The sequence below is a fragment of the Diceros bicornis genome, chromosome 9, assembly GCF_020826845.1.
Source record: "Diceros bicornis minor isolate mBicDic1 chromosome 9, mDicBic1.mat.cur, whole genome shotgun sequence".
In the NCBI taxonomy this organism is placed as follows: domain Eukaryota; kingdom Metazoa; phylum Chordata; class Mammalia; order Perissodactyla; family Rhinocerotidae; genus Diceros; species Diceros bicornis.
The window spans coordinates 31075173-31363530 of NC_080748.1; the positions used below are offsets into that span (position 1 = coordinate 31075173).

The 288358-nt window shown below is 42.4% G+C and overlaps 4 protein-coding genes across 6 annotated transcripts; 1 reads left to right on the forward strand and 3 right to left on the reverse strand.

Moving 5' to 3' along the window:
- Window positions 1-11871: 11871 nt before the first annotated feature.
- Window positions 11872-66598, reverse strand: CBY2 (chibby family member 2). The gene is made up of 2 exons (XM_058548195.1): window positions 66379-66598; window positions 11872-13707 (listed from the first exon to the last, which is right to left on the reverse strand). Exons 1-2 carry the CDS (start codon window positions 66463-66465, stop codon window positions 12493-12495), a joined length of 1302 nt encoding a protein of 433 aa, XP_058404178.1. The 5' UTR covers window positions 66466-66598; the 3' UTR covers window positions 11872-12492.
- A 17820-nt stretch (window positions 66599-84418) lies between these two features.
- Window positions 84419-129659, forward strand: ERICH6B (glutamate rich 6B). The gene is given in 14 exon segments (XM_058547724.1): window positions 84419-84735; window positions 90320-90368; window positions 94171-94358; window positions 99793-99861; window positions 100541-100579; window positions 104128-104216; window positions 107929-108065; window positions 110381-110442; window positions 115165-115337; window positions 121192-121277; window positions 121440-121592; window positions 126613-126838; window positions 129415-129616; window positions 129619-129659. Coding segments are annotated over 14 exon segments (1827 nt in total). The 5' UTR covers window positions 84419-84422.
- A 14793-nt stretch (window positions 129660-144452) lies between these two features.
- On the reverse strand, window positions 144453-219076 carry COG3 (component of oligomeric golgi complex 3). The gene is made up of 23 exons (XM_058548194.1): window positions 218793-219076; window positions 208934-209080; window positions 206528-206589; window positions 205041-205206; window positions 204076-204150; window positions 202604-202696; window positions 201778-201903; window positions 200201-200281; window positions 196819-196862; window positions 196223-196349; window positions 195511-195602; window positions 194014-194153; window positions 192327-192487; window positions 180355-180460; window positions 170474-170598; window positions 167888-167977; window positions 164987-165107; window positions 162437-162525; window positions 162193-162327; window positions 155240-155315; window positions 150757-150884; window positions 149853-149951; window positions 144453-146380 (listed from the first exon to the last, which is right to left on the reverse strand). The coding sequence occupies exons 1-23, from the start codon at window positions 218964-218966 to the stop codon at window positions 146351-146353; spliced, it is 2487 nt and encodes an 828-aa protein (XP_058404177.1). The 5' UTR covers window positions 218967-219076; the 3' UTR covers window positions 144453-146350.
- A 22867-nt stretch (window positions 219077-241943) lies between these two features.
- On the reverse strand, window positions 241944-261937 carry SLC25A30 (solute carrier family 25 member 30). Of its 3 annotated transcripts, none has more exons than XM_058548196.1 (10): window positions 261851-261937; window positions 254716-254837; window positions 253484-253631; window positions 250460-250554; window positions 249511-249596; window positions 247229-247324; window positions 246403-246527; window positions 245412-245550; window positions 244068-244148; window positions 241944-243142 (listed from the first exon to the last, which is right to left on the reverse strand). In XM_058548196.1, the coding sequence occupies exons 2-10, from the start codon at window positions 254777-254779 to the stop codon at window positions 243101-243103; spliced, it is 876 nt and encodes a 291-aa protein (XP_058404179.1). In that variant the 5' UTR covers window positions 254780-254837; window positions 261851-261937; the 3' UTR covers window positions 241944-243100. The 3 variants fall into 3 exon arrangements, with proteins under 3 accessions (XP_058404179.1, XP_058404180.1, XP_058404181.1); XM_058548197.1 differs by lacking the exon at window positions 261851-261937 and adding an exon at window positions 261703-261813; XM_058548198.1 differs by lacking the exon at window positions 254716-254837 and having other exon boundaries at window positions 261851-261893.
- Window positions 261938-288358: the final 26421 nt, after the last annotated feature.

Below are 288358 nucleotides of genomic sequence, written 5' to 3' on the forward strand. Positions count from 1 at the left end.
CCACAGTGGGCCATCTGTGGAAGAAGGAAGCAGGATGAGGTGCTCTCCATCCTCCCAGCACTCAGTTCCAGTACTCTCGCAGATGAGATCTAGCAGGAAACATGTTTGGTGTTCCTCGCTAATCAGTTTTTACCCAGGCTTTGCATAAGCTCCTTTACTGGAATGAGTGAGCCCCATCAGCAAGTAAGTGTCCTCTTCCATTCTGCTTGTTCAGATCACGTGTTAGTGTGCTAGGAGACACATACAAAAAGGAAATGATGTGGGGAATTTCTACTGCAAATTTTCTATCTCTATAGTATGTACAGAAGTAATCAGGAGCATGTCATTTCATCTTTTTGCTTATATCTCTAAGATAAATAAGTTGTTTCCATTTAAAATTTAAGATCTTCCAGTCTTCCCACCATGGCCTTGCAGGCCTTCTGTCATCTAGCCCCTGCCTCAATCTTGAATCCGTCTCCTCTCACCTTCTGCCTTGCCCCTCAGCTCAGCCATATTGGCTTCCATGCCAGGCTGGTCCTGCCTCAGGGGCTTTGTATGTGCCATTCTCTTGCCTAGAAAAGTCTCCCCCAGTTCCTCACATGGCAGCAACTTCTCTTCATTCATCTCAACTCAGATATCTCAAAGAGGCCTTTTGACTTCTGGTTTCCTGTCCAGCACATAAGAACTTTGGAAGTTAGTTATCATTCCCATCTATCTTCACAAGAAAAGGTTTTTACAAACTGGAAATCAACAACTCTTCTTAGATCCATCAGAGAACTGAGGTCACAGAGAAAACTGCTGCCCCCAAAATTGTAGAGACAGAAAGGAGGATACAGAGACTTACAACTGACTGGAGCGGAAACTTCCACGGGAACCAGTGCTGGGGGAGGAGAATCTGAACTCTGATGGATGAATTGCTGGAGGCTCAGTGTGGATAACTCTGAGAGGGACCTGGTGATGGAGGACCCTCACACTTTTGTGAATTTTTCCTGTAGGAGCTCCACCAGATTCTCATGGTGAAGATCAGAGGAAGGGGCCAGCCAGGTGGCACAAGAGGTTCAGTGTGTGCACTCCTCTGTGGCGGCCCGGGGTTTGCCAGTTTGGATCCCGGCACGTACCAACACACCGCTTGGCAAGCCATGCTGTGGCGGCGTCCCATATAAAGTGGAGGAAGATGGGCACGGATGTTAGCCAAGGGCCAGTCTTCCTCAGCAAAAAAAGAAGAGGATTGGCAGATGTTAGCACAGGGCTGATCTTCCTCACATACACACAAAAAAAAAAGATCAGAGGAAAATCTCCATTGCTTCTGGCAGCGGGAGGGGGAAAGAAGCCACTTTGAAAGTCATCAGAGTGCCCTGTTCTTAACAAGCCCTGCCCTCAGGAGAAACTATTTCACTGAGCCCAACCTGCTGGGGTTTTATCAGAGCCTACCCTACCTTGGGGAAGGGAGATACCCAACTCCAGCCCACTCAAGCCAACCTGTCCCACCTAAGTGGGAGAAATCTGAGAAGCTGTTCTAAAGGTCACAACCCAGGGGCACAGGATCACCAAAAGGCTGACACTATAGGACTACAGAACGCTTCCCCACCCCCACACCTTCCCAACACATCGGTAGGGATCCTGTATAATAACGGGGGAATACAACTAAAGAACTGTATGCCTCAGACCTTATTTAAGAAGTCTCAAAGAGGCCTTTCCTGACAATCTTGTCTAAAATCACCATACACACCTTCCAGTCCAGCAGCTCATTTCCCATTTCTTCATAGCATTTAGCACTAGCTAAGATCATCTTTCTTATGTGATTGTTTATTGTTTGTCTCTCATACTAGAATGTAAACCCCATGTCTTCCCAGCTCTTCAATGAACGCCCAGTGCCTATAATAGATCCTGGAACATATTTAGGTGTTTAGAAAATATTTGGTGAATTACTGAATAACTGAATAAATGCAAGTGCATTGGTATATGCATTGTCGGCATGCCTTTCTCACTCACAACATTTATTCTGGTCAGTTCGTCTTCCTTGTTTTAGATCTTAAGATAATGCTTTTCATTTTTCTTGAAAATATATATACATACACACATATACAGATATAAAATGTATAGATATACACACATAGTATGTGTATATGTAAAACAATACAAACAGTATACATACACACACATAGTATATATATATAAAATAATACATTATTATAATTATATATAAAATAATATATATGTACTATGTGTAGTATTTTACATATACAGTGTACTGTAGCTAGCTGTACTCTAGCTTTTTATGATGGATGATAACTTAATAATACACATGCATACGCATATCATCAAAACTATTCCCATATTGAAAGATGTCAGCCACAGTCATTGGGCAGTCTCTATCAGGTACACAGTCATGGAGAAAGCAGAACTTGGGTAGCTTGGGGTAAGATTTAGAGTTAGAATAAGATTTGAAGTCATTTCTCTCCTCATATTCATAATAATATTTTTTTGTCATAGTGCCACGTTCCACTTGCCCTATTTAAGACAAATCATTTTTCACTAGATTGTAGTATATCAGTCCTTAGATACTAATGAGTTAATGTTCGAGAATGCCTAGCTAGTTTGAACATTAGCAAACCCCTTGGAGCCCCTGAAATCAGACAAAGGAGTTGGGCTGTGTGATCACATCTTCCCGTGCTAACACTATAAGGATCTGTCATACCCAGCAGATGGTGTACGGACATACTCCCTGGTGATACCACCAAGAGAACCCCTTTATCAAAAATCATTGCTGTACCTTCTCTGTCCTCTTTCTTACTCAAATATCCAGAAGCATCACTGTCTCCCTCCCTGACCATTGTTCCACCAAGGATAACCAGTAAGTAAAGAGTCCATTGTGACCTAACCATGGTGTCCTATTAAGGACTCCTGTGGAGCACATTCTATCTTGAAGATATCTGAACACAGAACCCCAAGTGAATGCTTATGCAGGTGCTGAGCTCCAACAAATCAGATTTCTAAAGGGAGCACATCCTCCAAACTCGTGTGTGTGTGTGTGTTTTCAAGATCAAGATGTGAAATTTTTAGAAACTTTTGGTCTTTACAACAACAGCGTCACTCTCTAATCTTGACTCTGTACCAGTCTCTGTACACATATATAATCTTGGAAATGGTTATTTTCTACCAACCGATAGTCTACAAACTCTAACAACTAAAATAACACTGAGTCCTCAGGGTTGCAGAGGTGGTGATATAAACCACAGTGGGTCTCAGCGTCATCCGACTTCCTTTCTAATACAGCAATTCTCACTTCTCTGTCTCCCTGCTTGGGATGACATGTTTCTTCTCATCTGCTGCTGTTAAAAACGGTAAGACTGCTGAAAGTTAGAGAAGAGTGTTCAACTATGTGTTTTTGATAATGCTGACTTCAGCTTTCCCATATTTTGGACTTAAACCTCATAATCCAGTGCTAGTGGACAATTTAAACCAGACCCCACTAGCAAAGAGCATGAAAGCATTGGTTTTTTAGCTAAACTGCCAGTAGATGAATGAGTATCAGAGCTGTCCTTGAGTTTCTTATCTATTGAGTGCCTACTGTGTGCCGGGCACTGTGCCAGACAGGAGGAATTTCTAGGTGATTAACTTTGTCTTCAAGAAACTCTCAGGCTGGGAGGAGGGATAAAAAACAAACTACTTCTTGGTAATATGGTGAGTGATCTGGTAAAAGAGTACTCATGGTTGGGGCCCATCCGGTGGTGCAAGCGGTTAAGTGCACGTGCTCTGCTGTGACGGCCCAGGGTTCGCCGGTTCGGATCCTAGGCACGCACCGACGCACCGCATGTCAAGTCATGCTGTGGTGGCATCCCATATAAAGTAGAGGAAGATGGGCATGGATGTTAGCCCAGGGCCAGTCTTCCTCTACAAAAAAAAGAGGAGGATTGGCAGATGCAGATGTTAGCTCAGGGCCGACCTTCCTCACAAAAAAAAAAAAAAAAAAAAAAAGAGTACTCATGGTCGAGGATGGGGACACACAAGAGTGGCCCTTAACCTAAACTTGAAGGTTAGGAAGGCTTACTGAAGCAGAGGATTCTTGAATTGAGTCTTGGAGGATGAATAAGAATTGCAAGATACAAAAGAGTTTAAAGAATGTTCTGGATACAGAGAACTGCATGGAGAAAGAATGATATCAAGAAGGCTGACGACAGTTCCACATTGCTACCACACAAGACAGGGAGAAGCAGCAGGTAAGCTGCTGAGAGGAGAATGGTCTGAGCAGCTTGGATTCTATTCCACAAGCCTTTTCACATCGTGGCACATGTAGTAAATGATAGCTGCGTGGCGTACGGGAGCAAAGAAATGAGGCTGCTCACAACTGGGTCACCCTTTGAGCTAAAGGGATCAATATTTCTGCACATCTGTAATCCAACCCAGCATACCGGTGGGGCAGGTCCGCTAAAAGAAAGCAGGAGCCATTAAAAGCTTTGAAGGAGGGCTCTGACATAGTCAGAGTGGTATTTCACATGGCTCACCCCGGCTGCGGTGTGGAAAATGGAGTTACTTAGGATTTGATCACAATAGATGAGGCAAGGGCTGACGAGGGCTTGAACTGGGTCAGTGGCTGTACAGATAGAGAAAGGGACGAATTCAAGAAACACTGAGGAGGTAAAATTGGCCAAATTTGGTGATTTATTACATGTAGGAAAGAAGGGAGAAAATGGAGTCTAGCACAGCTCTCTGGTTTTTAGTCTAAGTATGAATGACTGTATAAATACATAAATCTCTTTTGTCCAAAAGATTAAGATCTTTTCACATTAATCACACCACATATGTAGAACTAGAGGATTTGTTTTTTTTTTTTTAAGACTTCCTACTTCAGACAAGCACAAAGGCTTTTGGCATCCTCTCTCCTTTCCCCAGTCCTATGTGACTACCAGAGCCAACACCCTTAAAGAGATACAACAAAAAAATTTTTTTAAGAAATCTTGGGCCTGCCCAGTGGCGCAAGCAGTTCAGTGCATGCGCTCCGCTGTGGCAGCCCGAGGTTCACCGGTTCGGATCCCGGCGCGCACTGACGCACCGCTTGGCAAGCCATGCTGTGGCGGCGTCCCATATAAAGTAGAGGAAGATGGGCAGGGATGTTAGCCCAGGGCCAGTCTTCCTCAGCAAAAAAAGAGGAGGATTCGCAGATGTTAGCACAGGGCTGATCTCCTCACAAAAAAAAAAAAAAAAAAAAAAGGAAATCTGGCTTTCCGTGTAACAGCTTGATATTAAATTCTCCTTAGTCTGGGGCCACCTTGCCATCTGTCAGATCTTAGAGCAGTGCAAGCATCTCAATATAAGCAACTCTTTTCCTTCTGTTCTTTCCAAGACTTCAGGTCTCGAGATAATGGTGTGGGTCTCTTTTCTTTCAAATGGCCTTGAGATTAGTAAAGCTAGCCACTTGGGCAATATTGGCTCATCGCATCATTGCTCTAGAGAGCATCTTTCTGAAGAGCTCTAAATCAGCCCAGCTTTCGATACACTGAATAGTACCATCAGCATTTCCTAGGAGTGCAGAAAAGGTAGGAAAACCACACCGGTACCTCCACTGAGTGCATCAGGCCCGTTTCATGTCCCTGGCAGGCCAGACCCCAAACAACGCTAAACAATCCTGGATGCCCCAAGAACTGCACAAAATTCTCCTTCTATAAAACAAACTTAAGTCTCTCACAGAACAACAAACACAATGTATGGATCTTGTTTGGAGCAGACAGACAATGGGAGAAATTTTATTATGGACTAGGTATTAGATGATATTCAGGAATTATGGTTAATTTGGATAGGGGTGATAATAATATGGCAGTTATATAAAAAATTTTAAAAATGTCTACCAGTGATAAATCCTGAAGTATTTATGTGACATCTAGGATTTGCTTTAAAAAGCCACCAAAAAAAAGAAAGTTGGGGGAATAAGTGAAGACTGGCCATGGATTGATCTACGGAAGCTGCATAATGGAGGTGTGGGGCTTAGCATACTTTTCTCTCGGCCTATGTGTATGTGATGAAATTTCCATCATAAAGTTCTGTTCTATTTCTGCTTCACACATTGACCACCTGTTAGATAGGCGTTCTCAGCATCATGTTAAGCCAATCTGCATTTGTTTTAGCAATGAATTGGGGCTGTGTAATAATCATAGCTACCATTATTTAGTGTTTATTACATTCCAGATGCTGAGTTAGTCCTTTTGCATACACTGATTTATTCAGTCTTCACAATAAATCTGTGTTTAAGAGCATAAAGAGGAGCTCAGATGCCGACTTTAGACAGCTCTTCTAGGACCACAAAAAAAAATTATTCTAGCCAAACAAACTGAAAAATCCTCAAAAGTCTTTGAGGCAGATTTCAATGAATCGCTCTAATTTGTATCTATATTCTTAAAGATACACACATAAAAACATAATAATTTTTTATTTACCATAATTATGATAATAATGGGTAAAATTTACTGCGTGCTTACAATGTACTAGTCTCTGTTCTAAGCACTGTCCGTGTATTATCTCACCTGATTCTCACAACAACCTAGAAAGTAGTATGGTGGATGAAGCGCGTTGATGGTACTAATCAATGGCTTTCCTGTATCCATGTCCTTTGCAGCTCCTGCCATCAAGAGGTAGAATGCATTTCGCATTTCTTTTTTTTTTTTTTGTGAGGAAGATCAGCCCTGAGCTAACATCCGTGCTAATCCTCCTCTTTTTTTGCTGAGGAAGACCAGCTCTGAGCTAACATCTATTGCCAGTCCTCCTCCTTTTTTTTTTTTCCCAAAGCCCCAGTGGATAGTTGTAAGTCACAGTTGCACATCCTTCTAGTTGCTGTATGTGGGACACGGCTTCAGCATGGCCGGAAAAGCGGTGTGTCGGTGCGCGGGATCCGAATCCAGGCCACCAGCAGCGGAGCGCGAGCACTTAACCGCTAAGCCACGGGGCCGGCCCTCACATCTCTTGAATCTGGGCTGGCCTTGTGACTTGCTTTTGCCTACAGAATGTGGTCAGGAGAAGTGTGGATGGAGCAGTTCCCGGCCTAGATTTCTAGAGGCCTTGCACACAGCTGCTCTCTCTCTCTTGGACCCTTGCCTCTGCCATGAGACTAAGCTTGGGGTAACTTGCTGGAGGATGAGACCACATGGAGGAGAGAAAAGGACCTTAACTGACAGCCAGCCAACCACCAGAAGCAGAGCCACACAGCAACCTACCAGCTGACCACAGCTGCATGAGCAGGCCCAGCTGCAACCAGAACAGCCCAGCTGAACTCAGCCTAACTAAATAAATGGTTCAGAAGCCACTAAGTTTTGGAATGGGTTTATGACGCAACAATAGCTAACTGATATAAGCAGGTGCCATTGTTTGCTCTAGAAGAGGAAACTATGACACAGAAAGGTTAAGTGGCTTGCCCAAAGTTACACATAAGTGGTGGAGCTGAGATATAGACCCAGAAGTCTGACTCTGAGGTCCATGCTGCTGGTGCATAGCTGTTCAGAGCAGACAATCTTCACGAAAGACAAGGAGCAAGCAGGGAGTTTATTGGGCTTTGACACCCAACAGCCCAGTCATGACCAGGAAGATGCCTTATAACCACTGGTAACACGGGTGTCCCCATCCTTCCTCACTACTCCAAGTACATCTTCCCTAGAGCTCTGCCTGTTCTTCCCATGAGAAGGAATCTCTCCTCTCTGGATATAACCTCCAAGAGACAAGGAGGACAGCTGGTTAAATTATGCCGAATTCTGAAGGAGCCCAGTGGGGACCCTCAGAAGCAGTGGTATGCTCACTGAATTCAGAATATTCAGAATAATATAAAGTCGTGCTCACACTTAAGCCAGAGACCCCATAGTAAAGTTTTGTTTTATCCTAGAGACCATGGAAAGCTAGTGATGAATTTGAAATAAAAACATAATATGATAACATTCACACATTTAAGAAAATTAGTCAGGTTGCAATATGGAGAATGGGCTAGAAGTAACCTTGGAGATATAAGATCAATTCAGAGTTGAAGCAGTCACCCAGAAGGTGACAGTGGCCAGGACTGGGATTACACCCATGGAAATAGAGCGAAGTAGAAGGATTCAAGGGCTATGTAGGAGATAGGATCAACAGGACCCGGTAATTGACTGAATGAGCGAAGCAGACAGAAAAGGTGAGGACAATGCAACCATAGGTCATAAAAACTAACTGACAACCAAGTTCTATTCCATCCCACACAGTGTTCCTGGTGACAACTGACCAGTCTCTGAAAAGGTTGAGGACTTTAGTGTTCCTGTAGTGGGAGGGATTTCTGACGGAGAGCTCTGAATCACCCTATCTGCAAAGAATCAAGGCAGGCTTAGAGAAAGAAAATGTCATAAATTAAACAGCCACTTGTCTTGACAGCGTTAAAAATAATCTGTCACCTGCTCCTAACTTTGTTCTTGGTTACAAAGGCCATTGTTTGAGTGAACAAAGAGGGTAAGGAATTTGGAAAGAACTGTTTACCCGGAGAAGCTGATAAGAGCTCAGGCTGGAGAAGACTTGCATGTGAACAATAAAGGGGGTGGGCAGCCCCAAGCATAAACATTCTGCCTGCTGCTGCTCAAAAATATGAATGGAAAGAATGCGAATTCCAGCAGCTGCCCTTGGTATATCCAGAATATTCTGAAAATAGCCTGGCTTCTCAGTAGAAGTTATTTCCCATCTGATGAATCAAAAATTCAACTCCTAGGACAATAAAATGATGGTTATCGGGGACTGAGGGTCTCCAACTTCCTCTATCAGACACCTTGCCCCAGTGTACTCTCCTGCTAGCTGCTTCCCACGCTACCCCAAGTCACACTGGACTCCAGCAAGCATTTACCACATGCAGGTCAAGGTCACTCCATTTTATGAAAAGCCCTTAGAAAAAGGAAGCGTTCAAGAATAGAATCTGAGCAAACAAAATCTTACAAGATTTTCTCCAGAATTGTTTTCTGGTTCCTATTGTCGGCACACTTTGCTTAACTCAGGATGACTGTCCTTGCATAGATGATTTTCCTATTGGAATCCCCTCCCTGAACTAATTCTGGGGAGCTTTAGTTTCTGTTAACCAGCTAGTTGTTTTAGGTTGTGAGTATTCTTCTCTATTTGACTTGACCCTCAACTCATGGGCACTAGATAGGATTCAGCCAGTTCAGTAGGAGGGTTGTAGTTGAATCCAGCAACGAAGAGTGCCAGCTAGCCAAGCCAAGGGCCAAATGGGAGAGGCTAGGAAAGGTGGAATGCTTAGCTCTCTATAGGCAAACTCTAGAGGCTCAGAGCCAAGACCTGCCCTGCAAAGAGAAGACAACCGCCTTGGCCACTAGAGAAGGACTGAAGGTTGGACAAGGAGGCAGACACAGAAAGAGCTGAAAAAGAACCAGAGATGCTTAAAGGAAGCTTTCCTTGAAGAATGAAATTTCTTACTGTTCTACAAGAGCTTAGCTCCCACTAGAATGTTAGCTAATCTATGGCAGATTGCACTATACAATGAAACATTGTTTTGAAGTAAATCTCCCCCACTCCATAAAGATGACGTTTTATGGCTCGTCTTGCTAATTTTTCACCCATTTAGATTCTGCCTGACAGAGAAAGTTGACATTGTTAAATAGTATTAAGTCCTCTGAGCTCTCTCAGCTCGCAAGAAGGCCTCTAACTGCTGTTACGTAGATTAAGCCAAGTTAAATATTTGTAACACGCACATGAGGAGAGTGTGTCTTTTGTCTTCCAGTTGTCTATAAACACAGAAATCAATTTGGTTGCACTGAAAAACAAAAATGAAAAAACTCCTACATCCTGGGGTTATTACATTGACTTAAACAACATATGGTATTTCATGATGCCCTGCATGATGCATTTACCAAAATCTGGGAGGGGAAACTACAAAGGGCTAGAGGCCCATTAGCAACAACGTCCTATTTGTCAGATTTTGGTGGCAACAGGGGAATAAATTACTCAGCCTCTGCATGCACATCAATCACCTTCCGCCCTCGTGTGCAGATTAGATGTGTAGTCACCAACTGGAGACAGGAAATTCTCCTATCATTGTTCTCCCTCATGTGGAATTTCTGATGCTATTTTCTATTTTGTATAAGACTCAACAAGCTCCTAAATCTGGAAAATAGGCACCAAAACCATTTTTGGAGATCAAGTTTACTTGACAATGTGATCTAATAGAAGGAGTTTGAGATCTGCAGTTATTAGGTCTGCGATGAAGACCCAGATTGGCTCTTCCTAGCTGGCTAAGCTCTGGCAAATCCCTTGATGTTCCAGTTTCCCGAGCTGTAGAAGAAACGACAATGCCCACCTCACAGGTCCCGAGGATCATGGGGGTCACAGCAAATGACCAGTGATGGACAAAGAGCTCTGCAGGTGTGGGTTACAGCCTTGGCTCATCTTCTGGAGCTTGTTCAAGGCTCAGAAATCTAGCCAGCATAAACAGTGGATTAGGAGTGAGGATATTGCAGTCTCAAACTCACGTCTGTCACAACAATCAGTTTTCCCATCAGCAAAATGGGTAAACTCCTTCTTTCCCTCACATATGCCTACTCACTTATACCCATCACCAGTGAATGGAGCATTATACTGAGAATCAATAGGCGGCTTACCTCACCTCACTATAGTGATTCCTCAACTTTGCTGCAGATTGGAATCACCTGTGAAGATTTTAAACATCCCAATGTCCAGTCGTACCCAATATCAATTAAATCAGAATTTCTGGGGCTGGAGTCCAGGCATCAGTATTTTTCAAAGACCCTAAGGTGACTCCATTATACGACAACGTTTGGGAACCTCTGCCAGACTCCCTTCTATAGTCATCTAAAGGTACCTTTCAACCTCCTGGTTCTAAAGTATGTCCATTGAAATGGGAATCAAAGCCCAGGACACCAAATCTCGAGCCTCTACACCTCCCTCCAGTGAGCCTGGCAGCCGTCCGCCCCACCTCTTACATCCAACTGGTAAGTGTAAACCATAAGTAAGCAGAGGGCACCTGGGAACAGGAAGGTGAGCCAAGGGTCAGGGAGAACACAGAGCACCCCTTCCCAAACTGGGTGATCAGCAGGCTGACATCAAAAGAGATTTCAAGATGAAATAAAATTGGGCAATTCTGGGTTCACCAAAGTTAGGCAGGTTTCTTCACTGTAGGACTTCTCAGACCCTTTGAGTTGGAGTATGATTATGAATCTGCCAGAGAGGATTGTAGCAGCATTTCCCCCACAGAAACTTTCATTCTCTCAGAGCATTTCAAGGACTAGTGTTTCAAGGAATAGTCCTTAAGAAACCTAGAGCAGTGTTGTGGTTGGGATGTGAGGGGGTGGGGTGGGCAGAGATTTTTGTCCCCCTCGGAGACTTTTGACGACATCTGGAGACATACTTGGTTGTCACAGCTGGGGGTTGGGTGGCTGTTACGGGCATCTGGCAGGCAAAGGCCGGGGTGCTGACATCCTACAACACACAGGATAGCCCCCACAACAAAGAGTCACCCAGCCCCAAATGTCAACAGCAGTGCAGTTGAAAATCCCTGGCCTAGAGCAACCCCTTCTCCCATAGGCTATCCCCATGCCACAGCCTCAGAAATTGAAGAAGATGGGAGAGCAAGAAAGATGGGAGAAAGAGAGGAGGAGGAGAAAAAGGAAAAAAAATAGGGAAGAAATGAAAGAGAAAAAGCAGACAATAATGAAGAAAGAGACTGGGGAAAAAACAGCAGAAAAAGAAGCCAGTTTCATAATTGCCAAAACTTGAGACGTTCTTCAGTAGGTGACAGATAAACTGTGGCACAACCAGACAATGGACTATTGTTCAGCGCTAAAAAGGAAATGACCTATCAAGCCATGAAATGACATAGAGGAACCTTAAATGCATATTGCTAAATGAAAAATGCCAATCTGAAAAGGCTACAGGTGTATGATTCCAACTTTATGACATTTGGAGAAGGCAAAACTATGGAGACTAAAAAGATCAGTGATTGCCAGGGGTTAGGAGGGAGGGAGGAACAGGTGGAGCACAGAGAATTTTTAGGGCAGTGAAAATACTCTGATACTATAATGGTGGATACATGTCATTATACATTTGTCCAAAACCACAGAATGTACACCAAGAGTGACCCCTAATGTAAACTATGGACTTTGCATGATTATCATGTGTCAGTGCAGGGTCATCAGTGGTAACACATGTGCCACTCTGGTGGGGGATGTTGACACTGAGGGAGGCTATGCATATGCGGGGCAGAGGGTCTGTGAGAAATCTCTGTCCCTTCTGCTCAATTTTACTGTGCACCTAAAACTGCTCTAAAAAACAAAAAAGAAAGAAAAAGAAGGCAGAGCAGCAGACCGGTGTTAACTGGCCCCGGGCTCCTCGCGCCTTTATTACCACTTTGAGTTTAGGGAGGCGGATAATTCTGCTCCTCAACAGGCACGAACTGGCGGGCGAAGGCGAGGAAGACGGAAGGCAGGCAGGAGGTTTGCTTGCCGAGCGCTCTGTGCCTGGCGCTCGCCGCCTCCGTGCGCCTTGGCGGCCTCAGATCCTGCTGGGCTTCTTGGGGTCTTTGTTCTTGGCCGGCATGAAGGCGTAGAGCTCCTCGATGAGCATCTCCATGCGGGCGGTGACCTCGGTCACCGTGTCGATGACCAGCTTCTGCTGCAGCTTCAGCTTGTTGTTCTCCCACAGCGCCTTGTTCTCCTCCTGGAAGAGCCTGTGCTCCTCGCGCAGCGCGTGCAGGGCCCTGTTCTCCTCCTGCAGGAGCCGGTTCTCCTCGCGGAGGACCTGCAGGTTCTGGTTCTCCTCCCGCAGGGCCTGCAGCGCCTGGTTCATCTCTCTCAGCAGCTCCAAGCACTGGCTGCCGTCCGGCAGGCCCGGGCCCGCCTTGCCCTCCTCGCCGGAGGACCCCGACAGGCTGTTGACCATCTCGCGCAGGGCGCGGAGCGTCTTGGAGTCCTCCTGCGGCGTGGAGGGCCTCTTGGGCTCCTCGAAGGGGGAGGAGAGGCCTGTGCCCTGGTCCGGCAGCAGCCCGGGGCCATGGGGCTCCTCATGGGGCGAGGGCGCAGGCTTGTTTTCCTCCGCAGGGGCCGCCTTCTCCTCCGTCTGGCCCCAGTAGGCCTTCCTCTGCTCCAGCAGCTGCTGCAGGGCCCGGTTCTCCTCCCTGAGGAGCTGCAGCGTGCTCGTCTCCCTGCTGCGGTGCACTTGCGGCGCCGGGTCCTTCTTCCCCACCTCCAGGGCCAGGCTGTCCCTGTGCAGCAGCGGCGTGGAGGCCCTGCTCTCCTCCCGGCCCAGCGACGCCTTGTGCTCCTCCCAGAAGATCTGCAGGATCTTGTTCTCTTTGCGGAGCGTCCTGTTCTCCTCCCGCAGCGCCTTGTTCTCCTCCCGCAGACACTTGTTCTCCTCCTGCAGCAGGTACTCCTTGGCCAGCCTCTTGTGGTGCAGCTTATGGTGGAACGAGGAGGAGGGGGAGAAGTGCGGCGACTGCAGGCGGCAGTTCTCGTTCACCCACCGCCCGTCCTGGAAGACGAACATCTCATCGCTGAGCTGCACGCGGGGAGGGTTGTAATCCAGCTCCAGGTCCGCCTGGGAGGTGGGGCGCTCCATGGGGTCCAAGGGCACAGACGAGAAGCGATTCAGCGGGTAGGAGTGCTGGCTGACCACCCGGCGGCTCAGCCGGGGCAGAGCGGCCTGCCTGGCGCAGCGCGGGGTGGAGTACAAGTTGTGGAGTCTCAGGAAGGGCTCCGCTGTGCCCCTCTGCGGAGAGAACAGGGAAGCCCAGTTAGTGAAGGAGCTGACACACTCAAGGCTGGCGGACCAGATAAGAGGCCAGGATACCCCACAATAAACCCAGTCTGATAGTCTGGCCTGGCCACAATGGGCTCTTTTGCACTTGGCCTCTTGGGATCCTCACAAGTTGATCCTCAACATTCGCGGCAGTTCTGTCCTATAAAGTCCCCGCGAACACTGAATTAGCAAATACTGTACCATCTCTCCTAGGGGAAATACAGGGTTAGGTTCCTGCAAGCATGTGGTCACGTTTTCGTCAACCAAAGAGTACACAACCTTGTTTTATGTGTGTTTCTGTTGAAAGACACCTTATTTAATACGTATTGTTGATTTATTAGTGTTGAACTTTTGGCCAAATGCACTATAATTCATGCTTGAACAAAGCTTGCTAACACATCTTCTCCAGAAGGCACATCACTGCCTTCTTGTGCTTGGGAAACTAGAAAGCACTTCAGCACTATGCTTGGAGCCATTTTAAACAACGAAATCACCAACGAAAGCACAAAAATGTGAAAAACATGGCACTAAACTGTGAAAAGGACATTATTTTACAGTATGAGAGCTGAAACAAGAAGGCTCCTCAGCTGGGAACGTGTGTGTCAGGTCACTCCAATTTTTCGTCACTCTGAGCATGTCCATGAATGACCACCAAAGTGCCACAAGTATCGATTTTGGAGTTACAAACAAATTTTAGTGAGTAGGCAAATACACAAATATGGAATCTGTGAATAATGAGATCCAAGTATATATTCTGGAGGTTAAAGGCACTGATTTTGGAGTCAACTAAATTTTTGAGTCCTAGCCCCACTATTTTGTCAGTTATAACATGGGTGAGTTATTTGAGCTTCAGTTTCCACATTTTCAAATTGGGATAATTGCATCTACTGCTTTGGCTCATAGAGATATTTTTAGCATTAAAAGAGGTACTAGGCACTAAGCGTGGGCTCTGGCACACTTCTGTCACCCTAGAGGAAGAACAAACACAAGCTACCCCAGCTGCAGATAGGTACCCAAAACTGGCATGGGCAGAGGGGCACCATGAATCGCCCCAACAGCCACCCAAATTACTACAGCAAAACAGAGGTGCTGTTGTTCAGTCCAGCCTTCTCCTTCGCCCCACTCAGGTTCCTCCTCCACTTTTAGCCACTCCTGAGTCTGTCCTGCCAGCAGCACCTTTAACATCTACCAACACAGTGCAAGGCTCAAAGCAGAGTCCAGCTGATAATTTTGGAAAAGAAAGCCACCACCACAGACATGTCACTGAGCAATGAGAGTTCAACATGTGGTAACAAAGATCGCAAAGGACACCAAGGAATTCACAAAGAGGAATTCATGATGGTGGCCATGTGCCTCAAGACCACCACATCAAAAGGGAATGAGAGCCACAGAGCTTAAACCCAGCAAGCCAGTAGCTCTCACACTTCCCAGTACAGAGGAATCATCTGAGCAAGTTTTAAATGCAGATTTCGGAGCCTTCTACTTGTAAGACTGATTCACTCAGTCTGGGGTATGGTCCAGGACTCCGCATTTCTAACCAGCTCCCTTGGGTGATTCTGGCTGCACGTGGTCAGGACTGCTCTAAGCTAGGTAGAAAGTGTAGTTTGCCCAGGTGAGGGTTACACCATGATTAAAAGCCAAGGGGTCAAGACTAGGGGTCACAGGGATTCTTGTCCTGGTTCCATTGCTGATGGGCAGTGTGAAACTGGAGAGCTCTCTCACCCTCTCTGAGACTCAGATTTTTCACTAGTAAAAAAGAGAGAGTCAGACTCCATGATCTTAAAGGCTCCTTCCAACATTGCAAGTCAGTGAAATGTACCTATAAAATGGAAATAATAACATGTTCCCTGCTTAGTTCGCAACACTGTTGAGAGGACTGAATGAGATAATGAATGCAAAAGTGTTTTTAAAACTGCCAAATGCCATAGAAATATAAGGTATTGTTATCAAGAAAAGTAGGTTTCACTAATGGAGGAATTCTGAGATGTATTCAAAGAGTGGTGAACAGGTGGAATACATCCTGAAGAAGAGGCAACAATTGCAGCAATGAATTTAAATAAAAATAAGATCATGACAGCTACTTCTAAATTTACCAAAAGCATTTCATCCAAGTACACTGCAATGCTCTCCAAATATCAATTCCTCATTTTTAAGGTTACTTTCACAATTTTACAGATAGAGAAGACAGAAAACAAGTCAGGTTATCTGCATTATATATATGCGTATATAGAAATATATAATTTGCACGGTGTATAAAGTTGGTTACACTCTTTAAGACCTAAAGAGCTAGATAAATAGAAGGCATAGTTCTATGCCACTAACTTTGCAATAAGCACATGTCATTAACTTTGTAAGGATGTGCTTAATCTTCCAGATAGCGAGGGTGTGAGAGCATTCTTCAATCAGAACCTTATTTACTTTAAATAAATCCAGCCTACATGGTTCTCATATTTCTCCATTGGGAAAGCACTTAGGCTCTTGTGGCTGAACCTGTGATCAGGATGAACCTCACTGTGGATAGCCTAGATGGTTTCCTTGTAAATTTAAGGTCCCTTGATCTGAATTTCTGGAAAGATTAGCCAAGGTCACTAGGGAGTGAATCTTGAGAGATCTTCTCCATCCTCACACTAGAACCTACTCAGGGCTCCATCCCAACAGGATCTCACTCTAGAAGGTATTGCTATGGAAAATGTGGTTTTAGTTAACAGTATGTTGCCCAATCTTGAGAAGGAAAGGGAAGAAGGAAACAAATATTGAGCCCCAGTTTTGCACTAGGCCCTGAGCTGAGCATTCTGTCTACCAAATTCATTCAGTCCTCACAACCGTGATGTAATGAGGTGTTATTATTTTTCCCACTTTACAGATGGAGAAACTAAAACTCAGAGAAGTGAAATAACCAGCACTAGTTCGTTCACCAAGTCACAAACCCAGTTCTGGGTCCCTGAACTTACACATACAAAGCAAATAGATGGGAAGTCGCCGTGGATTTAACAAAGGACTCTCAGTAGTTTGGGGGTCAAGATAGTTTTTCATTAACTTTTTATTATGGAAAATTTCAAACATATACAAAAAGAGAGAGAATAGTCTAATAAATTTCCATGTACCCATCACCCAACTTCAGCAGTTATCAAATCAAGGCCACACTTGTTTCATCTATACCACCATCCAATTCCACAACCACTCCCCAGTCACTGCGTCACTGGGTTATTTTAAAGCCAAGTGTAGACATTGTGTCATTTTATCCATAAATATATCAATGTGTATCTTTTTAACAAAACCACAATACCATTATCATCCCTGTAAAATTTAACAATGATCCCTTAACATCAGCAAATACTGAGTCAGTGTTCAAATTTCCCCAATTGTCTCATTTCTTTGTATATGACTGTTTGGTTTCTCGATCCAACTGAACATCCAAAGAGGAATCACTAATGCTTTATACTTGTTCAGAGTATCCGTAATGGTTTTTAATTCATCTATTCAGTTGCCTTTATTCTATATCCACATCCTGAACTGAGTACCCAAGGAATTTTCCACTATCTCCTCAACAGAAATGCACTAAACAAAACCTTAACATGTGAGTGGCAGATCCCTAACTATGGACAATCTGGGTATTTGGGTCCTTGTCCTTTTGCTTGGCATCAGGTGACCTTGGTCACATCCTCTCACCCTCTGACCTTGGTTTCCACTTCTGTATAATGGAAGGGTCAGTGGCATTATCTCTAACTGCCCTCTTGGTCTAACTTTCTCTGGTTCAATGGATCCATGTTTGTAAATGGGCACCACTATGGCCCCAGCATCCCTATTTTACCAACCTAGCTGGCATCTTGTCCCTCCCTTAAATGGCCAACACTTCCCAAGGAGACCCTGTGCCTTCTCTGTTCCATGCCCACAGCACCTAATCCAGAAAATGTTGATGGACTAATAGGTCCCCTTTACCTTCTTACCCAGGAAACCAAATCCTCCTCTTATAACTGAGTCCTACTATCTTTCTTCCCATCCCCAGACAGGACCAGGAAGGTAGCCAAGACCAGCATTGCTTCATGGCCTAGTTTCTTAGCTAGAACCCTTAAACATTTTTAAAATTTTAATAGTCGTGTATTTCTTTTAATGGGTATTAGAAAAACATACCTATTTTATCAAACCCACAATACTATGGATAGTATTAAGATGAGGCTAAAATAAAGTAGCACCTTTTCTATTTCTGAAAGTGAGAAGATTTAAGGAGAAATACTAAATATACCAGCATTTCAGATACAAGAATCATGATTGAACTTTGGGAAGACATTGAGCCAAGACAAATTCTTTCTCTCCCATGACATTTCTACAATTCCAATCAGACCTAGCTGGACTTAGTCCTCAAAGGAAAGCTCTTTCTTGGCCTTGTGAAAACTCCTCACTCTAATTTATTCCCACCCTGAATGTTCCTGCACCAATTCTTCCTTTACATTTATGTCAATGAATCAGCTAACATTAATTTGGTATCTGTTCTCAGATCCTGCCCTCAGGGAACTTTTAGTCAATTGGAAAAATCAGTGAATAGCACCAATCATTTCTTGGTGCAAATGAGGGAAGTCAAAGTGCAGCAAGCATTAAAGCAGGCAGTAAGGTACAGGTAACAGGAGACTAGACAACATAAAACCTGAAGAGAGTCCTGGCTCTGTACTGCGTGAGTGCATGACCTTTACAAAATCACTTAATTTCTGCGCCTCAGTTTCCATATCTAGAAAATGTGCATGCTAACATGATTTAGAGCTACCCTATATGTTTTTGCAGGTTGTACAATGCCCAGCTCTAGAGGGTGCCAATCACAACTGTCATTGCAGTGCACAACCTGTACAACCATCCACAGAAACCTTACTAACATCGACCCTATTGATTTCGGAGAGTTTGTTGTAGAGTTCAAAAATAAAAGGAGACTATGTGACATTTTCTTTGTTTATAGAGAGCTACAGACATTCAAGAATAGTTACTGTGGATTCAGAAGAGAAGTTGCCCAGCATTTCCTTAGAAGAAGATTGTGTAGAACACGAAAAAGGAATTAACACTTACCGAATGACTATTATGTGATGATATGCTAATTGATTTCTGTGTTCATAGGTAATATCTTACCAAAAAGAACCACAGTGGTTCCACCTAAGATCACATAGCCAGCAAGAAGGCAGAGCAGGGCTTTAAAATCAGGGTCTGACTCCAAACTCCATGCTCATTCTAGCACTTCACAATGCCCAGATATTTTATTTTGCATGCATTGATATTATTACTTTGCAGTGGTTCTCTTATGTTCTCTCCCATCCTCTCCTCAGATGTATAAATTGCAATTCTCTAAGGACAGTGACCTGTCCCTTATTTTTTTGATATCCCTAGTCCTGAGAATTAGAACAGCACACTTCACATACCGTAGAGGCATAATGAGTCCTTGCCAGTAAACTAATCTACCAAAGTTGACTGACAGGTGGGGAGGAGATATCAGGTTGAACTATGTGACTGTTGACATTCTACCATTTTTGACCTACAAAAGTGGCAATTTCATTTGTCTTAATATTTTTAGTATATTTGATAAAGTTATATCTCCATTTCAATTCATATTTTAAAACTGCAGAGCTATTACTGCATCACGTAAAATCTATAACAGTGGGGTTTTCCCCATGTCACCAGTTCCACAATAGTCCATCTGTGTAGCTCTTAAAAGAAGCTGCCCCCTGCACACAAGCATGCTGGTTGTCCATGTCACCATCTTGAATCTATAATCCAATAGGAATAGAGGCCCCAAATTCCCAGTAGCTTTGGGCTCAAAAGTCCCATCTTTGAGTATTCTTGAGAAAGTCACTTAACTTCTCTGAATGTCACCTCTAAAATGAACCTAAACATAGTTGCTCGGCCTACCTCCTGGGCTTGTTGGGAGAGGCCAAGAAAGTGGTAGACAAGCTGTCATGAAGACCAAACAGATAGCCAGTTCTACTGGTAAGGCTTAAACGTTCCTGGCCTAAAGCACTATAACAAATGCTGAATATATTTCTTTACAATAGGGCTTTCCAAAAAGCGAGCACCTGAGCTAAGCAAACACATGAGGTACAGAATCCCAGGCCTCCTCAGCCAATGTTTGAAGCCAGCTCCTTCTCAGTAGGTCTCCTCAGCCAGTGGTATCACTGAGTTGGTTTCATGGGTTAAACTAATCTGTCTTCGATGTCCTTGAGCCCTGACAAGAGGTCTGGGCCTTTCAGGCGAACCCTGAAAGGTTGTCCTAAGCCTGGGAGGTAGAGCCTATGGAAGCATGATCCTAGCCCCTAAAGCATCAAGTTTCCCATGAAGGAGAAGATTGTCTCTTCCCTGATCTGTAGGAAATGCCCTCACATATGGATACAGACCCCGTAGATAGGAGAGGAAAAGGCTGGCTTCCTCATGGAAGAATGGGATATGAAGACAGATGCAGGAGGGGAATACAATTGACCCTGGGGTTCATCAGACCTTTTCGTCAGGCTTTGTTAGGAAGGTGATCAAGGGACTCTGCCCTCAGGAGCAATGTGCTCACAGCTGTGACCTAAGATGTTAGTGCTGGGGATTCAGGAAGGGCCCTGGGCACAGACACTTCCCTCACAGATGCCTGAATCCCACCTATAGATCGGAATCCTTTATTAGCATCAGGCCTGGCCCTCTCCCCAGCATCTCCTTTTTAAATGTAAGTGGTCCTCGAAGGAAGATACTTGAAATCACCAACAACTGCATGCCTTTGTCAGATCACCGGCATATGGCAAGTGGAGAACACAAAGGAAGAGTGGCCAATGGAAAGGAGGCGGGGGGGAAACAAAGGGCAAAGGGGAAGTGATAAGACTAAAGTCTCTTATTGATACTACAGGGTTTCTAAGGAACAGGACTCTCTGAGTGGGACCTTCCGGGGTGGAGTTTCTGGGATTGGTGGCCTCCCATCTAAAGAGTTGGGGTCGGGACTGGACAAGGACTAGCCAGGCTTAGCTGACACACAATGAAGGTCTCTCCACTCCTAGAAAAGTGTGGCAACCACAGACCAGAAGAGACGTCCAAATGCCCCCAGGAGACTCCCAGCCTGTTGACCAAGTTTTTTAAACCCCTACTTTGCCAACATTACTGCAGGTTACAATCAGAGAACATTCCACCATCTGAGGGACTTTTCAGGCCTGTGAAGCTGAGAGGCCCAGGATGCCAAAAGGAAAACCCACATACGCTACTAATTTTCAGACGAGGTGACAAAGCGAAGTCTTATTATCATATTTTTAAATTAACTCAGCTTCCTAGTACCATGATAAAGACAGTGTTGGTTTTAATAAATGCTAACAGGTAAGAGGATAATTCGCAGGTCAATGTGATTGATTTAGATAAAATTATAATGTTAACAGCAGTAAGGATAAAGGTGTCATCATATGTGGTAGTTTTAAGCTAATTGTTTAACACAGAATCTCCTGAAATCTTCCTCCTAAAAGTTATTCAAATTGGCAGAGATACAGGTATTGTCAGCAGATTCCATAGTTTCTGAAGAACAAGCCCAAACAAAGGATACTGAGAAGAGGTCATGGGGAGAGAAGGGGGGCCACTGGAGGGACTGTGGGAGCTCCTTCTGATCTGGTGTAGATCCTTCATTAACCATCAAGCAGTAAACAACGCCTTCATGAGGTTCACAGATAGCGCTCATTGGGGAAACGCGAATGCCTGTGAGAATGGAATCGTTATGTACAAAAGGAACCAGGAGCTCAGCTAGTTTGGGCAGGAAATAATATGCATGGCTTGCAAGTTAATGCGCTGGAGGGAAATAGATCAGAAAACACAAATATTTAATGTGAGAAAGAAAAACTAGAAATCAATAAGACCTGAAAAGACCTAAGGGTGATAAGACATAGTGAATCACAGGTATTTGCAATGTAATTAAGAAGCCCAAACGCCCAGCATGATGGGGAGCTAGGAGGCCAGAGGCACTTTCTGGAGACAGAGCTGCTGCTGCCATTCCCTCCTCAAACAAATGAGCTCAGTCCCAGAATAAAGCAAAGTGTGGCAGATCCATGCAGGGAGGTCGGGCGTAAGCAGTTAAGGTAGTGGGGAGAGGAGGCCCTATCTCCTATAAGCAAGAGAAGAAGCAGAGAGCTAAGATGTTACCTGGCCCAGCAAGGTGGCATATGCCCAGCTTGTGGGGTAGCAGAGAGAGTGAGCATTGACCTGGGTACCTGTCCCTAACTCCAGCTCTGCTATTATTAGTGGGGTTCCCAGGGGTACCCGTATAATCTCTGCCTCACACTTGCATGGCCCAGTGCCCGACACATGACCAAATCAGCGCTCAGTCAATATTTCTTCCTCTCTTTGTTAACCAGTCCACTCCCCTAAGCCGCGTACCATCTCTTTGGGGAGATCTGATGAGCACATGGGTCCCTCTCACAGCCCTGGTGGAGGCACAGTTCAATAATCTAAACTTATAGACACTCTCACCTCTCCCCCAGAGTGCCAGCCTAGAGCATCCTGGCAGGTGTCTGAAACCTGGTGATGACTTGTGCCCCAGTGGCAGGTGTACCCATGAGGCCACATCTGCCCATCAGGGGCACACATGCCCAGGCAGCAGGTCCCCTCATTCCATGCCCTCCAAGACCCCAGCAGCAGCACCAGGGCCTGCAGTACTGGAAGTGGATGGCCCCAGAACAAGCTTGAGCCTTCTTGAACCACTCCCCAGTTGTGTTCACCTTCCCTCTTCCTTTATACTGGGCGATTTCTGGGAGCTGGGCAGGGAGAATTGTGCCAGGGGTAGATGGAAGACTTTTTCCAATTCAAATCCCACCCCCACCCCCACCCCCACCCCCGTGTTGGCACCCTTACTGATGCAAATACTGATTTATGTGGGCTATGAAGGAACCAAAGGTGCAACACTCACCCTCAGGGAAGTAGTGGCCTGTGTATTTCATGTAGAAAGAACTGGACCCAAAACAAGGTTCCTACAGCTATAGGAACCTTGTGGGCAAGTCACCCCGTCTAATGATCAGGGGAAGTTAGCTTACATTCTAAGCTTCATGAGCTGAAACAAATAGAGAAGTGGCTGTTCATTACAAAGTTATAAGGATAATGTGAAAACAAATAGCCAGAATGGTTTTTTGTCCTATATTTTTCCTTCTTGCTGAACATACTTGCCTGGATTGTTACAATTACTTCCACCTACAGAAAGAATGCTGAAGGTTTTCTTTCTAATCTTATTCTTCCTAAAATCCTTAAGAGAGAGATGGCTTTAGAAAAAAATGTATATATCTATATATATAGGATGTCCACTGGTGATCGATCCTGATCCTACACATCCCTGGACAGAGCTTTAAGATAGTTACCTCTGCATTGGATTCCTCCACCCTACATTTCAGCCCCTCTGGTTGCACCGCCATGGTCTTCCAACAGGGCCTTAGGTGACTCTGGGGAAGGAAAGCTTGGTGGCTCATGTGTCAGAGAGAGACCATGAGCCCCAAAGGCCTTTGTGACATAGCAGTGGAAACAATCCAATCAGGAGGACCCCACCAAGGAAACGGCTGCTCAGCAAGAGGAGACCTGAGAATCTCAAGCCTGTCAGGACTCCATCCATTCATTGGCCTCCATTCTGAATCCCTCGTGCCCATCCCTTACACTCTACCCTTGGTATAGAGCAGACTTTCACTCTCTTGACACACCAAATGACCCTGTACCCATTAGTCCACATACTAGGTTTTCTATTCATGGATTCAGTCATATGCATTTGATTCCAGGTCCAGTTGTAATTCTCCCCTAGAAATCCAGAGTGGTTGCACAACAGCAAGCACCAAAAGATCTAATTTGGGGAAGACTGGCTTATTTCAGAATGTCATAGAAACTTCAAGTGTTAGGGCTTGAAGTTCTTACCAGCTGACTAACCCACCCTCCTCAATCGAAGAAGGAGGAACCGAAGACCCAGAGTGGCTAAGTGGCCTCCCCCAGGCACACAGCTGGTTGGCAGCTGACCCACAACTAGAATCTGAGGTCCTGACTACTATGCTCATTCTACAACATCTTGTTTTGAAAGAGGAGGATTATTCGGGCTAAAACTCATGGGGTACATCCTTCCGTGATTATCCCTACCTGGGGTAGAACCACATTGATTGGAATTTCCAGGCTTTCAGATCTGGTATCTCTCTTTCTTGTAAAATCGGGCCTCGAGTGCTGTGGAAAAGAGAAAACAAAAAGATTTCTGCTTCCCAGCCCATCTTTTGGGCCTCATTTGCTCACCTGAAAAATAGAGGGCTTTCTACACGCTTATCCCCTCTTGTCAATTATGTACATTGAGTCTGAAAAAATGTGAAGATGATATCTGATAAGATGCTTTATCAGTCTCTGAACAGACATTAAGACAGGTATTACAGGTGATGTAAAAGCCCTCTGAAAGTCTTTAGAGCAAAGATACCTAAACCTACTACCTTTTCTAAGATGATTCTTTCTATCTCAAGTAAAAAGCCTTACCAACGTTAGGTGCCAGGTATAGGTCCTATGCAAAAGATGATCACCAAAACACTCAGAACATTCCAGAGGTGACATCACAAAACAATATGGCGTTTTTCAGGGCTCATGGTCTCTCTCCGAGCATCTCAGGTGGGAATGAGGCATCTGACAGTCAGGAAGAGCTCACCCTGGTTGTGTCCACACGGCTGATCAGGGTCAGTGTGACACACAATAGCCCAAACACTACCCCCTTGTTTGGTCATCCTAGCTCCCAGTCACATCCCCACTGCCAGGCTGGGCTGAGATCCCTATCCTTTCTCCAGAGGTGGCATCTTCTGCTTGGAATTGTGTCACTCAGGAGGAAAGAAACCCAAACTGAACTCTTTCCAGATCAAGAGAAGAAATGTAGTCTGAGTTGTTTTCTGACATCAACCAGTTCTCCAGTTCTCTGACACCAACTGGATGTCCCACGATTCAATTCAGTTCTGACACAATCTACCTGGAGTTGGTGTCGGGTCCCATAAGTTAAAGGGCTCAGTCCCACAAGACTGCCCCCACTTCAGACACCAGTCACAAGTCCCAAGCCACCAGTACTTCTGACTAACCAGCTATAAACTGGGAGTTCCCAGGACCCCCTCCACAGGTTCAATAATTTGCTAGAATAGCTCATAGAACTCAGGAAAACACTTTACTTACAATTTCAGTTTTATTATTAAAAATACAACTCAGTGGAAGAGATGCTTAGGGGAAGGCATGGAAGAAGAGAGACTTGGAGCTTCCATGCCCTATCAGGGCACGTCACCCCCTCAACATCTCCATATGTTCATCAACCCAGAAGCTCTCCAAACCCTGTTGTTTAGGGGTTTTTATGGAGGTTTCATTACATGGCCATGATCGATTAAATATTGGCCTTTGGTGATTGAAAATTTCCAGCCCACTCCCATCCCCTTCCCAGAGGTGGAGAGGTGGGGGCTGAAAGTTCCAAACATCTAATCATATGATTGATTCCTTTGGCAACCAGCCCCATCCTAATGCTGTCTAGGGGCCCCACCAAGAGTCACCTCATTAGCATAAACTCAGGTGTGTTCCAAAGGGGCTCCTTACAAATAATAAAAGATGCATCTACCATTCAGGAAATTCCAATGGTTTTAGGAGCTCTGTGCCGGGAACTGGGAACAAAGACCAAAAATATATTTTTATTATACCACATGTACAAACTGCATCAAGACCACAATGTTGACCCCTGGGCTTTGTGAAAGAGGCAGCCCAGCCTCCTGGTCTCAATTCTGTCAAATCATTTGCCTCTAGATGCTGTTGGTGGGAGCCCTTTTTATATCTTAAGCCTCTTATTAGGCAGAGAGCTCCAATTCCACATTATTATGCCATATTCAGGGGAAAGGAGTGCTAGGCCAGGGTCAGCAGATCCGAGGACACCATAACTGCCCAAGAGTCTCCTACCCAGGTTACAAGCAAGCGTTACTTTGAGAAAATCCAATATACAATAATCCAAAGATATACATACGAAAAAACCAAGAAGGTAATTAATCACATTATCAAAGAATTCCTCATTTTTTTTAAAGGTTTTGTTTTCTTTATTTGGTTTATGATTATTTTTTGTGTGTGTGTGAGGAAGATCAGCCCTGAGCTAACCTCTGCCAATCCTCCTCTTTTTGCTGAGGGAGACTGGCCCTGGGCTAACATCCGTGCCAATCTTCCTCCACTTTTTTATATGGGACGCCACCACAGCATGGCTTGACAAGCGGTGCGTGGGTGGGCGCCCGAGATTCAAACCGGCAAACCCCGGGCCGCCGCAGCGGAGTATGCACACTTAACCGCTTGCGCCACTGGGCCAGCCCCAGAATTCCTCATTTTAAATGAAAACTTCTCTGAGGGTTTCTTTTTCAATTTTAATTTTATTTTTGAATTGTGGTTACAAACACATAATATTACATGTACCATCTTAAACATTTTTTGGGGGGGGAAGATTCACCCTGAGATAACATCTGTTGCCAATCTTCCTATTTTTTTGCTTGAGGAAGATTAGCCCTAAGCTAACATCTGTGCCAATCTTCCTCTATTTTGTATGTGGGTCGCCACAACAGAGTGGCTTGATAAGCAGTGCCTAGGTCCATGCCCAGGATCTGAACCTGTGAACCCTGGCCACCAAAGCGGAGCATACTGAATTTAACCACTATGCCATGGGGCCAGCTCTTGAACACTTGTAAGCATACAGTTCAGTAGGGGTAAGTATATTCACTTTGCTGTGCAACAGATTTCTAGAACTTTTTCATCTTGCAAAACTGAAACTCTAGGCCCATTAAACGTTACTTCCCCCCTCTCCTCCCCGCAGCCCACCACCTTTCTACTTTCTATTTCTATGACTTTGACTACTTTAGACATCTCATATGAGTGGACTCATACAGTATTTGTCCTTTTGTGACTGGCCTATTTCACTTAGCATAATGTCCTCAAGATACCCCCATATTGGGGCATGTGACAGGATCTCCTTTTTTAAAGCTGCATAATATTCCTTTGTGTTTGTATACCACATTTTCTTTATCCATTCATCCACTAATGAACATCTGGGTTGTTTCCACCTCTTGGCTATTGTAAATAATATTGTGAATAATGCTGCAATGAATATGGGTGTGCAAATATCTCTTTGAGATCCTGCTTTCAATACTCTTGGATGTATACTCAGAAGTAGGATTGCTGGATCATATGTAGTTTTATTTTTAATTCTTGAGAAACCTCCATGCTGTTTTCCACAGCAGCTGCACCATCATTTGACATTCCCACCAACAGTGCACAAGGGCTCCAATTTTTCTGCATCCTCGTCAATGCTTGTTGTTTTCTGTTTCTCCAAAGGTTTCTTTAAGTAGTAAACTCTCATATTGTCTGAAAGCACAATTCAGTTTTCCCTCACACACACACCTCCTGGAAGCATCTGCCCATCACTCTGACCTGTTTCCAGCAGGCTCAGTCGAGCCCCTTCCTCCCACAGGAAGCACCTCTACTGACAAGGAACCCAAGCTCTGCCCTGCAAGGTTCCCATGGACAAAGGTGTCTGCAAGTAAGCTTAATGTATTTTATTAGTATTATATATATAATGTATATCATTCATATTTATTATTATTTCCATTATGTTATTTTTGCCTGCTCTTAATCCCCCTGATTCTTCAAGCTTTTGGCCATCTGGCACCTAGTTCCCTCCAGTGTGGTAGAATCCTTACCCCAGCCCTGTCCTGAAGCCATATCTGGAGAAAGAAACACCCCACCCCATTTGAGTTCCTCTGTGGTTTTCTAATGTGACCCCAAAGTTATACCCATGATATCAGGGGGAGCTTATGGCACAGTTCATTCCTAGAAAGGAAGTCTCACTATCGGATGATCACGAAAACTCCCAGGGTCCAGACAATGGTGCAAATCACTCCTTTCCCCATCCCAGCACCAAGTAGTCCAGCGCAGTCCTCCTCCAACTGGGCATCTGGGGGCCCTTCTCCTTGTGGGCTGCCTCCTTCTTCATCTCTGCCATGGTCTTCTGCCTTTTTCTCCTCAGAGGCCTGGTTCCAGGTGAAGGGACAGCCACCACATCTGTGGCTGACAATAATGGCTCTCACAGCATAACGGTGACTCATTAGCCATCATTATCTGATCAAAGACCCACCCTACCCCATCCTGCAAGGGGGCGTGCTGAGGAAGGACAGAAAGCAAATGGACACACGGACTGTCCTGTCACGTTAGCATGAAAAGAACTTCTTTTACTGAACCCAAAGGAAGGGCATTGATAAGAATAAACGAGGCTGCAGATAGCAAGGTCACGACACTGGCATCAGCACACCTGTGTACAAATCTGGAGGTCAAGAAATAATTACTATGTGTCTTAGTCCTCTCTGTCTGCTGTAACAAAATACCACCGACTGGGGGGCTTAAACAATAGACATTTATTTCTCACAGTTCTGGAGGCTGGAAGTCCACGATCACGGTGCCAGCAGATTTGGTTCCTGATAAGACCCACCTGCTGGCTTGCAGATGGCCACCTTCTCACTGGGTCCTCACGTGGCAGAGAGAGGAGTGTCTTTATAAGGACACTAGTCCCACCCTTAAGACCTCATCAAGACCAAATCACCTCCCAAAGACCAAACCTCCAAATGCCATCACATTGAGGACTAGGCCTTCAACATACGAATTTTGGAGAGACACAAGCATTCAGTCCATAACACCGTGTGACTTGGGCAAGTCACCCCACCTCTCAGAAGCTCAGTTTCCTCATCTCCAAAATGAGGAAATCATATCTAATTTGAGATAACACACGTAAAGAAGCTAACACTTAGTAAGCTCTCAAATAATCACTGATTTGGAGCCCCCATACAAAATTGCCTTGCTCCTTTTAACTTAAAATCTCAAGCAGCTGACATACAACTGGTGCTGCTGTGAAAAAGGCTTGATATTGCAGCTTGTGTGAGGCCTTGTTTATTTGCTTGATTGATTGGCTTTTTGCTTTTAAGGGAGGAGCATTTTGAGCTGGGCCATCCTGGTCTCAGCATCTGCAGTCGTCCGTGAGCCGGGTTTCTTCCTCCTCTGCAGGACACACGTATCCATAATCCAGTAGCGAGAAGCTTCCTTCAGATTGCACCCCAAATGCCTGTTATTACTCAGATTAACACCATCATCAATCATCCACGTTCCGTGAGCATCCACAATTGGTGGGCGCTACACAGAGCACGCAGGTAGCCATGCTTCGTGGGTTTCTAATCTAAACAGACAGGTAGAGCAGAGACATAGGAAAGGGCAAGCGTGCATCCGAGACTCTCCAGGCTTTCCTTGCCTGCAACTGTCTGATGATGATTCACAGGGAAAAATTCAACAAGCAGGAGGGAGCACAGGTCCCCTTCCCTTCCCCCTGAGAGTCCCAGAAACTGCAGCTCTTGATCAGAAAGTCAGAGGTGGGCGTGGTGGGCATGTTCTGACCTTTCTCTCCTTCTCATTTGTGGAGAAGGGGATGGGAAGTTGCATGGGTGTAGTAACTGATGCCTGTCACATCCAAATTTCATGTATTTGGGAACATTTGTTATTTTTGCTACTTAAGGCAGAGGGTAGCTCTACTCTGGAGCCAGAGGAGCAGCCGAATACAGCAAGGCTTTGGGCCAAGCTGCTCTTAGGACAGGCTGGGAGCTCTCATCCTCTGAGGAAGCAGAAGGCAGCAGCCAGGAAGTGCAAGCGAGGCTGCAGACAAGTCTTTCAGGTAACAAATAAAGATCAACGGTTGGAAAAGTCTGGGTGGGAAGGAAGTAGAAAAATAGAATGGCAGCTATCAGGGGCTGCTGATTGAAGTGATTGGTTATTATTGACAGAAGAACCACTAACATTTGTGGGAATATCGAAGAAAGCAACAGAGGTGGAAGGTGCTGGAGAGCAGGGCAGTTGGCACTCGCAAGTTCCAGAGAGAACCAGGATAGCAAATCCTTCTTGGTGAAGTCAGAAAGGAGATCATGTGCAGGACTGGTCCTCCCAAGTAACATTGAAACATGGGGGTCTCGAGAGCTGTGTACCATCTTTACAAACTTCCCTTCTGAATCCAAGCGCCACTAGAAATCCTCCCAAAGTTCTGACTTTTTCCTAATATTACTTAATTTGCTCATTCGATCCCAGGGTGAGGCTCTATCGAAAGACATCCAATGGAAGACTTTCAGTCTCTAAAAAATTCTCTTTTGGAAAAAGTCAAAAGAGGTAACTGTGTGGTCTCTGGCCTCACTCGAGAGGATAATTCGCCTTGTCGTCAGAGGCGGACAGAAGCCATGGGAGTGGATGCTTCCAAAGGAAGAGGCAGATGGTCTCCACTCCACTTCCAACCAACAGGAGCAAAACTGAAGGCTTTGTTTATCAGCGCAGCTCTAATTGTGATTTATGCAATTCTGTACATTTCAATCTAAGCGAAATTTAAAAATCATCAAATTAGTTAAGTGTGTAATCCCTTCAATTAATTATCCATTAGTTGCTCTTTATGATAATGGAGTGCTTACCAAATAGCATGTGATCTCTGACTAGTGCCAAATAAATCAATTAAAATATTTATTCAAGAAGCAACTAGTGTTCTGTTTGCTCAGATTCCTCAGTGAGCTTTAATGTGTTCAGGTCTCTGGAAAGCGGGTCCGAGATTGAGCTTGCATCACCCTAAGGAGGGACAACCTCATAAGGTGACCATGTCAGAGGAAACGTTCACCTCCACACTGTGGTTGAAAAGGCACAGACTCGAAGTCAGAGCACCTATGTGGGAACCCTGTTTCCACCCCCCGCTAGCTGCACAACCTTTGCCATGCCAGTTACTTTTGCTAAGCCTCAGTTTCTTTGGTGATAGAATGGGCTTGATAGTTCTTACAATTTAGGGTTGTGTGAGGACTAAATTAGATAACATAGGAAATGAAAGACTTCAAAACAGTGGTGGGTGGACTTCGCCGATAGTGATGATCAATAAATATGTACTGATTGAAAAATTCAGGTGAACTGAAATCATTACTAATAAACACTTGAGCATCACCTCTAAGCAAGGCACTGTGCTTGCTAGTGGAGATAAGGAAGGAAAAGGAGGAAAAGAAAGAAGAGGAAAAGAAATCAGACACCATCCCTTGCTCTCAAAAGGACTGTAATCTAATTAGAGAGCAGAATTTGGGGAAACAGGAGATATCATGGTAATAAAAGCCAACATTTATTGAGTGTTTACTATGTGTCAGGCACTATTATGAGCCCTTTAAGCATCATTTAATCTTCTCCACGATTCTATAAGATAGGTACTATAACTTTCAGTCCCATTTTACAGGCAAGGAAACCAAGGCACCAAGAAGTTAAATAACTTGCCTAAGGTCACTCAGTTAATAAGTGCCAGAGCTAGGATACGAGATCCAATTCTGTACCCTTAACATTGCCTGTAGTATTGGGGGCAGGGGCGTGGGGGGCAGTGCTAGACTTGGAGTTGAAAGTCCCGGGTGTGAATCCTCCATACCATCCGTGTAGCCCTACGCAAATTACTTCACCTCTCAGAGTCGGCGTCTCCTCATCTGTGAAATGAGCTAACAGTCTCCACGGAACGTTTTGTTGTGATCCTGAAATACAGTGAGTAGGAGTGCTCTGCGTTGTGCCTGGCATGCAGTATGTGTCTAATAAAGTTCAGATGCATCCAATTCTGCATTGCCAACCCTGTTTATAAACCAGAGTTTCTACCAGCTAAAAATGCCAAGTCCCCAGGTAAAACCTGGGCACTAAATATGCTTCAGACCCTCTGGTAAGGTTGACCCAGACTATTTCCAGCATTATATCAGGGAATCACATATGAACATGAGTAATCTACAGTCACTGGGCTACAAAATCTTTTCATAGTAAATCTCCCCAATAAAATATTTTGAGCGCAAACCTCTAAAGGTATATTTCTTAATTTATAAATTTGATGCTTTTTCTAATGTACCCAAAATTGAAATTTTTACAGAAAAAATGTTTTATAATAATGTTATTTTATCTTATTCATTAATAATACAAAAAATTTTTTGCTTCCACACAAAAAAAATTATCGATAGTAATATTTTTAGTGAGCACAGTGTAATTAAATGTGGTTCCCTCTTTCTTAAAATTTTAGTTTATCACAGTGAGCCAAAAGTCCTACATTCAGTTTACTCAGATTTTTGGATTTAACGACTGTCCTCCACTGAAGAGGGTACCTCATCCAAGTGGAAAAATACACTATTGATTGCAATTTCTAAATAGCAATACTCAATATTCAGTCCTATCCCCAAATAATGCAAAGGTTTCTGCTAAAATTTGCATCCATTTTCAAAATGTCCTCTTCATTGAATAAATTTTTTTCAAAAAACCTCTAAACTCTCTCGCTTAAGTTAAAACACCATCTTTTCCCTGAAGGCAAAAAATAATTGTTTTTTTTTTTTCTTTTTAAAAATGGCTCATAAATAGCACACACTTAACAGCCACTTGTCACCACAAGAAAAAGTCAGTAAATTTGGAATCCTTGGCTTTTTGTAAAAAGAGACAACTGCAAACATCTCTGTGGCACAAGAGATTTTTATGGTCATCCTCCATCTTGGTACAAAGTACTACAAAGATCCTGGCATTTTCTACAGCTCCCTCACTTGTTAAAATCAGATTAATTGCATCCATAATATCCTCCTGCTCATTGTGCACTCCTGGCTTCAACTGCTTTGCAGCAATAGTCTGACTATGAATTACTCCACGGTGGATAAATTTCATGAGCGATGCTGTCCCCATACCCTCACCCCAGCATCCTCTTTACATTCCAGTCAAAGCAGCCACTCCATCAAATGTTATTTTAAACAACTGTTCCATAAGAACCTTGTTTCTAGTAAAGTTATTTACAGTTGAGATCACATCTTTTCTGGCATGTTTTTCTATAATTGGTTCACAGAAGAATAGCATTTTGTATGTTTTATTATTGAAGAGGAAGCTATATCTGTATTTCACTCAGCTGGAGAGCAAACGCTACTTGATTTGTTTCACTACTTGTTTCTTCCAAGTTTCCTCTGCATCTATTTGCGGTATCTGCTGGCTAAGGGATGAATATTCATTTCACTCAATCATTCAGAAACTATTTATTGAGCACTTGGTATGAGCCGGTCACTGTCCTAGGTGCCGAGGAAGAAATGGACAAAATGAAGTTCTCGCAGGGCTGTGTTCCCATGAGGGAAGACAGACGATAAGCAAATTAAAAAGGAAAAGTCAAACACATGTCAGAGTAAGCGCTCTAAAGAAAAGTTCAACAGGATATTGGGATAGAGAGTGATAAGGTGACCCATTTCAGGTGAAGAGGAAAACCTCTCCGAGGAGGTGACATTTGGGCAAAGACCTGAAGATGTTGAGGGTGAAAACCATGGAATATTTGGAGGAAGAGCATGTTAGCAGATGGGCAGGAGGGGCAAAGACCCTGAGGCAGGAGCCTGCCAGTTGTGGCTAAAGCAAAAGGAGGCCAGAATGAGGGTGGGTAGGACCAGAGGTCAGAGGATTTCTTTCTGACTGAGATGGGAAGACACTAGGGGGTACTCAGCAGAGCGTGGCATGATCTGACTTAGGTTTTAAAAGATTTCTCTGGCCACATCACGGAGAATAGACTGCAATATGGCAAGACAGGAATGGGGGACCAATTCCAATTGTCCAGACAAGTGATGGACTAAAATGGTAGTGGTAAAAAGGTAAGAAATCATAAGATTCTGGATATATTTTGATGTAGAACCAATGAGATTTGCTGATAGATTTGGATATGGGATAAGAGAGAAAGAGGTAGGGAACTACAAGATTTTTAAGCTAAGCACATAGAAAATGTACTATCCTTTTACAGGGATGGAGAAGACCGGGGGGTGGGGTAGAGGATGGGAGATCAAGGATTCAGTTTGGACACATTTAATTGGAGAAGACTCTAGATACCCAAGTGAAGGTGTTAAGAAACCAGCCACTTATAAGAGTCTAGAGTTACAGGGTGCATTTGAAATGGAAATATAAATTTGGGACTTGTCAGTGTATAAATGGTATTAAAAGCCTTGTCACTATATTTTGTCCATATCTTATTTCAGCCATATTTATTGCATGGGAAGAACAAGTATTTCCCCCAGCAGTATGCATGTTTTTTCACTACTAAGTAAGAAACCTGAAAAGAAGCTTTTAAGCACTTTCCATCACACTTAAGTTTTTAAAAATATTACTTTGAATAGTACATTATTTTAAATCAGTGAAAAAGATTGTAGACATCTTTATTGTCTCTTTTTCCAATCATGATGGCTTCATACTCTTTTTAGGTAATATCCCAAGACATTGCACAGTGGGGGGGGGGGGTCATCATTAGTGACACTGGGTATGAATTTTTATTTGCACAATTTCTTAGTGACTTCACTGAAAAAGAGATAGTTGAAGCGACCAAGATGTCCTTTAGTAGGTAAATGGATAAATAAACAATGGTACATCCAGACACGTATTACATATTATTTAGTGACGAATGTATATTACTCATCACTAAAAAGAAATGAGCTATCAAACCATGAAAAGACATGGGGAGGAAACTTAAATGCATATTACTAAGTGAAAGAAGCCAATCTGAAAAAGCTACATACCGTATGATTCCAACTATACGTCAGTCTGGAAAAGGCAAAACTACGGAGACAATAAAAAGATCAGTGGTTGCCAGGGGGTGCGGAGTGGGGGTGGAGGATGAATAGGCAGAGCACAGAGAACTTTTAGAGCAGGGAAAATACTCCGTATCTCACCACAATGATGGGACACATGTCATTATACATTTGTCCAAACCCATAGAATGCACAACTTCAGGAGTGAACCCTGGTGTATACTGTGGCCTTTGGGTGATTAGGATGTGTCTGTATAGGTTCACCAATTACAACAAATGCACCACTCTGGGGCAAGATGTTGATAGAGGTGGGGCTATGCACGTGTGAGGGCAGGGGGCATAGAGGAAATCTCTGCACCTTCCCCTCAATTTTGCTGTGAATCTTAAACTGCTCTAAAAAAGTAAAGTCTTAATGAAAAAATTAAAATAAAATGAGATAGTTCTGGAAGTGGAACAGTCACTACTGCCTTTCCTCTTGTCCACTTACCCTTGTCTTTTTATTACATTCTACCTACCGTCTCTTGGCACAGATCTTCTTAAGCCAGGTGTCCATTTTGTGATGAGCAGTTTAGTTAAGACTAGTTGCATCATCCATGAATCCACGCTACCTGACACATGTAAACTACCATCCACCATGGCACCATGCATAAAAGGAAAGGTGTCACCACAACCCCTGAGGCTCCCTCTTCCCCTCAGGATACTTCCCTTATCGAATATGAAGTGTGACACTGTTCAGGTGCCAGGCTAGCGTGTGCATTGGGTATTAGTAGGGATTAGTTTCTTTCCAGTTTTTTAGGAAAAGTAAACATTTAGAAATTGGAATATTTTCTTCCTACCCCAGTGCATCTTGTGCATCCTTTACAGTACTCACACTGTCTTGACCTAGTCCATTTCACTGGCACAAAAGGTGACAAAGAATGTTGCCACAGAGTCAGAATAAGGAAGTAAACAGAATTCCCATTAACACCTCAATTATCACGCACCCCAGTGACACAGGACAATGAAAGGTTGCATTGAGTTTCCAAGCTTAAAAAAGAAAATATTAAAAAGCCAAAGTATCTGTGGTTAAATTTTAAAGGCTTGCCTATAGACGATTACAATATTAAAACTGTGGTAAATTTTTTGCCTAAGTAATTGGTATTAGGTTATTTTTGTAGGCTGGTGAAAAAATTTTTATTTTTGCATGTCTTCATGGCCTCCTGAGTAAAGCCGGCTCTTCAAAGCAGATTAAGAACCTGAATTTCTTTCCTAAGGAAAGTTTTACATCTAATTTATAGTCAGAAGTTAAGTGAACTTTGTTTTACACTCTATCTGAAACTGAAAACTTTGAGTTTTAGTCAGCAACAAAATAAGCCATGTTCCCTCCTCAGAGGAAACTCAGAAATCAATATAAGATAAAACGCCTTTATTTCTACAGGAAGGCTGAGATTTGAGGTGCGACAAGAATGTGAACGACCCGCCTCAACTATCTGGTTCCAAATGACTTGGCTGCTAATCAGCACAGGCAGGTCTCTACATCCAGGGTCTCATTTCCCAGGCCTCCCTTTCTCTTCATAGAAACCCAAACCCTAGAACACACTGAGGGACCTGTTGGGCGTTCTCTTGCGCTGCTGTCAAACAAAGCAGCGAGTGTGCAATCATTTGAAATGCATTACCCAGCACTCACACCAAATTAAGGAGAACACCAGTCACTAGTGTCTGGGTGACTTTTCCCTATAGAGTGGAATTAGTTGATTGGAACCCTAGGAGAAACACTGTACGGAATGGCTCAAGGTTTACCACTAACCACGACACTACATAGAGAAGGCTGCTTATTACCGAGGCCTCCACGGAATTATGGGGTTTCCTACAGCAAACCTAAGTGCAATGCTCATAAAAGTGAAGGAGAAGGAGGATGAGATAGGATCTAGATATTTTTCCAAGAAGCAAAGGCATAGCTCATTTAGATGAGTTTTCCTAAGAGGAAAGGAACCATCTCCAACCGCCTAAAAGGAAGCAGATGGCTTCATACCTTCCCCTCCCATTGCAGCACAACCTCCTGCAGGGTAATCAGATTTCCTCACCGTCCTGTCATCTTCTCAGGCCTGGGAGGGGGGATGCGTTCCCCCCACATACCCTCCCCCAGTGGGCTTAGCAAGTCGAGTAATACACTCCGACTTTGGAGAGAATGGATAGAAGACCCATTGGTCTGGTTCAGCTACTAAGTTAGCTATGGCTCTTGAAAAAGTTTCAAAAAGGAATTAAGGGGCTTTTTATGAATCTGCTCTCCACCCTTCTCTGTCCCAGGAGGCTGACCTGTGTGTATGGACCATATTAACAGAGTCCCTCGCCCTCTGGCTTCCAGATAGGTTCAGCCAGTGGGGAGCCCTACAAGGAGAGGAGAGAGAGGGAAGAAAAGGAGACAAGGTTACTGACAAAGACTCTCTCCTTGACCAAACTTTAGTCAGGCTTCTCTGAACCCTCTTCTTAACTAGGCATTGACCTTTGGCCTTCCTAGTTCTTCTTTGCATTGCCCAGCTTTAGCAAAAATCCTGCTAAATCAGTTTAGTGAGAATCTCCACCCTTGATACCTAATCATCCCCCATATCTAATCACATTCCTCACCCTCCACCATCCCTCAGGTGATATCTGATCACCCAGGTCTGCCTTCAGCAAGAATCTTGTTAAGTCGGTTTAACCAGAATCCGCCCCCCACCCCTGATGTTTCCTCTTAGTAATTTTCCATCCACTGACCTCCACCCTGCTCCTTGGCTATAAATCCCCATTGCCCATGCTGTACTTGGAATTGAGCCCAGTTCTACACTGAGGTCTCTTTTCCTCCGTTGGAATAGACCTGAGTAAAATCTGTTTTTACCGCTTTAACTACTGTCTAGCTCTGGTTTTCTTTAACAGTATTTATTCCCTGTGGGGTCACTTTGGCCTGGCTGTGTCCTCACCCAAAGTCACTGCTCCTCTGAAGGTGCCTGACTACATGACCTACTCTCCTAGGTTTCAATAACTGCTCCCCCCTCCTCCCTCTGATTCTCGGGGTGCTACTAGCCCCAGGTTACTGCACAAACCTGTGGTTCCTAGACCACAGCTTTATAAAGAGTCTCTTTGTATAAAAACCCTCCTCAAATAATTCTATTTCAGCATTCAATGTGTTTCCTCTTGGGACTCTGATTAATAAATACACTGTCTTAAGGGGGATGCTGTAGAATAAATAGTCTGGGCTCCATCAGGCACCTTTAGAGGGGCAATATCTCTTTCAGAACAGGAGGGCTGAGTTAGAAAGTCAAGTTTTCCAGTGATTCCTATACTATTCAGGGTCCCAGCATAAAACAGATGGCACTCAAATTTAAGATAAGTCCAGACAGACAACTTAATATTTACAAAAGGGTGGGCAGCGTCAGGGAAACCATAGGGCATGGTGCAGCCCCTTTGGGCTACTCATAGGCCAGTGCTCCAACCCAAGGCCCGAAGAGGTGGGGAAAGAGTGGTTATCAGAAAGTAGAAGAAGAGAGTAAGGAAGACAGTGCCACCTGGAGAGGAGCAATGTCTTCAGTATAGGGCCACAGCCAGCCCAAGGGATGCCACAGGGGAGTCAGGAGAAAGTATGTCCCGACTGCACCACCTTCCTGCCCTCTTATCTCCTATCCAGGGCTCCCATTGATCAAATCCAAGAAGTCAGAGAGTAAGAGAGCTCCTCAATGTAGTCAGCATCCCGGAGTAAAGAGAAGGGCAGAGACTGGATCTAAGGAGCAAACAAAACAACCAACACCGTTCCCAAACAGAAGGAACTGACTACATCAAAACCTACTTGAGGCACATTTTTAAAAACATACGAATTCCCCAGAGTCACCCCCCCAAAGTCAGAGTTAGTATGCCAGTGGGGGAGCCTAAGTCATCTATGTTTTCTTTTTTAAAAAATTCCTTAAATGATTCCAATGCACAGCCAAGGTAACAATTTCTGACTTTATAAGACACACGAATGACCTTGAAGATTTCAAAGCAGGCTACACAATCCCTTCTCACCTTAAGTCCAAGCCCAGAGGACCAAATCACCCTAAGAATCTTCTAGAAAGGAATTGTATTTTGTACCATTACAGTGTCCTCTCTGGGACAGCACTCATCAAAGAGAGAATTGTGTCACTTTCTATCCTCAACTACTAATCCTTAGGACAGCTGAGCCTAAGGATAAGTGTTGTACAATTGAACATTATTGTCCTTTTACCCCCGAGTAGAAAATACAAGTAATTTCTCCAAAAGAAAGAACTGATTCCTTGAAAACTCTTCATACGAATCCAGACCCTCAATTAAATGGTAGCAGGCTTGAATGGTTAAAGGGAACTGTATTTCCATGAGGACCATCCATTGGCAAAGCATGTCGTTCAGAAGTTTCACCTAAAGATCATTCTTTCCATTATGATCATTGAAGTGAAGCCAAGAGGGAAAAAAAATCGACAGTCTGAACTCTGGAATCTTGGCTTCAGAAATGCCTATTAATTCTATACAGTAAAACTTACAAACTCCCAGTAATCCTCAAGGTGCTCTTAAAATTGAAATTGATTCTGTGAAACTGCTTTCACCTACCATCATTTCACCTACCATCATTAAGGAAAGTTCCATTTTGACTCAACTCTTAATAGGGAGGGCACGAAGAAAAGTATTAGGTCCAGGAATACGGAATGTTAGGAACGCTGGGCCTGGAGGAAGGAAAAACAGAAAGTGTATACCCAATCCAGACCTTGCATTGGCCTGCTACTGCAGGTTCTGGGTCTAGCAACTGCTCCTCTTCCTAGGGAATTAAATGGAGGAAATTTCTCATAATTTCCAATCACACAGCACAGTTAAATGGCAAGTTGTTTTCCACAAAAGTAGTTTTACAGTAAATGCACCCAACATTCAAAGAAGCTTGGGGGGGGGGGGCGGTGAGGGAGAGGGAAACAAAAGACATTTATTTACTTACATGACCAGAATAACAAAACAAACTTCATTTGACTGCAGAAGTTGGAGTTCGAAAGCGTAGCTTAGGTTTATCCACGTAGTAAATGGGTCCCCAGGGCTGTGGCTGGGATTGCTAGACTCCTGGGTCCTGTTCTCTGACAGTCTATTAATCTGCCATGTAACCTTGAGCCAAGGCTCTTAAATGTCTCCTATCAATTTCCCAACAAATAAATGGGAATAAAAATATGCCTACCTTACAAATCCTATCAGAGTTAAAATTCACTTTCTACAGGTGTGTCTCACTTTACCAAGTGGATATGTCCCAAACTGCACTGAAATGCCTACAATGAATGAGAAATAAAATGGTTGTCAAGTGGTTTTTAACTACTCTCAGAGAGTTGACTTTAAAAGCACTTATTTATGAGAGTGGCTAAGAGGCCAAGTGCTACAGACCCTCAGCCCTGTTTTCTTACTGTAGCTAGAAAATGTTTTTCTAGATTAACCAACATTTTTTTCCTTTCCTCTTAATTCCTATTATCCTCGTGACACTTCTCCACATGACAGGGCCTTCTGCATTTACTACTTGTGTCAACAACATCTTACGGATCACCAAAGAAATGTGCTCCCATGCCTTCATGGAGTGAAAATGTCACTGGGAAGTGACTGCCCAGCCAGGGCCTGCGTTTCCCAGTCCCCATGAGCTAGGTTGAGGCCTCATAACTGAGTTCTGCCCAAGGGAATGTGAGTAGAAATGACACGTGTTACTTCGGGACCATCTCTGCCTGGTCTCTAGAAAGATGAGGAACAGAATAGGATGCCTCATTTAGCAGGGAGATTCCTTAAGTCAGTTCAAGAAAACAGACATGGACCTCTTCTCCTGTGAGCCCTTCGGCGTCACACACTTCCTGGAGAATCCATGTGGCTGACTCCTAGCCAGGCAGGACCTGTGCCTCTTTAAAAACCAGACTAAGCATCTATTGAATGCCTATGACATGCCAAATCTTTCACATACAAATACAAAATCTCATTTTTAAGAGCACAAGAATTATCTCCATTTAACAGAGGGGGAAACTCAGGTCAAAGAGATGCAAATTACTTGTCCAAGGTCATTCAAATAGAATGTAGCAGTGCTGAGGTTTGAAGCCAGGTTTTCTGGCTTTGAATACAATGATGGTGGCACTATTCCACAGTTTCCTCTTCTGGACAGTGTGCCCAAAGGGATCCCCAGCCCCCATTCAGCTGTCACCCTCAAAGACCCAGGCATCCAACACAAGATCTAAGGATGACTAATTGCAACCCACCTTCTCTAAAAGGCATCCTACTTGAGATTCTGAGCAAAAAAAAGTTTCCTCCAAATTGTTTGATCCACATGAATGCATGAGCCATAGGGCCTGACCATCTGCCCACCATTATCCTTGTATGACTGACCACTGCCAGGTGTCATGCCAGCCGGCCTGGATTAATTAGTTAGTATAAACCAAATTCAGTGTAATCAGTCATGCAAACTTAAGCCCTTAATGTCCAATATTACTAAAAGCATACCATAAACTTGGGACACTATAGAGGATTAATGACCAAAATGGAGATATGAATAAGGCCTTGAACACACCTGCTTCACGTTTGAATCAAGTCTGATACCTATTTGCCCAGCAGGGACTCTCCCAATTCACTATTGTTATCAATGAAAAATTCACGTGGCCTGAACACATATGGATTTCTGAGCATGTGACCCACTGTAGAAAAACCTCAGCCAACCCCTCAGTGAACCCTCTCCTTTGCTTATTTCAACCAATTAGCCCAATACATCCCAGAGCTACTTGTGAGACAGGAGGAGCACATTGTCAAGGTTACCATGGCAGCCCCCCAATGTCCCCCTTGAGAGGGGCCTCCATTTGCAGACCCCCTCCCCTCCATTATGGGACTACAACACATTTATCACCTTTGCTTCCCAAGGAGGCTTCCAGACTGTCTGTTCTATTGATTGTTACAGCAATTTACCAGGTAGGGAATTAGAGTTATGGGTTAGTAATTTCCTGTGTACGTCTTCCTTCACTTCTTAAAGTTTGGTGCTAATTTTATCCTTGTAAGAACGCTGTGCTGCTCAGATGCCCTGATGGTGATTAGAGAGCTGATTATTTATCTGCAAGACTCATCAAAACTCACTGACTGCCAACATGTCCCTGGCTGAGGTCAGATACAAGATCGGGCACCAAACCTTGTTCAGCCAAAAGGACGGACTGAGAACAAACAAAGGACCCAACTAGACAGAAAATGCCAAAGGCAGGGAAGGGAAGCTTGGCATTGTTCTCTGAAGGATCACAGAGCTGGACTTCGCCGGGCAGTGGGAAGGATGGGATCAAACTACTGCAAGAGAGACCACACAAGGCAAGCATTTACCTCCTGCAATTCAGTTCCCAAGGCAGTGTTCCAGTTTAGCACAAAGCATTACCCGTCAATGTGTTCAACCAAGGAAAGCCAAGAAACAGGGATGAATGATCCTCACAGGAAAGCGCATTCCAGGAAGTCACAGCTGCTGCGGCTGCTTCTCCGTCTTCTTTTCCTAACGCCTCTTGGACGATTCTGAAATATTTCATTGCCTAGGCTGGAATGACTCACTGAACTATGAATTCTAATTTTAACCACATCCCCAACTCATGGGTAACTGAGACAAGGCACTGGTGCCCAGTAAATTTCTTCAACTTCCTTTCCCCCAAAAGAAGGATTGGCAAAGAGTTTTGCCAAAGAATTGACTGTCTGGGAAATGGCCACTTACTTTAACTTGGGCCAAAGCCTTTCAATCTATGGAAATGTTTCCTAACCTTATTTTTATTATTACACTGCCCACCCACTTCCCTCCACACCCCCCAGAGCCTTAGACACTTTTTTCCTAAGTGCCCCATCTATGAAATTTTAATACCACAGACATACAGATACTGTGTATCTGCTTGTTCACTGTATATATATCTGTGCTTTATACATAAAAGGAGTAAGTTTTTTTTTGCCTCCCAAGAATAAATTTTGGCCCTCTTGGAAGCATTATAGCCCCCTTTAGGACGGAAAATACAACCTTAAGTTTACACTAAAGGTGTGATGGTTTACTATCGAGGGCTGTCCTATTGAGTGGAGAAAACTGGGAACCTGGTAAATGGCAAAAAGGACCAATTAGGAGAAACAGAGTACAGAGAAAGCAGGGGATTCAAGACCAATTTACTTCCTTTATAATATTATCAAGGGCTGGACTTGAAACCAGGCCTTATTTACTGACAGAGTGTCCGTTGGTTTATGAAAGGCATAAATATCACATCCCATTTCCACAACTAGTGCCTTTCCCCACAGTTTGGCTGGCTCAGTCTTTAAAGAAAATGTTATGTCAGGACTGATTTTGACTGATAAGAAACACCTCTGTCAGAGCAGACAGCACCCTTTCCCCTGTTCTCTTCCTCTGTTCTGGCCCTGCTCTGTGACACCAGCTCTCCAGCAGTCCCCAACCCTAGCTTCAGCTCCTCTCCATGGCACTCTGAGCCATTCAGAGTTTATTACAGCATTCTGTAATTAGCCAGGAGTATTTTAGACCCATAGTTTTATTCCTCGTCTCCCTGATTGATTTTCTAAATTATGTGTCAGCACAAAGGTGTTTAAAAAAAAAAAAAAAGAAAAACACTTAACTCAGCAGCAATTAACTGCAAAGCTTTTAAAGCTTAGTTTTCATTTCCTAGGTCTTCAAGAGCCAGAAATAATATCAATAACACTGAAATCAAGTTGTATTTTACCCCTGGTTAAAAAGGCAGCAAATGGCTTGAGAGGCACTATTATGTAAGGCAACACTTGCCAATCTTTTCCTTTTTTACCTTATTTCTAGCTGTCAAAATTTCTTACACACGCACCATGGAAGAAAATATAGTTGAGCAGGATTTAGCTGAAGTGGGCATTGCTCATGAAGATGGTGTTTGAGAGAAGATTCAAGATCTCTGAAAACTTTTGGAATGCCAACATTTTATTTTAGGCAATGCTTCAGTTTAGGGCCTTTGATGACATCCTCATCCATTTTCCAGAACTGAAAAAACTAAGCCTCTAAAAGCGTGACCCTCAAAAGGGTTATTCTCAGACAGTTGAGAGTAAAGAGCATAAACAAGAAAGACAGACAGGCCTACCTGCCTCTGTTTCAAACACTGTTTAACAAGCCCCCAATTTGCAGGGAGCTTGGATACCTGGTTATTTTGCAGCAACAGCGAGCAAAGAACCCCTTCTGGAATTTGGTATTCATTTGGAGATCAGAGCTCGCCCCTGGGGTATGTGTTAAAAGAACTGCCCCCAAGAGTCATGCACAGTTGAGGATCCTAGACATCCAAGCAATACCGCAGGTCAGGGAGAAGAAGACTGAAACAGCTGATGCAGGAAGAATCCACGGGACATCATGTAACATCGCAGAAAGACAGAGGCTGACATCCGGCAAAAATGTGCCCCCACTGCCTTCCACCTGTCAGTCACCAAGTGGCCACTTAAAGCTTTCTCTCCCCATTGTCCCTTTCACATCTGCCCTGGATGTTAATTTTGACCACATTTCACCTTCAACTATTAAGTACAGGAACGTGAGGCTCTATGGGGTGGGGGTGTGTGTGTGTGTGTGTGTTTGGTGTTTTGGGGTGAGCAGCCACTCTTTGTTACTTGGCCTTAGGATCTCCTTCAGAAAATGCAAAATTAAACCTTTATTCCTGGGCTAACTTATCTACTTGAGCTCATGTACCTAAACTCCTCTTGTCTCATGGCATATTTTATTTTATTAGATAGAGACCTTTATAAGTCATCCTGTTTCCCTCTTAGCCTCGGCTTCCAGGAATCTCAAAGCTAAATGCTATGCTCAATTGCAGTAACTGGCTTTAGCACACATTTTCCACCATCAAGATCTTATTCCTGCCCCTCGCTCTATGCCCACTACATGATATTTGGCCTTTGTTCTTTTACCTTTACTTGGATATAACCTTTACAATAAGCTACCCTGTAGCTTTTTTGGTGAAAATACAACTAAAACAAAAAGCACTAAATTATCTTTAAGTGACTTTCCATTATGGAGCAGTCAAAGCCTTTGCAATACACCTGTGTTGACATCCTCATCAAGAAAGGCTGATCTAGGGGTGGTACATTTTAGTGGGGTGATTAGCACACACGTCATAATTCATCAAACCTCTACACCATACCCTGCTCCCCAGGAATGGAAATCATTTCTGTCTCCCTCAGTGAACTTCTCCATCTATAAAATGATGACAACGCTGGCTCCCTCTCCCTATTACACTCATGTTATGAGGATCAATGCCACAGCGTCTATAAAGTGCTTTGAGCTCCTCAGGGGACAGTGCTCTATAACTATAATTACCATTATTGACAGCAGCAAGCAACTGCTGTAGGCTGTTCAAGGAACAGTTGCGGCTCGGGCACCCGCCCGGCCTCTGATGGGAGCTGCAGACAGGCTCGCACACAGGCAGAGAGTTCCTTCTGCTGGGGGCATCCTTACCACTGGCTCCAATAACCAATACCAAAAAGAGTTCTCAAAATGCAGAAAGGTTTCAAGAAGGCTAGAAACAACACATCAGCGGCACTGCCATTAGAGGAAGGCTTGAAACACCCAACAGTACAACAGTGTAAACAGGCATATTGTGGGCACAGCCGGCAGCAGGTGGCACAGGGCCCGGATCCATTCAGTTAGTCTACACAAGATAGTCCTTCTCCTAGTCAGGAAATGCTTTTATAGGGTCTCATTCTTTACGTTGGGAAAAAACATATATATGATGTCCACATCCATCAAGCTGTCGGGGCTTGTTATGACCCTTTTAAGATGACTTCTACTGGAAGCCTGTATTATCTATCTCAAGGAGATGCCCAGGCTCAAGTCCATAACTTTGTCACCCTGCCCCTGACTGTGACTGCTGTCCTTTCTCTTATCTGACTGCTGCCACTCTACACCATTTTCAGCTCTGTCAGGATTCCACAGGCAAATTCCTCCTTCGGACAGCTCTGATTCCTCCTCTGATCTGAAACATTGCCCTTTGCAGTCGGTGGAATTTTCAGGCAGTGTTTTTAAAATATCATATCTTCTGATTTCTTCTCAAGGTCCTCTTTTTTGAATATTTTCTTCTAAGTCTTTTCTGACCCTACAGAATGCCAGGACAAATCCTAAAATCAGACATTCACTTGAAAAGGCACGTTTGCCTGCTGTTTAAAAAATCTGGGTACAACTCATGTAGTAATGTTGGTGCAGTAACAATGGCTAAACACACACTTGGAGAATTAAATGAAATGAGATGGTATCTGGGTCAGGAGATTGTAAAGCCAAAGCAAAAAGAATAATTGAAAAAGTATAGTATGTATACGTATGTAGTTCCAAGATTCATTTGGGTGCAAAAGAAAAATATACTGTGCTTAGCAGTCTGCTTTCAGTGTAGCATCAATGAATGCCAGGAAATGCGATTTCAGAATATCTGATATTCAACTGCAAACTTGCATTAACACTTAGGAAAGAGGAGGGGAACATAAAGTGACAAATTTACTTGGAGTCTTGCAGACTCTTTTTTAGCCAAATTGCTGGTTTGAGACAGCTCATCATCTCTGTAAGAACATGAACTGCAGACTTGTCGCTTTCCCCGCTCTGTGCTAATACAAGCTGAGCGATTATGTGTCTGCCCTCCCCAGTCAGCAGCCTGGTTCCTGTTCTCTGCTATGCGGTGAGAGCCGAAGAAGAGTACTCTCAGGGGACTAATGAAGGACTGTCATCGGCGCTATATGACTGGATAATCGCGGAATAAACGTTATGGACGAGCAGCACATTTGCGTGGAAAGTACAAGTCTCTCTAACAAAGAGAACTGGCTCGGTGATTGAAGGCCCTTCAAGCACAGCATTCGGCTAACAAGACACTGCTCTTAGTTGTCTCCATCCCCTGGCCTGTCCTCAGGGACTGCCACCTCATTGTCCCAGATGATCAGGTTATTTCAATTTAGCCAATCTCTTAAACTGGGGGCAGATAATTTAAGAAAAACTGAGACCACTGGTCATGAACTCTTTGGGGGTAGGAGTTAGTCCTGATCTAACTCTAGCTGCCCAGAAGGAGCTCAATAAATGCCTGTTAAGAAACAATAAATGTACGAAGTGATTTATTAAATACTTAGATTATTATATGCCTGTAAAACTCTATGTCATATGAAGATATAATGTAATCCTCATAAGCATATTGCTATCCTCATTTTAATGGATGAAGAAACAGAAACAGGGTAAGTGACTGACCCAGGGTCATGCATCTGGTAAGCGTCTGGCTCCAGACTCTATGCACTTAACTTCTCCCCTGTGCTGCTCCTGCATGGGAATAAAGGCCTCCCCTCCCGCACTGGCCCCCTGAAGCCAGTGACGTTAAGGCAGACAGCTCCGCCAAGAATCTATAGGAGATGCATGCAACAGGAAGCTTTATGGGCTCATTAAAATCTCCCTTCTGCCCTCTCTCAGGCCCTCCCACATCCAATGCCAGCAAAGGGGAGCAAATGCCAGAAGACACACCAGGGAGCCTTGAAAATGTGTCTTCTTGTCCCAAATGGGGCACCTTTCTCCCTCCCTCCTCACCACCCCCATACAACACAATTGTATACATACTCCCACACCAAGGACAGCCTTTCTCCCAACTTTGGCTACCGTTTTTGTCACTTGTCCCAGCAAAGCATTGAGAAGGTGGTTACACCCTAGTGCAGGTGGGACAAGGTAAATTCTAGAGTCCCTCCATGTCCATACGTCCAGAACTGAAGTTCCTCCTGTTTTACCAGGGAAGTATATAAACCAGTCTCACAGCCAAGATGCAGCTCAGCTGAGATGTGATACCGAGACCATCCTGCACACGGACAGGGGATTCTGGGGCTTGGTTGACATCGGGTGTACCACACCATGTTGATATGGTGGCCGTGTAAACCCACAAGCAAAGAAACCACGGAAATTGGGCTGGGAGGGGCTTCATGGCCATTTATTCCAAACCCCTGTGACACGGCGGGAGAACTTTTTCCAAACCAATTCTTGAAACTTGGTTTTGTTGTGTAAAATGCTTTTTTGGTTATGGTATTCTTTTTCTTTTCTTTAAAAACAAACACTAAAAATAAATAAATCTTCAAAGGGAGTACTGTTCCATGTCCTTAAAATGCGCCTGGGTTTGACAGTTCTAACTCCCTCCATGTATTTTATTCCTGCTTCTTACCTTTGGTGCCCTCCTTCTCCACCACTGAAGCTGCCAGGCTGGCACTTGCAAAACTAGCACCTTTGTGGCACCTCTACAGCCTGGCGTTTGGGGACGTGCCCCCTCTGTCTCTTCTTGCCATGCCACAGAGAAATCTGGCAGTCAGAGACTAACTTAACTTCTTCAAAATTTATGTCACATCAACATGACATCATCAATCGAAATTATTTTCACATATAGATAAACTAAAACTAAACCAAAGTTTCACTTAAGCGGTTATTAATAAGTCTATATGCTGACTATAATGAGATAATAGAAATCAAATTGTTTTGAAAGAGCTAAGCCATGTGCAGGATAAGTATAAGCTGTGTGTGTGTGTTATGAGATATATATATATGTGTGTATATATATATATAACAGGCATATATATGTGTGTGTATGCCTATGTATTATAGACATATATATAAGGTCTACATACTAGACATATTTAGATGAAATACTATTAGAATTGATCAAAGAGTTTCTCTTAACTCTCCCCCAAAAAATTCCTCTACCCCTTTGTATTGGTCACGTTTTCTACATATGTTCAAATTCTCAGTCATCTGGGGCTGAGAGCAATTTCTTTCAGATTGGTTCTATTGGCTTTTTTGTGAGGGGATGGCTGAGGGTCAAAGGGCCAGAGGATTCACCAGAACATTCCACTTGGGCTCATCCACATTCACCGCCCACACTCACTAACTGGGCAGGGAATTGCTGACGGAGGCTATTAAACACTTTTTCTTTTAATTGCTATGCTATTCAGTGATCCTTCTTGTAAATTATTTCCTTCTCACAACAACAGCAATCATCCATCAAGAGAGGTTTTCTGCAGAGAAAAGAAGAAATTCCACATTCCACTAAGGACAGGTTCTCACAAATTGTAGCATAGGCTCCCACAGCTCGTGGATAATTGTTGCAGGAGCTCGTAGAAGGCCCGGCTGTTATAGCAGGCTGCTCTGTTACAAAGCCCTCAAGACAACCATTGACTGAGAGCAGAGGCTCAACTCAAAGTGGTTTAGTCAGAGGAATTGGGGTTGATGGCCTCTATGAATTCTTAGATGTCCAGGCCACTAGGCAATGACCACGACGTTCAGGGCTCTGTTCTGCCTTCAGAAAATCCAAGCCCAGAAATGATTCGAACAGAAAATTCACCCTTCTTCCTCAACATACACATTCTTCCTGCCACCACCAACCATCTCACTCTTGCCACAGCCCAGCACCCTCTAGAGATGACTGTGGACAGAGCCAGAGGTGCCTTTGGACAGCATCATTAACTTTATGTGGTCTTCAACTGCATCAAACAGAAATTTCGAGATATTTAATTATTTTTCTTTTTTTCTTATTTAATTTTTTTCAAGTTCAGAAGTCATATGCTCACAGTAATACACAAAACAACATAACATATGAAAATAGTTATTCATCTCAGGATACCCCTCCTCTGCCATGCCTATACCCCAGAATCCACCTCTCAGAAGAATCCAGAGTCAAGAGGCTGGTGTGTATTATTCCAGACTTTCTCCTCACTCATGCACACCTACTTATGCGGACATGCACATATACAGGAGGTTTCCGGGTTTTACTTGGAGTTTTTTGCCAAAAGAAAAAAGAAAATCACACTCTCTACATTATTCTGCAGCTTGACTTTTTCACTTCACGGTATCACGGACATCCCTCTGTACGGGTTAGCGGTTGTTGCATCACTGACTAATATAGTGTGCAGCTGCCAAACTATGGCCTGTGAACCACCACCTGTCTTTGTAAATAAACGTTTTATTGGAGCACAGCCATGCCCATTCATTTCCGCATTGTCTACGGCTGCTCTTGCCCCACAACGCAACAGGTAAGTAATTGTGATAGAGATTCTATGGCCCACAGCCTACAATATGTACTACTTGGCCCTTTAAGAAAAAGTTTGCCAACCCCTGCCTTCAAACAGCAACCATTTATTTCCTCATGATACCGTAGGTTAGCAATTTGGGCAGGACTCAGCTGGACAGTTCTTCTGCTGGTCTCATCTAGTGTCACTCATGTGAATACAGTTATTTGGCAGCTGAATAGTCCAAATGGCTTCACTCACATGTTGGCAGTTGGTGCTGCCCATCAGCTCGGCAACATGTGTCCAGCAGATTTCTTCACATGGTGGCAGCATTTGGGCAAGACCAGTGCTCAGACAGAAGCCTCTGCTTGCATCACATTTGTCCCATCAGCCAGAGCAAGTCACAAGGCCAGGTCCAGGGTCAAAGGCAGAAGGTCTACACAAGGGCATGGATACAGGGAGGCCTGATTCATTGGGGGCCATTACTATAGCAATCCATTCCACCCTCCAAGTCAGTAGATGTAGATATAATCATGAGATGTAGACTTACTCCTAGTTTTTATTCTAATTTTTCAATCATTGTCATATACAGGCACACAAATATATAAGTGTACATGAGTTGGATCATGTATATGCTTGAGTTTTTAGGACAATATTTTTTCTCTCTCTTTGCTTGCCTCCTCCATCTCCCTCTCCTTCCCTCACATCACCTCCAACACACGCACACAGGTAGCATGTGTTAACAACCTAGTGTATCTTTCCATACTCTTCTCCATGTTCATAAAATCACACACACACAATTTTACATAAACACAATCATATGATCCACGCAGAGTTTTTTAATAGTATGGTCGTTTTCCTTTTTATTTTTTGCTTGTCTTTTCCCTCTGCTTCTGCTCCTCTTCTTCACTATATTATCTGCCCCCTACACACACACACATCTGGGGAAGGGGTGGGGTTTGATGGAATCATTTTGCACACACTTCTTTGCATCTCGCCTTTCTTAATACTCAAAACATCTCTTAGAAATACTTCCAAATCAGCCAGTGCAGCTCTAATTCACTCTTTGTAACGATCGCATGTGCTCATTACTGTGGATTGAGTCATTCAATCTCCATTCCAACTCTCTTCCTAGTGAGAGAAATTGAGAACCAAAAAACTCTATTTCCCAGACTCTCTTGATGCCAGGGTTCTTGATGGAAATGGATGCCACCAATTAGAGGGCATCACATAAGGGTAGAAAGGTAGAGGTACGGTGGAGGTCATTTTCCCACCCCTTCGGGCTCTTTCTGCTGGCAAATGAGGTCATGCGAATGTTGCTTCTCCTTTCAGAGGACACCTGTGTCCATTCTCCTGCCTCCTGGGTGTCAGGAATAATTGTGGGGTAACTGTAAGGGCCACTTCGTGGGTTAAGAGTGGTCTCTAGCTTCTTGGTGTCTGAAAGGTCACAGCAATGACAACAGTGGTGGGTTTTTGACCTCAGCACAGCCTCAAGGGAAGCCTCAGAGCTGGTCACTCCCCTGATGGGTCAGTTCTGTGATGTTCTGGGTATCACAGCCCCTCCAAAGATTGTGTAAGCCCCTAATTCCTTGTATTAAATCCCTTTCTGCTTAAAATAGAGTAGTTTCTATTTCCTGTAGTGTCTATCAATCCTGACTGATACATTCACGTTGGTTCCACATTTTTGCACTATAAACAATGCAACAATAAATATTCTTAACTGAAAGCTTTTATTTCTACAGAGTACATTCCCATGAGATTACATTTTGAAGAGGGCAGGTTTGAGGGGTGAGTGTATTTTTGTTATAATAAATGTTTTCAGAACATTTTCCAAAAAGGCAATAACAATTCATATTTCTAGTAGCAATTCAGATTTCTCTGCACACCTGCCAGCAATAAGTGTTATCACTGTTTTTAATCTGTCAGTCTAAAGTAGTATTAAAGTAGGATCTAAAATATCTCATGTAGTGGCAACTCATTTCCCGACTAGTGAATTTCAGCATTTTTAATATGTTTCTGGCCAAGAGTATTTGCTGTTCCATAGTGCTGACTCATATCATTTTGTGCACTTTTATTTTGGGTTTCGCATTTTGTTTTGTTTTCTTTATGTTTTTGTCAAACTTGTAAGAGATCATTGTATATAGAGATTTTAATACCTTGTCTATCAAATGCACTTTTAATCTATATTTTCTTTATATTATATAGTCACTTGACTATATATAATACATAATACAAAATGAATACATAAATACATCTCTTTTATGTATTCTGAGTTTTCAGTCTTAATTACAAAATCTCCCCCAACTCCTGGATTGTATTTGCATTTTCCCAGGTTCCTTTTATAATTTTTATTTTTCTCTTTCTATATTAACTTTGGAATCCATTCAGAATTTTATTCTAGACTATAGTATGAGTTAGGGAACCAGCTTCATTTTCCTCCACATAGAGAACCAGCTGAGCCAACATCTTTGATTAAATAAATCAAGCTCTTCCCATTGAGTGGAATCCATTTCTGGATTCTCTACTCCCTCTATCATCATGCTTATATCAGGTTGGTTTTATTATAGCGGCTTTAGAGTACACACTAAAATCTGGACGGAAAAGACTCTCTCACTAGTGTTTTTCATATTTTTTAGCAACCTCAGATACAATTATTCTTCCAAATAAACTTCAAGATCACATTATCCAATTCAAGACAAGCATACAAACACAACACTGTTGGGTTTCTAAATGAAATTAAATTTATATTAAATGGGGGAGAGTTGACATTTTTATCATAACCATGTGTTCTCATCCAAGAATACGGTATGACTTTTCATTTGTTCAAATAATATTTTTGTCTTATAGATCCTGTATTTTCTGTTAAATTTTTTCATTGGTATGTTATAGTTTTTGTAACTACCGTTAATGAAATTTTTAAGCCTTACTTGGGTATTGCTAAAATGGAGAAAAGCTATTGATTTTGTACATTTAGCTGGTATCCAAACACTTAAGCAAATTCTCTATTAGTTCTCATAGATTTTCAGAGAAAGTAGTCCCATGGTATGCAAAAAGAGTTTTATCTTTTTTTCTCATTCCTTATATTAATTAAAAAAATAACAATAATGCACTCTATGATAATGCAAATAATGCTGGAAGACAATCAGCAATTGAGCTCAAATGGGAACAAGATAACTTTTTTTCTGGGAGGGGGGAGGACAAAGAAGGAAGGTGAATAGTGGATGCCTACACTCCCATTACTCTCTTGGACCAATCTCCTCAATGAGACAAGGACCAAATAACTGGCAAATTTCTGGATTTGTTGCCAATGTCCTAGAAAGTCCAGGCCACAGATATTTAAGCTGGAGCACACAAGTTATACCAAATAGCACCAAACTACAACTAGGACAGAATTAATTTAGAGAGCACAGCCCAACCCCAAAATTCCCAGCTGGCTGCACAACTGATCTTATTTCATTAACTCACAAAAATACAACTCCACATTCTGTACAGTTTAATTCTAGGGAATTCATTTATTGCACTATGTTTTACTGTTTTGGGCTTGTTTTACTTCTTTGTGGGTTTTGTTGTTGTTGTTGTTGTTCTATTGCATTCCCTATAGCCTTCAAGAAAACTGCTGAATAATAATGGCCGGAGGAAGCATCTCTGTGTAGTTCTTGCTTGATTTTAATTGAAACAGTTTTGTATTTTATTACTTATAATAACATTTGCTGTTGATTTTTGATAACTGATCTTATTTTTAAGTATCTTCCTTCTGATTAAGTCAGGAATGCATTTGGCTGAAAGTAACAGAAAACCTGATTGTGGCTTGAACAAGAAATTTAGAGGTACACAAGCACTGGTGTTCAGTTAGCAGCTCAGCAAAGTTGGGAATGGAATATTTGTAACTAGGTTGGCCTATTTTTCCTGCTTGTTGTCTCATGGTTGCAGAATGGCTGTCCAGCTCCAGGCATCACAGCTGTATTTAAGGCTGAAAGAAGAGGGAAAGGGACAGCATCAACTACACTAATCCCTTTTTATCAGATTAGCAAAAGCTTTATCAGAAAGCTCTCATTGGACTTCAGGTAACGTGATCACATGGCAACTCCTAACTGTAAGAAAGCAGTTATTCAACTTATCCAGCCTCAGTAACGGAAGCAGTCAAGAGCAAAGCAGGTTGGGAATGGGTTAGGATTAGCCAACCCACAGTATCTGCCAGATATTCTAAACCAATTATATGTCCTTTTTATCCAGAATGGTTGCTGAATTCCATCAAAAAACTTTCCAACATCAATTAATATGATCATTGTTCCCTTCTTTGATGTAATGAACTATATTGATGGATTTCTTTATATTTTATTATCCTTGCCCTCTTTAGCTAAACCTACTACTTGATTATAGTTATTGTTTTTCATTGCTGAATTTCATTTGCTAATGTTTTTATTTAGAATTTTTGTATATATATTAATAAATAAAGTCAGTCCCTAGTTTTCTCTCTACCATCATCAGTTTTTGATCATAAAATTATGTTGGGTTCACACAATGGAGAAGTTTTTCACCTTTTCCCTTGATGTGGGTATGCTTATATGATATTGAGTTACCTGGTCTTAAAGAATTAGACAGCATTCAACAAACAGTAAACTCATCTGCTCCTGGTGCTGCTTCCCTTCTCTTCCACGGTAATTGTTCTATTCCAGTTTCCAGCTTCTTTGGTGAATTTGGGTAAATTAAATTTTGATTTCTTCTGGGTCAATAGTTGTGCTTTCACATTTCTAATCTAGGATTCATTCTCTTATAATGCCATAGAACTGAGTGGTCTATGCAAAGGTATTCCTTCTCCACATCCCAACTTCTAGGTTTTTCTAGGATAGTTTAGTACTTTATTTTCCACGATATTACTAGATTTTTCTTTGCAGTATGTCTCTTCTATTTCAAGACTAGTCATTCATCACTCATGGTACACACTCCCAATCCAGCATTCTTCAGTAGTTTTTTTTGTGTGTGTGTGAGGAAGATCAGCCCTGAGCTAACATCCATGCTAATCCTCCTCTTTTTGCTGAGGAAGACTGGCTCTGAGCTAACATCTATTGCCAGTCCTCCTCCCTTTTTCTCCCCAAAGCCCCAGTAGATAGTTGTATGTCATAGTTGCACATCCTTCTAGTTGCTGTATGTGGGACGCAGCCTCAGCATGGCCGGAGAAGCGGTGCGTCGGTGCACGCCCGGGATCCGAACCCAGGCCGCCAGTAGCGGAGCACGCACACTTAACCGCTTAGCCACGGGGCTGGCCCCTCTTCAGTAGTTTTTAACTATTGTATTAGCTAAGTTAACACCAACTGCTATAACAGATAAACCTTGCAATCTAAGAGGCCTAAAACAATCAGTTTATTTTGCATATGTGTAAAATAAACTCTGCTCTGTGCAATCATTCAGAAATCTAGACTGATAGAAGGCCTTCCATTTTCAACTCTTGTCTTCCACGGTCTCCGTGAGTATTGACATCTGACTGGCAGATAAAGGAGACACAGCATGGACCAGGCCTCATGGCAGCTCGTATCTCTTCCACTACATTCCATTGGCCAGAACTCAGCACATGGCTACACCAACCAGCAAAGAAGATGGAGAAATGCATCTTTGCTGTGTCCCCAGCAATGGATTTTGGTGAACGACTTCTGGTCATTAAATATCCATTTAATCCAGAGACACTTAGCCTCTTTTCAAGACACACAACCCAAAGGAATCTAGTTATTGCATCCAGCTCAAAATCCAGAAGCCCCCCAGTGACGTGCAGTTCTCTCCATTGGGAGCATCTGTGGCTCAGAGCAGGCAGTGACCTAAGAAATAAAAAGACAAGGTAACCTCCCTACCACACAGATCCAATCTGGAATGGAGGAGCAGGGACAAAATAACCCTGGTTATTTCCACCCAGGTTAGGTGGGAAAGCTACTCCCTTAACCTGAGCTTTTCCACAGGTCTCAATTTTAATAGTTGTTCAAAATATTTCTTAGGTTATCTAGAAGTCTAGAAGCAGATGCCTCTCCAAACTCGCAAAGTCTCCCATTTCTGGACTCTCTCTCTTCCTCCATCTGCTCTCTGGACATCCCAGACAATCTTGGGAGGGATGAAGGGAGGACGGCAGAGCCTCCACAGCCCAGGCCCTAAGTGGAACAGAGCGCCCCACCCCTGCCACCACCACCACAATGATGGGCTTTATGAGAGCAAGAAATGAGCCTCCGTTATAAGCCTCTGAGGGTTTATCTGTTACAAAAGGTAGTGTTTTCTTACCTAGATAATGAAGGGTTCGCTGTGAACTATTTTTTCTCTCTTTATTATCTTCTATCTTGCTATTCTGATTTTTCATTTGTTTTGTTTTGTTTTGTTGTTTCTTATTCAAATATTCCCTTCAGATGTGGACTATACAGTCCCTGAATTATTGCATACTTGTAAATATCTTTCCTTCCACATAGCATATGTACATATTTCCTTGGATCCAAGATTCCATCTATTATAAGATGCACCATTATCTTACGTACCACTAAGAAAGAAAAAATGCTTCCAATTAAATTATAACATAATGCTTTCTTATAACATAAAATTTTATTTTATACTTATTGAAAGAGCTTTTTCAGGCTTACTTAGACATAGATTTTTATCATGTTTTACTCTTGTGCATTAACAAAAAGGAAAATATAAGCACAGTAAATTGGGTAGGCACCTCTAAAGCTTCTTCACATACAGAGTTCAGATATCCTAAACTACTCGTCAACTCAGAGTTGTCAATTTCCATGTTTTCCACACAATATTATCTTCTCTACCATCAAAAAAATTCTTGAGAGAGCGCTCCATTATTATCTCCAAGATTTTCATCCAAGCTGCTAACTCCAATTCTGTAAGCTTTCTTGCCAACATTTTCTTGATCTCAGAAGATGTCAACACATCTTCACACAACAGTCCCAGGGCTCATATTCCTTCCTGGTCACTTAATGATTTGTTCTGAGTTCTACTCCAGCCAGAAGTGGGCTGTGAACACACTGAAGGCCCCAGCTGAGGCCTCACTCACACAGAGCTGCAGACCTGCCACATCGGACGAGGGAGAAGAGCTGGAGCTGGCAATGGAAGGTAGGTGGGACGCAATCAGTCACCACCTTCCCAGAAAGTCCTGAGCTCTTTACTTTTATGGTGGTTATAAAAGATGGAGAATAGCTGAGTGGAATATAAAGAAATGCTCAGGCTACATATACCATTCCATTCATTCCCACCATTGGAACGTCTCCACTGGAACCATTATCCCACTCCACAAGGAGTAGTTCTGCATTTTAACAATTTTCTGCCTATGAGAACCCACTGTGGGATAGGAATAGATGCCATGAAACAAGAGATTAGGAGCTGAAGCCTGGGAATGGTTTGGGTACAAACACGCTCCATGTCCCAGAGTAGAAATTCCCATGAGGCCAGCAAAATGCCAATCCCAACTTCTCAGAGGATGCATTCATCCAGGAGGACTGGCCCGCATGGTTTAGATGGTGGCTTCAGAGCCCTCAGTTCAAATGTGATCACAACTTAGCCATGGGCAACTTATTTAACCTTAGTTTCAGATTCCTCATCAGTCAAACTGAAGAGATATTACCTACCTCAAATGTGCTGTAAAGATATAGTGAGATCACATGAAAGAAAACATCTCACCCAAGGATAGGCACAGAGGTGATTCTCAATGAAAGTGCGTTCCTTTCAACTCAAGATATTCTTGTGTAAGCTAGGGGGCGCTGTGGCGTGAGCTAGCTGGGCTCCCCAGGCCGACACAAGGTACATCTTGGCCATGCATGAATTGATTCACTCACTAATTACCCCCAAAGGTTTCCAAGTTCCCTGCTGAATGCAAGGATGGTGGTTGCTTCTGCTCATCAAATTTTAGGGACGACACACATCTAAAACTGCTTAGGACAGTGCCACACACCTAAAAGCACAGTCATTCCTGGTTATCCACCAGGGATTTGTTCCTGGACCCCCTGCAGATACCAAAATCCACAGACGCTCAAGTTCCTTATATAAAATGCGGTAGTATTTGCATATAATCTACGCACATCCTCCTATATACTTTAAACTATCTCTAGATTACTTGTAATACCTAATACAAGGTAAATGCTATGTAAATAGTTGTGATATCATACTGTTTAGGGAATAATGATAAGAAAAAAAAAGTGTGTACATGTTCAGTATAGACGCAACCATCGCAGACCTTTGGATCTGCAGGTGTGGAACCCTTGGATAGGGAGGGCCGACTGTACCCAGTAAACAGGAGGTATTATTCTCTTTCCATCACTCCCTCTGCCTTTTCCCCACCTTGGCGGTTTTTCCTGTGTAGAAAACGGAGGAAAAAGTGCCCACAAGAATCATGAAGCCAGTGAAGAGACCGAGGGAACAAGGAAAAGAAAGAGGCTGTGGGGTGCGGGAGGGGGGAGGGTGAAGGGTGAGCTAAAAAGAATAGGGAAATTCTCTGATGTGGAGAAGAAAAAATACTGCAGCATTCCCTGGAAGACAATGCAGACGATCACATGGAAGACATAATTTTGAATCAAAAGCTTTAGATCACACTGACCCTGCAAACATTACTAGCAGACTCTGAAAATCACAAAAGTCCACCGTGTTGCTGGATAATTGTGTCCTGGTGCACATTAGTCCACTCTGGAATGCTTAAGTACAAAAGCTCACAACATTTCAGGAACGAATGAACAGAACTGGCAAGGACTGCCGCTCAGAGACCTAGAGATAACAGTTTTCTAAGTGGAGACAGCACCAGATCCTGAGAAGCTTGGAGCAGAAAACAAGTATCGATAGAGACCTCTGCGGTGGTTTCTCCTTAATGGGATGTGGAGAGCCAGCCTCTGGGGCTTCAAAATAAAGTCTCCGCTTTCCCAGGAGCCCAGAACTCGGAATATTTATGCTTAGCATCAAATACCTAGTGCAAAAATAAGGACCTTTTCTCCTGGGGCTTCTGCGGGTATTTCAAAAACAACTCCAGCCAAAGCTTCAGGGTGTGGGAGATCAAAATTTGGCCACCCTGAAATATATCTCTTTACCTTGATTGTTTTCTCTGAAGGACATTTGACCTCCTCCACTAACTGCCTAAAGAATTTGACATGGTGGCTCCTTCCTGGAACAGATCTTCTATCATGATGGCTATAAAGATAATGTAAAATAGATGTTACAATGGGAGGGGCACCAAGCCCCTTTTATCAAAAACTCTGTCTCTCCTTGACCACATTATCTATAGATGACCCCGAAAAGAATTGTCCTCCTGCCCTCTGAAGTCCCAGGCCACTACCCACCCCCAACACGCTCCTCGCCTTTAGCTGCAATACTTAAGCAAGCAGCTTAGACAGAGGGACGAGTTGCTCATTTCTGAGTTTCTCCCATGTATACATGTTATTAAACTTGGTATTATTTTCTCCTGCTAACCTGTCTTGTTGATTATTTGGCCAGCCAGAAGAACCTTAAGGGAAAGGGCAGAGGGGGATTCTCCCTCTTCCCCCTACAAGGGCATCCATGCTACCATCAGAAGAGGATGCAGATGAGTAAACTGGAAGGTAAATTATTTCTGGCAGCTACACAGTTTCAAGCTTTCCTTCATTTGATTAGCTCAAGTGGGTAAAAGCTGAGTTGTTTAGAATTCTTTTTTACCCCCTAATGGACAAGTAAAACCAATTCTATCCAAAATATTTAGAAAATAAAATCATCATCCAGGAGTCTCAAAGTTAAATTTTGGATTGAAATAAAACATATCATATAATTTGTCTTAGGAAAAATCAGCTTCCCAGCTGCAACCTGAAAAAGCTCCAATTTTAATGGTGCCATCAAAGTGTTTCGTGCTGTACTCAGAGACAAGATCTCATAACTCCTTTGTGGACTATGAAAGAAATCTATCATGAGGTCTTGTGGGCAGGAACACAGATTTAGGGGGTCAAAACACCAAGCAGTCTCATTCATGACCTCACCACATGAACCCCTAATTAATTATGGGTGTCCTAACATGAAAAATACTTTCATATCTGAACAGGGACCTGTTCCCATTCATAAGCAGACCACAAATCAGTCATAACTCCCCAAACACCATGAAGGAGCTGCTCAATTTGTATCTGTGTTGAACTTCAAGTGTTGCATAATTTATATCTAAAATCCACTCTCATACATCTACTAAAAGACCCACTCTGACCTTCGCTCCCAATCCCAACTGCATTAAAGGAAACTATAAATCATTAGAACACAGGCACCCAATCACAGCCCAGCTGTCTCAAAGCCAGGCGACTTTCTTCCCTTGATGAGTTCATCATCCCCTAGAACAGGTTATAAAAATAGTTCGTATTTTGAGATAATAGTTCAAAGGCTCTTTATTTTACACTGTGGGTCACTGTTCACCCAGGTGAACCAAGTGAGCATATAGACAAATGGAGAGGCCAGGTTCCATAGAGCCTTCCATTTATCTCTACCTTGAGAATCACCCTCAGAGCCATGCTCACACCCTGCAATGGACCTGTCCTCAATTTAACAGAGCCCTGTTTTCGTCTCAACAGACTTTACATCCAAGGATATAATCCTTATATCTAAGAATCCCCTTGACTGTGGATCAAAAGTGAGAATACATTTTCACAGGAAGCCCACAGTGTCCTTTCATTACAGCAAAGCTTTGCCTTGAGGTACAAACATTTCTTGATTCCTACAAGATAATATTATGTTTGCTCAGTTTTGACAGGAAAGGGAATCTTTCAAAATTTCTCTCAATCCCTGGATGCCGTTAAATCAGTTGTGTTGATCATGCAGATGATGTCAAGTCCACCCCCGCCCCAAATCACTGTACATGCAGAGAACCAGAAGCCCTGGAGCACACAGGTGCAGCGAAACGAGGCTGCTTCCAGCAGTTTCCAGGGAGATTTTCCCAAGAGATCCAGAAAAAACTGTGAGGAAGTCTTGCTACCAATTGCCACCCAGCAGGGGGGCAGCTTCGGATTTTCCTTGGCAACCACGGTGTCATCTGTGTCTCAGAAGGGGCTTGGTCCATCCAGGGTGGCAGCAGCGGGCTGGTAGGCTGGGACGATGGTCAAGCATGCTTCAGACCAGGCATCCCATGAGTCTCTCTACAGAGAAGCAGTAGTCCTGGAGTTGACGTTTGTCTGTCCTGTTTAAAGGACTTTGGGTCAATGCCCCCACGGTGGTGTGTTTGACTGAGGCCCTGTCCCCACAATCTGCAAAGAACACATGCTGTTGTCCCACACAGCACAGGCAAACACAACTTGTGAGTGTCCTAAATGCAGGCTGGCCACTGTGCTAAAACAAAGGTGAAGGGCTTGGAACAGACCTCTTTACCCTCTAGTTTATTAAGAGACTTGGAGTTTCCCAGGCAGTATGTAACACAACAAGAAGAAAAATCTTCTAAGTGGGCCACCATGTACAGCACAATTAAATCTGCTGTGCAACCAGATACACGCCACAGAGACAGACGCACAGGTGGTGTTTGACTTCTTTCCTTTTCTTTTTTTTTTAAGCTATTCTTCAGTGATTACTTCTTTCTTGTGACACCTTTAACATGGTGAAGGGCTCTGTACAGAAAAGCCAAGTTAGCACTGTGCCGATTTGTCTGTTCTTCCCATACCTCTGGGCCTGGAGACCTTCCCTGACCTCTGTTCCCCTGGGGTACAATTCCTTAGGGGTGGAATGTATAAGACGACGCGTAAGAGAGCTATTCAATGTGCAGGATGTTCTTATGTCCTTCAATTAGAGAAGGAACAAGGGAAACATCGCCCTGGGAGAGGAAAAGCTGATTGTCTGTACATGAAAAGGAGGATTTTCAAAATGTTTTTTCGCCCTTGTTGTTCTTTAGGAAAAAAAAATTCTTTGAGTTTCAATTGTGAGGGACAGCCACCCTTGGAATGAAAAGGTGGCAATCCAAATGAGAATAAGAATCAAGAACTACTACCTACCACTAGACAGGGTGTGATGAACAGAATCCAGTAACAAGTAAGACCCTGGAGAGGGTTAAAACAAAGCCCCCAGTGCCTGGCTTCTAAAGGAGGATACAGGTGGTACTCAGCTTTATGAAGAGGAAAGGCGCCCTGGGCAGTTGCGGAGCGTCAAACTGTAATATCTGGAAAGATGTTAAATGAATTCTCTGTGAGTCCATTTGCAGTCACCTGGAACAATACAAGGTAAAGAGGAGTCCCAGGCATGGTTTGGTGAAAAGCAAATTGTTATCAGCCTGACTTCATTTGGCTCGGTGGTAGAGTGACAGGCAGAAGCTGGAAAGCAATAGATGTTATCTCTAGAAACCTCAGTTAGGCTCTGGGTGCCCTTCCTGCCACCAGCAGCCTGAAGAACTGGCCTGTGGATGAGTGATGTGGGGGCAGTAGCTGGAGAGGGCAAAGAGCACAGCTCTGGGAATGAAGAGGGGAGAGAAGGCACGGGACTCTCCAGCAGGTGGAAGAGAGGTCAGTTCACCACCGTCCTGCTTCCGAGTAGGCAGCCAACAGACCCAGCTATGAGAGCGCCGGGAATTCGGGGGTGCTGCCTGCAAAGGCAGCAGGGTTTCCCCAGGCTCCAGGGGGTTACTCTATTTGGTACCCTCTGCTTCATCCGCCTTTATCCTATCGCATGCACTGCTTCCTCTCTCCCAGGTTTTACAGCCGCTCTGCCCAAGTCAATGCAGAGAAGAGAGGTAAGAACAAAAGCCAACCTGCTGACTTCACTCTCCTCTACATAGAAGAATGCGTCTTCATTCGGTGCTGGTGGCACCTCCCCTGGCTTTTGCTGATCCTGGCAAAGGAATCAATTTCACTAATGCTTACTTTTCTGGACTTGAACCTAAATTAAATATTTACTATTTAATAAATATTAACCATTGGTAAAGGGACCATTTATCCTAGTTTGCCAAGACTAGTCCCGGTTTATGCCTGTTGTCCCAGCAAAATTACTCATATCTCCTCTCTCACTGACATAGCGTCCAGTCTGGATGATAAAGCACACACTAACCCAGCCGTGGGACACGGGCCGGGCTCCTGTCCTCGCCAGCCTCTCCTCTCCTAATAACCACCTGTTTCTTCCAACCCATTACTTTTCAGTCATACCAGAGATCATTAATAATTTATTACCCATATCCCACTTACTTCAAAAAAGGATTAAAGTGGTATACAATGCATTCACTCGACAAATATTTACTGGAAGCCTAAAGTTCCATGAGTACTACCTGAGGATATAGACATGCTCAAAGTTGTTCAAATCAAAGTTAAAAGTGAAGGCAATGAAAAACATACAGAAGGGGACGATTACTGAGTTAGAGATCACAGATGAGAGGTCTCATCCAATTGTAACTCCTCCCATATGTAACTTGGAGCTTCCTGGTAGTTAAACCAAAAAGTAAATTACAATGTATAACATCAATCACATTGCCTAAGGAAATACAACTTTGACAAAAAAGATACTTTTTTTCTTGACACTAATTCTCATAGAATTTAATCATTCATTCAATAAATATTTATTGAGTACCTTTTATGTCCCAGGTAGTGTTCTAGGTGGGGGATACGGAAGTGAACAAAACAGAGCAAATAAACAAAAATCTTGCCCTCAGGGAGCTTACTTTCCAGTAGGGCAAGACAGACAATAAATAAAATATGTAGTTGTCAGACAGTGATAGTGCTGTGGAGAAAAATGAAGCTAGAACAGAGAATAGAGAGCTCAGATAGGGCCCTGCAGCTTTAACAGGGTGGTTAGGAAACCCCACCTGGGAAGGGGACATTTGAGCAGAGACGTGAAGGGGAGGAGGAGGGATCATGTGGACATCTGGGGAAGAGTCTTTCAGACAGAGGCCCTGATGTGGGAGTACATGAGACCAGTGTGGCTCCGGTGACATGAATCAGGAGCAGATTACAAGGACATCGAGTCAGTCACAGGAAGGGAGGGACAGTGGAGATCATAGGGCTTTTCCTTCCCATAAGACAGAAACTCATGGGAAGATTTTGAGCAAAGAAGTATTATGACCCACCATATATTTAAAAATTTTTTTGTGTGTGAGGAAGATCGGCCCTGAGCTAACATCTGCCAATCCTCTTTTTTTTTTTTTTTTTGCTGAGGAAGACGGCCCTGGGCTAACATCCATTCCCATCTTCCTCCACTTCATATGCGACGTCGCCACAGCATGGCTTGACAAGCGGTGCATGGGTGCGCACCAAGGATCCGAACCAGCGAACCCCGGGCCGCTGCAGCAGAGCGCGTGCACTTAACTGCTTGCACCACCGGGCCGGCCCCTGGACTTATATTTTAAAGGATCATTCTGGATGCTGTGTTGAGCATAGTTGTAGGGGAACAAAGCACATAAGTAGAGAGATCAATTAAGAAGCCTGTCAAAGTCTCCAGACAAGAGAAGGTGGTGAGAAATGACCAGATTCTGGATGTGTGTTAAAGGCAGAGGCAACAGGATCTGAGAACAGGTTACATGCGAGGTGAGAGAGAAAGAGAGCAGTCCAGATGGTTCTGAGATGCTTGGCTGAGCAGTGGAGTTTACTGAAACGACCAAGACTGAGGGAGGAGCAGATCGTGGGAGAAGATCAGGAGTTTGATGTTGGCCATGTTAAACAGAATACGCCTAGGGATACCCTAGCAGAAATGTCAAGTCAAGCAGGTGGTCTGGGTTTCTTGTGAATGCTTACAGAAAGGACGTGGAATGGTAAAGTGAACAAGGGCTTCAACCATTATTTTTGCCAAAAGTACAGAAACATTTGTTTTATGACCATTTTTATATCAATCGGCAATAAAAATCAAGGGCGTACTCTTCAATCATAGCTAAGTGAAGGTACTTCTGGAAGCAGCCAAGTTGGTGTAGCAAAGGTCCTAAAAGATGTTGCCCTCAGGAATCTAACTTAGAACAAGGATGGAGCTTACCAAAGCTGGAGGAATCTGGATCAGCTCACACAGACCTCTGTCTCTCTCTCTCAACTGTGATTTCAGATTTGCCTTTGGCAAGAGTGAGCTCTTTGAATGTGCTTATTCTCTGGGGTAGAAGGTTAGGTGGCAAGGTTGACATTTTGCTATGAAAAGCAAAAAAAGAGACTGATAAATTCTCACCAAGATCAAGGCCCATCTCATTCTCACTTGAAGGCGGGTCACTGGGATACCTGAAAGACCTACTAGAATTTTTCTTTAAAAAGAGCTGTGAATTCACTCAAATGGGCAGATGAATCCCAAGCTGCGACTTCAAAATGATAAGCTGATGCTTAGCAACAATTTGGAATTATTCAAGTTAAGATGTTGTGTTTTCCTGACAAAAGGGTGGATCTCAGAGAGTGGCTTCTACAGACAGATATAAGTTAATCCTTTCCCCATGCAAATAATAAATGTGTCTATAGTTCCTCCAGGCCATCCCAGTCCAGAGGGAAAAAAAGTGTGCAACTGTCAGAAATGTAGCACAACTATCAAAAGTATCTATCAGCAACATAAATAGGGAAACTTACATCACAGTTGAGTTTTGCCTCTGAAAGTGTAAAAATCACAGCCTTGTTAAATTCTTTGAAACAAGGGACTTTGTCTTCTTCAATCTATATCCCCAGAACCTCCTAGAACAATGCTAGCACATAATAGGCATTCAATAAAATACTGACAAAGGGATGAATCAATCAACAGCAAGAAATAATAAAAACAAAACCTATGAGCACCATCTTGTGGAAGGCCTTACCATGACACCATCCAAGATGCCTGTCACCAGGCTGAAGAATGGACACTGAAATTTGTGTGACAGAGCCTTACCGGCCAGGGACTGTGGGGAACAGCAGGCTAAGAAACTTATCTTGAAGCTGTGTTTGCAAACCAAGTACACTTTTTAGTTAGATTCAGGTGAGGTTGCTGGAGATGATGGGGGCTACAAAAGTCCCCCCAAGCCAGCCCTTGGCAGTGTCCCTGAGTATAATTGAGAGGTGTGTAGATCCCAGAAGTAGTCTTTGACCAGTCCCAGCAAAAATGGTTGTAACAACCTAGCCTCAAATTCTTCCTTTGTGCTTCAAGAAATCCTTGGGAACCAACAATCCCAAGAGCTCTTCGGACACCAGGTAGCATCCTCTGTCTTTCTGCTTCTGCTACACCCCTCCCCAACTCATTGAGGCTCCTACTGTCGCCCTGTGATACTCATATGGACTTGGCCTCTCTTCTGTTTTCCTCCAACTTTCTCCACGTTGGAGTAGGAAGGGAGAGAGGCAGAAATAGTTATCTGGTCACCTTCCATTTGCTCATCTCCTACAGGACCACCAAGCAGAGGTGGAACCACCAAGAACCACAGAGGTTCTCTGCGTCACATGCCTCTCCCACTGGAGTCCCCTTTTCTGTCATTCCCACCCCCTTCCCAAGAGCCTGGCACAGGCCACGGAGAGACAATATGAAGAAGCCCAGTAACACACACTGCTGGTGTGCATAGGGTACTCACGACTCTTCAGGTTTTGTGGAGACCTGGAGCTTATACAATTTGGACTCTCTTCGAGAAAAAGAATAAAATATTACAAATACAAATTTAGGTGCAAAAGTGAATAAGCTATTTAGAATGTGAGAAGAAATCACAGCAAATCACTGGCACCTCAAAGATCCAAGTCCTTTTCTTCTGAACTCTGACAACTGAGCAGAAATGCTTACACAGAAATGGATTGCAACCCAGCCGCCTCACCCGACCTGGGCCACTCTGCAACCCTCAACAAGTCCACTCAGAGTGGCCACGGCATGTGAACTTCATCGGCTTCCTCCAACCCTTGACCCCAGATCAAGCCTCTGCACGTGGACTGTCCCCTCAGGGCAGCTCCTTGCCCCCGCCCCCCGACAGTCCTCCAGGCTGCTTAGGGGTCTTTGTCCTGGGAACCAGCCCAAGTGAGTCCACTCAGGGTGCCTCAGGGGAATACCCGCCCTTCTCCCGGCCAGCACACCCTGCAGCCCACAACCTGACCGAGTTAGAGAGTCTCAGCTCTAGGGAGTCGCAGGCCCTGTCTCCATCTCAGCAACCCCTCACAAGCTCGCGCTGGGGCCCGGGATTGGGGAAAGCTGACGCGGCATGATTCTGGAAACAGAAAAATAAAGCTATAAAATTTACATACCATTAAATAAATAATAAAATCAAATAAAACTCCACCAGTCTTTGCCGCGCCTCCTCTGCCCCGGAGCACGGTGTGGATTAGCAGCATGGCCGGCGCCAGCCGACACCCAGTACTAGCGGTCTGCCGTCCACCGTCCCCATTCGGGGGAACACCTGATGCACGTGGCCATGACGCAAATAATGAAAACTTTCCGGCCAGCCACGCACGCTTGGCCCAGCATTTCCGCCGCGACGACGGGGGCTGGGAAAGGGAAGCCGGGGGCAGGTCCAGAGGCTTGGAACCCCGGTACGCCTTAGAAGGGCGCGGGGGAGGGAGAGGGGCGCCGTTCCCATGGCAACTGAGAGCTGAAACACACGAGTGCAGCCTGGGAGACGGCGCTGGAGCTGCGCCGCCGTCGGCGCGGGTAAGGGCTGCCGACCTTAGCCGCCCGTGCTCCGGGAGACCCGCTCCTCCTCCTCCGGCCCCCGCCAGGCAGGAGGGAGGGGGAGCTGCGTCCAGAGTCTGGGGAACAAAGAAGCGTCACCTCGGAATTCTTTGTCTCTCTCCGCATTCTCTGCCCCTCCCTCCTTTGGCCCTCCTGTTCCCTGCTGTGACCGCGCTTCTACGCTTTGTGAAGGGCGGTGTTGGGCCCTGACACTTCTGCAAATAAAGGAGGACTGGGTCCTTAGAACCCTGGCCCTGAGTTTAAGGAAACATTATGGGTGTGGACGGTGTAATTTCTTCCTTTTCAGCCTGCATAGTCCAGTCAACTAGGCAGGAAAAACAATTCACCGCATCCAAAATTCCATCCCTGTGCACAACCAGTTCCTGTGAGCCAAAGCAAATCAGTTTCCCCTGTCATCCCACCCACCCCTGTCCCCCCCGACCTTAAAATGAGAGAGAAGCAGTGGTCCTAAACTTCCAGGGAGAAGGTGAGGAGGGGCCAGTGGCTGGTCCTCCACAGATGTTCTGTGCTGAGTGGCTGCTCAAGGTCACCCTCCTTGAAAGTTCAAATCTGAATACATTTGAAATTCCATTTATAAAAAAGGCCTTAGGGAATTGTGTTTTAATGAGTGCACTGGGGTGTCCAAACTGCTAAAAACTGCACTGACTGGTCTAAGGGAGGTCAACAGAACTTTTTGGCTTCAGTGTTGCCCCCTGGCGTTTTTTAATGTGGATCTGGATCAGCGTGGGCATGGCGCCATGGAACTTGCCCAAGTAGGCCATCAGTTGTTCCCCCAAGAGGGAAGGCAGCTGCCTTCAGCCAAGAAGCCTGCCAGTTAGTTAGAGAGGTTATAAACAGCTACTGAGGACCATACGGCCACAAGACGACCTCGCGTTTGCAGAGCCCTCTAGAACACCCTGGATCCTTTACAGAAATGAGACTTCTCCCCTTGCTCCAGCCACGGTTTCCAAGCATCTACTGGCAGCAACTGAGCTACACCCAAAGGCGCTATGGCTCACCCCATTCTCTTCATCAGCTTCAACTTTGCCTTCTGAGCCCACTCACAACTCATCTCTTGGTTGTCCCTCCACAGCAGGAGAGAAAGTTAGATGGATGGGGGCCTGAAAAGTCCAGACCGAAAACTTGATGTGAGGTCAGTCTCCTATGTGCCCTTTCTTCCCATGGATCATCCATTCAGTCCACAAACTTCTGTGGAAATCCTGCACATGCCAGGCGTTGTGTGAGGCTGCCGTCTCATGGGTGAGGCAGGCATGCAAACAAATGTGAACAGTGCAGTAAGAGAAGGGCATGAGAGAGCTGTGGGAAAAAGAGGATAGACCTTCCAGAAGAGCGTGCACGTCTTCACAGAGGAGGTGACTTTGAGTTGGGTTTTAAAGAATGAACACGCTTGCTTTAAAATAAGAAAATTTGAGAGTGAGGCTGGGACCCCAAAAAGAAATCTCCCTCTGGAAGAATTGCTGGAAATGTATACTGCATTCTCCAGAAAATAAAGCAGGACTGTGAATATCTTGGAGTAGAAAACCGAGAGAAGACGGAAAAAGGGCCAGGAGGACTGCTCAGCAGACAGAGCCCTCGGCCCCAGCTCTGAGGAACTGGAAATGCCCAACCTGACTAGAGCTAGTCCATGACTGGCCCAGAGCCCCTGCCTTTTTCTAAGTTGACGCTTAATGTTAAATAATGTAACACTGTTAACAGGGCCTCCTTCTAGGCACATCGAGGATTAATAGGAAAGACGTCAGCCCTACAGGTCGAGTTTTAAATAAGCTCGCCTGTGCTAGAACCAAGTTTCTCTCCAGTCTGCTATTGGAAGGAACACATACAACTATCTACCAAAGCTTGAGGCTTCTCTTGCACCTTGAGACAGGGTGAAGCCTTGCCCTCCCATCTCTGCTGCTGTAGTCGGGGCTGATGTGTCCTGTTAGGTAGCGCCTCAGTAGCAAATTCCTCACCCTTCGCAGTCCTCAGCCAGGAGTCCTCAACCCAGCACCTGCTGGTCTCCTCCTAGATCTTAGGGGTTTAGTTGGCCTCTTCACTTCCGGGTTGTGTAGCTCCAAGTCTCTTAGTCTAGAAGCATAAGCCTACATTCTTCCTGTCCCACCAAAAATAGGAGGTGCTGGTTTAATAACAGAGTTTATTTAGTTTTTCATATTTAATCCCCCCAAACTCCAAAATGTGGAGCCGGGCATCATGCCGTTTTAGACTGGTGCCTTTGCCTTTTAGAAGAAAGGGATGCTCAGGCAGCACAGCCCAAGTCCTGAGCCTGCCTCTCAGCTCCAAATCCGTCCAAGATCCCCAGGCCTATTTTCACCAGTAGTTGTGATAAACTTCAGCTTTATGTTGGGTCACAGCTTCAAGCCACGCTTTTGGAGCTCAGCTATATGAGTGTGGTTTGCACCCGCCCATGGCCATGCACTCAGTGCCCCAGGAGTTACACCTGACCATGTTCCCTGATGCACTGTCTAAGGAAATAAGCACTAGCAGCACTCCTCACCCGGGTTATAATTTTCTGCCCTCCTGACAGCAAGTGGAGCTCCTCAGCCCTAACCAAATCAGTCGGTGCAACCAGCTTTCTATGGGGTTCAGGGATTCTAGGAAGCGCTGAGCAGAGATTCAGGGACAGCTCCCAGGTGGCACCTGGCACTGGCCCAGAACCCACTAATTCCCAGGACTCTGTAGCCTCTTGGCTGCGGAGGTTTCTTTCCTTAGGAGGGCCTGGGGATATCCCTCTTTGAATAAGACATGGGTCCAACATGGGATAATGGGTCTACCAAGGCCACCTATTCTCTGTCCTACAAAATTCCTAACTCCTGGAAATTTGCAGACTCCAGGCACCATCCTGGGCTCTGTGATGTGAGCAAATGAGCCATTCGGCCTGGACACTGAGGACAGCCTCTAAATGACCACATGATTATGCTTGGAAGAACCCCATGAGCAGTCGTAACAAAAAATCCCTTTGCTCTTGGTCTTACCAGCCTTCCCAATGACTAATTGGGCATTTTCAGGTCGTAAATGACCCCCTTCCTTTCTCATTCTGTCCCTCTCTGGTCTCTAATTGAAATCTAGAATGCTCGGTGCTTCTCCAGTTTGCCGTGTCAAAACTTAGACCCATGAGCCAAGGCAGCTGAACTTGATTCTTTAGGGAGGTCAGGTGGGGGTTGGGGGCCCCACTGGTCGGGCAGGTAGGAGATAGGAGAAAAGGCTGTACCACCAGACAGTAATAGCCTAGCCCCCTCCGTAAATAAGCTCCCCTTACCCTCATCCTCTACACAGAATTTTCTTTCCATTTCCTTATGGTGGCTAAAGCCTGTCCCCCACCCCAGCCCTGGGACCCCTCTGGCTAGCATTTATCTACATGGAGACTGCCCATTTCTCTCATGGGCCCCACACCCCAGAAGCCAGAGGGTGGCATCCTCCTAGCTTCCTATTTTCTCCCCTTACAGATAATGCTCTTCCAACTCATGTTAAAATCTTCCTCTTTCTTTCATGACGTAATCACACTATACCATATTTTAATTCGTTTTTCTGTCTCCCTGCTTAAGCAAGATGCTTTCTTGAGGTCTGTAGGTGTGCCTTACGTGATCTTGCAGCCCCAGTGCCTGACAGTGTCTGTTACATAGAAAGTCCTCCATGGATGTCTGCAGAAGAAAGAGGAAAAGAAGAAAGGAAAATGGGATAGGAAGGAAGACTTGGAAGCTTATCATTCTCAGTAGCACATTTAAAAGGTCTGGTTAACACACTGAATGATAGAATCGGATTCACAAACATTTGAGCAGCCTGGAAGGGTGAGACAAAGCTAGCAAGATGAAATTTAATACTGATCCATATAAATACCTGTATCAGGTTCAAAAAATAAACTTAAGTTTAGCACCAAAAAGAAGAGAAAAAACAGGTAAAGAACTTAAAAGCTACCTTTAAACATTTGCAGCCCGCTGCGGAAGAAATTTGTTGTATGTAGCTCCAGAGAGCAGACCTGGGAGGCTGGTCGAAAGCCCAGGGGAAAAAGATTTATAGGCAAAATCTGTGTAATTTGTTACATGCTAAATATGGTGCCTGGTACATATTTAGCTGAATAATGGTGGCTGAATAATCCCACATCTACTGCCGTGTTCTGTCTTATCATTATTATTACCAGGATCGTCGTCATTATTTATTATTCATAAGAGCTGTCCAACAGTCTGTCTCAATGAGCACTAAGCTCCCCTCCCTGGAAATCCCAGGTTATCACCAGGTAGCCACCTGTCTGGGGTGTTTGTCGGCCTGATTCCTAACCCCTCGCCTCCCCTTTTCCATAATCCTCTGATTCAAAGAGCAATGCTCTGCATGTCCTGGGTAGTGAAAGCTACAGATACAATTCCAGGCTGAGCAAACTGTCTTTTATGTAAAGAAGCTTTTGTGCTCCCCACATTTGCTGCAGTGTGCCTCCTTCAAGCAACCCCTCCGAAGCATCTCTTTGATGTTGAAAAATAAAATTGCTTTGTGTGAAAGCTCCTTTAACCTTATATAGATACAAATGCCTTGTATCTTTGGGGATATGCCAAACCGCTCTTAGTATTTCAGAATTAATCTCATTAAAGAAAGCTCTGTTTAATCCCCACTGCTGTTTGCCAGAGATGTTGAATCATTCCACACCTGTTCGTATTGCCGCCGTCCTGTGCACCCTTCCTGGATTTAGTGTGGTCCAAGGAAACACATCAGTGAGTTTAGGCTTGACAATGGCATTCTCACTTTTGGTTTAATGCTGTAATTGTAGAAATGTCCCTTTATAAATCTTTATCTCGATTTCTTAATTAAAGAAAAGGAAAGAAACAGAAGGGGTAGGAGGAACTTGCCTGTTATGAAGGATAACAAATGGAATAATGAGTTGCTTCATTAACTATCCAACTCAATATAATTACTTATGACAAACCAGTACTGCTAAATATTGCTAAGAAAAATGGAGTTCATATAAGGTAAACCTCTGTTGTCTCTTCCCAAAGAATATAAGAAACTGTGGATTAGATCACCTGGTTTGTACAATGTATTTTATATATATGTATATATATATATATATACGTACATATATTATATGATATATATATATATCAAATGAAATTACTGACTTCTTCCCTCCAAACACACTTCTGGATCTTCTCCATTCGGAGCCGTTAGTGAGTGTTCCAAATATGCAACCATATGAAATAATCACTCATTTGTTCATTTCAACAAACATTTATTGACCTCCTACTATGTGCCAGGCATGATTCTAGGTGGCAGGAATACGATGGCAAACAAGAGAGCAAAGTTCCTGTTCTCCAATATACAGATCAATGAATATGATAGGAATGAAGAAAATAAAAGAACATGATAAGATACACAGTGATTGGGGGTGAGGGTAGAGGCAGGGTCGAGTTTAGATCAATTGTTCAGGGAGGGCCTCGTGGGAGATGACATCTGAGCTGAAACTTGAGGAAGAGGAGCCAGGCATTTGAGGGTTGGGATGAAGAACTTTCCCAACAATGAGAAGGACTAATGGAAGAGCCCTGAGGTGGGAAGAGGCTGTAGCATGTGAGCAGGAGGAGGAGAAGGATTCCAAGAGGACCAGAAAGGAAGCAGGGGCCAACATGGGCAGGCCTTGGAAGTCTTTCAAAGTGAAGTGGAAATCATTGGAGTGTTTTAAGCAGGGAGCGGCATGATCTACTTTATGTGTCTAAAAGATCACCTCTGAGGAATGGATTATTGGAAAGCAAGAGCCAAAGCAAAGAGCTTGTTGTAGAAGTTGGTGGATTAGACAAGAGTGATCACAGTGGTGGAAAGAAGAATGGATTCAGGACACTTTTTGGAAGATAGCACCAAGAGGACTTCCTGATTGACTAGCAGGCTTGGGAAAATGAAGAGAGAGGAATCAAGGATGACTCCAGATTTCCACATCCGAGCAACTACATGAATTACACCAGAGGTTCCCAAACTTTCTCAGTCCGCAGCACCCCTAGTGTGTCAGTGAATTTTTCACAGTGCTCCCTAGGCCAAAGGAAATCCATAATGGTTTTCATTCATTAGTTATATCCAAGTAACTTAATGTTTGTGTCGCATCCTTCTGTCACATATTTTTGTCACAACTTAATACACAGAAATTGAAAGAAAAAATAATGCTTTTATTTCATTCTTAAATAGCCACAATGACTTACTATTGGAATGTGTGTGCCCATTGGGCATCGCACAACTTCTCTAATCTTGAAATGCAGGGCCACCCTCGTTTCCTGATCTGCACTGATTTTTGTGTGGTATTTGCTTTTCATCTCAACGATGGCCAAAAACCCAGCTTTGCAAAATATGCCATCATTGAAAGGAATACAGCATAATTTAAAGATAGTAGTTTATACAATTCCCAATAGATGCTGAGTATTGCTATTTTCCTCAAAAATTTAAAAACGACTGCGGCACCTTTGTGAGTTCTGTTCGGTGCCCAGGGAGCCTTGATGATCGGATTGGTCAGACCATTTAGTGACGGGGGTGGGGGATGGCAGGGGAGGTATATGAGTGAGGGCTGCTTAGTTTTGATTTCCATGGTGGACATTCAAGGAGAACTACTAGCCAAGGGAGGTTAAGGAAGAAACATATACTAGAAAAACAAATTCTATTCAATATTAGCATAGGAAAAATATCTATCATCCCATATTCTTAGGGAATGAGGTGTTCTCTGGCTAATTTTCTGGGTAACTAAGAGCTAATCAGAAAACGTTTTTCTTTCAGCTGTTATTGTTGAAAAATCTCTTGGCCTGGACTCAGTTCCCTCCCTGACATTGTAAGTACTGAGCTGTGAGCATAACTGGACATAAGCGCTACTGCAATGCTCCAGGTCTTGAAGGCTACACAGTCACGATTGCAAATAATTCTTATTGTCCTCCCCGTTAGCCACACAGTGATCCCAGAAATGGCAATGTCAAAATGGATCTCCACAAACTAGTTTTTACTTTCCTACAGTAACTGCATTTTACATGCATTGCGTTTCCCATCAAGACCACGGCATTAGATAAATCCTAGATGTGACCACCAAGAGGGCATCCAAATAAATGTAAATACAGGATTTACCTCCACAAATTCCTTCTCCCTTATCCACAAATTCTGTAATCCAAAAAGTTCTGAAAACTGAAAGTCTTCTCAATAAGTTTGTGGCAAACTCATTTGGCCACAAAACCTGACCTGATCATTTGGAAGCAAAATCCAACCTAAACTGATATGGGACTATTTAAAGTTTCTCTTTATCCTATTTATTGTGAAAATTTACTTGTTTTGCTGCAGAAATACTAATAAGATTCACTACAGGGTACTGCCCCAGACCCCTTTAGTATTGATATATCTATGATATATTCACCACACAAGGCTGGTCTAAATCAGAAAAAAATCTGAATTCTACAACACAATTGACTCCAAGGGTTTTGAATAAGGGATAGTCTTTAGAAACATTGGGCAGGAAGGAACGTAGAGCTCTTCTAGGTCAATCCATTAATATTATAAATGAGGAAGGAAGCCTGGACACGTGTGTGGGAGGAGCAAAGAACATGGTCCAAATCACACATTCAGTTTGGAGCTCAGCCAAGACAGTGCTATTTCTCCTGACACTTGCTGCCCACAGCCCTATAAGGTGGCCTGTGCATGTGCTCATACGTGCTGAGAACACAAGTACCTCAGCACACCGTTAGTGTCAACAGGGCACACCCAAAATACACTTCTACTGAGATCCTAAGTTGAGCTATCTGAAAGTGAATATGTCATCAGTTATAACAGATATCAATAACAATCAATAATCCTGCTTTATTTTAGATAATTTTGAAGATTTGAGGACGTCAATTCTAAGTCATTCTATATGACTCTTGGAAATTTGTGCAGTAAATTTTTAACTGATGATGTCTTTTCATCTAAATGAATTTCCTTTTAGCAACTAGCAACTCTAAATATTATTTTTTTGTTCTTTTAAATAATTACCATTAGAGCTTCTAAATATTTGAAGAAATCGCTAAGAACTTGAGTTGAGAAGACTAGAGGGGGCCGGCCCCATGGTGTAGTGGTTAAGTGCGCGCGCTCTGCTGCTGGCGGCCTGGGTTTGGATCCCAGGCGCGCACCGACACACCGCTTGTCAGGCCGTGCTGTGGCGGCGTCCCATATAAAGTGGAGGAAGATCAGCACGGATGTTAGCTCAGGGCCAGTCTTCCTTCAGCAAAAAGAGGAAGATTGGCATGGATGTTAGCTCAGGGCTGATCTTCCTCGCGTACGTACACACACACACACACACACACACACACACACACACACACTAAATAAATAAATAAATAAATATTAAAAAAAAAAAAGACTAGAAAGATGACATATCTTGCTCATCTCCTCTTCTGCAATGTGGTTTAGACTTGGAATTGGACAGACCTATTGAAATCCCAAATATGGTGCCGAGGAGCTGTGCTAAAGCCAGTTACCTGACCTCTATGAGCCCTGGTCTTCTTAGTTGAAAAATGGGACAATAATATTTTACCAGAGTTTTTTGAATCTTTAAATTTAAAAAATGTAAAATACCTTATTCTGTTCTAGGCACATAGTAAGCGCCCAGTAATGAGAGAAACCCAACTTCCCTCTTCTTACCCTCTTTGCTTTATTATGGAGAATAATTGTTTAACTAGAATGTGTGGGGGAGGCTGTAAGAACAGTACCCTGAGTCAGTCCCCTCCCAAGAGCACCAGGGTCTCAGCCCACATAATAGTCGGTGCTGGGAAAGAACACTGAACTTGGCAGTGGCAGACCTGTGTCCAAATCCTAGTTTGGCCACTTATTATTTGTCTGACCTTAACCAAGTCATTTGATTTCTCTGAACCTTACTGTCGTCTGTAAAATGGAGATAATAGTGTTTGCTGCACAAGGCTGCCATGATGAATAAATTCAGTAGGGGACATTTACTTATTTTGCAACTCAAAGCATTCTACAAATAGTTGAAGCAGAGAAAAAAATATGAGTAGAACCCCAAATCTGGAAACAGGAGAACATTTTTCTGATTTAAATAAAAGGAGGAGAAGGCAGATGTGGCAAATTATAGCCCAGTGAGTTTGATATTGACGCTGGGCAGAATCCTAGGATGTTTCCTGTGATGGTTTGGGAGCACTTGGGAGAGGTGACAGGCCGCATGGATTCTTGGAGAGCAAGTCATGTGGGACTGGACCTTTCTGACCACCCATTTGAGAAGAGGGGAGGCCGTCATGGTGGGGGGGGAGTCTCAGGGAGCCAAAGAGGAGGGGCCCCTCAGAGAGCCGAGGGGGAGGGGCCTCATGAGTTAAGGTGGGGGCTCAGAAAGCAGGAGGAGAGGAGCCTCGGGGAGCCGAGAGAGAGGGTCTCAGAGAGCTGGGAGGGAGGCCCCTCAGGGAGCCAAGGGGGAAGGGCCTCAAAGGCTTGGCCCAGCCAGCTGCCCAGGGAAAGAGCTGTATTCTTCAAAGCCTTCTCATTTTTCTTCAGCAAAAAATGTTTGTAGTAAGATCCTCTTTTTCCCCCACTCCAGTTCATTTTTGATGCTCAGGAAAAAAATAATTTTTTTTCCTCGAACTGCTTTATGTGCGACCCTCTAAATAAAGATTGTAAATCCTAAATAAAGATTAAAAACTGAGCACCATTTCCTCATCTATAAAGTGAGGTAATTATGCCTACATCAGGGGTTTGTGAGGGCTAAGGGGGCCCGGCACAGTGGCTGACATGGAAGTGTTAGCTCCCTTCCTGACTGATGGATGGATGAAGATGGCGGGGCGGGCTTAGCTGCTGTCCTCAGGGATCTTTAGTTTGACATTTGTATTGATGATTTGGATGAAGACATGCATAATAGGAAATAGCGGGCAGTCCAATGAAAATTATTGGGATGAGCTGGAGAAAATGTGAAGTCCTGGTTAGAGGGGAAAGGAACCCACTTGCCCTTTTGGAGTGGGAGCTCTGAACACGTTAACAGAGCTGACAGAGTTCATTGTTCTCTGACACGCCACACAGTGTCGGGGAGATGGCCACACGCTCAGGCTGGGCCTTGGGCTCTGGGTTCTGTTCTAGGCCATGCATGTTAGAGAGCTGACACTACAGCACATCCAGAGGACAGTTAAGATGGTGCAGAAGGGCCTAGAAACCACACCATCTACTGAGTGGTCGAAGGAACTGCGAAGAGAAGAAATCATGATTCACACATTCATTCAATAAATATTTATTATTACCTGCTATGTGCTGGGCACCATTCTAGATTCTTGGGCAAATCAGTGAATAAACAAAGATTCCTGCCCTCAGGGAACTTACATTCTAGTGAGAGGAGATGGACAATACACATAATAAATGAATAAAGTACTTAGTATATTAGAAAATGATAAATGCTCTGGAAAAAGAGGGGAAAAAGTAGAACAGGTTAAGGGAGATCAGAAGTGCCACGGGTGGGCGGGTGACAATAAATAGGATAGCAGGGGCTGGTCTCATTGAGATGGTGGCGGGAGGGGGGTGAGAGAGTGAGCAGGCAGATACCTGGGGAACAGGCCCAGAGGACACATAGAGCAAAGCCTCAGGTGGGACAGTGCCTGGCATGTTGGGAGCAGCACTGAGACCCGTGTGGCAGGAGTCAAGGAAGGGAGAGAGCAGTAGGAAGGAGGTAGGAGAGGTGATGGGGGCCAATCAGGAAGGACCTGCAGACCCTGGAAGGTCTTTGGCTTCTAATCCAAAAGATGGGAGCCATCGCAGGGTTTTGCACAGGGGAGTGAGGTGATGTGACTTACATTTTAAAAGCTGGCTGCCATGTGAAGGATAGACCTGCCAGGAGGCAACTGCAGTAGTTGAGGCAAAATGTGATGTTGGCTCAGACCAGAGTGGGAACATGGAGGGGATGAAAAGTGGTGAGATCCTTTGAAGGAGGAGCAAGCCTGATTTCCTGGTGGATTTGATGTAGGGTGAGGAAGAAAGAGAAGAGTTGCTGATGACTGCAAGGGCTCTGTCATCAGCTGAGAAGTCTGGGGAGGAAGAGCAGGACCTAAGTTTGGGCACAGTGAGCTTGAGATGTCCGTTACTTAAAAGACAGTCAAGTGGAAGACGAGGGAGAACTCTTCACTGAGGTTCCCCCAGGACGAAAAGGCCAACGAAAGAGTGGAAGTCAAAGTGAAAGGCTCTGATTCAGTCCCAGCACTTGTGAAGCAGGGCTGTCTGAAAAGGGAGTGAGCAGCCTAAAAGAGGTGTCTTATGTCAACAGATAACAACTTCCTGAAATCATGGCTGACAGTCAGAAAACAGACTGACCCATTATGAGGGAAGTTCTGTCCCAGCAAACAAAACGTCACCGTCACATTGCCTTGGGCCAGGCAGCCTTCCCAAGGAGGGGTTCCAGTCTCCTGGGAATAAGGGAGCTCACCCCTGACACTCCCTGTGGGCCATCCTTTCCCCCAGGGCCCAGCCACCAGGACCTGGTCTGAAGGACAGACGGACTCGAATCTCTAAACCTCTCAACTAGGCTGCAGCCGGCACCAGGGAGCAGGGTAGTAGAAAGCAATCTTTCTTTCTCTCCCCATCCCATGAACGAATTAAAGCCTCAGAAGGACACACTCACACATATACACACTCACAAACACATACAAAACTCACCTCCAGAGCTGGTTAGGATTAAGTGTGCAATAACACCACAGCTCATGTTTGTGCCTGGCACAACTTATGTATAGGTGTATTGCCTCATTGAATCCTCCCAGGAGATTTGTACTACTGTTCCCCCCAATTTACAGATAAGGAGATTAAGTCACAGGAGACTTAAGAAACGCACCCAAAGTCATACAGCTCATAAGTGGCCAAGCTGGATTTAACCCCAGGAAACCTGGCCCTAGATCCTAACCACCATGCCATTCTGCTCTTGCAGAAGTTATTTCTCATTCCTGCTTCAATTCTCCCTTTCCATTTCCACACAGACTCCTCCTCTGTGATTATCTAAAGCGATTATGTCGGAAGAAATGTTGAATTATGGACCAGGGACTCGGCCATTCTACAAAGCTGCGCCCCCTGCTGGAGTGCAGGGGAGCTGGCAGGGCTGGACCTGGACGGGTCCATGGCCTGGTGCACAGGACCGTTGGTGAGGGGAGGTCAGACAAGGGAGCCCCGACTGTGGTAGGGAGCCGCATGCTGGAACTAAGGCCCCTTGAAGGACTCTGTGCAGGGACCAGAGGGCACTCGGGATCGTTGGCGCAGGGCCTTCATCTGTCCTCCTTGTCAGGAAGGAGCCGGAGCCCTGCTTTCTTTTGTGACTGTAAAGGCAGAGGATGGTGATGACAAAGAACCGCCCTTTGGTGTTGAGAGACCAGGGGTCAAATGAGGCCCTTGGGCTGCTTCCCCGCAAACATGCCAGTTCTGATGGTCCGGAGAGCGGAGGAGGGCCCAGGGGAAAGTGTGAGGGAAGGATAGCTGTGCTGGCCAAGCCGGCAAACCACGTCCTTGTCTGTCTCTCCATCCCCTCTCTGCCCAGGGCCACCACTTAGGGCCACATGAGTCGTGCAAAGCAAACCTGCTCATCCTGTGGAGTGGCCTGTGTTCCTGTCCCGAGGACTTTGTTCCCACCCAACTGCAAGTCCCTTTGTATGCATTTGGTTTCCAAAGCACAAAGCCTTTCAGCAAGTCAGTAGGGCCATGGTCCCTGTGAGAGGGACAAAGAACAACTCAGGCAGCTCCATCCTCTGATCACGGAAACCAGAGGAGAGAGCCCGCTGACCCCTTTACCTGAAAAACCACCACCAGGACGTGGAGCCCTTCTTAGGGCCTTCATCTGGAAACCAGAGGCTGTCGTTATTCTTCTTTTCTTCAGTCAAATTATTAAATCAGCCATTTACAGAGTATTCTGTTTTATTTTAGTTGCTCATTTCTTATTTAATTCAACTAAGAATGTTTCAGAGATCCTGGCCTCCACCCCTCAGAATGACAAATGGGATCCAAAAAAACCTCGCTGCAGAGAAATCAGGCGGCTTCTCACAGCGCCATGTGGAAGCTGTTAGTAGATAGAAATCTACAGGACTGTGGCCGTGCGTTGACCTCTGATAAAGAGGTTCACCCCCATCGCTAAATAGGCAAGTGATCAGTAAATATACTTGGCAAAGGGCATAACATATTGTTAATGCTTTTCTTTGCTCGTGCATTTATTCCCTCAACAGGTATTACAGACTGTCTATTATGTGCCAAACACCACACTGGATGCAGGTGTTCAGTGGTGAACTGTGTAAACATGGTGCCTGGTGCCACCAAACAAACAGCCTCCTGCAAAGGCCCCACCTCTCTAGGGGCCAGAAAGATAAAGCCAATGCAGGAGGAGGCGACCTGCAAGAAAGATGAAACCTCTTTGTGTATCTTTTGTTTTCCCACTTTTGAGAGAGGCATGCTCTAGTTTTTTGATAAAGACAGAGAACTATGGCTCTATAAGAAGAACAACAGGACAGGTGTGATGATGAGACTGCCTGAGAATCGAGGTGGGGACAGAAGCAGAAATGGAAAGTGCCGTCCCATTCAGAGAGGGCAGCCTCTGCTCAGCATCATTGTTTCCCCGTGGGAAAGCCAGCCCAGGGTTGCCTGAGACTCCTATTTCCAAGAGAAGCCAGAACCCTTGATTTTTTGTGAAGTCTGCCAATTCTAAATATTCACTCTAATTTAAAAAAACACACACATTATTTAAGCTGAATAAAATATGTCTGCCAGCCGGCTTTGATTGAGGCAGCCATTTTGTGAAGCTAGTCTAGAGATGAATGAGCTATGATCAGCTGGTTGTAATCAGCTATTATAAAGTTGATGTTTCCTGTTGTGACTGCAGAAATTAACCTGCAATCTGTCAGAAACTGCAATCAAAATGAGTTAAGATCTGAATCACAAGCCAAAACCAAGATGTTTGCCTCAGATACTGGGTATCAGGTTGCCATTACTATTTATTTCTGCCTGACGGATTTTTTTAATAAATTTCTAGGAGAATTAAAGGGAGATGTCTAGAGTGCAGTTTCTTTTCTCATTTTTGAAACGAGCATGCAGCTGACTGCAGCCTTTTTACAAGGCCTGATGAGAAAATGGAAAGAAAAGACTTAACCCTGAATGACAGCATGCCGTTCATAAATGCATTCTGAGCTGTCCAGGGGACTGGCTGATTTTGATCTTTTATGTTAAGCAGCTAAAAAATAAGAAAGGTGGGGGATCCCTGAAGTGTGAGTACGCCTTTGATGGAGTGGCTGGTGCCTTCAAGTGCTCCTTCACCCCTCCCAGGTAGGGCTGGACAGATCCCTCACCAACCGCTCTCACCATCGCCAGCCCTTTCCTGCTTCCTCTGGGTTACCAGACGGCGTCAGGAGTGAGTGGGTGTTAGAAGTAGATAGCTGTCGTAGGTGGTGTGTTTAGGTTTTAAGTCAAAAGAAGCCTAGAGGGCTCCTGTAAAACAGAAGAGGATCCCATAGATGTAGATATAGGCCCCAAAGCCTTCCCGTAGCTCACCCTTTGCCCCAGAGGCAATATCCTCCATCCTCATCTCATGTATAATTTACATCTCTCCTCCTCCAAAAAGCCTTAAGGTAGCTACATGAAAAGACATGCGTACACCACAGAGCTGTAAGGTGATGGAGAAAGGAGCAAGTTAACTGCAGGCCGAGCTCCCCGGCTCTGCTGTTTGCTTTCTGTCTGGTAAATGGTCAAAGGGGTCCTCTTGCTCCAGAGTTGCTTCCATCATTTCACCTTTCCCATCACCACTCCTGACAAAATGTTTAATAATGGTTCTCAGGCTCTCCACCCACTGGCTCTGCCTTTCCTTTTACACGGCGTGACAGTCATCCCTGCCCCGGGCAGCTCTGGTTGCTCCCCACCCTCCCAACCTTCTAAATTCTCAAGCCGCCCATGAGGCATTTCCCCAAGAATCTTGCAATCAGTTCTTTTCCAGATTTACATTTTGTGAAGCTGCCTGTCACGGGGTGAGTTCTCTGGAAATAGACTCTAAAACACAAACTGTTGAGATGCGACCTGTTGAGATGTAAAATGTTGATGAGGGACCAACATCTGAGAAGGGAAGGGCAAGGAAGCAGGCCTGGTAGAGGGGGTGGCACTGGGGAGCAGGCTTGGCAAGCTTGGCCAGCCTGCTGGAGAGCTCAGGAATGAAGGCACCTCCCAGAGGTGTCCCGCCTGGGGTCGGCTGGACTTTTATACCCCCACCTGGCTTAGTTCCAGATGCAGGCTGCCCCGAGAAGGGCATGACTTCCAGTAGATGGCTCTCTGCAGCTGAGGCAGATCCCGAAGAAGCGGGTGGCTAGAGATTGTCTGTTGACCACCCTCCCCACAGCTGGGCACCAAGTCTTGCTTTGAAAAGAGGTCTGGGAGCACACCTCTATGTTCACCATACTGCCCCAGGCTAATCCTATCAGAATCCAATAATCCAAGGGCTCCAGCAACCCTGTGGGTAGACAAATAAACCACTGGCCCATTGTGAATGTCTTTACACATCACACCCCTCATCTCGGGCATCATATTTCACACGTGCTAGAAAGTGATCCTAGTTATCTCATCTGGCTGGTTCCCTAGAACAGAGCTTCCCCATCAGAGATCTGGAAAAAAGTAGGGCAAGATATTTATCTCTTAAGTCCAAAGAGCAAATGGGATTCTGGGCAGGCTGCATCCACTATGAGCAGCCTCTTCAACTTATCCCATTGTACAGAATAAATATTATCATTTTTAAAACTTTGAGATGCACTGCTCTAGAGACATGTCATTGGAGATAGAGTGGGGAACAGCTCACATAAGGTCACTGTCATTGAGACACTTACAGTCTAGTGGAAAAGAAAAATTGAACGAGTAAACACAGAAACAGAATTAGAAATAGTGGTGAGGGCTATAGGAGAGAATAATGGCATGGGAGCATGGAGGAGGATGGTAAGAGAGAAGTCAGAAAGCCTGGCAGACACCAGATCTCCAAGGGCCCTGGAAGCCATGGAATGGTGTTTACTTTTTATTCTAAGTGCATGGGAAAGCCACGGGGGGATTTTTAAGCAATGGCTATCATGATCTCATTTATATTTTCACAAGAACACTCTTCACAGAGAATGACCAGCAGGGCGGCAGCAGTGGTTGTGAGAAGCCCAGTTAAGAGGGGGTTGCAGTAATCCACACTAGAGATGATAGGGTCACTGCAGGTGGTCACAGTAGGGGTGGAGAAGAGTGGGAGATTTCAAAATATATTTTGAAAGAAGAGTCAATCTTTCCCACCCTCTGCTGGAAAGACAGACGTGCAAACAAACTTTTTAGTATAGCAAAACAGTTACTTGAATGAACATATAGAAGGTACAGATGGAGCATAGGATGGAGTATGGAAGACTTTCTGGAGGAGCCAAGGGGTTCACAGTAGTGTTGGAGCTGGGGAGTAAAAATAAGTAAACGTTTGCCGAGTGAATTCACAGTGTGTGGTGCTTCCTACAGAGGTGGCAGAGCAAGTGAGCCATGAGAATGCGCCTTGCAAACCTCCAGCTACAGGGGCCTTTGTACGGAAGCAGAATTTGCCACCTCAAAAACGTGTCTCTTTGGCTTGATTATTTTTAAGAACAAAAGACTCAGGAAGAAACTTTGACCTTCCTCTTAACAGCCTAAAAGAATTTAAGTTAGAAGGCCTGTTCCAGGAAGGAGCTAATCCATAAATAACTATAGTATAATATGAACTAGGTGTGGTAGACAGGGAGGAACCTAGCAAGGCCCGTTTGATCCAAGTCTTCTCCGTGTCTCATCGTCTTTGCAAGGCATGGAAAACATTTGTTTATCAAACATTTGCTTTTCCTTCTCCATGTGAATTGTTTTCCTCCCCTTTGGAGTCCCAAACTTCTACCCCCAACATCCTCCTTTGTCTTTAGCTGAAGGTGGTATTTAAGGTGGTGGCTTTGGCCATTTTGGTGAGTTACTCAGTTTTCCTGGGTTTCTCTCATGTATACGTGTTATTAAATTTGTTTGATTTTCTCCTGTTATTCTGTCTCATGTCAACTTAATTCTTAGACCAGCCAGAAGAATCTAGAAGGATAGAAGAGTATTTCTTCCTCCTCTACATCACTGACCTAGGCCCCAATCACTGTGTCTATACCACCCCACCTGTACCTCTTCCACTGTGCTTGTCACTTTGTTTGTAGAAATCTGTTTCCATGACTGTTTTTCTTCCCAGATTTCAAGCTCCTGGAAGACAGTCTCTGTCTTGTTTATTGTGGCAATAAATATTTCTTCATGAATAAATAAAAGTCTTCTCTGATGGTTGCACCACTAAACACTGATCACTCCTTTACTTTCCAGCCCTCCTCATTTACTTCCTATTGTGTGGTAATTTCAAAGATGTTGCCTTTGGGTTTGGTCACTCCCACTAGCTCCTGGAGGGCAAAACTTCTGTTCCCTCTTTTTGTGCCTTTTCGTGGGCCACCATGTTCTGATCTGCATACTCAAAGGGCCATCCAAAGACTACTGAATAAAATGAGGGAACACAAATGAATTTATGTCAATATGCAGTAGGAATTAACTGACTAATGGGATTTTATTCCTTTCTTGGTTACCAGGCTGATGAAGTAACTTTGCCCGCTGCTGAAGGGTTTCATCTGTTTAATGATTCCCCAACATGTCTACTGAAAATGATCAGTCATCAGGAGGAACATCATCTTCTTACCCTCCCACACTTTCCGAACGTTCCACACAGACCTTCTCTTCAGAGGAAGAAGATACTGAAGGAGATGAGGAGAGCTCAAAGGAAGAATCTCCATTTCCTGAAGAGGAAGAGTATCTGGAGGAGAGTGAGTATCTGGACGAGGAAGAGTATCTGAAAGGAAAGGAGTTTCTGTATGAAAAGGAGTATCTGAAGGAGGAAAAGGATCTGCAAAAGGAAAAGTGTCTAGAAGACAAGGAGTATCTGTATGAAAAGTTACCGGAAGAGGGTGAATATCTGGAGGAGGGAGAGTATCTGGAAGAGGGAAAGGATCTGAAAGGAAATGAGCATTTGCATGAAGAGGAGTATCTGGTACAGGGTGAGTATCTAGAGGAAGACCTCCCAAAAGATGGTAGTGCTAGTTCACCACAATGCCCAGGAAAAAAGAATAAACTGAGATATAGCCAAAGCTCTAATTGTCAACCCTACCCATGGTGCTGACAGATTGGAAGACTCATTACTGAGCAAGTTATACTCACAATTTCAGTAGCCAAGCCCCAGAGAACTGTGCCGACAGAGCAGACAGGGAGACTTGATGATCATAACATGCCTGGTCATAAACAAACCAAAACAAGACACACAAAAAACACCCCATAATTTGTATCTTTTCTTTTCCTTATTGCACAAGTAATACATGTTCATTGTGAATGTTTGGGAAACTACATATAAGCAAAAAGAAGAAAGCATTACCATCCAGGGACGATAATCCTTTTCACACTTAGGTTATATCCTTCCCAGACTTTATATAGTGTTGGTAACCTGCTTTTTAAGGTACATTTATTTATGTATTTATATATTGTAATTATATATAAATATTACCTACTTACATGAATATCATTTCATGTATTAAGTTTTCCACAAATCATTTTAATGGCTGCATCACAATGTATTGTATTTTCAAACCATATTTTTGATCAATTCCCTATTATTGATCATTCATTGCTTCTGATTTTTTTGTTATTTTTTTAAATGGCACTTTGATAAACATCCTTATAGCTAAATTTTATCGTTGACCTCTAATTATTCCCTAGAATACATTCCCACTATCTGTTGCTAGGTCAACAGACACTAGTACGGTTCTCAGGGTGCCCATTCAGCCCTTGGAAGGCATCATCTTACCCTGCTGGTGAGTATTTAAATTTGGAGTGCTTTCTCTCATCCTAGGGCTGACATTTTTCCAAAACTGTTTCTGCAATTGGCAACTTTGCCTTAAATTCAGTTTTTTCTTTGGCAGTGGCCTCCTGTGCTGTTGCTAGAAGTGGCTGATATGCATTCACACATAGTCGCACATGATGCCTTCCCTAGATGTCATCTCTGTATGGCCATATCCAACTAGGTGCAGAAAGTTAAAAATCCAGGTCATCTGCATCATCTTAATGTTGACCTAGAAGTAGAACTAAACTGTTTTTCTGGATCCAGTTCTGTTACTAACAGCCAGCATCTCAGACATCTTGAATTTTTAAATCCCAATCTGATTGCGCACAACCTGCATCCTAAAATCTGGGTGTTCTCAGCAGCCATACAGGCGTTTACCTTTACGTCCCTCTCCATCAAATCAGATGTATCATCCTAGACTCCTATGACCCTCATGGAAGTTTAGTTGGGACGTTGCAGAGGTAATTCCTCTATTGCTGGGAAACTCTCTTTTCTGTGTGCCTCTACCATTAAGCTCCCTCTCAGAATCCTAAGATCCCTGTTCTTCAAGCACCAAGTGTAATTCTAATACTGAAAAATAACATTTAGCCCATTTCTTTTGCACAATGTGAATCAAGCATTCTTAACATGTCCCCTCTATGTGCTGGACCTTTGTAAATATATTACCCACTTGAGTAGGACAAATACATGCTGTCAAGTGAATGGAACTGTATATAAAGCAAAAGCTTTGAAAATAAATGCCTGCTAGCAAAAATTGGAGAGGCACTGGAAAAACTGTAGGGGAATGCGAAAATGCCTTTAAAGGCACATGGAAGAATGTCTTGGTCTATGAAAAACCTGGGTACCAAGCCAAATTCTACAAAACAGGTTAAGTTAAGAAGGGGTTTACAAGAAGATTCTTAACTTTTCAAAAGATTTTATATCAGGATTTCCTTATGTGGAATATTTTCCCAATACCTTTAAGATTTAATTTTGTTTATCCCTTGTTTTGAACTTCAGTGCCTAACAAGAGTGCCTTCCTGACCCATAGCAGATGCTCAGTAAATGCAAATTGAATCAAGTTCAGTTTCATTCATTTCATAAAGTCAGGCATACACACATTCATACATGCAAGCACATACCCACATTTATTTTTAAAAACAGCTTTATGAATTAATTGGCACCTATAAAATGAACCCTAGAATTGACAAGTGAGCTTCCATCTCTCATGCTGATGGATTAATTCCTAGAGGTTAGTGGTGGAGCACTACGTCAAGAAGGACTCTGAGGCCCCATTTGGGCTCAGCAGGAAGGAGTGCCATGATCAACTAGCGATATCTGCCACAGGATCAGGCAGGGAGGGAGAAACATGAGTGCCATTATTTGTCTATTTGGTGGCAGATATGAGTCTGTCACAAAGAGCACTGTTTAATTCCTCTCTCAGGAGCTTGACTGCCTAGGTTTGAATGCCACCTCTCTCCCACTTATTAGTTGCATGAGCTTGGGCAAGTCACTTAACCCCTCTGTGTCTTGGTTTTCTTAACTCAAAATTAGGAATAACAATAGATCTACCTTATGGGATGTTTATGAGGATTAAAGGGGTTAAATTATGTAAAGCATTATGAGCTATGCCAGGCACATAGCATTTTAAGCCTATGTAAGTGTTAGCTATTATTGTTATTGTTGTTATTATTATATTATGTTGTATTTCATTATTCCCATACCATTGACTCGTGAAGGGTAGTTTACACTCCCCTGGCCACATATCCCCCCTTTGTGAAATGGACATGATGAGAAGACAAGAGAAGATGCAATGAACTAGGGTGTGAAGGGATCTGTGCCACCCACCCAACTACTCTGCAGGCAGATCAATTTCAGAGACTCCCGTTGCCCTGGACAAATCAGGGTAGGGTCAGACTAACAATCCCTGTGCCCCTCTTCTTTAAAGGGATGATTTTCCCCATGGTTTGTGGGGAAATCCAATAAAATCAGATGAGCAACTTGAATATAAATGCAGCATGAATTGCCACTGAATAATCAGTAACCACACATGACTGATCTCCCCCAGAGGTTCCAAATAGTTTCTGAAAATCTGGGTGTAAACACTGTGCTGTCAGAGTCAGAAGATCCAGCACACGCTGGGGCCCTTGGCCTTGGGCATGTCACTTACCTCCTCTAAGTTTCAGTTTCCCCACGTGTAAAAATACCTTTCTTCACAATGTGATTGCGATAATTAAACGAAAGAACATATCTGAAATGCTCTGAAAGCTCTCCCACACCATACAATTGTAAGGTGTAAAAATACTCTTCTAATCTCGCAAGGTGCAGGAAGGTGCTAGAAGGACGAGTACAATCTACATTACTATCATGCTGTCATAGAACATGAAACCACCCCATAATGAGGCCCCTTATGTTTTTTTAGAAGCCAAGACCTTCTTTTTTCATTTTTTTTTAATAATTTTATTTATTTATTTTTCCCCCAAAGCCCCAGTAGATAGTTGTATGTCATAGTTGCACATCCTTCTAGTTGCTGCATGTGGGACGCGGCTTCAGCATGGCCGGAGAAGCGGTGCCCCGGTGCACGCCCGGGATCCGAACCTGGGCCGCCAGCAGTGGAGCATGCGCACTTAACTGCTAAGCCACGGGGCCGGCCCCCAAGACCTTCGTAAAAATGAATTCTGCTCTGTGGCAAATAGTCCCATAGAAATGTCACAGTATATTAGTTTTGATTCATAATGTTTTTGCTTAATAGTATTTTGATACACATCTGCTGGATTTGATTTTCTTTACCCTTGCTAGCTCCTCTTCCACGGCTCAGGATGCTGTTTGGCCTAAATGCTATGATTTGGTTGCAATTTCCAGTTGAGAGTTGGTGTTGCGATGACCATTTCCAACAGGCAACCTAGCAATTCTGTATATTTAAGAAGAAAGGTTTGAGATGTACTAATAAGGCAGGGATGGGAGAGCCAGCCAACTTGTCAAGCAGGAAAGTTCATAGATTGTGATAGAGCTTCCCAAACAGTGTGCCTTGAGTTGGCAACTGGTGGAGGGAGATGCTGAGACCCGGGACCAGTCCCCCCACAGCCTCCACTCTGCTCCCATACAAACAGCATCATTTTCTGTGTGTGTCTTGCCCCGAAGGTCAGGAGCACAGTCCAATGGCTTAGGGTGTATATTGTGTATTTCATAATCTTTGTCTCCTCTGATTCTCCCAGCCGTTATTTACGCCCCCTACCCCCACTTCACAACCGAGGAACCTGGAGTTAGAGGGTATGTGACTACTCCAAGGTCATGGAAAATAATTAGAGGAGCCAGGACAGGCTCCCAAGGCCTCTCTTCTTTCTCTTCTACTCGCTTCTCATTCTTTTCTCCTTTCCTCCTTCTTTCATCCTTTGTTTCTGCTTTTTAGTAAATTATGTGCGTATTTTAATTTTAGAAGAGTGACATAAAAAGAAACAAAATCTACGTTTGTCCTTTTTTTATGGAAAATTTGAAAAGCAGAAAATAGAAAAACATCACCCAACTTACCAACAACCAAATATAAAGAAAGCTGATTCACATTTTAGTGATTTCTATTCTATCCCTCCCACCCCTATTTTTTGCATATTTGGTGGTGGTGGTCCTCATTTTGTTTTGTTTTTACCATTTTAAAATGCTGTAGATACAAGTATATATTTTACTTTTGTAACTTAGCATTGTCACTTCAATATTTGCCCATGTTGCCTACTTTTTGTAGACATCATTTTAATAGCTACATAAGATTCCTCAACAATACTCTGCCGCATGGGTAAACTGCGGATAAGTGTAAGTGTTGAACATTTAAGTTTCAAATTCAAGTTTTCTGATTGTCATTTTTTTACTACTTCCACTGGGCCATTCTCTAGTACAAGAATTAATGGCATATGTTATCCCAATTGTACATGAAATTCTTGATGTTGTATCATTCAAGGCAAACAGTCAGGTGATTAAGTGACACATACAGGTTCTTTAAAATTAAAAATAATTTTTAAAATATTTATATCCTCTGACCCCTCAGTCACCTCTCCTGTACAGAATCCTTCATCTCATGACAGAGGAGATCTCTGTGACTCAAAAGATTGACAAAGCAGGGCCGGCCCGGTGGCTTAGCAGTTAAGTGCACGCGCTTCGCTACTGGCGGCCCAGGTTCGGATCCCGGGCGTGCACCGACGCACTGCTTCTCTGGCCATGCTGAGGCAGCGTCCCACATACAGCAACTAGAAAGATGTGCAACTATGACATACAACTATCTACTGGGGCTTTGGGGAAAAAAAGGAGGAGGATTGGCAATAGATGTTAGCTCAGAGCCAGTCTTCCTCAGCAAAAAGAGGAAGATTAGCATGGATGTTAGCTCAGGGCTGATCTTCCTCACAGAAAAAAAAAGAAAAGATTGACAAAGCAAACTTGAATTTCCAAAATCCATGATTTCATGAAAATTATCTCCCTGAGTTCTCTTTGATTTTATAAAATTTCAACCCCTTAATTTCTAAAGGAAATCATTAAGAGAGACAACACTGGGGAAAAGTAAAAGCAGAAAAATTCTATAAATCGGGGCCTCTCCATCCCAATCCCAGCATCATGTGCCTAACAACACATTTTTAAACAGAAAGAAAAATGCTTTCTTTTTTTCCAATTTGTCTTTCTGTTCTTTTTTGCAATAGAATTCAAGGTGGCTTCTTCATCACAAAGCCTTCCTGATGTTAATGCAAGGTAATAGTTTTCTTTTTGGATAAATCAGGTGGAAATTCGTGCTTAGAGATGATGTTTCGGGACCTTTGCAATCCTAAAGATGGGGAGTGGGGGGTGAGGATGGGGTGGGCGTGTAGGGAGCAAGTCCTCTGAGGAAGGAGGGGGTCAGTCGGGGGGTCTCCTGGAAGTCACACATAAAAGACCTTGTAATACTGCTCCCCTCTACCACTCAGTCACTCACAGGGTGAGGGGTGGTCTCAAGATCAGAGTCCTGGATGCCCAGAACTACAGAGATGAAAGGGCAGTTGGTGATCTGAGTCTGGAGGGAAGGTCTGAACTGGGAAGAGATAGCAAAAAGCTCACAGGCGGTGCTTGTGGTGAATAGATGAATGAATGCCCAAAGGAAGTTTCAATATTCCCTGCTCAAGCATACTTCCAAGAGTTAAATTATCATTCAGTGAGTATTCACTAAACTGCCACGGGGCTTGGCACATGCTAGACGATCAATAACATATGGAATAAATGAGTAAATGCCTTCTGTGTGCCAGCTCTGTGGAAACCAGTGTGGGGGTACACAAGACTTCTGATTCACAGGTCTTGTCTTTGTGGCTCACCCTCTACAATCCCTCCCCAAAGGATGACTGGGGGAAGGCAGTCATTTATCTCCACTGGTGAAGTGGGTTGACACTAGATACAAATAAAGCACAAGACCACTTTTGTTATGGTGAGAAGCAGAAATGAACTCCCAGCTCTGCTGTTAGGGAAGCCACTGGTTACAACTTGAGGGCCCAGGGCTCTGCGCAGGGCTACCCCTCAACCTGGTGAGGTCAGCCCCCTAATCCTGCAGTGGAGACACTGGCCCCTCCATGCCATGCTTGACACTTCTGGAATCTGAGCAACACGGATCTGACAGGATAGCCCCAACTAAGGCCATGTGTAAGAGGTCATGGCTTTTCGAAGGCCTCTTCACCTCAGTTACTGACCCACACAGCATGTTAAGCTATGTGGCAGTGAAGGGGCCAAACAGTGAAGTGACCCCCTGAAAGGTCATGATTGAGAAAAGGTCGTGATTGAGAACAGGGACTCTGGAGCCAGGCTGCCTGGTGTGAATCTCAGCTCCTCCACCCAGGAGCTGTGTGCCAAACAGCAGCCACTTAAACTTCTTGTGCCTCAGTTTCCTCATGTGTAAAATGGGACCATAAGAGTTGTAGCCTCGCAGGGCTGTGGTGAGGATTAAATGAGTATTAACTCACGGGGCACACTTAGAACAGTAGCTAGCACACAGGACACACTCTGTAGCGCTACAGATCGTTGTTATTCTCCCCTCTGCTCCCTGTGAGCCACCATGTGGAAAACTTAGCACGCCTGGAACACAAATCATGATTCCTAGTCAGCTTTATTCCAAACACGCGTACCCATCCAAGCCTTTATTCATAGTTCAGCTGAGTGGGTTTCTTGTTCCCAGGGCCCTGAGGACAGCGTGGGGATCAGAGAGGCCCTGGGGTCTTACTGTGTCTGTCCATATGCTCTTTGGCTTGTGTCCCCAGAGTCCAGGCCCAGGCCTTGGGGTGTTCGGAGAGGCCCTGGCTTTCCCTGACACAAGGTTTCTGAGAGACTGGACCCTCCACAAAACCCTTTAGGCAAGAAGTGTTGCACTCGCGTTTGTTTGTTAAGGCGGGGCCTGGGAAAGGGGAGCAGATTCAGGTCAGGTGTTCCACCGGTCCCTGAGAAACAGCAAGGCCCCCTCTCCCATTTCCACACCCACGCCCTGAAGGTCCCCCAGGCCTTCCCCGCTCTGAAGCATCTGCAGATGCAGGCGTGGAACCATCAAATCTCCCCAGGATCTAAGATCCAATGGCTGCTCCTTGCACTCTCCCCATGTGGACGGGGCAGGGAGCTGGTGTTTGGCCCAGGTAGGCCAGAACCCTGGTCCTGCTTCCCAGGTGCTAAGGCCACGGTGGAGCCCTGGTAGGTGCCCCAGAAGGCCCTACAATGTCCCAGCCAGGGGCAGGCACGGCAGGGAGGGTGCTGTGTAAATGTACCTGAAGATGGAAATGATCAGAGCGGCCACCATTACCTTACATATAATCTCCATGTTTGTTTGGCAGCTTTGACTTCTCAATGTCCTTTCATGGGGACTTGCATTGTCTCTTTGGGTCCCAGTGGGCACCTGGTGAGTGAGATAGGACAGGCCTTCTCCCACTGGAAGGATAAAGCCCAGGGGAGTCTCCTGATGTGGCCTTGAGGCCTGGAGCAGAGCAGGAGTTGACACTTGCCTAAAGAGCTCACCTGTGTCTTGATCCCTGCGGTCACCTGACCTAGGACCTACCGTCTTGCCACTTGACCCCGGAGCCCCTTTTCAATGGTGCATCCTGAGAACACAGCCACTCTGCCCCAGCCCATAGGCCGGCACAGACCCAGGCCCTCCCACTGGTCCCTCGGAAGTGGCACAAGATCTGCCTGTAACTCCCACAGACGCTGGAGGGACAACGGTGTTCCTGTGGTGACTCTCGGCTCGAACAAGTAGCCTCCTCCTCTCTCCCCCACCCTCTCACCCCCAGCCTCAGACTGCAGCCCCTCACTCCTCCCTGTCCTGCATCAGGGGACCCTGGCCCAGACAGGAAACGGGCCTGTCTCATGAAGGGCTGCTCACCCCCAGCCTCAGACTGCAGCCCCTCACCCCTCCCTGTCCTGCATCAGGGGACCCTGACCCAGACAGGAAACGGGCCTGTCTCATGAAGGGCTGCTCACCCCCAGCCTCAGACTGCAGCCCCTCACCCCTCCCTGTCCTGCATCAGGGGACCCTGACCCAGACAGGAAACGGGCCTGTCTCATGAAGGGCTGCTGAACTTTTACTTCCCCTATAAGAACAACAGCCACTCTCGTTCTGACCTCACCTGTGGGGACCTGTGGTAGAGATGTGATTATCAAAAAGGCGCAGAAACTGAGGCACAGAGAAGTTAAGTAACTTACCCAAAGTTACTCTGCTATAATGCAAGAGCCAAGATTAAAGCTCAGGTCATATGACACCAAAGTCAATGTTTTTTTCTACCAACCAGAGTCACTGCCCATTTATATGTTGGGCACTTTCCTTACGCCCATCTCTGCCAGTGGGCCAGTTTACTTGAGATGACTTCAGGGCCAAAACACCCGAAAGGCCCCTCTCACTCCTTTGAATTACAGTTTCTTGCCCCCCATTAAAAGTCAAAGATTCTCAAGGAAGGACACGGTGTGGGTCTGTGTGTTGGGGTCATCCCTTTTGATCCTGAGCTACCAGACAGCAGGGCCTGCCCCTCACACTCAACACCCTGTCATCAGGCCCTGTGGAAACCTTTCTCAATGATGGTGGTGTATGTAGTGGGCAGACTAGAGGGGGCAGACCTCAGTGCTTGATTTTAAGCTGCTGCAGCATCTACTTTGGTATTTTTTCCACTCTGTCTGAGGGAGCTGTGAGGCAGGAAGGGCCACTGGAGTGAGCAGGGTCATGAGCCAGGAAGGACAGAGAATGGTCCAGAACATAGACTGTCAGTGATGGAAGCCTAGCCCATTGGCCTTTGAAGGCACCCACAGATCCTTTCACTCTAAGTGCGGGAGCAGTTGGCAACGTGGGGCTCTGCGGGCCAGAATGGCACACAGGCTATTTGCCGTGATCCACAAGCTGGTCCCCTCGAACCTTGTGACATCCACCATCTGGGGCAGGCGGAAGTCTGCAGGAGCTGGAGAACAGCCACCACCACCCCAACTTCCCAACAGGCCAGAGCACTGGGTTCCTAACCTGGCCCCTGTTTGGAAATTGACCGACCCCTGTGCTACCCTCTGACAGGAGCCCAGTTGCTGGCCCCTCTTGGGCGAACATCTTCTTCGCTGTCCCTCCTTCTATCTCTGAACCTGCTGGCGAGTCTCCTCACTATGACACGACACCTTCTACATCCTTCGTGAAGCACGATAGAGAATTTCTGGCCTGGCAAGACCAGGGCACACAGACAGAATGGACCTACGAGAGCAAGTCAGGTAGGGAAAACTGCACCCTGCTGGCCACCCCACGGCCGGGATCCCTGGGAGAAGGGGGAGAAATGCATTCCCTGTATGTGAAATATTATGACTCGACTACTGACTCTCATGCTAATGATATATACTGCTTCCTATGCCATTTGAAGTCATATTTTGGGTAAGAAGTTAAACTCCTCTACTAGTCCTGCTGCCCCCTTTTCCATCTGAGAAAGAGCATCATCAAAGCGCTGAAACAAATACCTTCTTCAGTCTTTCCCTGTCTCTTAGGTAGTCTTCCTGTTGTTGTTCTACGTGAACACAGGCCCTATTTCCCTCAGGGACTCAGGCCACTTCCTTCCTCAATTACAGACTGGTTCCCTGGGGTGATAGGCCATATCCAGATAATCTTGCAGATAGTGGCGAATGGGCCTCGGACCACCTCGTACTCTGTCTCAGTGTGCAGTCAAAGCCAGCCCTGATCCAAGCCCAGCCACAACCATCTGTAGCATGAACTTTTGTGGCCACAACTGGGAGACACCCGAAAGAGTTTGACAAGATTGCATTGAGGATCTTAATCCTCTACCCAATTAAGCCCTAAGGCCCCTCACTCTAGGATCCCGGGGATGGAACACTGAACAGCATTTCTTGCTATTATTAATAATTTAAATCCAGCCTTGGTGACATTGATCCATCACAGATTCACAGATTCATCTCACATCTGTAGTCATGGCAGCGGTAAATTAGATTCCCCCATCACCTCACCTCCCTGCCCCCTTCCATGTCTGCTATATGTTGTAGTTCAAATGTGGTGAAATGAAGTTAGGAGCCAGCAACCCCATGAGAGTGAATGGAGAGGCACAGGGCAGGCCCACACAAGCCAGGAGTTCAGTGGCACAGGCAGCACACGATGAGAAGGATTTTACAGGCTAAATCAGTTCATGGGGGACCTTTGCAGCATGTGTGCTCCGATGGAGCCCCAAGAACTAGAACCATTTCAAAGTTAGTAAGTATGACAGCAGGGAAAAATCTGAGCATTTATCTAAATATTCATAAGCAGAATTCTGAAAGTCATTTACTGGGTAATCGCCTGTGAAGTGCCAATGCTAAGCTTGAGAGGATGTGGGAGAGGAGAAAAGAGATAGGAGAAGGCTGGGGTGTGGGAAGGGGGGCACCAGGGCCTGTTCATATCACTATGGACCCACCTCCACAGAGAGAGGCCCTCCTAAAATCATTATTTTATTTAACCTGTTCATTCATGATCCTTTTGGTCCCTAAGCTTAATTTACAGAGCTAGTCAAATCCGTACCTAATTTAGGTTTTGAGCACTCTGCATATTTGGTCTGTAGGGGCATGTTTTGCAGCTAAGTGTCTTTCTAGTACTGAGTTCTTAAAAGCCAACATGTGTTTAGTGTATAGTGAAAGTCTAGCCACCCACAGTAAATAAATGCCAACTGATTAAATACTGTGATGTGGGTGACCTGGACCAAAGGTGTGGACTGCATTGGAGCCTCTAAGTCAGGGTCAATGACACACCCCAGGTTTCTGCAGTTATGTGAAGGGATGGTGGCTATAGCAGAGACTGAACCACAAGGAAAAGCAAGAAATTCTCTAAAATTTATGGAGGTTTTTCTTTTCCCTTCTGCCTATGGTTTACAATCTATCTTTCTGGAGAGTGTTGGTAATAATTGGGTAAAACTTACCAGAAATACGTACATAATTGTGTCTGGCCAATGGAATGGAGCAAATATATGACAGAGAGACTTCTCTGAGAGGGTGAAGAGTTTTAAGAGAAAGTGAGGGAACGTGCAGGAGGAAACTAGGAAGTATGGAGCTGCAGGAAGGTAGAAGAGCTCAAAACAGCATCGAGAGGAGTTAGAGGAAAGTGACACAGACAGAATGATCTGGGCATGATGGTGATGGGGCCCATCCATGAAGGCCAGCCAGGCCTTCTGCAGTTGGAGTACAGAACACTAAAGATTCCCAAGCATGGCGGATGCAGAAAAGAATCTGCTTTCAGCATAGGGCGGAAGCCACCCATCCACTTGCTGGAGAAACTCAGACAATCAAGGCAAAAGCAACCCAAAGAGCTGGCAGTGTGGGACCGAGGGCCAGCAGGGGCAAGCAGAGACGAGAGCAGGCATTGACACTGCTGCTCCGTGAGGCCCAAGACTGTGCATCCCCATCGCCAGGTGACTGTAAAGATGCAGATTGCCAGCCTTCCTTATCAGAATTCCTGTCTGTATTCTTAACAAGACCCCCAGAGGATTCTTAGGCACAAGAATGTTGGAGAACCAGACAACTTCAAGTGTAGGATGAATTTCATGGGTGCTACGTTCCTGTTTTTAAAGCTTTTTTTTTATTATGGGACCGTTCAACCCCAGTGGGCCAGAAACACCATTTCACATGACAAGGCCCTTCTCAACAAATAAAACTTTGAACCAAACATGGAGAAGAAACACCCAGATAAATCCTTGAAACCTATTACTACAGAGAGTGGCAGGTCTGACATGGAAGGAATGCTAAAGGCACAAGAAATGCCTCGTGATTCACGTGAGGAAGCGTTCTGAAGGAGGACCAGAAGGACTATTTATGGCCTCAGGTGTCTTCCTATCCAGGTGCAGAGCAGGGTCATAAACAAAGTAGAGGTGAGGCCCTAACACAGAGCATCATATCCATGCTTGTAGAAACCCTCAAGAATTGGTTCCCGGCACATAGTAAGCACCTATAAATATTTTTTAAATACTTGTGAAATTGTTGTTGAATCCTCATCTGATTCAAGATCAGATATGATGATGAGAAGGTGTATCCTACTCCCCAAACACAGTCTTGGTAGGAAGGGGGCTGTGTATAGACATAGGCACACACAGAGACACTGAGTGTATAGAAGTGTGGGTGGGGATAAGCAGAGGGAGGGGAAGTGCCATCAGAGGAGCAGTTTACTTCAAGCCCCGTGGCCAGATGGGGAAGAGGGTGGGAAAACTCCCAAAAGTGCAAACTAGTGTTTGCATAGAATTCCCTTCAGTGGACTTGGATTTTGAAATCATATGCAAAGGTTAAAAAGATGAGAATGTTACCTACAGTAAAGGTAAGAAAATGGCTCTGAACTTTAAAAATAGTGCCAGGAGAGTTGAAGCCCAGGATAAACTAATTCTTACCAAAAAGTAATAATAATAATACTGCAGGCATCAACTAAATAAAGTTTTCTTTTAAAATAGGATTGGGGCAGAAAGATCAAGGCAGCCGGGGCCACTGTTTAGTGCAATGTTGAGGAATGGTTCCAAGAAAGTCAGGTCCTTCAATTGGTATTTTATTTTGACTTCACTGTGAAGGAAAATGATCTTCAGATTGAAAAGCATGCAACAAAATTAGGCAAGACATAGGAGAAACCAAAGATTGGTGACAAGATCAGAAGAGATTGGTAACTTCTGTGTCCTGACCTAGATAAAAACACCCTAGACTATCCGTAGAGAGAGAAGAGCTTAATCATGTTTATGGTTTTTGAGGAATTTGGGAAATGACCCTGCAACAAATCTGGGGCAAATGTTGGGAGCAAAATGACCACAAGAAAGCAACATAGGATCAATAAGAACAAATCAAGTAATGCTGGATGTTAGGTCACTTTTTGACAAAGTTATTAGATCAGGGAGCTATGGTAACCCAGCAGGCCCAAATTCCACATGTGTTTTATTTTCAAAGCCTTCCTGATGTTCCTGTGGACAAGACAGAGAACTATCAGGTGGATGCTAATGTCCGATGATGGAGCAATAACTGTTAAATAACCTCCTGGAGATTCTGTTTAAGTATAAGAGTCAACCCAGTTTCCAGTGGGGGGCCACAGGGCTCTGTCCAGTACACTTTATCTTGGTACAGATGTAGGGGGAATATTTGTATTTGTAGATGACCTGAAGCTGTTGGGTGATGGGGGTAACGTAATTAGATTCTAAAAGATCTTGACAGGCAGAAACATTGGACCTGGACTAGCTGGATACAATATAATGGTAATTTATATGAGAGCCTGCCCTTAGGCCCACAAAAGCAATGAGATGGAGAAGTACAAGGTGGGGAAGCCCTGTTTGTTGTAGATGCTTTACTCAACCACAAGCTCTGTAAGTCAGTGGTATGACCGATGTGACTGCCAGAAAAGTTAATATAGCCAAATACAACTGAAAGGTTATAGAACGGGGGATTTGTCCTGCTCTAGCTGTGTTCGAGGGCCAGCCTAGAGACAGCTGTCAGTTTGAGGGATACCACACTCTATGAGAGCTAGGAGCACAGTGGCTGGGGCTTGGAGGAGACGGTGGTGTTAGACAGACTTGGAGACTACGTCATACGCAGAAGTGTTGAAGCAAAGTGGGGTGTTAAGTCTGGAAGACACGTGCCTTCAAATATTTCATGATCTGCCACACAAAACTGAGGCCACACCTCGCCATCTGCACTGAAGGGCTAGAATAGGACCACCCTCAGGGAAATATGTCAAGAAAAGGAAATTATTCCTGACAGTCAGAACCATGCCATGGTGGAATGAGTTTTCTTAAAAGTTGGAGCATTCCTTATCTGTAGAGGGCTCAGTCACAGATGAAGAACCAGCAGGCACGGATACTGCATGTGTGCGGGAGGCTTCTCATCCAGGCACCGCAGACCGGGCTCCAATCGCAACACTTCCATGAGACAATGGAGCAATTCGCCTCTGCTTTTTCATCATGGGCCTGCTCCTCTCTGCTATTAAGAATGGGTTGTAGGGTGTGTGTTTGTGTGTGTGCACATGCACATGTGTGCGCACACATGTTTAGGAGTAGGAAGAGGGAGAGGTGGGGGTGGGGGAGGTAAAAAAAAGTCAGGACTACACAATTCCAGAAGACATAAAATAAGGGTAACCAAGAACTTACAAAAGTTCTCAAAAAATATAGTAGCCTCCCGTTGCATATCTCAGTGGATCTATACTAGACAGCCCCCTTGTTTCCCAGCCAGCCCCCATATTACACCTCTTGGGGAGCTCATGGCACAGAACACCAGAGACACCCACTTCCTTCAGTGACAGACGTACCCCATAATGTGTCTACATGGCTGTGGAGCCACTTGACTTTATGGTTCCTACAACTACTCCTCCTTCAGAAGGAGGAATGTCTCTAAAGTCCCCCTCCAACCCCAGCCATCCTATCTATCCTGGGAACCCAAACTGGTCCCATGGTGACCAGAGAAGAAGGCCACAAGGGGCTACATTTCCTGACCACTGGTTTATTGCAGTCCTAGAGTAAGTTAGCAGAGCTAAAGAAGAGGAGGAGGGGCAGAGGGAGCATCCAGTATCTGCCAGCACTGCCTCAGACCCATTTCTTCTCCTCTGTTAATCAGCTTTGGGTGCCAAGAAAGAACCTCAGACCCTACATGTCCAATACAAACCCACTGGAAAGAGTGAGGTTAAAATTGTTAATGGCCATCCTCTTCTGTCTTTTAACAGCATCTTTAAAATCGAGATTGAAAAAAGAGCAAGAAAGCTCAACAACGATGCTCAAGTCTGATTCGGAAGGTATCATTTTAATTTTATAATCTTATGATGACTTTAAATGACTTGTAGAAAAGTTACAAATCCATCCATGAGAAGGTAAGAAGCAGAGAATTAACATGCCTCTGGCCAAAGAGAGGCCTCTTTTGACCATTTTAGACTAGGGCATCCTTAGTTAAGGCTTGTGGCCAAGGCATTATTTCTAGAGCTTGATGTTAAGGCTCAAGGCTCAGGTAAGAAACTGAGCCAAAGGGGAAAGTGCTTTCAAATTTGAATTAAAAATGAATTCTGGAAGGGGGGGAACAATATTTACTACTGGTGTTTGGAGGGAAGATAATGGGCTATCATACTCAGTTCACTCCATGACATTGACTATACACCTACTGACATTTTTCGTACACCTACTGTGTACTGGGCAGGATATAAAGATGGACAAAACCCACATGCCCTCTTAGAACTGAAACTCTAGTGGGCAAGATGAAATATGAACAAAGGGAAGGGGATCGATATTTGTTGAGCATAAACTACAGGCCTCAAGCTGCTAGAGATCATGGAAGCCTCTTATCCCACAACATGTGATCTCCACCCTGGTCTCCCCAGCGATTTTGGAGGTGATCTTTAAATTGATTCTCTTGGGGATCAAAAGGTCCGGACTAGTTCCTCACACCACACTCTGTTAATAATTGTTCCTCTTCTTCTTCAGGGCACATTATCCCTGAAGGGCCACAAGAGGAAGAAAATGGTGAGAGTCCCACATCTTATATCCAAAGATGCCTGCTCCCTGCAGAGTGTCCTGCGCTGGGGATGGTGGTCCCAGTGGGTGGGTCCCTTGCTCATCCAGCTTGCACTAAGTCCTAGAGAGGACCTCGGGACATGCTGGGCAAGCAGCCCCCAAACCTGGACGTGCTTCTGTGTCCTTTCCTGAAGGGGTAGGGGGTAGAATAAGAAACAGAGAGAAGATCTCTGGAGTGAGACAGAATGACCTGCAACAGGACCAGAAGTCCATCTCTCTACTCAAGCTCTGCTATAGGGACTCCCACATTAAGAGGGTCCAGTCAGTCGCTGGGTTCCCTGTGGTCTGGGCAGCAGGGCTTGACTGGGATGCATGGGCCCCTCCAGATGGACTCATCCGACGGCACTTTGGTAGGGTATAAACTGGAGCCCCTACAAATGGTGGCCATCAAGACTTATTAATTGTTATTAAGGACGGGTTAGTTGAATCCTGTGAGGGGGAAGGACAAGGGAGAATCCTGATGGAATGGCAGAACCTCAACTTGCATACATCACTCCACAAAACAAAAGCCCTGCAGTTAACCAGACCCATCCTATTAGAAAACGATTTAGGGACTATGATCTGTTGTCTTTCAGCATGGTGGGGGCTAGGGGAGAATCAGGGCTTACACACACAGGGAGCTTACCGAACAAACTCTTTCAAACCCTAGACTATGCATCCCATCTGCCACTCCACCGACCCCAGAAAGGTACTGATCAATAGAATTTGCTTCATCTTATTCCATTTCAAGGAGGGGTTAGAGCGGTGCTGCTCAAACTTTAATGGACAGAGCGATCACCTGGAGATCTTGTTAAAATGCAAATTCTGATTCAGTAGGTCTGAGGTCCTGCATTTCCAACAAGCTCCCAGCAGTGGCTGCTGCTGCTGACCCATGGACCACACTTTGAGTAGCAAGGTTTTAGAACAGCTTATAGATTTGTGCCCATACCAACCGCCAGACCAGACCATCCCTTGATCCACCTGTCAGGGATAACAAGGAGTTCACTACATGAAGGGTCAAGGGGGTGAAGAGAGGACTGAGTTTCATCCGTGTGCTTGTTTGTCAGCAGAGCTGGGTTGCTCCTTTCTCAGAGCTGGCCCCCAGACTAGTCGCTTCCTGCTCCTCCCCTCCCTGACCTCACCTCTAACATGGGGATCTGCCCTGAAAACCTCTATCCCAGATTCAGGAACTGTGGTCTCAAGAAAAACCCTTAGAGGAGAGGCATTGATTGAATGGGGAAGAATTAAGATTTGTTCTTGATCAATTCCGGAGAAGACACGCTCCACTTTAGGGAATCCTGTATGCCAGGCTTTTACCCGTTAGCACACTCCGCTGAGACACCCTAAAGATGTGTCCTATGGTTCCCATTACACAGAAGAGGGGACTAGATGCAAAGGGGCTGAGTGACATGCTGGGAGTGGCCCAGGTCCTGGATGACAGGGCCACCACTCAGGAACCTGGCCTTACCCTCCCCCCCAATACCCCCCTCCCCCCATCCCCCCCCCCCCCCCCGGCAGCCTCCCAAAGAGCAACTTCAGGGAAGATAATGATCTCATTAGAACAAAGGTAGAGGTTGACAGAAATCTCCAATGGGAAAGTTAATTAGGAATCAGGGTTTTCCTTCTCATTCAGCCCCAGTTATGGCTGCGTTACTGCATATTTACTGTGTTTGTCTTGACATGTAGACAGTGCCCGCGGATGTTAATAAGGTTAGTTATTACGTGGAATCCAACGCTTCTGAACACTGAAGTTCAGTACTCAGGACTGCCAAGCCACCTTCTCCCCTTGATAAACACCTGCTTTTTTTCCCCGCAAATTAACTGCGTATTATTCAATAAAGCCTATTAAAATATGGCAATCACAAATGATGGGGATTTGCTAAACTATCAGGGCCAGAGCCAGACTCTCACTGTCAACGCAGGGCAGGCACATACTCACAGAACCTTACATGAGGCTCTGCCACTCCGTCTCTCCAGACCCCTGTTCTACCAGTTCCCTCATGTCTCCTCTCCAGTGACAACCGAAATGAGCTTCCTGGGTGCTTGCTTGATTCCCACGAATTCTGCTGGGTTTTCCTAAATGGCTCTTCAGAAATGCTCTAGGCCGTGTCCATGGCACACAGTTTGGGGGCACACAGTGTTTTTGGAATCCAGCTGAAAGGGCTCCTTGCCTTTGCCGGTTGTGAGGACCCCAGGGGGGATGGCGTGCGCCTGTGGGAACTGCTGGGGGGACTCGTGCAGCTCGGGGTCCACCGCAGGTGGCAGATTTCTGCAGGCAGAAAGGCCCCTGGGCCTGGTCTGTACAGGCAGACCCAGCTGAGTGGAGGCCTCCATCCCACCAGGAGCCCAAAGGAGTCGGCATTTTTATTACTGAACCAAAATTGGGAAGAAGTGCAAAATTAACGTGTGCGGAGACCACAGAGAATGTCCCTTCTCCGCCCCCCAAGGCATAATAATAGAGCACAAAATCGGACAGAAAAAGTCAGCCCTACCCGAACCTGGGGCATTTTCAGGGCTCTCTGGGTGGCCCAGCTTGAAGGGGCGGGTGTCATCCAGAGGCTATGTCAACAGGCCACCATAATTTCCCCAGGGGCCCAATTATCTGTAAGAGCCCTTCCTCCTAGCTCTCATCTCAGGATCCACACATTTCCAGGATCAGGGAAATGAGGCCCAGGCTGTAATTATCAATTCCTCAATTCAGTTTGCACCCTGTCGATGCGGGAGGCTTTAAGCTCCTCTCCTGGCCCAGAGGGTCACCAGGCTGTGGCTGACCTTGAGAACAAAGGCATTCACTATCTCTGGTGGACTTTTTTTTAGCTCACTGGCTTGGGGATTCATCTCTTACGCTTTAATTAGCAATTATGAACCATATGCAATTCTGGAAATTGGCAATTTTTGACAAAACTGGTGGGAGATAGGAATTCTCGGGATTTCCAAGAGAAAAATCACATTCAGAATAAATCTTTCAGAATAAAATCTAAAATCCTCCCCACAGCCTACAAGGTCCTCCGTGAGCTGGCCCTGCCCCATGTCCCTTGCTGCTGCCCTCCTTCACGCTCTGCTCCTCTCCAGGCATACTGTGCAGAGCTCTTGTAGTTTGTCAGATATGTCAATCACACTCCCACCCACTCTCACCACCGGGCCTTTGCACCTCCTAGCCCCCTGCCAGGAATGCTCTTCCCCAGCTATCTGCCTGCTCACTCCCTTGCTTCATTCAGAACTCATTCACATGTCACCTTGTCAGATGAACCTTCACTAGCCACCAGGAGCACACAACTCACTTTCTTAAGTCAGCCACTGAAACTGACCCTTCTATTCCTATTTTATTAATATCCTCAAGTTGAATTTTAGGTAATTTGATGAATTTATTTTAAGTCTTATTGATGATGTTGTGTGTTTATTTAAAAGAACAAGGATGAATGTCATAAATCTATTTCCTTTTTTTTGTTTTTGTTTGTTTGTTGTTTTGTTCTTTTTCCAACTGTCTTTCCTTTTGCTGAACCTTCCAAAATTGAAAGCCATGGAGTTTGTTTCTAAAGAGAGCTTTTGGGACAGTATATTAAATGAGCACACAGACAGGCTGGAAGTCGAGAACTTCAGTGACAATGTAAGTTGGATAGATGTTGGAGCAAACGTTGGAGCAGGGTGGCTCGAGGCCAGCCGGGCACTGCCCATTGAGCCCCGGGAGTCACAGCTTCACCCCGTTGTTAGCACAGCCTAAGTGAGCTTTCTTAGAACAGACCTAAGTTTAAATGACACACATTAAATCAAAGAGGGTCAGAGAAAAGCCAAATGCAGCTCTAAGGCCCTACTTTGGGAGTGTCCTGCTGGTAATATGGGTTGCTTTTGAAGGCAGCAAAGCCAAAAACACAACATGAAAGTTATCTAGATATCACGGCAAATCATTCTTTGTAGAAATCCTATGTAAAAATGAAGTTAGATCCTGGAAAGATGGACTAGATATCCTTTTCCCACTAACTACAGCTACCCTAGACATTATATATAGAACAAACATAAGAAGCTTCTGAAAGGCAGAGAGAAGAAGGCAGACCAGCTAGGGACCCTGGGACCGAGGACTGACATGGCGGTGAGTTTCCTGAGTTTTCTTTTTGCTTCATATATCCCCGACTGGCTGCTAGAAAAGATAGCAACCTGGAAACCCCAACCAGCACGGACAACAAAAGCCCCAAGGAAAGCCTGCTGTCTCTCACCAGAGAACCAGGAATGGGGCAGCCTAGCAAGACAGAAGCTCTAGACAACAACCTCCGCAGTGCAGGCAAACAACGCAACAAACAGCAGTGGGGCACCTCCCCCAAATCTGTAGGCTGCGACCACCACCCTTCAGAGGGCACAGAACTAGCCCCGAGATTCAACGGACATCCTTTCCCCAGTGATACCCAATAACCAGAGATGAGATGGGAAGTCAGAATGGTTTGAACAAGGCTGACATCTACAGTATGTTGTTTTGTCTTTACTGCATGAATTTTTTGCCTGCTGGTACAGCCTCTTGGCTCTAAACTTACTTCTAAGGCTTACCATATATTTCAATTCAGGTGGAAGCATTATTATGCATCCTTTCGCATAAGGCTAAGAAATTTTCTCAGGATTGTAGATACTAACTACGATCACAAGAGTGAACTCTTGTGTCCCTGGAACTCAAAATTAAGCAGATATATTTTCCTAAAATTTCCAAAGAAAAGACAAAAAAAAAACCCGAGGTATTTAGTGTTTTTAAGAAAAATTTTTTAATTGGAGAATTTTCTGGTCTCAGTTCATATTTAGCCCTAAATTCCTTACTTTCCACACTTGCTTCTATACATTCTATTAATAAGAATTGCTTTTCAAACACTGAAATACCACATCAAAGGGAGAAAAAAGATTACTTGAACTTGGATTCACCACATTGGATTTACTAAAACAAGAAAGTATATTCAGACATTTTAGAAACATTTTTCAGCTGGAGTTGAAATCTAAAGGAATTAATTGAATTAGAAACACACGTTATTTGGAAACCTTCAGCACACCAATCAGCTGAGGTTTTGCTGTATCGGGCGGAGCTGCAGTCACAGGCGGAGGTGAGACATCTCCTATGTCTCTGTGCAAAGCTCCGGATGAGCACGGCACATTGGGAGGGTTCCGTGTGACAGGTGGGCTGCACAGGCCAACTCCGGTCACAAGCACCTTGCCTTGCCATCTCAGGGGCTTTGCCCAGGTGACAAGGTATGGCACAGAGTTGGGGGATACTTTCCCCCTGCTGTCTATACCTATCTGCCCCCAAGGATGGGAAGCTTAGGAGGAGACTGAGGTACCTTCCATGGCCCAGTTAGTGGCATTCTCGTGATAGGCAGCTATGCAGCTCGGCGAAGCAGTACTTCTCCAGGCAACATCGTAGGTGGCAGATGTGACAAATGGGGCCAGAGCAGGACAGGAAGAATGAAGTGTGTGCCACATGGTACCTGCAGCTGAAAGACTTGTTTGTGTGGACTTTTAAGGCCCCTTTTGGGGGAATACCAGAAACCACTGGGGTACAAACGAGTGAGAGGCAGCTGAAGTCCTCCTATTCGGGTGGGGGCCATCAACCTGTACTGTGGTTATTCTGACAATTCGACTCCTTTGCTGTTTTTAGTTTACTATACACGCTTGTTTTATTTCTATGACACACTACGCAACACAAACCCTGCTGTGCCAACTCTTTTGGTTGCAGGAAACACAGATTCCCCCAGGAGGAGTCTCTGGGCATGGGAGAACTCATCACTGGGGTGCCCAATGCACCTACTATGATGATGAGAATGGTTGCACTCTATAGGCTGGGGAGGCAAGTGGGACGAACCAAATAAGATGTTATATGTGCTGACTAAATCAAGTGGAGTGGCACAGCCTAGATGGGATGAGAACTTCAACTGGGCCCACCCAGTGGGTCTTTTTTCTGGTGGACCACAGTGGGCACCATATTTTCTGGTGAACAAAACATAGAATCCAAAGGGGATGGTGAGAGATCACTGGCCTTGGCAAATAGGAAGTCACTCCATCCCAAGGGAGGGATTGTCAACAATGAGGAATTTAGAGGCAGGAATATTGTCACCATGGGCCTTAACCTCAAACTGCCCTAAAGCACTGATTCCAGTGTTAAAAGATAAATTGAGGCATATTAAAATTTTTAAGAGTTTACTTGAGCATGTATAGATTCAAATCAGGCATCACCAAAGAGGAAGTAGTGAAGAGTGCTGGGGAGAGACTTTTACAGAGAAAAGGCAGAAGCAAAGCAAGGAAATGATTGATTGGCCAGAGCTAAAGCCTAGTTTGCTGCTTGTGACTGGTTGTCCTTAGGTTTCCATTTCGTAACCTTGAGTCATTTACGTGCTTTGATTTTGGTTTGCTTACATACGTCACCACAGCATTAGAGCCTCCTCAGTCTAACGCCCACCTTGTTCAATTAGTTTAACGCTGCAAGGGGAAGAGGAGTAAGCCAGACCTGAGGCACCTCAGCTTTCCCCCCAACCTAGAAAAACCAGCCAACCACAAGGTACATTCTAGTATCTGTCCCAGGTCATATGCAACTTCGGATATGTTGGTCTTCCACTTACCATAGGAGACTAATAAGTTAGTGGCATACTGTACATTATCAGATGTTGAACAACCACAATAACAACCTCAACCTGTAAGTGAGCAGGGCAACATGACAGATCCATGGCTTTCCTCAACAGCAAGCCAGACTTCACCTTCCATCAAAAAGGATCCAAAAAAGAAATTCTTGTGAGGACCCACCTAGGGTCAGTCCTAGTTACCATCATGGACTTGGGATAGAATGATGGAATTTACAAAATAAAAAGGTAGCTTGCACTGTCATTACTTTGGAAGAACCTTGAAACACAGAATTGTCTACTACAAAATGTGCTAGGTGCTACACTGCTTTCCTAAAGACTGTCATCCTTCACAATGAATGAGTCAGCAGCCACCGGGAGCTTGGCCATTCCTGGAACTCAGAAAGCCTGTTATGCTCTTAAAGCACAGAAGGGTTTTTATGTTCTCTAGTCACCTCCATATTTGGAAAAAGAAGGTAATTTTATGCTCTCAAAAGATTCCTTGGTATGCTGCTGTTAAAAAAGAAAAAATCCTTGAGGGAATTGGGGAGTGAGGAGAGAGTAATGGAAATATTCTTTAAAACAAATCTTGCTAGCCACCCTATTATTCCCACAGTTTGTGTTTTTCGAATAACATGTTGAAATCTCACCTGGCACCTTTGGGAGTCAGAAAAGTGATTAATTAGTAAATTGTTAATTCCCATTTTCTGGATATTTCATCCTGTTGTCCTTTTGTAGCTTTTGAACAGCTCCTATCGGGCAGTGTTTAGGGCCGTGATCGATGAAATGGCTGCTCGCAATGAACTGGAAGAGGATATTGACATTCCCCTGACTGGCCATCTGGAGAGTGAAACCAGAAGGAAACTGGGAATTCTGTAAGTAACTGGAGAGATGGAGCTATTGGTGGGTCGGCGGGTTCAGGTAGGCCAGAGGAAGCAGCAGGGAAAGTGTAAATTGGGCCACCAGAGAAAAGAGCAAGGCCAGGGCCAGGCAGGTCCCCTGAGGCAAAGAGCAGTCACAACCCAGGCACAGGACAAGGGTAAGAGCAGGGGCCAGGTGGACAGAATGATCTGGCTGCCAAAACTCAAGAGAAGGAAATCTACAAGCATGGGAGGTGCAGGATAGGATCAAAGGCAGGCAGTGACAGAGGTTGGAAATCCAGGACACGAAAACTCTTGAAGGGACCATGAACTTGTACAAGAGTCTGGAGAGCAAGGCTCAGACCCCTGGGTGTTTGAAGAGAAGGGACAATGGGGGATCAAGATCCTGGGCACCTGCCTAAGAAATTCCCTAGCTTTGTCCTAGACTAGCTAATGCTTTTCCATTCTCCCTAGATGGGGAAAAGCCATGAGCTTCACTGATCTGGGAGTCAGGCCAGAGCCCCTATTTGGAGCAGGGAATGATAAAGTTATTGCAGACTGTTGCTAGCACCAAGTCTTTCTAGTTGGCATGGCCCTAGGTCACAAAATGTTCCAGAACCCCATTTGTACATCCAGCCCATGGTGCGTGGAAGCCCAGATTTTCATTTATCCAGCTGTCAGAAACCTTGGCAAGAAAGGTGCATGTTCAGGCCTCCCATGGGTCTATTGCAGACTCTCCAGCAGTGGCACCAAGGAACAGGCTGTGGGGGTCGGGGTGCCCTGCATAACCTCCTTTGCAAATTGAGGCTTTCACAAAGATCAGGAAGCAAGATTGACTGCCAGCAACTTCTGCTTTGGGTTCAGTAGAGTCCTGGGGCTAGAGACCCCCAAGGCTTCTCTAGAAAAGGGGAAGGCAAAATACAGAGAGCAAAACACAAAGAACATCAAGCTTATACAGCTTCAGAAACAAACGCCAAATAACATCCTGGTAAGTTATCCTGCCTCGTATGTGATATTTCTCCCCATTCCTTCCCATTTAAGCCAATGACGGAGGCTCATTCTAACCTGATTGCACTCAGCAAATACTTCCTGAGCACCTACTGTGTGCTGATCTACTGGGTGCTGGTCTATACAGTAGTGTGTACCAGAGTCTCTGCCATTGAGGAGCTAGCTGGTAAGGATTCCACCAGGTTGCAAAGGTGGGCAAAGAGCCAAGGGAGGAACCTTCCCAAAAGGGCCTTGGTGCTTCCGGCTGGGTCCCCTCACTGGAGTTTAACTCTCGCATACATTTGACATCCTGCTGTCAGCCTGCGGGACAGCCCTCACCCCACCCACTCCTCCGTCCTTATTGCTTCAGAGGTGATGGTAAGCTAGGTAACTACTTCAATTCCATTCAAAGTGCTTACAAGTCAAACAAATAATGCTGGGTACAAACGGGCCGTGAAGAGCTCATTCTCAAGTTCCACTACTGCCTCTAAAGTATAAATAGTAAACCTCTGCTCTCTGCCAGGTAAAACAGTTCCACCCTTTCCAGCAAAGGGTATTTGCTTCCTGGTGTTTCCCAGGGTTAAATTATTATATTCCTTCAAGGAATCTGAACTGAGAACTTAAAATTTGTCATGTCAAAAGCCCTCTTCTCAGACCCAGTTAGGCCTGGGAAGCTCACTCCTTCTCACGCCTTCTCTTTCAAAGGGGCTCTGATCTGAGAACCAGGAAACACAGCTGCCCCGGGAGTCCACCCTTATTCAGAAGTAAAACAGTCCAAGCTATTGAAATGCCAGGACGACTTGCTGTGTATATTGACATGAGAGGGGGTTAAGGTCTTGATTATTCTGAAAAGCTGTGCTTTAGTGTAGCTTTCACGGTAAGTCATTTTGAGTGAGATTATTTGACATTTTCCTCCTAAATTTGAAGTGGTTTCAAGTGGCTCTGTCCGGTTCACAGACATGCTGTTTCTCCAAGCTATTTCCAAATGTACCTTCACTGGGATACAAGCCATAGAAAAATCACGCTGCACCAGCTTAACTCATAGAACCAGCCTTGCATTTGAACCTCCCAGCCCTGTCACAGCTCCCAAGATGACCCTCACTGAATTCATTTTGAAAGGTTTGGGGGTCAGCCCAGGTGCCCAGGTTGAAGGGCAGTTAGAGGCCAGGAGGGAAGCGCTGAGTCGATACCATGTGCGGTCTCTTTATTCCTGAGCACTGACTGGAAGAAAAGCTGGGTCCCAAAGCAGAGCCATCAGCCCAACTTTCCACCTACACTGTGTCGTGTGACATGTAAACATGAATTTAGTCCCAGCTTTTAAAGATAATTCACATTTCTTTTAGGTTGAAGAAAAATTTTGAAAAATACAAAGAAACAATCTCCTGGATTCTGAAGAAACGTGAATGTAAGGATCCCTTGCCCATTTTCCATCCCAGTGACTGGCACTCCTGTGTGGGTTTTGCTGCCTCTCACCTTCTGCTGTATGCCATAAAGGAGGCAGAAATGCTTGTTCCCTCACTTGAGCACGTGCTGGGCTAGTAAGGTCCTAGCAGCCAGGGATAAAATTCCGAGCAAGATGGACACAATCTGGGACCTCAGTGGGCTGATCTTTTGATAGTGGTTGGGTGAGTGGGTGGGGCTGGGGAGGATAGACAAGAAAGTAGGGAATTTGCATATGGAATGGTTACCACTATGGTGGGAAGGGGATGCTATGGGACCATACAGGAAGGCATCGAATCTAGATTTGAGGTGCTCCAAGAAGTCATTAGTAACACAAAGTTTGGGAAAGAAATAGCCCCTTTACCAGACACTGAAGGCATTTGAGGTCCAGCTGTTAAGATTTGCCAGTCATGGAGGTTGCCAGTTTTGTGGGTCGAATCATGGAAAACTTAAGCAAAGAGCCTAAACTATCAGGCTACTTAATTCAGAAACTCAAAACCACCATATGGAATATCTTTCAGGTTACTGGATCCAGCTAATGCAGAAATGGCAACAATACCCATGGCAGACATAGCTAATCAATCATGGTACATGGCAGACATAGCTAATCAATCATGGTACTTTTTCTTGTTGATCCAGGACAGCCTCAGATTCCCTCCCAAGACAATGCTCCAGTCCTCCAATACCAATTTATGTCTCTGACCTAACTCTTATGGAAAAACCACTGTAGGCTAAGTAGTTTCACATACACTCTCTGATTCAAATTAATCTTCATAACCAGGTGAAGTAGGATAAAGAAACTAAGGCTCAGAAAGGCTAAGTGACTTGCCTGAGATCACCCAGCCTTGGGCAGCTGCCCAAGACCTCTCAGGACAAACCTAGTTTTCATGCCCTTGGCATATTCAATGAACAACAAAAAGCTAGTGTGCCTGAAGGAGAAAAAGTGGGCAACTTCTACGCCTAGACCTCGTGTCCTCATTGGAGTTAGTGCAGGGAGGAGAAGGAATCGCCACCTTCTGTTTCTGTAGTGGGAGGGCCCTGCCTCCCACCAAGACTCACACAGTGGGGGACACCCAAAACAAGGAGGGGGATTCATGCTTAACAGCCAAAAACGCAACAACAAATGTCTAACACACTTTATGCTACACCTGTCTACTGCTTATATTTCTGTACCCTCTGGGCTGTAGACACCTGTGTCTTTCATTCCTTGGCATCTCAGCAAGGCATGCAGTAGGCACTCAATAATTATTTTTGAATGGATGCAGGCATGCATGATTTTTTTGCACGTTTTTGGAAATTAAGGCCTTTCAGGACACTCTACTATCTCATGCCCAGGGTAGGACTTCTGATTGGAGAATGAAATCTGATAGGGCCGGATTCCCCATAGTGCCTCACCACCACCCCTGCCCACTCCCTGTTCCTCTGGACAACTAAAGCCTAGAAGGTTTGAACTTTCTCTAAAAAAAATGCAAGATTTCTAGTTGCTAAGAGGCATTGCCTCCATGTTTTCGTTGTAGCCAGTCCCAAAGAAATCTAGCCTCCTTTCAGATACAAACGCATTTACTTCAGAATCCAGACCATTATTCCATATTCCAGGCACACAGCCCCATGTCTCTGAACACTCTGATTCCCACACCAAGGCTGGTTTCCTGGGCGTGTGACCTCTGCAGTCTCACAGAGCTCCACACTTAGAAGGGCCCTGTGCTTGGTTTAATGCTCTGCTGTCACTGTCTTGAAATTCTTAGTAATTTTAGAGCAAGGATCCCTGCATTTTCGTTTTGCACGGGGTCCTTCAATTGATGTAGCCTTTCCTGTTCAGAACCATCTAGGCTGGTGAAAAGAAGTGGGAGAACACAATATAGTTTGTATCCTGAGCCTTCAAAATTCAAAGCTCCCTGTGTGAAGGACACAGATATATTGACCTTGTACGAGGCGGCAGGCACTGGGTAGGCAATATTTCACAGGAACATGATACATCTCTGTAGGCAGCATTATCCCATTTTAAGGAAACTAAGGCTCAGAAAGGTGGCCTAAAGCCTCCCGCTAATAAAGGCAGAGCCAGATGTGCAGCACAAACCAGAATGTCCATGATTTTAGCTTTCTGACAGGGGAAAAAATGAGGATATAAATGTCCTCTTTTATCGTTACCATTTCAGAAACGCTTTCTTTTAATTCCTAATTGATACTCAGGAACAGAAGCTGAGCTCACTTCAGCTTTTTCCATCTGATGAATCATGACCATTCTGTAAGCAAGCCCTGCAGAAGGTGTCCTCAGAGGGAGACTGAGACCTGCTTCTGAACTTCTTACAAAAGTCTCCAAGTGCCCCTGCCCACCTCTTTCTCCGCACTCTCCTGAAGAAAGTCTCCCACTCTGAGCTCTGATTAGTGACCTCTTTAGCTCCTCAGATGCACCATGGTCCTTGATTATCCTTCCTCCGCCCCCCAGCCCACCGTCTCCCTGTTCTCACTGCCCCCTCCTCAGACACCTTCATCTCCCCTAGAAGAAATCTCCCCAGTCTCCCTGCCTCCTGCCTTCTTTCTCACTCCTTTCTTTGCATTGTTCCCAGCATAATCTTGTTAAAACTCTTCATTGGCCCTCCATTGCCTCCAGGAAAATGCCCCTATTTCTCATGCGGCTTAGAAGACCCTCCCTTTTTCCTCTCCCTACACACTGGCTTTTTTGTTATTCATCGTTGGGCCAGGCACCCGTGGCCACAGGGCCTGTGCACTTGCTGTTCCTCTGCCTAGAGCATTCCTCTCTCCAATATCCCTGTGGCTTACAACTTCACTTTATTCAGGTCTCTGCTTAAATGGCACCTTCTCAGAAATAGTTTCCTCGGCTACCCTTTGCAAACCTGTGTGTGCACGCACACATGCACACACATCATTTTCCATCCTTTCACCCTGCTTAATTTTTCTTCAGAGCCCTCCTAGCCATCTGGTATGCTACATTTTTATCTGTTCATTTGTTTAGCCTCTATTTCCCCTACTAGAATGGACAGCAGGGACTATGTCATCCTTGATATTGGCACATAGGTACGCAATAGATCTTTATTGAGTCAGTGAATAAAGGAATGATCTAGCCCTGCCTGCTCTCCTGAGTCATCTGTCACCACTAGCCCATTCCCACTCTAGCCTTCAACCATACAGTGCTTATGCTAGGAATTCCCCCTTGCATATTAGAGACTTAACTTCCACCGGAAGTTTCCTCAACCACCAGGCCTGGTTAAGTTTCCTCCAGTGAGCTCTCAGAACACCCTATCTGTTGGTCTGCAAACTTAGGAGTTCCCCAGGTGAAATTTAAAACTGGCTCCTGTACTCAGAGGGCAAGGAGAGACTGAGGCAACAGGCAGACCACTCCAGATTGGTAGGTAGCAGGCTTAATAAGCAAGGGAACTTATATAAGAGGCTTGTCTTGGGTGGCTGCGAGACCAGTAGATGTCCACACCCACCCGCCAGAATCTTAAAGTTTATGAAGAGGCCTTACCTGGCTTCAGCTACATATTCGGTCCAGATGGTCTCAACAACACAATGCTCTCAAGGCTGCGTCCTTGAAAATGGCTCCCACTGTGGGAACGGTGGGCAGAATGTACATTCCAAGGACAACGGAGGCTGAGGAGCCTCCATTTGCTTAATTCTGCTCACAGGTCAACCAGCGGTCACGTCCTCTCTACGACCTCCTCCAACACTGGTTGACCCCAATGGTGAAACAACTAAGCTCTCTTAACTGACCTCTCCCTAAAGCAGATGCCTAGGGAACAGGGCCGCCCCCTCTGGTGAAGAGCATCCTGGCTGATACCAACCAGCTGGAAGCTCCTCTCCACCGCTCTGGCCACTGCCATTCCCACTGATTGTCAGACACCCAGTGAGAGTCACTGGGAGCACAGGTTGTCCCTCAGTTGTCCTTACTAGTTTAGTTCCAAAATTCAATTGTTATAAAAATGAAGATAAAAAGAAACTTGTTGTTGCTATGAAAACTAAATTGAATGCTTTAAGAAGACTCTAAGAAAATAGCTTTTTTAAAAAAAAACTGCTTTGACCTAGATGTGGACCAAACACACGTAAAAGATTGGCCAATATACAGAAGATTTTTTAAAAGTCTATAATTCTGCACTCAGACTATTTAGAAATTGCCAAAACTGAAAACTGTAGATAATAAATTGTGAATGTGGTTTGAGCAAAAATGATCACAGGGCCCATCATCAGACCCACACACAAAGGTATGACCTTGCCCTACATTTTAAAACGGCGTGTTAGTACACATTTAGGTTTTAAATTAAAATAACATGTGTAAGACACGTTTCCTTTTTTTAACAACTCCCCACTATAGCCTATGTTTTCAATTAACAGAATTAGCAGCCACGCTTGTTATCGGCGTGTGGCTGGTATGTTACCCCAACACCTCTCACATCTCTGGACTGGGTGGTCTTCACCGTGGTATCTGGCATCTAGCACTGGGCTGGCACATCACAGGCCCTTGATAAATATGTGTTGAATGAATGAATGAAAAAAAAAATGAGAGAGCCGGAAATTCAGCCCCTACATGTGTTTCTTCAAAGGCTTGCTCTTTCTACTACCTGGGAGCCTTCCCTACTTGAGGGAATGTGGCCCATATCCCAAACCCTCCGACTCCCTTTAGCACCTTGAGAGAAATAGATCTAAGTTTTCTTTCTCTTTTCTACTAAAGACTTACTCAACCCAAAAGCTGCAGGGACGTATACTTTCACATTTAGTTTACCGAGTCAACCACCACCAGTTGAGGAGCCTTTGATAGCAAAAGAAGTCAAAAAACCTCGTCGTCGTGTTCGTCGTAAGAAGAAATTAGAAATAGATACAGAATGGGTACAGAGCAAGACTAAGGTAGGTACGGCAGTACACTGGTGTTTTTACTTTGTGTAGGTTTTTTTGGCTCGGGTGAGACACATAGACACCATCAGGGAGCTATCAGGATCAATTTACAACATGAATACAAACAAGAAAAATGTATCCAAAATATCCAATATATAGAGTTAAGGAAGACAATCTAAAAAGGCTACCTACTGTATGATTCCAACTATATGACATTATGGAAAAGGCAAAACTATGGAGACAGTAAAAAGATCAGTGGTTGCCAGGGGTTTGGGGGGAGGGATGAACAGGCAGAGCACAGAGGATTTTTAGGGCAGTGAAAATACTCTGTAGGATACTATAATGGTGGATACATGTCATTATACGTTTGTCCAAAACCATAGAATGTACAACATCGAGTGAACCCCAATGTAAAGTATGGACTTGGGTGACAATGATGTGCCGACGTAGGTTCATTGACTGTAAAAATGTACACTGTGGTGCCAGATGTTGATAGTGGAGGAGGCTGTGCCTGTGTGTGGGCATGGGGGTATATGGAAATCTCTGTACCTTCTGCTCAGTTTTGTTGTGACCTGCTCTAGAAAATAAAGCCTATTTTAAAAAATCAATCACATGGTATATTCATAAAGATGATATTTATAAAGAAATCATAAGTGAAAACTAGTCTCAAAATATTAGTGTCATTCAGAGTGAGCTAATAATCAGGTCTGAGGCTCAAAAAAGTGGTATTGAAGTGGGAATTAGAAAGATGTGATAGATTTCATGCCTTCTGTAAATATAGATTAGAACCTGCCGTGCCCCAGGCCCTCTTCTAGGTGCTGGAGATACAAGGGTGAACAAAACAAAGGCCCTGTGACCATGGGACTTATGTTCTGGTTGAGGAGACAGTCAATATACAAAAATACTGTTCACTGCTATGTCAGGCATTGTTAGGTGCCATGCGGGAAAAGGCAGCATAAATGGCTCTCGAGTTGTTGGGCTGAGAGAGGAGTTGCTCCCATACCTATATGGCAGTCGGGGAAGTGCCATTCGAGCCTAGGCATGCATGAAATAAGAAAGTGACCCATGTAGATACCTAGGGGAAGGGCATTGTAGGCAGAGCAACAAGTGCAAAGTCCCTAAGGCCTTTGCCTCAAGGACATCCGTGAGCAAGTGAGAGAGGGATGGAGAATGCTCTCGGGTGCCCAGATCAGGTAGAGCCTTGTGCGTCGTAGTAAGACTTTGGATTTTATCCTAAGGATGATGTGAAGCCATTGGAGGGTCTCGAGCAGGGGAGGAACATCATGTTCTCCCTGATCTAGAAGAATCTTTCTGCCTGCTGTATGGAGACTAGGTTTAAGGGAGCAAGAATAAAGGCAGAAAGTCCAGTTGGGAGCGCAGGTCATCAATTCAAGTGAGAGATGATGAGCATCTCTACTAAAGTGGTGGCAGTAGAGGTGGTGAAAAGGCCTATTTGGGATATGTTTTGAAAGAAGAATCAAGAGGGCCTCCTATTGAACTGGAAGTGGGGTGTGAGAGAAAGAGAAGACAAAAGGATGAATCTAAGAATTTTGGCCTGAGCAACTGAGTAAATGCCATGTTATCATTTATTAAATAGGAGAACACAAGGAGACTAATGGAAACTAACGTGTATGTAACACTGTGCAGATTAGAAAGCACTTCCACATAGAATGTAAACTTAGCTTTTCTCGACAATCATCTGAGTTAAGTATGGTATTATTATTCTCACTTTATAGTTGAAATGAGACCCAGAAAAACTGAAATGACTGTCACGTGGACATAGAGCCTGTATTAGTCAGGGCAATGCTCATTAGCTGCAGAAACAAACGATTCCCAAAGCTAAGTGGCTTGATAACCAGATGCATGTTTCTTGCTCACGGCTTGTCTGATTTGAATCTCATAGTTCTTTGCGTGGCTCTCCTTAGGCTGGCTCTCAGAGATCTGGGCTTCATCACGGGTCTCCACTATCTTGGAGCCCTTTGTGTCCAATTGCATGGACAGGAAGTGAAGCCAAGGTCCAGGCTTAAATTCTATTAAGCAAAACGAGTCACATGACCCCACCTAGGTGCAAGAGGTCTGGGAAATGTACTCCTGCTGTATGTCCAGAGGAAAATGGAAACCGTCTGCACTAAAAGGAAAAGCAATCAAAAATCTTAAAATGATGGTGGCCTCACTTGTGGCAAAAATGGAAAAGAACCAGAAACGGACACTGTCAACCAAGGTGTGGGACTCTTTCGGCCTCCAGAGAAGGAATAGGAAGTTCAGTATCCCATCGTCTCCTGAGCCTGCAGGTAGAAGGGAAGTCAGCGGGACCAGTCAGAACTCCTGTGGACAGACGAATTAAGGGAGAGCCAGGGGAAACTCCAGGCTTAACGGACGATGAATGGTCAGGGTGTTGGAAGCCCTCAGAGAAGGCCCTCAGCTTTCTCATCTCCCTGGCCTCACCTCCACTCCATTCATGAAACCTTACTTGGTTTCTTGCTCCAATCAGGCTAGTGAATGCCACGTTCTTCCCACCCTCTTTGCCCCGTCCTGTCCTGCCTCTGAGCTTCTGCTCCTGCAGCCTCTGTCCCCTGACCAATCTTGAATGTCCTGCCTGCAGCCCAGGGGAACGTTCTCACCCAGAAGTCTAAGCAGAGGATCCTTCCTAACCCACCATCCACATCAGGCTGCCCAAAAGGCCCATGAGGAGTGGGACATTTGGTTGTTTTTTGTTTTTACAAATGGGCAATAAATTCTGAGTAGTTTTCTGAGTCAGGAAGCACTGTTTATAAGTATGTGCTTGTGTTGAGGCAAAATCCAGCCCAGCCTGCCCGGGAGCCAGCAGCTCCGCAGCAGTCCAGGATTGCTCACAGACAGACGGCAGCAGGGAGAGCTCACAGACGGACACAGCTGTCTCACAGCACAGGGTCCTGCCTTGTCTTCTCTCCAGTAGAACTGAAGGAAAGGCCAGAGATGTACTCTCTTCTCTCTTACCCGTTAGCTCTTAGCCTCATACTCTGGCCCAAAGCAAATGGTGACGAGATTTAGGCTTTTAGATATGCCATTCGTTATATATTTCCCGGTGTGAGAAAATGTGACGACTCCCCCTCTGTGTCAGAGATCTTGCTTTGCCATGGAGTCTTTATCATTAGGAAAATGTCATTGCATAACAAGTGAATTTGAGCAGCAGAAAGCATCTTGACAAAGTCTGGCTTTCAGGTGACTTTTGAAAAGAGCTAAAAGACAAATATCCTTTCCCATGAGCAATATCTGGAAGTTTCTTACAAGTCGTCAGGAACAAACCAACCACAGCACTTTTTTAAGTTATAAAAAAAAAAAAGCAGTGATTTGTAGACTGAATGTGCGAGAGCGCTGGGAGCTTAATGGTTGGAGCAGCATGTTTTCACGGACAAGTCTGCAGGCCTTGGAGGGGAAGGAGGGGAGCAAACTACTGGAGTCTGGCTCTCCTCTCACTGGATGACTTTGTGTAAGTCATTTAGCCTCTGTTAAATGGGGATACTGATAGTGCTACTCTGTAGGCTTGTTGTATTGTGGGAGGAAAGCATTTAGCGCAGTGCTGGCTATGGAGAAAGAGCCATTACGTGTCAGCTATATGATTATCATCACCTTGCAGAGTGCTGTTCACTGGATGCCCAGTTTCCTGGGCCATGCCCTAGAGAGCCCACAGCAGCTCTTCCTCACACAGAGCTGCATCTCTTTCTTCTATTGTCTTAGATTTGGGCATTCTGCTGTAAGCTTCTTGAACAAAGGATTATTCAACTGTTAAAAATAATAGTTTGAGGGGCCGGCCCAGTGGCATAGTTGTTAAGTATGCCCACTCAGCTTTGGTGGCCCAGGGTTCACGGGTTCAAATCCCGGGCATAGACCCACACACCACTCATCAAGCCATGTTGTGGCAGCATCCCACATATAAAGTAGAGGAGGATTGGCATAGATGTTAGCTCAGGGACAATCTTTCTCACCAAAAACAAAAAATAATAATAGTTTGAAAACCACTGATCTGACTTCTAGTTAGAGGAATGTGGGATTGTAGATAGCCTGAAAAGCCGTCCTGCTACAAACACCTGGGAAATTTAGATGAAATGTAAAAAGTGTCCTTTTAAACGCAGAGCAGAATGTGTCAGAAAGTAAGGGAAATAATTAATACTAGAAATAGAGAGAAACGGGAAAACCAGAAGAGTGCGAGTCTGGGTGTATGGGTGAGGTGGGGGTGCTGGGAAGGGAGGGGTGGGAAGCAGGAGAACAGAGTGTCCTGATAATCCAGGGGCTCAGGTTCTACGCCCCATGGGGACACGAGACAGCTTGAGGACGTGCCTCTTTTTCAAGCACCCGTGAAATCGCTCCGATAATTGATGACACACTAGGCCACACAACAAGTCTCAGTGAACGCTGAAGCGCTGATATCATAGAGACTGTGTGCTCTTACCCCAATGCATTCTAATTAGTAATAATAGTAACGTAACCAAAAGCACATATATTTGCAAATTTAAAAACACACTTGTAAATATTGTGTGTCAAAGAAAAAATCATATTGGAAATTTGAAAATATTTAGAATAGAATCAAAGATAAGTATCTACACTTGTGGGAAACAGCTAATACAGTATTTTGAGAGAGATGTTATAGCTTTAAATCCTTATATTAAAGAAGAAGGAGGAGGTGGGGGATCATGAAGAAGAAAGATGAAAACCAATGAGCTCAACATTCAATTCAAATAATTAGAAAAATAAAATAGAGTAATATAGAAACCCACAGAAAGTAGAAGTATATAAATGATAATGATAAGAGCAGAAATTGATACAATAAAAACAAAGAAATAATGGAATAAACAAACTGAAAGCTGGTTCTTTGAAAAGACTAGTAAAATTGGCAAATCATCAGGCAAGGTTGATCCAGAAAAAAAAAGAAAGAAGGTATTAATAATATAAAGACTGAAGATAAGGACATGACTACAGAGATAGTAGAGGGTTTTTTTTTAAACACTATATGACAAAATTTTTATGACAAGTTTGAAAAATTACATAAAATTAACAATTTCCTAGAAAAACACAATTCACTAAAACTGATTCAAGAAGAAATTAAAAACCTGAATACGTTATGGGTTGAATTGTGGCCCTCCAAAAAGATATGTTTAAGTTCTAACCCACAGTGTCTCAGAATGTGACCTTATTTGTAAAATTGATCTTTGAGGATGTAATTAGTTAAGATGAGATCATACTGGAATAGAGTGGGCCCCTAATCCAATATGAGTGGTGTCCTTATAAGAAGACAGCCATGTGAAGATGCAGAGACACAGGGTGAATGCCAGGTGAACGTGGAGGTGGAGATTGCAGTGATGCACACACAAGCCAAGGAAAAAGATTGAGAGCTGTCACCAAAAGCCAGGAGAGAGACGTGGAAGAGATGCTTCCTCAGAGCCTCCAGAAAGAATCAACCCTGTTGACACCTTGACTTCAGACTTATGGTCTCCACAACTGTGAGGGACTAAATGTCTGTAGTTTTAAACTGCCAAGTTTGTGGTACTTTGTTATGGCAACCCTAGAAAATGAATATAACCAATAACCATTAGAGAGATTGAAGTGATAGTTTAAAATTTGCACACACACACACACACACACACACACACACACACACAGTGATCCATTTCAGCCTCTTCATCACATGGACAAGTACTGAGGCCCAGAGAGGTTTCCTGTTCAGATTCCCCAGCAAGCCGGTGGTGATGATGGTGGGTAGCGATGGGTGGGGTGGCATATGGGCAACAGAGAGTAGTAGACAGGCCCCAAGCACTCTAGTGCCAATGCCGTGTTCTGAACTGGGACCATCAGCCCCGTGCACTTTTCATAGGCTTGTCTTTTCTCCCAGGTGCATGAAGGTGATGGAAAATTAATTCTGTACCCCAGTGGGACTGTCTTCCAAATTCTCTTTCCTGATGGATCAGGCCAGTTACAGTATCCACCGGAGCACAGGAACGCTCGTATTGACACATATGGCGCCTAAAACGTCTGTGATTCGGGGCTGGGGCATGGGTTTTACTGAGGCCTGCATCCTCTGCAGGGCTCTGCCTTGTCCAGGGATCCCAAGAGACTGCTTGTGCCTTAACCATCTCCCAGTTACCCATCAGGAAACCTGGCTATGCTCATCCTCAGCACGAAAGAGAGCAAGTTCACATACATCATTCTGGAAGACAGTAAAGAAAAGGATGTTCGGGCTCTTATCAACAACTCTGGCCATGCCACCTTCTATGATGAAAACAGAGAAATCTGGTAAGCTTGGGTCGTGAGTCCCAAATCGTCCTCCCCGTGAAGAGGTGGTGTGGTTAAGGTTTGATTCCCAGTCTGCTCAGCTGTCCTCCCTCACTCGGTAAGTCTCCCTCTCTCTCTCTCATTCATTTGTGAATTCATTCATCCAACTCACACATGTTGGAAATGGGGATATGGGTATCATGACGGACCAGTAAGACAGGTCCTTGCCCTTAGAGAAGGCGCGCTGTCCTTAACACACCATTGCTTCCCCGTGGGTGAAATAGCGATCACAGACTGACAGCCGCCACTTCTATTGGCTCCATCTCCTCTACACCTCTTGAGAGTCAAATCTTATGAGAATTACCTCAGAAAGACCCAGTGGCTCTCTGTTCTGGGGGCCTAGGAGAGGAGGGCATGGTAAGTGCTTTGGAGACACACATATTGTATACAAAAACACAACTTCTAAATATTTTATTGTACCTGAACTCAGTTTTAAGTTCCCATTTCTGGCAAGGGGAGAAACTTCATCTTAGCAATTCAAAGTAATTCAGTCACTTCAAAATTTTTCTCCACCTCTCTGGGGTGAGTACTCTGTCTTTTCAGGATTTCCTGCTTCCCTTCCATTCTAAGTGGTCATGGAGTGGGAAATGCATATTATCTTGGATCAACTTTATACTTTCTTTCTTCGTTGTAGTCAAAGCTAGACTTTTTCTAATTCCAAAAAGTACTTTCACTGTCCAGGGCTGGGTTTTTAAGACTATTTTCTTAAATATTCTTTGAGTTTTTTCAACATCGTTTCCTCATTGACTACTTGTTCTCAGAGGTATTTGCCCTCCCCTGAGGGCTCTTTTTGTAGAAAATGATGTCTGAAAGGTGGAAGAAGGTACTAGATGCAAGAATCACCAGGAGGGGAGCAAGAAACTCAGTTAATTATCTCCAGTAGTATCCGACTACATATAGTAGGGTCTCTTTTCCCTAATGACACTTAATTTTAGGGCCAGGAGAGAGAGACCTTAGGGAAATCTACCGATGAGGAAACTTAGGCTCAGAGAATATGATAGGTTGCTTGCTCTAAGCCATACGTAAAGTTACAGGCAAGCAGTTTTATGACATTTTGACTCAGCCCAAAATAAAGCATTTTTTTTTAATTATCAAATAAGATATGCAAGAGATACCACATCTTGTCCCTGCATCTCAAGCCATTAAAACCCAAGGGGAAGGATGATGCTCAGAGCTGGGAAGGGCTGACCCCCACCTTGGAGATCTTGATTTGGTTGGTCTGGGGTGGGGCCAAAAGTCTGCGTTCTTTAAAAGCTTCCCAGGTGATTGTGCAGGTCAGCTGGCCATGGGAGCCCCAGTCAGTGTGCCCTCCACTGCCCTGTCTATGGCACTGGCTCAGGATCATAAGGTAAAGACAGAGGACCGAGAGAATCCATGCATCCACCTCATCAAAATCCACAGAGAGCCACCCCCAGTCCTCCCCTCTGGTCAGGAGTGGATGGCTGTTGTGCTGACACCCTAGACCGTTGCTGGGACTCCAGGAAAGCCTCAACTTCATGAGGAAGTGGGCCCAGATGTCCTGTCCTGGTGGAGAGCAGTGACCAGTGGTTCAATCTCTCTTCCCCAGAGCGCCTTGCTTCCAGGCCTCATAGCCTGTTCATGGTCCAGGTGCCCCTAACTTCCCAGCTCCCATCTCTCTCCTTGGGACCTGCTGTCTTCTTGCCTAGAAGTCTTTCTGAAACAGTACTAACCACTTCACGACTCGTGGGTTCTCAAGAGCAGGAGACATTCTGGCAGCTTGCCCTTCTAACCCTGAGGCTCCTCCACCGCTGGAGAAAACGGGGCAGGTTAGAACCAGGAGGCCGTTCGGTGTTGAAAGCTAATCAGTTAGGCTCAGAGTGAGCCTCACAAATCTCGGCAAATGGCCCGTGCGACATCTTGTCCACATGGCCACAGGCCAAGGCCCAGGGGCCTCCACTCTTATCCCCCTGGCCTGACCCTCTGCCCACCCACCAGGCAGCCCCTGTCTTTCTCCCCTTGCTCACCAGCTGCCCCCACAGCAGGAGAGACCACCCCCCCCCCCCCGGCCCCGCCCCAACCGTGTCAGTATTGTTTTTTCTTGCCTTTCCTTCCTGGTGCTGGAAGGGCCTGCTGAGTGGGGGAAGGGAAGAGCTCCCGCCCCTCCTTCCCTTGGGCAGGCCCCCGCCCCTCTGCCCACAGGCCTGGTGCTCACCTGCTCTCAGCAGCCCCTCCACACTCAGCGGTATGCAGTTAATTGCAAAATGCTTCTGTACTGTCTCCCCCAAGGGCAATGGCCTCTCATCTGGATCATGCTCTAGTTTAGCTTAAACCAAAGGAAAGTGGCTCTACTGATGGCATTTCAGGCATCAGACACATGGAAGAGAGGGAGTGTCCCTATGTATCCCCCCCAACTCCCGTCACCCCCAAAAAGTCATAGCACAGGGCAGAATAGGCTCCCCCCCAGCCCCCGAGCTGGTTGCTTCCCCAGGGGCAGCAGCACCAGAGAAAAATGTGATCCCATAGCAGAAGGACTTGGTATCTGAGGGAATTCATCATCAGAACTGCAGTCCTGTTGTCACTGGGAGAAAGATTTTGTGGGAAAGACCCTCCAAGTCATCGGGAACACAAATCTGCTCTGCCAGGGCCTGCTGACCCTAATCTCGGCTAGAAATTTCCATGGCTGCTCCCCTGGTTCCAGCCTCATGTCCACACTGATGGAGAGCTCCTCCATTGCATCATAGGCACTGGGAAGGATTTAGAGCCAAGCTGTTTCAAGGACTGAATATTTCCTGGGTCATTTCTTCATTTCCGTCTCCTCGGGGAAGGTGGAAGGCATGGTGGTAGTCTGCTGGGTGTGTGGAAACTAAACCCTGGCATCACCCCCAACCTCCAGCCCTCAGACTTAAAGAATTTCAGACCAGGCTTCCTGCCAGGCTTCAGGCGTCCCGCACAGCGAGGGGCCCCAGACCTGCCTGAACTTGGGGACCCTGGTGGATGGGTTCTACCCACTCCACAGTTTGGGGTCTTTATGCCTCCTGAGAACGAGCCTCCAGATTCAGACCGTTTCTGAGTGTTCTAGACCCCCTTTTCCTGTGGGAGCATTAGGTGAGAGCCGAGTACCCCCAGGCAGGGGCGGACCTCTAACATGGGGGGTGGGAAGGGCCTAGTGTGAGAACTCTGAGCTGTTTAAAAGGTTAGAAGCTATCGGGGATCTGCTCCCCTGCAGAGTGAAAGAAGATTCCATCCCCTGCCCTCCTCTCCAACAATAAGAAGAAAATTCTAATGCTGCCGAGTTATTGCTATGTATAAGCGTTTAATCTTCACAACAACCTTATGAGTAAAGCACTAGTATTACCTGCATTTTACAGTTGAAACCGAAGCATAGAGAGGTTGAGTAACTGGCCCAAGGTCACACAGCTTACAAGCGTCAGAGCTGGGCTTTGAACCTAAAGAGTCCAGCTCCAGAGCCCAGGTTTTTAATTCATCACCGTGCATGCAGCCTCTTGTCTAGGTAGACAAATGAGTTTGGACAGGCTGCGGCCCGATGGTGAAGAGCCTTAGGAGTTTGCACTTTGTTTGACAGGTGATGGAAACAGCAAGAGAATCTAGAATTGGGGAGTGACTAGGAGAATTTCTGCTTATTGGAGGTGAACAAGGCTGCCCTGAGCTGGCTTCCCCCTCTGAGCCTACCTACAAGGCCCCTGAGCAGCCCAGACAAGACCTGGCCCGTGGTCTGAGAAATCCAGCTCCCCAAACCCTACCTTCTCCTGACTAGCCCAGGTCTCAGATTCTCCTCCTGTCTGCATCCGATCCCTGAGAGAAGTTGCTGCCCCAACAGCACGGATTCTAGGGACAGCCTTGGTGGGATTCAAAAGGCAGAGGCCAGGGCCAGAGGGACATGGTGGGTTTGAAATGCCAAGAAAGAACAGCTCAGAGGAGAGCAGGGTCTGGGCTGAATGAAGGAGAAACCCATCCACCCCTCACTCATCCGACACCTGGTTACGTGAGAGCCGGGCGCAGTGCTGGGCAGCAGGATTTCATCAGGGAACCCTGCCCTCCGGGACCACACTTTACCTTTACATTTTAGAGGCGGAGAACAGACGACAAACAAGTACAGTCAATTCTTATTATTTGCAATAGTTATAAAGTAGCTGTGAACACTCAGGGAACACTGAACTCACTGCTCCTGGGGAATACGGACATATATATGTACATAGTGTCACGGACATGCAAAATGCAGTGAAAATTTTGAGTCTCTTAATGCACACCTTCCCAGCTGATGCTAAACAAGGCGACACTCTGCCTTCTGGTTTCAGCTCCTACAGAGATGATCAGAGGATGGAGAGGGGAGGGAGCAGGGCAGCGTAGTGCAAGAAGCTCCGGCTCTGGGGACAGTTGGCATCTACCATGGGTTGTTTTTAGGATTTAAGATTATCTGTGTGAGAGATATCTATAGGAGCAATGGGTTCAGTGTTCACTAACTAACTCAGTGTTTGAGGTGACTTTATAGAACCTAACTGCCATGGATAACAAGAATCAACTGTATAGATTAGTAAATTGGAGGAAACTAACAAGGGACAGAGATGGAGAGTCATATACCGAACCAGAGGGGCTGGTCAGGACAGGGCCTCTCTGAGGAGGTAACATTTAGGCTGAGACCTGAAGAAGAAGCAGGAACCAGCCATGCCATGCAGGGTGGGAAGACCATTCCAGGCAGAGGAACAGCATGGCAAAGCTGTGAAGAGGTAAAAAGCTCGTGTGACCCAGGGACGGAAGGCAGAGAACAGGGGCTCAAGAGGAGACGGAATGAGGACGTGGTGGGGGCTGAAGGGCTGCACTTGGTCTTCGGTTCACCCTCCTTGTTGGAACTTCTCCCACCTGCCAAGCCCCTGTGGGGCTGTTTGTGGGCCAGAGAGGAAGGAGTGAGGGGGAGGAGGGGCAGGCCTGAGTGGGCACAGAGAGGCTGTGCCCTCACCCCCAGGACCCAGCACTGTGGCTGCCTGATGCTTTCTTGGTCTAGGTTGAGCCTGAGCCATACCCTGGGCTACTACTTCGCCAAAGGCAAACGCCAGAAGGCCTGGAACTGGTGGAATCTGAACCTCCACGTCCACGCGCCCCCCGTCCAGTCCATCTCCTTGAAAATCAACCAGTACATCAGGGTACAAATAAAGAGCCAGGATAACATCATCTTCCACTTCACCCACCAAAAGAAGCACATTTGCATGAACCTGGGCACCAAGTACAAGGTAAGGTCTCAACTCCCCCCAGCCTCTGCCCGGCGGGCACCACCCTGCCACTGCCTGCTGAGACTGGTCCGTGCCACCGCCCTCCAGGCCACGTTCTGCATCAGTCCATCCCATAAGAAAACAAGGCCCCCTTCATTGACCTGCTGCATGACTGTATACAAAGGCATTCATTTAACTTCTGAGCACTGTGAGATTTGGCTCTGAGGACACTGACATCCTCAAAGAGCTCGACCATGAGCCAGACAAAAAAAACAAAGATGTCAACATGCATCATGTCACCTGACACTCACAACAGCCCTGTCAGATGGCAGGGCCAGAAACGAGGGGGAAGTCTGTGTCCTCAGCCCTGCCCTTGGTGTCCCCTTCCCTCCTCCCCAGACACTCATCTCAACACAAATGACCCCCTGGAAGCCTGAGGTGCACTGCCTAGGCCAGACAGGAAAGTAGCAGAGATGGATCTGTTTCCTGGGGCTGCCGTAACAAATTACCACAAATGAGGGGTGGGGGTAGTGCTTAAAACGATAGAAATTCATTCTCTCACAATTCTGGAGGCTAGAAGTCTGAAATCAAGGTGTCAGTAGGGCCACGCTCCCTCCAAAGTCTCTTGGGAAAATCCTTCCTTGCCTCCCCAGCTTCTGCGTTCCTAGCGTTCCTCGGCTTGTGGCGGCACCTCTCCCTTCTCTGCCTTCATCTTCACAAGGCCTTCTCCTCTGTCTCTCTGCGTATCAAATCTCCCTTTCCTTTCTCTTACGAGGACACCAGACATTGGATTTAGGACCCATTCTAAGTCCAGGATGACCTCATCTGAGGTCCTTAATTACATCTGCAAAGACCCTGTTTCCAAATAGGGTCACATTCGCCGGTACTGGGATTAGGACTTGGACATATCTTTTGGGGGCCACAATGCAACCTACTACAAGCAGTGAGTCTGGACCTGGGAGTTCTGACTGTGAGAGGGCAAGAAGGTGGGCTCCTGAGACCCTTCCCGAGGACCAGAGTCAGGAGAGGATTAAGGGTGCCCTTGGCCCCCCACTGAGACCCACACAAGACCCTGCTCCTGCTCCCGCTCCCCTCTCCTATTCCATGGAAGGCTCCACATACAGACGCACCAGACCCTCGGAAAGCAGAACTGTCTGAGGAGACGGACAGATGGACATGTCTCCTGGGAGGTGAGGCAGATGGAGAAATAGGTTGATGGAAGAAGCAGCCAAACAGCAGACTCTGGCAAAATTAAGTTGTATGAATATTATTTGGAAGGAGAGTAGGGAAGCTGGTAGGTTTAGGGTGGCCAGCCACCTCAGTTTGCCCAGGATTGAGGGGTTTTCCAGGACATGAGACTTTGAGTGCTAAAACTGGGAAAGTTCCAAGCAGATCTGGAGAGCAGATCACCCTAGGTCCCCTTGCCTGGCAAGGCCTGCAATTTTACACGCTGAATAATGATGTCCCAACCTCCTTACCTACCCTGGACTTCCCAGAGCAGCCAACCCAGTAAAGAGGAGGCCTGTACTTACACTTGACCGTCCCCAAGTTGTCCATTCGTCCCCTGCCCAGCGGTGACAAGCTAAGAGAGGGCAGCAGGGGTGGAGAGGGCATGAAGAGATGCACCATCCGCCTTTGAGTGACAGTGGGGTTCCATGAGGGAGGAGGGCCAGGACAGGAAGTCGGTGCTCAGAAAGGGTGGGTGAAGGGCGGAGAGCCAGGTGGAGGAGGGGGGTCTGTGTCAGTGGGGGGTGGGCCCCAAATGAAGCAAATCAGCACAAAAGGGACCAGTCAGAGTCAAAAGAAGGAGACGAGAGCCGGGGCACAGCGTCAGCAGGGTCTGCCCAGTCCGGGCAGCCGAGGTGCCCTGGGAAGAACCACACCGTTCCACGCCTGGCCTCTCCACTTCTTGTGCAACACCAGGCAGGCCTCTTGCTCTCTCTGAGCCCGTTGTCACCTGCAAAATGGACACAACATTGTTGTAAGGCTTAAATAAGACAGTTTGTGTGACAACATTTCATAAGCTGGATACCTCATAGACATAGAACATATTGGTATTATCCTTTATTATTTCCCCCTCCAGGAGACCCTTTGCTTGGCCTTCTGTAGGCTACAAACCAAGGCAGGAGTCAGCCTAGAGGTGGCCTCGCTGGGGCAGTACCTCATCCCAACAAAACCCAGACACACTCCAAGGGAGCGTGAGCTGGAAGTGGGCCTTGTGGTAGATACTGAAGACAGTCTCCCTCTGTGGTAGGGAATCCATGCGGAGAAGCTGGATGCCCCCAGCAGGGCACAGCCTCTGGAAGGCAGGCCACTGGGCTCCAGGAGCTGGCAACCCTTTGGTTTGGGGTCAGGTTGGGGTGTGGCCTTAGCCCAGCCCACCATAGCCTGTGTGGCCACAGGCACAGGCCAGGTGAGTGTGTTTGAGGAAGCAGCAGCCCATTGCCAGTGGCCAGCCTGGGAGCACAGATTTGCTCTGGAATATGAAGTTTCTGGGGAAGACTTGGTCCTGGCCACAGGGGCCTAATCCTGGGGTTGGGGGAGCTGGGTACCTGGGCAGCTCTGACCCTCACCTAGCCTTCAATGAATCCCCACAGTTCATAGTCCCGGAGGTGCTGAGCGAAATGAAGGAGAAAGCAATCCTGGAGGTGGAATTCAGTTCAACAGCTCGGAAGATCCAGTTCCTTCTGGGAAAAATGAGTAGGATCCTGAATTTCCTGACCGCCTCTGATTTGGAAAACTTTATAAAGGCCGCCAAGATCTTTCTAGCGGACATGAGTCTGAGGAAGGAATCTTGCCTCTAGTCACCAAATCGTCCCAGGGCTTCTCCAGCATCTGCTGAATGACTCAGGAAGGTGGAGTCATTGGGCGCATGAAGGAGACTCCCCAAAGCCCTGCTTTTGTCTTTTGAGAACTGGTTTGTAGTTTGGGACCTGTCACAGCTCCTAGGTTTGAAGAAAAATAAAATGTTTTTCGGGGGGCTGACAGAATCTGTGGCTGGGCACAGAAAAGACTTAACCATCAGCCCTGACCTGACAGCATTAGAAGCAAGTTGTTTCAGTAGGCAATACATGTCAACCCCTGTCCTGATGGCTTCTACTGGTCCCTTGAATGCAGAAGGGCCTCCTTTTGCGGCCTCCCTGTGCTTGGGTTGACTCAGGCCTCAGATTGTCTCAGAGCCTAGCACCACCAATTGTTGCCTGTGGGACCTTGGGCAAGTAGCTCTATGCCTGTTTCCTCATCTGTAAAATGGGTCTAGAAATAGTACCCTGGGAGGCTCTCACTAGCTCTGACCTCGTCACAAACACCCTCTCTTCCTCCTCTGCCAGAGCAGAGAGAAACCCAGACAGCAAACCAACACTAGCCTGCAGCAGGTCCCCCAAACCAACAATTGGCTGGAAGCCTTAAAGACCCACACTTAAAGCCCCTCCAATAGCTGAGACCTTTTTGGTCACTGGTAACAGTCACCAACTCAAGTAGGTAAAGCAAAATGGGAAGTGCGTAGTCTGGATGGAATATGCAGTGGGTCTCAGAAAGGATTGGAGAGTGGGAGGCCTCCAGAAGCCAAGAGGATTTTCATTTCTCATCTTTGCGACACTCATCTTGTTCTGAAGACATGTTTTCTATGCATCTCAGTTCCTGTGGCTTTGTCCTCTGTTCTCTCTCTGAAGACCCCAGTGATCTCTGATTGGCCTGGCTTCATCTGGAGGCCACCCTTGGTGCAGTCCAGTGTGGTAAGGGGGGGGTTATGTCTTGTAAACATAGCTCTTAGTTGATGCCTGAGCATGGGAAAGGGCAGTAGTTTCTAGAAAAGAAGGACTCAGGAGGTAGGCATCCCCCTACAGTGGGCCTTTTATACATCCCTGGGACACTGCAAACTTCCCAGGATGACCTCAGCTGCAGTCTAGACCAAGACAGTGTGGGAAACCCCTTCTTCCCACTCAGCCTAGCAATTAAGCTATTCCCTGCCGTGAGCAGTGACACCCAGGCCCCACCTTCGTGGCCCTGCTCTCTGAGCTCGCACTGCCTGCTGCCAACCTTCACCCAAGCCTTGGCATCACCCCAAACCACGACAACTGAGCAGCTGAGGGGGGACTCCAGTAAGTCTGGCAGTGGTGGGCGTTACACAGTCACTTCCACCGTTTGGCTGTTGCAACCTTGCTGGCGAACAGTCTCATCAGCTAACACAACAGTTACTCTGTTGCCAGGTAGTGAGCCACAACTGACAGAGGGCCACTGTAGAAGCAAACCTTCACAGGCAGCCTCAGAGTTGCGGTGTGCCCCGTTAGTTCTGCACTCTGCTCAGGGTGCACAGAAGCCCCTTTCCTTACCAGGCGCTAGAAACAGAAGCTCCTGTGTCAGTCTTGGCAACAAGTCCTCCCAGGCTTGCGGCCGTGTCTCAGCCAGCCCCGATGTTTCTCCCGCTAGAATAGGAGGCAGTTTGCTGTGGAACTGAAGACACGTGTGCTCTGGGACCAGCCAGCCCTGGGCTGAGGTCTTGGCACCACCTAGCTCTGGGACCTTGGGTGAGGTTGTAAGCCCCTCTGTGACTCAGTTTCCTCACCTGTAGTCGAACAATCCCAGAACACACCTCACTTGTTATGGTGAGGACTAAAGGAGATAGCCTCTGTAAAGCACTCACATTGTGCTTAATAGACGTGGGCTTAAATTATCGTGATGCTTAAATTATCGTCTGCCAGTTCCTCTCCTAGGTCTTCTTCCTTTCGCAAAAGCTGAAAACAGGATTCCATTAAGGCAGAGGTTGTCATCAGGTGGCCTTGCGGGGGCATTTTGTTTGGTCTGCCCCCTGTTTTAAAATATTTTGTTTCTGACATTTAAAAGACAGGAGATTTCACCTAGAAATATGAATGTCCAGCTTATCGTGTAACTGCTGCTCTGTGCCAGTGCTACCGACGGCTGGACAGAGTAACACGGCACTCGGACTGTTTTCACAAGGAAAAGCGAATCACCTCACAGCCTGTAATGGAAGTAGCCAACCAGATGGCCAGGAACTACAAAAATCCAGATCCCACTCCTGTATGAGTTTCCCAGGGTTGCTGTAACCAAGTGCCACAAACTGGGAGGCTGAAACAACAGAAATTTATTGTCTCACAGTTCTGGAAGCTAGAAGATCAAGGGCTTCCGTCAGAAGGTGTGAGGGAAGGATGTGTTCAGGCCCCTCTCCATGGCTTGTGGCAGCATAACTTCAATCTTTACATGGCGTTCTCCCTGGGTGCACATCTCTGTGTCAAATCTCCTCTTTTATACGGACACCAGTGATATTGAATGAGGGGCCCACTTAGCGGTTAAGTGCGCGCGCTCCGCTACTGGCGGCCTGGGTTCGGATCCCAGGTGCGCACCGACGCACCGCTTCTCCGGCCATGCTGAGGCCACGTCACACATACAGCAACTAGAAGGATGTGCAACTATGACATACAACTATCTACTCGGGCTTTGGGGAAGGAAAAAAAGGAGGAGGATTGGCAATAGATGTTAGCTCAGAGCCGGTCTTCCTCAGGAAAAAGAGGAGGATTAGCATGGATGTTAGCTCAGGGCTGATCTCCCTCACAAAAAAAAAAAAGAATTAGGGGCCCACCCAACTGTAGTATGGCCTCATCTTCACCAATTACATCTGTAACAACCTTATTTCCAAATAAGGTCACAATCTGAGGTACTGAGGGGGTTAGGACTTCAACATACGAATTTGGGGGAAACACAGTTCAACCCATAACACCCTCTCTGCCTCACCCCCCGGACCCTCCTGAGCCCTCACCTTCCTGAGGGGACAAATTCTCTGACTCATTACCATTTTACTTAGCTTCAATGACTTGGCAGGAAAAGGCACTTCTCCTAGAGATGAAAATGAACTAAGTCGGGCTGTTTATCAATACTAACCTGCCCAGTTACACACGAAGCTTTCCTGATAGGTAACTTAATTGGTGGATGCCCCAAGATGTCCAGAAGGCACTCATCCAGTGCCCACAGAAATTAATTAGGCCATGCAACAGACACTGAGTGCCCAGCACTGAGTGTGCTGATGGTCCACAGAGAACAGAACAAGTGGTCTGTTCTCAGCAGGATTACAGAGTGGGAATCAGAGAAGCAAGAAACAGCAAAACAATGAAATTGTTGCTTGGTGGAGGAGCACAGTGGAAGCAAAGGGGAAGAATCACCTGGGGGGGCAGGGAGTCACAGAGAGCCTCTCTGAAGAGGTGGCCTTTGAGCTGAGCTACGGGATAAAGCAGGGTGGGCTGGGGTGCATGCTGGGAGTCCCCAGGAGAGGCGACAGTCTGTGCAGAGATGTGGAGAGAGCCGCCATCTGGGGCAGACATATAAGGTTATGGCATTTGGAGACATGTTGGACAAGTGTCTTTTTTTTGACTGTCCAACCTCCAGCCCCCCCTTCCTTTATGGAGGAAACCACCCTTGTGAGTATTTATTAGTGGACAGCAGTGCCCTGCCTCCCACTATGGAAACTAAAAAAGATTCTATCGGTCAGGGTCCAGTCAGAACACAGAAACCACACCAGTAATTTGAACAGGGAGAATGTAATATAAATTATTAACAAGTTGGGGCTGGCCCGGTGGCATAGTGGTTAAGTTTGCATGCTCTGCTTCTGCGGCCCAGGGTTCACAGGTTCAAATCCCAGGCAAGGACTGACACACCACTCATCAAGCCATGCTGTGGTGGCGTCCTACATACAAAATAGAGGAAGATGAGCATAGATGTTAGCTCAGGACCAATCATCCTCAGCAAAAGGAGGAGGATTGGCAACAGATGTTAGCTCAGGGCCAGCTCAGTCACCAAAAAAAAAAAAAAAAAAAAAAAAAAAAAATTAACAAGTTAGTACTAAAAGGGAACGAAAAGACAGCTCTAAGAAAAACAAGAACAGCAAAGGCAGCTCTCTTTCTCCCACCTCTCCCTCCCTCTCTCCCTCTCCCACTCTCTCTCCCAAGAGTACCCAAGGAGGGAACTAAGAACTCGGAAGATGATCTTCCACCAGCACCAAGGCTAAGATTCACACCAAGCTGGGCAGATGTGATTGTAGCCCACTGACTGGTGGGGAAGTTCACTGGGGGGGCTGGAGGGTTGGGGGGCTGGCACTGGTGCACAGGAAGTGGCCGCTAGGGTGAAAAGCTGGTCAACAAGAAGCTTCCCACCAGGATGCCAGGAAAACTCACTGGAGAGCCAGTGCCACCAGACCCCCACGCACTGCTGACGGCAGGAAAGTAGAAGGAAAAACAGACACATCAGAAAGAGAAAGAGACCCCCTTCCCCTGCGCCTTGTAGTGTACCTCTAGCACCTACAAAGCCTAACATTGCTCCAGCTGGCAGAGGAGAAATATTCTCAGGGTCCAGCTCTGGAATCTTTTGTGTGTGTGTGTGTGTGTGTGTGTGTGTGTGTGTGTGTATTTGTGTGTGAGGACGATGAGCCCTGAGCTAACATCCATTGCTAATCCCCCTCTTTTTGCTGAGGAAGATTGGCCCTGGGCTAACATCCGTGCCCGTCTTCCTCTACTTTATATGGGATGCCACCACAGCATGGCTTGACAAGTGGTGCATCGGTCCACGCCTGGGATCCGAACCCTCGAACCCCGGGCCGCCAAAGCGGAGACTATGAACTTAACCACTGTACCACCAGGCTGGGCCCTAGCTCCAGAATCTTAAAGCAGGGCAAAAAAGGGTGGATTTGGAGCTAAGAGGTAATAAATCTATAACTGGCACAGAGAGAGATTGTCCTCCTCCCTGCTCCAGCACTCAGTTGAAGCATGGAAAATCACAGACACACACACACACACACACACACACACACACACGCACGTGCACACTCCACGGGGAGTGAGCTTTGCTAAGATGAAAGGAGTTGCAGTGATGCCCAATGCAGGCCCCTGCCACAGCAGTGGAGTCTGGACCAACTTTTTCCACTTTGAAAAAAAAAAATGCATTGGCGATGCTTCCTGTCTTATCCCTCTGGTCCTCCAGCCTCTGGTCTGCCCCCAAGTCCTTTGTTTCCTTCTGATAAAGCCCTTTCTTGCTCAAGTTAGACAATGATGTCTTCTGTTGCCTGCATTCACAGAGGATGAGTAGCGAGGAGATGAGGCTGGACAGATGCACAAGGGCCTGACTGAGACAGCCCCATGTGCCATCCGGAGTTTAAAGGTTTATATTCTGGAGCAAAGGGGAGGGAGGGTGCCCATAAGACTGGGCTCTGGTAGTAATGATACTGAACCAAGTGGGCTCGCCTCCTAGTGAGTTAAATGACTCTACACCAGTGGAAGTTGTCTCACAAAGTCAAGTGTATTTGCAGCAAATAGGAGGCCATGAGGAATCATTTCCAAAGTCATAGCGTCCCCAAACAAAGGAAAGCAGGAAATTTTATTTGGTTGGGGAATGAATATTCAAAAGGGAGAGGCAGGTATTCGCTTGCACAGTCTCAGTTGGAGAACATGCTTCCACATAATGAGGTCTAAACTCCTCCTGGAGAGATCTTTGCATTAAAATAAGGCAAAGGTCATGGGCATAGCTCTTGTGGTGAGGCTTGGTCAGTTTCAGGATAGCTGGTGGTTACATCTCCCTTGAGTGCCTCGCTTGGTCAGTTTCAGGATGGCTGGTGGTTACATCTCCTTAACACACAAAAGGACAAGAAACAACTTGGAAAAACAGTTAATTGCTTCCAAACCCACCTTTGACTTTCTCAAGGCACCTAGTCTGGTGACAGTAAAGGTATTTCAATATTCTAAGCAAGGAATATTGAAAACGAGGGCCTTGACCCAAGGCAACAACACTGGAAACACAGAGGAGGGGAGGAAATAAAGAGCTGTGTAGGGCAGAGAACAGGCCACATTTGGTAATGATGGGTGAGGTAGGGAAGGCCACATGACCGGGGCAAAAGAGTGGATTCTTTCATTTGTTCAACAAATACTGAGCACCTACTGCGGGTGCTATTCTGGGCACTGGGTATACAGCAGGAAATGAAACAAAGCTCCACCCCCCATACAGCTTACAATCTGGGTTGGGGGGAGACAGACAAAAAACAAACAAGCAAAATATATCATGAGTCGGTATGAAGACAACCAAGCCAGGGGAGGGGAACAGCAAGTGCTGGGGAAGGCGGGTTGCTCAGGTATACAGCAAGGTTGCCCCACCTCTGCACTACTGACATGTGGCGCTGGGTAATTCCTTGTTGCGGGAGGCTCCTTTGTGCACTGTAGGATATTCAGCAGCATCCCTGGCCTCTACCAACTAGAAGCCAGTAGTACCCCCATACACCAGGCATGACAACCAATACTGCCCTCAGACATTGCCAACTGTCCCTTGGTGGTGGTGGGCAGCTCATCCCTTGTTGAGAGCCACTGCTGTAAATCATGTTTGGGTCTTTCTGTTTTGTTTGTTGTTAGTTTTATGGCCCAGCATGTCTATCTTGGCAAATGTTCCACGTACTTGAAAAGAATGTATTCTGCAATTGTTGGACATTCTGAACTTAATAATGAGGAAACCAAGGCACATGAGGCTATGGTTCCTTCTATCAGACAACTGGCCTACACTCGTTTTTAAAAAAAATAAATCCCATGAAAACAAGCAAACAGAACCATATGAGGAGTGGTCTAAATTAAAAGAGACTAAAGAAGAGGAGGAAGTCAAGATGGCGGCGTAGGCAGACTCTGAACTCACCTCCTCCTGTGGACACAGCCAATTTACAACTACTCGTGGAAAAATTACCCCTGAGACAGAACTGAAAACTGGGTAAGAGGAACTCCTGCAACAAAGGACAATCCTAACTGAGGTAGAAGAGGCAGAAACTCCCTTCTGGAGAGGAAAAACGCCGCCTTCCCAAGCCGCAGCGCCTCACTGCCGCCCGGGAGCAGCTCACAGGTACACAGCCCTCCCTGGAGGCACGGGGCCCTGAGCTGGGGAGCGCCCCCGCTGTGGCCATTTTGTGGACCCAGCACAATCGAGACGAGTGGCATAATATCTGCCTTTGCCTGCTACTAAAACACTGGGGAGTACCCCCAGAAAAGCTGGTTCACAAAGACATTAAAACCGGCTCTTAAAGGGCCCACACGCAAACTCACCCGTTTCAGAAAGCAACCTGAGATGGCCAGAAGGAAAGGCGTACAGTGCTTTGGTGAAAAGAGACTCACCTAATAGGCTCTGAGTGCATCTCAGTGAGAGGTGAGACCTCTCCAGGGACTGGGACATTGGCAGCGGCCATTGTTGTGGCCTGGTGTGGGCGTGCTGACACAGAAGCCATTGGAGTTCTCCCTGGGGCCTGCTAGCCCAGGGTCTGCCCCACCCACTAGAGCACCGATTTAATCCAGCTCAGCCAGGGCAGGCAGCCCACCCTAGAGACTGGCCCCACCCAACAACAAGCCCTCAGGCAACTTGTGGGCCTGCATGTATTGGTAACTGGCTTCGCTGCAGCCTGGCAACTGAGCCGACTTCAGTGGGGCAGGGCGTGCACAAGGAGCGGGTGGAGAGTGTGGGGAGGTGGTGGAGTGTGTGGGGCTCCCGCTGTGGAGAGACTGGGTCTGCTTTGGGAGGTCGGGGCGCGCACACGGGGCAGGACTGTGTTGACTGTGTGTGTGGACCTGTGGGCGGCAGGGCTTGTCAGCTGCAGAAGACTTGTGCTTCTCAAAGACCCACATAGGGGGTTTGCCCCACCTTCCAAAGCCTGAAACAATTGGATGCTCCCGTGCCTGAGGCCAGCCCTACCCAGCCAGCAATCCTCAGAGAGCTGACAAGAGACCTAATAGGCTAGAGGCTTACAGCAATTGTAAGACCCTGAGCCTAACAACCTGCCACGCTGGGGGCCTACTCAGTTAAAAGAAATACTGCAACACAAATGTGGTATTAGAACTTGCAGCCAACTGTGCTGGGGCTCCCCACACCTGATAAAGAAACTGAAGGGCCCACAACAACTCTAAGCAGCTGAGCATTACAACAGCTGGCCAGGAGCATAACTCGGCCTCCCTGGGCACCTACAGGGAGAGCAAACAGGCCACAACAGAAGGACACACGTAGCCCACATAGGGGTCACCCCTGGAACATTGAGAACTGAGGGAAGCACACTGCAGGCCTCCTAAGCCATCACTTACATAAGGTCACCTATGCAAGAGCAGGAGACGTAGCTGACTTACCTAATACGTAGACACAAGCACAGGGAAAGAGGCAAAATGAGGAGGCAAAGGAATACATTCCAAGTAAGGGAACAGGACAAAACCCCAGAAAAGGACTAAGTGAAACAGAAATGAGCAACCTACCCAACAGAGAGTTCAAACAAAGAGTGTTAAGGATGCTCACTGATGTGGGGAGAAGAATAGATGAACTCAGTGAGAATGTCAACAAAGAAATGGAAGATATAAAAAATAACCGATCAGAAATGAAAAATACAACACTGGAAATGAAAAATTCACTAGAAGGACTCAAAAGCAGAGTAGAGGATACAGAAGAATGGATCTGTGAGCTGGACGAAAGACTAGAAGAAATTACCCAAGATGAACAGGTAAAAGAGAAAAGAATTAAAAAGAGTGAGGACAGTCTAAGGGACCTGTGGGACAACATCAAGCACACTAACATCCGTGTTATAGGTGTCCCGGAAGGAGAAGAGCGAGACAAAGGGGCAGAGAATCTATTTCAAGAAATAATAGATGAAAACTTCCCTAACCTAAGGAAGGAAACAAACATCCAGGTACAGGAGCACAGAGAGGACCAAACAAGATAAACCCAAAGAAGCCCACACCAAGACACATCATAATCAAAATGTCCAGAATTAAAGATAAAGAGAGAATCCTAAAAGCCGCAAGAGAAAGTGAAGTTACATACAAAGGAAATCCCATAAGGCTATCAGCTGACTTCTCAGCAGAAACCTTACAGGCTAGAAGAGAATGGCATGATATATTTAAAGTGCTAAAAGGAAAAAACTTACAGCCAAGAATACTCTACCCAGCAAGGTTATCATTCAAAATGGAAGGAGAGATCAAAAATTTCCCAGACAAGCAAAAATTAAAGGAGTTTGTCACCAAAAAACCAGTGCTACAAAAAATGTTAAAAGGACTGATTTAAGGGGAAAAGAGAAGACCACAAATAGGAAAAATTATCTATTTCCATGATAAGAGGGTAATCGATACAAATGCACAAAAAAGAGGTTAGATATAATATCAAAAATATAAAATGAGGGAGGAGGGGAGTTAAAGAGTAGAGCTTTCAGACAGAGGTCAAACTAAAGAGACCATCAATTGTGTATAGAAGAAGAAAGGAACAGAGAAGGACTACTAAAACACTGAGGAAAAAAAAGTTAAAAAATGGCAGTAAGTACATACTTATCAATAGCTACCTTAAATGTCAATGGACTAAATGCTCCAATTAAAAGGCATAGGGTGGATGATTGGATAAAAAAACAAGACCCATATATATGCTGCATCCAAGAGACACACTTCAGACCTAAAGACACTCACAAACTGAAAATGAAGAGATGGAAAAAGATACTCCACGCAAATGGCAATGAAAAGAAAGCTGGGGTAGCAGTACTCATATCAGACAAAATAGACTTTAAAACAAAAACTGTAAAAAGAGACAAAGATGGGCATTACATAATGATCAAGGGAACAATCCAACAAGAGGATATAACACTTGTAAATATCTATGCACCCAATGTAGGTGCACCTAAATATATAAAGCAATTATTAACAAACATAAAACCAGAAATAGACAGTAACACAATAATAGTAGGGGACTTGAACACTTCACTTACACCAACGGATAGATCATCCAAACAGAAGATCAATAAGGAAACATTGGCCTTATATGATACACTAGAACAGATGGACCTAGTAGATATATACAGAGCATTCCATCCAAAAACTGAAGAATACACATTCTTTTCAAATTCACATGGAACATTCTCCAGGATTGATCACATATTAGGCCACAAAACAAGTCTACATAAATTTAAGAAGATTGAAATAATACCAAGCATCTTTTCTAACCACAACGGTATGAAACTAGAAATCAACTATAGGAAGGAAATCAGAAAAGCCACAAATACTGGAGATTAAACAAAATGCTACTGAACAACGACTGGGTCAACGAAGAAATCAAAGAAGAAATAAAAAAACACCTGGAGACAAATGAAAATGAAAATACGACATGCCAGAATTTATGGGATACAGCAAAAGCGGTTCTAAGAGGGAAGTTTATAGCAATACAGGCCTATCTCAACAAACAAGAAAAATCTCAAATAAACAATCTAACACTGCACCTAAAGGAACAGGAAAAAGAAGAACAAACAAAGCCCAAAATCAGTAGAAGAAGGGAAATAATAAAAATCAGAGCAGAAATAAATGAAATAGAGGCTAAAAAAACAATAGAAAAAATTAATAAAACCAAGAGCTGGTTCTTTGAAAAGATCAACAAAATTGACAAACCTTTAGCTAGACTCACCAAGAAAAAAAGAGAGAAGGCACAAATAAGTAAAATCAGAAATGAAAGAGGAGAAATTACAACAGACACCTCAGAAATACAAAAGATTATAAGAGAATACTGTGAAAAGCTATATGCCAACCAATTCAACAATCTGGAAGAAATGGATAAATTCTTAGAATCATACAACCTTCCAAAACTGGATCAAGAAGAAATAGAGAATTTGAATAGACCAATCACCAGTAAGGAGATTGAAACAGTAATCACAAATCTCCCCAAAAATAAAAGTCCAGGACCAGACGGCTTCCCTGGTGAATTCTACCAAACATTCAAAGACGACTTAATACCTATTCTTCTCAAACTCTTCCAAAAAATTGAGGAGAGGGGGAAGCGCCCTAACTCCTTCTACGAAGCCGACATTACCCTGATACCAAAACTAGACAAGGACAACACAAAAAAAGAAAATTACAGGCCAATATCACTGATGAACATCGATGCAAAAATCCTCAACAAAATACTAGCAAATCGCATACAACAATACATTAAAAAGATTATACACCATGATCAAGTGGGATTTATTCCAGGTATGCAGGGATGGTTTAACATTCACAAATCAATCAACGTGATACACCACATTAATAAAATGAAGAATAAAAATCACATGATCATCTCAATAGATGCAGAGAAAGCATTTGACAAGATACAGCATCCATTTATGATAAAAACTCTGAATAAAATGGGGATAGAAGGAAAGTACCTCAACATAATAAAGACCATATATGACAAACCCACAGCTAATATCATCCTCAATGGTGAAAAACTGAAAGCTATCCCTCTAAGAACAGGAACCAGACAAGGATGCCCACTGTCACCACTCCTATTTAACATAGTACTGGAAGTCCTAGCCAGAGCAATCAGGCAAGAGAAAGAAATAAAAGGGATCCAAATTAGAAAGGAAGAACTGAAACTGTCGCTGTTTGCAGACGACATGATTCTATATATAGAAAATCCTAAAGAATCCACCAGAAAACTTTTAGAGGTAATAAATGAATACGGTAAAGTTGCAGGATACAAAATCGACATACAAAAATCAGTTGCATTTCTATACACTAGCAACGAAGTAGCAGAAAGAGAAATTAAGAATACCATCCCATTTACAATTGCAACAAAAAGAATAAAATACCTAGGAATAAACTTAACCAAAGAGGTGAAAGAGCTGTACACGGAAAACTATAAAACATTGCTGAAAGAAATTGAAGAAGACACAAAGAAATGGAAAGATATTCCGTGCTCTTGGATTGGAAGAATTAACATAGTTAAGATGTCCATACTTCCTAAAGCCATCTATGGATTCAATGCAATCCCTATCAAAGTTCCAACAACACTTTTCACAGAAATAGAACAAAGAATCCTAAAATTTATATGGAACAACAAAAGACCCCGAATAGCTAAAGGAATCCTGAGAAAAAAGAACAAAGCTGGAGGTATCACACTCCCTGATTTCAAAATATACTACAAAGCTATAGTAACCAAAACAGCATGGTACTGGCACAAAAACAGACACACAGATCAATGGAATAGAATCGAAAGCCCAGAAATAAACCCATACATCTATGGACAGCTAATCTTTGACAAAGGAGCCAAGAACATACAATGGGGAAAAGAAAGTCTCTTCAACAAATGGTGTTGGGAAAACTGGATAGCCACATGCGAAAAAATGAAAGTAGACCCTTACCTTACACCATACACAAAAATTAACTCCAAATGGATTAAAGACTTGAATGTAAGACCTGAAACTATGAAACTTCTAGGAGAAAACATAGGCAGTATGCTGTTCGACATCCGTCTTAGCAACATATTTTCAAGCACCATGTCTGACTGGGCAAGAGAAACAATAGAAAAAATAAACAAATGGGACTACATCAAACTAAAAAACTTCTGCACAGCAAAGGAAACCATCAACAAAACGAAAAGACAACCTAACAATTGGGAGAAGATATTTGCAAACCATACATCTGATAAGGGCTTAATCTCCAAAATATATAAAGAACTCATGCATCTCAACAACAAAAAAACTAACAACCCAATTAAAAAATGGGCAAAAGACCTGAACAGACATTTCTCCAAAGAAGATATACAGATCGCCAACAGACACGTGAAAAGATGTTCAAAATCATTAACTATCAGGGAAATGCAAATCAAAACTACAATGAGATATCACCTCACGCCCATCAGAATGGCTATAATTAACAAGACAGGAAACAACATGTGTTGGAGAGGATGTGGAGAGAAGGGAACTCTCATACACTGCTGGTGGGAGTGCAAACTGGTGCAGCCACTATGGAAAACAGTATGGAGATTCCTCAAAAAATCAGGGATAGAACTACCACATGATCCAGATATTCCACTGCTGGGTATTTATCCAAAGAACTTGAAAACACCAATGCATAAAGATACATGCACCCCTGTGTTCATTGCAGTGTTATTCACAATAGCCAAGACTTGGAGGCAACCTAAGTGCTCATCAAGGGACGAATGGATAAAGAAGCTGTGGTATATACACACAATGGAATACTACTCAGCCATAAGAAACGATGAAATCCAGCCATTTGTGACAACATGGATGGACACTGAGGGTATTATGCAAAGTGAAATAAGTCAGAGGGAGAAGGTCAAATACTGTATGATTTCCTTCATTAAGTAGATAATAACAACAATAAACAAACACATAGAGATTGGATTGGTGGTTACCAGAGGGGAAGGGGGGAGGGAGGAGGGTGAAAGGGATAATTCGGCACATGTGTGTGGCAATGGATTGTAATTAGTATTTGGGTGGTGAACATGATGTAATCTATGCAGAAATAGAAGTATAACGATGTACACCTCAAATTTATACAAAGTTATAAACCAACGTTACTGCAATAAACAAAAAATTAAAAAAAAAAAAAAAAAGAGACATCACCACCAGTAGAATGTATGAACCTGAATAAGAAAAAGCTGAGACGTTCTGGGGGACAATTGGGGAAACTGAAATATGGACTACATATTAGATGCCACTGATTTTTTCTTTTTTAGATGTGATAACGGTAGTAAGGTCATGGAGCAGAATGTCCTTACTCTTTGGAGATGGATACTGAAGTATTGAAGGGTAAAAATGTCATGATTTCTGCAACTTACTTTCAAACAGTTTAGCAAGAGTGTGTATGTATGTGTCTACACTGATAATTAAAACCCACTTGATTTCATTAAAAATCTATAAAAGAAAGAGCCCAATCTTGTAAGAATTTTAGAATATACATAGAAAAAGAATCTGGAAGCTATATGCCAAACATTTAATAGCAGTTTACTTTTCAGGGTGCATTTATGACAGATTTTCACATTTTGTGTTAAAATTCAATCACTACAGAAATGTCTAATAGTGATTATATTTTTATAATCAGAAAAAAATGATTAAAAAGCACCTTTATTTTCCAAAGGAAAAATGTCTATGTATCGGATGACTATTTCACGGATGCCGCTGCACCAGGTTTCCTGCATCTGCTTCCTCTTTGTGGGGGTGGGGGGCTGAGGAAGAGACGCTGGGCAAGTTAGTGGAAAACCCACCACCAGCAGAAAAGCACTCCAGAGAGGACGCAAGAAATTTCCTCTTTTCTGAGAAGTAACATTCTCTCATCAATGTTCCCAGGTTCCTTTAACGAATGGCCCCTTTTTAAAGGGGCCATTTAAGGTTGACGATTCTTTCTTATGTGTAAGAAAACAGCAGAAGAGAATTCAAAGATATGAGGTTGTTAAACCAGGGGAAAATACAAACCTGTTTTTATTGCTACTTCAATAATACCAAATTTTCAACACAACTATTTGTGCATACAGTACTCAGGAAATTAGCAGTTTTGCAAACAAAAAATTAAATTATCTTTCAACTAATGAAGCATTAAGATGCTTCAAAATGTCTTTCCACATGAATTATCTTGCCAAAAGAATCCACACAGTGCAAATAAAACTGGGAAATCTGAGTAAGACTGGTGGCATGCACCAATGCCAATCTCTTGCTTGTGATACTGTGTTAGAGTTTTGCAAAATGTTACCACTGGGGGAAACCGGGCAAAGGCACATGGGGTCCCTCTGTAATATTCCCTACGACTGCATGAGAATCTACATGTTATTTCAATAAAAACTTTTAAAGAAAAAGAATCCACATACAGACACGAGGACAAAGTAGGAAGCAAAATCTTTATTTTTAAAAAAATTCACATTTATTAAAAACAGCAATTTCTAGCCAAATAATATAAAGCATTTTAAATTATTTAAAGTATGTACACTCTTTGTATAAGTAAACACTTGAAACTGTACAGATTTAAACAAATACTCATTTAGCAAACAAGTTGGATCACTATCACCTACTCAGCACTTTGTAAGGTGTTTGAGTGTTTCAGAAATAAAGGATTCAACACACAAGAACGAGTGCCGCCAAATATTTTTATCCTTAAGAACACACTCTGCTCTGTACAGCAAATTAGATCAGTCACAGTACTGTACAATAATCATGCCCTCATTTCTTTGGAAAGGCTATTAAAAATCAAATGTACATATAATACACAAAACTGGATATTTTACAGTTTATTTCATTAAGCATGTATTTAAAACAGTAAATGGAAGTATATACAATCTTCCTAATTCATTCATTTCACGTCAAAGAAAGAACATGGGCCCTCTTACCTCGCACTTTCCCAAAACATAGAGTATTAAGTTTTATCAAGCAACATCTATCACCAATTTAAACTGAGGTGAAAAACAAGTGGGATGTGTAACCTATCCACACGCTGCTTTAAGGGGATGAGAAATGCTGCCATGGTCGCGAAGAATGAGGTCTCTGGCTATATTCCAGAACCCTCGTCAGTGTTCCATCTCTAGACTAGTGTCTGAATAACTCAAAATTCCTTTTGAACCAGAAAGCGGGCTATGTTTACCATAACATCAGAGGCAAAACCAGTCCAATCAGGAAATAGATATTTGTAAAACTCACAGAGGTGCATAATTTATTTTATGATCCCTGATATGGTGTGGTAGATTTTGACAGGTAAGCAGTCTTCATCATCCTTGTCTTTGTTAATAAAATGTATTCTGCTGCAGCAGGGCTGCAGATCCACAAGGCTGGTACACAGCACAGCCCCTGAATATACAGGACATGAAAGTGTTCACTTTTCAAAGAACTACTAAAATCGAAGGCAGTCTACAGAAGGCTGGCAACCCCAACCTTCATGGCTGAGATACACTATTCATCAGGTTTCCTGCTCTCCTTTATGTGCCAGATTTAAGACACCTTAATTGGTACTTCCCACTCACAAACACTGCCCATTGTACCATGAAGATTCTCATTAAAGATACTGCACATATCTATTATGAGGAGGCTGCAGCTCCCTGCTTCTGAACGTCCTGCACCTAAGCAATTCAGGGAGTGCAGACACCGGGATCTTACATGAGGTCCTTCCTCTTGAAACTACCTCACATCAAACACACAGAAAGATAACACCCTGAATTCCCAAGAAAGCAGAATGTGTTCTCAAAAGCGTCCAATCTACTCCAAACTAAACTTCAAAATGATAGAAGAAATATTACATTAAATAGAGTATAGAAATAACATTTCTGGAAGTAAAAAAATAGTCACTGTGGAATGCTCAGTGGTTAAAAGTATTGCAGTGTTTCACACTTTAACAAGCCTTACTCTTAGAAGCTTTCTAATTAGCTGTATTTCTGTAAAGTTCTTTGCACTACTTATTGCAACCTGTTCTCATTGCACATCTTTCGCTAAGAACCACTTCACTGCGTGCCCACCACAGCTACCTCTAAACAGCTTACGTTTCTTGTGACCGTTTAAATGAGGCAGTTATCACCACTCATAGATTAATCTCTAGCATTTTGATGTTTTTAAAGGGAAACACCAATCTTTTAACATTTTGCTTATATTTCATTCTGCAGCCAGCACTGAGCAGCACGCTGGGTGGTTCTCGGGGACGTTCTCTCATACAATCCCTCCGCGGCCTGCAGGCTGCAAGGCTTCTCAGATGCTCCTACCGGACAGCCCATTTACACACACACATGGCCCGACCGGCCTGGTTATTTAGAAACCGACAATAGGAGGTTCAGCTGAAAAGCAAAGGGAAAGGCTATGTTAGTTCTGCTGTGGAATAACACACTCAAAAAGTTTAGATCCTCAAAAACAGAATGAGAGGAAAAGTCTAAGACTTTTAAGGGACCAATAAACACGGCCATCAAGTATCAACTGGACCCGCAAGGCCGGTCTGATTTCCGAAGCAGCCACTGGGCACTGACTGTGTGGAGGCCTGCGGGGAGGTACACTCCATCACCGAATCTAGGCCCCCAGCTCATTTAGAACCCAATGAGGAAGACAAAAAAACTACAATGCCAACAGTGACAAGGGAAAGAAGGAGATCTAAATAATTAATTGAGCCTTTTTTCTACGCTATGGTCGCGTAGTTTGGGAAGTATGGTTTGGGAAGAGTTGTGTTTAGGCTGAATTCTTTAAATGACTCTTTTAAATGCACAAGAACAGGCACAACAAGTGAACATCAGCTCACACACTAACTCTGACCCCAGGAGTGCACTGCCCACTCTGTAAAGGAGGGCGACACAGAGCCAGTAGAGAAATCTGCCATTGTGCCAGTGAGTCAAGTAGGAGCCCAGGAACTCCGCATGTTCTTGGCAAGACCCACCCCACTTCCCTCCATCAGAACTGCTCTTCTCACACCTTTATCTACGTTTATGTCACCCACCACGGAAGCCCAGGCCTCCCATGTCATTCCTCAGGCCCCCCACGTCATTCCTCAGGCCCCAGCCTCTACTACCCACAAGGTTCTGTTCCAACCTCATCATCCACCCCTCTGAACTCCTGAAGCCCTTCCTCTGTGTACTCCCTGGACCTACAGTCAATCATCAGCAAAATCCCCTTCAGCCTCAGCCAGTTCTCTGAACCTTCCTACTCTAACTGAATCCCAGCTCCCCACGAGGACAAGCTTCCCCTGCAGCCTTCTCAAGCGATAGGCGTTGCTCTTCCTCATGCCTGGAACCACTGGGCCTAGAGGTGGCAGCAGAGTCCTCTTTGTTCCTCACTGTTACTTCTAGATCATTCTTCTTCCCTCGCCCAGAACCTCCCCCCAGCTTTGATTTTCTTGGTATCAGACCATGCCACACTTTACTTCTCCTTGCAGCTATCTACAATCCCTTGGCCATGACCCTGCACTGCATTCCTTGCACATCTCAGAGCACTATCACTCTTTTAAACTACTCCTGCAGGAATTCTTGATGATTTCTACATCCAGATAACCTTTCCAGAGTGTAGGCTTCTCAGTTCTGTGGCTCCTTCCAATATCTCATCTCTCACCCTACCTCAGCTACTCATTCCATGGGCATATCTTAGCCCTTACCATTACCTCTAACTCCAACCCCTCCATAATCTCATTGTCAAGCATCTCACTCTTTGATCACAATAACCTATCTTCCCAGCTTATCTTTCCTCTCACACTCCTACTCCAAGGATCCTTTGACTCCCCCAGGACATATAATCCGCGATCCTCCAACCTTTTCACTCTCTTCCCTCAGCTCCCGCTTGTCCTCATGCTCCTCATTTGCTTAAGTTCCATGGCAATCATTACAATCACTGCCTTGTTTAAACATTTAGCGCTCCTGCCCCCATCCCCCTCTCCCTTGTACCCTCCTGGCAAAACCACAGCCCTGATGAAATACAACTCTCCAGCTACTCCACATCTGCATCCAGGCAACTAACTACGACTGAAGAAAAAGAAATGAGACGACTATGTTGAACGGTTTCTCTTGGATTTATAACCACTGAACTCAACTGAGCCTTCCTCCTCAAATCTCTAGCACCTCCTCACTCTTCAGTGATGACGGCGCTTCCCGTTTCACTCACAAACGTGAAGCAGTCAGATGAGAGCTTCCAGGAGCTCCCATCACATCCGCCACCTCCCCACAGATGTGCCCAAACACTTGACCTTCTCTCCCTTTACCACAACTGAACACCCCATGCGCCTCACAAAGGCTCCTCCCTCCAACTGCTCCCGAGACTCCACCCCTCTTCTCTACTCATGACATTTTTCCAGCATCAATTTTCCCCTCTCTCTGGATCTTTCCCAGGAACATACAAACATGCATTTTCCTCCATCTTTAAAAATAAAAAAGATAATCCAATAAGAGCTATCTATAGGAGGAGAGATGGAAAAGGCTGGCGGGACCTGGAAAGGGAAGTAAGATTTCTCCAAATTTACTTTGTTCTGTGATTCTGACTTGGGAACCATGTAAATATTTTACATAATTAAGGAAACAAAATTAAATCAAAATGGGGGGGGGACTCAATATTAAAAACAAATCAACTATATGTCAAATTAGTGGTATAATCACACAGAATATAATTACTTCAAATGACATAAAAAAGTATTCTGACTGTACAACTCTAGAACTACAGAGATACCTTTTTAAAATATGACCCATATATCCATACAAAGGAATATATACAGCCGTAAAAAAGAATGAAGTTCTGATTCATGCTACAACATGGATGAGCCTTGAAAACATTACGCTAAAAGAAAGAAGCCAGTCATAAAAGGCCATGTATCGTACTGTTCCATTTAATGAAATGCCCAGAATAGGCAAATCCATAGAGACAAAAAGTAGATTAGTATAAGAGAAGAGAATGGGGAATCTGCTAACGAGTATGGGATTTCTTTTGGGGGAGATGAAAATGTTCTGGAATCAAGACAGTGGTGATGGCTGCACAATTTAGTGAATATACTAAAACCCACTAAATCGTCTACTTTAAAAGGGTGAATTTTATGGTATATGAATTAGATTTCAATAAAAAAATGACTCCATGTCTCCTCCAGCTACCACCCCATCTTTTCTCTCTCCATGTAGTAAAACTGCTCAAAAGACTTACCCACACTCACTGCCTCTAGTCTCTCTCCTGCCAATCTCTGCCCACTCCAATCAGGCTCTCACCAACCTTACCACTCTCCCCCAAATTCTCTAGTCCTTACCATCTACTAAACCTAAAAACAGAAATAAAATATCCTCCATAGCACGAGCCTACTCCTAATACACAATAGGTATTCGATAAAAACTTGCTGCCTAAATTGAATAAGTGAATGATAGTAAACACAGACTGAGCTCTATATTCATTTTTTTTAATTTAGGAAGAAGAGAGAAAACAGAAACATTTCTAACATCTATTCTAATCCCTAAAATAACTTCTATTTCTTTCATTTGAAATGTGGGCCTCTTACCATGCATATTGCAAACAAATTTATTATTCAGCAACATAAATACCACTATTTGAATCTTTCACAAACAATTCATCTTAAACATAGCAACTTCAATATCAGAAAGGATTAAAAAGCAATTGAAAATTCTCATCACCAAAAATTTGAGAGAGCAATTCAAAGTCTGAACTCTTGCTCATCAGAATAAAATACCGTACAATTTTTAAAATTACAACTAACAACAAGGTTACTCAAAGACATTATCTACTCAAGTAAAATAACTGAGAGGTTATGAAACTGACAAGGATCTTCAGACTATGGATTACCTGTTCCATAGACGGACACGCAATGATCTGGGTATCTTCAGGGCTAAACTCTTCCTTTAACAAAACATGGAACTTCTGAAAGACTTGCTGAATATTATTCTTAGAAAGAAGAAGAGACAATCATATTAAATGAGTCACTGAAAATATATGCAGTTGTCTTAAATATGAAGCACTAAGAATGTTAAATCATAATGATATTTACCAAATGAGTGGAGGAAATGTATCCTTCATGGGATTACCAAAGACATATAATTTGTACTTAATATTTCACATGCCAGCACAACCCAACTAAGACTCAGCAGATAACACTTCCTGGAAAAACTAACTCTAGCAAGCTGTGTCCCCCGGAGAATAATAAGAGTCTTCAGTAGCAATTTCTTACACAAAAGATAATAAAGTTCCCAGACACATAAAATGTACTTTAAAAATCAAGCAATGCCTTGGGTAAAGATGTGAGCTCAACACAGAGCTGGAAGTTTATGAGTACTAAATTTGCTCTGACATTTAATCCCTTGGTGGTCACAGCAAGCCATTTACTTCCACTACTCACCAGTGAAATGGGGCATAATTCCTAAAATGCTGCTCTCTCAAGCACTGGGCCACATCCAATGTGAGAGGCTGATGTTTTATTTATTTATTTACTAATTTCTACTTCTAGGTAGAAATTATCTTAGTGCCAAAGGTAATATAAATAACTTAAGACAAAGTGAGAGTGGGGGAAAAAAGATATCATCAGATAGATGCAGGCTTTGTGAGCCTTCAAAGATCACAGCGATTATTTATCAACTTCACCAGAACGGTATACCAACATTTAAAAATGTCTATAGGAAGAGGGAAAGGGTAGACAGGGCAAGAACACTTGAACAGACTGGCCAACATTCAAATAAATTACCACGATACTCACTCTGACAGGTCTAAACAAGATGAACTCGGTATCTTTATTGGATAAGTACAGTGACATGCTTCTCAACGTCAGAGGCAGCGTGGCTTTTATTGTCTTGTAGGCACTTGCCACAAGGTCACTGACCTTTGCTGCAAAGAAATTAACCTTGTTAGAGTCACAAAGAAAAAGAGAAGAAACATTTTCATTTTAATTCAGAGGGGAATAGAGGGAGAGAAAAATAGTAAAAGAAAAGACTATTTCCCCAAAGAATTTCTTTCACTTTTCTTGTTTATTTATCAAGTTTAATCACAAACCCTATAAACATTTATTAAGTCTCTACCATACACAAGATTCTAATCCCGAGGGCCAGGGCAGCAAAAGAACTCCCCCAGCATGCTTCAAGACATTCATAGAGGCTGTAATTGGTGCCTGTGGAATTTGGAGATAAGAGTTAAGGTAAAATAAAAAGTCATTTGCAGAGAGTAAGCATTACTTCATAGTGAATGAGCTGCTTCATTTGCAGAACTGACAGTAAGAGATGCTCTCTGTCTTATGAGATGATTTAGAAAATACCCACACATATTTAATGGGAAGTAAAAATCCATTTGTTACATTGTTATATTGTATTATCAGAAAGGGAATAGAATTCCAGAAAACTGTAACTGAAATAATTATGTAGCCCAGCTGTAGCGTCTGAAAAGAAGTACAGATGGAAGGGTAGTAATCTGTATGATGTGTTTAAAAGGAAATTACCTAGAAAGCTACAAAGGAAAAGACTGATTAATAATTTCAAAGATGCTCAACCTCAATCATAATTAAATAAATGCATATTAAAATAACTGAGATATTTTCGGATTGGTAAAAGTTACTAAGACTGAGGGGCCGGCCCAGTGGTGCAAGCGGTTAAGTGTGTGCACTCCGCTGTGGCGGCCCGGGGTCCACCGGTTCGGATCCCGGGTACGCACCGACGCACCGCTTGTCAAGCCATGCTGTGGCGGCATCCCACATAAAGTGGAGGAAGATGGGCATGGATGTTAGCCCAGGGCCAGTCTTCCTCAGCAAAATGAGGAGGATTGGCAGATGTTAGCTCAGGGCCAATCTTCCTCACACACACACACAAAAAAATTACTAAGATTGTGAATATCCACATTTGGCAGGAGTGTGGGGAAACAGGCACCCTCATTCACTGCTGATATATAAAATGGGAGTATAAAATGGTTCAGCCTCCTTGGAGGGATATTAGAGACAATGTTTAGCAAAACTGAAAATACACATACTCTTTCACTTAACATTTCTACTGCTAGAAATTTACCTTATGGATATACTCGCAAAATATCAAGATATGTGTGTACAGGAACATTTATTAAAGAATGTGTGGAAAAATAATTTAAATATCCATTAAGAGAATTATTAAAGAAATTGTGCTATAGTGATGTATTCTATGCATTCATTAAATAGAATGGTGAGAGCCAGATATGCTGGTACAGAAAGGGCTCCAAGATACAGAATAAGTAAGAAAATCAAGGGATATAGTACAATCTTATTTGTATAACATGTTTTAAGTCCATAGTGCTAGTATATACATAAATAATTCTGGGAAAGAAATTGTTAATAGTGGTCACCTTTAAGAGGTGAAAAGAATTACTTTTCATTTTATACTTTTTCACAGTTCAAATTTTATACCATGTTAAAAAAAATTTTTTTTAATCAAGGAGGGTTGTGGTAGAGCAGGGTAAGAAAGTGCCAATGCTCTCAAGAAGAAAGAACAAACAATCTGGAAATTGCTTATTTTTCATAAAACAGATGAAAGCTCCTTTAAGACGATCAATTCCATGGGCTCTGGTTCTATCATCACTAACACACTTCAGGGATCACTAAGTCAGTTTTCAGAGCCTTGACACTCAAAAGGTGTGGAGCCTAGTAAATAAAATATCCTCTAATTCCTAAAACAGCATATTTCCCAGAGTAAATTAACAAACTGGCATCCTAATTTATAACCTGACTCTTGTGAGTTGATCATGAAATGACCCCTGAGAACCTGATCAGGTCTGCATGAGCCAATAACCCTGGGTTTTTAGGGGCCCAAGACAAGTCCCTAGATTGTTCTTGATGCTGCCACCCCAAAGGCCCAAAAGTCTCTGTATGACATTTAAGTGTGGGCTTCTTGTATTACAGATCAAGGAAAAGCAACTCTACAGCTCTGCGCAGCTAAACAGGACAGAAGATACAACAACTAGGTAAACTGGTGTCATTGCTATATTTGCCACAATCACCTCACTTAGAAAGAAATGAAATGCGCTAAAAGAAAAGCAAGCCCTATTTCAATCTGTCCTTTTGTCGGTGTCCTTTCATCTACTTCTGCTTTACTGATGACAATTCTAGTAATGTTTAAGAGCACCATACACCTAACACTGGGAGTTCTATGAGGATTCCACTTGAGAAAATGACAGCCCCTATTTTGAGTGAAAGAGGATCTTTCCAAAGGGGAAAGAAAAATATATTAATTATGCATCCAGCTCCTGGGCTCAGGTGTACTAAATATGCCTATGCCTATTTGTTGGTTTCTACATATTTTAAGAAAGATTTATTGCACCCAAGAGTTTCATTTACATAAACGTTCAAAATAAAATCAGCTTCTATTTCTAAATACTAAGCTCTATAAGTGACTGAAATCTTGAGCTGAAGGGCCAATTAATCCAAAGATGATCAGAATTCCTTCTAGAATCATGCTGAGTTATGGACTGACAAGTCTGCTCCTGACTGTGAGGGGTCAGAATATGACTATGGTTAGAATTTCCAGTATTCTCAGTAAAGAATCCAGTTTTCTGTCTTCCAACAGAATGTACTACTGCATCAAGTATGTTCTCCGTCTTTTAGTAAGAAGGCGAAGATTTCAATCTCATAACAACATGAAGGTTTAAAATACTGAAGACAATATAACATTCACTGTCTCCATCACAGTAAACAAAAGGCCTAAAGCATGTCACAAAGTTTATTTGCAATAAAACAAATCAATGCAAACCTATACTGACATCATCAAAGTTCATAAGACAAATTTCTGAAATAAAATTCTGCCTTCCTTTTAAATACAATTGATAAATTCTCCGCGTTTACAAATCTTCCTAAAAGATACATAGCTACTCTTCCAACTTCTTAGCTCTAGTTCAACTTCAAATTAACCTGAGGCATTAATAATAATAACTGAAAACTTTAGAATGGTCTTAATCCTCTTCCCCAAAGGAAATAAATACTTGACAGACATAACATTCTTTCAATATGGAAAACTAATCATATGAAAAACCTAATTCCAGATTAGGTGCCGGGAGACAGTCAATTTTTTACCGACGCTAAGCCAGAATCATTCTTTGGATCTCTCTCATTCAGAGTAAAAAGCTTCCATACCAACTGGGACGCAGCTTATCCGCAATTAAACACTGATTCTTCTGCCATTTTGCCCTTTTTAGTTTCAAAGGGTCTCTATCACAATATGGGTCAGGGGATGGCCAATCTAACAGATAGACAGAGATACCAATCTAACAGAATGACTTATTCTGGTTTAATGACAACTTAAAATGTCACAAAATATATCAAAAATAACCCACAAAATTAGTTGAGATTTTAAATGTCTAATGTTTAATGCTAAATACACAAACAAAAGCTAGCACAAAAAAATTCACATTTATAAAAGAGTAAGATTGGGAACATCTCAAGCATATCTGCCAATCAGACAATGATATCGCCTGCCAACTCCCAACTGACACTATGATTTTTATAATTTTTTTCAAACACTCTAAACATTAAACAGAAGATATAACCTGCATAGGGTGTGGAACAAAATAATGCCCAACATTTCTTCATATAATACTTGAAAATATAAACATCTCTCAATATTTCATACTATCAAGTACAACATTTTCATCAAAGCTCTAACACAATAAAAAGTGGTTTACAGAAAACAGCAGTCTCGGGGCCGGCCCCGTGGCATAGCGGTTAAGTGCACGTGCTTCGCTGCTGGCGGCCCGGGTTCAGATCCCGGGCGCGCACCGACACACCACTTGTCAGGCCATGCTGTGGCGGCATCCCACGTAAAGTGGAGGAAGATGGGTACGGATGTTAGCTCAGGGCCAGTCTTCCTCAGCAAAAAGAGGAGGACTGGCATGGATGTTAGCTCAGGGCTGATCTTCCTCACCAAAAAAAAAAAAAAAAAGAAGAAAAAAGAAAACAGTAGTCTCAAAGTGTTTCCCTCTAAACCACATTTTATTTTTAACTGGGTATGGCAATTCACATATATATATAAATTTAAATTCTTCCTTCCTTGGAATGCTTGTTGAAATGCAAGTAGTGTTGGCCAATTAAGACGTGTCAGCTCCAAACTGCATCATGCATTACCCCAAACCACAACAGGAATAGGAAACCAACTCCGAGCTGTCAGAGCAAGGACTATATAAATGCAAATTAATCAACATGCTAAAAAAAGAAATTCCAACTAGTAAAATGTGAATACCTGGTTGCGCCCAAGGCTGCTGTGAGAGAGTATACTTGGGTCCTCCCTGACTGGCCATGGTTTTTAATGCTGAAACCTAGTAGAGGAGAAAAAAAAAAAAGCTTCATTTCACTGATGACAAATTAAACTAGTACTGCTCTCAAAGACTACACAACACCATCTGAACCTATTAAAACATAATGAAAATCAAATGTGCAACCCTAAAGGAAAATGCATCATATCTCATAGTCCTTTATAACTAATAAAAGCAAAACTTCTTTTGTGATTTCAAGGCATATGCTGTCTTGCAAAAAAGCATACAATGTCCTGAGGCATTCTGCCTGAAACATTTCAGGGTAGGAAGACAAAAATGAAGACCTAGAGAAATGTCACCACAAAACAGGCCCCTCTTTAAGTGGACTGTTATGTTAATATTAAATTATTACCATATGTTATTAGAAAAATGTCTCAGCAGCAGGACAAAACCTCCTTTACATACGTAGAGGTTCCTTTTCTTTATTATTTCATAGGTAGAGAGAATGTTATTAGAACAAAGATTTTCAGGGGCCAGCCTGGTGGCGTAGTGGTTGGGTTCGTGTGCTCTGCTTCGGCAGCCCAGGGTTCACAGGTTCAGATCCTGGGAAGGAACCTGCGCACCGCTTATCAAGCCACGCTGTGACAGGCATCCCACATAAAATAGAGGAAGGTGGGCACAGGCGTTAGCTTAAGGCCAATATTCCTCAGCAAAAAAGATGAGGATTGGCAACAGATGTTAGTTCAGGGCTAATCTTCCTCACCAGAAAAAAAACACAAAGATTTTCAAATAGCATCAAAAGGCACACTTGACTGACTGGTGCTACAGGGACACACTTGGAGGCCCACCTTCTATGCATCTCCCTTTTCGTTCCTCAGAGTCAGTACAGAGAAGCAAAAGCAAAAAAGCACATTTGGCTGCTTGGACAAGACTGTTCTTAAAATGGCAAATTACGGTGTGAATAAATAGACTGCTAAGTGCCAAAGGTCCAGGCCATGACCTTGGCCTCACTAGCTAGTCTCATTAGAAAAATCTGAGCACCAACTCTTTCGATTTCCCATAAAAAAGGCCACATAAATATTTAGGCAGAAGTTGGGCACAGACGACATAATATTAACTCAGATCTCTCCAGCTCTCTCTCTATTTCACCAAGTTCATATTCCTGGACCACTCTAGGCCTTTGCTCATGCTGCCATGTGTATAAAATCACCCCTTCCCTACTGTCATTCAATTCCTCTCCATGTCTTTATCTTTTATTGTGAGATGCAGCTTTTAAAAGTGAATCATACATATGATTATAGATTAGACAATGCTAAAAGAAAAATATGTTCATGTCTAGTGTATATTATCCCAAATATTTCCCAACATATATATATAAACATATTAATGTGTCTGCATTTACAAAAATACAAACACAGTACTCTAAAAACTTTTTTCTCCACTTAAATCTAAATTTTGGACGTTTTTCCATATCCAACAGTCATGTCTTCATAGAAATGGCTGCCTATTATTCCACTGATTATTCCAGAATTTAACCAATTTCATAATGACATATACTTAGGCTGTATATATGTATTTTTACATTAAAAACAAATACAAACTTTTATTAGTCATGAGCCGCATAACCATATTTCGGTCAACGACAGACCACATATACAATGGTGGTCCCATAAGATCATAATGGAGCTGAAAAATTCCTATTGCCTAGTGACACTGTAGCCGTTGTAATGTCGTAGTGCAGCACATAACACATTAGTCCCGTGTTTGTGATGATACTGGTGTAAACAAACCCACAACTGTGCTGCCAGTTGTATAGAATAAGGATACAAATATTTTTGTACAGCTGTACAACGTGTTTGTATTTTAAGCTAAGTGTAATACCAAAAGAGCCAAAAAGTTAAAAAAAACTAAAAAGTTTATAAAGTAAAAATGTTACAGTAAGCTAAGGTTAATTTATTACTGAAGAAAAATATTTTTTCATAAATTTAGTGTAGCCCAAGTGTACAGTGTTTATAAAGTCCACGGTAGTGTACAGTAATGTCCTAGTCCTTCACACTCACTCACACTCACTCACTGACTCACCCTGAGCAACTTCCATCCTGCAAGCTCCATTCATGCTAAGTGCCCTGTACAGGTATACCATTTTTTATCTTTTATACCAAATTTTACTGTAGCTTTTCTATGTTCAGGTATGTTTAGATATACAAATACATTGTGTTACAGTTGCCTACAGTATTCAGTACAGTAACATGCTGTACAGGCTTGTAGCCTAGGAGCAATAGGCTATACCATATAGCCTAGGTGTCTAATAGGCTATACCACATAGGTTCATGTAAGCATACTCTGTGACATTCGTACAACAATGAAATCGCCTGATGACGCATTTCTCAGGACATATCCCCATCATTAAGCAACACATGACTGTATTCATCTGTATTTACTATCTGGATAATATACTTATCTTTAAGTCAAACTTCAAGGGGCATTTTCTTCAAAAGTTTCCCCAATTCGCCCATCTTTTTTTAAAACCCTACAGGATGAACACAGACCTATTATCTCATAATGACACCGCTGTATACATCTTAATGTTTACATATTTTCTATTATTATGTCCCATTAGGTTATAACTCCTTGAGAACAGAAATTAAATTTATAGGTCAAATTCTATTACACACACTACATCAAGAAAAAAATTTAAATGTATGGTGCTGCTGAGGAAATTAATAACACTTCAGAGATAATATTGAGAATAAACTTGCAATACTTTAGCAAATTGCTTGAAAGAAAATGAACATTGCTAAATATAAGGCTGAGTTTTTAGCATAAACTGGTCCCACCACAGGAAACACTGTTAGCTTAGCTATAAACTTGAAATTACACCTCCTTTAAAATGTTTTCACTCAGATTTTTTGCTAAAGCAAAATCTTCACTTCAAATTTGTCATATTTTACTATAAAATAACATTTCTGTAGCACTTAAAATTACAAAGTACTTTTTACATATATGACCTCATAACAACCTTAAGTAGGGAACAGGGATGCTATAGCTATCTCCACTGTAGAGATTAGAAAACTGAGGCTTGGAGAAAATGAGTGACTTGCTACCCTTTCAGTCAGCAGGTGCAGAAGGGGGTCTAGAGCTCAGCTTTCCTGACACGAAATGCTGTGCTCTTTCTACTACACCCACAACCAGTCCAAGCCTTAAGAGTTTCTTTCAAGCAATTCAGTATGATGACATTCTAGAACAATAAAAAAGTATCAAGAGTTTTTGAGTTTGATAGAAAACATCTGACGCAAATGTTTTCATTGAACCTCTACCCTCAGAACTTGGAACATCATTACATTCCCTAGGGCGATTCAAATACAGTCATGCATTGCTCAAGAGCGGGGATAGGTTCTGAGAAATGCATTGTTAGGAGATTTTGTTGTCGTGCAAACATCATAGAGTGTGCTCACACAAACCCGGATGGTATAGCCTACTAGACACCTAGGCTATATGGTACTACTAATCTTAAGGGGGCCACTGTCATATCTGTGGTCCATCACTGACTGAAACGTCGTTATGCAGAGCATGACTGTACTTAGGTTATTTTTTAAGGAGCAGGAAATAAAGCATGGAGCATATGTGATCTTTTAAAATTTATTTTATTTTTCTCAAGAAATTTCACTAACTGTATCAAAGTCAGGAAGGATCTTTCTAGCAGACAAATTAAGATGTTGTAGAGACGTTTATCTCATGTATACTGGGTTACTCGGTAAACCTTTAGTTTTTCAATCTGTGAAATGAAGATATTTTACTTATTCCAGGTACCAGGGATGTAATGAGAATAAATGAAAATGAAGCATCTTGATAAAAAGAGCCCAAGGAAGGAGGTACATAAACAAAAAAGCCAATTTACAGCAAGTGAAAGGGGATCAAAATCACACTGAGTCTTTAGGCTCAAAAATAAGTCTTCTGACAACCTAAGAATGTTCTCTACACACTCACATAGTTTTATTTTATTATGCAAACCCATATATATTTAAAAAACCAGTCAAAACTTAGAAACAAGTTAAGGACATTTTGTTGATCAGGCTTACATCTCAGTAAAGACTGAGACCTACAAGCACGTATCCAAATGAAAGATAAAATACTATTTCCTTTTTGCACCTCTGGATGCTATTTTTCTTACAATCATTTATCAAAGTACAAGCACTGGTTGCATTGCCAACTATAATAAAAGAGGCACAAGATTCTGCACTTGCAGATTTACCTTTAAAGAAAATAATTTATAAGTTTTTAAATTGTTTATTCTGTCTCTGCTATTGAGAATACGAGTAACATTCGCCAGGTAAAAATGAAAAATGTTTGGTCCACGGATTTTAAGAAGCAATGTCTTAAATGATCACATATATCTGTGTGAACTCTAGTGCTTACATTGTATGCCTGTGTGTGTGTGTGTGCACGTGTGTGTCTGTGGGCACGTGTGTATGGGGTGTGTGGATCTTGGTCTCTGACTCACTCTTTGCCAACAGGACAGGGGAAGGGATCTGAATTTGGAAGAAAATAACATAAAAGGGATGCTCAGTCCTCTAAGCTTTAGTATCTACTAAATATTTCAACTGGAAACTCAGTGAGGAGCAATTAAGGAGCAGGGTTGAAAAGTGAAAAATGAGGCCACTGTGAATGATCTGAGCAAGGGCAACACAGACTGAGCAGGGGGGATGAGACTGGATTCTCAAGGACGATTAGAGGCAAGGCTTTTCGCTCACCAGTCCCACAGTGAGGAGAGCATAAAAAGAGATGCATGGGGGCCAGCCCGGCGGCGCAGCGGTTAAGTGCGCATGCTCCACTTCAGCAGCCCAAGGGTTTGCAGGTTCGGATCCCGGGCGCACACCTACACACTGCTTGTCAAGCCATGCTGTGGTGGCGTCCCATATAGAGGAAGATGGGTACGGATGTTAGCCCAGGGCCGGTATTCCTCGGCAAAAAGAGGAGGATTGGCATGGATGTTAGCTCAGGGCTGATCTTCCTCACACACACACACACACACACACACACAAAAAAAGAGCTGCATGAACAACTATATAGGGGTCCCTGCTATAGAGATGTAGCATGTCTATGGAGAATCATTATATAATTCAGACTTGGAATACATATTTCCTATGTAAACCTCTAATATTTTTTAAAAACATTCATAGTATCCAGAGTCTTTCAAAATGCACAAATGCACAGTTATATCAGATTTACCAAACTTATACTAAGGTCAACTTGGACAACTATATCAGTTAATTTTCATTCTCTTGCTTTTAAGGAAACTGTGCTCTTCTAGAAAAACCCTTTAATCCTAGATTTCATTATAATCAACTTGCTTCTACTGGAAGATTCACTCTGCTGCTGTGTTATTACAAAATATTCATCTACAGTATTTCCCGCCAGTATTAATGTGGATGTGCTCCCAAAAAATACAGACTATAATCTATAAGCTGGTTTTCCATGAAGACAGTTTCAGTAAAAACTATGATAACTTATCTGTAAATTAAAAAGCATCAATACTTGCACCAATTTTTTAAATCAAAACCTGGTAGGAAACATTTCCATCACTCTCTTTTTGTGTGTGTGTGTGAGGAGATCAGCCCTGTGCTAACATCTGCCAATCCTCCTTTTTTTTTTTTTTTTTTGCTGAGGAAGACTGGCCCTGGGCTAACATCCATGCCCATCTTCCTCCACTTTATATGCGACACCGCCACAGCATAGCTTAATAAGTGGTGTGTTGGTGGTGCGCCCAGGATCCGAACTGGCGAACCCCAGGCCACCACAGCGGAGCGTGCGCACTTAACTGCTTGCGCCACTGGGCCGACCCCCTCCATCACCCTCTTTTTAAATTTATATGGTGGGAAAACAACACATACTCACACACTCCAAATACTTGATATAAATGGACCAAAATCCAATAAACAGTTAATATACTCCAACTATAAACAAAAGAATAGTTTGTCTTAACATTTCTGTATTTGCTTTTTTGGTATTTATTATTTTTAAAACTAATATATTGTGTCTTTATCACAGGCTTCAGGTATATTAGTGTTGATGGACCCAGCAACAAGTTACTAATGGACAATTTGCTTAGCTGTCTCCTGGTCGTTTCACAGACACATCTTGTCTCCCCAGCTAAGACTTAAATAAGTAAATTTGAGAGAAAGAGTTGTCATATTTTTATTGTTTTTATGATGTTCTCTAACACAAGTCTGAGAACATCATAAAGACCTAGGCTTAATAAATGAAAGTTAACTTCAAGTCTTTTAAAACATCTTTTTGAGGTAAGTCCTTAGTAACAACACTTAAATTAAAAAAAAAAAATTATTAGGTTGAAACTGGAAAGTCAAAATAGCCATGATCTGATGTTTCCATTGCTGGCATCAGCCAGTTGAGGGATTTTAGCTAGGAAACGGAGAGAGAGTTTATTATAAAGCCATATATCTGGTGACTAACAATGCAATGATATGAAATCTTCAGTTCTCGATTATCCACACAAAATGGAAGGGAGAAATAGCACGTAAAACAAAGAGGAAAATAAACCTCCCATTTAAGTAACAGGAAACCCTGATGGGCAGGCCTGTGATGACTGCCAGGCAGGTCCTAATTCAGGAAAAGTGAGAGTCCCAGACCACATACACATACCTTCAACGTGGATAAACAGAACACAGCTAACCAGAGGTGTGTTATAACTAGCTTTGTAATATTTGCACTCTTTCTCTTAAAAACTAAAAACTCTGCAAGTATATCTAAAAGTCCAAACCAAAAAGCTTCCATAAAATGAAACATGGTGATTTCCTAGACAGAATCATCAAGGCTTGGGCTTACTATCTCCTTCTGCCAGAGTTTTTGCAAGAGGGTAATTCAAAAGGAAATCTAGGGAAGAATTCAGAATTACTTTACCAAAATGCACCAAGATCTATACCTTTGTCATGAACTCCTCCAGCTGCTCTACAAACAGCTTGGTCTGCTGCTGAATAAACTGCTCACAGGCCGATTTCAGATGACGATCTACGTCTTTTTTAGAGTCAAGATAATGTTCTCTTATCTCAGGAGTACCCTTAAAAAGAAGATGACAATTTCCTCCTGTTTTTATGTGCCTAGAAATTACCAGACATGTAAAGAATGTCGTTTATCTCCCACCACCAATGAAACAGACTCCTTCTCACCTCCAACAAGAACTCTATCAAGGCATTGTTGCTATTCAGCCTAAAAAATCTTGGAACAGTCATAGGGTTCAGGATTTTAAATGCTGCATCTGTGAAACAAAATTACTCATCCAGTGAACATGTACAGTTTCAACAGAAAAGCCGAGTTACCATTTCAGTGTGTTAACATACACTAGTTCTCTATTAGCTCAAGGCAAGAGAGGTTTCATTTTCACCAACTCACCTCCATAAACAGACCAGGGTGAGATTAGTGCCAATGATGGCTACGGTACCCACACACAGTTATTTTCTAGAAGTCAGAATTGTGAAATGACTATTAATCTCAATTATTTATTTATAGAAAAAAAGAAAATTGATAAATGGTAATCAATACCTTAAAATTTCCCTGCTTTACTTTTACAATGCTAAATAGGTTTTTTAAAAAATATTCATATACTTACCCAGCTTCTCTTGTTAAGATCTTGGCTGGTACAGAAATTTATTCATTTGAAATAGAGTGAATAAACTAATGTGTCAGCCAGAAAGAAAACACCAAAAGGACATATTTACCCCTTAACCTCCAGACTAACTAGAATCTATGCAAAGTACTAACTGAGGTCTCATTGATGTTCAAATGCAATAAGATAAAACGTTAGTCGTGAGAGGTTAGAGGCTTAAAAGTAAAGAGAGCAAGTATTATTAAGTGATAGTCAGAAAAGACCATTTCTTTGCTTTGCTTTGCCAGACAAGAAAGCAAAGCATGAAATGCTTCCAATCCTGGTTTTACCACAAAAGGACTTACTGCCTTGACCCTGGTCTTACTGAAAAAGAACCTCTCTATCAGACGCAGTATTCAGAGTAAAGCTTTAGTAAATGGCTCTTCGTTCTGCTGTCTTTTCTACAAGGTACCTGAAAGACTGTCTGCAATAAATAGAATCAAATCACCATATGGTAGGATTATAGGCAGCTTCATAATGTTTTAGGGAAAACATATTTAAACCAAAATTTGCCAAAATTTTAGGGTATTTCATTTTCTCACACCTCAGTGAATCTATTCTAGAACCAAGCAGCAACAAATTATAAATTAGAAAAAAAATGAAAGAAAGTAGATCAGCCCTGCTCTATCCCATCACTTAAATAAAGTAAGGACTATCAGCACCTGGCATTCCTCAAGGTTAAGAGCACCATTCCTACACCTCACGCTGAAAGGAAAGAAACAAATCAACCAGAATGGTTGGGTGATGGAAGCCTCCAACGAGAACAAGCTCTAAAAAAGTTATGCACTCGATAAATGCAAAAGCCAGGAAATTTAGCTGCTGTTTAAAAAAAAAATCACTAACTATATGAATAACACACAGGCTTACTATCCAAATTCCAGCAGAAGCAAAAGGTATTCTCTGTGGTGGAAAGGAGAGAGAGCATCAGGAAAAGAAAGAGAGTAAACGGTTTTAACATGACTCACGATGAGACCACTCTGGCTCTCAGGTGAGTTAAATCAAGTCCACTGTTCTATAAGCACAGTCAGTCATCAGGAAACTAACAACCTGCTACCCTTGGAAATCTTAAATGTGGAGTTCCTCTGAACCACAGAATACAGAAAATAATTTGGGTGACTATTTTCTCAATTCCCCCAATACATAAGAGAGAAGTTCATTCATTACATAAATGGATGGCTTAGAGCTTAATTCTGTTGGAAATGGTAAGAAAAGATAAAATTCAGATAAATTTGTAAGTAATTAAGGGAAATGAGGGATATTTATGGTATATCCTTAAGTTGCTTAAGATCAACATCTTAGAAAATAACTACTTCGATCTTTTAGAAATCACTTGTTAATTCAGTCAGAGACAAATCACTAGGATGGATGAAGCATCTTTCCCAAGATGATTCAATGTCTATTACCAACTCAAAGACACTATCTACATGATTACTTAACAACTAGCTGACTAAATAATAATACCACTTAAGTTTATTTAAGCACCTTAAGCTTAAAAAAGCAGTTTAACATACATTTTCATTCTTAATGATCTTGATAACCTGGAGAAGGCATCAAGACAAGTTGATTCTGCTCATTTTACCTGGGATAGGGAAGCAAAAACACCCATCCAAGATCACAAGAGCCAGGAAATGATGGACCAGCAACAGAACCTGACTCTTTCAGACTCGTACATAAGGACTTTCCCATTTTACCCAGCTGGCTTTCTGAATTTTCATGAACTGACAAACTCAACTCAATGTTTAAAATCATCCCAATTAGCTGACATTCTAAGTAGTTATTATACTGATTTTTCATTTTTTAACTGGTTATGGTAATATGTGGCTGAGTCTAAGAGAGGTAATACTATATTACAAATGGAAATGCTGAGATATAGTTCCCTTCATAAAGAAAATACAGCCAAGTTAGATGTAATTAGGATGTTGACAGCTCAGCTTAGTATAAACAAGTAACATGCTTATTAGCAAGCACAGCATGCAAAAAATTGCAGATGAACATAAAATAAACCTATAACCTGTGCTGACACATTTGGACAGGTCAAATACACCCAACTGTGCCAGCCAGGACAATGAAGTACCTCTAGTTTTCTTGAGGTCCAGGGAAATTTCCTTAATGGTGAATTCAGTGTGAAATGGAGCAATTTGTTCACGGAGAATCAAAAGGTGCTTTATTAAGAAAAGTTGTCCATCAATCTGAGTCTAAATTGTAAGACAGAAAAATTTATCACCGATTAAATAAAAATAGGAGCACATAAAACATATATGTTATTAATCAACATAAATCTACCTAGGTTTATAGCCTTTAACCTAATTTTATGGTACCAATACTCCTCCTTTGTTGTGTAGTGACCTCTACCCATTTAATCCATGTTAGAATTATCTGGAAAAATTTTGCTTCAAACTCTTACTAATTCTGTCACCTGCTCTACTCAGTAAATCCAAGAAAGTAAATCAGACAAAAGGTTGTAAAGCAACACATTTAGAAAGAGAAGTCAAATCTATTTTAACTTGATGCAGAAATAGAAGAGATGATGCAGCCTAACATCAGCACAGAGAAGAAAGTAAAGAAAAGTTCAAAGTATGGGTGTGATTCTGAGCTCTCATGGCTTTCTAGTATCTCTTCAGTAACAGGGCTTTCACTATGTGGTCAAAGTGGTTTCAGTATCCAGAATATCAGAAATACTATTCTTATTTATATAAAAGTACAGAAGGAGCCTCCAGACGTAAAGTGATTTGGGGTTCCCATTTTGGATTATCCCGCCAGCAACAGAGCACTGACTACCCACATCCCCGAGAGTCCTTTCCTTCCTGAGAGGCATTTCCTTTTGCCCTCTCAGGGCTAATCCACCAGAGTCTTGGGATTCAAGCTGAGTTCTCAAAGCTCTGACCCAACTCCAAAATAGTGCATAATCATAGCTCTCATTTCAGAAAAGAGTCTGTATATTAACAAGAGCAAGGCTGTGTCTGCTCCTTTTTGCTGCTACTCAAGACAGAATCTTACTTTGATAATATTTCTAATGAAATTATACTACATTAGGAAAAGAATAAACTTGTCCTTCAGTAAGCAGTATAATCTTTTAAAGAGCCTGCTGAACAAAGTGACTCCTCTCTGGTCTCTCTCTCCCCCCACCTTCTAAATAAGCACATACTCAATATATAAGTATGATTCATTTGATGGACACTCACTTTGTACCCTCCAACACAGAGCATTGGATAAGTAGGAAATGCTATACATTTTGAACACTTGCTCTATTTTTAAAAAACTAACAAGTCCAATAGGCAAAAATAATGTGATATAGATTTAATTTACTTTACTGAAGCTGTTGTGATCCAGCAAATAGTATCAGGTTAGCTTACCAATATAGTAGGTGCTCAATTTAAGGATGTAAGAAAAATTTCTTGCCTTAAAGAAACTTCTAAGGCATTAAGCCATTTTCACTGACCATTTTTTAAGAAGTTGAAAGGCAAAAGTACAAAAACTCAGCCACGAAAATAAATTAGCTAATCTTTACCAAATTGAGGGCTTCCTCATACATACTTAAACCCTTTATTATATGTAAGAAACACAATTTGATAAAAGAGGATGGCCTTACAGGCAATGAGGGCAAAAGACTGAATAATCAAAATGCTCTTCACTCCTCCCTTTAAAAAGAGGACAGTGGTACAAGAGGACATAAGCATATGAACTTTTTTTTTAATTAAGTCATTTTTTTCCTCCTGATAATCTAAGAAATATATGCTTACTGTAGAAAATCTGGAAAATAAAGGGAAGTGTAGAGAAAAGAAGGAAAAATCATCCATAGTCACCCAAAAGCTTTCCCCATTACATTTTTTAACACATATGTTCATTACATAGTTAAAGCCATAGTGTATATCTGATTTGTATCATGCTTTCTTTTGCCCAAATGTATTTAAGTTAAATTTTATTGTTTCATTTAAAAAATTTTAATGGCTAATATTCCACTATATAGAATATGTCATAATTTACTTAACCATTTCCCTAATATTAGACACATGTTTCCTAATTTCACCTATTATACAAAATGTGAGACCTCAGGCTTGGAAATACTTTTTAAAACTTAAATATGCCCATCTGTAACGACTTTCCCTCCTCTCCTAGTCCCCATACCAATATCTCATTTCAACTCTCTATTCCATGAATAGGAAAATACAGTGGTCACAAAGGTAGAGCTTTTCTAGCAACAGGGTCCCAAATTCTTTTGCGAGGAGATTTTTTTTTTTTATCTAAAGCCTTTAAGTTAGAAATCAAGTTTTTAAATCTGGAAATCCAGAAAGGTTCACAAGGTTTGAACACTCTGAGCAGCAAAGAAATTTAGGCTAGAAACCGCCCCCACAGCTCCCTCCCTGTAGGCAACAGGTACTTTAGTGGAAAGTTAAACAGAGCAACACTTTCAACCATGCTATACTTCCTAAAAAAAAATATCAGGGGCCATGGGAAAAGCACGTGCCAGCAGCTTTCAGCCCCAGATCCCTTCTTGATTAAAAACTAAGTCACAAAGTCATGGCAACTACTTCTAATCACACAACCCACAGCCACAATTGCCTGTTTTCCAAATTGACTGGCTGATTTCCTTCATGTGAGGCTAATCAACTATTTAAAACATTGTTGTAGAGATGATTATAAATTGCTATGAAAACACTGTTTTGGTACTCCAGGGAAATAACAGTTCATGACCTCCCCACTTGCTAAGGCTATAACAAGAAACCTTCATCCCAAAGAATTTATAACCTAAGTACCATTTTTGGTACTTTAGCAAAGTTGGCACTCTCTTATGTAGTAGTCTTTAATTAGCACTATAATGAAATACTAGCTTCTCTCAAAGGACCTCAAAAATAACTCATATTAAACAAACCAATCCTACTGCCAAAAAGGCTTTATATTTCTGTGCCTATAAATAAATGCTATAGTCCACAATATTATTATAGGTAATAAGATTTCAGCTAACACTTCATCAAACCTTGTTTTTGCTGATAGACTCTGATGCTCCAAGTAACGACTGAATGCAGGCAGACAAGGCTTCCTGTGACAATCCTTGAAACACTGCCCTCTGGTGAAATAAAAGAGAAACATCATCCTATAGGGCTTCACAAAACAGAAAAAAAGGAAAACCGTAGGCTGTGAGTACAGCAAACAATGCTTGCTTGCCCTCATCCATTGGATTAATTTATTACTGGCAATATTCCTCCTGCAGCTCCCTACCCATGAAACCTTTCTAGACCAACAGATAGTCTCCTAATTTGCATCTCTCCAAACACTCGTGTGACCCTTCAATAATATTTCCTGAGCGTTTATTTCATGCCAGGCTCTGTGCTAGATGCTGAAAGTACAGTGGTGGGTGCACAGGCAGATGTGGTTCTAACCTCATGGAGCCCTCACACCAGCATGATCTCATATTGTAGGCTGTCTTTTAAATCTATCAAATCAACTTTAAAACAAATCCTCGGTAAATCCACTTCCAAAAATTTATCCCAAGTAATTAATCAGTATCAGATTAGAAGATTCATGCACATGGCTCTTCACCACAGTATTTACAACAGCAAAAAACTGGAAATTACCCAAACATTCAATGATGGGGAAGGGGGTTGACAAATAAATTACTAGTAAATCTAAATTATAGAATATTGTGCATGAAATCAGGGAATGCTGAAGGAGTGGTGAAATTCTTATTAAATATAGTTAAGTGAAAACAAAATCAGGTTACAAACAGTATGTGACGTATGATTCTTAATTTAATACTGCCAATCTATATCTTACTAGAGGTGTGGTAAGTTGGTCTGGGCAGGGACTCCTGCCAGTCCCCTTGCTTCCCTCTCTGCCTCCAATCCACCTGAGACAGAATTGATATGGATGACCATTAGCAAGATATTTATTATTAGGCCACAGTTCTGGGCCCCAGTCTCATACTTGATGTTATTCCCTTTTTGTACCGCTTCTCTCCCATTTGTTTCCCATGAGGCTACTACAGTAATAAGAGATTAGGGCTGCCTCTTGCTAGGTCACTGACCCTCCCTGAGGAAGACCAAAGATGGGCAGCTCAGCCTAAGACCCTCTCTTTCCCCTGCTCAGCCTTAATATGTTTGTCACTGGATTTCTTTTTCCTCACCTTTGATGGGTAAGATCAAGAGGGCTAAGACTTGGATGTAAGCTAGGTGAAAAAGAATAGGCAGCCCTAGGGCATAAAATAAAACCAGAGTGATGTCCTTAGGCCTAGCTACTGTTCAGCTCAAATCTCTGTTAAGCACCTTAGAGGCTTCACTAGGGTCTGATGACAATGGGTTCTATGTGGAATATACTCCCTGCATATTTCCCTTGGGATCCTGGCTCCACTCTAGAAGTTTCTGAACCCCAGCCTAATACCATCATTCAATATAGCTACTGGGGAACCCGGGGAAGAAGAGATGCCAATGTCCAAACCTCCCTCTGGAAGAGATTTCATCAGCTGGGAAAAAAGGCTGAGACATCTAACTCTGTAGAGGTGATCTGGCCTCACCCTAAAAGTCTCAGAACTGGGAAAAAGGCATTTTCTGGTTGAATTTCAAAATCTCCAAGCACAAACTCCAGTAACTACACGGTTTAAAATAGACACCAAGTAGTGTGCACTCTACTGAACCAATGAAACAACTATGCAACCTCGTTCAGCCCCTAGGACTATGAGGTACAGTGGGAGAGGATATACATACTCCTTTTGAACTCCTTTTGGCATCTGGACAATTAATCACATGACTGCTGTACATAATTACTTCTCTCTTTTTACGCTGTTTATGTTGTAACAATCAAATTAACTTTAAAAAAAGTGAATTAAAACCACCAAATTTTACAAACTATTTTGGTTCAGCAGCAAACCACTAACGGTAAATAAATGTAGACAAATATGATCTTTCAGGGACTAATAATCTTATCATTAAACTGGAATGTTTAAAACAACTTTGTTACCTGAAATCAATGCATAGTGTAAGTGCTTAAAAAAAAAAAGCTACTGCTAATTTCAGCAAATAACTAAAATTAGTCCCTGGTTAGAAATACAAATAATCTCACTACTACTTGTTAAGGATGTTGATTTAAATTGAGTGCAGAATTAAAGTATTTGCATTTAATGCTAAATTTAATGCTAAATGTATATTATACCTATGTGACATTGGACAGATCACTTAACCTTTCTGCATGTCTTTTTCTTTATCTATAAATTAAAACAGATTAATTAATCCGTAGTTTTCAACTTTTTCTGGTCATAAACTCCTATGAGAAGCAATGAAAGCTATAGCCCTTCTCCTCAGAAAGACAAAAATACAAACATATGTACACAATTTCACCCACAATTTCAAGGTGTTCACAGACTCCCCGAAGTCCATTAATGGATTCTCAGGGTCTAACAATCCCTAAATTAGATTGATCTTAAACTTATCTCTGTATCTAAAAACCATATGATTCTAATGTAATACCAAACAAAATACTGTATCAAGATCTTAAAATAAAATTAAAATTAAAAATTTCAAGTAAAAGAGCAAGCAATTTATAGAAAAGATACAAAAATTTACACACGTACATCTATGCATCTGTACAGTTTGGAGAGACAGACAAGAGTTCTTCGAACTGTAGGATACCACATTCCATGAAGATCTGCTGGAGAAATTGTGGTCTGTGGTCTAGGACTGAGAGATTCTGTTGAACCTAAAAACCCAAATGGAAAAGAAGACACATATCAGACACATGGAGATTTGTTTTACTTGCACAGCAACTATGAACTGTTCTCATTAGCTATCAATAGCTGGAGACATCCATTTTTTCTAGCCTCGCCTTTAATTAAGAATGCCATAAGAACCCTAAATCAGTGATGGGTGCAATTTAACACAATAAGTGAGAATGCACATGAAAACATACAGACATTCCACATTCCAGCCTCATATATATGCTCAACCCAAAATGCTTTTCCCAAACTGTGATCAATAATCTATATGAAATAAATGAACAGTATACATATATTATAGAATATTGTACAGCCATTACAAAGGAGGCAGATCTATACATAGTCACATGGAAGCAAGTGGGAGCCAAGGGAGGTGTGGGAGGGACAAGAAAACAAAGCAATGTTAAACGGGAAGATTAATCAAAGCTGGTTTGCCTGACAGCCTGCCTTCCAAGCTCTGAGCTATATCACTTAGAGGACTACTTAGTATATCCAATTTCCAAGTGACCAGAGCTGTACCCTCCTCCCTCAAAGACAGGTCAGACACTCTAGAGAGTGTGAGGAGCAGCAGGTTGGGAGTGTGGCTGAGCAGAGACACTTCCCTTTGTAAGGGAAGCAGAAACACTTCAGGTCAAAGGACTAGGGTTCAAATGAGCCACGAAAGTAGAGCTACGATAATACTTAGGACAAGAGGGGATAGTGAAATATGGATTGGGCATTAGAAGACATTAGGAAACTTTAATAAATTTTTTAGTGTGATAATGGTTTATGGTTATGTAAGAGATGCCCTTATTTTTTGGAGAGATGCTGAAATACTCAAGGGCAAAGTGGCAATGATGTCAATATTTACTTTCAAATTATTAGCAAAGGAATCTATATATGCATAATGTGAAAAAATGTTAAGTCTTGAATCTAGGTGGTGGGTACCAGTGTTCATCGTTCATTGCATCATTCTTTCTACTTTTCTACCTATTTGAAATTTTTTTCAATAATAAAAAATAAAAGGATAGCCAAGCGAAACATAATTCCTTAAAAAGAGCTAGATCTGCATATGCTTAAGAGGAGGCCTGGAGGTTGTGGAGTAGATTTATGGGAAAAAGGAAAGAGGGGAATGTTGAGGGTTAGTGCTTTTACTTTCTAGTTCTGTAAGCTTAATTTTTTTTCAAAAGCATATAATACTTGTATAATTTTTAAAGCTCTTCCATAAGGTCTTAAATGAAAATATCTACATACTTTATATGAAGTTTCTTAGAGAGAATAAACTAGACAAATTATATCAAAGACTATTTAGATTAAATATCTATAGTTTTTGGGCCAGCCCCGTGGCTTGGCGGTTGGGTGCGTGCGCTCCGCTGCTGGCGGCCCGGGTTCGGATCCCAGGCATGCACTGACGCACTGCTTCTCCGGTCATGCTGAGGCCGCGTCCCACATACAGCAAATAGAAGGATGTGCAGCTATGACATACAACTATCTACTGGGGCTTTGGGGGAAAAATAAATAATAAAATTATTAAAAAATATATATATATATCTATAGTTTTGCTAAGGATTATGATATCTGCAGGATGCCTCCTTCAAAATAAAGAGACAAAAATGTATCCCCAAATAAAAGTTTAGTGAAACAAATGTATTTAAGTACTTTAAAGCCAGAAGTCAGCTTATTTGTTCATTTTTTCACTTTCCTGTGAAAAATAGTTAACAGTTAAAACAGCTGACCAGGGGAAAGTTTACTTACATAGCAAGCCATCAAAAGGCAAGTGCCTCCTGACTGCCTCTTCTGAAGAGCAGAGCAAACCCACTAACAGGGCTTCTCCCTCGGCCTCCTGCAGTCTTCCTCCATCTTCCTCTGTGAGCCTCACGCTCCCCTCACTTGCTCTACATATAGAATAAAGCCTGTGCTTTTGAAGATACTGATAATCAGCTTCTTCACAGATGGTACCTCCACCAGTTTGCCCTGGCACTTACTTCTATCACACGAACGTCACGTCATTTAAAGCCCTGGCCTTTGCAGGCTTCTCATGTTCTCACTTCCGACACACCATGGGACCAGGAAAAGTGATCATATTCTTTTTTTGCTCTCCTTACGACCTGACTCAGAGTCCTGCTTTCCATCCCAAATTCCACCACCATTCTGAGTACCATCAATAACCACATGAACGACAAACAAAGATGTTAAGGATGCTCACTGATCTTGGGAGAAGAATGGATGAACTCAGTGAGAATGTCAACAAAGAAATAGAAGATATAAAAAAGAACCAATCAGAAATGAACAACACAATACTGGAAACGAAAAATTCACTAGAGGGACTCAAAAGCAGAGTAGAGAATACAGAAGAACGGATCTGCGAGCTGGACAAAAGACTAGAAGAAATCACCCAAGCTGAACAGATAAAAGAAAAAAGAATTAAAAAGAGTGAGGACAGTCTAAGGGACCTCTGGGACAACATCAAGTGCACTAACATCTGTGTTATAGGTGTCCAAGAAGGAGAAGAGCGAGACAAAAGGGCACAGAATCTATTTGAAGAATTAATAGATGAAAACTTCCCTAACCTAAAGAAGGAAACAGACATCTAGGTACAGGAAGCACAGAGAGCACCAAACAAGATAAACCCAAAGAGGCCCACACCAAGATACATCATAATTAAAATGTCTAGAATTAAAGATAAAGAGAGAATCCTAAAAGCCGCAAGAGAAAGACAAGTTACATACAAAGGAAACCCCATAAGGCTATCAGCTGACTTCTCAGCAGAAACCTTACAGGCTAGAAGAGAGTGGCATGATATATTTAAAGTGTTAAAAGGAAAAAACTTACAGCCAAGAATACTCTACCCAGCAAGGTTATCATTCAAAATGGAAAGAGAGATAAAAAGTTTCTCAGATAAGCAAAAATTAAAGGAGTTTGTCACCAAGAAATTAGTACTACAAGAAATGCTACAGGGACTGCTTTAAGGGGAAAAGAGAAGACCACAAATAGGAAAAATTATCTATTTCCATGATAAGAGGGTAATCGATACAAATGCACAAAAAAGAGGTTAGATATGATATCAAAAACATAAAATGTGGGAGGAAGGAAGTTAAACAGTAGAGCTTTCAGACAGAGGTCAAACTAAAGAGACCATCAATTCTGTATATGGACCCCATGGTAATCACAAACCAGAAACCTGTAATAAATACACAAAAAACTAAGAGAAAGGAACCCAAACATAATACTAAAGAAAGGCATCAAACCACAAGGGAAGAGAGCAAAAGAAGAAGAAAGGAACAGAGAAGGACTAGTAAACCACTGAGGAAAAAAAAAGTTAAAAATGGCAGTAAGTACATATTTATCAATAGCTACTTTAAACATCAACGGACTAAATGCTCCAATTAAAAGGCATAGGGTGGCTGATTGGATAAAAAAACAAGACCCATATACATGCTGCATACAAGAGACACACTTCAGACCTAAAGACACTCACAAACTGAAAATGAAGGGATGGAAAAAGATACTCCACGCAAATGGCAATGAAAAGAAAGCTGGGGTAGCAGTACTCATATCAGACAAAATAGACTTTAAAACAAAAACTGTAAAAAGAGACAAAGAAGGGCATTACATAATGATCAAGGGAACAATACAACAAGAGGATATAACACTTGTAAATATCTATGAACCCAACATAGGAGCACCTAAATATATGAAGAAATTATTAATGGACATAAAAAGAGAAATAGACAGTAACACAATAATAGTAGGGGACTTGAACACTCCACTTACACCAACGGATAGATCATCCAAACAGAAGATCAATAAGGAAACATTGGTCTTACATGACACACTAGAACAGATGGACCTAGTAGATATATACAGAACATTCCATCCAAAAACCAAAGAATACACGTTCTTTTCAAATGCACATGGAACATTCTCCAGGAGTGATCACATATTAGGCCACAAAACAAGTCTACATAAATTTAAGAAGATTGAAATAATACCAAGCATCTTTTCTAACCACAACAGTATGAAACTAGAAATCAACTATGGGAAGAAAATCAGAAAAGCCACCAATACTGGAGATTAAACAAAATGCTACTGAACAACAACTAGGTCAATGAAGAAATCAAAGGAGAAAGCAAAAAATACCTGGAGACAAATGAAAATGAAAATACGACACGCCAGAATTTATGGGATACAGCAAAAGCAGTTCTAAGAGGGAAGTTTATAGCAATACAGGCCTATCTCAACAAATAAGAAAAATCTCAAATAAACAATCTAACAATGCACCTAAAGGAACAGGAAAAAGAAGAACAAACAAAGCCCAAAATCAGTAGAAGAAGGGAAATAATAAAAATCAGAGCAGAAATAAATGAAATAGAGGCTAAAAAAACAATAGAAAAAATTAATAAAACCAAGAGCTGGTTCTTTGAAAAGATCAACAAAATTGACAAACCTTTAGCTAGACTCACCAAGAAAAAAAGAGAGAAGGCTCAAATAAGTAAAATCAGAAATGAAAGAGGAGAAATTACGACAGACACCTCAGAAATACAAAAGATTATAAGAGAATACTATGAAAAGCTATATGCCAACCAATTTGACAATCTGGAAGCAATGGATAAATTCTTAGAATCATACAACCTTCCAAAACTGGATCAAGAAGAAATAGAGAATTTGAATAGACCAATCACCAGTAAAGAGATTGAAACAGTAATCAAAAATCTCCCCAAAAATAAAAGTCCAGGACCAGACGGCTTCCCTGGTGAATTCTACCAAACATTCAAAGACGACTTAATACCTATCCTTCTCAAACTCTTCCAAAAAATTGAGGAGAGGGGGAAGCTCCCTAACTCATTCTACGAAGCCGACATTACCCTGATACCAAAACTAGACAAGGACAACACAAAAAAGAAAATTACAGGCCAATATCACTGGTGAACGTTGATGCAAAAATCCACAACAAAATAGTAGCAAATCGCATACAACAATACATTAAAAAGATTATACACCATGATCAAGTGGGATTTATTCCAGGTATGCAGGGATGGTTCAACATTTGCAAATCAATCAACGTGATACACCACATTAATAAAATGAAGAATAAAAATCACATGTTCTTCTCAATAGATGCAGAGAAAGCATTTGACAAGGTACAGCATCCATTTATGATAAAAACTCTGAATAAAATGGGGATAGAAGGAAAGTACCTCAACATAATAAAGGCCATATATGACAAACCCAGAGCTAATATCATCCTCAATGGTGAAAAAATGAAAGCTATCCCTCTAAGAACAGGAACCAGACAAGGATGCCCACTGTCACCACTCCTATTTAACATAGTATTGGAAGTCCTAGCCAGAGTAATGAGGCAAGAAAAAGAAATAAAGGGGATCCATATTGGAAAGGAAAAAGTGAAACTGTCACTATTTGCAGATGACATGATTTTATATATAGAAAACCCTAAAGAATCCACCAAAAAACTTTTAGAAGTAATAAACGAATACGGTAAAGTTGCAGGATACAAAATCAACATACAAAAATCAGTTGCATTTCTATACACTAACAACAAAGTAGCAGAAAGAATACAATCCCATTTATAATTGCAACAAAAAGAATAAAATACCTAGGAATAAACTTAACCAAAGAGGTGAAAGATCTGTACACAGAAAACTATAAAACATTGCTGAAAGAAAATGAAGAAGACTCAAAGAAATGGAAAGATATTCCGTGCTCTTAGATTGGAAGAATTAACATAGTTAAGATGTCCATACTTCCTAAAGCAATCTATAGATTCAATGCAATCCCTATCAAAGTTCCAACAACACTTTTCACAGAAATAGAACAAAGAATCCTAAAATTTATATGGAACAACAAAAGACCCCGAATAGCTAAAGGAATCCTGAGAAAAAAGAACAAAGCTGGAGGTATCACACTCCCTGATTTCAAAATATACTACAAAGCTATAGTAACCAAAACAGCATGGTACTGGCACAAAAACAGACACTCAGATCAACGGAATAGAATTGAAAGCCCAGAAATAAACCCACACATGTATGGACAGCTAATCTTCAACAAAGGAGCCAAGAACATACAATGGAAAAAAGAAAGTCTCTTCAACAAATAGTGCTGGGAAAACTGGACAGCCATGTGCAAAAAAATGAAAGTAGACCCTTACCTTACACCATACACAAAAATTAACTCCGAATGGATTAAAGACTTGAATATAAGACCTGAAACTATGAAACTTCTAGGAGAAAACATAGGCGGTACGCTCTTCGACATCAGTCTTAGCAACATATTTTCAAGCACCAAGTCTGACTGGGCAGGAGAAACAATAGAAAAAATAAACAAATGGGACAACATCAAACTAAAAAAGCTTCTGCACAGCAAAGGAAACCATCAACAAAATGAAAAGACAACCTAACAATTGGGAGAAGATATTTGCAAACCATACATCTGATAAGAGGTTAATCTCCAAAATATATAAAGAACTCATGCATCTCAACAACAAAAAAACTAACAACCCAATTAAAAAATGGGCAAAAGACCTGAACAGACATTTCTCCAAAGAAGATATACAGATCGCCAACAGACACATGAAAAGATGTTCAAAATCATTAACCATCAGGGAAATGCAAATCAAAACTACAATGAGATATCACCTCACACCCACCAGAATGGCTATAATTAACAAGATAGGAAACAACAAGTGTTGGAGACGATGTGGAGAGAAGGGAACTCTCCTACACTGCTGGTGGGAGTGCAAACTAGTGCAGCCACTATGGAAAACAGTATGGAGATTCCTCAAAAAATTAAGGATAGAACTACCATACGATCCAGCTATTCCACTGCTGGGTATTTATCCAAAGAACTTGAAAACACCAATGTGTAAAGATACATGCACCCCTGTGTTCACTGCAGCCTTATTCACAATAGCCAAGACTTGGAAGCAACCTAAGTGCCCATCAAGGGACGAATGGATAAAGAAGCTATGGTATATATACACAATGGAATACTACTCAGCCATAAGAAACGATGAAATCCAGCCGTTTGTGACAACATGGATGGACACTGAGGGTATTATGCAAAGTGAAATAAGTCAGAGGGAGAAGGTCAAATACCGTATGATCTCACCCATTAAGTAGTAGATAATAACAACAACAAACAAACACATAGAGACAGAGATTGGATTGGTGGTTACCAGAGGGGAAGAGGGGAAGAAGGGAGGGAGGAGGGGAAAAGGGATAATTAGGCACATGTGTGTGGTGATGGACTGTAATTAGTATTTGGGTGGTGAACATGAGAACATGATGTAATCCATGCAGAAATAGAAGTATTAATGATGTACACCTGACATTTATACAATGTTATAAACCAATGTTACTGCAATAAACAAAAAATTTAAAAAAATAAATGAAAAATAAAGCCCTGGCCTTCGGAGGCTTCTCATGTTCTCACTTCTGACACACCCTGGGACCAGGAAAAGTGATCATATTCTTTTTTTGCTCCCCTTACCACCTGACTCAGAGTCTTGCTTTCCATCCCAAATTCCATCACCATTCTGAGTACCATCAATAACCACACGGATGACCCCTTGGTTGTCCTTGACCTCCTCAACTCCAAAGACCTTCACCTCCATCCCTGTACTCCCCACCCCACAGACAGATTTTCTTATGCCTTTCTTTCAGAATTACTTTCTTATTACTTCCTATAGACTTTCTTATTACTCCAAACTATTCCACCTCTTAATTATTAAATCTAAGCATCCCACTCTGACTACAATATCCTCATGATTTCCTATTTCTCACCTTTTTACTCAAACTACACTGCCAACCCCTTCTCCTCTGGCTTCAGTCACACCCTATCTCCTTGCTTGCTTCTGACCTCTCTGGCTCCTCCTTCTCAGTCAGCCCAGTACACTCCTCCACCTCCATTTACTCCTAATGTCAGCATATGTGAGGTTTTCTCCTCACATTTCTGCTATTATCTGTCCTGGGGCGATCTTATACTAGCCCAAAGCACCAACTACTCCTCAATCTTTCTCTCTTAACTAGTCCTCCTCTTTATAGCTCTAGAGCAGTGCCGTCCAATAGAAATATAACGTGAGTCACAAATGAGACACATTAAAATGCCACATTAAAAAAAATTAAAAAGAAACCAGTGGAATTAATCTTAATATATTTTATTTAACTCAATATATCTAAAATATCATTATTTTAACATATAATCAACATAAAAATTACTAAGAAGATATTTTCCAATCTTTATTTCATACTAAGTCTTTTAAATTTGGTGCGTACTTAAACACAGCACATTTGGACTAGTCACATTTCACATGTTCAGTGGCTACCACATTAGACAGCATAGCTCTAGATCTATATAATACAGATCCTCTCAGCTGTTCCACAGGGACCTTACTCAATCTTCCTTAGCCCCTACATGTGTGTGTAATCAAATTCTATTGATTCAAACTTCTAACCATATTCCTCATCTATACAATTCTCTTCATTCCCTCGTCAACGCCCTGGTTCAAACCACCTTTATCTTTCAAATGGAAAAACACAATAACTTCCTAACCAGTCTCTACAGTTCTGCCAACAATACCTTATTGTTATGCCAGGCATGGGTTAAAGAATAGGTTTTACTGGGGAAAGGGAAAACACACAAGGCCAGGGTTGGCAAGACAGAAATGTACTCTAGTCTCTCCAATAACTCTTGAAGAGGTTAACTAGGACCAAGGCATGTACTAGGACCAAGAGGACATGACATGGCTTCTATTTCAGAGGGGGAAATTTCAAGAACCCCTCTGCGTCTCTCTTCCTATAGGGAAGCATGATAAAATGGATTTCTCAGAAGTGGAATATTGAGGCTGTTGGACAGTCTGGATTTTGCGTACCAACTGTTATCAAGTTGACTCAGAATACTCAAGGATGCTCTAAACCTGGGGATCTGGGGGCAGCTGGGGCTGTTTAAAGCCATGGAGTTACAGTAACCCCCACTCCCAGACAGTCTCATGGGGAGCTGAGCTTTAGTGTCACCGTTACAGCCGCAGGGTGAGAGAAGGGATGGCCCACTTCTCAGCTAGCTTGTTGTCTAGATAACTCATGAGTATCCAGTGTGATTCTCAAGACAATTGTACTCCCTGCATAACATGCACCCTAATCCAAGCTATCCCATACATTTCCTTCAATATTTTATCCCAGTCCCAGGCACTCAATACATTTACAAAATGCAAATCTGGTGGTACAATTATGCCAATACACTATATTAGCTAGAAGTTCAAAGTCCATGAGACTATCACCAAACACCTATCACAATCTGGCCTGTTTTACTTGCTCCTTCCCTACAAATAACCTATGCCCAAACATACCAAACCACTTGACCTCCCCAAAGCAACCAGAGTCGTCCATTTCTGCGTGCCTTCCTCCATGCTATTCTATCTATCTTAAACAACCTTACTTTACCTGGCTAGCTCAGACTCATCTTTATAAACACTACAGCTTTCAGACACCACACCTCTCCCTGAGCCCACCTGCCTGCACTCAAAGCTTTATAATTTTGATGCTCTTCTTCCATGGTCCAAGAGCGCCCTGTGCACACCTTTAGCATGTCACCACTGAATTACATCTGTGGCTTGTCAATCTCCACCCACTAAAGTGTGGGCTCCTCAAAGGCACAAGCTGTTTTTCATGCCTGAGACATGACAAGTCCTCAATAAAAGTTTACTAAATGAATGAATAAAAGTTGAGAGTTAAAACATCATAACATACCAGATTTTGTTAGATTATTAGACACTGCTTCTTCTAACCGAACATCTGAAAATGAAGCTTCTGAAGGTACTTTCTTCTGTTCATCTTTTAAACTCTGTGCAATTTGCTGTATAGAGAAATCAGAAGGAACATTAAAGTGTAGTTTTCAGCTGTGTTTGGCAATATTAACACATTCTTTCTATAAAGTAAAAAAAAATACTAATTAATAAATAAATGGACTAATTAAAAGAACTACACAAAACAACACATGGAAATGAAAAAGTTAAATTAGTATAGCATGTCTCTATTCTCAAAAAGACATATATACAAGGCTCACTTAAGAAGCTTAGTTTTCAACTTTACATTTAGAAACGAAGTATTCAGATTTAAGATTGGATACATTCTGAATATCAGAAATGCTTTTATCAAGTAACTGGCCAATCCAAACAACAGGTTTTCTCTTTATGTGAGATTAGCTACAGTACGCTATTTTTTAAACAGATTTTTTTAAATTAACTTATGGACTGAGACTATTTAACCCTGTTTCACTGCTTCAAGAACATCATCAAATATACACTAACTACTAAGTTAGTAATGAAAATCCCACTAATTTATATTGGTTATAAAGGTGGAAATATAAAGAACTGAAGGCCTAACAGACACCTAGCTACTGCCAAAAAGAACAGCCAGAGAACTCTTTAGGAGACAGACTCCATATCACCCCAGCCAGCCCTCTCACTCTGCATGCAGAAACCAGAAAGTATAGCTAATCCCTAAATGGCACACAGATGTCACAGCCAGAGCACCTTGTACCCCAACTCCTCACCAAAAAAAAAACAAAGCAAGCATATTTACTGAAAGTGGTACCCTTAAACCAAAAGGTCTACACAAGAAAGCATCCAGGATACTGGCCAGGTGATGACTGAACAAACATACTAAATTACACTCCGGGGGATCCTAGCATCCTATCAGAACTATTAAAACAAGCTTTCTATCTATAATATAAAAACTGATATTCATAAAGAAGAGAAAGAAAGGAGCAGATGAAGGGGAGAAAGCACAATTCCCTAGATTGGGCTGAGAAACACAATTAGTCTTCACCATATCCATTCTGTGGCCTTCAGAGTCAAGGTAACTTCTGCAAATGGACTACCCATCTGCTCCCTAGAATTATTAACAATACCCAGACACCAAAAGAATTCCTACTATGAGCCTGCAGAATAACAAAAGCTGGACAATAAACAGCCCCAACACTACATGCCCTACCTATCATATATCTGATCCCTGCAAGGTTATGATGTATTATAAAAACAGTACTATTCAAATAATTAATATAACTATCCAAAATATAACAAATTTAAATAGAAGTCAGAAGAAGGGATGAAAGTTTAGGAGAACCTTCTTAAAACAATATGCAAGTGCTGGTATATTTCAAGCCTGTTATCTTTAAAACAAACATACCTATTACTATACATTTTTCAGTCAGGGCATTGAAATAAGTTAGGTTAAAATGCTGGTGAGGATGTGGAGCAACAGGAATGGGTTAGAATACATACATGTATTTCTTTGCTCTGTCAGCTGAGAGGACCCAGAAGCACCAAACCCCATAGCAGTGAGCATACCTAACACCCAAATCTTGGTTTCTAATACCATTCTCCAAATAAGCCAGGACTCCTGGAAGAAATGGCCGATTCTAGGGCTAAGGCAGGAAATAGACAAGATGAGCCAGGAACATCTTGTAGTGCCAGAAAATAAGGAGTGCTCAAAAACAAAACAAAACCTTACATTAAGGCGGTATGTCAAAGGGACATAGGAACCAACTGAAAGAGCTCCCAATGGCCAAAGCTGGAACTATTTGAGCAACAAAATAAAGGAGCAGCGGACCCAAAGCATAAAATAAATATCCATGAGTCCATACTAATATCAATAAGTGATTGAATAAATAAATAAATGGACGGAAAAGAAACAAATCTCCACTGTAGAAAAATTCCAAATAATTCATGTAGATACTTTGCCCTCAAGGAAGTAGCGTTAATTCCCCACTCTTTACATATGGGCTGCACACAGGACTTCCTTCCAAAGAGAACAGTATGGAAAAGGAGGAAAAAGAGTAACTTTCCAGTGGAGAAACCTGACATTGCTACCTCAGCTAGGTGATCAAGGTCAATACCAACAGTGGCAAGTCATGCTGATAGTATACACCCTTGATATCAGGTCTTGAAAATGGTCCTTTACCCTATGGTTTTCCTCCTCAAAACCCATAACACCAGTCTAATCATGAAGAGAACATCAGATAAATTCCAACAGAGGTGGCATCCTACAAAATACTTGACTAGTTCTCCTCAAAACTGTTAAAATCATCAAAAACAAGGAAAGTCTTGGGGGGCTGGCCTGGTGGTGCAAGCGGTTAAGTGCGCGCGCTCCGCTGCGGTGGCCTGGGGTTAACCAGTTCAGAACCTGGGCACGCACCAATGCACCGCTTGGCAAGCCATGCTGTGGCGGTGTCCCATATAAAGTGGAGGAAGATGGGCACGGATGTTAGCCCAGGGCCAGTCTTCCTCAGCAAAAAAAAGAGGAGGATTGGCAGATGTTATTAGCACAGGGCTGATCTTCCTCACAAAAAAAAAAAAATTAAAAAAAAACAAAAACAAGGAAAGTCTCAGAAAATGTCACAGCCAAAAGGAGCCTAAGAAGACGCTAAAAATAAATGTAATGTGGTATTGTAAATGGCATCCTAGAACAGAAAAGACATTAAATAAAAACTAAGGAAATCTGAATAAACTATAGATTTCAGTTAGTACCAATGTATCATTACTGGTTCATTAACTGTGGCAAATGTACCATACTAATATAAGATGTTAATTAACAGAGGAAACCGGGTGCAGGATATATGGGAACTCTTTGTGCTATCTTCTCAATTTTTCTGTAAATCTAAAACTGCTCTGAAAAATAAAATCTTTTAAAAAAAAGAAAAAAAAAATCAGGATGTATGACATCCAGGAGAAGCAGTCTAGAGAAAAACAAGATAATATCTGAGCCACATTTGATAACTTAACAACAAAGACTACCACTTGGTAACAAAAGGTATGTTGATGAATATAGGATACACCTATGCAGAAATGGACTTTAATCTATTTTTCATAGACAAATAGATTTAAGTCTGTCAACACTCCTGCTATAAAGTGTTGATAATTAAAAGCAAGGATAGTTTGTAAACCTAGCAAAATTAGATAACACTTTTAAAAATGTTAGAAACATGTGATGACTTAGCAAAATTATTTCAAGGGACATTTTCAAATTCACTAGCACCAAAATTTCCTTTGGAACTTTTCAAATAAATAACCAGGCTACTGATAATCTTTACTCTACTACTTTTAAAAATGTATTTTTAGGGCCGGTCCAGTGGCATAGTGGTTAAGTTTGAGCGCTCCTCTTTGGCGGCCCAGGGTTCGCAGGTTCGGATCCCAGGTGCAGACCTACGCACCACTCATAAACCCCTGCTGTGGCGCCATCCCATATACAAAATAGAGGAAGACTGGCACAGATGTTAGCTCAGGGCTAATCTTCCTCAGCAAAAAGAGGAAGATTAGCAATGGATGTTAGCTCAGGGCCCATCTTCCTCACCAAGGAAAAAAAAAATTTTCATTTTAAATATTTTTTCAAACAAACTAGATCAAGTAATTTGTTTTAATAGATTAAGGAATAGTCACATTCTTATAGGTAAGGGAATCTGAAAGAACAACTCCTTTCATATAAAATACAGAGAAGCAGAGACATCAAAACTCACCTTTACTAATCAGCCAAATGTCTTATTTTTAAAAAATAATAAATACCTTGAACTCATAGAAACAGAGAATAGATTGGAGGTTGCCGGGGTGGGAGGTGGGGAATGGGGAGTGTGAAAAATGGGTGAAGGTAACTAAAGGGTACAAACTTCCAGTTATAAGTTCTGAGGATCTAATGTACAGCATCACGACATAGTTAACAATACTGTAATGTATATTCGAAAGCTGCTAAGAGAGTAGATTTTACAAGTTCTTACCACACACACCAAAAATTGTAACTATGTGAGGTGATGGATGTGTTAACTAACCTTTTTATGGTGAATTTTTCACTATATATGTGTCAAATTACGTTGCACACTTTAAACTTACACAATGTTATATGTCAATCATATCTCAATAAAAATGGAAAAAAATTAAAATTAAAAAACATTTTAACTAATGAGTTGGATATTTCACTCATTACTTAAATGAATTCATTAAAGACTTCTAAAAATAGTCAAATGTTATGTTTTTAAATATTTCAAGGGTTAAACAATAACAGCCACTGTCTAGTGTATGACTACTAGGTTAAGTGCTTTCTAGCCATTATCTCTACTCTCACAACAACGCTCCACGGTCAGTATTGTTACACCTATTTTACAAATAATGAAACATATTCATAGAAGCTAAGTAACAGCTACTAATTGACAGAGCTAGGATTTGAATCTCCATTTGTCTGAGTCTACACTTCCCCCTATGCCATGCAAATGGGAATCTTCCATGGGCATATTCCTAGTTTAAAGAGATCAGCTCTTAGTTCAAAATCTTCAGATCTATAATTAGAATCAAAGGTTTAAGTGTGATAGTAATCTGATCGGATATCTTAGTAGGATATACTCTAAGGACAAAAAGAAGTAAAAAAATCTTGAATTTAGTAAGTTTATTGTCAGTTATGGTGTTGGTGGTGTGATTCTGAAAGTATTTTTGTGTATGTTGCAACTTGGAGCAAATGAGTAAATAAATAATAGGTGATGGAAGCCAGAGTTTCTTTTGTGAGAGAAGGGAGATACCAATATGGAATGGGGGAAAATGAGGAGGAACCCTATGGAACTGGATTTGAATTGGTGGTTTCAGTGTGAACTCATGATATTTAAAAATATATATTTTCTACGTCTGGTCTGTAAAGGGGGTTAGAAGTAATGACATCTACTGTTAGCAATGAAAACATATAACATTCAGATCTTAGTTTCTAAAAACCACTCTCCTCTCTCTTAAAGGAACCAAAGCTTCTTCAAGAAACAGCTGACTCTAGGTCTAGGGCAAGGAATGTAAAAGGTGAGTGCCTGAATAATCTTGTGCAAGAAAGCAAAGAAATCTAGATTGATCAAGATAAAAAAGAAGACTCAAATTACTGGAATCAGATATGAAACAAGGAACATTAATACCAACCTTATAGAAATAAAAAATGTAAATGAACAACCATATGCCAACAAATTAGATAACTCAGACGAAATGGAAAAATTCCTATAGAGACATAAAGTACTGAAACTGACTCAAGAAGAAATAGACAATCTGAATAGCCCCAAAACAAGAGAAAAGACTGAATTAATAATAAAAAAATCTACCCACAAAGAAAAGACTAGGCCCAGATTTCTTCACTACTGAATTCCACCAAACACTTAAAGAATTAATACCAATATTCTTCACAAACTCTTTCAAAAAATAGAAGAGGAGGGAATACTTCCCAACTCAATTTATTGAGGGCAGTATTACCCTGATATCAAAACTAGACAAAGACAGCAAGAGAAAAGAGAACTACTGACCAGTATCTCTTACACATATGGATGCAAAAATCTTCAACAAAATACTAGCAAAATGGGCCGGCCCCGTGGCTTAGCAGTTGAGTGCTTGCGCTCCACTGCTGGCGGTCCGGGTTCGGATCCCGGGCGCACACCAATGCATCGCTTCTCCGGCCATGCTGAGGCTGCGTCCCACATGCAGCAGCTGGGAGGATGTGCAGCTATGACATATAACTGTCTACTGTGGCTTTGGGGGGAAAAAATAAATAAATAAAATCTTAAAAAAAAAAAAAATACTAGCAAACTGAATCCAAAAACATATGAAAAGAATTATATACCACAACAAATGGGATTTATCCCAGGAACACAACGTTGGTTTAACTTCCAAAAACCGATTAATGTAGGGGCCGGCCAGGTGGTGCAAGCGGTTAAGTGTGCGCGCTCCGCTGCGGCGGCCCGGGGTTCGCTGGTTCGGATCCCGGGCGTGCACCGAAGTACTGCTTGGTAAGCCATGCTGTGGCGGCGTCCCATATAAAGTGGAGGAAGATAGGCACCGATGTTAGCCCAGGGCCGTCTTCCTCAGCAAAAAAAAAAAGAAGAGGATTGGCGGATGTTAGCTCAGGGCTGATCTCCTCACAAAAAAAAAAAAAAAAAAAAAAAAAACGATTGATGTAATATATCATGTCAATAGACTAAGATCACCAGACCATCCCAATATATGCAGAAAAAGCATTTGACAAAAAACAAAACCCTTTCATGATAAAAACACTCAATAAACTAGGAATAAATGGGAACTTCCTCAACCTGATAAAAGGCATATACAAAAAACCCACAGCTAATATCATACTTAATGGTGAAAGACTGGATACTTTCCCCGGAAGATCAGGAATAAGACAAGGACATCTGTTTTCACCACTTCTATTCAACACTGTACTGGAGGTTCTAGTCAGTGCAATTAGGCAAGAAAAAGAAATAAAAGGTATCAAGATTGGAAAGAAAGAAGTAAAACTATCTCTATTTGCAGACAACATGATCTCTTATATATATATATATACACACACATAAAATCCTAAGGAATCCACTAAAAGACTATTAGAACTAATAAGCTAGTCCAGCAAGGTTGCAAGATACAAGATCAATATATAAAAATCAAATATACTTCTATACACTGGCAATGAACAATCCAAAAATGTAATTAAGAAAATAATTCCATTTACAATAGCATCGAAAAGAATAAAATACTTAGGAATAAATTTAACAAAAGTGTAAAATTTATACTCTGAAAACTACATAACAATGTTGAAAAAAATTCAAGAAGATCTAAATAATTGAAAAATATCGCATGTTCATGAATCAGAAGACTTAACATTGTTAAGATGGCAATGCTCCCCAAATTCATCTACAGATGCAATGCAATCCCTGACAAATCCCAGCTGACTTCTTCGTAGAAACTGACAAGCTGATTCTAAAATTCATATGGAATTGCAAGGGACCAAGAATAGCTAAAACAATCTTGAAAGAGAAGAACTAAATAGGAGACCTTACTCTTCCCAATTTCAAAATTTATTGCAAAACAACAATAATCAAGGCAGTCTGGTAATGACACTAAAACAGACATAAAGATCAACGGAATAAAACTGTGAGTCCAGAAATAACCCATAAATCTATGATCAACTGATTTTCAACAAGGGTGCCAAGACCATCCAACAGAAAAAGAACAGCCTTTTCAACAAATGATGCTGAGACAACTGGACAGAATGCTGGAACAAATGATTCAAGGACAACATGCAAATCAAAACCACAATGAGATATCACTTCACACCCATTCTAAGATGGCTAGAATCAACAAGTCAAATACTAACAAGGGTTGGCAAGTACGTGGAGAAATTAGAACCCTCATACACCGCTGGTGGGAATGTAAACAGGTGCAGTCACTTTGGAAAACAGTCTGGCAGTTCCTCAAAGGATTAAACATAACAGTTACTATATGACCCAGAAATTCCACTCCTAGGCATATACACAAGAGAAATGAAAACACATGTCCACACAAAAATGTGCACATGAATGTTTATAGCAGTATTATTTATAACAGCCCACAAGTGAAAGCAACGCAAGTATCCATCAATGGATGAATGGATAAACAAAATGGTTTATCCATACAATGGAATATTATCCAGCCATAAAAAGGAGTGAAGTACTAATACGCTACAACATGGATGAAACATGAAGACATTATGCTAAGTGAAAGATGTCACAAGAGACCACATATTATAAGATTTCACTCATATGAAATGTACAGAACAGGGCAATCCACAGGGACAGAAATTAGTGTTTGCCTAGGGCTAGGGTAGGAGAGTGATAGCTAAAGAGCACAGGGTTTCTTTCTGAGATGATGAAAATAGTCTAAAATTGACTGCGGTGATGGCTGCACATATCTTCGAATATATTAAAAACCACTGAATTATAAATTCTAAATGGGTGAATTGTATGGTTTGTAAACTATATCACAAAAAAGCTGTTTAAGAAAAAAGAAAGAAGTACTCAGATTATGGGGACATGTCAAAAGAACCTTTGTCCTTTAAGCCAATCTAAAGGAAATTCCACTAGTCGTATTTGGGACAATTTTGAGCATCAAAAAGAATACTGATGGCAATGAATTATAATATAATGATTTTTTTAAAAAATCCACTAGTCTACAAGAGACAAGGGTAGGAAAAAAAGAGAGAGGGAGAAAGGGAAATTAATTCTTTACAGTAGAATGCCAACTAATAAATGTAGAAGAAATGGCAGATATGAAAATCACCATTTTGCTATCCTCAGCGTAATAACTGGTTCAGGCAAAGATCATTAAAGGTTGCAAAAATCACTGAGTGAAAAGATGTTGGGGAACTCACATGAAATCAAAGTATCATCTCATCATCACTTACTAATTACAAAGGGGAGAATATACTTTTATAATGAAAATAGTTAGCAATCACTACCTTAACCAATAGCGGAACAAGCTGACATTATGTGCCTTTGATTTGACGAAGTAAGAAGTACACATCAGCTGTGTAGTATTCTTGCAAAAAAAAAAAAGTTTAGCCTGAATCTAAACATGAGAGAAACAATCAGACAAACCCTGAATATGACACATCCTACAATAAAACTGGCTTGGTCCCTCCAAAAAAGTCAAAGTCATAAAAACAAAAAAAAAGGGAGGGGGAAAGACAGTAACCTTGACTGGATCCCACTTTTTAAATTTTTTAATGTAGTTATAAAAGACATTTGAAGGACAACTGGGGAAATCTGAATATAAACTGTATATAAATAATATTGTTGAATTAATGTTAATTTTCATATATGTAAAAATGGCATTGTGGTTATGTGGAGAATGTTTTTATTCTGAGGAGAATAAGAACTGAAGTACTTAGGAGTAAAATATCATGATGTCTGCAACTTACTTTCAAATGGTTAGCAATAAAACATACACAAAAAAATAAAGTAAATGTGACAAAATATTAACTAGTGAATCTGAAAAAACCCTAGATTCAACTGAACATTTGATGATATTAAGGAACTATAAATAATGTTTTTGGTGTGATAACTGTATTATGGTTGTGCTAAAGATAAAAGTGCCCTTATCAAAATAAACAAGTGGGACTATATCAAACTAAAAAGCAAAAGAAACCATCACACAGCAAAAGAAACCATCAACAAAGTAAAAAGACAACCTATGGAATGGGAAAAAATATTTGCAAACCATATATCTGTTAAGGGGCTAATATCCAAAATATATAAAGAATTCAAACAACTCAATAGCAAAAAAAACAAATAATCCAATTAAAAAATGGGCAGAGGACCAGAACAGACATTTTTACAAAGAAGAAAAATGAATGGGCAACAGGTACATGAAAAGATGCTCAACATCAGTAGTCATTAGGGAAATGCAAATTAAAACTACAATGACAAGTGGGACTACATCAAACTAAAAAGCAAAAGAAACCATCACACAGCAAAAGAAACCATCAACAAAAAGACAACCTATGGAATGGGAAAAAATATTTGCAAACCATATATCTGTTAAGGGGCTAATATCCAAAATATATAAAGAATTCAAACAACTCAATAGCAAAAAAACCAAGTAATCCAATTAAAAAATGGGCAGAGGACCAGAATAGACATTTTTACAAAGAAGAAAAATGAATGGGCAACAGGTACATGAAAAGATGCTCAACATCAGTAGTCATTAGGGAAATGCAAATTAAAACTACAATGACGGGGCCGGCCCTGTGGCGTAGTGGTTAAGTGCGTGCGCTCTGCTTCTGGCGACCCAGGTTCGGATCCCAGGCGCGCACCGACACACCGCTTGTTAGGCCATGCTGTGGCGGCGTCCCATATAAAGTAGAGGAAGATGGGCACAGATGTTAGCTCAGGGGCGGTCTTCCTCAGCAAAAAGAGGTGGATTGGCATGGATGTTAGCTCAGGGCTGATCTTCCTCACACACACAAAAAAAAAACTACAATAAGATATTACCTCATGCCTGTTAAAATGGCCATCATCAAAAAGATAAGAGATAACAAATGCTGGCCTGCATGTGGAGAAAAGAAAACCCTTGTGCACTGTTGGTGAGATTGTAAACTGATACAGCCACTATGGAAAACAGTACAGAGGTTCCTCAAAAAATTAAAAATAGAACTACCATATGATCCAGCAATCCCACTTCTGGGAACATATCCAAAGGAAATGAAAACACTAGCTCAAAAAGATATCTGCAAAAAAAAAAAAAAAAGATATCTGCACCTTCATGTTCACAACAGCATTATTTACAAAAGCCAAGACATGGAAACAACCTAAGTGTCCATCAATGGAAGAACGGATAAAGAAGTTGTGGTATACATATACAACAGAGTATTATTCAGCCAAAAAAAAAGCGAGGGAATTCTACCATTTGTAACAAATGGATGGACCTTGAAGGCATTATCCTAAGTGAAATAAGAAAGACAGAGAAAGACAAATACTGTATGATCTCACTTATACGTAGAATCTAAGAAAAAAACCACACACACAAAAAAATCAAACTCATAGAAAAAGTGATCAGATTTGTGGTTAACAGAGGCAGAGGATGAGGGGAGGGGGAACTGGAGGAAAGTGGTCAAAAGGTACAAACTTCCAGTTATAAGATAAATAAGTACTAAGGATGTAATGTACAACATGATGACTATGGTTAACACTGCTATATGATATACAGGAAAACTGTTAAGAGAGTAGAAGAGTTCTCATCACAAGGAGAAATTTTTTTTCTTTTCTTTTTATTGCAGCTATAACAGATGATGGATGTTAACTAAACCTACTGCGGTAATTGTTTCACAATACATGTAAATCAAACCATCATGCTGTACACCTTAAACTTATATACAGTGATGTATGTCAATTATTTCTCAATAATTGACTGAAAAAAAAAACTTTACTGCAAAAAAAAAGCGCCCATACCTTTTAAAGTTACCTACTGAAGTATTTACTGATAAAATGACGTTTGGAATTTGCTCCAAAATAACTAATGGTTATTCCAACACGGAAAGAAACTGGCCATGTGGAAGGTGGGGTGATGGCATGTAAGAGTTCACTGTTAATTCTCTCTACTTTTGCTTATATTTGAATCTTCCATTAAAAAACTTCTAGGTTCTAATTCTGTTTTCACACTAATATCCTAGGCATTATTTAAACTCTGTCCAGCACTGAAAGAACATGAAGTTAAGTATGTAACTGAAAGATCAATGAGATAAACCTAAGTCTTCAATCCACAAATTGGACATCAGTACTGTATAATTTTCAGGAGATGGCCTCCAGGGTTTTTATGTGACAGCATGACACATGGTTACACGACCATCAACTATGGCGGCTTCTACATTATCAACCCTCTTCCATGCCACTTGTGAAAAAACGGAAAAATCACAGGAAGCACTAATTCAATTTAAAAATTGAGAATGTGTATTTCCTGGAAAAGGGAAAAGAACTGAAAGAATGTTTATAAAATACAACTTGAAGGAAAGACAATCTAACAAATTATTTCTGTTCAATTTTACTTCCTATGATTTTATGGCAAGTTTATCTTGCTTTTACATCTTGAGTGAGAATTAAAAAGAAAAATTGTCTTTTCACTAGTATAAAACATCCAAGGGCCGGCCCCGTGGCTTAGCGGTTAAGTGCGTGCGCTCCGCTGCTGGCGGCCCGGGGTTCGGATCCCGGGCGCGCACCGACGCACCGCTTCTCCGGCCATGCTGAGGCTGCGTCCCACATACAGCAACTAGAAGAATGTGCAGCTATGACATACAACTATCTACTGGGGCTTTGAGGGGAAAATAAATAAACAAATCTTTAAAAAAAAAAAAAAAAAAAAAACATCCAAAAGCTGTGTGGGGAGGGGAAGGGATCAAGTAAGGAGACTTACCTCCATCATTACTAACTTATCAGGATAGGCCAGATCTCCAGGAGCTGGTTTGTAGCCTGTGATGTCTGTCTGAATGTAGATGTGGGTTCGGTAGACCAGCCGCTCTTGTACATCTTCTAACATCTGCTTTACTCCAGCTGCAAAGGCCCCCAGTTGTTCAGCTGATAAAAAAGTGAAATCATCCATTCTCTTAAGTTTGGAAAAAATACTTTCTTTAAACAAACAAAAATATTACTAAATTGCCTAGTAATAATAGTATGAACCACTTGTTCATACTATGAACTTGTTCATACCCCAAGCTTCAGGGACTTGGTTATATTCTATTTCAGTATGACTCAATGACCTTAAAAAAATTAATAAATGTCTTTCAATTTCCTCAAATTTAAAATTGGGAAATAAATTAGCCCTTACACCTTCTTCCTGGGACTCTGTGAAACTATCTGTATTATTAATATGAATAATAAAATCTGAATTTTAAATTTCTTTGTGCTTTTAAAAAGTTATCTTATATAGCTTCAGATCACTCCTGAGAGATAGCTAAGGCAGCTTATTAATTGAGTTATCATCCCTATTTTACAAATAAATTGAGTCCCACAGATATTAAATGATGTTTTTGTGAAAAAAGTAAAAAAATAAAATGAGATATGAGTTTATACAGAATTTCTTCATTTCTAAGATGTATCAATGTTAAGACACACCAGTCATTCAGTAACAGCTTTCCAAGGGCTGGGGAGTTGGAGACACTACACAATCAGATAAATACTCACATTAATTTAAAAAATCATCTTTAATTCAGAAGAAAGAAAATGTACATCTTAGAAGGAACTAAATGCAGAAGAAACTCTGGAGGAATAACAAACCTATAGTGTCTCCTAAAGAAAGCTAAAGGGAGGACAATAATTTTCATCAGTAAAATGATTACTTGAAGGGTATTTTTTAGGGCTGGCCCCGGGGCTTAGCGGTTAAGTGAGCACGCTCCGCTGCTGGCGGCCCAGGGTTTGGATCCCGGGTGCGCACCGATGCACCGCTTCTCCAGCCACGCTGAGGCCACGTCCCACATACAGCAACTAGAAGGATGTGCAGCTATGACATACAACTATCTACTGGGGCTTTGGGGGAAAAAAAATAAATAAATGAAGGGTACTTTTTAAAGCTAAGTATCATTAAGAAAATCATGTTTCTATGACAATCAAATCAAATATTGAATATATCAGATGGATAAAGTAGAGCTGTTTCAGAGAACTGCTTTTCTTCATTTGTAATTTCAAAAAAGAGGAATCATTACTATGCATGTACGCTAAAATAATTCCTGTTTTTTAATCAAGAGTACACAATATAGTCAATTACTTTATGTATTCTTGTAACAGTATACTAGAAATGCCTAACCTAAAACTGATGGTCAGTTCTCTCTGGATTTCAGATGCAAGAAACAAAAGTAACTGTAATTATTTTATTACTAATTTTGCCTAGATTTTAAAATTCTTTCCCCATTTAATTTGTACCTTAGTCACAGAATAAGGTGCATCTTGATTCAGAAAGAGACAAAGTATCAACCCAGGCTTCAAAGATATTAAATTTATACAGGTGAACAGGTTGGGGGCAGAAGGAGCTAATCTTTTTCAAATTCACTGAGCCACAGACACAATTTAAAAGATCTTTAAAGTGATCACTTCTACTCATCATTTACCATTGTTCTGTACATGATCTTCAAGCACCTCATTTTTAAGAATCCCACAAAGTTCTGATAGAGTCTCTAAGTGAATAACATGAATGATCAACGGCCTGAAGACATCATACAAAGACACACACAGTTTCTCCAAAAGTTCACTAAAATGAAGGAATAAAACATAGTTGTTAGTAGTAATCTTTTCAGGATTTTCTAACAGTTTAAAAGGCATCATTGATTTCTTCCAGCCAATAAAAGTAATAAAAATCTACTGGAAAATAGTTATATGCAAATATTATATAATGAGGAATGAAAGGCTGAAAGGAATTCTGTAAACTGTTTTGGCTTTAAAAGCTCAGAATCAATAAGTGATCCTCAGAGGTCAATTCAAATCAGCTGCCCCCTGGGGCCGGCCCCGTGGTTTAGCAGTTAAGTGCATGCGCTACGCTGCTGGGGGCTCGGGTTCGGATCCCGGGCGTGCGCCGACGCACCGCTTCTCCAGCCATGCTGAGGCCGCGTCCCACATGCAGAGGCTAGAGGGATGTGCAGCTGTGACATACAGCTATCTACTGCGGCTTTGGTGGGAAAAAAATAAATAATAAAATTATTAAAAAAAAAAAAAAATCAGCTGCCCCCAGACGAATGTCAATTTATTACAACTTTTACTTATTTCAGCAATAATTTTGTATACGTCCTTTCAAAATCAATAAAAAAATTTCAGTAGACTTAATTATCCTTTTATATTCTACATCACTGTGAATCAAATGGTAACATTTTCCCCAGGAAAGACAGATTCAAAATTCTTGAATACTTACAGATTTAGATAAATAAACTGCAAAGAACTTTGGACATACAAGTATTTTGACCATTTTCAACATTTGAAAAGAAAAATTTAGGTTGTCCATATTCTTCATATTGTCAACAGTACTCATCTATATATACTATTTCATCAAAAGTGATCAACCCAATCAAAACCATAAGATAAATTTGTCTCCTTTCCATTGCAAGGGTCATAATCTTGGAATCTTCGTAAGAGTCAAAATCACCAATATGAAGAAACCAAAACTGACTAAGAGAGGATCTAAAGACACTTGGAGAAAAATAAGGAAAAGGATATTAAACAGTGTCTGCATTTTTAAGTGTCTTTCATTAGTTAGAATCACAGAATTTTTTAACTAGAAGGAATTATTATACTTAATGCAGATATAGGGATACAGATCCTAAGACTAAGTTACAGGATTCTTACTATTATATCAGATTGTCTCCATAATTACATTATAAACAATATGTTGTTTGTTGGCCTTTAAATATGAACATGAAAGCACGCTGGCCTTTAAAGTGCATATTTGTTTTAAGATAAATAACCACTGTCCCACCCAACAATATTCTATTCACACACCCACAAAAGTTAAAACACTCTGCAGTTAATTTTAGAATACTCGTATAATATAATAAGCCATTATGGTCATTAGCAAATTAAATCTTAAAAACAAGATTTAGATTCCGTGTATCACCTACTCTAATTTTGGTGTTGGTTTTGTGAAAAATTCATTGTAAAGTTGGTGCTCATCCTGGCATACATGGACCATAAAGGCACAGCCACTGCGAATCTGCAGGAAACAAACACACACCGCCTACAGTTAAAGACACGCAACAATTCCAGCATTTATGAAATAGAGCAAATACTTTATTTGCACAGAGATTATGCATTTTATTCACAAAACAACTTATGTGAAGAACAGAAAATGGCTGGTGTCCAATGATTTACTGCATAATATGAATGTGGGTGATTTTTATTTTCTCTTGTATGCATTACTTTCTAAACTTTTGACAATGAAAATAAATTACTTTTCTAGTTGACAGGGGGATATTTAAAAAATGAATCTTTACGTATTTTTCTATAGTATGAATTAAAATCACACTAAACAAAAAAGCACTTCTGCAGCAAAAACTAAGATTACATTGTGAATATAAATCCACAAACTTTGAAACTTCATCTTTCAAGGAATGATACTTATTTGTGAATCTTCACCCTCAAAAAATAGATCAAAATGAGAATATTTTACCAAGTTGAATGCTAACTACTAAACTAGATTTGTCATAAGTGAAAGGAAAATTCTTTAAGTTTGTTGATATGGGAACCAAAATTTATTTACCCAAGTATAGCTTTTGGGTATCAACACAGCTCAGAGGAAAGTTTAACATTAAATAAAAACAAGCAGAAACTTACCAAGGCACAATGATCTCTGTTATTCTGGCTGGTTAACTCTGTTACAGTACAAGTAATACTAGGGCCCAAAAGGAGCTCCCGTTGATCAAGGTAACACTGGTGGATGTCATTTAGCAGTTGTTGGTATCTGAGGAAAAGCAAATGAGGCTGGAGTAAAAATTTTTGATTTCAGACATGTAAACTAAACCTGATCTTAAATCCCAGAATAAGTTGCCAAACCTGTAATGCTATATTGGTTACCTCTCATTTGCCCACATCAAATATTAGAAATACTTATGTATATAAAGAAAAACCAAATCATAATGAACTGGGTGCCTTCACTTTTATATTTTAAAGAAAGATTAATCTTCCAAGAGTAGAGACTTTACATCTACCCAAATGAGAAGAAAATCCTGCTTTGGGAAAAAGAGATGCCTTGCAAACTCGCTATATCAGGTCTCTGACCTTGCTCCCCCAAATAAGTTGTGTGCTACAAGAAACAGCGTGCACCAGATGCAAGGTAATTGCTCAGAAAATATCAGGGACATACTAGATTTGGAAAAATAGCACTTCAAGGGGAAGGCAATTTGCAAATTGAAGAACTTCTGGGTACTCACTCAGGTATTTTTTCCGATCGTTGTTCTATTTGTTCAATAAGAGTCTGTAGAATAAAGAAAAATATATTAAAAAGCCATCTGTTTTAGTTATACTTTTAATTATTTTCTGATTATAATAGTGATACATGTTCATGTTAGAGAATCTATAAACACAAAAAAGTTTAAACATAAAAATCACCTATAATACCACAAAATAATCACTTAACATTTTAGAATACTCTTTCAGTTTTTTATACGCACACACTACAGTTACTATATTTTTCTTTTTAAACAAAACTGGAATTATACTATATACTCAGCTTTATAATCTGCCTTTGAAAAATTAACATTTCAAAACATTTTCATATTATTAAATAATTTTCAATATCAAATGAAAATGTAAATAGAAAGCCTTAGCATAGTGCCTGGCACCTAGTACTCAATGAATTATCATTATAAATACTATTTAAAACATGACTTTAAATGGCTACATAACATCCCCTTGGGTAGATGTACCATAAGTCAACCATTCTTCTCCTGTTAGACATCTAGGTTGTTTCTAAGAATAACAGCCCAGTGGCTAAAAGGGCCTGGACTGAAACCAGAGGGTTTGAGTGCCAGCTCCTCAGTAGCTGCCTGAGTCCAGGAGAGCTGGTTCACTTCTCTGAGATTCCACTTCCTACCACACAAAGCTGGTATAATGATAGTACCTACTTCACAGTTGAGGACCCCAACACTGGGTCAAAAGAGAGAAATATTTTTAGAGGCTTCTAAGTCATTCTCCTAATATGTTTTTCAGAAAGGAATCATTATTAGCAGTACTGCCCATCTCACCAAATCCTCAAAAGCACTATTTACACCTTAATCTGCTAATTTCTAACAGACAAAAAAATGCCAACTAACCTTAAACTGAATGTATTCTCTATTAAAGCTAAAAATGAGCTCATATTTAATGGTTATTAACCATTAAATTTCTATTTTCTATAAGTAATCTGGTCATTTTTATATTAGATATTCATCTTTCTTACTGATTTGTATGCATTCTTAATATACTAAAGAGAGTAACCTTCTTACTTATCTGTTACAAACATTCTCTCCAGTTTCTGTCTTTTCTTTTGCTGTTTAAAATTCAGAAAACTTAATTTTTACATCCTTAATCTTTTACTCTGTAATTTTTTTCCAATAATTTCTTCTAGGTTTTTCTTTTTTTTTGGTCTGCTTATCATTTTTTTCCTTTTTTTTTTTTTGTGAGGAAGATTAGCCCTGAGCTAACATCCGTTGCCAATCCTCCTCTTTGTGCTGAGGAAGATTGGCCCTGGGCTGACATCTGTGCCCATCTTCCTCTAGTTTATATGGGATGCCGCCACAGCATGGTTTGACAAGCGGTACGTCCGTCCATGCCCGGGATCTGAACCTGTGATCCCCAGGCCACCAAAGCAAGCACCCGAACTTAACTGCTACACCACCGGGCCGGCCCTGCTTATCATTTTTGCATTTAACTCTTTAGTTCACTTAGAATGTATTTTGGTACAAATGTTATAAGAGCTTACATTTTTCCCCAAATACTTTCCAATACTATGCAGAAAATTTCAACCTTTCCTCTTTGACTTGATGTTTCTTCATACACTAAGTCCTAGAATTTTTCATTTCAATGATCTGTCAGTGAATTCTTGAATCAATATCACCATATTTTTCAAAATGTTCTTGTTTAGTCTTGCTTATTTACTATATCAGATGAATTTTAGGATCATCCAAAAAGAAATTCCATTGGAATTTTTGCTAGAATTACATTTAACTAATAAATTACACTAGGAGGAGCTAACATTTTAAAAATTGTCTCCAAAACTGGGAACAAGATATACTTACCATTTATTCAATTTTTTATGATCTTCTGTCTAGTTTTGTCATTTTCTTCATCCTTGTATTTCCAATAAGGTTATGTCTAGGTAAATATTTTATGCTTTCTGTCACTAATATAAATCGGACCCCATCACATATACTAATTGGTTACCATTGTTAAATGGCACATAGGAAAGCCACTGATAATTATACAACTATTTTATATTCACCCACCACACTCAGCCCTCTTATCTATACCATTTCTTTTCTAATCAAATTTTTATCATTGGCATTTGACTAATAAGCAAAAGCAACCAATCAGGCACAATCTAAACCTCATACCATCAACGAACCACTCTTTTCTTATATCTTCTATAAACAAGACCAAGTTTCTCTTATTTCAAAAAACTCCTTACAACTGACTTTCAAGAGAGAAACAAGGAAGGGAGCGAGGTCAGAGTCAGCAAAAGTAGACTACTCTCTCTAGTAACTTCACAATGAGTAGAAAAAAGATACATGTACCAGCTCCAGTCAATTGTACCTCAGATATGGTATTAAATATATGACACCTACTCTCTGCACCCTCCATTTCTAATCACTCAATCAACATAAATACTGTGTGCATTCCTTTATGCTCCAGACATTGTGCTAAGGAGAGTAAATAAGGCACATGTTCCCAACCTCATGGAATATACTACCAACATCTTAATTCAACTCCTACTTCTCACCTGGATTACTGTGAAATCTTCCTTGTTAATCAGGCTTCCCGGTCTCAAATCTCTCTTCACTATAATCCATTCTTTATTCTGCATCCTTAATCTTATGAAACGGCAAATCTGACCAAATAACTCTGCTATTTAAAATACTTCACTGGGGCCGGCCCTGTGGCTTAGCGGTTAAGTGCGCGCGCTCCGCTGCTGGCGGCCCGGGTTCGGATCCCGGGCGCGCACCGACGCACCGCTTCTCCCGCCATGCTGAGGCCGCGTCCCACATACAGCAACTAGAAGGATGTGCAGCTATGACATACAACTATCTACTGGGGCTTTGGGGGAAAAATAAATAAATAAAATTATAAAAAAATAAAAAAATAAAATACTTCACTGGTTCTCCACTTTTCCTGAATTAGCATGACATGTAACACTATTTGTAAGATAGTCTTTGCCATCTTTCTTGTCTTTTTTACCGTCACATCCTACTAATGCCCCGTGTTCCGGTCAGAACAAGGTACATGAAGTTCTCCCAAAATCCATGTCTTATTTATGTCTCTACAACCTTCCCTATAAATACATAAATATCTTTATCTATCCCCTTAAGTCCACTATAGATCTGAGCTTCCTAAGCTCAAATATCACCTTCATCTAGAAACCTTCCCTGAGCATCACAGGAAGAGCTAGGTGTTTCCTGCCCTGTGGTTTTAAGGCACCTCAAAGATACACTGCTGTAACGTGGAAGGACAATGCCTACCTTCATTCATGTTCATCTTCCTGGTATATTAGCAAAGGGCCTAACATACAGTAGTACTTCAAAAAGGCTGGCTAAATAAATTTCATGTCAATAGACTTACTCTGACTTTGGGGGCAGCAGCTCGAAATTTCACGTAAAATAGTGTGAAGGCATTGTCTGCATTAGGTACAGATGAAGGATCCTAAAGAAACATGAGGGAGGATAGAGAAGGAAGATAATTAGCAAAGAAATAATTATTCGGAAAATGTGACACAAACCATTTCAAATGGCTACTGCTTGGCCAACCAAAAGCTTAGAGAGAAAAATCTCTAAGAGAGATTAAACATTATTATTGCTACAAATGAGAAACAATTATGTGGAACTGTCATCTCTCTCCTCTTTATAATTAAAATTTACCTTATGTTACACGAATTTTGGTGGCAAAGAGACTTGAATTTAGATTCTTACTTGGTCACTTACTGAGACTAGGACATTGGCCAAATTACTTAACCTGAGATTCAATGCATCCATTAAACGGTGATAACATATACTCATAAAGGTTTTATGCAGCTCAATAGTAAAAGCACTAGCACATAGTAGGTATTAGTATTTATAAGGTATTAGTTTCCTAAACTTATTAAAAATTTTGCAAAATAGGGGCCAGCCCTGGTGGCCTAGTGGTTGAGTTCAGCATGCTCCACTTCGGTGGCCAAGGTTCAGTTCCCAGGCGCAAACTTACACCACTCATCTGTTAGCGGCCATGGTGTGGTGGCGGCTCACATACAAAAAAAAAAAGAGGAAGACTGGCAACAGATGTTGCCTCAGGGCAAATCTTCCTAAGCAAAAAAATTCCAAAATAGAAAAATTATACATATAGTCTGGCTGTTATGTCAGCTAAGAGCAATGTGAATGGTAAAATGCAACCCAAAAATCAGTGGCTTGGAACTGAAAGCTCAAGAAGATATTCCATGTTCTTTAGAAAGTAAGCTTGAAAAACAAAATGCATCATCTTTATGGTTTTATTTTCTTAGAAAAGAAATGTGTTCAATGACCATCCTAGCTAACTCCACTCTTATTTTCTAACCTACACTCTGCTAATTTTCTACCTCACATCTACTACAATCTGCAATTGATTAATTTGTTTGTTTCCCTCTTCACTGATTATTTCTCCTGAATATAAGCTCCATCAGAGCAGGGACCTTGTTAGCTCCTTTCGATATTGTACAGTTCCGAGTACAACGCCAAGCATCAAGGAGGCACTCAATAAAAACACATTTACTAAATACAGAAAATTAAATTATCCATCACATGTAAAGAAAAATTTCAAATTATCCATCATATGTAATCCCACCACTCAGACAGAACTTTTATTATTTTGGTTTATTTCCTTCCAACATTTTCATGAAAAAGACAAGAAAAGAAAATGTTTTAAGTGATAAATAGTTTGAAACTTACTTTATTGTTTATCATATATTACTAGATACTTCTCATACTATTATATATTCTTTGAAAATAAGACTCTGATGGATAGATATAATATGGCCATTTTTTTCCTATTATAAATAAAACTGCAATGCATATTCTTATTTAACAAAGGTAAAAAACTTTTTGGAATTGCTAAGTACTAATCTCAGATTAAGATTATGGAAGATAAATGAATCCAAAAAAAAAAAAAAACCACCTCACCAGTTAACTCACCCTTTTTAATAACTGACTTGTGAGGTTCTGTAGTGTATTCACAGTGTACGTCTTCATGAGATGCAAAGCTTTAGAAAGACATTGCTTGAACTTCAGTAAATATACAGGATAATCTTTAAAATTGGGCTGTAAAGGAAAGGGAAAGACTTACAAGGAGGAAACAAACATTGACAAAGTAAACTTTTAATGAAAACCAACACGTCCTTTATGTAAAGCTATATATAAAGTTCAGACGAAGGTCTTATGTAGATCGTCAGCCCAATGAAGATGAGTACTGTGGCTGCCTTAGTTACAGCCAAATCCCCTGTGCCTAGCACAAAGTAGGGGCTCAATAAATATTTACAGTTTTTAGCAAAATATATTTTCAGTGCCCCATGGACTTCAAGCTAATATGTCAGGCCCAACTATGAAAAGGATACAAGTTGGAGGAAATAAATCAGCTATAAGTCCTTGGGGGATAGAAAGAACAGGTAATTAAATCAAAGGGCTTGGCCCTTTATTTCACCCCAAGTAACACTTTCTGTTTCCAAAGAAGTATCTAGCACAACAGGAAGTATCTAGCACAACAGCCTAAAAATCACTCAACCTTTTAGATGGAATAAAGCTGTGTCAGCCAAGACCTCTTTCTACTCCAAGAGTTGCCTCAGCAGCAGAAAGTACTTTTTACATCACTAATGACAATGACTAAGAATTGACTATAGTTTTTCTTCAAGTATCTTACAGATATATTTTTCCCTTCAGAAGAAATAATTACTTTATAGCATAAGAAGTGATATAATAGGGATGTTAAGATTTCTTACAAATATACAGAAATAGCATGACTTACGTGAGATGAGATATATGTTATACAGTCATCTAACTTGGCCAGCATAGGTATAAAGCCTTCACTATTCACAGACAACGTAGGAGAATTCAATTTCTTTAAGGGGAAAAAAAAATCAATCTTAATTCACAAAAAAACATATAGGTAAAAGTTGAAAATTATGTATTAGAATTAGCATATTTCCCTTTAGGACATAACACAGTTATACTACTGTCTTAGCATTTTACGAGTGACAAAAATATCCTCAAATACAGCCCATGTGTAAGAATAAAGGAAGGACTAATAAAAAAGAATACTGATTTAATTCAGTTTATTCCTTTATTCATTCAGTTTATTATTTATTCTAATGAGCTTTAATGGGGGCTCTTCATGAATTACCAAATACTTTAGATTACTCTTCTGTTGTACAATGCTGCATTAAAATAAGACATCAAGTACCTACACTTCCCATTTTCTAGTACTTTACAACGTACATAAATTTTCCACTTTTAAACACTGGTGATTTTCTCAAGGTTAAAGAATACTATGAAAGTAAAATATAATACATATAAGTATAAGATAAGTAAACATACATAGAAGTAAATATACATAAGTAATAATATTAATAAGTATAAATATAAGTAATATATAATATAAATATAATTAACATAAAATTATATATTAAAATATATTAAAGTATATAATATATAATCTTTAATATATATAAGTATATAAAAATATAAATATAAGTAATATATATAAAAATAAGTAAAACCAGCCAATTATTTATCTTGATATACAAATAGCTTAGCAATAAACTATTTTCCATTGCGTTCCATTATTAACTGGCTACTAGAGTTTTACTTCTATCTCTTTGGTAAACCTTAATAATTATTATTTATATAATAAATAATTATAATAACACAATTTATGTGTAGTTATTATGTTTAATTTATGAGCAGTCTTTATTGAGAATATTACTTTGGGATATAAATATGCATTGTGAAGTTCGAACTTTTCCTCAAACTAAACATGAGATTAGTTTAAAAAATATTTTGATACTTTTCTAGTAGCACAACACAGCAAGATTTAAAATTTAGTATTTCTTCCTATAATCTTCACAGCTTACAAATAAAATACTATAAGAGGTAACCAACAAACAGATTTTAATAATAATATAACTTAAGAAGAACTATTACTTAAGTCATATTTGAAAAAATCTGAACTAGTAATGGTCTCATAAAATACTATAAGAGGTAACCAACAAACAGATTTTAATAATAATATAACTTAAGAAGAACTATTACTTAAGTCACATTTGAAAAAATCTGAACTAGTAATGGTCTCTCCATCAGCCACAAATAGGAATATCTATCAGCAAGAAAACTATTAAGTTAAAATATAACTCAAGCCACTTTATAAGTTTAAAGATTATACTCAGAAAGAGAAACATAAAACAGTCACTAACTTTACAAAAAGTAAAAAACCATCCTTACTGTGTTAATAGTTTCCAATTCATTAAAATAGGAAAGCTTCTGTTGAATGTTTTCAGCCAGATCAACAAGTTCCAACTTGCATTTTTTAAAAGAGAAAAATCAGTTATTATAAGAACATAAGAATCAATACTCCAGTCTCAAAATTACATTGAATAGACTTATATTATAATTTTATTTATTTATTTATTTTTTCCCCCAAAGCCCCAGTAGATAGTTGTATGTCATAGCTGCACATCCTTCTAGTTGCTGTATGTGGGATGCAGCCTCAGCATGGCTGGAGAAGTGGTGCGTCGGTGCGCGCCCGGGATCTGAACCCAGGCCGCCAGCAGCGGAGCGCTCGCACTTAACCGCTAAGCCACGGGGCCGGCCCGTGAATAGACTTATATTAGACTAGAGTTTATGTTGACATAAGATTTCAGAATAATGCTCAAAGATTTCTGCAATTACAGACTAAAATAAGCAATGATTATTACAGTAAATTACATATGATCTTTTAATAAAATAATAAATGCCTTTTAAAAAAACACACAAAATATACATAGAGAAAACTCTGAGATAAATATAGTAACTTAAATATTCTATCTTTAGGTCACAAGTTTAACTGCAACCTAGCTCAGTTCATCTTTTCATAAACCCCACCATTACTACAATCACTATGCTTGTTTGAAAAATGTCAATAATGAGTGAACAGAGCAAACTAATACATCCTCTTCACTCTGAAACTGTACTGACCCTAACAGCTCAAAACATAAGACAGCTTGCCTTTGCCCCTATTGACATAAGCTTATTTAGAACAGAAGCAGGCTGTCAATGTAATAATTTGCATGCTTAGCACAAGGCCTTAAACAGCACAGTGTTCAATATATACTTGGAGAAATTAAGGAAATTAGAATTAAATCGTATTCATCTTCTTAAAAATAAAATATTAAATATAATCACTGACCCTCTCTCCTACTCCAAATTACCTGTTCTTTTAGGAGCTGTTCACAGGCTTCATGTAGGGTTCCTGTCTTATTGGACACAAAAAGATACTGTCTCTGCAATGATTCCAGATGCTGAAGGGCACTGTTTACATCATTCAATATAGCATCACACTGCTCCTGAAACCCAGACAAGTAATCCCTCATCTGTCTAGAAAACAGAACCAAAAGGGGATTGGCAATAATATTTTCCCCCAGTAAGCATAGTCAATAAACAACAAAGTCTCAGTTTTCCCAAAATGCTTAAATTTCAGGAGGAAAGTCCTACCTATTCACAAGAGTTTATTATATTCAGAAATGCACCATAAGCTATGCCACAAACTGTTTCAATACTAAAGAAGGAAAATCACTGGAACTATGAGCAACAAAAGGAATCAGTCTTAAAGCCATAAACTGGCTTTTCACATGTAAGGCAATAAATCACTGGCTCATCTTTCAAAGACGGCGACACCAGGGCCATCCCACGGTATCAAATAAGTCGATCCTTCACGTCACTTCTGCCTTTGAGAGATGGTGTGATGTCATGGAAAGGATTTTGGACTCGGAATTAGAAGACCCGAGTCCAAGTCCCAGCTTTGCCCAAGTCTCCAAGACATTAGGCAAGTTACTCAATATTTCCAGGCCTCAGTTTGCTCATTTGTAAAATGGGAATAATGATACCTTTCTTCACAGATCTGCTATGAAGATTAAATGGAATCATATATCAAAGAGCCTAACACACTGCCTAGCAATAACAGTCACTTAAAAAATGTTAAATGAATGTAAATGCTCAACCCACAGTCCCCAAACCAGCTAGAAACTGTATACCATCATTTTCCCCATGCTATCAATACACACAAACAGAACAACATAGTTACACCCAGTCTAGGTGGCCATCCCCAAAGTCTCCTGGGTCTCTCCTTCCAAAGAAAGGCAACAAACACCTCTTAGGGTTCTTGTAAAACTCCCACTTGAACTCAAACCTTTCTAGAGTTATCTAAAAACCAATCGCTGCCCCTACTAACCAGTAATTTATGATGTAACTTTCTTCTTTTTTCAATCCAGAAACTCAGAATATTTCAAATCTTGAATATTTTGTCTCCCTCTAAGTATAAAGCATAACTTAATATTCTGAACTACATAATAAAGATTTAAATAACAGGAACATGTTATGGCAATTTGAGACATAGCTTGTCAGTCAGACTAAGCTGTGCTGCAGTAACAAAAAATCCTCAATTCTTTAAAGATGATGATGATGATAAAGTTGATATCTTGTTTATTCTACATGTCTGTCATGGGTTAACTTTTATTTTTAATCACACAACTTCCGATACCAGTTGTAATGACCCAAATCCTCTCTATGGCTATTCTTAAAGAAAATGTTGCTGCTGTTTTCTCTGTACCTAACTTTGTTTAAAGACACAGGTTGCGAAATGCTTCCGACGACTGTGATCTGAAAGTCAGGATAGCCAACAAACACAAGAGTCACATACCTATATTTTGTTTCTTCATCCTGATCCATCTGAGTTTGTAGCTTTGCAAACCATGAGAAAAACTGGAAAAATAAACAGTATTATATTATCAACAAAACTAAAACAGACAAAATGAAAAGTTGCTACATGCTACACAGTAAGTCAAAAGGGCAGATAAGTCTTATTGTTTTGGGCTTGGGCATTAATAACTAGTTTAAAGCCAGGAGATGATAATTTAATTGCATAGTCAATATTTACATGCTAGGCAAAGCAAAGGATATTAAAAACATTGGCCATTTTCAGAGTCAAATAAGGAAGAGTGTTAAAGATACAATATGTAAGAAATAAATATTTCTTCCTAAGAGGCTAATGGCTACTTGCTAGTTAGTCAAAATTTGAGTAGGTAACATAGGGCTTTGGGTAAATCTCAATATTAATGTTATCTAACAAGAATTGTGAGAATACAAACTCATAAATAATATACCAGCATAGTTTAAAAACACTGACCTTTGCATCAGCTAAACCTGGGTTTGAATTCTGGCCCTACCACCAATGTCATGGAAAATATCTATTATTAAAAAGAGGTTGGGGGGTGGCGGCCCCATGGCTTAGCAGTTAAGTGCGCATGCTCTGCTACTGGCGGCCCAGGTTCAGATCCCTGGCGCACACCAATGCACTGCTTGTCCAGCCATGCTAAGGCGGCGTCCCACATACAGCAACTAGAAGGATGTGCAACCATGACATACATCTAGTGGGGCTTTGGGGAGAAAAAGGAGGGGAAAAAAAGGAGGAGGACTGGCAATAGATGTTAGCTCAGGGCCGGTCTTCCTCAGCAAAAAAAGAGGAGGGTTGGCATGGATATTAGCTCAGGGCTGATCTTCCTCATAAAAAAAAAAAAGAGAGATGGGGGAGAATGACCTTAAATGAGCATGAGGGAACTTTCTGGGGTGATGGAAATGTTTTATATCTTGATCATAGTGATAGTTACACAGGTATATACACTTGTCAAAACTCATCAACTGTACTCTTAAAATGAGTACATTTTATTGTATGTAAATTACAACTCAATATATTAGATTTTTTTTAATTTAGAGAGATATGCAGGGGCAAATTTAATCCAGAAGATTTTTTTTTTCAAATAGTCCAAATAAATCCACAGACAGGGTGCAAGATTATCTTCTGTAATTCTCAAGTGGGATTCAAAGTCAAGGGTATGCTTCACTCTGAAGATACTAGGCTTGCCAAGTACTTGGCTATCGCGCACTGAACACTGACTGTGTGCCCGCCACACACTGTATTTACATGCATTATCTTACTTAATTCTCACAAAAATCCTATGAGATAGATACATAATCATCATTGTTTTACACGTTAGGCAACTAAAGACCGACGAAGAGAAGTAATTTGTCCAAGCTCACAAAGATGGTACGTGATGGAGGTGACTTTCAGATCCAGGCCAGCTGACCTCAAGAGCTGGAGCTCTTCATCACCTGGCAGCTCTGACTCTCTCAACTTACTATCTAGGCAATTCAGCACATTTGCTTTATGTTTTACTTGGTAAATGCCTCAGCTTTGATTCTTAACAGGACAGAAGGAGGAGACAGAGGAAGTCACAGAAGAAACTACTGTACATTTAGGTTTATAACTAGGAATAAAAAAAATCAAGAGAAGATTACACATTACATTACTGAAAAATAACTATAAGAGTTCATCTAAAGAGAATGTTTAGGTTTTTCTTTTTCTTTTTCTTTTTTTTTGAGGAAGATTGGCCCTGAGCTAACATCTATTGCCAATCTTCCTCCTTTTTTCCTTTTTGCTCCCCAAAGCCCCAGGAGATAGTTGTACGTCATAGTTGTACATCCTTCTAGTTGCTCTATGTGGGACACTGCCTCAGCCTGGCTCGTTGAGCGCTGAGTAGGTCCACGCCCAGGATCCAAACCGGTGAACCCCGGGCCAGTGAAGCACAGCACATGAACTTAACCACTAAGCCACCGGGCCCCCCCAAAAATATTTAGGTTTTTAAAAAAGCAATTACCTAGCAACAAGCAGAGAGGGGTGTATGTTCGTGTCTGTGTGTGTCTGTGTGCATGCGCACATGCATGCTAGGGGGACACATTAACACTGACATACACCGGGGGCAGTCAAAAGTGCATAAAATATTAAAACCTTGATAAATATAATAATCTATCAACATCCAAACTTGGAATATCATATTTTTATGATACCACAAATGTAATTGGGCAACACGGTCATTTAAAACACTTAAGAAATAGCCACAACTAACACAAAATCAAGAATGTTCTAGAAAGATTTGATGTTAACTACAGTTTCAAATGTTCACAACTCTTAATTAAAACCTTTCTTATTAGTTCTGTCTTGAGACACTTAAAATAATCAAACATCCTTAGAAACAATACTGCCATTCACCTGCTGTGCGGTTTCAATTCTTTCTTCTTCCATTTCTAAGGAAGTGAAACCCTTCGAGAGAATGTCTTCCGTAGACTCAGGTACTATTAAAGACTGTGCAATGGGCAGCGACTGGGATGTTAAACTACACAAGTCTTCAATTGGGAGCTTGAAAAAAAAGAGGCACAAAGATATTTTAATAACTTGAAAATTCTCTGAACTTAACTCAAGATTGGTATTCCATCTCAGCTGCTTTGAAAGAGAACAAAATGTTTTCTATTAAATCAATTGAGGTTAATAAATGCCATATAATACTAACTCTTATAACTAGACTCTCTCTATATTAAATGCTAGTTTCAAAACATAAACACAACACCATGCCCCACCAGTAGTCAAGTATGGTTTTTGAGTTACCTTTCTAATATTGGTGGTGAATCTCTGCTAATCCACACATATTTTCTCACCTGAACCTCTTGTGAACTAGCACCAAAGAAGAAACCTGTGTGCTGCTGAATACAACTTGCCCTCCCCAGTATCTAACGCAAAAGCCTGATCTCATTAATACCAACAAACAGAAAACAAATCACACTCAAGAATTAACACCAATAAACCTTACTTCCCAGTACCATTTCCACTGCTGGCACACTTCACCCATACCTTCTTGATAAATTTTGAAATTACACCTGAATAGAAAGAATTTCAGAGTTTCCCATCAGTTTCAGAAGAGCCCCAATGAAAAGACCTAACTTTGACACCATCAGACCTACAGTACTTTCTAAGTTCTCCACTACTAAAGATAGTTCAGGTGTTAATTTACCTATAGTCATACAGACAAACTATTTTTAGACCTAAAAGAAAGGGAGTGTGGATGCAGGGGAAGGTAAAAGGGCCTAACTGCTTTGTTTCAATTCCAGTTTTCAGCCCTAAGGGCATGACATTTAAGGTCCACCGATAAAAGACCTTGATCCAAGCCATAGGAAACTGCCTCCCTATTTTTCTAGATATAGAAATTTCATCTAAAGGCAGTATTTTCTCTTCAAAGCAAAAACAGGCTAAATGCAAAATGCACCATCACTAACCTAGAAATACAACTCTTTAAACATAGGGGGTTTTCGGCCGGCCCCGTGGCTTAGCGGTTAAGTGCGTGCGCTCCGCTGCTGGCGGCCCGGGTTCGGATCCCGGGCGCGCACTGATGCACCGCTTCCCCGGCCATGCTGAGGCCGCGTCCCACATACAGCAACTAGAAGGATGTGCAGCTGTGACCTACAACTATCTACTGGGGCTTTGGGGGGGAAAATAAATAAATAAATAAAATCTTAAAAAAAAAAAAAAAAATAAGGGGTTTTGTACCTGGGTTCAAACGGGGCTATACTCTGTGGCATGGAAAACCACGTTATAGCGCAGCCTGGTTTGAACCCTGCTCCTGCTCACTTACGAGGTGTGACAATGGGCAAATTACTTTATGTTTCTAATCCTCAATTTCTTCTCTGTAAAATAGGAATTACAGTATCTGTACCATGAGGCCACTGTGAAAAGAAAAAAACACAGGTGTGGGAAAACAGGCTTCTTGGAATGCTGGGAAGCTGCAGCCAAAAAAAGTCCTCAATCTGCTTTCTCCTCACAAATGCCTCTGACTCAAGAGCCAGGGGAGAGGCCAGCCCTGTGGCTTGGCGGTTAAGTGCGCGCATTCTGCTACTGGCGGCCCGGGGTTCAGATCCCAGGCGCGCACCGACGCACCGCTTCTCCGGCCATGCTGAGGCCGCATCCCACATACAGCAACTAGAAGGATGTGCAACTATGACATACAACTATCTACTGGGGCTTTGGGGGAAAAAAGGAGGAGGACTGGCAATAGATGTTAGCTCAGAGCCAGTCTTCCTCAGCAAAAAGAGGAGGATTAGCATGGATGTTAGTTCAGGGCTGATCTTCCTCAAAAAAAAACAAGAGCCAAGGGAGTCCTGGATGTATGTAAATATGTCTTATTAAGGGCATCACTTGTTCATGTCAACTCTTCCAGAATGGTGACATAATCCCTGAGTATAAAAGAACTGTGGTGCAGTAAGAATTAAGTTTCTCAAATCCGGTGAGAATCTATCTTGAGACTAAAGTGTCACCAGCAACTGTGTGCTGCCATCAGGGGTTCTGGAAGACAGAGAAAGCTGTGCTAAGTCCCATCTGCTTCTGCTCTGTAGAACTACCCCAATTACCAACAACAAGCTGTCTTCTTGGAGAGGGGGAGGAAATGAACCAGAGACAACGCTATATGTACTTAGCATGATGCCCGCCACATAGTAAACGCTCAATAAATTTGAATTAATGCTATTTATCATATTATTATTATTTCTATTTATTACCAGCAACAGAGTAAGTAAATTTATAAATCTGAATCTATACTGCTTCTTGGGAACAGAATTGTCAGAAAGCTATCTTTACAAAATTATATTTTAGTAGTAAAATTTCGTTCTATATGAACTGATCATTACAAAATTCAATTACATAATTCTATCAACACTGTTTACATGATACCTAAGGGGGGTGGGGAGGGTAAGTGGACATGGATCAGGCTCAGATTTGAAAAATATACCAGAAAGCACATGGAGACTAGGCTAGGATAAAGAAAGCTGGACAGAGTGTTGTTTGCACCCTAACAATAAGAAAAAGACAAATAATCTACAAAATCATAACTATTCCTGAATCCATCAGAGAGCTGAGGTTGCCGAGTAACAGTAGCTTAAAATCTAGGGAAAGATGGGCACCTCTAGGGAGAAACAGAATGAGAGCTCTGGCTCACCTGTAGCAGATCATGGGAAAAAACAAATGACCAGCACTATACAAGTAGGTAAGAAGAATTCAGCTAAAATTTCTTACAAATTGCTAAAGGCTAGACGGTGAGTATAGAACGCCTGTAAGCCGCAGACACAAGAGGAGTTCACACTCACTCACACAGTCTCCACAGACCACCACCAGCTGCTCGTGAGAAAGAATGCAGACAAGGTGGTGCAGGCCTGGAAGAGGGGAGTGGTTGTGGGAAAGCAGGGCACCAAGCCCCACCTCGACCCTTCTCCCCAGGGGGACAGAAGTCTTAAGACACTGAAAGAAGGGCAGCAAACCCAATCAACCCTAGGGCACAGAGGAAGACCCACCACAGCCGGGGAAAGGGAAAAGAAAACAACCACTAACCCCAGAGGGAGGCAACAAACCATCCAAGACCCAGAACATTAGACGTCTCTTGCTGTCAGAGGAGGCCAGAATCAGTAAGAAAGCTCTACCTCCAAGACCCGGAGGAAAAGCGCCTGCCTAAGACTGAAGCTGGACCTGGATGAGAGAAAACTCCCAACTACCACTACCAGGCTATAAAGCACCAGCAGCCCACTGCTATGGGAGGGGCAAAAGCACAGATACCCTCTGAGACACAGGCACACAGCACAGCCAAAGCTGAGGATAGACAAGAAACATTAAGAAAACTCTGCAGCAACCCAGTCCCCACCCTAGGCAAAAGGTCACACTAGAGAAATTTAAAGCCACTGGTAAACTAAAGATAACCAGAGCAACAACAAAACCTACACCTAGCTCAGCTCCTCACTAGATTGATTCAACCTCCCACACTAATGACCTAACAGAAAAGGTATACTCATTTCCAGACATTAATACTATCTTCCTTATTGTCTACTGTCCTGCACACAATGTCCAGTATTCACTCAAAAATTATATTAAAAAGCAAGGAAAAACAACTCATTGTCAAGAGACAAAGCAATCAACAGAGTATGACTCAGATGACCTGGATACTGGAGCTATCAGACACAGAATTTAAAATAACTGTGACTAATATGTTAAAAGCTCTAGAATAAAATATAAAGTGAAGGAACAGATGTAGAATTTCAGCAGAAAAATAAAAACCATATGTGTGGAAATGCTAGAAACAGAAATCAAGGTAACAGAGATGAAGAATACCTGTAATGGACTCATAGGTACACTCAATACAGCCAAGGAAAGAATCAGTTAACCTTAAGATAGGTCAATAAAAATCACCCAAAATTAAACATAAAGAGGAAACAGAGTGCAAAAATAAAAACTGAACACAGCATCCAAGAACTGTGGAATGGCATCAAATGATCTAATGTACACGTAACTTAAATCCCAAAAGAAAGAGAAAGAGAGAATGGAGTAAAAGAAATATTTAAAGAGATAATAGTTAAGAATTTTCCAAAAATAATGAAAGACACCAAACTATACCTCTGAGAAGCTCAGAGAATCCCAAGCAGAATACACACACACACACACACACACACCCAGACACATCAAACTCCTGAAACCAAAGATAAAGAGAAAATCTTGAAGGCAGTCAGAGGAACAAAGATAAGAAGTATAAGAAACTTCTCATCAGAAATTATGCAAATCAGAAGACAACGGAGTAACATCTTTAAAGTGATAAAAGGAAAAAAAACTTGTTGATCCAGAATTCTATACCTAGTGAGAATATCTTTTTTAAATGAAAGAGAAATAGACTGTTTAAACAAACAAAAGCTGAGAGAATTCATTTCCAGCAGACCTATATTACAAGAAATAAAGGTTTTCAGGCAGACGGAATATACCAGATGGAAACCTGGATCTACCAAAAAAAATGAAGAGCTACCAAAATGGTTAAAATAAGGTAAATATGACAAATTTTTTTTATTTTTAATCACTCAGAAAGATAAATGTCAAAAGCAAAAATAGTAGCAATGTATTATGGGTTTATGACATACGCAGAAGTCAAATGCCTGACAACAGCAGAAAAGAGGGAAAGGGAGAATCGGGAGCATACTTGGTAAGGTTCTTATACACGAAGTGGTATAATATTTAAAGGTAGACTGTGACTAATTTAAGAAAGATGTTGTAAACCCTCGGGCAACCACTTAAAAAACTGAAAACACACAGAGGACCTAGCAAATTCATCCTCCAATACCCATCTATAATTCAATTTCTTTTGAGAAAAAAGATTATAAATGTATCTTGAAAACTAATGTAGATCAACGTCAAAACCCTGGTTGTTATACCTCATATTATAGTTTCGCAAAATGAAAAAGTAATAGAATAATCATATTCTCCTATCAGAGTTCATGAAATCTTACACCACATAATTCTAGTACTACCTCATAATATACAATAAATTCCAGATAAAAAGTAAAATTCCTCTTGTTCCAGAATCATTTGTAATATACATACCAGTCCCTTTAAATGTATTTATTCGAACAGATAATAAATTCTCATGGCACAAAATACAAAGGATATTCAGTGAAAAGTCTCATTCCTCTGGAGCCATTCCCCAACCATCCAGTTCCCTCCTCAGAGGCTATCAATGTTACTAGTTTCTCATGAATCTTTCCTAAGATAGTCTATGCAGACACAAAGGAAGCTCACCTTTTTTTTTAAACCCAAATAACAGTATGCTATATAAACCTTGCCTTTTTCATTTAATATGTAGCATTTTCAACTGTCTCTCAACAGAGTATAAGGCAAAGATGGAATTTACTCTCTTATTTTAAATGCATAACTCTCTGATTGTCATTAAACTATAACAGGCTCATTATTTTAAAAGTCCAGGAGTACACAACGATTACTTATGTGAAAAGCAAGTCTCCTTTCTTCCCCTCTTCTCTGCTCTTCCAATTCTTCTTCTCTGAGGCAACAGCAACGTTTATAATTTGAGAAATATTTCTAAGGAATTTGAGGATAGAATGAAGAACTTTAAAAGTAGAAGGAACCAAGGAGACCATTTGCAATTTTTATCAGTTGTCTTTTATAGAAATTATTCAAAACACATGAACATAATTTTTATTCCAAATCATCAGAAGAGTTAAAATGAAAAGTAAAATCCTGCCCCACCCCACTTTTAACCAATTTAACCATTTTCAATATTTTTGATGGTTACTCCATAACTTTAAAACACAGATTTACAGCATTGTGTTTGAATTCATCAATTTTAGGTCCTATCTATTGACTCCCCACTATGTAAAACAAAGAAATGAGTACCCTAATATTTTCTTCTATATCTACTCTCAAATTCTATCACCTAAACCATCCCATTTTTTAGATTGTCACAATTTACAACATTTACACCTTGTTCTGTAATTAAGTCTTTAGATTGATTTTTTTTTTTTTTTGCTTGAGGAAGATTTGCCCTGAGCTGACATCTGTGCCAATCCTCCTCTATTTTGTATATGGTTCCCCACCTCAGCATGGCCACCGACGAGTGGTGTAGGTCCACACCCAGCAACCAAATGTAGGCCACCAAAGGAGAGCACGTCGAACTTAACCACCAGGCCACAGGGCCAGCCCCAGATTGATTTTTTAAAAGATACTACACGCTTCTTGATTTCCATAAATTTACTAAAATTACAGGTTCATTGATATTGTCTTTGTTTTTGGTGTGCCACACATTTATTACTGTCACGTCAAAAGGATCCAGGGGTGTCATACACATGTGCTCAATCTGTCATCTTGAATCAAAAAATATTTATCTTCTAATTTATTTTAGAAAATAAAATCATATAAAAACTCTGGATACTTTAGAAGGTACTATATATATTCCAGATATAATCTGGAATCTAGATGTTGTGAGTAAATATGATCATTTGAATGTATGAAAGAGCATTCTATTTGATTAGTTTACACACAAATACTAACAACCTTGCAATCATAAGGGCTTTTCAATATCGGAAGCAGGAGCCTTCCTGTCCTGTTCCCTTGTTCTCACTAATACAAAACCATTTTCTCTCAAACCAAGCAAGAGAGAAGCCACACTGCAAGAAATAATTTTTTAAAGTAATAAAACAAGTTGCTTTTTAGGAGCACATGAGAAAATGTTCCCATCAGATACTTTCGCCCAGCTGTCTTCTTTTCTCAAAGTACATGGAATAGAATGGCAAATCAGGAAGGGGGGTGGTGGTGTCACAAACTTCCCTGTTCTGACCTCTCATTCACTCCTGAAGAGGAGATGACTGAATGCCTCTGCTCACTCACACTGTCCTGACTTCAAGATGGAGCAGGCAGATACCACTAGAAAGATAAGAAAAGAGATCCAGGTTCCTGGTTGGAAGTCCTGGAGAGCTACTGTATACTTTATCTAAATGGGGACACTAACATTATTAAATAATAATTATAATAAACTATCAAGCCTTGCCTGACCAGCTGAGCAGGTCCAGGAAAAAACAAGCAAATACACCTTTCTCTCTCAAGCTTTACTTTTTGCATAGCTCTGGGTTGGAAAAAATCACTTTTATAATAGATCAATCTAATCAATTCTTCCCTGAATGAAACCTGATATTACTTTCTCTGTTTGGAGCAAGATGGGCACAGATGTTTGCCCAGGGCCAGTCTTCCTCAGCAAAAAGAGGAGGAGTGGCATGGATGTTAGCTCAGGGCTGATCTTCCTCACAAAAAAAAAAAGTAGGCTCAGAGAAGTTAAATATGATGTCTAAGGTCACATAGCCTTCAAGGAAACAATTGCAACAGTAAATTACAAGTAAATTTCAAGGTAAATTATTTTAGCATTTTATCAAGAATTACTAAGTTCAGTAGAAAGAAAAAGGCACTCACTACTAAAAAATTTGCCCTGGCAAAGAAACCAGTCTAGCTAATATGCCACCGCAAATTTTTATCTAATGCCAAATAAAAAGGTGTAACTGCTTTCCAAGATAAGACTAGTTCTCCTTCATAAAACAGAAAGCTATTTTCTAAAGAAGTTAATAGCTTTATGATATTTGCTGAGAGTTAGCTAGCCTCTTGCTCTTCAACTAACTTGCCTAGTTTCCGTTGTTCAGGAAGTAATTTATCTTGTGAAAATTGTGAAACACTACAGAAAATCCTTTACAGGTACGCTGGTTGGACAAAATAAAAATCGAGGCATTCTTTTTCAGTGCCAGTGTTAAAAGAGTGGTAACAGGGACAAAAACTCCAATTCCAAAGTCTTCCCACCAGACATATAAGGGGAAATGAGGACTGTAGAGAGCTGAGGAGCAATGAGAACTTCCCCCTTAAAGATTCCAGGATGGGTAAACGACAGGCTATTTCATTCTCACAGGAATCCAATACCAAGGCTGCATGTACCAGAAGACCCTCACTGAACCCTTCAACTTGTCAAGCTCATCCTCTACCCATGACTTTGCATTGCTTTTTCCTCCAGCTAGAAGGTTATTTCTCTAATCTTTGCAAGGCTTGCTTCTTGTTTTCCACCTTGAGTTCTCACCTTAGGCAGTCACTGTCCTAGAAAGGCCTTCCCTCTTTATATAAAAGGACACACCTCCTTCCTTTGTGTCATACCATCCTGTTTGACTTTCCTTATATCATGGATCACCATCTGAACTTACCTTCTTTGTTCTCTTTTATATGCTCATGATCACCACAATTATGTAGCTCCATGAGGCTAGGGATCTTGTTTTTCTTACTTATCTTTCTGTCCTCAATTCCAAGCCCAGGATAGGCACATAATAGGTGTTAAATGACTGCATGAGGTTAATGGTAGGTATTAGATTGTATAAATATGAAAAAATGGGGTAAAAATAAAAAAATTCCATTTACTTCACTCCAAACTCTTGTCTTCATGCTCAATGAGAATAATAGTTTATAACCTAAGACAATAAAAACAAATTGGGTTACTTGTGGAGTATGTTCCCCAGAGGTGCTGTGATGTCCAGCATCCTGCTTGGTAACAGGCCAAATCAATTATAAACAGACTGGAATATTTATAGACCAAACAACTTCTATTATCCAGAGCATTAAAGACTTTGATAGCCAAGCAAAAGAAATTTCCACCTGCTTCCTCATTTATTTCAGACCCATTTCCAGCATAGCATCCTAAAGGTGGACAGAGAAACTCAAGCAGGAACACCTGTATTTTATGACAGAGTATGCAATAGTGAAAGTCATGAAAACTTTCAGATAAAAGTTCTTAACCCTAATGTTTGAGGGCAGAAAAAAAACGTTTATGTCTCTAAACTCAATCTGCCTTTGGACACAATTCCAAATCGTGTAAAAAGAATGCTTACAACATCAAAAGTAACCATGATTGCGAACAAAAAAATCCTCCTAAACCTGGCTCTCAAAACTAGAAAAAGTTTGTCAAACCTCTGACAACTCATAAAAAGTATTTCTTGCTATTATACCTAATCAAATTGAATCACACAAGCAATAAAACGCATAATATCGAAATGGTAGTTAGGATTAAAAACGCTGACACTAAAACCAAAAACCAGCATTGTCTAATAATGCACTGACCCAGCTTTCAAAGAAAATTCATTTTTATTGCATTTGCTATCGGTCAGATAAATCGGGATCTCCCTAACCTGCACTCGATCGAAAACTCATTGCTCAATGTTCGATGAATGAAACTTTCACTTGGGATCAAGTTTTGGTCTCCCCAAGTGCCCCCATGCAAAAAGGAAGCTGAGTTGTTATTCATTAAGGTGTTAAATAAATACCAACAGGAGGCTGTCCCGAAGCAAAGCACTTCGGGTTCGGTGTTCTCTCCTTCTAGGTGATGGTGGGCGGCAGGTTTATGCCTCGGCTGACATCAGGGACATCCGGGGCAAGACGCCCAGGGCAAGGCTCCTAGCCAACCGTTCCACGCCGCAGGAAGAGGGCTGGGTGCCGGCGGACCCCAGCCACTGGACGCCCCCGCAGCCGTCCCCGCGCGCGCGAGAGTCGGCGGTCGCCTGCAGTGTGAGGCCTGACAGCCCGGAAAGGTGAGGGGCCTCTCCCACCGGAGCCGCTACCATCACCAGGAGGAGTGAAGAGAGACCCTGGACAGGGGTCTGCAAGGCCGGGGCCCTCCGGCGCACGCGAGGAGCATCCCAGCCCCGCCTCCCCCTCGCCCCCGCCCGCTTCCCGCCCATCACCTCACCTCGGCCGGCACGGGCAGGTTCTCCGCCGCCGCCTTCAGCTCCAGCACCGAGTCCGTCTGCCTGGCGGTCAGCGGCGCCTTCGTGTCCGGTCCCCGATCCCAGAGACCCAGCTTCTCCCGAGCGTCCCGCTCCGCCGCCGCCTCGGGCAGCAGGAGCAGCGCCCCCTCCGCCATCACCGACGGCCCCGCAGCCCTCAGCAGCAACGGGGTTGTGGGGACCCGGACAGACAGACCCGGGCCACTTCCGGGAGAGCCGGGGCTTCCAGCACCGCACCGGCGGCGGGGCGGGGCGGGCCGGAATAACCTGACCCCGGAAGCGCTTCCCCAGGGTGTGGGCGGAACTCAGGCCAGGACCGACGTGGCTTTAAACGGGGTACAAATATTTCCGGTTGGGACGTAGACGAAGAGGGCGAAGGATATAGGCCCCGACGGAAATAGAAGTGCCCCTACCGGAAGTCTCTTCCTCAACATCAATAACTTTATTGTTACGTGTTGTTCACGTTATTGACAATTGCGCTAAGTGACCCTGCCAGCAGGGGCCTTCGTGAGCTACCGGATCTACTGCCTCTATGCTCACAGCTGGGTAGTCTGGGTGGAATGTGTGGACCGTGTGATTTCCGTCTTCACATGTTGACAGTTTCGGCCTCTTAGATCAAAACCAAGAGTACAGACTTTTCCAACATGTAATAATTCTGCTGTTAGAAAACTAATTTATAAAAATTCAAAAATTTATATATATTAGATATCCTTAATAATATCAAATAACTGGAAACAACCTAAATGTCCAACATTGAAGAATTGGATCAATATTTCATGGCACACACATATAATTGGAATACTGTTCTGCCATATAAATCATGTTGTAGATTTGAGCAACAAAATAAGTGATAGGATGGTCATAACTTACAGAATAAAATAAATACCCATGAGTCCAAAGAGATACAAATAAATGATTGAATAAATAAATAAGGGAGAAGCAGCAACTCTATCTTACAGAAAAATTGCAATCAATGAACATAGAAAGAATGAGGGAAATAGTAATAATTGTAGCAGGAAAGATCTAAGGATGGATGCTAAAATTAGTGGGTGAAGGTTTCAGGAGAAACAGAAATTTGCATAGTATCAAATGATCTCGCCAAGATATTTGTTAACAGCAAGGGGGCCTATTAAATTTACAGTGGAGAAACCTGACAGACACCACCTTAACCAACTGATGGAAGTCAACATCACCATTATGAAACTCCTAACATGATAGATTGAGAAAGACACAGTATCACTTGTGTGGTATTCTCACAAAATGCAAAACCACATTCTAATCATGAGAAAACATTAGACAAACTCAAATCGAGGGCCATCCTACAAAACAGCTCACCAGTATTCTTCAAAAGTGTCAAGGTCATAAAATACAAGGAAAGACCAAAGAACTGTTACATATTGGAGGAGAGGAGGGAAACATGACAACTACATGTAATGTGAGAACCTGGATTGGATCCTGGGATACAAAAAGGGAAAACTATAGAATAAAATATAGACATCGGAATAAGGTCTATAGTTTAGATAACAGTATTGTACCAACGTTAATTTCCCAGGTTTGATTATTGTGCATAGTTATTATGTAAGATGATAACATTACGGGAAGCTGGATGAAGGGCACACCTGAACTCTACTACTTTTGCAACTTCTCTGAAGTCTAAAATTATCTCCAAGTCAAAAGTTAAAACTCTCATGTTATAGAAAATATTTACCTCTTTGGAGAAATGGTTGTGATATAATTCAGAAGAATGAAACACTATATGATCCTATTGACCAAAAGAAACACTCCCAAAACATTTACAGATGGTTGGGATTACTAATAATTATTTTCTTCTTCTTTTTCTGCATGGAATTTTGCATTTAAGAGTAAGATTTTGTTTTTTATTTTTTTTAATTAGTCAACCTAGCTTCAGAGCATTCTTTCCCCATCACACCAATCCATCACTATTTCCTAAAGAAAGTCATCTTGTAGATATGTACAGTCATGTGAATCAATCCAAGTACCTAAAACTCACTTTCTCTTCTTCAGGCCAGACTGATCTCTAGTTCCAGAAATCTCAGAAATAAAGTTAATCCTGTTGAGTTTCGTGATGACAATTCTTCACCAAACATCATCCTTCAAGAGCCAAATATAAGCATCTGCTCTCCCAAATGTGTTTCTATTGCAGGTTTTCCCAAATCCATGATCACTCTACTTTCTTCTACATCTTATATTTAGTTCCTTAAAGCATTTTACCAACTGGTGATTCATGATGCTAAAGAAATGCAGTGCAGTCATGGTACCCATGGAAAAGATTTGGGCCAAGGCTGAATGTTTAATCAGCTGCTGTGAGGTCAAATGAGGGAAGAGGAAGATATGCAACACAATAATGCCTGGACTATTCTTGAATTGAAGCATTGAGAGAGCTAAGGGAGGACAGCTGTGCCTGGTCATCAGCTGGCTCTGCAGGGGTGGGAGAGAGACAAGAGCAATGAAACAGAGTAACAGCGGTTTCTATGGGTGTTTTAATTTGGCAGAACACTAGCATAGAAGTATATACATTTAAACAACGCAGTCGCTGCTCAAAATATAGTGGAAAGTGTGGTATACAACAACCTGAACTCTTTTGCTTCAGACTCTAGTGCTCTTTTCTGTGTAGACAAATATTACCTAGCCCCCTCCCCCAAAGAAATACAATTTCCTATAATGGATCTGCTTTTATACTCTGTATTAGAAGTCAAATTTCTTCCTGTTTCCAGCTGGTGATTAGCTTATTCCCAGAAGAACTAGACAGCGTGACAAATACAATTGTAGTTTTAATTTTCTACTATAATTTTGACAATATCTTTATTTGATTCAACTATTGGTAATCATTCCCATAAAATAATTTAAGTTGATGTAGTAAACACTCATTCTGCATATATATGTACATATAAAATATACATGTATTCATACCGTGTGTGTGTGTGCATTAAGAGAGACAGAGGGAATGAGAAGACAGGATTGCATAGGCTGTCTTGGGAAAAGGACAAAGATGAGGTCAGAGAAATCTCATCCTTAGATGATCAAGGTCCCCATATCACAGTAGATGACATTTTGTTTGTAAGGCATTATTCAGATTTCATTATTTTTGTGTGTGTGTGTGAGGAACATTAGCCCTGAGCTAACATCTGTTGCCAATCCTCCTCTTTTTGCTGAGGAAGATTGGCCCTGGGCTAACACCCATGCCAATCTTCCTCTACTTTATATGTGGGATGCCTGCCATAGCATGGCTTGCCAAGCAGTGAGTCGGTGCGCGCCTGGGATCCGAACCGGCGAACCCCAGGCCGCCGCAGCGGAACACGCACACTTAACCGCTTGCACCACTGGGCCAGCCCCTGCCCCAGATTTCGCTTTTGATCTCTTGCTTGCAACCCTGTGAGTAAGGCAAGGTAGGGGTTATTCTCTTTCATTTAGACATAAGCAAATGAAACACAAGAAGACAAAATGAGTTGTCAAAGACATTTGGGAGGGTGAAGGAGAAAGGCCACTTTTATATGCTCTTTCTAGAGGGAAATTTGCCAACATCTATCAAAACAGAGTCTGAAGAAATAGAGAGAAGATAGCCCTTTGATCCAGCAATTCTATCCTCGAGAATCTATCCTCGAGAAATTCTTCATATGCAACAAAAGCCCATGTACAAGATAGTTCGTAATGGAGAAAAAGTGGCCACAACCTAAATATTTTTCAATAGCGGAATAGTTTTTTTCCTGTTATCTATTGCTACCTAACACAAAAATTGTGCCCTAAAAGAACCACCATTTTGTTATTATCTTTCATAGTTTTGTGGGTCAGGAATTTCTACAGGGCACATGAGAAAAGACTTGTCTCTGCTCACCGTGTCTGCGGCCATAGCTGGGGTGACACGAATAGCCACAGGCTGGACAGCTGGGGACTGGCTGCGAATTTCTACATCCTCATGCAGTCTCTGCGCCTCTCCACATGGTGTCTCAAGTACGAGGACCTCAGAGTATTTGGACTTCTTACAGTGGCTCAGGGCTTGAAGAGATTGTTCCCAGAGGCTTTTGACCTAGCCTCAGAAGTCACAGAAGGTCACCTCTGTTGTATTCTCTGCAAGGCAAGTCACTATGGGCAGGCCAGATTCAAGGGGAAGGAAACTGACTACACTTCTCAATGGGAGGAGTGGCAAAGAACTGGAAGCATTTTTAATCTACCACAGGTCCAAAATGTTGCAACCACGAGAAGAACCAGGTATTTTATCAACTCTGCTTCTAATAATCTATGGATTACCTAGGGGAATGAGGAACTTCTGAAATGACGGAAATGTTATCTTGATTGTAGTAATGGTCTTACAAGTGTACACATACGTCAAAACTGATCAAATTGTACATTTTAGGGGCCGGCCCAGTGGCGTAGTGGTTGAGTTCTCACGCTCTGCTTCAGCGCCGCCTGAGGTTTGCATGTTCCCATCCCAGGCGCGGACCTACACACCAGTCATCACGCCATGCTGTGGTGGTGTCCCATATACAAAATAGAGGAAGATGGGCACAGATGTTAGCTCAGGGCTAATCTTCCTCAGCAAAAAGAAGAAGGTTGGCAACAGATGTTAGCTCAGGGCCGATCTTCCTCACCAAAAAAAATTGTACGTTTTAAATATGTGTAGTATACATATGCACATACCATGTACTCAATTAGACCTCAATAACATTGTAGGAAAGGGAGAATGAAGCAGATTTGTAAGTAATGACATGGAAGATGTTTCATCATTTATTGTTGGACTAAGAAAGCAAGTTTCTGGGGCCAGCCCGGTGGCACAGTGGTTAAGTGCGCGCGCTCCACTGCTGGTGGCCCGGGTTTGGATCCCGGGCGCGCACCTACACACTGCTTGGCAAGCCATGCTGTGGCAGCATCCCATATAAAGTGGAGGAAGATGGGTACAGATGTTAGCCCAGGGGCAATCTTCCTCAGCAAAAAGAGGAGGATTGGTATGAATGTTAGCTCAGGGCTGATCTTCCTCACACACACACACAAAAAAGCAAGTTGCTGAACAATATGAATGTAATCCCATATTTAGTTAAAAAATTTCACATGCACACACACAAAAATTACACACACACAGAGAAAAAAGGGTCTGAAAAGATACATAGCAAATTGCTATTAGTAATTATCCCCGAGGAATAAGATTTGCAGAGAGTAGGACAAGGTCTTCATTATTTTGAGATTGTTTATTGGAAAAGAATTGTTAAAGAATGAATATTGAGTTGGGGATTAAAGCGAATTCTAGTTCCAGCTCTGCTGCTGACTATCTCTGAGTCAATATTTGACAGAGTTAATTTCCTGAAACAAAATGTACTTGTTTATAGCACCGCTCCACTGAGTACCGTATTAACACCTACCCAAATCACACAAATACTCCCGGTGCTCTGAATCGCCTGCCTGGTGAGGACGAGGACAGGTCTTGGCCGGTGGGCACATGCAGTCACCTGCAGCAGGCAAGCTTTCTGCTGCTCCATCTTGTTTAGGCAATGTGTGTTTTCCACTCTGTTGGGGCCTCTCTGAATGCCACCTAATTTGTGTTTTGGGGGTTTATTTTTTTTTTGGTGAGGAAGATTAGCCCTGAGCTAACATTTGTTGCCAATCCTCCTCGTTTTGCTGAGGAAGACTGGCCCTGGGCTAACATCCGTGCCCATCTTCCTCTACTTTATATGTGGGATGCCCGCCACAGCATGGCTTGACAAGCAGTGTGTAGGTCCACGCCCGGGATCTGAACCTGCAAACCCTGGGCGGCGGAAGCGGAGCCCACGAACTTAACCACTACTCCATTGGACTGGCCCCTCGGGGGATTGTTTTAATCCATAATGTTCTACAAAATGTGTGCAGCTATTATGGCAGACCTGTCATAAAGGAACAGAGAAAAGTTTACTTGCTGGTGTGAAAGATGACATGAGTGGAGCCATATTAAAATAGAGCCAGAGGGGCTGGCCCCGTGGCTTGGTGGTTGGGTACGTGAGCTCCGCTACTGGCGGCAGGGGTTCAGATCCCAGGCACACACCGGCACACAGCTTGTCCAGCCATGCTGAGGCGGCGTCCCACATACAGCAACTAGAAGGATGTGCATCCATGACATCCAACTATCTACTGGGGCTTTGGGGAAAAAGGAGGAGGATTGGCAATAGATGTTAGCTCAGAGCCGGTCTTCCTCAGCAAAAAGAGGAGGATTGGCATGGATGTTAGCTCAGGGCTGATCTTCCTCACACACAAAAAAACAGAGCCAGAGCAGCCATTTCAGAGGCATTGCCTTGTACGTCTTGTTTTCTTTATTTTTCAAATTGGATCAAACCACCAACATTCCAAGAAGTCAATAAGGACAAGACTATCATGTTTGTAAGAACTGGTGAAATTGGACTTTGCTGATGACAGAATCACTAACCAATTAATGAAGTCTAGCCTTTTGCCTGAAGCCAATCTATGAAGTACAAACCTAGCCTTACCTTCTCTAGCACCAACGAACTCTTCTTTAATACAACTTACCTCGTCTTCCTCCCTTTTTACCATAAAAACCCCAAGCCCTCGCCCGTAATCAGGACACCGTTTGGGTTTCTACCTGAGTCTGTGCTCCCTGAATTACAGTTCTTTGCTCCCAAATAAAGGCTTTGCCTCTTAAAATGGCTTCTGTTTTTTCAGGTTGACACTGGATATTAAAAAAATATGTTTTCCAATGGTTTGAGAAGCCTTTCAGAAAAGGGTGGAGGAAACGAGGTTTCCTGACAGGAATTCGTGATTGTTTTCTGACATTAAGAACATCAGCATAGACCTCACCGCAGCCTGAGAACTGAGCAACAGCTGTGCCAAACTGTAGAGAAAAGGAGGCTGGAGGCCTGTTAGGACTTCCAAGCACTGACCAAGCACTGGAAACCCATCTACCGCGGGCCTCTGCTGGTCTTAATTCCCTGTACGGTACTCATTCAGCTTGCATTGCCACTGCCAGGGACTAGAAGGGTTATGCGTGTAGGACACGTAAAAGCCGTTAATATGTCCTAGTGGCAAATCTAAGATAATGAGCCCTGACACGAGGTCTGAAATGAAGACCCGCCCGCAACAAACACACCCCAAAAGCAGGTTCCTTCCTTGCTCCTATCACCAGGGATGGGGGGAGAGGACGTACAGGTGATCTTTGAAGGACTCCTGTGGGCGGGGACAGGGTTTCCAGCTTTCTGTTTCAAACCAAACAGCCTGGTATGTGAACTTTTTTGTGTGAATCAAAACAAAACAACAAAAAACCAAAAACACATCTCTTCTTTTCCAAATTAAATAACTTTCATTATGTCATAGCATAACATGCAGATACTCACCCAGAATGACCTATATCCTGTATTTTTTTAATTTTCATCATCCACCAATTTTATCACATGTGGCTGGCATTTTGTTGAATCCAACTGGCAACCTTAAACAGGGGAAGGAGGAGAAATTTTTTTTTAACTTTTTATTTTTATATATTTTACTTCCTTCCTGGGATGTGAGCTTGCTAAAGAACAACTGTGTGTGGGTGGACCTCAGGGCCAGCGATGCCGCGGTTTCTGTAGACCCGAGGGTCCTGGCTTCCCTTCCCTCGCCCTCTCCGAAGTCCCAACTTTGGGCACTTAAGGTTGGTGGCTCCGGGTGCAGACGGTGGCCGCTGCGCTCAGGGGCGCCCCCGAGTGGCAGCTGCCGATTCGCGGGCGCCGGGGGCCTGCGCGCCTTCGGCCAGCTCGCCCCGACACTCGCGACAGCCCCGCAGTGCCCCGGGTTCTCCGCGGGCCAGCGCTGCGACTCAGGGCCGGGGCCACCCCGTCCACCTCCATGTGAGGAGCGCGGGGCCCGGCCTCTCGCATTGGTGACGGGCTGTTTGGGGACACTCCTGTCCCTGGCGCAGAAGGCGGATTCCGGGCACCCAGGGCCCAGCTCACCGCTGGAGAAGGCAGGCCTAGGGTCTCTTTTGATTGTTTATTGCACAACTGTTGGTTGTGTCCATCGATTATGAGGTAGGCTCCGGTAGACTTTAAACAAAGTGAGGTTTATTGGGGTTTGTTAGGACTGCAGCCCGGGAAAACCACAAATGATGCAGGCAGCCCTTGAATTGGGTTCCCGCTGCTGAGAGGGAGACGGAAGGTTTTACAGTCGTGGCTAACAGGGGCAAAGGAAAAACGGGGCGGGGGCGGGGGGCAGGGGCATCCTTTAACAAATTCCAGGCGCATGGTCACCACAGGGCTGAGGGTGGGTTGAAACAAGACATTAAACTTAGGGGTGTGGGAGACGACTCTGACAGGAACGAGGTCTCTGTCTCGTAATCTTGTCCTTAAGAAGACTTGCAGATGCATTTCAGGCATCTAACGAGTTCAAGAGTTCATCCTGAAGGAGGAATGTGTTCCTCTCCTCTTTGTGTCCAACGGGCTCCATTTTAGTGCCTTTAACAGGAGAGACTCCGCCTTCTTTCAGTTCCACAGTTGAACTGTACCATTCGTATCTGCGAAGTTGGGCCCAGGGTCAGTGGTCCAGGGTGCTCTCCAGCCTTTGCCTGTCCTTGCATCTGTGCTGACACAACGTCCATCAGCAGGCTCCATAGCCCAGCCACCAAAGGGTGTAGCTGGATGTCTTCTACAGGTGAATGTGGACAACTTGAACCTCTATACCTCAGTGTCTTGTGTACTAAATAAAATAAAATGTGTGAAAATGTGTACTAAATAAAATAATAAAAGTACTTGCTTCATAGGATGTGTGGTGAGGATAAAACGAGATGATATATGTGAAAGTCTTGGCATCACACATGGGAGGTGCTCAGGAAGGTTTAGGTATTGAAGAACAGAGTGGGGAGGAGGAGGAGGAAGACAGGGAAAAGAGGAAGGAGAAGAAACTTCAAAGTCGTTTAGATTTTAATACCTCTGGAATTCTCCAGGCTGATCTTCCAAAGCCTCTAGGACTTGGTGGCAGCTGTGCCTCTGCCTGTGGGCATTTTCCAGAAATGCATTGAGCACATTCCAAGGACAACCTCCTCAACTGCTTTCCAACCATTTTTATGTGCCACACCCCAGAGGGCTTTGATCCAGTCCCAACAGCAACAGGGGTCTATTTCAATCTGGTTCTCAAGTGGGGTGGGGCTCCAGACAGGGAAGGTCACTGAATTGAGAAGCCCTGATTCTGATTACTGCCCAACCCCCGACGCCCCACAAAGAATCACTGTCATACACTAGGGACATCCAACATGTGTGCCTGGCTTCTGCGCTGAGAACAGTTCTGGAGGCCTCTTCCTGCCCCTCCATGGGGTTGGGGCAGCTAGAAGCAGCTTTGTGGTGATTTGGACAATCTCTGGCTAAAGTCACAGTGACTTCAGGCTTTATTCTCAGAGTCCAAATAGCACAAACCAAGTGCCTGGCCATGTTCCCAAATGAGGTCTCTGACCTTTTAAGAATAGAATTTAGAGCTGGAAGAGAATCTAAAGATCATGTAATCAAAGCCTTTTGTTCTACAGATGAGCAAACTGAGGCATACAGAGGTGAGATGACCAGCCCAAAGTCCTACAGGTGATTCATGTCAAAGGCACGACTAGAACTTAGATAACCTGACTTCTGTGGCTGATGCTCTTTGTACGACCTCAGAGTTTCTCCAAATTGAGTGATGTACAAAGCCCTTTAAACAAATTGCAGACCTCCAATCTTGTTGTAAACAATTGTATGATGTTGCTTAAGTATGAACAAAAAGAAAACTTGACTTAAGCCTTGTATGTTTATATCAAAATAGATTTACAAGTTACATACCAATAAAAGTATAAAACCAATAACATTTAAATTAACACATTAATGAGATGGATGATATTGTCTTGCTGGAAAACTAAATCGCTGCTGGCAACATGAAGATGGTACTGACTGCTGCCAGACAGCCGCTTTGGGGTTCACTGGGCTTATGTTATACCAGCAACATGCTCAATTCTCCTGCCTTTTGAATCACCAGGAAGCCTTCACTCAGGCTAGATCCCTAATATCATTTTGCCTTTAATTGGCTTGTACATGTCATTTGCATATTAAATCAATCCCTGTTCTTTTTTAGTAGTTTAATTAAAATAGTCTATATACACAAACAAGGAGGGTGGAAGCTGAAATCATACGGCAATCCTAAACTATAAGACAGTCATACTGATGATTCAGAATATGTATATATAGGGGCCGGCCCGGTGGCACAGCGGTTAAGTTCCAGTGCTCCGCTTCAGCGGCCCGGGGTTTGCAGGTTTGGATCCCAGGCGCAGACCAACGCACCGCTTGTCAAGCCATGCTGTGGCGGCGCCCCACAGACAAAATGGAGGAGGATTGACAAGGATGTTAGCCCAGGGCCAATTTTCCTCAGCAAAAAGAGGAAGATTGAAAACGGATGTTAGCCCAGGGCCAATCTTCCTCAGCTAAAAGAGGAGGATTGGCAATGGATGTTAGCTCAGGGCTAATCTTCCTCACACACATACACACACAAAAAGAATATGTAAATATATTTTTTAAAGTGTATGAAATGAAAACACATTTTAAAAATTTGTCCACAGGCTCTAGTTTGAGAAATGCTGCCCCATATCCTATTGCCTGCTGCCTGAAAAGTACAGAAGGTGGTGAAACTTCCCTATTACCTGCCATAAGTATCTGAAACGCTACATTCCAGAGCCATGCCTTTGCTTCTTGCCTATTCCAAGACAAGGCCCCCGGAAATGGAAAAATGCCGAAGGTACAAGAGGCAGCAGTGTTCTAGGTCAGGGAAGGGGGAGAAAGCAGAGGAGATGGAGAAAGGGACCCAAAGACCTCCTTACAGTGGGGGCTTGGTCAGCTCTACTCAATTACTAAAATCTGAACACAGCAAAGGACCCCTGCTAATAAGGTAAGGTTGCAAGAATAGCTAATGTTGTAGTTACTAAGTTACTCCCATCTGCTCCTCACTTTAACCCAAGGAGCAAGTTGGTGGATATGATTATTATCCCCATTTGATGAATGAAGACACTGAACCCCAGGGAGGTTCAAGACCTGCTCAGGATAACGTTTAGTAAAGGGCAGACCTGTCATGGGAACCAGGATGCCCGACCAGACCTTCTCTTTCCTTCTTTTCCCCTCTACACTAACATGAAAGTCAGCGACATGAAGACGTACATTTGAACCCATTAGTACTTTCTGTAACAGGGCATTTCAGCAAGCGTGAGTCCTAAGGGTGAGCATTACAGGCTTGAAGAAACACCTCTGGGAGGAAAGGACTTGAAGCTTTGCTATGTTCTGTTCTACCATAAAGCAGTAGTTCAAATGCCAAAATATTAAATCATGGCATCGAAGAGGAGGAAGGATAAAACAGCAGGCTTCTCAGATCAGGCTGCATTTTACTTCATTGCCTGCAACATAGTGATGTCACAAAATGCAATAATTTAAGGGAAAATATTCTTATATACATCTGCATGTCTGCAGTTCCCTCTTGAATTTTTAGAGCACATTAATTTGGAATTGCTAAATTTCTTCATGTATGATCCTCCAGCCTATCATTAGAACCACTGCTCTTGGTGTTGGTTTTTATACTTCCATCAAGTGCCTAAAGATTTGTTTCCCTTTTCAAATTATTTCCTTGTTACTTTATCAGTTTCTCATTCACACATCAGTAAACTGTATACATCACCTTAAACCTTGCCAATTTATTTAGACAGTAGCTAAGCCTTTACTTCATGCTAAAAGAGAATTGCCGCCCTGGATCAGACAAATGGTCCCCTGGCTTAGAATGTAAAGTCAATATTCAGAATCAAGGCATATTTTGAAGAAAGGCATAATTACCTTCCAAGATTTCAACCTCAAATAGCTATGAACTGTATCTTTGCTAGTAATAAAATTAAAACACATATAATACAAAAATTAGCACATGCTGGTGATGAGAACAAACACTGGCAACATGGTAAAACATCTTTGGAAATATCTATCAGTACCTTTAAAATGTTCATTTTTTACTTCCTCTTCTGGGGTTCTTTCAAAAATTGATAATATTAAGTATTTAAAAAAAAAAGCTTTATGTACAAAGAAGTTCATCATAGGATACTAACAGATATTTGAAAAAATTTAAGTATAGAAATACAGTAAATTTATTTGATGGTATATTAGACAGTCATATTAAATTATGTTTAAATTTCACTTGTATTTTCTGTTTCTTTGTATATTTTTTAAATGAGTATGTACTATTTATAATGATGTGCATATACTAACTTTTCCTGCATATTTTGGTTGCGTGCTGTGTGTGTGTTGTACAGCATTTGGGATCTCAAAACATAACTTATTACCCATTCATTCATTAACTCATCCACTTCTTAAACAGTTAGTGTTTACCTACTCTGTGCCAGGTTGTGTGCTGGTCTGAGTATTCTCTACTAAATAAGAACATTTCCTGCTTTCAAAGACCTTAGAATCTGGTAAGACAGACAGACAAATACTGGAAAGTACAATATAATATAAGATGTAGCATCACTGGAATAAGCATAAGATGATGTTACAGAAAGCACAGAAGTAAAGCATCTAATCCATTCTTGGAAGATCAGGGTAGGTTTCCTGGAGGAAGGGACCTCTAAGCACAGTGCGTGGCCTACAGTAGATGCTCAATAAATATATTTTGAATGAATGGCATCTGAAGGGCAATAGGACAAAGAGAGAAAGAGAAACTCTTTCAAGCCAGAGGGAACAGCATGTGCTAAGGCCAAGAAGCAAGAATCTAAAACATTTTTAGGAAGTCAAAAACTTTCCAATATGGCTGGAATTTGGAGTTAAAGGTAGAAAAGTGAAAAGACATGGGGCCAAAGAGGTGAGTAGGGACAAGACTATGAAAACCCTGGTGCCATGCTAAGGAGTTTGGCCTCGATGCTGAGGAGAATGGGCAGTGAGGACATTGCCAGATTGGCCCTGTAGAAAGGTCCTGGACAGAATGACAGACGCATTGATGTGAATTCACATTAATTGAATGTGAAGTAAAATAGACAAGAGGAGTCAGGGTGTCTGGCAGCAAATGGAAATGGTGTGGTATGTACAGTATCAAGCTCCAGCAGTTCCTGACAGCATGAGTAGGTGGTTCAGACTCCTGTGGCATGTAGTTCTGCTGCATTGCTACCTTTCCCTCAAACCATACCTATGGCATCATTGGGATTTCCTTATGGCCAGTTGACAGAGGAAGAAAGAACTTAAGCTTGATTTATAGATGGTTCTGAACAATATACAGGCACCAACTAGAAGTGGACTGCTGCAGCATAACAGCCTCAGTCAGGAGTGTCACTGAAAAATAATTGGGAAAGAAAATCCTCGAGTGCTCACACTTCAAACAGTACCTTTGTAACTGCCAGGACTGGAAGCCTGGAATCCATGATCACGGACAGGGTGGTTAATCTTCATTTGCCCTCCAGATCTACCACATCTGTGCCTGCTCTATGCGTTGGGTGATGGCTCCTTGTATGTAGAGTGCATTACGCAAGTCCCTTTACTCTCTGGTTTCCAGTTGAGTTTAGCCAATGAAAACACCAGCAGGAAATTGGAGGGCGAGAGAGAACCAGGTATTTTTTCACGCTCTCCCTGTTTCACTGCTGACCCTGGCAATAGCCGTGTTCCTGTACAACCACAACTCCTGACAAATGGCTCCTCCTCCACAGCTTCAACTTTCACTGGGCTCTGGTAACACGATTTCCTAGTCTTGCCTCTTCAACCTCAGGGGTGGTATTGGTTTCCCAATGTTGCTCGTCTCTGGTGTCCCAACATCTATCATTGGTCTCCTGAACTCTGCCTACACCTCTATAATTATTTCCCTCATTAAAGTCTCTTCATTTGAACCATTCCAGATAAATTCTGCGTCTTGATGGGACCCTGGCCAGACACAACCTTTTCATTGTATACTCCACGTGTCTTAACCTATCATATTTTCCATCTCCTTGTCTCATGTTGTATTTGGAGAAATTTCTTTAGATCTATTTTCCAGTTTACTAATGCTCTCTTTAACTATTTGCCTATCTGCTTTAATTCCAACATTTTTTAGTTTTAAAAATTATATATTTTTAAATATTATCATTTTTTAAATTATCATATTAAAGATGATAATATCTAGTTATTTTTATAATCTGTCTGGTTACTTTTCATAGTTTTCTTTCCCTGTTTGCTTTCCTCCTTGTATTTCACTAATTTATATCTGCATAAGAGTCATACTTTTACCTTTTTCTGAAAATTATCCTTTAACAAGGGGAAGTATAGGGTGCCACAGGAACATATGATGTGAGGCTGGATTTCACCCAGGGGACAGAGAAGACCTCCCTGGGAAGGATATTATAGCTGAGAACTGAGGGGGGTGCCCACCATTTGTAGATGTATCTAAATTGCTGAACCTTCTTCAGGCCCAATTCTATCTCCACAGCCTCTTCTTCCACTCTTCGATATAGAACATTTGGTTGCTCCTTGTGCCACACTGAAGTCTCTGTGAGGGGTCTCTGTGAAGCCGCCTCCAGGATTTCTCAGGCATTTCTACCCCATTGTTTAACACCACTAGGGCTTGGGAATACTCTGAGATTTTTCCATTTTCTCCCACCATACTTAGGAAGCAAGAGATATATTTTCTCTTTTCTCAAAACTTTTATGAGCCTCCGTCAATCCCATCAGTTCATGATGGGCAGCTCAAGTCACATGATCAAATGTTCAGTTTCTATCAGGGCCCAGTAACAAGTCAAGAGCTATTTCTCAAAGGGAAAATAGTTACTTGCAAAAGAGGATATGGCTTTGCTCCCAAACCCCAGGGGTATGCACTATGATTCTCCTATCAGGGCTTCCTGAAGGCTCCACACAGCATCCCTATCTGCCCTAGGCACTTCAGGCATATATCCTTGATAGAGCACCATGCACTACAGCCTGGACTTGACACAGATCTTCTCTTGCTCTGGGCATCACTCAAAACTGGCAGCCTTACAAGTTCCTTCATCAATAAGTCAGAGCAGTACACTCAAATGTGCTGTGTTACCTCCAAAGAAGCCCATGGCATTACTCTGATACCAAAGCCAGACAAAGACACTACAAGAAAATAAAACTACAGACCAATATCAGACAAATGGTCCCCCAGCTTAGAACGTAGAGTCAATATTTAGAATCCCTTATGAACACTGATGCAACAATCCTCAACAAAATACTAGCAAACAGAATTCAGCAGCATATTAAAAGGATTATACATCATGACCAAGTGGGATTTATTCCTGGAGTACAAGGATGGTTCAATATATAAAAATTGATCAATGTAATATGCCACATCAACAGAATGAGAGGAAAAAACCACATGATCATCTCCATTGATGCAGAAAAAGCATTTGACAAAATTCACACACACCCTTTCATGATAAAAACACTCAACTTGGGGCCAGCCTGGTAGTGCAAGTGGTTAAGTACGCGCGCTCCGCTGCGGCGGCCTGGGGTTCGCCAGTTCGGATCCCAGGGGCGCACTGACGCACCGCTTGTCAAGCCATGCTGTGGAGGCGTCCCATATAAAGCAGAGGAAGATGGGCATGGATGTTAGCCCAGGGCCAGTCTTCCTCAGCAAAAAGAGGAGGATTGGCAGATGTTAGCTCAGGGCCAATCTTCCTCACAAAAAAAAAAAATAAAAAAAATAATAAACACTCAACAAACAAGGAATAGAAGGAAACTACCTCAACATAATAAAAGCCATATATGAAAAACCCACAACAAACATCATACACATTAGTGAAAGATTGAAAGTTTTTCCTTTAAGATTAGGAACAAGGCAAGGATGCCCACTTTCACTACTTCTATTCAACATAGTCCTAGAAGTTCTAGCCAGAGCAATAAGGTAAGAAAAAGAAATAAAAGACATCCAAATCAGAAAGGAAGAAGTAAAATTATCTGTTTGCAGATGATATGATCATATATGTAGAAAACCCTCAAGATTCCACAAAAAACCCCACAAAACTCTTAGAACTCATAAAGGAATTCAGCAAAGTAGCAGGATTCAAAATCAACACACAAAAATCAGCTGCATTCCTATACATGAACAAGGAACAATCTAAAAAGAAAATTACAAAAACAATTCCATTTACAATAGCATCAAAGATAATAAAATACTTAGGAATTAACTTAACCAAGGAAGTGAAAGATTAGTATAATGAAAACTACAAAACATTGCTAAAAGAAATTAAAGAAAACATAAATAAACAAAAACACATCCCATGTTCATGGATTGGAAGACTTAATATTGTTAAAATGTCAATACTACCCAAAGTGATCTGCAGATTCAGTGCAATCCCTAGCAAAATCCCAATGCCAGTTTTTGTAGAAATGGAAAAACTCGTCCAAAATTCAAATGGAATCTCAAGGGACCCCAAATAGCCAAAATAATCTTGAAAAAGAACAAAACTGGAGGATTCACACTTCCTGATCTCAAATCTAACTACAAAGATAGGGTAACCAAAAGAGTGTGTTATTGTCATAAAGACAGACAGATAGACCAATGGAATAGAATAGACAGCCCAGAAACAAATGCTCACATATATGGCCAAATGATTTTTGACAAGGGTGCCAAGACCACTAAATGGAGAAAGGACAGTCTTTTCAACAAATGGTGCTGGGAAAACTGAATGTCCACATGCAAAAGAATTAAGTTGCACCCTTACCTAACACCATATACAAAAATGAACACAAAATAGACCAAGGATCTAAATGTAAAACCTAAAACAATAAAACTCTTAGGAAAAAACATAGGACACAAGCTTAACAACATTGGATTTGGTAATGATTTCTTGGATATGACACCAAAGACACAGGTAATAACAACAAAAACAAAAACAGACAAATTGGACTTTATGAAAATTTAAAAATTTTGTGCATCAAAAGATACTACTGACAGAGTAAAAAGGCAACTCACAGAATGGGAGAAAATATTTGCAAATCATATATCTGATAAGGGATTAATATCCAGAATATATAGAGAACTGCTAAAATTTTTTTTTTTATAATTTTATTTATTTATTTATTTTTCCCCCAAAGCCCCAGTAGATAGTTGTATGTCATAGCTGCACATCCTTCTAGTTGCTGTATGTGGGACGTGGCCCCAGCATGGCGGGAGAAGCAGTGCGTCGGTGTGTCCCCGGGATCCGAACCCAGGCCACCAGCAGCGGAGCGCACGCACTTAACCACTAAGCCACAGGGCCGGCCCTGAACTGCTAAAACTTAACAAAAAAAAAAAAACAAACAACCTAATTCAAAAATGGTTAAAGGACCTGAATAGACATTTCTCCAAAGAAAAAAACAAATGGCCAATAAGCACAGACAAAGATGCTCAACATCACTAACCATTTGGGAAACTGAAATCAAAACTATAATGAGAGGGGCCGGCCCAGTGGCATAGTGGTTAAGTTAGCGCTTGGGCGGCCTGGGGTTCGCAGGTTTGGATCCCAGGCACGGACCTAAGCACCGCTTATCAAAGCCATGCTGTGGTGGCATCCCATATAAAGTACAGGAAGATGGGCACGGATGTTAGCCCAGGGCGAATCTTCCTCAGCAAAAAAGAGGAGGATTGGCAACAGGTATTAGCTCAGCACTAATCTTCCTCAAAAAAAAAAAAAAACCTACAATGAGATACCACCTCACACCCATTACGATGGCTACTGTCAAAAAAACAAAACAACAAGTGTTGGCAAGGATGTGGAGAAATTAAAACCTTTGTGCACAATTGGTGGGAACATAAAATGGTACAGCCACTGTGGAAAACAGTATGCACGTCCTTAAAAAATTAAAAATAGAATTACCATATGATCCAGCAATTCCACTTCTGGGTATATACCCAAAAGAATTGAAAGCCGGGACTCAAAGAGGTATTTGTATACCCATGTTCATAGCAGTATTACTCACAATAGCTAAAACATGGAAGCAACCCAAGCATCCATCGATAGATGAATGGATAAGCAAAATGTGGTATATACAAACAATGAAATATTGTCTTTAAAAGGAAGGAAATTCTGCAATATGCTACAACATGAATGAACCCTGAAGACATTATGCTAAGTGAAATAAGCCAGTCACAAAAGGACAAATACTTGAATGACTCCACTTATATGAGGTACTTAAAGCAGTCAAAATCATAAAAACAGAAAGTATAATGGTGGTTGCCAGGGATTAGGGGAAGTGGAGAATGAGGAGTTATTGTCTAATGGGTACAGAGGTCAGTTATACAAAATAAAGAGTTATGGGGATAGATGGTGGTGATGGTTACATAACAATGTGAATGTATTTAATACCACCGTACTGTTTACTTAAATGTGGTTAAGACAGTAAATTTTACGTGATGTGTATTTTACCACAATAAAAAAGAAGTATTCAGATGCAAGTTCTGGGATCGCATCTTCCAGCTTGGGCCTGTACCAGGACCACACGCATGAACACAGCTAAATGAATTAAGGACCAAGATCCACTCGAAATCATTCATCTCAAAAAGGTTCTGAAGTTGGATGGTGGTGATGATTGTACAACAATGTGAATGTACTTAATGCCACAGAACTGAACACTTAAACATGGTTAAAAGGGTAAATTTATTTTATATGTATTTTACCATAATTTTTAAAAATTTATCTCAGCCTGAAGTGAAATGAACATTAGCTGACAGAGGTTTTGATTTCTTTGAGCATCGCAAGAGAAACTTGATGAATAAAGCAATCAGTGGGAATACTACACGCAGTGCTCTCATCCCAATTCTCACTGACTTCTTGGTGACCTGGGTGACGGTATAAGAATCCCAGAAGTAATGAGAAAATCTTAGTAGGTTGCTTCCATTTGACGCAACAAGTATTTATTGCAGCATCTACTATGTGCAAACTATTATGTTAAAAAAGCACAAAGCAAGACAGCAAATTAGAGAAGTGATGCAATTACAGATGAAGTCTGCCAGTGGCCTTGAGCAGCTCTCAGATGTTTGTAACCCTGGCTCTAACTGTACGATGTGGATTCCTTTTAAGTCTAGAGTCATCAGAACTGTCACAGATACATTCGGTGGAGACAGGCAACAGCTTACATTTAGTCACCATCTCTTTCCATAAAGAACTGTGGAGTGTTTCAGAAATATATTTACAGGATTACAGTTAATGAAGCAAAACCCCTTAACAGTGAATGTAGCTGTCTCTACCATATAATGCAATGAAACAGTATAAATTTGAAAGTTAGTATGGTCACAAGAAGACTAAGAATTGTGTAAAATAACCCAGGAGTTGAGGATAAGTACACAGTCCACGTGATGACCTCTTTCTAGAGGAGTCCCCCTATCGAAAAAAAGGTTAGAAAAATTTTTTAATCATAGAAGTATTAAGTTCATTGAATATAAACCAAGTGGTTAAAAAGTGAAATAAACAGCTAAAGTTTCCCATTTATCCTTTTAGCTCAATTTTAAGCTTGATAAATAATTAGTATACTTTTAGAAACGCATAGTTAGAATATAAATAGAATATTATATATACTGCAACTCCCATTTTCTACCACTTGGAGATCTGTATTCCAAGCTAGTCTTTTTTATTGTTCTTTTTTAAAGATTTTGGTTTCTTTAAATTTTGTTTTAAATAAAAAATATGGCTTTTTTTGAAACAAAAAAAGCTTTTGAAACAAAAGGCTTTTGAAACAACCAACATAATACAATTATGTATAAGGAAAATATTAAATTTTGTGTCAACTTGACTAGGCTATGGTGTCCAGTTGTATGGTAAACACTAGATGTTGTTGTGAAGGTATTTTGTAGATGTGAATAACATCTACAATCAGTTGACCTTAAGATTACGCTCCATAATAGGGGTGGGTCTCATCCAATCAGTTAAAGGTCTTAAGAGAAAAAACTGAGGTTTCCTGAAGAAAGAATTCTGCCTCAAGACTACAGAAATTCTGCCTGAGGTTCCAGTCTGTTGGCCTGCCCTGCTGCCTTACTGACATCAGACTTGCCAATCCCCTACAGTCCCAAGGACCTATTCCTTAAAATAAATCATGTATGTGTACACACACACACACACACACACACACACACACACACAGACGCACACTCTATTGGTTCTGTTTCTCTGGATAACTCTAATACACATCCTTTAAATCCATTTCCTAGGGGCCGACCCAGTGGCACAAGTGGTTAAGTGTGCACGCGCCGCTGCGGTGGCCCAGGGTTTGCCGGTTCAGATCCCAGGCGCGCACCGACACACTGCTTGTCAAGCCATGCTGTGGCGGCGTCCCATATAAAGTGGAGGAAGATGGGCACGAATGTTAGCCCAGGGCCAGTCTTCCCCAGCAAAAAGAGGAGGATTGGCAGATGTTAGCTCAAGGCCGATCTTCCTCACAAAAAAAAAAAAAAAATTCCATTTCCTACATACAAAGGTTTATGCTTTTTCCCTAAGAAATGAGTTCATGGTATACATGGAGTCTACATCTTAACTTTTTCCTACTTAACAACATATCGTGGACATCTTTCCAGGTCAACAGGCAAGATCTAACTCATTCCTCTCAAGAGCCACATAGTAAGCCATTGCACAGATTATTATGTAAGCAGGGGAGCCAGAGACACAGAGGTAGTTTCCAGTGTTTTGCTCTTGGTACCATTATTTTGCATCAAGCTTTCAAGAAGCAGATTTATACACTGCCCTTGTCTTATATTCCTATGCTTTGCTTCAGAATGGACCTTATAATCTACCAAAGATTTACCCCGTCAGATTTTCCCAGCTGCCAGTTTAAAAATAAACAGCCTGGATATAAGGTCAAAAGTGTGTAACAGGTGCTAGGCAAGTGAGAGTTCCACTGTTCACAGGCATTTGAGAAACGCCAGCAGCAAGCTGTCCTCCCTGACCTCGGTATGAAGTCAATCCTGTACAAGTACGACATTTACTGTCACTGGTAGGAGAACCAAGAGAGAAAGTCTCCCCCTGTTTCCTCATTCTATTTTTTCAACAGACCACTATGTTTAATTCAAATGCTAAGCAGACAGGCACCTAGAAAATATTTTTAAGTAAAAAATTAATAAACCAGCTTTGCATTTCATCCACTGGTTGTTTTACGCCAACCAGAGATGTCTCTGGCTGGTCCACAGTTAACCAGGACCCCAGCTCCTACCTCGAGCCAACACCAAAGGCTGGAAGAAGGACCGAGGGACTTGAAAGTACAAGGCACTGATGTCAACACGTTGGTGTTCTGAATCTCCAGGGTGCCCTGCCAGGCCAGCCCATGAGTCAAATGCACCGGCCTCTACTGAGCTGCAGAGTATTTCATATAATGAGAGGGCACACAGGTATCCAGGCAATCAGTAGTAACATGATCCCAACAACTCCCCTAGGCAGAAACAAGTGTCTGCAGCCACCTTCACAAATGCTGTTTCTACTCCAGCCCTCTGGACTCTTTGGAGATTGTCTTTGTCTAAAGATTCCGGGCCGGCCCCGTGGCTTAGCGGTTAAGCGCGCACGCTCCGCTGCTGGCGGCCCGGGTTCAGATCCCCGGCGCACACTGACGCACCACTTCTCCGGCCATGCTAAGGCCGCGTCCCACATACAGCAACTAGAAGGATGTGCAACTATGACATAGAACTATCTACTGGGGCTTTGGGGGAAAAAATAGATAAATAAATAAAATTATAAAGATTGATATTTATCTGAAATAACCACAATTATTTTTATTATATATTACTTCAGTTTATTAAATAATGAAACAAGGTTTATGCCACATATTCCAACAACGTTTAAAATATAAAGGCTTATGAAAAATTTATAGTCTTTATATAATATATACTATTTCTAACACATGAATAAATATGCAGAACAGGAGCCATTTTTTATATCACAGATCAGCAACATTTAGCATCAATAATTACAGAACTCCACAAGCAAACAAAAAATTCCATTTTCTTCTTTTTGGTTATAAAAGCTCAAAATCCTTTTGCTATATTTAAGCTATATCCAAGGGGGGCGTGGGGACTTGTAGCCACACCCCTGAAAACAAGGGGACCGAGTCTCCCAAGTCCCTAAGTTCTTTCTTGGTTAGAAGCTTCAACAATTGCATTAACCCTTTCAGGAAGCAGAAAAAACAAAACAGGTTAGGATCCTGTTCTACAAGGTGTTTAATAAAGCTACACTGAAGAAATACTAAATTTTTGTCTCGAAAACTTGCTTAAGTTTCACAGTGAGGTTGGAATTTCTTTTCATCCCAGTATGAGCATGTACGTGATTTTAATAAATTGATACAATGAATATTGCCTGACATTTACTCTTTACATGGTCTTCAAGATGAACTTGCTTCTACTGTTTTAGAAATTATACTTACACTTAAAAATAAAATTTCTACATAAAAAAAGAGTGGTTCATAAGAAGTAATCCTTTAAACCTAAGGAACTCAAAAGGGAAAGCCTTTCTATAGAAAGCCCTTACCACATTAATGGAATGTTTTGGTAAGAAGAAAAAAATCTCTCAAGATATGGTTCAGTACCTGGAGTGAAGCCTGAACGAGCCTAGTCACATCTGAGGGGCCAGGGAGACCTGAACTCTCATCTTAGTTTTTAAGCAACTAACACCTACACGCCACTCCACCTCCCCTTCTTTCTTCCTTTCTCTTTTTAACGACTTTGTCTTAGCTCTTACTTTTGGAAATAAAATTCTGCTTCGCGAAATCTTTGTCAACGTCAACATTAATAAAGAAGGCAAGGTGAAAGTGACTGGGAGTAAAATTGTCCAATCCCCAAGAAAACCCTGCGTTCCTTCTTTCTATTCTGCTTTAAGGGAGGAAGCAGCCCAGGGGCTAGTTGAGCTGGGAATGTGCCCGGCATATATGCAGAAGTGTCTGCCTGGGCGCCCCAATTAGTATGTATTGGATGTTGTTTTCCAAAGATAGAACTGAAGGTACTCAAGTAAATACATTCCCTTTCCTGGGGCTGTACTCTAGAAGTGCAAAGTTCTTGGGGCTCTCTGAGTCACTCTTTATTTTGAAAAGATGCAGATGAGAATGAACACGGAGAATGATTTATCCCATCTTTACAAAAAAAAAGAAAGGGAGATATTATATACCTCTAATCATAAACTAGATAAATAGATGCAGCATTAAAGAAATCATTTTTAGAATTTCAAGCAAGTATTTTCCATCTAAAGTAATTACGAAGTCCAAGATGGGAAATATTTTAACAAACATGACCTGAACTAAAGTAAAAACAGGGAAATCTGGAAAAATTGACTCTTCGATTCACTTGCAACATTTTGCTAAAGAAAACATAATAAAACCTTACCTTACACAGTGTTCTTTCTTTCACAAGGCCTATAACAAAGGGCTTCACTCGGGACTACAATGAGAAGCTCATGATAAGATGACTCTGTTCTGTACTGTTTATTCTGGGATGACAGCTGTATGACAGCATGATGTAAATACACCCACCCTACAAGTCAGGTAGTAGCAGCTACTGTTTTCTTCACTTGACCCTCAACATCAATAGCTGTTATTATTCCCATTTTACAGATTGGGAAATAACACTTTGCTAAAAATCATAGAGCAAATTACTAACATTACCTGAGAGAGAATCCGAGCTGCTTGAAACACCTCCCACCAACACGGATCCTGTCACCTTCCAAAACCAGCACATCATACCAACACGAATTCAGATGTTAATTTGTAACAATTCCTCACAAAGGTCAAGTCTTCAAAGGCTTAAAATCACTTATTATAAGTGAAAGATCCTGCCAAAATAGGAAATTATAAAGCAGTGCAATATTCCAGGGATCTATTTCCCGCACTGTTTATACCTGGGGTTGAAAAGTCCAGGTCTCCACGTGTGACATTTCTTCAGCTGACAAGAAGCAAAAGCCCCCAGGAGTTCAGGAACAATAATACCCTCTTGGAGGCTCTATTCCCTGGTTCCAATGAGCTTCTTTAGAGCAGTCTGGTCTTTCCAGCTCTGAGCTGAGAGTATCAGGCGCTACTCTCTCCTGAAGAAAACAGTACACAGTTCCTCAACTTCTTGCAAGTTTTCTTTAGCAAGAAACATGCATTACCTATGTTATCTTTGACGCTGAAGGGCACTTTAATGGTAGAGACTAGGGTTTAGATGTTACAGTTTATGCCATTAAACGTTTGATGCAGAGCGTCCGAAGCCAACGCACAGCAATCTGAACTAACCCAGTCTTCATCTGTTGCTCACACCTCAGAATCTGTCACAAGCCAAGCAGTGAGAAGCAGTGTGAAACACAGGAAGCTTTACTGTTTCGGAAGTGAGCATTTTCTGAGCGCTGTCTCGTGTGTGCCTTGACTTCTCACAAATCCAATTTCTTCAACTGCTCATAAGTCACAAAGAACTGCAGTTATCAGTTAAGGCTGACAGAAGATGCCATCTTAGCAACCCTGATGTATGAAAACAGACCCACAAAAAGCACGTCTACTAACAAATACGTCTGGGCAGACCACATGCCATGGACATGATTAAATATGAGGGGCTTCATCCTTAACTGGCCCAAAAGATCTCCCCATAAGCCTTCCCAAGGTCAGCTGAGATATACAAATCCCCCAGCATCAGCTCCGATAGCCTCTTCTAAGATTATATCCACACCAACTAGCTTTTATGACTTTGCTTTGGTGGGAGGACTTTCCAGAACAGTAAGTTCTGTGAGAAAGACAGCATGCCCCGGGAAGCTCTCCTCAAGGGTTTCTGCTAGGCAGGCCTCCTGGTAGAGGGAGGTGCAGACAAAGAGAAATAAGAGGATGGTGAAAGCCAGTATTTCCTATTTTACAATCCTGCCCTTTCATGTCTAATAAACTGCCACTTCTTTCCTGCCTCCCACATTGGCACATAGGAAATAGTGCTGATCAGCCAAATAATTCAGGAGCTAATTCCTGTTTATCCTTAGGCACTCTCTAAAATAAGGATTCTAGAACTCTGCTGCCAAACCACATCCTTCCCAAGGGTGGCCAGGGATATAAAATCCATCTTTGTCTTTCTCTGAAATCATAAATACTCTCAGCTTCTAGAGCAGAGTCTGAATAAAAATTTTTATTGATGTCATTACTTTTCAATAACACCATCATTAAACCAAGATTCATAGTGCCTAGCATAGAGACTTTATATTTCCTAAAAAAGAAACTGAATAGTTATTTCTTAGAATCAGAGGAACTCAAAAGAGTAAGAACCTACTTCTAAACTATAATTAATAACCTGATAGTTTATACAAACAATATCCTTTTAGCTACATCTTTTTTCAGATCTACTGCAACAGAAAAGGATACAATGATGTTCCAAGGACCAAGTCTCAACCAATTTGGCCAAAACCCTTTATATAGAGCAAAAAACCCTTCATTCTTCCATGTCTGTTATAAAGGAAAAAAATAAAAGTTAACTTCCAACTTTCCAATTATGTCAAACGCATTAATAACTAGTAGCCAGACTGAACTCATCTATTCTTCTTTAAAAGCTTCTGCATAGGTGAAGACTAAGGCTCCGTGCCAAACCACCCCACACACAAACCAAACAGCAGTTGAATGAGTAAGAAATTAGATTTAATTCCAACTACAATCTTTTGCTTCCAAGCCATTTGGGCTCATAAACAGGTTGGAAACAAAGAAGCAATGGTGGTCAAGATATCACTCAGAGCACCACTATTTCATAAGTTGTTGGATGGATAAAAATGATAAGTATCTTTGCTTCATTAAAGCAATACTTAAAGTCTAGGATGCACCAGCATCATGCTGGATAACAGGAACCACAAAACTGGTCCCTAATCTTTGACTGCTGGCAATCCAGTAGGGGAGACAGTCACAAACTTCTGTCCACTCGTGAACACTAGGCTTGATTATTTAAGCTGAGAACTACAGTAAGACTGATGTGTTGCCTTGAAAGAGATGTCTGAATGAAGGATATTCATTCCAGTTTGACTCAACAGGAAGGAGATATATTTTGGAAGGAGACACAGTTCTACTATAATCACAGAAAATATGACTATTTTCTCACTCACCACAGCAGAGCACAGATATAAAGAAATGAACTTTCAATTCTAAATATTCATCTAGATTTTGTATTTATAACAATCAACCCTGGTGTGGCAAAAACTGTGTACCATCTCAGGGCTTTCGAGCATTGAGTAATGCTCAATGCTCGAGAGTTTTAACAGCTCTCAAAATTTAGTTACCTCTTAGGTAAAAAATAAATAAATAAAATATAAATCTATTTGGGGACCGTTTCACTGATCGAAACAATCCACTAGAATGTTGAAGATTAAGTAAATTTGCTTATTTCATAATAGTATTCCTTGTTATTATTAATTAAACTAACAATAAGGGCTTACTACATTCTAGGCACTATGCTAATTGCTTTAAAGGCTTTATCTCACTTATTTTTACAATAACCCTATGATGTAGGTGCTATTATTGTCCCATTGTACTTATGAAGAAACCGAGGTATAAGGAATCTGTACCTTGACCAAAGATACACAATTACAAGCGACAGATCCACAGGTATGTTTTGCTCTAAACTCTGTGTTCTTAAATCCTAAGAAACTCTTCAAAGGGTAACATGGAAGCTAACGGGCTATGAAACGAATTCACAACTCCGTAAAGATGGAAATTCATTCTCACCTGTAACAAGCAATCCAGAGTACCTGTGTAGCCAGAGCATCTTCCATCTCGAAGGACTCTCTGATTCATCATACGTGTTCTCACAACATCAACAGGGTTTGAGGCCAGGGCCCCGGCCAGACCACAGGTGAAGCTTGAGCTATGAAGAAGATACCATTGGAAAAACAAAAAGTTAACCACTACTGAGCTGCAACCACCACTATCAAAGGCAGGAAACAGCCTCCTCCCAAACTATGTTCAAGTGATACGTAACAAGATGAAATGTATCAAGAATGAGGTTCACATTTAAGAGAGCTGCACAAACTCCTGAAACACCAGCACTGATTATACTGGCTGATAAATTCCAGCCACAGCTAAGACCACCTTTGAGGTTCTAGAACGTCAAAGAATCATAGAAACATGAAGGAACGTCCTCCAAAGATGGTCTATTGCATCTATTCACCTATAAGTGGGCATCAGAGTAATTTTAGCCATATCATAACCATGTTGTTCTTGGAGAACAGAGAAAAAGATCTCCCCACTGTAATGCCCACCAGGGGCTCAGGTTCTACTAAATTTTCAGTCTCACAAGACGACCACAGACCACACTTAGTATCAATTAACTCAGAGCAGAGTTCTCAGCTTCGGCACTACTAACATTTTGTACCAGATAATTCTTTGTCGTGGAGGTTTGTTCTGTGCACTGTAAGATGTTTAGTAGCATCCCTGGCCTCTACCTAGGAGATGCCAACAGTACTCTCCCTAGTCATAACAATCAGAACAGTCTCCAGAAATTGCCAAACATCCTCTGAGGGGCAAAAATTGCCCCTTAATGGATTAAACTCAGATACACTCATTTTCCTGGTTCACTTCTGTATTGTAATTTTTCAAATATGAGAATATAATACTTTTATAATGAACTTTCTTTAAATTTCTATAAGTATGCACCAAATTTCCACCCTAAACTCATGCATACCTAAAATATTAATTTTTTTAAAAATCCGAAACATACAGGAAGTGGGTACACACAGTGTCTCCCATCAGGCCCGAGAGAATCAGGTGCTTCTTGGTGAGGTCGTAGACCGGCAGCTCCACGCCAACAACAATAGCAGCCCTCTGAGCAGTAAGGGACACGCCCTGGCAAAAACATTAATAATAAAGATTCAGATCTCTCTCCATAGAACAAGCCTTGCAAATGTGCAAAGGTTCTACTCTACAAACTATGGCCAATTTTTATGTCTTCCTGCTGGTAGGCAGAAACGTAGTAACAGCGTAGAGAAGACCAGAGTGTAAGAAGTCAGAAGCTCCAAAGTCTAATTCTTATTCTGGCACTAACTGTATGACCTTGGCCAGACCTTGGCCAGGACAAGTCACCTCTCAGAGCCTCTGGTTTCCTTGTACATATTGAGAGGATCACACTGGATGACCTTTACTGATGAGTAACTAAAATACTAGGAAACAGCACTCCATACCAGTGTTTGCCTAATAACAACATAGTCGCCACTTACGAGCCATAAAACATACAGATCAAAAAATCCAATGTAGCTGTAACCACAAACTCCTTCTCCATAAGAATAAAAAAAAAAGCAAACGAACAAACAAAAAGTACTCCACCTTCGCAGAATCCCTTAGATATGAATTACTCAGAAAGTCTTTTAAAATCGTGACATGTTCCTTATATTTCCATTTTACAGATAAGGAAATTAAGGAAGAAGACATCTTGAAGGACAATCCATTATGCCATTGGGAGTAAATAAAATGATGGAAATAGGAAAAATAAATTCAAAAAAGGAAAAAAGGGAAGAACTAAGTCAGTTGGATCTGTTTTTCAAGCTTACCTTCCACAGTCCTCTCGTTCCCTCTTGTTGGTAAATGTTAATGAAGTTGCCTATCATTCCTCCTTGAATGGTGCTGCTCTGTGCTTGCATCCGTATCTAGAGATGATTTTAAAGACTAACATGAGCAGGAAACTAGCACACTTCTCCCCAAATGTAGACCTCTGAAAATCATTCCATCTGTTGTTTAATAATCATTAAGAGTAAAGGGGCCAGCCCGGTGGCGCAAGCGGTTAAGTGCGCACGCTCCACTGCAGCGGCCCAGGGTTTACAGGTTCGGATCCCGGGCGTGCACCGACACACTGCTTGGCAAGCCATGCTGTGGCGGCGTCCCATATAAAGTGGAGGAAGATGGGCATGGATGTTAGCCCAGGGCCAGTCTTCCTCAACAAAAAAAAGAGAAGGATTGGGCCGGTCCCACGGCTTAGCGGTTAAGTGCACGCGCTCCCCTATCGGCGGCCCGGGTTCGGATCCTGGGCGCACACCGACGCACTGCTTCTCTGGCCATGCTGAGGCCGCGTCCCACATACAGCAACTAGAAGGATGTGCAACTATGACATACAACTATCTACTGGGGCTTTGGGTGGGGGGGCCAGAAAGGAGGAGGATTGGCAATAGATGTTAGCTCAGAGCCAGTCTTCCTCAGCAAAAAGAGGAGGATTAGCACAGATGTTAGCTCAGGGCTGATCATCCTCACAAAAAAAATAAATAAATAAAAAATAAAATAAAATAAAATGTCCTCAGTAGACTAAAAATTTATAAGGATTGGGTCTTAGGCACTTGGCATCGACAAAAAGCATCTAATAGAGTCTAGACAGTCCTGCATACAATAGCTCATGAGGTGTCAAAAGAAATTAATTTTTTTAAATAGTCTTTTGAAAAGGAAAGAAAATGGCATATTTCCCTATAGGTTACTAAGTGGGAAAGAGAGAATATGATGGTAATTCTAAAGATTTAGCATAACTAGTAAGAGTATCCAGTGTACTTGGCAGCACTAAGCATGGGCGAACGTATTTCTTAAATTATTTACTCCAAGCCACAATTATTTCCAACCAGCTGAACTAAAAGGTATGCAGGCGAGCTGGCCACGGGATGGCCACATGATGCCTGTCACAATCTGTTACACTTGAACTTACAAATGAACTTTACGGTGGCCATGGAATTCACATGACCAAGATTCCAACATAAAAATAACGTTTGATGTAGCTCTCTGCATTTTTAAGAAGGTAAAGAGATTTCTCACTAAAAAATTGGTAGCTTATTTTGGTTTAGGGAGCAAACACATCACCTTGAACTTCTAAAGGGAACTGTTAATTCCACACTAACATGGAAAAATAAACCAAAACTCAAGAACTGCCTTTCCACAGCCCTGACATACATTTGAGAGATTAATAGGAGCAAGGATATTTTTCCCTGGCAATCTTACCCCGACATAGGGTAAATTTATGGCAAAAGCGTCTTGTATTTCTCTTCACTCGTGCTGTACCTTCACTGTGCATAACTGTAGTACACTCAACACACTGCTGCATAAAATGCTGATGCTCATCAGAATCTCTCATTAGACTGAAGGTTGAGGGCAGGGTCCTTGTCTTACTCATTTTTGGATTCTAAGCACCTAATACAGCAACTGGTACAAGGTGGAAGCACAGTGAATGCAGCTTAAATAAAGGGTGAAAAAGGAGAGGGAGGGAGGAAAAGGAATAACTTGAGAAGGTTCAAAGAGTAACTCATGCCTAATTTTTATTTAATTAGTTAGTCCTTGCCCTATTCCAAAAAGGATTTAAAGAGGCTGTTGTCCTGGGTATTGTCAACAAGGTCATCTAATGTGTTATGTCTAATTGTGGTAAGTAAATATTTTCATTAGTATTTCCTGAAATCAAATTAATGGATAACATAATGCATTCAGAAATGGTCATTAATGAGCAGACTAGACTTGTGTAAAACGTGCAGCCCATCTATTTTTAATGAACCAATAAAACAAGGGAGATTTTGAATGAAAAAATGAAATTCAAATGCATCCAAGCCTACATTTTTTTTCCTGCTTAATCACCAAAACTTCCGAAATCACCAAAGTCTCCAAAATGAGCTCTACTTTTAAGCTCATCTGTATCAGTGGGAAATTCACCTAGTGGAGATTTATAAGTTAGAGTCTTGATGGTACTTAAATTATAAACAGATTCACATACGCATAGTGTATGCTATTCTGGCAGATTTTCATTATCTGAACATTGTCCTTAATAAGAAAATGCAGAGTGTGCCTATAAGATATAGATAGCACTGCTTACCTTCAAAACATCAGTTGGATTAGCAATGGTTGAGGATATGACTCCAGAGAGAATTCCACAGACCACATTTATCAGCAGGGTCTCATCTGCAAACAGAGATATATTATTTGACTTTTCACATATACAGAGCTCTTTATAAGTGTAACTCATATACATACCACTTGTTCATCTTAAGAGAATAAAGAAATTTATGCTTTATGAATCAAGTAATTTTAAAAGGATTGAGGATTTCGCTGGCTAAGGGGATTTTGCTTAGCAAAATTTCTTGATATCCAAAAAGGAATGTGAATTACCATGCAAAGTTAGTAACTATCTACCAATTCCCTTTTGTGTGCTTCAATACAGAGCACTGAAGCAATTAAGATGAGGTATATCTGGCAGGAGAATAAAAAAGATATACTCCTATGAGATACTGTTTTGAGAGTCTATGAGAAATGGAGATAAAGTTTTAAAGCACATCACACAGATTTAATCTGAAGTATACTGAAGCACTTCCAAAGCATCTTTGCTCCTGTTCACCCCTCTCACGTGACAGTCCCACGGTGCTCGTCCCATTGTAAAAGGAGATAGAAAGTTCTATAGGTTAAAGCAAAGTCGCAGAATCAACCAGCAATCAATTATTAGAACTCAAGAGTTCTTAGTACTAAGAAATGTATTAAGTGCTTTCCTGAAAAACAGGTGATAATCCCTATGATTTTAGAAAATTTTAAATTGCCTAGAACTATAACTTATGCTCTAGTCTAGACATTTTGGAGATGGAGACAACTCAGTAAAATGTTTGTAAGATTGCTCCTTTTAACTATTACTCCCCTAAATTCAGCTGATAACTGACTTGCTTTAAGCACAATTCAGTTAGACTTTATACCCAGAGTTCTCAGCAGGAGTAAAGACACAAATAACCTGAAGAAAATAGATCCAAAACCACTCGGAAAAAAGATTCCCCACTCACCTTCTGGGCGTTCGACAAATAATCGCTTCAAGCTCTGGTAAGTGCCTATCTTGATGGTGCCATAGGAAGCCTGGCGTAGCATCGCAGGGGCAATCCTGTCACACCAATTACAAAGCGACGAAAAAATTCTTAAAATCCTCTAGAAGACCCCCACACAGAGATACAATCACATATCTGCCTTCCACAATCAAACTACATTAAAACAGATTTCTTAAAATGCAAAATCCAACAAAAATATAGGTGGGTTCAGCTAAATCCGTGCAAATTATGAGCTGACTAAGTGGAAGCTCAGCCCCTCATGTCTATCCTCAACGAAAATGTAAGAGCACATGGAGTTCCATTTGCCCCTTCGTGTTCAGATGAAAGGGCTTTCCTTTCTCGATACAAAGCGTCTGGTGAAATCCGGCCTCTGTAAGCATCTATCATTCTTCCACTGTTGCTCTGGAGCTCATCTCCTACCTCCTGGGGGGCCCTGTTCCAGTTATTCCTTCTCCCTCTCGTCACCCTCTCTGACCCCAGAACCACCCTGTGGCATTTATACTCCCCAGCTGTTTTTGCACTTACAACTTCCTTCTTGAATTGCAATCTGGCTTCACCCCATCCCCTCCATCAAAACTCTCCTCTCACCAAGGTGACCAACTGACATCTTTCTTGCTAAATTAAATGATGCTTTTCAATTAGTACCTTGTATAACCTCTCTGCAGTATTTGCTACTGTCCACCCTCTGTCCTACTTGCAGGTGTCTCCTCCGAGAGCTGCCAGAACATCACCCTCTCCCATTTCTTTTCTTTTCTCTGCAGCGTCCTCTCTCTGTCCTCTGGGGTTGCCCAGGATTCCATCCTACACCTTCTTCTCTCCTTGCTCCACACACTCCCTGGGTGAGCTCATCTGCTCCCACGGCTTCAACTACTGTTGAAGACTGATGACTACTAAATCCATGTTTTCAACACTGATCCAAAGATGCATTTCCAACTGCTTCCTAAATTTCTCAATTCACATGGCCTACACCCACCTCCAGATCAAGTGTCCCACAGTGAACTAATTATTTTCCCTCTCCAAGTGATCAGCTCTCCTCTTCTGTTTTCTAGACCAGGGAATGGGACTTCCATTTACACACTGGCCAAAACCAGAAATCAAGACATTAGTCTGGTCTGCTCTTCTCCCGCTACCCTCTCATATATTAGGTCCCATGATATGTCAATCCTATGCCTGAAATGGTTTTCTAGCCTGTCTTCTTTCTCCCCATCCCCAAGACAACACCTCAGGTCAGATCCTTATTGTCTCTGCTTCCTTCATGACAGCCTGCTTCTGGTGTTACCAGTCTCTAATTCTTTCTCCTCATGGCAAGCAGGCATCTTTTTACAACGGAAACCCAATCATGTTAGCCCCTCTACTCAAAACCCTTCAGTGGCTTCTGTCTGTCATAGGCATAGCAAACTCAAGTGCTTACAGGCACCAGGCAGATGCCATGACTGAGTGAAGCAGGTTGGGTCTAACTGCACACACGTGCACTACGTGAGTGGCAGAGGTTTTGGTAAACCAAAGAAAGCATCCTTAACACCAGTTACTATTATCACAAGTGAATGAATGTGGGTCCAGATGTTCATTTTTCTTAAGATAGAATCCCAGGTTTTTATGCACAATTTCTCATATTCAAAATATTAGCTCAATTGAAAAACAAAAACCTTTAGGGACTGGTGGCTGGAAGGGCTGTGAGGCACCCATTTGGGACCTATGGTATACTGGAGAAAACCAAGATGCTCAGCATGGCCTGACATTGTCCGTGTCCTGACCCCTTATTACTGCTCAACTCCATCTCTGGCAACTCACCAACGCCCATGCTATATCCATGCTGAAGTACTTGCAGTTCCCAGAATGTACCATGCTTTCTTGCACACACTACTGGCTCTGCATGAATACGGTTCCTCTCCAACTTCACCTGGCTAACTCGTCTTGGTCCTTCAAGATCAGATCCAGTGCCTCTGGATTGAGCAGGTTTCCTGAAAACCCACCTCCTCTTCTGACCCCCCGGTCTGGGATTGATGCCCTGCCTCTACCAGACTCTAGTACCTACCAGACCCCATTGTAATCCCGTTTACACATCTGCAGCCCCCACTAGACCACAGCTCCCTCAAGACAGGGCTGCTGATCCCCATCCTCCCAGATCCATCCTCACCCTTCTCTGTCCTGCTCCGTGCCCCGAGAAGCTGGTGCCTATGGACGACACCACCCAGGCTCCCCTGCCAACTGACTTCTGGGTGGATTCAGCCAGTAGAAGATGGGAGGGAGGAGAAAGAAGCAGAGGTATTCTTCCTCTCCCTGGGCGCTACCAAAGCATCCCTCAATAGCTACTGTTTGCTCCTTTAGGCTCAGCCCTAGGAGGCTCTGCTAACACCGTTCCTGCCCTTGCCTCTTTGATCCTGGGGTTGGTAACAATTTCTCACTTTGCTAGTTTCTAGGTACCTCAATAGCCTCCATTTGTTCCCTTAACCCATGAGCAGCTCCTTCATTAAAGTTTCTCACTGAAACCACCTGAATGAATTCCGGTTCCTGCAGGGACTGACTGACACAGGCAGGGCCTTGTCTCGTTCGCTTTCCTATCCAGCGCCTACACCACACTGTACATTGAGCGTTGGAGGAAAGAAAAGCAGTTCATGCAACTCTTACCCATGGAGACTACTCGTATCATTTTTCACTATGGCAAAAAATGCGGTAATTTAGAATAGCCAAGTGGAAGGGCTATTTTCAGAGTGAAATACTGAATTAAAGAATTTTTTAAAAACAAACATAATTTCCGTATTATTATCCATACTCGAATATAATAAAAACACAGTTTACTACAACATTCACTACATACAATACATAAATAAATAAAATAAAAGAGTTGAAATGAAAAATCTACCATGCTACTTGCTCTTTTCAAATATACCTGAAACTTCTACTTTTTCTCTATGAAGTCTTAGTCTTAAGTCTACTCATCTGAAAGGTCAACGGTGAAATATAGACACACAAAGGTCTCCTTACCCGGAGTACAGCGCTTTCAGCCCTTCCTCTCGGCCTATCCTCACTAAAGCATGCAACATGCCTCGATACCGAATTTCTTTAAAGTTGGCATCATTCTTCTGACCTTGAATCTGGAGCCGTGTCTTGGTTAAATCAATTGGAAATGTACCTTAAAATTGTAAAGAAGAAAATATTTCACTTAATAAAAAGAAATTCCACTAAATAAAGGATACACAATGGTATATTACTGAGGAAACATTCACACTATCGTGTAAACTAAGAAATAGAATTAAGAAATGGCAGATACTTTGCCATCTTTTTTCTATTTAAAAACAGGAACCAAAATATTAAAGAAAAATGCATAAATGTATTTTCCTTTCTTCACATTTTTATTTATGTCCCATCTTATTCTACATAGGATTTGAGGAGGCTGCACTGCTGTAGAAAATAGATACATAGAATAATGTACACAAACAGGAAATCCATTTTAAAATATGTTACTATTCTTTACATACGTGAAGGCTAAAATTGGGCTCAATATGAATGAAAAGAGGTAAAAGTTCATTTTCTAAGAGTCTCTCATTTTGCGTCTAAAACTAAATCTGCGAATGCAGGTAAAAATGCTTAATACAGTACCTAACACACAGTCCACTCAAATAGATAACACCATACTCAGTAAACTCTACTCGTTGTGTCAATGGGAAAGCCCATCTGCACAGAGAAGCTATGAGGGCAGATGAGTGGGTGGTTAATGCACCTCAACCCCTCGGCCCTGGTCCAAACTGGCTCCTCAGGGGCAGCCTCTGTGCCAGGACAGCAGAGACCGAGCCCTGGAAGCAAATGAGGTGTCCAGCCCAGCTCCCGGCAGCTGCTCAGTATCAGTCCAATCTGGCTCAGGGAAGACCTTTGAGCTTCTCAAAACTCTTTACAGCCAAATGTGTTAACAGTGGCAAAGTGGGGAAAAGGACAACAAAAATAGGGACAGACGTAATCCAAAAATGATTCATGAAACTTCTGGTTGTTCAATTGCTTCAACTTTCTCCCCACTAAACTTTGACCCCTAACTGCTAATAAGTAGCAAAAATGACTACGTTGTCTTAAAAGCATACCAAAAGAAGAAGGAAATTCTAAATTCTGATATTAACATTTCATAATCTCCCATTCTGTGCTTGAGCTACATTCACATCAAACACCAAATCCTGACATCACCACAGGCAGCAGACAAACTGACCCTAGCACGCTGGGCTCCTTACCACATTCTGCCGTGATGGAGGCCAGCCCTCCATACACAAAGGGCTTCCAGTTGAGGGCCGACATTCTTGCCACTGTCCCTGCTCCTTTGATTCACAGAAACATAGCCTCCAACAGGGTTTTCCTGCACACAAAAAGGAAGATGTTTCAAAGTTGTAATTTTCTCACAGAGGCAGTTTCTTCTTTAAACTTGAGTTTGATTTGGAGAGTGCCATGAGATGCTATCACTGAAACCCTCCTGCAGCAATTCCCAAGGGGAGCCTTGCCTTAATAAAGCAAAGCACTCCTATCCACTAAACCCCAAATTAGCAACTACTCTTCTCACTTTATCAGTTGCCTTAACTCTCATTCAGGCCTTAAATCATCCAATATACTGATTCCTTGACGTGTGTGTATGTATTCAGTGTAGCACAATGGAGGCTATTCCCTGGGTAGTCTATTTTATATCTGTTCTTCACTAGATAAATATTTGCTATTTGTTCACCATTCATTGTCTTAGTGAGTCCCTCCCAGGAGGCACTGGAATCCCTCAGGTGCTCTGGAGTAGAAAAATGTTGCAACCCAGCGTCACAAGGTAAAATGACAATTACTTAAAATTACCAAAATACACTTCTAGTTTACACTCTATAAATGTTAACTCTCTTCTCTTACCCATACTATGTTAACAGCTGGGAGGCAGCTTGGTAGGAATGAAAGAGGCAGACTCGGGTCAGAGCCACACCACTTCCTTCCTAGGGAAGTTCCTGTTAACCTCTAGGTTTTTTCATCATCATCATCACCATCATCACCATCACCATCATCATCATCATCACCACCATCATCACCATCACCATCATCATCATCATCATCATCACCACCACCATCACCATCACAGCAGTCAATACATCCAATTAGGGGTAGAGCCCATACTTTTATTAACTAAGCTAAAGAAGACGCCTAGCTTTTAGGCCTATTGTAAGGATTAAATATATACGTTAAGACTAATACAAAAAAGACACTCAACAACTGTTGCCTTCCATCCTCCTTTCCCTTAATAGGTCTTCGGGCACCGTGACATATATTCACATGCCTGCCACAGCCAGGTCCCCCACATTCATTATATGTTCTGCAGTTTTACACAACTTCAGCTGGTAAATCTGGACTCATGTCCATTAACAGGAAACACACGCAAATTAACACTTTTGTGTATATACTAACAGCTACAATTATTGCTGGTTTAAAGTAAAATTTCTAATTTATTATAATCATTACTGGCAAGCGATATGCCCAATGATTTTACTTTGCATGTTTTAGGAGTTTCCCAAGTCTACAGTTCCCAAGAACGTCAGTTCTCAATAAGGCTAACGGGCTTGTCCAAACTGAGAGAAAACACAAGGAACCCAAAGGGGACCCTAAAGAGACCTACCCATAGCTACTGCTCGTTTATGGACGTTAACCAAACTCAGGGTGGTCACAAGTGAACAGGGTAGAAGGCTCCCAAAGCCTTCCAGCTCTGACGTGCTAATATAAGTGAGCCATGGAGGGGTGGGTGCTGGCCCACTAAGCCAGGCAAGGGATGGGCTTTGTCACGGCACTGCAGAGAACTGCCACCTGAGGTGAGGTGGTCAAAATGAGCCCATTCTCCCTAGAAGGGGAACCTTGGCCACTGGGGTCCCACTCTTGCCTGCAGGAACCTGTGGGTACAGTCAATGGCAGGCTACCCCACCCTCACACCAAGGCCCCCTCTGTCCTCCAGGTAGGCATCCATCTGAGGCCAGGCTGGTCAGCGGCCCCCCACAGAGGCTCTCCAGCTCGTCTTGCTCCTCCTCTCCACCCTGCTGCAACCGCCAAGCACCAGCCCGATCACCTGGCATCTAGACCAAGGGCGTTCATAATTGGCCTCCCTGCTCTCATCTTCTCCACGCCCAAACCATCCCACTCATGCACATAATTAGGTCACACATACACACCCCTGCCCTGCAAAGTCCTCTGTGTCTCCCCATCACCCAGAACAAAGTTCACAAGAGGCCCTTCAGGAATCACTGTTAACGGTGGGATAGGGATAGTAGGGTGATGCAGGAAGATGCCCAGATGGTTCAGAGATGCACACTAGCATATTTAAGGGGTCTGGAATTTGCTTTAAAACAGTCCAGCAAAAGGGAGAGGGAGCAGGGCAGGGGAGAAAGCTGAAGCGTACAGGGTAAACTCTTGATAATTGTTGAATACGGTGACGGTATATGGGGTACATTGTATTTTCCTCTCTGCTTTGTATATTTGAACTATTTCATATTAAAAATGATTAAATGCTGGAGCTGGCCCGGTGGTGCAAGCGGTTAAGTGTGCGCGCTCTGGCACGGCGGCCCGGGGTTCGCCGGTTCGGATCCTAGGCGTGCACCGACGCACTGCTTGTCAAACCACGCTGTGGCGGCGTCCCATATAAAGTGGAGGAAGATGGGCACGGATGTTAGCCCAGGGCCGGTCTTCCTCAGCAAAAAGAGAAGGATTGGCAGATGTTAGCTCAGGGCTGATCTTCCTCACAAAAAAAAAAAACAAATTTTAAAAATCAAAAGCTGTTTAAAAAAAATATATGATTAAATGCTTTTTTAAAGCAAATAAAAAGGCCACTGGGGAGAAAACAAAAAGAAGGCTCCCTAAGCGTGGAATTTGAAAATCATGTTTTATGCATTTCAGTACCAAGAACAACCCTGCCCCCCAAAACTCAGCTCCCTTTTATCCTTGAAAACATTTAATAATCTCCATACTTAACTAATTCTTAGCCTTACTAAATTCATAACTAATATAATGACTAATACTATAAGTTATAGAGTATAAGAACACACTAAAGGGGCCGGCCCACTGGCATAGTGGTTAAGTTTGCACGTTCCACTTAGGCAGCCCAGGGATCGCTGGTTTGGATCCTGGGCACAGACCTACTCACTGCTCATCAAGCCATGCTGAGGCAGCATCCCATATAGAAGAGCTACAACTCTACAACTATGATACACAACTATGTACTGGGGCTTTGGGGAGTAAAAAAGAAAAAAAAAAGGGGGGGAAGATTGGCAATAGATGTTAGCGCAGGGCCAATCTCCCTCAAAAAAAAAAAAAAAAAGCACACTAAAATAAATCCAATAATTCGTTTCCTGTCCAGTAGTACCTTCCTCAACCTAGTCTTAGATTTTGCTGAAGCCAAGTTAAAAAACAAAACAATAACTACATAACAATGGTCTGTGGAGCACCGGTAACTTACTGTTATAAAGAGTGTCCGACATAAATGATTTCAGGGGATCAACTGAGTAACAAGTTTGGGTCAGGAGGGCAGAGAAACAGACTAGGAAACCCAGTCCCAGGAAGGGGCCTTGCCCAAGGCACCTGGCTGATGGGGGCAGAACTGGGCCTCCAACCCCAAATGTTCTGCTTAAAGTGCAGTGTTCTTTCTGCTACCTCCTGAGGCTGCACACTACAAGCATAAAGGAGTGAGGCCGTCTTAATTACAGAGAAAATATTACTAAGCAGCTTCAAAAAGGTACTACTTATAAGATACTTCTTTATAAACAAAACGTGCTTAATTTAAGAGAAATGTCTTCAGAGAAAATATAATATTCAGAAGGTAGTCAATCTAAACAGCGATAATTTATTTTTCCAACACACAGTATACAAAGAGAGTGTTCATGAGTTTTTTCCCCCAGAGTTTTTTACTAAGGTGATATTCACATACTATAAAATAAGTCACTTTAGAGAACAACTCAGTGGCACTTAATACATTCACAATGCTGTGCAACCACCACCTCTATCTAGTTCCAAAATATTTGATTACCCCAAAAGGAAACTTTTAAGCAATTACTCCCCATCCCCCATCCCCAGCCTCCATATGATTAACTTTTTGGGTGTGATACTATATACGCATCAAACATCTGCGTGGAACATAGGACTCCTTATTAGCAGTTCCTAACCTGGCTGCGGATCTTAGTAGAGACACCAGTGCCCACCTACTGAATGAGGATCTCGGGGCCATCCAGGGCATCTGTGTTGTTACTGAAAATCAGTGAGTTAAATAGATGATGGCCCATTCATGCCTTGAAATACTGATCAATTAAATTCCCATTTTAGGTAGTTAATTCTCAATGACGATATTATAGTTGATTCTTCCTTTTATTCATCATATTTAGTAGTGACTTTTTCCTCCATATATATAGATACACACACACACACACACACAAGATATCCTCCAAAATGTCAGCAAAACTTTATGGGAAATGGGATTATAACTTTTGATCTCTAATTTAAAAACAAAAGGAAACAGGGCCGGCCCAGTGGCATCGCGGTTAAGTGCTCGAGCTCTGCTTCGGTGGCCCGGGGTTCGCAGGTTCGGATCCCAGGCGCGGACTAACGCACTGCTTGTCAAGCCATGCTGTGGCAGCGTCCCATATAAAGTGGAGGAAGATAAGCATGGATGTTAGCCCAGGGCCCATCTTCCTCAGCAAAGAGGTGGATTGGCATTGGATGTTACCTCAGGGCTAATCTTCCTCACACACACACAAAAAAACATGAAACATTTTTTAAAGACTATATTGTCATATGACCTCATGCCATCACACTGATTAACTTTCTGGTTTCCTGCCACTACTTTTATTTGCTTTGCTAGTTTAGTTTTAAAGAGATTTGGCTACTTGTTCTTTTGTTGGTTTTGATACTAAGTCGTTAGTTAGATTAAAACCCAGAGGTTCTGGGTTTTACGCATATGTAAATACTCAACTAGAGCTCAAAACGGCTATGGAGTTGCCTCCCCGTGGTTTTGAATCATATGGATGGAGCACACACCCATTAGTTCCCATTCAGATGTACCACCGCAATAAACTTACCTTCCACAAATGAGTGCTCCCTCCTGTGTCCCTGGTGAAACTCTAAGAAAGTACTTTCCATTCAATTATAATTTTTAAAAGTTAGCTAGGAAATGGGTAAAAGTAACTTTTAGGCTCTTCTCTCTTCCTTTCCAAATGCTAGGACCAGATCCCTGAGCAGTTAAGACTACCGCACCTTCCCATGTTAACATTTGCTGAGTCAAAGAAAGAATAATTTGGCTTAAAATAACAACCCGAGAGCATGAGCAGTTGGTCAAACATCCAAACAAGAAAAGGGTCTAGCTAAGACTGGAATAGAGACATTATGTCCAGTAAGCTGGACTGGCCACAGCAAGCTCTGACAGGGCTTCAGCTATCTTAGGCTGAAATCTCTGTTCAGTAAACTGAATCATTTCTTTGTTTCCGAGCTCTCTTTGAAGGAGTTCTCACATACATTCCTTAACTTCCTAGCACAATTTTTTGGAAATATCCTAATTCTAGTGAATTGCCAAGACTGACAAGCCAACAGTGAGGGAGACTGATGTCCTTAGCAATCACTAATGTTTGGGCAGCATCCCAGCGGGATATCCAGATAAGGGATTTCGATTTTGCAAAACTTCCAGTGTCAGGCATAGCAGTGGCTGTCAACCATTCTCGACTTTGCAGGCCTCTTTAGGCCATATCCTCTAGCCAGACAAAAACCCAGTGACCTCGTCTCTTTGCTGCATTAGGAACACGATATTAACAACAACTGTCATTATTACATATCTGATATGTCAGGCATTGCGGAGTGGTTTCCACATAAAGGATTTTATTTAATCCACACAACCCTATAAAATAGGAATCATTATCCACATTTCACAATTGAAGAAAGACAGCCTCAGAGAGGAAAAGGGACTTTCCCTAGTCACACAGCTACGAAGTACTCAAACTAAGGTCTCCCTGAAGGTATGCATGATCTTTCATCCATGTATTACAGAGCCAAATGCTATTTTCCAAAGGCTGTTAAATAAAATTGGCATTGGCGGATGGGAGGGTAGGGAATTCTACATATTCACAATAAATGTAGGATTTTCCTGCAGGGGAAATACAAAACTTTACTAAAAAAAGTGTTTCCTGAGTGGAAATGTCTATACGAATTAAGAGTTCCAAAGGATTCTCCCTACACTTAAGATATATGCTAAATTATCTATCCTCTCTACCGCATTTTCTCTTTCTCAGCACTTTTCCCCTCACCTCATTTGTACAGCCGCAAAGAGAGGTAATTAAATACAGTAATTGCTGCTGGAACTTCTGAAAGCTTTCCAAGTTTCTTACATAATTAATTCTGGATAAATTCTTTCAGTTTTACTTGCGTTCCCTTTTCAGTCTGCAGTCTTAAACTGTAATCACTGCCTCTAAACTTCTGTGGGCTCATAAAGCTTTGTTCCGGCATGTTTGTTTCCCTTTCATTTCCCATGCTTTTTAAGGTACAGGGTGGAGAATAAGCTCATCACAGACTTACAAAACGTAGGATTTAAAAAGGAATCTCAGAAATCATATCTCAAGTCATATAAATTAACTGAGGCCCTGGTCACAAACTTGGCAGGGGCAAAGCCAAGACCAGAATTCATGCCTTTCAACTTTTCTCACTACATGAGGAGGATGAATCTAGACTCTGCAGAGCAGTCCCGACATTGTTTTCCTATTCTTGCGCAATAGCAATACTGATCATTGCAACCGCTTTACATAAAATTACTTACACCTAGAAGGACGCTAAAATCCAGAGCTACATTAACTACATTAACTTTCCGGGCAAATTAATTCGATCCGTCCTTGCAAACGTGAGCCTATCTGGTGTGTTCTAGGAGCAATTCAAAGTACAGCATGCCCTTTCCCAGAGTATGGAGCTCGCCGGCACCCGGGCTGCACACTCTGAATGAACCACGAGTGGGAAGGATGCAGAGGCCGGCGAAACACACAGCGGGGGCAAGGGCGCACACTTCGAGGTGCAGACGGGCCTCACATGGACGTCAGTGACGCTGGAACAGCAAGCACCCCACAACGCCAAGCGAAGAGGGCCGGAGCCGGCGCTCCTGCGGAACCGGCCCGACCCCAGGAAGCGGCAGCCGGCACAGCGGGGCCCACCCCCGGAACCGCGCCCCACCGAGCCCGGCTCTGCATGCGAACCTGAGAGCAGCGGCAGCCCGTGAGCACGCCCGGCCGCGTCGGGGCTCTCCGGGACCGCGACCCCAGCCACAGTCTCAGCCCCCGGCCGCGCCGCCGCGGAGAAACGGGGGTCGGGGCGGAGGAGGGGCGACCCGGAGCAGGCGCTTACCCGGAGACGGAGGCGGCAGCGGCCCTGCACCTCCGCCTACCCAGGCTCTGCGGCGGCCAGAACCCGCGGCCAGCCAAGAGCTGGAGAAAAGGCCGCCAAGCGCCGGGGGCAGCCCAGGGGCCCGCGCGCAGCCCCTCCCCGGCCCCGCCCCGCGAGGCCCCCCTCCCTCAACCTCGGCTTCCATTGGCTGCTCCCGGTTCTGGCCCCGCCCAGGCCCCGCCCATGGTAGCCGGCTCCCCACTGGCAGGGCTGGGAGCTGCCTGGGACTCGGTGACGCCTCGCAGGGACTCGGTGACCTCTCGCAGGGCCTGGGATCTCGACTGCGCGCGGTGAAAGAGAAACTTAGCGAACTTACCCCAGAGCCGTGGAAAAGGAGCCTTCTCAGGGTGCTGATTCTCTATGTCCACGTGAACCTCTGCAGTCAGAATGTAGTAAACTTGCACTTTTTTTTTTTGTGGGGAAGATCAGCCCTGAGCTGATGCTAATGCTCCTCTTTTTGCTGAGGAAGAACGGCTCTGAGCTAACATCTATTGCCAATCCTCCTCCTTTTTTTTTTTTTCTCCCCAAAGCCCCAGTAGGTAGTTGTACATCATAGTTGCACATCCTTCTAGTTGCTGTATGTGGGACGCGGCCTCAGCATCGCTGGAGAAGCGGTGCGTCCTTGGGCGCCCAGGATCCAACCCAGGCCACCAGCAGCGGAGCTCCAGCACTTAACCGCTAAGCCACGGGGCGGCCCCGTACTTTTTTTTTTAATCTCAGCTTTTTAGTCTGAAAATTTACAAACCGATGGAAGAGTTGAAAGAATGGTACTAGGAACAGTGTACACCTCACTAAATGCTAACATTTCACGTTTGCATTCTCTCTCATTATATAGGGTTTTTCCCCCTGAACCGCTGGAAAGTTGCAAACAACACTGATTCACCCCTAAATACCTCACTACTATCATACAACAAATTTAACACCATTTCAGTCATATCATCCAATATAAAATCCATGTTTAAATTTCCTTTGTTGTCCCAAAATGTCATAAACACACATACACACTTTTTTTTCAATTCAGGATCTACCCAAGATTCACTCTTTGCATTTGGCTTCAAGCCTCATGTACTATATAAACTCGTTTAGTCTACCACACTAGTACTAGTACTCTCACTTTTTAAAAAAATCTTCCATAACCTTGACATATTGAAAAGTCCAGGCCAATTGTCTTGTAGACTGTGTCAGTTTGGGTTTATCAAATTGTTTCCTTATGATTAGATTCAGATAAACGTTTTAGTAAGAAAGTAGGAGGTGATGTTGTGTACTTCCATAGGGAGGCACAGTGTCATTTTGTCCCATTATCCATGATGCCATGTTTGATCACTTGGTCAAGGTGTCCTCTGGCAGATCTCTCCACAAAGATCCCTCTTTCTCTCTGCAACAGATAATATCTGCAGTGATGTTACTGAGCAAGGGCTTGCTACCTGACCTACACAGAAGCCAGTACTATGGCCCTGGCTTTTGAGGAAAAAAAGAGCTTTATTGCAAGGTCGACTGGCAAGGTCGAAGGCAAAGCTCTCAAATCTGTCTCCCCGATCCAGGGTATGGGATAAAATTTAAGCAATTAGGGAGGGCAGGCTGGTATGCAGAAGCGGATTTTGATTGGAAGGACTTTAAAAAAGACCATTTATGGTAAGGTATGAAAAGGGGCTTTAACACTGGATCTTCCTGGACAATAGACCTCTCACTTCTGATAAGGTCCTGGCTTTCAAGTTCTAGTCGTGTCCCAGTCCTTTGGTCCCACTGCGGGGGGAGTGGGGTGGGGGGGTGGAATCTTGGCTTCCAGGTGTTATTTCAGGTCAAAACTTTCTCCTCTGTGCATGCTCCTCTTATGTGTCTTGCAGTTTTGGCTTGCTGCCCCTGCAAGACAGCTTTAACCTTCTGTCATTGATAAGATGAGATCAGTTTAAACTGGTCCTGTGGTTACAAATCCCCCCCTTCTGTTGTTCATACCTCAGTCTTGAGGGGTATGGAGTGATGATCACTCTAGCAGCTTCCTGCTGATGAGGGGCATAGGCTTAACAAGGGCTTGGGGAATGAAATTGTTTAGCTTTTAATTGTAAATACTCATGTGTCCCAGGTTGTAATCTGGGAGTTGCATTATGGGCCCCTTTCACAATCATGACACGAGTTAAGGGTGTAGGTTTTAGGACACAAGAAACACAGCAAGTGTAGAGTTTGACAACGAGGAATATAAATCCTAATAAGCACAACATTATGATGCCTAGCTTAAGCAATCCCTCAAATATAGACCTTATTCCCAAAGGGATCCATGAGAAAATATTGTTTAAGAGATCAAACCCAGGTTCTTGGGATGACACTTGGAGCCAAGTTGCCTGTTGTCTATTTTGTCTATATGACTTTCAGCCTCTGAAGACATGTTAATATAGAGGCAACAAGAAGAGTTTGCTACAGCACAAACACCTCCTTGTTCAGCTGGTATGTAATCTAAAGCAATTTGGTTATCTAATACTACTTTGACCGAGGACTCTAATGCTTTTTGTTGAGAGGCTAAGACTTGGGCGGTTTCACTGGCTACCATTCCTAGGGTGAGAGAGAGATTTCTAATCATATGTTCATGTGCTGTCACACCTCACCAGGGTAAGAAGTTTCATCTGAAGAAATATGCAGCAGAATCTCCTTGAAATCCAGGCAAATATTTATTTGGTACTCCCCAGATCAAATCTCCATCTAATATAGATTTTTTTAAATTCTAGTAAAAAGTTTTAAACTCATCCAGTGCTGAACTTTGCTTGAGTTATGTACAGAGAAAGGAGTGACTAAGTATTCTAATAGACAGGTACCTCCTATGGGCCAGCTATCAAGGCAGTTATAGGCCCAGGGTAGGTGACTGGATCCACAGACAAAGATATACCCTGAGGGAGCACATAGAATACCAGTCATGTTGTCAAAATTTAGGCTTTCATTTTTGGGGATTTTATCTAGGAAGTGATCAAGCCAAGGGTCAGTGCAAGGCAGCATCCAGGAGGAAAAATTTAATCCACAGATTGGTATAGAATTGGGTGGTCCCTGAAGGAACACTCAATCGTTTTAATTAAAATCTTGATATAATTGGGTGGACCTATAGTTCGAATTTCACCCGCACCTATCCCGGACTAGTGCGTAGGAAACAGGAAGAGAGTAGTAAATGTCATCCAGTAAACAGGTGAGTATAGTCAGTCCATCAGCAATCGTCCGGCTCTTGTGGTTATAGGAACTTTTGTCCTTGCATTCTCCTCCAGAAAACGTTATAGGCTGCTTTGTGGGAGGTGTTATAAAGAAACAGGGGACAGGAGATCCTCTGTTGATTAACCTGACCCTATAGGTTACTGCTGAAGGTTTTTTATCATAAGTCACAATGAAATTAGGTATGCTTGAGAAATTGACTACTGGCATTACTGTAGGGTCACCACGATCATGTACTGAGTAGGGCTTTGGGTGGCAGATCCAGCAGTCAGTTGGGTTTCCTGATTTTGAAAGAGCCTGTGAAATTCTTCTTAAGGAATTGTCTTGCCAAGCCTGAGAGGCTAGGGCGAACAAAAGAACATAGCAAAGAAAAGTAGGGGACATTTTATAGTCCGGACTTGAATTTAAAGTGTTTCAGTCCTTCTGGGAGGAGGCAATTCATTTGTAATAAGTAGCAAGTCAGGACAATTACAGCGAAAGGAAAAATAGGACAGTGTAGTGAAAGGGATTTCACCAGCCAGGGAATGAGTCATTATGGAATTCTGTCAGAGGGGGAGCTGAAATTTTTGAGTAATCTTTTCTGGGGTTAATTCAAGGAGGTTGGGAAGATTAGTTAGGTAGTGCAGACTAGTATATAGGAGAACAAGATAAAATTAGGTTGCATCAATACAGGCCTGGTCCAGCATCTTGGGTAAGCTGTCCCCTCCAGCTGTTGTCTGCTTCTGGCCTCTCAACCTGATCATGCAGAGGCTGACTTTAGAGGCAGGAACAGCTTCTTTTCCATCTGGAGATCTAAGAGTTCCCTCAGTTTTGTTGCTTTTTCTGAAAAGTAGCTTAAGATCAGTTGAAGGTTCACAAGAATACTCTTCGGTGGAAAAGTTGGCCATAGGCCTCTATAGCCACCCAGTGTTTGGATGATTCGGCCCTTCCGTTTCCTGTTGTCCGTGAAGGGTGTTATCTGTTTGAATTATAAAGGGGATGAGGGGGTCCTGACTGGAAATGGGTATTATTTTTACTCATGAGTAATGTATCCAAGTTTTAACTCCTTTTAATTTTACGGAAGAATGTGTAACCAGAAGGACTTCATAGACTCCATTCCACTTAGGTTGCAGTTGGTCTTCAAGGTGTTGATTTTTCCAAGTCTTGAGGAGGACCTCATCCTCTGGGCTTATGCAATGCAGGGGAACACCTATGGGACACATTAATTGACTAGAAACATATTTATGTATAGCGTATTTATGTAAAATGTGTACCTAGAGAGTGTACATGATTTATAGCATCTAATTCGCTTACAATATGATCATTTTCAAGATTGCAATAATACTTAGTCTTAAGGAAGGGTCTCCCATTTAACGTTTCATAAGGGCTCAACTGGAGCTTACTTCTAGGGGCTACTCTCACCCTAAGCAGGGCAACTGGCAAGACCTCCCATGTTAAGTTGGTTTCCTGGCATATTTTGGCAATTGTTTACTTTAGGGTATGGTTCATTTTTTCAGTCTTTCCTGTGGACTGAGGTCTCCATGAAGCATGTAACTTCGATTGTATTCTGAGAGCCCCAGGCACCTCTTGTGTTACCTTAGCTATGAAAGTTTCTCCGTTGTCACTTTGAGTTGAAAGAGGCAGCCCAAAGGGAGGGATAATTTCTTTTAATAAGGCCTTTGTTACTTCAGAAGCCTTTTCTGTCCTGCATGGAAAAGCTTCGACCCATCCTGTGAAGGTGTCCACAAATACCAGCAAATATCTATAATTTCCCATGACTCTTGACATAACAGTAAAGTCTATTTGCCAGTCATGTCCTGGTTCTGTCCCTCAAGTTTGCACCCCTTTTACTATTGGCGGTGGCCCAGTTTGAGGATTGTTTCTGGCACAAGTCAGGTAATTTTGTACTACTTTTTGGATAGTCCTTTGCATTTGTGGACCAACAATTAACCTCTGTGGTCAATGATAGGTTGCATCTCTCCCATAATGAGTTCCTTGATGTAGATGAGTAATAATTCCTTCCATTAAATGCTCGGGTATGAGCACTCGTCCCTCTTCATTATAAATCCAACCTTCTTTGGTTGTTTTGTACTGATCACTATCTAAGTCTCAAGAGTCAGCATGAAATCCCCATTCATCTGCTCTGTCTAGATCCATTTCTGAATACTAAGGCTTAAAGAGGGAAAAATCCATACTCAGAATGAGTACTAGGGCCTTAGGACTTGGGTTTTTGGTTCTGGCTGCCTGTTTTGCAGCCTGATAAGCCGAATTATTTCCTCTTGCTATATAACTATCAGTCTTGTGGTGGCCCGGGCAAGGTATTATGGCCACTTCTTCTGGCACCGTAACAGAATCTAATAAGGTCAGTATCTCCTCCATGTGTTTTTGTGTGTGTGTGTGAGGAAGATCAGCTCTGAGCTAACCTCCACGCCAATCCTCTTCTTTTTGTTGAGGAAGACTGGCCCTGAGCTAATATCTGTGCCCATCTTCCTCTACATTATATGGGACGCCGCCACAGCATGGCCTGACAAGCAGTATGTCGGTGTGCACCCGGGATCCAAACCCGGGCCGCCAGCAGCGGAGTGCACGCACTTAACCACTATGCCATGGGGCCGGCCCCCTCCTCCATGTGTTTAATCTCTTTCCTTCCTGATGTTAGTAGACCCCTCTCTTTCCATATGGCCCCATGTGCATGCATGACAGAGAAGGCATACTTAGAATCAGTATAAATGGTTACCTTTCCCTTAGCTCCAAGATGCGGGGCTCTTGAGAGGGCTATGAGCTCTTCCTTCTGAGCAGTTGTACCTGGAATGAGGGCTTCTGCTTCTAGGACTTTCTGATGAGTTACTATTGCATACCCAGCCTTTTGAAGTCCATGGTCCATTAAGTATACATTTCCCATCGGTAAACATTTCCATATCTGGATTCTCCAAAGGCTGATAAGTCAGGTAGGTAGAGTAAACTTCTTCAATTATTTGTATACAACCATGGACAGGTTCTCCCGTTGTAGTGGGGAGCAGAGTGGCTGGGTTTAGAGTAGATACCACCTTTAATCTTACATTCGGGTTGTCCAGTAGTATGGCCTGATATTTGCTCAGTCTCCCCGAAGTAAGCCCAAGTCCACCTTTTTATTCAAGTAGAGGCAGCACACAGTATGGAGTGTGCACGGTAACAGATTGGCCCAGGGTAAATTTTTCAGCCTCTTATAAAAGGTCACAGGTCGCAGCTACAGCACAGAGGTAAACTGGCCACCTTTTTGTTACAATGTCCAATTGTTTGGAAAAGTAAGCTACTGGCCTTCTGGCAGCACCTAAATGCTGAGTTAGCACTGCAGGACTTACACCCTACCATTCATGTACAAAAAAATCAAATGCTTTCTAATGTCTGGGAAACCAAGTGCTAGGGCTGTTAAAAGTTTCTCCTTGATGATATGGAGCAGCTGACGGCGTTCTGTAGCACGGCTTAACAGCTCATTGTCATTTCCTCTAAGAGCCTTATATGGGGGGTTTGGCTATGAGTCCAAAATTAGGAATCCAAATACGACAAAACCCAGCCATTCCTAAAAATCCTCGCAAATGTCTTCTGGTGGTGGGTACAACCACTCTAGTTTATGCCTCCCTTCAATCTGGAAATAAGTTTCTTTGTCTTTTAGATAACTCAAATCCTAGGTATTTTACAGTGGGTTGAGAAATTTAGGCCTTTCTCTTGAAGATTTTGTATCCCCATTCTGCCAGAAAGTTTAAACTAAGGATTCTATTTTGGTCTGAATGTTCCTTAATTTTACTAGCAATTAGTATGTTGCCCATGAATTGGAGTAAGACTCCCTTATTTAATTGAAGATCCCTAAGTCCTTGGCTAAGGCGTCCCTAAAGATGGTGGGGGCATTTTTAAATCCTTATGAGAGTATCATCCAGCAATATTGTTGTTTTACATTAGTCTCTGGATCATCCCATTCAAAGGCAAACAGTTCCTGGTATTCAGGACTTAGGGGTATGCAGTAGAAGGCATCCTTTAAGTCTAGAACTGTAAAGCAGCAGAAGTCTCCAGAAAAAGTTGTAAACAAAGTATAAGGACTTGGTACCACCAGATGTATATCCTCTACAGTTTTATTAATGGCTGTCAAATCCTGTACAAAACAATAGTCTCCAGTCCTGGGTTTTTGTACCAGCAGGATGGGAGTGTTATATGGGGATTGACAAGGTCAGATTAACCGGCATTTAAGAAAGGTGGCTATCAGAGGCTTTATACCTTCTTTCCCATGTCTCTTTAAAGGGTATTGCTTCAAATTTGAAGTCTTGGTGCCTGGGTGGAATTTTACTACTATTGGATGAGACCTCTTGGCTCTTTCTGGCCTCCTGTCAGCCCAAACATCCGCTCTTACCTTTTTGTAGAACTTCTTCAGGGACTTCTGATGGAGGCTTGTCTCCCAATTGCAATAGCATGGCTTTGTTGGCACAGGCTTGATCTGGGAGTACTTTTTGTGTGTGTGTGTGAAGATGATCAGCCCTGAACTAACATCTGATGCCAATCCTCCTCTTTTTTTTTTTTTCCTGAGGAAGACTGGCCCTGAGCTAACATCCAGGCCCATCTTCCTCTACTTTATGTGGGACGCCGCCACAGCATGGCTCAACAAGCAGTGTGTCGGTGCGCACCCGGGATCCGAACCTGCGAACCACAGGCTGCCACAGAGGAACGCTCAACTGCTTGCGTCACTGGGCCGGCCCCTGGGAGGACTTTAATATCTACTTTTTCTGGTGAAAAAGTCGCTTGGGCATTTAATTTTGTTAGTAAATCTCATTCCAACAATGGGATAGGGCACTCAGGCATATATAGAAAGCTGTGCTTTAGATATGTTTTCCCTATGTGACACTCAAGCAGTTGTAGGAAAGGCTTATGAGAGCTGTCCCCAGATACACCAGTAGTGGATATAGTCTTGGGGGAGAGGAGGCCCTGTCTGGTGTTTAGTACAGAATAAGTAGCTCCAGTGTCAGTTAGAAAGTATATATTTTTTTCCCACAGCAATTGTCACCTGGAGTTTCTTGTGGAAAATGTCAATGGTGCTGGTGGAGTCTAGGGGAGCCCCCTGGCCCTGTCAGTCTTGGTTGCTATCAGCAAATTGGGGCATCTGATGGTTAGGCACATTGGTTTCCTCTCGCAACTTCCAAAAATGGTTGAAACATTCCCTTTCCAATGGCCTCCCTGCTTACGGTAAGCACATTGTGTTGGTCCCAGGGCTGAGTGTCTCTTGCAGTTGGAAGGTGGGGGCCCCAGGGGTCTTACTCACGGCTATTTGTCTTTTCTCATGGGCCTTGGCAGATCGTGACTGAAGGCTATGGCAAGTAGGGCGGCTTGCTGTCACCTCTCCCGCTGTTTCTGTTTCTCTTGTACCTGGTTGCCGCTGTTAAACACTTTAAAGGGAATCTCAACAAGAGGAGACATGGGCATCCCCAATCCCTCTTCCAATCTTTGTAACTTTTTCCTTATATCAGAGGCATTCTGGCTGATGAAAGTCATATTGATTAGCCTCGTGTTATCTGGATGTTCCGGGTCAATATCAGTATCCTTTCTGTGGGCTTCGAAGACTCCCTCTAGGAAGGTTGAAGCTTTTTCTTTCGGTCCCTGTTGTACCTCCTTTATTTAGGCTCTTTGGTTTTCGGGCCCCCCTTCTGCATTAAACTCATGTTTAATGAGTGGAATGAGTGGAAACTGTTTCGTAACAGTTTAATTTTGCCTGGTTTCCAGGGTCATTGGGGTTCCAGCCTGGCTTAATTCCAGGCATGGCCTGTTCCACTGGAGCCTTAATTGGATCATTAGGTTATAACTCTTGAAGCCTCTTGGCCTCCTGATGAGCCTTTTCCAGTATCATCCTACGTTCCTCTGGGGTGAGGAGGGTGTTCATAAGGGCCTGATTGTCAGCCCAATTGGGATTAGGAGTAGCAAAGATGGACATAAATAAACTTTCCATCTTTTGGGGATCATCTTGGTAAGGAGGCACGTTGTTCTTCTAATTGTATAAGTCCAAAGTTGAAAAGGGAGAATACACATACAAAAATCCCCTGGGCTGGCCTTGGTCATCGAGACCTGCAGGGACTTGTCTTAGCGAGAATTGCTCTGCCTGGGGTGGAGCCTTCCCCAGGCCAAATTGAGTACCCCGATGGGTGTGAGCAAGGGAGACCATTCCTGTCTGACTATTAGGTAAAGGGGGGTACAAAGCCAAACCGGTGGCTTCAGGGGGATCATTATGCCCTCTGTGGTCGTCTCCAATCCCATCCCTGGCATACAGTGGAGGCGCTGTAGGGGATAGCAAAAGGACAAGGTCATCATCTGACTTTGATTCTGGGAGGATAGGTTTTTTCTGTGGATCCTCCCTCTGAATCATGATCTTGCATCTCTTTTGCAAATTCTTATTTTGATATAAAAACATAAAACATTGCACACAGGGAATCTTGTCCCATTTTTCTTCCCTTTTACAGAATAGGTCTAATTGCAAGATTGTATTACAGTTCAGAGACCCATTCTCAGGCCACACTGCATCTGATCACAACTGGGGCCAGGCCATATGACAAAAGGATATCATTCTCTTTTTCTTCATGGGCTCATAACTGATCATTGCTCAATTTTGAAGACTGCATTCCAAGGGGCTACAATTTGTTATACCATTTACATTTCCCATCTTACGGGGCTTTTTTCAAGGTGGCTGCAATAAACAAGGCCTTTCTAGGGGGTGGTATTTAGAGTCTGATAGTCTGTGCTTGCAGGAACAGCTCCCCTAAGAATAACCAAGGGGTCGGCTGTCTCCCTTACATATCTTGGCACAACAAGGTTCTGGTGAGTAAGCCGTGGCCGAGCTGCTGCTGCCAACTGCTTCACTATGAACCATGAAAGCCTGATAAGATATGTTCTTCAAAAGGGGGTCCCTATGAGGCTGTTGCACATCATGGGCAGACGCCCTGACACCTCCATAAGATCCCCAGTCATCTGAGAATGTCCTGAGGAACTGGAGGGAACAGTGCCTCTTTTCTTCAGAGTCAGAAGACCCTCATAAAGTTAATTTCTGAAGGAGGTTTGGTTATGGTCACCGAGAAAGTCAGTCCCCAAACAGCCAATTCAATTTAGACAAACATTAACACACAATACAATTCTACATATAACATAGATCAGAATGCTAACCAGACCACCAGGAGTAACTCACCAATGAATCTTTTATCCTGTCTCTAAGTATCTTGGGTGGTCCAGGCCCAAGATTCAGGACTCAGCCCACCAGGGGTCCCTAGAATACAAGTCAAACTTACATTTCCAGGGGATCACACCAGAGAGACGAGGTAAAGGACAGTTATTTCTTAAAGTTACTCATTACTTACCCAGAGACATCTTGATCCAGAAGCAGTTTCTTTTTGCAAAAGTGAAGAAAGTGCTGAGGAGCCTGGGGGCTGCATTGGGAAATGGGAATCCAGTCAGCTGAACATCTAGACAGAGTTGTCTAGGCGACCGCTTAGGGTCAGCAACAAGAACTCACACCCCATCGGGGGCTACAGAGCCTCAGGCAGGCAGTCACAGGACCGAGGTCCCTTCGTGGTCGCCAGAAATTATTACAGAGCGAGGGCTCGACACCAACGTGCATAGCAGCCAATGCTGTGGCTCCAGCTTTTGAGACAAGAAAGAGCTTTATTGTAAAGTTGACTGGCAAGGAGACAAGAGGCAAAGCTCTCAAATCTGCCTCCCCAATTCAGAGCTTGGGGTAAAATTTAAGGGATTAAGGAGGGCAGGCTGCTCTGCAGAAGTGCTGGCGGGACAGATTTTGACTGGAAGGACTTAAGCAAAATCATTTAAGGTAAGATGTGAAAAGGGGCTTTAACACCGGATCTTGCTGGACAATAGACCTCTCGCTTCTGATAAAGTCCTGGCTTTCAAGTTCCCGTCATGTCCCAGTCCTTTGGTTCCATGGGGAGAGGGAGAATCTTTGGTTACAGGTGTTATTTCGGGTCAAAATTTTCTCCTCTGTGCATGCTCTGGCTACATGACTTGCGGTTTTGACTCACTGCCCCTGCAAGACAGCTTTAACATTCCATTATTGATAAAGTGGAGTCAGTTTAAACTAGTCTTGTGGTTACAGGGATAGGGTGAAACCAAGTGAGTATTTTCACCCAGTGGGGTAGCATACACTGATCAACACATCACACTGGTTATAAAGTGATTTTCTAATTCTTTTATCCCTTTTAGTTTATTAGCTGTCATTCTTGTCTAAACAAGAGTACCCCTCCCCCCTTTCTCCTTTTCTCTTTTTTTTTCTTTTCTCCTCCATATCGTCCTCCCTTTCACAATTCCCTTCCCCTTCCTCCTTCTTTTTGAATAACAGTGTGGACTCCTAGATTCTTTTTAATTCAATTTAATTCACTTATTATAATCAAATACCATTATTATTTTTGGTGCTCAAATTGCCCATATTTGGCTAGTGGAAGTCCACTCACCTGGCTCCTTTATCCTTACACATATCCTATCAATCTTTGAGCACTTCCTTGCTTTCTGACACAAGACCTACTAGCTCTCACTACATTTTCTCTGCCCTTGGCAGGGAAACCCTAGTTCCTTTCAGTAGGAAATGGCACTTAAAAAATTATATCTGAGTATGTGGTGTGCTCATTGCTACTGAGATGTCATTTCCTCTAGGCCTTTTCGGTGGACAAAGCATATATATTTTCATATAGATACAGATATAAAACAGTAAACAGTATACCCTTCACTCAAATATAGATTTAAAACATGAGTTCATACTGATACCTCCAATTCAACATCTGACACCATAGAGTTCATTCTAGCCTTTCCCCTTCTATATTTATATCTTTCCTCTCCCATGATGAAAACACTAGTTCCCATCAGCATTAATATATTTCCTCATCTACTCTATCCTATAAATACACAAAATAGTTGAGACTTATGCGCCAGTCCTGCCACCAGCAAAAAACCTTCTAAGTTTAAGATTTCTTTGCAGTTCTTTTTATCTTTATAATACATCCCTCTAAATGTGTGTGGTTAGAGTACTGTGTTCAAAAGTTACTTGAATTCATTTGCTTTTCAATATGGTTATGTTATCAATTTGATATATTGTTAGGTTTGTTATTTTTATTTGCATTAATTTCAGAGACTGCTTTTTTCCTCTTTTTTATTTAATTTCATTTTTTGAACGTATGAAGCATCCACATGGTTCAAAATCAAATCTTACAAATGTTATACTCAGAGGAGTGGCTTCCTATCACTTCACTCTGTTCCCACACTCCTCCCTATCAGTAACCATTGTCATTAGTTTCCAGTTTATTCTTCCATCCCCCCAAATTAGAACATAGATATATGTGTATATTTATTATTTATCTATTGCTGTATAACTAAGCTTAGCTGCTTAAAACAACAAACATTTATTACCTGATAGTTTCTGTGGGTCAGAAATTCTGGAGGGGCTTAGGTAGGTACTTCTGGCTCCAGGTCTCTCAGAAGAATGCCATCAAGGTGTCACTTGGGGCTGCAGTCATCTCAAGGCTTGACTGGGGGAGGATCCGCTTCCAAGCTCAACGCAGCTGTTGGCAGGCCTCAGAAGATCCTCTTACAAGCTCACTTACATGGCTGTTGATAGACCTTAGGTCCTTGCTGGCAGTTGGATAGTGTATTCATTTCCTGTCACTGCTATAACAAATTACCACAAACTAGATGGCTTTAAAAAAGAAACAGGGGAGCCGGCCCAGTGGCGCAGCAGTTAAGTGCGCGCCATCCACTTTGGCAGCCCAGGGTTCGCTTGTTCGGATCCCCGGCGTGCACCGACACACCGCTTGTCAGGCCATGCTGTGGCAGCATCCCATATAAAGTAGAGGAAGATGGGCACAGATGTTAGCCCAGCGCCAATCTTCCTTGGCAAAAAAGAGGAGGACTGGCAACGGATGCTAGCTCAGGGCTGATCATCCTCACAACAGTAAATAATAAATAAAAAAATTTTTAAAAAACCAGGAATTTATTCTTTCACAGTTCTGAAGGCTAGAAGTCCAAAATCCAGATGTGGGCACGGCCATGTTCTCTCTGAAGGCCCTAAGGGGGGGGTCCTTCCTTGCCTATCTCCTAGCTTCTAGAGGTTGTTGACTACCCTTGGCCTTCCTTAGCTTGCAGTTGCATAACTTCAATTTCTGCCTCTGCCTTAACATGGCATTCTTCCCTTTGTGTCTCTGTGTCCAAGTTTCCTGCTTATAAGGACACAAATCATTGGATTAGGGTGGGCCCTAATCCGGTATGACCTCATCTTAACTTGATCACATCTGTAAAGAACCTATTTCAAATAAGGCCGCATTCATAGGTACCAGGAGGGTTAGGACTTCAACATATCCTTTTGGGAGACACAATTCAATCCACAACAGCTAGATTTATCAGTTTCCTGCCTTGTGGCCTCTCCATAAAACTACTCACAACATGGCAGCTTGCTTTGCCCTAGAGAGAGAGAGGAAAGAGAAAGAGAGAGAGGAAAGAGAAAGAGAGAGAGAGATTCCAAGATGGAAGCCATAGTCTTTTTGTAACCTAATTTAATAGTGACATCTCACTACTTCTGCTGTATTCTGTTTGCTAGAAGGAAGTCAGTAAATCCAGCCCACGCTCAAGGAGAAAGGATTACATAAGGGCATGAATACCAAGAGGCAAGGATCACTGGGGCCATCTCAGAGGCTGTCTACCACAATATATGTATTTTTTTCTTACTTCCTCTTCTTTCCTACATGAAACATAGCACATTTTATTCTACTTTGCTTTTTTCACATAACAATATATAATGTATCCTGGAAATCACAAAAGAGCAGTTCACAGAGGCCTGTCTCATCCTTTATTACTGCAGCATAGTTCTCCATTGTGTGGGTGGTCCTAGGATTTTATTCAGCTTCCTGTGATGTGATAGGCAGAATTCTAAGATGGCCCCCAAGGTTCTTGGCCCCTGGTGTACACACACCTGCTCCCAGTTATTCAATCAAACACTAATCTAGATAAGGCTGTGAAAGGATTTTGCATATGTATTAAAGTCCTAAATCAGTTGACCCTGTGTTAGAGAGATTATCCAGTGGGCCTGACCTAATCACACAAGCCCTTTGAAAGCAGAAAGTTTTCTCTAGCTGGTCACAAGAGGGAAGTCAGAGCCTCAAATCACAAGAAGGATTTGACACACTGGCTTGAAGATGCAGGCATCTCATGGCAAAGAATGCAGGTGGTCTCTAGGAGCTGAGAGTGGCCCTTGCTGCCATCCTGCAAGGAAACAGCATCCTCAGTCCTACCACCAAAAGAAACAAAGTTCTGGCAACAATAGGGATGAGCTCAGAAGCAGATTCAACTTCCTTAGTTGGCCAGATGAGAACTAAGCCCAGCCAACACCTTGATTTCAGCTTTGTGATACTCTGAGCAGAGAACCCAGCCACACCATGCCAGTCTTCTGATTGACAGACTGTGAGCTAATAAATTGGTGTTGCTTTTAAGCTAAACTTGTGGTAACGCATTATACAGTAATGGGAAACTAATATATATGCCATATACGCAGTTTGCAATATTTTGCTATGACAAATAATGATATAATAAATAAAGTTTTGCATACATTGTTTTATTGAAGGAGGAGTAGCTACAGGGTAAAATGCTAGAAGTGGGATTGCTGGGTCAAAGAGGAAATGCATATATATAAAACCTGCATCCATTGATGCAAAGTGCTACTTCAGGAATCTTTACATTCGTTGGTTTATTCAAGCCAAAGAGGTGTTATTTCCATTTTACAGATGAGGGAATTGAGAGGTAACTGGCCTGTTACCCCAAGGGTACTGTTACCAAGGCCCAGGGTTATCTCTGCCTCATTCCTTTCTTCTGTTTCTCTAGCTCGGGCTTCAAATTGGGCTTAAACAATCCTTTTTCTACTCTCCAACTTGAACTCTAAGTGAATCCTTGGAGTTTGTCCACATGCTGTTTTGAAATCAATACAGTTTGGACTCGTTTGAAGTATCACCTGAATACTGCCCAAAAAACAAATGCAATCCCCAATCTGTGGGGAAAAGTCACTGGAGGCTTTCCTTTCTAGGGCAGGGAAATAAGTACGTGACATTTTCTACCCCCACTCTCATCTCACCAAGTCCTTTCCAGACTCATGACTATGTGGCACATGCATACAAAGGTACTTCCCCCTTTCCTGTGGATCCTTTAGACCTCAAATTCCACTATTTCCCTGTGCCCCACCAGCCTCTGCTAATCTACACCTAATCCTTACTAATACACACATAATATCTAGTAAATTATATTTAATATTTAGTAATACACAATTTCCAGGAGGAGGCTCCCTTTGTAATGTAAACTAAATTTTTTAAAATTTCAGAGTCCCTATGAAATAAACGGTAGTACTTTCAGCACCCATTGAGAAAATCCACACTGAACTTGAGGACCCTCTGAATAACCTCGGGTCCCCCCAAGGGCCTTGGTGCACAGGTTAGAAATCACTGCTCTGGGAAAAAGTAACTTGGTTACATCATCATAACCAGTTTAGAAACAACAAGAATAACAAAAAAGAAGTGGTAAGCCACAAAAAAGATGTCAAGAACTGGTCCCTGCTGGACACAGCTTATTTTTCATCTGTTCTTTGCCTTCAACTTCCCCTATACTAGCTCTTTTTTTTTTTATCTTTTATTTTTTGTGAGAAAGATTAGCCCTGAGCTAACATCCGTTGCCAATCCTCCTCTTTTTTTGCTGAAGAAGATTGGCCCTGGGCTAACATCCATGCCCATCTTCCTCTACTTTATACAGGATGCCACCACAGCATGGCTTGACAAGTGGTGCATCGGTCCATGCCCGGGATCTAAACCTGTGAACTCCGGGCCGCTGAAGCAAGGTGTGCGAACTTAACCACTACACCACCGGGCCCAGCCCCTATACCAGCTCTTTGTGTTTGTTTTTTGTCTGATTACAGTAAACACACGCAGATGGCAATGTGGAAACGAAGACTTAGGTTCTACTCAGTCCTGGCCACAACATGATTAGCTCTCTGACCTTGACTAATTAATGTCTCTAAGTCCTCAGCTGCAAAATGGAAACTCTGTCTACCCTACAGAATGTTAAATGAGGTGATATGTGCAAAAACACACTTTGTAAAATGTAAGCGCTATAGAAATATTTCCAGGGGCCGGCCCCGTGGCTTAGCAGTTAAGTGCGCGCGCTCCGCTACTGGCGGCCCAGGTTAGGATCCCAGGTGCACACCGACGCAGCGCTTCTCCGGCCATGCTGAGGCCGCGTCCCACATACAGCAACTAGAAGGATGTGCAACTATGACGTACAACTATCTACTGGGGCTTTGGGGAAAAAAAAGGAGGAGGATTGGCAATAGATTTTAGCTCAGAGCCGGTCTTCCTTAGCAAAAAGAGGTGGATTAGCATGGATGTTAGCTCAGGGCTGATCTTCCTCACAGAAAAACAAAAAACAAAACAAAACAAAACAAACAAACAAAGAAATATTTCCAAATTCATCTGGCCTTGCCACTCACCAGCTTAAAATTCTTCATCGGCTCCCCAGTGTCCTCAGGATTAAGGACAAGCCCTTAACCTGGCAAACAAGCCTCTCACCGTGTGGCCCTTAGAGCTCTCCAGTCACAGGAATCCTGTTCCCCATCCTCCTCACCTATTCATATGCCTCTCAACCCAGCGTTCTAAAGTCTGGCCATCGAGGCACTTCGCAAGTAGCTGGACTTTTAGCCTTATTTCCATTTAGGCCCTTTATTAGCACACTGTGTATGCTGCTATTTAGAACAGTAAGATCCTCAAAGTCACAAGCCAGCACTACAATCTGTAAGTTGGATTATGCCAGTCCCTATGAAGACCTGGTCAGCAAGAACCATTCCTCGCCCCCATCTTGGTTTCATCATCTCGGCACTTGCATTTGCACTGTATAGTAATAAGGAAGAACAAATGCTTTGGAATCAGCTTGAATTTCATAAAAATGTATTAAACTACAGAAAAGATGCTACTACATTGTAATATGGCCCTATATCTTGTCAGGAAAGAGTTTCTTGGGTTTTTCTGGATGCTTGATGCCATGCAGAATGAAAGGCCTGAATCAGATCACTGTTAAGGGTGGAGTTCAGTGGTTGGTGTGGGGAGGAGGCTGTATCTGAGCCATCTGGTCACCTTCTCCTCCCCTTGGCAAAGTGGACTCCTAACAAAAGCACCTGGATAGGGAAGTGTTGCCAGCTGGTATATTGGGAATGAGCCAGTGAAATTCTTCATCATTACACCTTATAACAGTGGTACTCAACCAGGAAATTTTGCCCCAGGGGACATTTGGCAATGTTCGGAGACATTTTGTTTGTCACAATTGGGTGGTTGCTACTGGCATCTATTGGGTAAGGACCAGGGATGCTGCTAAACATCCTGTAATGCCCAGGAAAGGCCTCCCACAACAAAGAATTACCAAAATGGCAATAGTGTTGTGGTTTGAGAAATCTTGTTTTGTAAGAATGTTTCTTTTGGTGTATGTTTTTCTTGGTTACAGTTTTTCGAGAACACATCTTTTGTGTAAGTCAGTGAGTGGTTGCATGAAATACCTGCAGCTTCCCAAACATGTCATTGCTCCCTTTCACATCTGGAACCTTGCACATGCTAAGTTACTCCTGCTAAATTCTTTCACTTGCTAATTCCTTTTCATCCTTCAGGCCTCAGTTTGGACTTCCTCCAGGAACTCTTTCCTAATCCCTAAAAACTGGGCACAGTAGTTGCCCACCATGTGCGTCCATCCTGCTATCAGAACAGTTACTGCACTTCAGTAGAATGAACTGTTTTCTTATCAGTCTCCTCACCAGACAGTAAGCTCCTTGGGGTGGGGACCCAGTCTTGCCTGCTACTGTATTCCTAGTGCTCAGCACAGCCCCTGACACGGTAGGTCCCCAATAAATATGAACCTATTTGAAGAGTCTACATAATTTGGGAGCTGGCAGGGAGATGGAAGCTACCCTTTCCCAGTGACAACACCACAGTGGCAAGCCCTGCTCAAACCTTCCTTAGGTGTGTTTCAGTGGAGAAAGTGTTCACAACAATAGTGCAGGGAATCCCACGTGAATTCTGGTGAGTTGTACTTGGAAATCTCATTTATTTAATTTTATATTACTCTCTGCATTTATTTCCTTTTTGTTATCTTTTTAATATCCTTTTAATTTTTACACTCAAGAATCAGCAAACTACGGTCTATGGGCCAAATCTGGCCAGTAGCCTGTTTTTCTGCAGCCATAGAGCTAATACTGGTTTTTGCACTTTTTAAATGATTACATTAAAAATGGTTATGTAAGTACCTACAGAATACCCTCAGTTTTGCCTCCTGGACTGCAAAGAGTAACATATTTACACTCTGGTCCTTTTCGGAAGAAGTTTGCTGATGCCTGCTCTACCCTTAGCAAAATTTGCATTTAAATATTCCAGTCCAGTCTCAGCTGTGCTTTGGCTCTTGCGTCCTCAACCTATTGGGGCTCATTTGGTAAAGGCGGACGGGCACGGCCATGTAACAACCGGGGGTGGCAAAAGCAGCTCTCCTGGGACTCTCACAAAGGGCTCCTGGCAGCCTGACAGGACAGACTTGTACCACGATTCTCTTAATACGATCAACGCAGTTCACACGTTTAACCAAATTCTCTCGCACCTTCACTTTAAAATCACAAGTATAAAATCAATTACACATTTCAAATTGAAATCACGAGGTAATCTGTCAGATTCTCTAAAGGGTATATCTGTTTTTATTACAGACACTTCACATAAATAACAAACACATGCAGATTGTCTTACACTTTAAGATTGGTACTAAAAATATTAGTACTATGGGTTTGATTTAGCTCATTTTTCCTATATGTAATTCTCAATCTTTTGGGGGTTATATAATCATAATAATCTACTCATCTAACAACAGATTTACCAGCTCAGGTCAGCTGAGTAATTGACTGAGGAAAAAAGTGAGGATATTGATGAGACTGTTTATGTGGAAGAGATGTGAGACTGGGACCAGGACCTGGGAGCTATACTCCAGTTCCGTGTCCCCTTTTTATAGAGGAGCTGTGTCTGATCTGTATCAGAGGCCTCAAGTCTAAGCCTGCCATTTGGAATTTAGTTCTCTCCCTTCATCCCCGAGCATTTTTCTCCCACAAACCCAATTTGTTTGTGTCCTGTTTTAGGATACAATTTGTTTGCGTTTTATAGCCCGATTTAGGTGGAGAAGGAGAAAGAGAGAGGAGCAGACCACATTTAAAGAATTAAGAATAATAATCACTTCAAACTTCTCAACAGCAAGCCTGGAAGCTAGAAAACAATGGAGCAATGCCTTCGATGTGAGTGAAAATTATTGCCAAACTGTAATATGATATCTAGCCAAGAGAATAAAAATGTTATAGACATGCAAGTTCTTAAAGAATTGGCATCTCAGGCATGTGTACTCAGAAAAGCTAATGGAGGATATGCTTCCTCCAAACTAAGGAATAAACTGAAAAAAAAAAAGGAAGACATGGTTCCATGAAATAGGCGATCCAACATAGTAGGGTGGGGAAAAGATCTCCCAAGATGATAGTGAAAATCAATCTCAGAACGAGAGCAACCAGCCTAGATGGAGCAGAAGTACAAAGAGATCCTGGAAATATTTCACCAAGAAAAAGTGAAACTGATAAATCTCCTGATGTTTGTGAAGGTATTGATAGGAGGCTTTATACTTCTAATACAAAATCTGGGGATGAATTAGAAATAGACACTCAGGGCTGGCCCCGTGGCTTAGCGGTTAAGCGTGTGCACTCCGCTACTGGTGGCCGGGGTTTGGATCCCGGGCACGCATCCACGCACTGCTTGTCTGGCCATGCTGAGGCCACGTCCCACATGCAGCAACTAGAAGGATGTGCAACTATGACATACAACTATCTATTGGGGGTTTGGTGGGGGGAAAGAAAAGAACTAGACACTCAGAAAAGTAAGCCAAAAAAATTTTTAATGAAGGCAATTATTCCAGGGAAAACCAGAAGTTACATAAAAAAAGGAAACGTAATCATAGTACGCTACATGGCTCAGCTATGAATAACATTTACAAAGTCAGAGCAATGAAAATACTATATATTGATTTAATCAAAAATTGTGATGTAATTGTAACTAGAGAATAGTGAAAAACTCTGGGTGTCTGTGAGCATATATGTGTGAGTGTGTGTGAGGGGTGAGTGTGGGTGGGTGTAAAGGGTAAATCTTTGTCTTCAGTGGAAGGAAGTCTATAGCTGTCAAAAGAAAATAATCAAGAAATAGCAGATAAAACAGCTATTTACAAATTAAAGAGGTAGGGGCCAGCCCGGTGGCACAAGCGGTTAAGTGTGCGCACTCCGCTGCGGCGGCCCGGGGTACACCGGTTCGGATCCCGTGCACCGATACACCGTTTGTCAAGCCATGCTGTGGTGGTGTCCCATATAAAGTAGATGAAGATGGGCACAGATGTTAGCCCATGGCCAGTCTTCCTCAGCAAAAAACAGGAGGATTGACATTGGATGTTAGCTCAGGGCTGGTCCTCCTCACAAACAAAACAAAACAAACAAACAAACAAAAAAAAGAAATTAAAAAGGTAAATAGCTGAAAGAATTGAAAGCGGTTGCCTCTGGGAATGAGGAGTCAGTAATGGGGAATGATGGGACATTAACTATTATTTTTCATGATGAACCCTGTAGAACAATTTGACTTTTAAAACCATGAACGTGTATAACTTTGATTTAAAAACTTAAATTTTTTTTAATGAAACAAAGGAATATCCTCCTAGTGTTCGTCCATCTTCATTGGCCAACACTTCTGAGTTTCCGTCGCTCGCTGCGTCTCTCTACCAGATCTCTAAATATTAGAATGTTTCAGAGCTCTATCCTGAGTCTCTTCTCTTCTCAAACCACACCTTCCCCCTAATGGTCTCACCTAGTCCAATGGCTCTAAATACCACCTGATGATTGCAAATTTACCTCTCCAGCCCTGCTCTGATTGCTACTCCAGACTCACATATACAACTACCTATCTGACATCTTCTCTTGGATGTAAATAGCCATGTCAAACCTAACAAATCTGTATTAGTCAGCATTCTGCAGAGAACAAAACCAACAGAATATAGGTATAGAGATAGACATTAAAAGATAGAGAGATGTTGGGGCCGGCCCCGTGGCTTAGTGTTTAAGTGCTCGCGCTCCGTTGCTGGCGGCCCGGGTTTGGATCCCGGGTGCGCACTGATGCAGCGCTTCTCTGGCCATGCTGAGGCCTCGTCCCACATGCAGCAACTAGAAGGATGTGCAGCTATGACATACAACTATCTACTGGGGCTTTGGGGGAAAAATAAATAAATAAATAAAAATTATTAAAAAAAAAGATAGAGAGATGTAGATGTAGATATAGATATAAATAAATTTACTATAAGGAAGTGGCTCACACAATTAAGGAAGCTAAGTCCCAAGATCTGCAATCAGCAAGCTCGAGACTCAAGAAGTGCTCAGTTTGAGTGCAAAAGCAGGAAAAGACAGCACAAGCAATCAGGCAGAAGGAGTTTTCTCTTACTCAGCCCTTTTGTTCTGTTCAAGTTTTCAGTTGACTGGATGAGGACCAAACATGTTAGGGAGAGCAATCTACTTTACTCAGTCTACTGATTCAAATGTTAAATCTCATCCAGAAACATCCTCACAGACACACCCAGAACAATGTTTGACCAAATATCTGGGTACCTCATGGCCCAGTTAAGTTGACATAAAATTAACCATCACAAAATCTAAGCGATTCTCTTAATTTTGTCCCTAAAGCCTATTCCTTCTCTAGTCTTTCTCTTAGTAAATGTTACCATCAGCTACTCAAGATCAAACCAAAAACCCAAGCACCATCCTTGGTTTTTCCTTGCTCTCACCTTCAATATCCACTGTCTAAGTCCTGCCATCTCTGCCTTTAACATGTATCTCAAATCTGGTTACAAATCTCCGTCAGCACTGCCACCAGAATCTCTTGTCTAGACTTTGCAATAGCTAGCCTCCCTGCTTCCACTCTTGCCAACCTTACTTGTGCTCCAGCCAGTGACATTAGCCAGGAAGAGAGCAAGGAAAAGCATTGTTTCCTGTGAGTACATTTTCCAGAAGAGACAGCCTTCCAGAATGTTGACACTTGCGGGAGGGGCACCAAGCCTGGGGCCTTTTTGTGAATCCTTCCCCAATGGAAGTTTTTGACCATGCTTCTGGCTCCAGCTGCAGTGGCCACCTTTTTCCTACTACCAACATGGCAAACGTTTTCCCAATCAGAGTCACCGCATTTACTAATTTCTTTTTCCAAAACGCTCTTTTCTCTCTCTTCTCAGAGCTGTTCTTTCAAGTCTCAGATCAAATGCCACTTCATCAGAAATGCCTTTCATGACCACTCTTTTTTTTTTTTTTTTTTGGTGAAGAAGATTAGCCCTGAGCTAACATCTGTTGCCAATCCTCCTCTTTTTGCTGAGGAAGATCGGCCCTGGGCTAACATCCGTGCCATCTTCCTCTACTTTATACCTGGGACGCCTGCCACAGCATGGCTTGATAAGGTAGGTCCACACCCAGGATCCGAACCTGCGAACCCTGGGCCACCAAAGTGGAGTGTGTGAACTTAATTACTACACCACCGGGCTGGCCCCCATGACCATTCTTTTTGAAGTAACATCCCTTCTAATCATTCTCTATCACCTTATACATTTATTTCCTTCATAGCTCTTGTTAAAACTCAAAATTATTTTGTTTATTAATTTATTTGTCTGTCTGTCTGCTTATGTATTAATCAGGATTAGCTAACTACTGCAAAAGATAATTATAAAATCTCAATGGTTTAACAGAGTGAAGTGTATTGCTCCCTCTCACCCACATCAGTTGGGAGAGTAATGGGGCTCTGCACCATAGTGTCATTCAGGGACTTCCTTCTTGTAATGCAGTGATCTTCATACATGGCATTCAAGATCTCTGTGGAAAAGAAAGAGATAGAGCATGGAGAAGGCATATTTGCTATTTTACTACCTCTGGTCACAGTCCATAGGTAAGAACTAGTCACAAACCCCACTTAAATACAAGGATGCTGGGAAATGTGGTTTAACTATATATCCATGGAGAGGAAATAGATTTTGGTGAACATCTGGCCAATCTCTGTCCAACTTTGGTGGAATATATTTACATGAGGGCAGGTATATGATAATAATTAGTCTCACACATCCACTCTTGCCTCCTTCATCCTTCTCCACAGAGCAGAGTGATCTGGATCAAATCTTCCTGCTGCCTATAAACTTTTAACAGCTTTCCATACTTATCACAAAGCCCCGTACCTGTAACCCGGCCTAGGAGGCCTGCATGATCTGGATTCATCAGGTGTGCCAAGCTATTCCTCATCTCGTAAGTCCTGCACATGTTGTCCCTTCTGCTTGAAATACTACCTGTCCTGCTCCCTCTTTTCACAACATAACATTTACTCATCCTTTTAGTGTCAGGTCAAATGTTGCTTCATTCAGGAGGCCACTGGGGTAGGCAGAATAATGGCCTCCAAAGAAGTCTATGGCCTAATCCCTGGAATCTGTGAATAGGTTATATAGCAAAGGGGAATTAAGATTACAGATGGAATTAAGGTTGCTAAGTAACTGACCTTTAGGTGGAGGGTCATCTTGGATTATCTAGTGGGCCCAATGTAATCACAGGGTCCTTATAAGTGGAAGAGGCAGTCAGAAAAGTCAGAGACGTGATATGACTACAAATACAGGTCAGAGTGATTTCATGTGAAAAGAACTCAACCCACCATTGTTGGCTTTGAAGAAGGAAGAGAGCCATAAGCCAAGGAATGTGGGCAGCCTTTCTAGAAGCTGGAAAAGTCAAGGAAATTGATTCTCCCCTAGAGCCTCCAGAAAGGAACACAGCTCTGCCAACACTTTGGTTTTAGTCCAGCGAGTCCCATTTCAGATGTCTGACCTCTAGAACTGTAAGATAAGAACTGTGTGTTGTTTCATGCCACCAAGTTTGTGGTAATTTGTTACAACAGCAGTAGGACACTAATCCACCCTCCCTGACTCCCCTGACTGCCCCATCTTCCTGCCATGTGAACCAGGTCTGCATCTAATTTTCTCCCCCAACTAACCTTCAGTTCTCTCCTTGCCAGCCTAGATCTCAAGCAGGGGCATGCTCCTGGGAACCTGACCTTCACTTCATCCAGTCTCCCCATAAAAACTCAGGAATGTCTTGAGTTTTTCCCCCCCAGTTATTTTCACCTGGTGAGTTGACAGGCAGAACAGTCAGGTAGGAGGGGGAATGAAAAAAGTATAAACCCTGCCATGAAAATGGCTGAAAGGACTCTTCATACCTGGCTAAATCCTCTCCCTCCATGAAGATTCAGCATGAGGATTTGGCATCCTCCTAGTGAGAACTTTAAAAGTTATTTATCTGGTTTATAATTCTCAACTTCCTTAAAAGTAAAATCATGGTCATACTTTCTTCAGAAGGTTTTTGCAAGAATTAAAGGAAATAAATGAAATCATGCACAGTGCATATAATAAACATTACTATTCCATTGTTATCATTACTAGCATTATGATTGTCGTTATTCCAAATGTCTCTTTCATGTTATACACAAAAAGCCCACTACATTTAGGTAAAACCAGCATTGCTAAATGGTTAAGAGTCTAAAATTAAAGTCTTTAATATTACTTAGTGAATTTGTCCTGAGGTTTAGTCTCAGTACTTTCAATTAATTTTTGTTGAGTAATGCAGTTTCAAAAATACAATAGAAACAGAAACCAAAATGGCTATTTACCTGCTATTATGGCTAGTTATGTCTGTGGAACACTAGAAAAACTAACCAATTCAACATGCAAAAAAAAAAAAAATCAATCTGAAACTTAATTGGAATTGTCTGCATTTTTTTTTAATCAATCATTTCACTAAATATTTTACTCTGTAACATTCTGGGTGCCTTCATGTAGATACTGCCTAAGAAAACTATCAGACTTAAGTTTATCGGAAGAAAATTAAAAATGCAAATTGCAACCTCCACCAGATAGTATAAATGGCTTTTCCACAAAAAAGAATTTGGGGAACTGTAAGTGATCTGGGACACCTAATGCTGAGAGTCACAAGTATAAAAGGAACTAAACAGGTGGCTTCCGTGGGATAATTTTAGCCAGAGTGCTCTGCAGCATGCTTCTTGGAAGCGTAAGGGAGGTCAGTACCCTGGCCTGTGGCTGTACAAATGCCCTAGAATGTTCCTACGTTCACAAAATAACTGGGGACAGCAAAGCTAGGACTGACACTGTTTTTATCAGTGGAAAGTTGAAAAGTTATACAACTCTATGAGGGCTGTGTTCTCAGTTCTTGGAACTTGCCCTAGGCACAGACTATGAAGCTCAATTTTTGCCTCTGATAAAGAGAGTACATGAGCTTAGAAGAAGGACTCTGAACACATTCAGGATATTATCATTCTGGTAATATTTGGAGCGTCAGGGCAGTAGGCAAGGCCTGAGGCTGGCAATGTTCAAATCTGAGCAGTTCTGAAAGGACCATAGCCATTTATGTCCATGGCTTTCAAACTAGTTAAACTGTAACCCGCATGAAGAAACACATTTTACATCATGATCCAGTACACACACACACACACACACTCACACACACTACTGAGGCAAACATTTGAGGAAAGAACATTTATTATGACTACAATGCCTCAAATATTTGTTATTCTATTCCATTTCATTTTTTGTTCATACTCTTTGTAACTCACTGAAGAGAAAACCCACAGTTTGAAAACTACTGGTTATAAAAGTCAAATCAGATCATACTCTTGCTTAGTTATTCTGTAATTTGAGGGGCCTACGTGGCCTTCCCTTTTTATCTCTAGAGTTAGAGAAGGTGAACGGTAAAGAGAGAGGTGGCCACTCTTTGCTGTGGGCCGTGCTTTTGGAACGCAGTCTCCTCTTATAAGATGGCAACAGCAGCCCTGCCTCCTGCGTGGGGTTGTTGTGAGGATCCAACAAGCTGGTTCTGTGCCAGTGCCAAGGAAGAGTAAAGGGCTTTGAAAGTAAAAGTCGTTGTTAAGGTTGAATAGTGGCCTGGCCCTCTAATAATTCACCTTGAGGTCTTAACCTGGAAAATGCCACTCCCAATGGGTGAATCACAGGAGAGATTCTGTTTTCATGTCAGACCAAATTCACCCATGGCCTAGTACCTGACTTGGTTTAGTCATCATGTGTTTGTTTTTGTGCGGATGTAACTGCTATGTAAGCTACCATAAAATGGTTAAACAGTAAATCCTCAGCAAA

What these genes read in the sequence shown, in the direction of transcription:
- CBY2 (XM_058548195.1), bottom strand. Translation starts at nt 66,465, where the DNA reads ATGCTGCTAATCCACACCGTGCTCCGGGGCAGAGGAGGCGCGGCAAAG. An exon ending in ATTTTATTATTTATTTAATG is followed by an intron (nt 13,708 to 66,378) that starts GTATGTAAATTT and finishes TTCTCTCCGCAG; the next exon opens with AGGGGCACAGCGGAGCCCTT.
- COG3 (XM_058548194.1), bottom strand. Translation starts at nt 218,966, where the DNA reads ATGGCGGAGGGGGCGCTGCTCCTGCTGCCCGAGGCGGCGGCGGAGCGG. An exon ending in AGTCTATCAGCAAAAACAAG is followed by an intron (nt 165,108 to 167,887) that starts GTTTGATGAAGT and finishes CTTACAATTTAG; the next exon opens with ACTCAGATTGATGGACAACT. An exon ending in TGGAGGAGTTCATGACAAAG is followed by an intron (nt 155,316 to 162,192) that starts GTATAGATCTTG and finishes CTCCTCTACTAG; the next exon opens with GTTTCAGCATTAAAAACCAT.
- SLC25A30 (XM_058548196.1), bottom strand. Translation starts at nt 254,779, where the DNA reads ATGTCGGCCCTCAACTGGAAGCCCTTTGTGTATGGAGGGCTGGCCTCC. An exon ending in ATCCAACTGATGTTTTGAAG is followed by an intron (nt 247,325 to 249,510) that starts GTAAGCAGTGCT and finishes AATCATCTCTAG; the next exon opens with ATACGGATGCAAGCACAGAG. An exon ending in ACTGTGTGTACCCACTTCCT is followed by an intron (nt 245,551 to 246,402) that starts GTATGTTTCGGA and finishes TCTTCTTCATAG; the next exon opens with CTCAAGCTTCACCTGTGGTC.